General features: G+C 42.1%; 8 protein-coding genes, 3 long non-coding RNA genes, 1 other non-coding gene and 1 pseudogene across 49 annotated transcripts in view; 6 read left to right on the forward strand and 7 right to left on the reverse strand.

The window, feature by feature from the left end:
- Positions 1–7,359: 7,359 nt before the first annotated feature.
- On the reverse strand, positions 7,360–18,545 carry LOC122234554. Of its 2 annotated transcripts, none has more exons than XR_006212337.1 (3): positions 18,185–18,545; positions 17,004–17,162; positions 7,360–8,362 (listed from the first exon to the last, which is right to left on the reverse strand). It is a non-coding gene; the product is annotated as an uncharacterized LOC122234554 (long non-coding RNA). The 2 variants fall into 2 exon arrangements; XR_006212338.1 differs by lacking the exon at positions 18,185–18,545 and adding an exon at positions 17,677–17,805.
- On the forward strand, positions 17,149–31,150 carry ZNF789 (zinc finger protein 789). 6 transcript variants are annotated; one of them, XM_042971284.1, is made up of 5 exons: positions 17,149–17,232; positions 21,223–21,300; positions 26,189–26,315; positions 28,479–28,592; positions 30,028–31,150. In XM_042971284.1, exons 1-5 carry the CDS (start codon positions 17,230–17,232, stop codon positions 31,038–31,040), a joined length of 1,335 nt encoding a protein of 444 aa, XP_042827218.1. In that variant the 5' UTR covers positions 17,149–17,229; the 3' UTR covers positions 31,041–31,150. The 6 variants fall into 6 exon arrangements, with proteins under 6 accessions (XP_042827218.1, XP_007081139.1, XP_007081136.1 ...); XM_007081077.3 differs by lacking the exon at positions 17,149–17,232 and adding an exon at positions 18,398–18,461; XM_007081074.3 differs by lacking the exon at positions 17,149–17,232 and adding an exon at positions 18,450–18,545.
- Positions 30,271–38,118, reverse strand: LOC107179539. Its single transcript, XR_001510182.2, has 3 exons — positions 37,841–38,118; positions 36,239–36,283; positions 30,271–30,515 (listed from the first exon to the last, which is right to left on the reverse strand). It is a non-coding gene; the product is annotated as an uncharacterized LOC107179539 (long non-coding RNA).
- A 192-nt stretch (positions 38,119–38,310) lies between these two features.
- ZNF394 (zinc finger protein 394) lies at positions 38,311–95,465 on the reverse strand. 6 transcript variants are annotated; one of them, XR_006212570.1, is made up of 6 exons: positions 94,747–95,465; positions 92,582–92,917; positions 91,477–91,824; positions 89,816–89,872; positions 76,438–76,473; positions 40,136–40,189 (listed from the first exon to the last, which is right to left on the reverse strand). XR_006212570.1 is itself a non-coding variant. In XM_042971976.1 (4 exons), the coding sequence occupies exons 1-3, from the start codon at positions 52,300–52,302 to the stop codon at positions 39,114–39,116; spliced, it is 1,665 nt and encodes a 554-aa protein (XP_042827910.1). In that variant the 5' UTR covers positions 52,303–52,507; the 3' UTR covers positions 38,311–39,020; positions 39,067–39,113. The 6 variants fall into 6 exon arrangements, 1 of the variants encoding a protein (XP_042827910.1); XR_006212569.1 differs by lacking the exons at positions 40,136–40,189; positions 76,438–76,473 and adding an exon at positions 68,906–69,296; XR_006212571.1 differs by lacking the exons at positions 40,136–40,189; positions 76,438–76,473 and adding an exon at positions 87,776–88,249 and having other exon boundaries at positions 92,582–92,790.
- Positions 60,341–84,515, forward strand: ZKSCAN5 (zinc finger with KRAB and SCAN domains 5). Of its 9 annotated transcripts, none has more exons than XM_007081082.3 (7): positions 60,341–60,416; positions 62,314–62,830; positions 67,440–67,578; positions 71,971–72,053; positions 72,333–72,468; positions 78,549–79,163; positions 82,840–84,515. In XM_007081082.3, exons 2-7 carry the CDS (start codon positions 62,417–62,419, stop codon positions 83,961–83,963), a joined length of 2,511 nt encoding a protein of 836 aa, XP_007081144.1. In that variant the 5' UTR covers positions 60,341–60,416; positions 62,314–62,416; the 3' UTR covers positions 83,964–84,515. The 9 variants fall into 9 exon arrangements, with proteins under 9 accessions (XP_007081144.1, XP_042827899.1, XP_042827900.1 ...); XM_042971965.1 differs by having other exon boundaries at positions 60,359–60,416; positions 62,311–62,830; XM_042971966.1 differs by lacking the exon at positions 60,341–60,416 and adding an exon at positions 60,429–60,461.
- A 3,280-nt stretch (positions 95,466–98,745) lies between the features above and the next one.
- Positions 98,746–113,733, forward strand: ZNF655 (zinc finger protein 655). Of its 5 annotated transcripts, XM_007081056.3 has the most exons (5): positions 98,746–99,136; positions 100,105–100,267; positions 101,433–101,518; positions 101,919–102,045; positions 103,053–104,157. In XM_007081056.3, exons 2-5 carry the CDS (start codon positions 100,132–100,134, stop codon positions 103,247–103,249), a joined length of 546 nt encoding a protein of 181 aa, XP_007081118.2. In that variant the 5' UTR covers positions 98,746–99,136; positions 100,105–100,131; the 3' UTR covers positions 103,250–104,157. The 5 variants fall into 5 exon arrangements, with proteins under 5 accessions (XP_007081118.2, XP_015392589.1, XP_015392588.1 ...); XM_015537103.2 differs by lacking the exons at positions 101,433–101,518; positions 101,919–102,045; positions 103,053–104,157 and adding exons at positions 109,427–109,531; positions 110,072–113,733 and having other exon boundaries at positions 100,102–100,267; XM_015537102.2 differs by lacking the exons at positions 101,433–101,518; positions 101,919–102,045; positions 103,053–104,157 and adding exons at positions 109,427–109,531; positions 110,072–113,733.
- A 2,919-nt stretch (positions 113,734–116,652) lies between these two features.
- TMEM225B (transmembrane protein 225B) lies at positions 116,653–146,024 on the forward strand. Of its 5 annotated transcripts, XM_042971983.1 has the most exons (9): positions 116,657–116,809; positions 117,045–117,206; positions 134,133–134,316; positions 135,519–135,631; positions 135,751–135,829; positions 137,221–137,431; positions 138,957–139,103; positions 139,916–140,053; positions 145,668–146,024. In XM_042971983.1, the coding sequence occupies exons 5-9, from the start codon at positions 135,818–135,820 to the stop codon at positions 145,838–145,840; spliced, it is 681 nt and encodes a 226-aa protein (XP_042827917.1). In that variant the 5' UTR covers positions 116,657–116,809; positions 117,045–117,206; positions 134,133–134,316; positions 135,519–135,631; positions 135,751–135,817; the 3' UTR covers positions 145,841–146,024. The 5 variants fall into 5 exon arrangements, with proteins under 5 accessions (XP_007081121.1, XP_042827917.1, XP_042827918.1 ...); XM_007081059.3 differs by lacking the exon at positions 135,519–135,631 and having other exon boundaries at positions 116,653–116,809; XM_042971984.1 differs by lacking the exon at positions 135,519–135,631 and having other exon boundaries at positions 134,133–134,328.
- On the reverse strand, positions 139,098–155,874 carry LOC102956467. Of its 2 annotated transcripts, none has more exons than XR_006212572.1 (5): positions 155,805–155,874; positions 153,915–154,028; positions 152,210–152,352; positions 146,946–147,027; positions 139,098–139,196 (listed from the first exon to the last, which is right to left on the reverse strand). It is a non-coding gene; the product is annotated as an uncharacterized LOC102956467 (long non-coding RNA). The 2 variants fall into 2 exon arrangements; XR_006212573.1 differs by lacking the exon at positions 155,805–155,874 and adding an exon at positions 155,384–155,515.
- ZSCAN25 (zinc finger and SCAN domain containing 25) lies at positions 155,807–170,159 on the forward strand. Of its 3 annotated transcripts, none has more exons than XM_007081060.2 (6): positions 155,807–155,879; positions 158,189–158,604; positions 159,793–159,994; positions 160,573–160,664; positions 162,415–162,541; positions 166,630–170,159. In XM_007081060.2, the coding sequence occupies exons 2-6, from the start codon at positions 158,218–158,220 to the stop codon at positions 167,460–167,462; spliced, it is 1,641 nt and encodes a 546-aa protein (XP_007081122.2). In that variant the 5' UTR covers positions 155,807–155,879; positions 158,189–158,217; the 3' UTR covers positions 167,463–170,159. The 3 variants fall into 3 exon arrangements, with proteins under 3 accessions (XP_007081122.2, XP_042827912.1, XP_007081123.2); XM_007081061.3 differs by lacking the exon at positions 155,807–155,879 and adding an exon at positions 155,893–156,341; XM_042971978.1 differs by lacking the exon at positions 159,793–159,994 and having other exon boundaries at positions 158,189–158,608.
- Positions 170,160–178,383: 8,224 nt separating this feature from the next.
- LOC122234783 lies at positions 178,384–178,492 on the reverse strand. The gene has a single exon (XR_006212735.1). It is a non-coding gene; the product is annotated as a U6 spliceosomal RNA (small nuclear RNA).
- Positions 178,493–181,551: 3,059 nt separating this feature from the next.
- LOC102957103 lies at positions 181,552–182,220 on the reverse strand (annotated as a pseudogene).
- A 3,834-nt stretch (positions 182,221–186,054) lies between these two features.
- On the reverse strand, positions 186,055–187,266 carry LOC102972737 (olfactory receptor 1F12-like). The gene has a single exon (XM_007081120.2). It carries the CDS (start codon positions 186,997–186,999, stop codon positions 186,055–186,057), a length of 945 nt encoding a protein of 314 aa, XP_007081182.1. The 5' UTR covers positions 187,000–187,266.
- The window catches only part of CYP3A131 (cytochrome P450 3A12), a 109,972-nt gene continuing 10,377 nt past the window's right edge, over positions 186,872–286,466 (forward strand). Inside the window, exons 1-11 of one of the 8 annotated variants that reach the window (XM_042971975.1) lie at positions 186,872–186,894; positions 244,777–244,870; positions 246,812–246,864; positions 249,032–249,131; positions 255,281–255,394; positions 255,679–255,767; positions 257,115–257,263; positions 263,764–263,891; positions 265,232–265,298; positions 269,345–269,505; positions 270,573–270,799. In XM_042971975.1, coding sequence (XP_042827909.1) covers positions 246,857–246,864; positions 249,032–249,131; positions 255,281–255,394; positions 255,679–255,767; positions 257,115–257,263; positions 263,764–263,891; positions 265,232–265,298; positions 269,345–269,505; positions 270,573–270,799 — 1,043 coding nt within the window. In that variant the 5' untranslated portion in view covers positions 186,872–186,894; positions 244,777–244,870; positions 246,812–246,856. Of the gene's footprint in view, positions 186,895–209,590; positions 209,685–242,744; positions 242,899–244,776; positions 244,871–246,811; positions 246,865–249,031; positions 249,132–255,280; positions 255,395–255,678; positions 255,768–257,114; positions 257,264–263,763; positions 263,892–265,231; positions 265,299–269,344; positions 269,506–270,572; positions 270,800–286,466 lie in introns of those variants that run through there. The other 7 variants (XM_042971970.1, XM_007081062.3, XM_042971972.1 and 4 more) reach the window with 7 other exon arrangements.

A 286,466-nucleotide genomic window follows, 5' to 3' on the forward strand; every position in this document is an offset into this window, starting at 1 on the left:
CTTGAACATTTGCAAACATTTACACCATTGCTTATTAATCCTGGGTGTACACTGAAATCATCTGAAAAATACCTGGGTCTCAGTCCTAGAGATTCTGATTAAATTTGGCCTGGGGTGTAGCCTGGGCATCAGGAATTTAAAAACTCCTCAGGTAGTTCCAATATGCAGCCAAGATTAAGAACCACTGATCTAGGCTCTTAGTGCACAAGGATCAAGTCAATAAGGAAGGATAATAACAACCCACGTTCATTCTCGGGAGCGCTCTGTGTCCTTGTTTCTGCCTTTTCTTTCTCTTGCCAATGATATAATGTCATCTTTTCTTTTACCTGACATTGGATCCTTTTGTTTGGTCCTTTTCTGTTTTCTCTGACTTTGTGTAAATTGAGCTGCCTGACCCTAACTTCTGCTCTGGCCCCTTACCCTTGCTAAATGTGCTCTTTTAAGCCTGCTTAAAGCTTTCTCAACCTCTTCTGCCCACAAGGATCATATATTGTGCTTGCTACCCATGGCCCGATGGTGGCAAATATTAACCATAAGAAACAAGAGGAGAACCTAAAGACCAAAATCAGGAGTAGAGACAGGGTGACTGGAAGGGAACTTCAAAGGGTTAAACTTTTGACTCCAACTGTATAGTTTGTATCTTAGAATTTCCTGAAACTACAATAAAATTTAGTTGTGTGCACGAATTAATACTGAACTTCAAGGGATGTAGGTGGAAGGAAAGGTAAATAAAAAGTATTTCTACATTTAGTATGACAAACAGTAGTAATGCTAAAGAGATTACGAGAAATTACAGATGATACTGTAACCCTAAAGAATACCCATTAAATAATAATGCAAGTAGAGGAATTAAATCACATATTAAAAAATGTTTAACCCTAGGGGGTGCCTGCTGGCTTAGTCAGGGAGCATGCGACTCTTGGGGTTGTGAGTTTGAGTCCTACACTGGGTGTAGAGATTACCTAAATAAATAAAACTTAAAATGTTTAACCCAGAAGAAGGCAGGAAAGGAGGAAGAGAGACACAGAACAAATTGTAAACAGGCAGCAAAGTGGGAGACCTAAGTTCAGCCATATCAGCAATTGCATTATACATAAAAGAAACACTCCAAATAAAACTGACAGGTTGTCAGACTGAATAAAGAATGACCCAACTATATCTAAAAGAGGAACACTTTAAATACAGAAACACAGGTGAACATTCAAGAGATAAAGATACACAATGAAGACACTAATCATAAGAAAGCTGGATATGTTAATATCACATATAATAGAATTCAAGAAGGTATCATCATAAACAGAGGACATTTTATAATGATAAAATGGTCAATTCATCAAGGTTGGTAAATCTTATAATGTGTAACTATGTTACAGATGTGGCATGTTAATATTATAAATAAGATCATTTTAAGTTTACTAATATAATACGTACCTAATATCAGGGCTTCCAAAATCACAAAGTAAAAACTGACAGAACTAAATTTTAAGAAAGAACAATCCACAATTTTATAATTGGAAATTATAACACTCCATTCTCAGCAGCTGATAGAATATCTAGACAACAAACATTAAAGATTTAGAAGAGCTGAACAATATGTCTATATTGTCTACCGTCTTGAATTGAATGGCATATATGCTTTATAGAACACACAAGGAACATGCAGTAACTTCAGAGTGCACATTCCCTTCAAGTGCACATGAAATGTTCAAGTTAGATTGTACACTGGGCCTTAGAGCAAGGCTCAGTAAATTTAAAGGACTTAGAATATTCTCTACTACATTTGATGAAAGTAGAGATCAATAAAAATAAGAGGAGGGGTGGGGCGCCTGGGTGGCTCAGTCAGTTAAGTATTCGACTTCACCTCAGGTCATGATCTCACGGTCTGTGAGTTCGAGCCCCGCGTCGGGTTCTGTGCTGACAGCTCGGAGCCTGGAGCCTGCTTCGGATTCTGTGTCTCCCTCTCTCTCTGCCCCTCCCCTGCTCCTGCTCTGTCTCTCTCTGTCTCAAAAATAAATTTAAAAAAATCAGCAACAACAACAAAAAAATAGGAGGGGTGCCTGGGTGGCTCAGTGGGTTAAGCATCCAACTTTGGCTCAGGTCATGATGTCACAGTTTGTGGGTTTGAGCCCTGCATCGGGCTCTGTGCTGACAGCTCAGAGCCTGGAGCCTGCTTTGGATTCTGTGTCTCCTCTCTCTTCCCCTCCCCAACCTGTGCTCTGTCTCTCTCTGTCTTTCAAAAATAAATAAATGTTACAAAAAAAAAAAAAAAAAAAAAAAAGGTTGAGGGGCATCTGGGTGGCTCAGTGAGTTAAGCCTCTGACTCTTGACCTCAGCTCAGGTCATAATCTCACTGTTTGTGAGTTCCAGCCCCGCATCGCATTCTGCATTGATTGCGCAGAGCCTGCTTGGGATTCTGTCTCCCCTTCTCTCTAACCCTTGCCCGCTTGTGCTCTCCCTCTCTCAAATAATAAACTTTAAAAAAAAAAAAAGGTTGAAAGTCCATCATCTCAGTTTCCACTGAAAGACTAAAAGTGGAAGCAAATTTAAACACAAAGTAAAAGAAAATATATGATAAAGAGAAGAAATTTTAAAATACAAAGCAGATACACAATAAAATCAACAAAGGCAAAGGTTGGTACTTTGTGTATGGCTACTTTTACAAACAACAGAAAACTGGAGAGTACACAAGAAAATTATATGTAGCCATTGGAGGGAGTGAAGTGAATGGAGCAGGGGTAGAGTGCCACCCTCTACTGTATTTTGTTTTGATTTTTGAGTCACTCAAAAAATTTTAGTATCCATCTAGTACTATTCTAAGCCATATTGGATCCTGAAGCAAAAAGAAACATATATGCCCCTATATACACTTATCAAAATATCTTCCCGTGATTTGAATCAGATTGGAAAAGTTAATAAAAGCTCTATAATTAAGAAAAAATGACTATAGAGGCGCCTGGCTGGCTCAGTCAGTAGAGCATGTGATTCTTGATCTTGGGGTTGTGAGTTTGTGCCCCTTGCTGGGCATCAAGTTTACTTAAAAAATAAAAATATAGATAGATAGATAGATAGATAGATAGATAGATAGATAGATAGATAAAAATGACCAAAAAAAAATGACAACCTGTACAGAGTGGGATGTGATGGCTTCATGGTCCAGGAACCATGAGCTGATTAGAAATAACTTCCAAATTCACAATAATCCTGGATTATAAAACATGCAAACAACAATTTGTCTTATCTAAAAGTCTGATATTTTGTTTTTCATGGACTTTTTTGCATTAATTTTGATTTAGAAAATATTGCATTAAAGCATTATTTCTCTTGATTACTGAGTTTTTTGGTGCCTCTTAAATTTTGCATCCAAGGTGATTGCTTTATTTGCCTCACCCTGATCCCTGCCCTGAACACATTAGACGGGATCATCTGGACTGGAGAGCTGGAATGGAGGAGATTCAGTGATTGTCATCACGCCCAAAGAAAGCAAAGACTCTTTGTGGACATATTTCTTTAAAGACTCATGGGGCACTTGGGTGGCTCAGTAGAATGGGTGTCTGACTTCGTCTCAGGTCATGATCTCACAGCTGGTAAGTTCGAGCCCCGAGTTGGGCTCTCTGCTGTCAGCGCAGAGCCCTCTTTGATTCCTGTCTCCCCCTCTCTCTCTGCCCCTCCCCAACTCATGCTTTCTGTCTCAAAAATAAACAAAAACATTTAAAAAAAAACCTCATTAAAAGACTGTAAAGATATGAGTAGGTTTTAGGAAATTCTAAAACTTGATTTGTATTTTTGTTGTTGTTGTTGTTGTTGTTGTTTACTAAGAATCACAGCTTGGTGTTACTGGGCAATTTGGGTTTTCTTCTTTGTGACTGAGGAAATCAACAGAGACATCCATCGGTTACCGAATCTCACTCTAGGATTTTCCATCTGGAGGTCTGGAAGCTTCATCTCAGGGGCCCTTCAGGGAACCACATGCCTCCTGACAGGGTCCAAAAACCCAATATCCAACTTCAGTTGCTGAGCTCACGCTCCTATCCCTGCTCCACCTGGGGACCTCAGTCGGCGCTGTCCATACATACCCATGGCAAGATTGCTGGAACTATACAGATTAACTCAGGTGAGTGATTAAAAAGCTCATTTTCATTTTATCACCCTTTACCCACCAATCTGAACAACCTCCTTGCAGTTTCAACCCAAAGTCACAGTGCAGTCCCCCTCAAAATGTAAAGGAGCACACAGGCATTCCTCCTCATTCAGCAAACATTTTCCCGTGACCCTGTTTCCTCATCAGTACAATGAGAAAAACAATAGCACCTACTTCACAGAGTTGTTATGTGGATGCTGTAAATTAATTCACGTAAAGCGCATGAGATAGTCCCTGGAACACAGGGAAATCCTCAATAAATGCAAGATATTACCTATTAGTTTTGGTCATTATATAAACTTTTAATAAAAATACATGAGGGGCAGGGCACCTAGGTGGCTCAGTCGGTTAAGTGTCCGACTCTTGATTTCGGCTTTGGTCATGATCCCAGGGTTGTGGGATGGAGCCTTGCGTTGAGCTCCACACTGAGTATGGAGCCTGCTTGAGATTCTCTCTCTCTCTCTCTCTCTCTCTCTCTCTCTCTCTCTCTCTCCTCCTCTTCCCCCACTTGTGCTCTCCCTCAAGAAAAAAATAATAAAATAAAAATACATGAATGATTTTAAGGGATTCTCAACCATTGCTGAAGAAATAAAATGCATCATTCAGATAACCAGAAAAGTGGCTGGTGATAACTTTGTTCACAGTTTCAAGGAAGAAATGAAAAGTTTTGAGACTCATGGGAATTAACTGAGAGCCATGGGAAAACACCAAAACGAAGTTCAAGGAAATAATTAAACTGTTCTACAAGAGAACAAGATATTGATGAACAGGAAGATGTTCAAGCTAGCTAGAGCCTAGAATCTTCACGTATTTGCTGAAAACAGCTGAGTAGTAAATAACTTAAATGATTTGAGTATAGTCCCCCTCGAGAATGATATACTGTACATTACTGCATATATTTTACATATATACATATTTGCTGTGTACAAGTGTTCATGCAAAATCACATATTTTGGATAAGGTAAAGGATTTTACAGGAATACTTGTGAAGTCATTTGATTCATCTCACCATCTAAATTCAGAACCTATCCTCCACCTAAGGTGTATTTTCACAGTAAATAGGATATTTGGGAAATAATAAGATAACTGGTTTGACTGGATTTTGACAGAAAAGGCATGATTCATACTGAGAGGATCCTGGACATTAGGATAAGAAATAGGGACTTTAGAGGCACCGGGGTGGTTCAGTCAGTTGAGCGTCCGACTTCAGCTCAGGTCATGATCTCACAGTTCATGAGTTCGAGCCCTGCATTGGGCTTTGTTGCTGACAGCTAGGAGCCTGGAACCTGCTTCAGATTCTGAGTTTCCCTCTCTCTCTACCCCTCCCCTGCTCATGCTCTGTCTGTCTCTCTCAAAAATAAACATTAAAAAAAAATAGGGACTTTATTTGGGGGGCTTGGTTATCTAATGAGTTTTTTTCTTTTTCCTAAGCACAGGGATGACAATGGCGAAATATCATACGGTAGAACACCAGTTGCCCAGAATTTCTGGGGATGTAGCTGTTCCAAATTTATAAAATCATAATCATAATAATTGTTTCAGCTTCAACATCATGTGCACCTACCCTCACTGTTTTAGATCTTGTGAGAAACTACAACAGCCCTGGAAATGCCCTCCCTCTGCACTCCTGATTATGACCACCGCTTTCCTCTTAGGCAGGTCTATGGGAGGAAGGGATACAATCTGAGGGATGTGGAACCACATTAGCTACATGTCTGATTGTCAAGGGGCAAAGGCATTGCTATAGTGCAATAGAAACAATGGGGAAATCTATCGATTCCAATCATGTAGTTTGAATCAAGAGATGACTTTTAATGCAAAGCTGTGTTAGCTGCTCTGAAGCTATTTTAGTCATTTCATAAATGCTCTGGTTTTTTCTTAAACTGTAATTTCTCTGTAAATTGGTTAGTCCATCCCTGGACTATCAAGAATACAAAATAAGATTTATTTGCTTTATTATTTTCTTTTTAGATTTGTTTATTTTGTTTTTACTTTATTTTAGAGAGTGCTAGCAGGGGAGAGGGGCAGCAGGAGAGGGAGAGAGAGATAATGGGAGAGAGAAAGAGAGAGAGAGACAAAGAGAATCTCAAGCAGGCTCCATGCCCAGCACAGAGCCTGAGGTGGGGTTTGATCCCTTGACTCTGGGACCATGACCTGAGCTGAAATCAAGAGTTGGACACTCAACTGATTGAGCTACCCAGGCGCCCCTAGATTTGTTTACTTTAAATGTGTATTTAAATACAATACAGAAAGTAGCCAAACAAAAGAACCGGCTGTTCCTTAATATCAGGGATACATTTGCCTTTAATGTTGGGAATTAAACTCTAAGAGGTCTGCTCTAGTTGAACCTAGATTACATTGCCTCCTCTGCCCAGGAGTTTAGGGAGAAATTATTTCCAAGGGCTGAGAATTGCCCCACCTTTATTTAGAAAGTAAATAAACTGGAGAGAACAATTTACATGTATGTTATGATTTGGTATAGAAACATCATCATACATGTCAAAACTTTAAGTGTAAGGATAGGTTTCAGTATTCCTTCTATACGCTTCTGTCAGGATTCGCTTCTGATTTATGAAAAAGATGTGTTCACTTTCTGGGTCAGTTATGTACCCACTGGAGTCTGTCTCAGTAATGAGACTCCTTTTCTGCAGAGGACACTAGTGACCAATCCTGGGCCCAGGGAATGACCCTACTTTAAATGGATCTGAGTGGGCATTGTGACTCAAGATGATGATTTGGGAATCCAGGGTAGCTCTCTGTTGATCACTGAGCTGGACAAAGTGGGAGCCTATAAGAAATTCCTAATTATCATTCCCACCTCCAAGTCCTGGGAGAACATAGAATACAACAAGGAACTGCTCAGGGTATCGACCTCAAAGGTCATTGTGATGTTTCTTTTCTTTTTTTTTTTTTAATTTTTTAACGTTTATTTATTTTTGAGACAGAGAGAGACAGAGCATGAACGGGGGAGGGTCAGAGAGAGGGAGACACAGAATCTGAAACAGGCTCCAGGCTCCGAGCTGTCAGCACAGAGCCCGACATGGGGCTCGAACTCACAGACCGCGAGATCATGACCTGAGCCGAAGTCGGCCGCCAACCGACTGAGCCACCCAGGCGCCCCCATTGTGATGTTTCTTAACAACATGAGGTTTCCCCACATCTATGAGAGACTCCCAGTGAGTGATATAAGGGGGAAGATATGAATTAGAAGCAACGTCCAGGAAAATGAAGTTAACTTGTCCCAGATTATCGGCATCTTTAGATCCAAAATCATAATCCCAGGCTTCTCAGAATCCCTAATCAAATGCATCCTCTCAGGTACAAAGAGAACATGTTCATAAAGACATTTTTTTAAAGTTTATTTATTTGTTTAAGTAATCTCCACGCCCAATGTGGAGCTTGAACTCATGACCCTGAGATGAAGAATTGCAACATAAAACATCTTGGAAAGAGGATTTTGGATCTAAGTGGCCTGGTCAAGACTAATTAGCATGGACACCGGAGAGGTCAAATTTGGCACACAAACGGAGCATCTACAAAACAGTTCATGAGTGCGTTGGTGCAGACTTACAGTACCTAACACTGCTGTCTATAGCATTGCCCATATTCTTTAAGACCTCAGTTCTTGGGGTAATGGAAGCAGGCCCTCTAAAAATGGGGCATGTGCAAAGGACAGAGCCGTCTAACTCTGGCGAGTGAGAAACTAAACAATCAGGCTTCAAAGAGATTACTCAATATTAGGAGACAGTATCTGTTCTTTCCAGCATACTCATTGGCTGCTCTTATCCCCTGGTTTGCAAGAGTGTGATGATGGGATTGTAATAGCAAAATTAACCTGAATTCTCATGATGGTAGCAAGTAAGCCAGTTCTGGTCCGTCAAATTCAACAATATACTACTCCTGGAAGGACAGGAGTCAGTAAATAGTCTTCCCTGCTATGCACTGGCTTGATGGTGCCCGAGGTGAAAGGGGGTGAAACTAGGGGAATAATTCCATCATCCAGGACCAAGAGTTCCTCTTATTATGTGGAAATAGACATGATTCAGCTTTCAGTCTCCCCACAGAGTAGAGAACAGGCTAACGGTACATGAAATAGCTTAGACTTTTCCTTTTGCGAGTGTGGGCTTTTGGAAAATTGCTCTTTCTGTGATGTTAGTCCAGGTCCTCCAAGAAGCAGATGCCAAGATGTGATGAAACATGCAAGGATTTTATCAGGAGACACGCCTGTGAGAAAGGAAATAAGGTGGGAGTTTTTAAAGCTGGCGAGAGCCCAAGATGCAAGACTACCCCACGGGAAGGAGAGGGGAATGGTCAGTGGAAGCATGATGCCGCCCTGCAGTTTAAGGAAAATTCAGCAAAGTCCTCGGGGAATCTCGAGCCAATGTCAGCTGAAGAAGAGTCCTATACCTTCCAGGGATGGTCTGCTAGAGGGTCCACACACACTCAGTGCCAGGGAGCAGCACCTGGGAGGCATGTGTTGAGGCAGTTAGGACCTCAGCCAATTGTTCCCTGTAGCAAAGGTTCACAAGGCATGTCCTCATGGCCACTACATGAGGCATAAGAGAATGTTCCCATGGACACTTAAAAGTGTCAATTTGTAAAAATATGATGACCGAGTGTGTGGAAAAATACATAGGACAGGGGCTCCTGGCTGGTTCAGTCGGTGGAGCATCTGACTCTTGATCCCAGGGTCGCGAGTTCAAGCACCACAATGGGCATGGAGCCTACTTAAAAAAAAAAAAAAAAAAGATACATAGCACAAATGACTATCAATCTAGGTAAGGCCATAGCCTCTAGTCCATACTGGATTTTCATTGCTAAGAAAGCTTCATGGTAGGGGTGCCTGGGTGGCTCAGTCGGTTGAGCGGCCGACTTTGGCTCAGGTCATGATCTCTCCATCCATGAGTTCGAGCCCCGCGTCGGGCTCTGTGCTGACAGCTCAGAGCCTGGAGCCTGTTTCAGATTCTGTGTCTCCCTCTCTCTAACCCTCCCCTGTTCATGCTCTGTCTCTCCCTGTCTCAACAATAAATAAAACGTTAAAAAAAATTAAAAAAAAAGAAATTAAAAAAAGAAAGCTTCATGGTATAGAATTATTGACCTGTCTCATGCAGTTCTATTGGATATTCCTCAAATAATGTATTTTCCTTAATAACACACTTTAACTTGGCAGACTGTGTTTTGGATCCAGGCATGTCTTCAGTGTGGGTGATTTCATACATTAAAGAGAAAATAATGGGGCGCCTGGCTGGCACAGTCAGTGAAGCATCCGAGTCTTGATCTCGGCTGAGGTCATGGTCTCACCGTTTGTGAGTTCGAGCTCCGCATCGGGCTCTGCACTGATATTGCACAGTCTGCTTGGGATTCTGTCTCTACTTCTCTCTGACCCTCCCCCACTTGTGCTCTCTCTCTCTCTCTCTGTCAAAATAAATAAACTTTGAAAAAAGTTTCTTAAAAAAAAGAGAGAAAATAGATAAAGTAGAATCTCTGTTTATCCCAGTTAAGCTCCATTTTTGCCCTCTAATTCCAGGAAAGATTGAGAGTACTGGGGCTATGAATGGTGAGAAGGAGGAACATAGTTGTTGTTGTTTTTTTTTTAAGTTTACTTATTTATTTGCCCTCACCCTACTTTCAAAGTTTTTTTTTTAATGTTTATTTAGTTTTGAGACAGAGAGAGACAGAGCATGAATGGGGGAGGGGCAGAGAGAGAGGGAGACACAGAATCAGAAGCAGGCTCCAGGCTCTGAGCCATCAGCCCAGAGCCTGATGCGGGGCTTGCACTCACAAACCGTGAGATCGTGACCTGAGCTGAAGTCGGACGCTCAACCGACTGAGCCACCCAGGCGCCCCACCCTCACCCTACTTTCATTGCCAGTCACAAGCAGTAGGTCCCCAGGTTACCCACAACTTCTGTCCAATTTGGCTACAAACTAGAAGTTCCCACAACTTCCTCCTCCGGTTTGTTTAGTTTGTTAGAACAGCTCACAGAATTCAGGGAAGCACTTCCTTACATTTACCAGTTTATTAAAAAAATATGATAGGGGCACCTGGGTAGCTCAGTTGGTTGAGTGTCTGACATCAGCTCAGGTCATGATCTCGTGGTTCTTGAGTCTGAGCCTCATACCGGGCTTGCTGCCATTAGCGTGGAGCCCACTTCCGATCCTCTGTCCCCCTCTCTCAGCCCTTCCCCTACTGGCACTCTCTCTCTCAAAAGTAAATAAAACATTTAAATATATATACGATAAAGGATACAGATAAATAGCCAGATGAAGAGGTAGATACACAGGGTGAGGTCTGGGAGGGTCCAGAGCACAGAAGCTTCTGTCCCCATGGAGTTGGGATATGTCACAATGCTGCTGGTGTGGATGTATTCACCAATTTGGAAGCTCCCAAATCCATACTATTGGGGTTTTATGGGGGCTTCCTCACACAGGTATGATCAATTATTAACTCCATTTCTAGGCCCTCTGCCCTCTCTGGAGAAGTGAGGGGCAGGACTGAAAATTCCAAGCTTCTCATCATGGCCTTGGTCTTCCTGGTGACTGTGGCCCATCCAGGAGGCACCTAAGAACCCACCCAGAGTCACCTCAGTAGATCAAAAGATGCTCCCAGTACTTTTACCATTAGGAATTTATAGGGGTTTAAAAAAAATTTTTTTTTAGGTTTATTTTGAGAGAGACAGAGTGTGCGAGCAGGGGAGGGGCAGAGACAGAGGGAGAGAGAGAATCCCACCCAGGCTCTATGCTGTCAGTGTAGAGCCCAACGTGGGGCTTGAATCCATGAACCATGAGATCATGACCTGAGCCAAAATCAAGAGTCACATGTTTAACCGACTGAACCACCCGGGGCCCCCAGGAATCTACAAGGGTTTTAAAAGTCCTGTGTCAGGGATGAGGTCAAAAACAAATATTAGAATAAGAGATGCTCCTGATGCTATGATCACTCAGGGAATTACAGGGGCTTTACAGTGCCAGGTACTGGCGGACACAGACTGATGTATTTTCTGTCACCTCATACCAGGAGGGTCCAGTCTGAGGGATGGGAGAGAGTCTGGATGAGGCTTTTGTCAAAGTTGCACGTAATGAAATGAGATTCTTTCAGATTTCACAAGAGAAATAACATAATGTATATGCCAGCATAGACAGGAAGTGGCTGGCAGGAACCACATAAGGGAGTCAGAACCCCAGAGAACTTGGTTTAAAGCTAGACACAGTGTGTTCTGCCTAGTCCGAGATGAATAAGAATGGAAGCAAAAGGCAGAAACAGGGACACAAGTCCTACCAATGCAAGAGACAAGCAGGAAAACTGAGGTCCCAAGGCTCATCCAAGGACCTAATGGAGGAGGAGAACTAGGATATAAACATCCCTAAGTTAATTTACAATGTTAGCATGATACCAGTATAAGTAGTTTTTTTTCCCTGCAGCTGTATTTATGAATTCTAGAACTCATGTAAAAAAATAAATAAGCAGGGTCACCTGGGTGGCTCAGTTGGTTAAGCATCCTACTCTTGATTTTGACTCAGGTCATGATCTCAGGCTCAAGTCATGATCTCAAGGATCATGAGTTTGATCCTGCATCAGGATCTGCTCTGTCAGTGCGGAGCCTCCTTGGGATTCTCTCTCCCTCTCTCTGCCCCTCCCCCGCTTGCATGTGTTCATTATGCTCTCTCTCAAAATAAATAAATAAACTTAAAAAAAAAAAAAGAAGTACAAGGGGAGAACAATGAGGAGGGGAAGGATGAGGAGGGTGTGGAGAGGAAGAAGAAGAAACCAAAATCATAGTGAATTCATTTTTAATTTGGGAATAGAGAAATATTTCTAATTATGTCTCAAAATCCAAAATACAATGTCTATACACCAAGAGGAAAATATTCACGTACAATCATAGTTCAGTCACAAAATTCAAATGAAACTGTAAGAAGAAATGCAGTGGAATAAATTTAAAGACTGAATTGGCTTTATTGAATGATTCATGAATCAGGTAGCATCCCATCCAGCACTAGAATGGAACTCCAGAGGGCTACAGAAGGAAAGGTTTGTGTTTTTATTTATTTTACTTTTTTTAACATTTATTTATTTTTGAGAGACAGAGAGAAAGCAGGGGAGGGTCAGAGAGAGAAGGAGACAGAGAATCCGAAGCAGACTCCAGGCTCTGAGCTGTCAGCACAGAGCCCGACGCAGGGCTCAAACTCATGGACCGCAAGATCATGACCTGAGTTGAAGTGAGGCACTTAACTGACTGAGCCACCCAGAAGCCCCCAGCAGGAAAGGTTTTTTAAAAAGGCAGAGAGAGTGTACAACAAGGAAGTCATAGATAGAAAAATAAATCATCTGGCAAGGTAACCTTCCTTTGGGGGACAGTAGAGCCATTAGGAGCATTGCCTCAGTGGTGCTGACCAAAAAATTCCGGACTGACCAGTTAGGATTACATACCTAGGGAAGGTCGAAACTGTAACCATGTCAGGTATTAAATCTTGGCATGGTGTGATGGGTTTGAGATAGGGAAACTGAAGGACTCCATAGAAATATGGTTTTTTGCTCCTTTTTCTGCTTCTATTCTTATTAGGACCTGTGCCCCCACCCCACTCCACACATGTCTAAGAATGTCCTCCTTGGATTTTTAAAATTTTATTTATTTATTTATTTATTTATTTATTTATTTATTTATTTATGTCTTTATTTATTTATTTATTTATTTATTTATTTATGAGGGGGTGGGGCAAGGGGCAGAGAGAGGGAGAGAGAGAATCCCAAGCAGGCTTTGCGCTGTTAGCACACAGCCAGGACTCAGGGCTCGATCCTGCCAACCGTGAGATCATGACCTGAGCTGAAATCAAGTCAGACGTTCAACCCACCGAGCCACCCAGGTGCCCCTAGATTGTCCTCCTTGTAAGAGACAAGGAATTAATGAATTTATTTAACATCTAAGCAAAGATCAGGTGAGAATGACCAGAGGAAGCCATTGTAGTGGCTGCTTTTAGGCAAACGGGCTTGAGTGATGGGGTGTGGAAAGGGCCCACAGTGATTCCCTGGCTGAATAGAGACAGGCCCACTGGGTGACCCAAAATATCCATAGGCCCTAACTGACCAATGGGTTACTTACAACCAGGCACAGTTACCAAAAAAGGGAAAATTCCATATATCACCATAACTCCTCACCTTCCTGCTTTAAAAACAGCCCCCACCCACTGCCTCATGGCAGACATGACCTGCCTGCTGCTCCCTTGCGGTGTGTTCCATAAACTTCTATTGCCTTTGTTCTGCCTCAGGTGAATTCTTTCACCACCTGTACCATTGGCTTCCACCTGATCTTCGCCCCACATTTGGAGGTCCCCATCTGACCAGATAGATACCTCATTTAGACACCACAGCCATCCTACGTACATTCTGGACCATGGCACTAGACATCTTAATGCCAAGGCCCCTTTGTTCCAAGGAATAACACCTGGGCCCTTGTCTTTGCTCTAACCAGTTCCTGGATACCTGAGGGGACACGTGCACCAGATCCCTGTCCTCAGTAAAAATCCCAGACCCCAAACAAAGACGAGACTCCCTCCTTTTCTTTCTGAGTAGCCCGGACACTATCTATCTCTGCACTGTCTCTACACCTTCTATAAACTCTGCTCTCACTTCCTGCTGGCTCACGCTCGATTTCCATCCTACACGCAGCCAGGTCCTGTGGGACCCCCTCTGGGTCCCCAGACCCAGCCCGTGGGCATCAGGTTTAACTCAAGTGACTCCATTTGGGGCTGTTGTTTCTTTTTAACAATTTAAATACTGAAAATTTTAAGCGCATGTGAAGGAAAATAAATGCATGTTAAAACTATACAGAGTTTCCTCTTCTGGCCATGATGTAGTTAGTAAGAGTGGACTTACTGAATTCATGTAAAAAACTATAAAACTAGAGAGAACAGGAGCACCTACCTGGGTGGCTCAGTTGGTTGAACGTCCAACTTTGGCTCAGGTCATAGTCTGATGGTTCATGAGTTCAAGCCCCATGTTGGGCTCTGTGCTGACTGCATGAAGCCTGCTTGGGATTCTCTGTCCCCCTCTCTTTCCACCCCTCCCCCACTCATGCACCCTCGCTCTCTCTCTCTCTCTCTCTCTCAAAAATAAATAAACATTAAAAAAAAAAAACTAGACAACATATGAAAAATGTTTTCAGACCGGAGACAACAGGCAGTACAGACCTGTGATCCTTGCGAAAAAGGCACCTTTTATGACAGTGCAGGGGAGGAAGAGTCCATACAGACCATAGCAGGTTCTCTAAGATGAGGAGACAGACATTTGAGTTCAAGGAGGCAGAGGCAACTGGGTTTGGGTGGCAGAATCCTAGGAAGCCAGAAGCTACACAGAGAAAATCTCTAGAAATTTCCATAAAGCGTCCTCTTGAGTCTGTTCCTAATAGAATCAATGCCAGGCAAAGAACCAACAGGAAACAGTAAGCTGAATAGTTCTCAGCGTTCACACAGAGCTGGGAGATGTTCACGTTGAAATCTGAGGACTCTGACCTGAGGCATTCAGCAGAACTCCTAGAAGTACAGTAACTAGCCTTAGGGGACATCCAGATTTGCTCAAACTTTCAGGCCAAAGTCACACTCTTTTGGGGGTGACTCATCTTTACAAAGCTTCAAAACAAACCTTGAAAGAATCAAGCTGATCAGAAAATAATTTGAACTGTCTTAAAGGAAAAAAATATATTTTTATTCTTGTAAAATATATATAACATTTAAATTTTTAATCACTTTTAAAAATAAAATTTTTTTTTCCATTTTAAAATTTATTTTATATATATATAGAGAGAGTGAGAGCAGGGGAGAAGGGCAGAGGGAGAGAGAGAATCCCAAGCAGGCTCCACGTTCAGCACAGAGCCTGATGCAGGGCTTGATTCCACGGTCCTGGGCTCATGACCTGAGCTGAAATCAAGAGTCGGGCACTCAACTGACTCAGCCACTCAGGTGCCCCTAGCTTTTCAATCATTTTTAAGTGGCATTAAGTACATTCACATTGTCTGCAACTATCACCACTGTCCTTCTTCCCAAGCTGCAACTCTGTCCCCATTAAACATCAACTCTCCATTTCCCCCTCCCCTCAGCCCTTCTACTATCTGTCTCTATGAGTTTGACTACTCTAGGTACTTCACAAGAGTGGAATCATACAATGTTTGTCTTTGCGTGTCAGGCCTTTTTAACTTAGCATAATGTCCTCAAGGTTTTCCCATGTTGTAGCATTTGTCAGCATTTTCTTCCTATTAAGGCTGAAAAATATTCCATTGTATGGATACACCACAATTGGCTTTTCCACTCCTCTGCCCAGGAAACTTGGCTTGCTTCTGCCTTTTGGCTGTTGTGAATAAGGCTATTATGAACATGGGTGTACAAATATCTGTTTAAACCACTGATTTAATTTCTTTGGGGTATTTACAGAAGATGGATTTCTGGATCATATGGTTCCAATGGTTTTAAAGGAAAACAACAGGGGTGCTGGGTGGCTCAGTCAGTTAGGCATCCAACTTCGTCTCAGGTCATGATATCATGGTTCGTGGGTTCAAGCCCCACATCGGGCTCTGTGCTGACAGCTCAGAGCCTGGAGCCTGCTTTGGATTCTGTGTCTCCCTCTCTCTCTGCCCCGCCCTGGCTCATGCTCTGTCTCTCCCTCTCTCTCTCAAAAATAAACAAACATTTTTTTTAAAAAAAGGAAAACAACAAACTCTGACACTCAATGTAAAATTTATAATGTCTAGCATCCGATAAAAAATTAATAGGTATGTACAGAAGCAGGAAAATGTAATCCAAAACCAGGAAAATAATCAGTCAATAGAAACAGATCCAGAAATGACAGACATTATGGAATTGGGAGACAAGGACTTTAAAATAATTATGAATATCCTCAAAGACTTAAAAGAACATAAATGTAATAACAGAAAAATACAAGGTAATAAAAAGAAAAAGAACTTCTAGAGATAAAAACAACAACAATATGTGCAAGGATCAGTGAGCTTAAAGAATAGCAATAGAAACTACTGCTTGTAAGACCTACAGTTAGTAATCTCGTCACTGTAGTAGTCTCTGTCTCAAGCACTGGGACATTGAAAATTCTTCTGTTCCTTTCCCAGTATTTTAGTATAGTTCTTTGGCCTCCTGATCCATGTAGCTTCAGCTGTCAGTAAATATCCTGAGAGGGGAAACTACTCCTGAATTTGAGTCTTCCAAGTCTCCAATGTCCTTCCGTTAGCACAGCATAATTTTTCAAAAGCTCAACTGGTTTTTCCTGTATGAGATCAGCTGCCCTTTGCCTGGACCAAGCCTTAAATACTTTGAATAATGTTTTAATGTGTAATGTTTGAAATAAACAGTGCCTGGCACATTATAAGCCCTCAAAGAATATTAACTGAATGAATGAATTTCATTGTATTTCCTGATTCTCTTGTCTCTTGGAAGTTCAAACTGCTACAACACTGAGTCAATGAATATGTGTTCATCTAAAGATGTTTAGAATACTGAAGGTTTTTCTCCCTAATGCTTTAGGAACATTTACTGTGGCCAGGCATTGTTATAAGCACCTTACATATATTAACTCATTCAATACAGTAGAGAACAAGCAGAAAGTGGCCCCCCTTTATCTGTATTCCCCCCTTACCTGTGGGGAGATACGTTCTAAGACCCTCAGGTGATGCCTGAAAGGTGTGGATGGTACCAAACCTTATATATACTGTGTTTTTTCCTATACATACATATCTATGATAAAGTTTCACTTGTAAATTAGGTATGGTAAGAGATTAACAACAATAAAATAGGACAATTAGAATAAGTAATAAGAGTCATGTGAATGTGGTCTCTCTAAAAATATCTCATTGTACTGTACTCACCCTTCTTCTTGTGATGATGTGAGATGATAAAATGCTTCTATGATGAGATAAAGTGAGGGGTATTATGTAGGCATTGTGAGGTAGCGTTAGGCTACTATCCACCTTCTCAGGATATGTCAGAAGGATCGTCTGTTTCTAGACCATGATTGACTCAGGGAGCTGAAAATGAGGAGAACAAAACAGAGGATAAGGGGGTACTACTACTCAGAACAACCCTATAAAATTCATGGTACTAATCTCTTCATTTTACATGCATGGAAAGTAACATACAGAGGAGTTATCTAATTTGTCCCTGGTCAAACAACTCGTATGATACTGGTAAAACAAACACCCTGTCCCTCTCTCTCTCTCCCCCCTCTCTCTAATGTTTTGGCCCATGAAAATCAAGACTTAAAGGCAGGATTTCACACAGTACCTCAAAGAGTGTTTTTTTTTTTAAAACTGTTAATTTATTTTTCTTTACTAAACATAGAATCCTATCAAAGATTAGTCCTACTATCAATTACAACTAATTGCCACTGTTAACTAGTCCTATGTTGCTTTGTTTAAATAGCATTCAAGTAACAGAAAAGTAAATTCTGAATAACATAATTTCAGATAAATACCTATCTTCATATTTTTATGTTACAGCAATAACACAGATATGTATAATAATTCATTATATTCAACATACTATGTTATTCGTCTGGTAGGACTGTGTCCAGGGTTGGCTCCCTAAAAAGGTGGTCACTCTAGTGGCGCCTGGGTGGCTCAGACGGTTGCGTGACCGACTTTGTCTCAGGTCATGATCTCACGGTCTGTGGGTTCAAGCCCTGTGTTGGGCTCTGTGCTGACAGCTCGGAGCCAGCTTTGGATTCTGTGTTTCCCTCTTTCTCTGCTCCTCCCCTGCTCGCGCTCTGCCAAAAATAAATATTTTTTTAAAAAACAAATTAAAAGGTGGTCACTCTACATTACACTCACAAGGGGAGCTTTTTAAAAATACACAATTTGAGGGCGCCTCAAAGGCTCAGTTAAGCCTGGGACTCTTGATTTCAGCTCGGGTCACGGTCTCACAGTTTATGGAGCCTGGCATCTGGCTCTGCACTGACAGCATTAAGCCTGCTTGGGATTCTCTCTCCTTCTCTCTCTGCCCTTCCCCCCCCCCCCCAAATAAATGTATAAAACATTTTTTAAAAACCCACGCAATTGCACAAGGGCCCATCTTAACGCATTCTGCTTCAACTGGTGTGGGAGGGGAAGGTCTCGCCGTTAGAGTTTTCAAAGCCTGCGGGTGATTCTTGATAGAGATTCCGAACTGCTTGGCTGGGCGGGAACCGGCCGGGCGGGGCCTGAAAGTCACGTGCCCCAACCGGGACCCTCTGCGGCAGTTGATTGGCTTCGACCAGGGGTGCGTGAGACGGAGGCCCCTTCTCTATTAAACGGACCAGAGAGTTGCGAAGCCTCCGAGCTTCCTAGAAGGTACGCTGGCCGAGAAGCTGAGCTCCCCGCGCAGGAATAAGGGTCGGCGAGTGGCGCGGGTTTCTTCCGCATTCGCGCCCTCAGGTAGGGGGTTAGCGGAGGGGCGGCGACCTGTCACGGGTCCTGCCCCGAACCTGGAGAGGGAAGCCCGGCCATGGGGGCCGCCGCAGGTGGACACTGAGGTCTTCCTGGAGGAGATGGCACCGCGGAGGGTCGGAAGCAGGTCTAGGAAGAGAGGAGCTCGTGTGATGGGACGGGTGGGTGCGGCGGCAGAGCCACGGTGTCCCCGCAACGGAAGGTGACAGGGCTCGAGAGACAGTCCTCACCCCCCGCCTTCGGGGCAGGTCGCAGGGACTTAAGGGAGCGTCTTCCTGAAGATGTCAACTTTTGAATATTTTCCGTGGCGTCGGGTCTTCAACATTAAGGAGGAACAAGTCCGATGAATGAACGGCTGGTTAATAGTGTGGTTCGGTTCGGTTTGGTTTGGTTAGGTTATAGACGAAAAGGAGAAGTGATCGAACGTTTCCAGAGTTCACATTGTTGCGAAGTGGCGTTTTAGATTCTGACTTCCAATGCACGGTAGACGGGATAGTTAGGTAATGAGAGGGTTGAGGTCCCTTCCCCAGTCTTGACGCCATCGGTCAGGACGTTTCTTTGGAGCGCCTCCATGCTTAAAAGACAGAGCAGAGGATCTTCCAAGCAGTGTTTTTAGGGTACGTGAATGGTGCGAGGGATGTTCTTAAAAACGCACTTAGAGAAAGCAGCGTTCACCAGTGGCCAGAGAAGCACAAAAAAAAAAAACAAAAAAAAAAAAACAATGAAAAAATCACCTGGATCCCAGTAACTATTGTTACTACTGTAACAATTGTGGAGGGCCACAATTTGGATGTACCCTAGGCCAACCACCCATGGCTGTGGAATCAAAACTTGAACTGCCCTAATTTCCCCAAAGTGCAGACTCTCCTGCAGAACTTAAGCTTTCTTCATGTCATGGTGACTTGTAGCTTCCTAGCCCATCAGCTGCAGACCAGTCAACTTGTACAGTGCTTCTATTCTAAAATAGGGTTGTAAGTTTCTAGTAAACGATAGAAAACAAAGCTACTTCCTCATCTCCTGTGTAGGGGGCAGAAAAATAACTGTCTTTCTCAGTTCTTAGCTGAGACTCCTGCAATAAAAGATTAAGAAACAGACAAGTCTATTTACATGTATACTTCATGTATGTGTGGGAAATACCCACGGAAAAATGAGTAACTCCTGGGGTGGCTTAGAATTCAGGCCTAAATACCATCTTTTTTTTTTTTTTTTTAAGTTTATTTATTTTTGAGAGAGAGAGGGAGACAGAGAATCCCAAGTAGGCTCCTCACTGTCAGCGCAGAGCTGGACATGGGGCTCGAACTCACTAAACCGTGAGATCATGACCTGAGCCGAAATCGAGTCTGACGCTTAACTGGCGGAGCCACCCAGGCACCCCTAAATACCATCTTAATAGGGAAAGGGGAGAGAGGATGTAGGCCTCTTAGAGGAGAGTAAATGCTTTTTAGGAAAGATGAACGGGCCCGTAGAAGAATAGACAGAAGTTTCAATAGTTTATGACAAAGTTTGTCTGGGTGTTGTGTCAACGTCTAGTCTCCTCTCCTGTGACACAAATCTATCTTCCCTGGTTGGTGAAACGCCCTGGGAGGGGAATTTATAACACTTGAGTTCTTTTTGGAGGATCTATCTTTAGGGATACGCAGGGGGTTCAGAGAAGGCCTTTCTCTGCGTTTGCCTCTTTTCAAGTGCCTGAAGCTCGAAATAATCATGGGGCAGCATCTTCTCTCCCCTTCACGTGCTTTCTGAACTGAGCAGTGACTGCCGAGAGCTCTCAGCTTCTTCACGCTTTAGGCTTAGAAGTCTCCTTGTTTGTTTCTCCCTCAAGAAAATATTCATATCAAGTAAAGCTCTCTGAATATCCTTTTGACAGTGATTACCTCTGTGTATATAAAATGTAGCCTGAAATCTCCAACTGCCCTAACGTCATCTTATACTCTCTGAGCTGATTCTGTGTGAGATGCAGAAATAAATGAAGACCGCCCTCCCCACCCACCCCCCAAAATGCGAATGAGCAAAGTCTCTTCATTCAGAGCCTGCCACAGCAAGGGAGGGAGCCACTGTCACGTGTTTAGCAGAGACTCAAGGCAGGCAGGGGAAAGTGGGGTGAAAAAGGGGGAAGTTTGGATGTACCCACTTTGGAGGCTATTGGCTTGGGAAAGCTGGAGGTGGGTTAAGTAAGTAGAAACGGAACATCCTATGTGGTTGGGGAGGGCTTTCTCTGTTGGTAAAAATTGGAAGAAGGAAGTAAAAATTCAGGATAATCTGGCAGTTATTGACCAAATCTGGATGTGGGGCTGATTGCTACACTGGCTGTGGTTTGGGTTCTGGGCTGGTTGCTACAGGTGGTGAGCCAGAGTTCTGTTTTTGTCTATGGTCGTGTCCCTTTGTATATTTAGTCTTTCAGTGAGAACGTATTCTACAGAACATACTCTAGGGAGAAGGGGAGGGCGGGGTCCTTGGATAAAGCTTTGGAAATTGAGCTAACTTCACAAATTCCTGAAAAGACTCTCCTAGCAGCTCCTTTCATGTTATCACCCATTTCGACACCAAACACCGTGACTGGGTATTAGCTGAGGTTTGTTGGCCTCGTTGGACTTCCCTGTCCCAGGGCTGCCTGGTGAGAGAGCTTTAAGTTCTGGCCGTACTCATGATCGTTTTTCTCCTTCAGTCTAGACTGATGGCTGCAATCCTGCCCCATCTCCAAGACCAGGATGTGGAAGCTGTATTCGTGACAGCTGGGTGGAAGGTGAGCTGGGCGGCTCCTCCCCTTCCTTAGGATACTCCCTGTGGCCCTGCAATGGCCTTGACTCCTTTGTTCACGTTGAGCCATCTTTATTAATTTGGGGACTTTTCTTTCTTGGAAGGTATGATGTAAAGAGCTTGAACTGTGGGCTCAGGTTCAAGTCCAGGCTTTGTTTTAGTTGTGTTACCTTCAGCAAGTCACATAAGCTCTCTGGGCCTCAGTTTACTTATCTGTAAATGGGACGATGATAGTTCTTATCACAAGGAGTTGTGAGTATTAAGTGAGACACTTATGAAAATAAGTAAGTAATACTTACCATAGTATCTGGTTATATTTTAAGCACTCTGCAAGCTTTAGCTACTGTTACCATAGTCATTGATTGTTTCTGTCAGTGAGGGATACTGTGTACCTACTGTGTACCAGATACTATCCTTTGTGCTGGGAGATAAACTCTACCTGAAGGAGTTTAAAGTCTTTATGGAAAAGTAGATATGTAAACAGATTCTTGTAATATGGGGATAAATTCTGATCTGCCCGTGTTAAAGGGAACAAGAGCAGCTTAGTTACTGAATTTGTAACATTACGGAGGATGATTATGAAAAGTTGAGTTTAGGGGCATCTGGGTGGCTCAGTCAGTTAAGTGTCCAACTCTTGATTTGGGCTCAGATCATGATCTCATGGTTCCTGAGATCAAGCCCTGTGTCAGGCTCTGCGCTGACAGCTCAGAGCCTGGAGCCTGTTTCCCATTCTGGGTCTCCCTCTCTCTCTGCCCTTCCCCTGCTCATGCTCTGTCTATCTGTCAAAAATAAACATTAAAAAAAATTTTTTTTTAAGCTGAGTTTAGGGGCACCTGGGTGGCTCAGTCAGTTAAGCATCTGGCTCTTGATTTCAGCTCAGGTCATGATCTTATGGTTTGTGAGATCGAGCCCTGCGTCAATCAGGCTCTGTGCTGTCCATGCTGGACATTCATTCTCTCTCTCTCTCTCTCTCTCTCTCTCTCTCTCTCTCTCTCTCTCTCTTCTCTGCCCCTCCCCTGCTGTCACTGTCTCTCTCTCAAAACAAACATTAAAAAAAAAGTGTTGAGTTTAAAGTTAAGGAGACAAGTTAGGATGCCATTGCAACAATTTTGAAAGGACAGTGGGACAAGGAGGGAACAAGGAGTCTGTAGCGCTCTTCTGGCTTCATGGCCAGTGCGCCCTGACTGCCAGAGAGTCTGCGGCGCTCTTCCGTTTCTCCGCTCCTTTGCACAGCCCGTTCTCTCCTTCACAGGCAAACTCACATATTTGCATTTTAAGACTGAACTAAAAACTCTTCTCCGTGAAACCCTCCCTGACTTCCTACATTAGCATCACTCTGCCCTGCGATCCCAGGTGGGCGGACATAGGGAGCAGTTGCAGAGGCTTGATGAGGCTTAAACCGGATGGTGGCTTATGGAGTGACAGGAAGTGAGTGTGTAGTTTTCTTCTGGAAGCTGGTCCGGTAAGGGAAGGAGAGAGAGCCAAAACCAGAGGAGAAGGAAAGCACGGAACATCTTCTTAAAGATAGGCGAGACTTTGGCATTTTTGGTGGCGAAGGGGAAGGAGTTAGCGGAGAAGTAAGTGTTTAAGAAAAACATTCCTGTGTCTCTCTGCTTTCTCCTTTCATGCTTTCACTTCACTTCTGACATCAGACATGCTGGTGCTTTCCCGCACACATCGGGCACTTCCTTGACACCAGCCAGGTGCCCTGCAGTTAAGCTCAGTTTTGATGCTCTCTTCAAGGGTTAGCATCGGATGCCACAGGTTAAGGGCTCAGTCCCACAGGACTGCCCCTCCCCCACTTCTGACACCAGCCAATTGCAAGTCCAGGTTGTCACCTGTGCCTTGAGTGACTGACTATGTATTTGGAGGTTCCCATGACTTCCCTCCTTGGGTTTGATTAATTTGCTAGCGTGACTCAGAGAACTTAGGAAAACCGTTTACTTACTAGATTACTGGTTTATTACAGGCTGTAACTCGCGAACAGCCACACAGAGGTGCGTAGGGCAAGGTGTGGGGAAGGGGCACAGAGCTTCTGTGCTGAGTGTGCAGCACTCCTAGCACCAACTCAGGCTCAACAGCCCCAAAGCTCTCTGAACCCCATTCTCCTGGGTTTTTATGGAGACTCATTGTGTGGACTCGATTGATTACGTCATTGGTCTTTGGTGATTGATTGGATTTCCAGCCCCTCTCCCTCCTCTGAATTGGGGTGGAGGGTTCAAACCCTCTAGTCACCTGGTTGGTTCCCCCTGGCAACCAGCCTCCCAGACTTGGGGCCTTTCCAAAGCTCACCTCTTTAACATTAACTCAGGTGTGGTCAAAGGAATTTGTTGTAAGGTGACATGCCTTTGTGGCTCTGGAGCTATTTCAGAAACCAAGGGCAAAAGACCAACTATTAAGAGATGCTCCTTTGCTCTTATCCCTTAAGAATTCCAGCGGTTTTAGGAGCTCTGTGCCAGAAATGATGAAGATTAAATCTATATTTCTTATTATAAGTCATGGTATGGTAGGGGAGAAGAGGGTAAGGATATAGAAAAGGCAGAGTGCTGTTATTGGATTAAGACCCTGGAGGAGACACGAGGGAATGGAAGCAGAGGTGGAGGCAGAGGGGCAGCGGTTGCTAGAAGAGCCTCTTCTGCTGAGGTGGGGAGGGGGAGGAGTGAGAACACAGGTAATGCTTGGTGGGAGTGTGAGAGGGGTTAGGGAGCCTGTGCCCCGTGGGCTCTTTCCTGGGACATAATGGGCAATGCCTTCCCGAAGGGAGTAGTGGGGGTGAGTCACATGTCCTCCTAGCCCCCTCCGAGTACCTCCCACTGGATAGTTACCATGTTGACTTCCATCTTTCCCCACTGGACAGTTCACTCCCTGAGCAGGGACAAAGGCTGCTACAGAGTCAGACAGATTGTGCATGTAGCAACCCCCCATTCACACAGCTGTGATGTGAACTGTGTTCTGCAGGATTGAACAGTGCACAGCCTGAACAGCTATATCCTGTGGCCTCAGTAGGAACCTTTATTGCTGGCCTACAGCTTGAAGGCTAGCAACTTACTGGTGCCCAATAAATGTTTCTTGAAAGAAAGAGAGTGGTAAAGGTATAGAAAACCCTGAGAAGGAACATGAGAGAGCAAGAGTTTGGGGCAACATTAAAGGCCTGACTCTCAAACTGAGTGTATAGAGATAACTTGGTGGGAGATGAAGCCATTTTATTCCTACCTGTTAGCCTTCATGTAGAGCAGAGAATGTCAGCTGAGGAGACTTGCAGGGCAGCTGTGGTAAAAGGAGGGACATTTGGGATGGGTAGTGAGTGGGAACTTGAAACCATAGTCCTGGAAATCAGGCTTGGTAGGGAGGAAAGAAGGGTCATGCAATTTGGGAGATTCTGGTGTCTGTTTCCTGAGGGTGTGGGGGTGAGTATTTCCTTTTCCTGATCACCCTTTTCATGCACAGATTGCCTCTGATGCTACTCAGTTTGTCCTAATAGAGGGGAGTGTGGTGGGCAGACACTAGGCCTCTGCTCCAAGAGCTCCCGTGGTGGGAGGCACCTTCTGTTCTCAGCCCACATGAGTTGAACATAGTTGCAAATGGAAACTTCTACAAAACTTCTACCCCGTAGTACATTGTACCAACGGTCTCTGTTTGCCCCCCTCTGATATATGTTCCACCCTCCCCCACTTTGGTCTGGGCCCTGGGAGGCTGACCTTCACACACCATCGATGGGTTCTCTTGCCCTCTGGCTTCCAGCTGGCTTTTGGCAATGGGATGGAAGGGGTCAGGGGACCAGAAACCTGGAAGAAAGTGGTGTCGGGTTTTATTCCCACAGCCCCATGCGTGTTGGGCTGTGGGATGAGAGTGGCCGCAGAGCTCCAGTCTTCTAACAACTTTCTGGATTCCAGTAACCCCTCTCCTTCCGTCTTCCCCTTCAGACATATGGGTGATTGTTCCCCATGAGAGCCAGCCTGGCATGCTTCTGCATGCCTTGTTGGCTTCCATGAAGCCTGTCCCTTCCTTTGCAAATTGTCTGCATGCCAACCTATCCTCAGTGACCTCATTTGAATGTGCCATCTCTTTCCCAAGGGAATCTGGGACAGAAATATATTATTTGTTAAAGGTGCTGGTATATGGAGCAGGGTCAGCAAACTGACCTGGACCCGGTAGTCAAGTTTCACTGGAACACAGCTCTGCCCATTCACTTACCTGTTGTCTCTGGCTGCTTTTGTGTGACAGCAGCAGAGCTGAATAATTGTAGCAGAGACCAAATCACCTGAAAGCCTAAAATGTTTACCATCTGGCCTTCTACAGAATAAGTTTGTCAGGGTGTCTGGGTGGCTCAGTCCGGTTAGGCGTCCGACCCTTGATTTTGGCTCAGGTCAGGATCTCATGGTTTGTGAGGTTGAGCCCCGCATGGGGCTCCACACTGACAGCATAGGGCCTGCTTGGGAGTCTCTCTCTCTGCCCCTCCCCCACTCACAAATGCACGTTTTCTCTCTCTCTCAAAATAAATAAACTTTAAAAAAGAAAAAGTTTGTCTACGCTATAGTATAGAGGAAAGAATGAGCTTGGCCAAGTCACTTTACCTCCTCAAGCCTCACCTGTAGAATAATGATAGTTCACAAAGTCGTTTTAAGAACTGAGGTTGGGGGCACCTGGGTGGCTCAGTTGGTGAAGTGTCCAACTCTTGATTTCAGCTCAGGGCGTGATCTCACGGTTCATGAGTTCAAGCCCCGTGTCGGGCTCTGTGCTGACAGTGTGGAGCCTGCTTGGGATCCCCTCTGTCTCTCTCTTTCTCTCTCCCTTTCTTGCTCGCTCTCTCTCAAAAATAAATGAACTTAAAAAAAAAAAAAAGAATTGAGGCTATAATTAGTCTCTGTTTTCAGGAGTCGCTGTCATTTGAGGATGTGGCTGTGTACTTCACTAGAGAAGAGTGGGACAAACTTGACTGGGCTCAGAAGGACCTCTACAGAGACGTGATGCTGGAGAATTACAGGAACATGATCTTGCTGGGTAATGAATGACTTGGCTTGAAGATTTGGCTCCGAGTGTCTACACAAGTGCTCAGCCCCTTATTTGCAATTCTAAAATCAGAAAAGCTTTGCAAACTAGAAGTTTTTTCATAACTCATCTGGCTGTAAGACCCAACCTGAAGTGTTCAGGTGGTAAAACCTGATCTCTTCTACTGGAAGCTGTGTATCATCCTTCTTTTTCCCATGTGGTCATCATATCTATATATTTAGCGTACCAGAAATATCAGCGTGTTTGATTAAGGGTACAGCTCCAACCCCTGTGGGGGGTGGTACATAATAGAAAACATACACACCAAGTCACCTTCCTAAAATCCGGAAAAATTCTGACCTGAAACGCAGCTGGCCTCTACAATGTTTTCAAATAAGGGATTGTGGACAATGAATAGTTGCCTTTTGTTTTAGAGGTCAGAGACGCTTAATCCACTCCCCACCCCGATCCGCATCTTCCTTATCTGTAAGACCCATAGGAGCTGAACGGTTTATGGCTGATTTGGATTCCAAAGGTTAGCTTCTTTTTCTCTCGAAAAGTCTTTTTCTTTCTTCCGTCTGGAAATGGGTTCCTTCTTTGTTTGCAGCATCACTGGGTGTCTAGGAAATGATTCCTAACGGACTTCATTTCTGAACCTCCACTGCTTCCCCACTCACGGACCCTGCCTTTGGCTTATTGCAATGCAGAGTCTCCTCCCATGGGCGTTTTCTCAACAAATCACTTTCTTTCTGGGGTCCAGCTTTGTCGCCCACACTGACACTCTTTCTACAGTCTTGACCACCTCCTGCGGGATTGTCTGCCCACCTCTGGAGTTTTTGATGTTTATTTTCCTTGTAGAAGCATTTACAAGAGCAGACTTGAATACACACAAGGTACAGGAACGGGAGAACATTCAGGGGTAACACTGTTCATATTTTGGAATGTTTCCATCCAGTTTTTCTCTCTCTCTCCTTTTAAAAAATGTAGCTGAACAGAGGTGCCTGAGTGGCTCAGTCGGTTAAGCATCCAACTCTTGGTTTCAGCTCAGGTCATGATCTCACAGTTTGTGAGTTCAAGCCCTGCGTCGTGCTCTGTGCTGACAGCATGGAGCCTGCTTGAGATTCGCTCTCTCTCCCTCTCTCTGCCCCTCCACTACTCGCACCGTGTCTCTGTCACTCTCAAAATAAATAAATAAGCTTTAAAAAATGTGGCTGAACATATTCTGTGTATAATTTTGTAATTCCTTTAAATCTTAACTAATGTTAAGCTTCAACATTTTCCCTATGTTATTAAAAGCCCCCATAAATACAGTAAATGATCATAATGTAATTCTGTTGTATGATCTGTAATGTTTAATCATTTTCCCATTTGGGGATATTTAGTTTGGCTTGTTGTTGTTGTTGTTGACTTGTTTATGGATTTATCATCTACTATACTTAATGTTCTAATGGATGTTTGTGACCATAAATCCTTATATGAATTTCTGACTGTTCCCAAGATCCAGAATATTGGTGTTAAAGGGTATGGGCTCTTAGTCTCTCTGATTATTGAATGGCCTTTCAGTAACAAAGTAGGAAATAAAAATCATCTGCAGGCCTACTGCCCAGAAATTACCCCTGTTAACATGTTGGTTTACTTTTTCCTAGTCTTTTCATATATATTAATACTTAATGTACATATACCCACACATATAGTTTTTAAAAACAAAATTTGGGTCATACTTCATGAGTTTTGCATTCTCCTTTAAGATATCTAGGGAACATTTTCCTATTTTAATATTCTTTGAACACATGGATTTTTAGGATCTAATACTTTTGCCTTCACTGAATTCACGTTACACTGTAGCTGTTCCCATACTGATGTCTACTTTATTTCCAGTTTTGCATGGGTACAACTGTACTGAACATCTCTGGCACATTAATCTTGTCCTGATTGTTCCTTAGGCTGTATCTCTACGATTACCAAATCTAAGGGTGTGAATATTGTTGAGAATTTACTGAATCTTTCAGTAAAGATTGTTGGAGTTTCAGAAAGATTGTGCCAAATTCTCTTCTCACCAGCCCTTTCGATTGTTGCTCTTATCTTTGCCACTGTAGACTCAAGGGGGTTAAGGTGAGCGCTGGGACCTCTCTCTGTAACTCACTAACCACATCCCATTTACTTCCCCATGAGTAGGATTTCAGTTTCCCAAACCTGAGGTGATCTGCCTGCTGGAGCAGTGGGAAGAGCCATGGATCCTGGATCTACCAAGAACTGGGACTAGGAAGGCTTCCAGTAGTGCTTGCCCAGGTGGGTGAGGAGAGGACCCAGTCCAAGTGGAAAAATCAGGAAGGGGCAGGAAAGCACCTTAGTGAAGCCCCTCGTGTGCCCCCCAGATCCTGAGCCACATGTTCAACATCCATTATCCCACTTATTCATCCCTGCTGCCCTCTGAAGGTAGTACGTAAGTGTGGCCATTAGACCCATTTTCCAGATGAAGAATCAAAGATTCAGATGTCACACAGATTGATTTATAGTTTTAAAAACTATATCAATCTGTCAAACAGATTGATAGTTGAGGTTCGATTTCAAGCCTGCAAAGCTCATGCTCGTTCTACTGCGGTAGAGTGTTTCTCTGAACTCTTTTTCCAAATCAGATACTTCTTTCTTCTATGCTCGTTACTTATCCTTCCCCTTTGTTTTCCTCTCATTCCTTTGCCTTCATCCTGTTTGTCATATTCCCACGGTGTTTCTCAACATACCTACTTTTTCCTACTTACTATGTCCCGATTGCTGCTTCTACCGTTTTTTCACATTCCTGTGTTCCAGAGTTTCTCAGCCTCTGCTCTATTGACATTTGGGGCTAGATAATTCTTTTTTTTTTTTTTTTTTTTTTTAGTTTTTAAAAATGTTTATTTGAGAGAGAGAGAGAGAGAGAGAGAGAGCGTGAGTGAGGGAGGGGCAGAGAGGGAGGGAGACACAGAATCCGAAGCAGGCACCAGGCTCTGAGCTGTCAACACAGAGCCCGAAGTGGGGCTTGAACCCACAGACCACGAGATCATGACCTGAACCGAAGTCAGACACTTAACCAACTGAGCCACCCAGGCGCCCCAGGCTGGATAATTCTTTGTTGTGGAGGAGCTGTCCTGTGCGTTGTCAGGTGTTGAGCCATATTAGCCTCTACCCATTAGGTTTTAGTAGCACCATCCCAGTTGGGACAACCGGAAATGTCTCCAGACATTGTCCAGTGCCCCCCAAGAGGCAAAATCACCTCTGATCAAGAACCTCTATTCTATTCCATTGGCCTTTGTACCTACTTCCCTCTGGTTCCTTTTCTCTTGTGTCTTATGCTCTCCGTTTTTAAAGAGTTGTTTCTCTCAGAATTATTAAAAAAATACTAACCTAGAAAGTATAAGATGTCACCTCTCCTGTATTTATGTGACTTCACTGAGTACCGAGAGTAAGTTTTATTTTTCCAATAGTAGTGATGTATTTACTCAGTTCTCACTTCTCTGACACACACTTGTGCATTTTTCAGTCGTTCAGTTGATTTTGAGAACTCTTTCTGGTGTCAAAGCCGAGAGTCCTGTGGAAATCAAAATTTGGGTCTCTTTAGCAGGACAATATAACTAAGCAAGCACTTCATTTCACTTGAGTGTCTTCCACACACACAGGTGGCTTCTTTTTTTTTCCTTCTGTGATGTGGGGGGCAGGTCATTTCTATGTTTTCTTTTTATTTGGTTAGGTTCTGAAGCCAGATGGAAGATGAAAAAGCCAACTCCAGGGCAGAAGATCTTTAAAGACTTAGAGTCGTGTAAGACATCTGCAGTAAAGCAGCAAACAGCCAAGGGACCTTCAGAAAAGTTACGTAAATGTAACGAATTGGTGGACATTTACAGACTTGCCTTTCCCACTATTGGTGATGAATGCAGTAAGAACTTCCTTCAAAACCTTCACCTTATTCAAGATCAGAATGCTCAAACAGGGAGGAGGCGTGGCCAGTGTGATGAGTATGGAAAGCCTTTCAGTCAGAGATCACTGTTTTTGCAGCATAAGCAAATCCCTCCAAACGCAAAATCTTACAAATGCAGTGAATGTGGGAGAGTCTTCAGACGTCAGGCAAATTTTGTTCGACATCATAGAATTCACACATCAGAGGACCCCTTTGAATGCGACATATGTGGGCAAGCCTTCAAACAGAAGTCCACTCTTGCTGTCCATAAACAGTGTCACCTGCAGAAAAAGCCATATAAATGTCATGACTGTGGAAAATGTTTCCGTCAGATGGCATATCTTATTGAACATAAGCGGATCCATACCAAAGAAAAACCCTATAAATGTAGTGAGTGTGAAAGAACGTTTAGTCAGAATTCAACCCTTATTCGACATCAGCTAATCCATAGTGGAGAAAAACCCCATAAATGTGTCGAGTGTGGAAAAGCCTTTGGTCGTCATTCGACTCTTATGAGCCATCAACAGATTCACACTAAACAGAACACTCATAAATGCAGTGAATGCGGGGAATGCTTCAGTCGGAATGTAGACCTCATTCAGCATCAAAGAACCCATACCAAGGAGGAATTCTTTGAATGTAGAGAATGTGGAAAAACTTTTAGTTTTAAGGCAAATCTTCATCGCCATGAGGTCATTCATACTGGAGAGAGACCTTACAGATGTGACAAATGTGGAAAATCTTTTATCTGGCGCACAAGCTTTATTAAGCATCAGGGTACTCACAGAGAACAGGTATCTGTGTGATACTAACTAGAAAAAGACCATTTAAAGACCAGAACTGGGACACCTGGCTGGCTGTTGGTGGAGCCTATAACTCTTGATCTCAGGGTTGTGAGTTTGAGTCCCACGTTGGGTGTAGAGATTACTTAAAATCTTAAAAAAAATAAAATAAATAAATACCAGAACTTACCACTAGTGTAGTTATGTGTAATTACATTGTTTTAAGAAAATTACTAACCGGAACTGAAATGGTTTTGCTTTGGGGACCCTCTTTCTGCAGCTAACCTTCTTGCTATAGTTAAGAATTACTTAATAGAGGGGCGCCTGGGTGGCTCCGTCGGTTGAGTGACCGACTTCGGCTCAGGTCAGGATCTCACGGTTTGTGAGTTTGAGCTCGGGCTCTGTGCTGACAGCTTGGAGCCTGGAGCTGCTTCAGATTCTGTGTCTCCCTCTCTCTCTGCCCCTCCCCCACTCGTGCTCTGTCTTTCTCTGTCTCAGAAATAAATAAGCATTAAAAAAAATACTTTTTGAAAAGAATTACTTAATAGAACATGTAATAGGCTGTTATGTACAGTCTCCCTTGAGTCCCTCCCCCGACCATACTTTCATTCCCTCAAGTCAAGGCAGAAGGGAGGCATAAGAACTATGTGGTTCCCTAGGCTGGAGACCATTTGATGATTATGAACGATTTAAGAATGCTCTTCTTATTTCTCAATAAAACCGGAGGAAAAAAAAGTTTTTAATTTAAAAAAAATGGGTGTAAAGAAATACCTTTCTTGGTCTCATATGGAAAAATTACCTGATATTACATTGACTTTTTAAAAATAAAGTAAGGGGTACTCACCTAAGAATTACTAAAATGTATCCATAAACTAAAATTAGTGTGCCACTAGATTCTACTGAGAGTTCTAAGTCAAGTGTTAACAGAAGCTGTTGGTGCCCTTGCCCCCTGCTTACTCCTTCTGCTGGCCTTCATCTGACTTGCACTGTGTGTCTCTTGGTCTGCAGGCCTTTTTTAAAACCACGAAAAGGCCACTGGTCTGTAGGGTAACTAGCACATTTCGAGAGCAGGCCTCGACTAAAGCTTGATGGGAATTTAACAAATATGATATTCTCCCCTGGGGTGGAATAACTCTGAAGCATGTGTTTTACACAGTTTTCAGTTTTCCCATGGGAGGATTATGCATTCATTTACCTTGGGAGCTCCTTATCAGCTGTCTTCCCCAGCTATAGTCCTTGGGTAGCCATACCCTTTCTCCAGTTATTCCAAGCACATCCTTATGTTCAGGTTATGTAAGTTGAGCTGACCTTACAACTCTTCCCTACAGCTCACCAAGACAAGAACCCCATTTGAAATTCTAGTATCCTAAACAGTATCCTAGGTCTGCATTACAACTTGCTGCTATTTAGACCCTTTCCTATAAATCCCGTCTAGTTTCTTCTTGATTTTGTTTTCTTGCTCCTCCCAATTCCATGACTTCTTACCCAACATATAAAAACAAAGATCACTGAGAAAGGAAGTGGCACCTCAGAAAATTAAGGAATGTTAAGCCTTGCAGGAGGAAAATAATGAAAAGGGATAGATTGTATATTGGGTTCAAAAAGCAGTCATTTTGTAGTGGTCAGCATGAATTGGCTAGAAGAACCTACACAAAATTAAGAAGTTGAGACTTCTGACTGAGGGGGAAATAAGCCAGTGAGAGATAAGACCACTTAAAACAACTTTGGGAGATGGGGACCTATGTAAAAGCGCTTCCCTCCACTGCTAAGTGGAAGCCATATAAATACATACATACATACATACATACATACATACATACATACATACATAGTGATTAGATACATAGGGGCACCTGGCTGGCTCAGTTGGTGGAGCATGCAACTCTTGATCTCGGGGTTTAAGTTTAAGCCCCACGTTGGATGTAGAGATTACTTAAAAATCTTTAAAGCAAACGTCCTGATGGCAGCTCTCAGTTGTATGGATGAGAACTGAACTGGAGGTAAGTAATCTGGTGTGGGGAGACTGTTACAGGCAGGACACTTGGCTCTATGAAGACCTAGATGCATGCCGTAAAGGTTATTCTTGGGCTGTGGCCAACGGCTAAGACATATAGTCTGGCAAGTGGACCTTGGACAATTAAAAATAAAGTGGGGAGCCCAATTATGATAAGCCCTTGGCTTCCCAGAATAATCCAGGGTGGTTCTGAAGGTAACATATTCTAGGCAGACCATCTGAAATGAAAGTGTGGATATGTGGGCATCCAAGATAAGTGGCCATGGAAGCTCCCAAGCCATGCTGTCAAATCATCCCACATTGCATTGTGCCTGCTGGGGCACCGATGGTTGTCAGAGAGTGTTTAGAACCTGCCAGGTTAGCACAGTGGGAAGTGGGCTCATCCCACTGCACGTGCCTGGTAGATTGCCCTGCCCCACGTCCCTTCCTGGAACGCAGATGCCTCACAACCTCTGGTCCCTCACTCTCTGGTGGGGTTAGTGAGAGGGCCCAGCCATGTGCTGCTGCGGTTCCCACCCTGAGCCCCAGGAACTTCCCTTTTAACTCTATGCCACTGCCCTAGAGACCTCCGAGTCCCAAGCAGGGCACAGGACCGTGCAGAACAGAACTTGGAAATGTTTCAAAGACATGCTAAAGCAATAGATTCAAACGACCATATCACTCTCTCTCCTAGCTCCAGTCAGGAATTCTAACACTTTGTTAACAAACATCTGGACTTCCCATTTTGTAGGACAGGAGATGCTATGTAGGTGCTATGGGAGAATGTGAAGAATGGAAAGATTGTTGCCCTCTGTTATGGACTGAATTGTGTCCCCAAATTCATACGTTGAAGTCCTAACCCCTGGTGTGACTGTATTTGGAAACAGGGCCTTTAAAGAGGTAATTGAGGTTAAATGAGGTGCTAAGTGTGGGGCGTTTAGTGATAAGACTGGTGTCCTTTTAAGAGGAAGAGATACTAGAGGCCTCTCCATCCACTGCACAGAGGAAAGGCCATGTGAGGACATAGTGAGAAGGAGGCTGTCTACATTAGGAAGGGGCATCAACAGAAACCAACCCTGAGGGCACCTTAACCTTGGATGTCCTGCCTCTAGAACTGTGTGAAAATAAATGTGTTATTTAAGCCACCTAGTCTGTGGTCTTTTGTTTTGGCACGAGAGCTAATCTACTCACCCTTTATAATCTAGGGATCAGAGATGGCATATTCACGTTAACTTACTGGCTATAATAGTTTGCATGGTAAGTGACAAAGCCTACAGATAATGGTAGTTTAGTAAAGGAAATATTTTGGGGTAGGATAATTGAGAAGTGACATTTTAAAATTGCTTTACAAGGGTCGACTTTTCCGTTGTTAATCTGGTGGGCTAGGGTCTGGGAAAAGGGATCTGGGATTAAAAGAATCTTGAACAAAGGCATGCATATATGTGGAAATATATGGAAAATTCAAGTAGTATGTAAGCAACAGTCAATGTGTCGAGAGGGTAGAAGAAGGGAAGAACGGAGGGAAAGCTAAAAGTACAGAGAGGACAGTCAGCTCTAAGTCTGTGGTGTTCCTGGGGTGCCTGGGTGGCTCAGTCAGTTAAGCACTGGACTCTTGAATTTGGCTCAGGTCATGATCCCAAAGTTGTGGGCTCGAGCCCCATGTTGGGCTCCACGCTTAAGATTTTTCTCTCCCTCTCCCTCTGCCCCTTCCCTGCTTACACACCTTCCCTCTCTCTCTCTCAAAAAAAAAAAAAAAAAAAGTCTGTGGCGTTCCTCCAGTAAAAAGAACACTGGAATCAGGCTATCACTACTACTCTATTGCTTACTAGCTCTGTGACCCTGGGCAAATAACCTTGATAGACTTGGGGAGAACAACACCAGGGTGATACAGCTCATGGCCCGCCTAAACAGACACCATGTCCACGCCCTCATTCTCAGCCCCAGTGCTAGATACGAAATCTCATTCATAAGTGACATTCTCCACCTGACACACCAGACCCTGAACACACCCAGGCCAGCCCTCTCGCCATCCCTCCTGCCTGGCCATGCGCTACTATTCCACCACGTCCAGGATCAAGCAAGGGAGTTCTGAGAAGCAAATGACTTAGTTTTGGGTTTTGTACATTTAGGGAAAAAAAAAACCAAAACTAAGATGTGGTAAGGTGACAAGGCTCGAGTAGAAGACTCATAAAGGAATATAATTTGGTACTTGCTTTGGGGGAATGTGTATTAGCTCACACACTGATCAAGAAATTCTACTTTTGGGAATCTAGGCTTAGACTCTGAAGAACAATCAAGGGGGCGTCTGGGTGGCCCAGTCAGTTAGGCGTCCAACACTTGATTTTGGATCAGGTCCTGATCCCAGATCCTAGCATCATGGTATCAAGCCCCCGTGTGAGGTTCCATGCTCAGCATGGAGCCTGCTTAAGATTCTCTCTCTCTGGGAATGCAAACTGGGGCAGCCACTCTGTATACAGTGTGGAGGTTCCTCAAAAAGCTAAAAATAGAACTACCCTACGACCCAGCAATTGCACTACTAGGTTTTTATCCAAGGGATACAGGTGTGCTGTTTCGAAGGAACACATGCACCCCGATGTTTATAGCAGCACTATCAACAATAGCCAAAGGACGGGAAGAGCCCAAATGTCCATTGATGGATGAATGGATAAAGAAGATGTGGTCTATATATACAAAGGAGTATTACTCAGCAATCAAAAAAGAATGAAATCTTGCCATTTGCAGCTATGTGGATGGAACTGGAGGGTATTGTGCTAAGTGAAATTAGTCAGAGAAAGATAAAAATTATATGACTTTACTCATATGAGGACTTTAAGAGACAAAACAGATGAACACAAAGGAAGGGAAGCAAAAATAATAAAAACAGGGAGGGGGACAAAAACATAAGAGACTTAAATATGGGGAACAAACAGAGGGTTACTGGAGGGGTTGTGGGAGGGAGGATGGGCTAAATGGGTAAGGGGCATTAAAGAATCTACTCCTGAAATCATTGTTGCACTATATGCTAACTAACTTGGATGTAAATTTTAAAAAATTAGAAAAAAAGAAAAAGAAAATGAAAAGTAATAGCCCCTTCCTAACCATTCCCAGATATCTCACTGAAGAACTCAATATGCTCTGAAAATAATTATTTTTCAAATGGGAGTCTTTCTAAATAGAAAAGACTGGAAATAATTAGTTTAGTGGATATAATGCTTGGACTGACGGTTACCTGTTTGAGCCACACATTTGTTGTCATCAGTTGATTCTTTTCATCCTAGGAAAATGACAATTAGAAAGATGTAAATTCAAATTAAGTGAAGTTTTTGAGATTTTTTTTTTTTGTCAGAAAGACCTCCCTGAGTCTTACATTTGAGGTGTTCAAAGTGTAAAGGATTCTCAACTTAAAAACAGTTAAATGGCATGGGATCCTAAAATATTATGCATATTTTGCGTAAAATAAAAAATAATAATTAAAGCAACAAAAAAAAAGATTCTCTCTCCTTGGGCTCCTCTCCCCCATTGGACTATCCCTCTGTAAAAAAAAATAATAATAAAAATAAGTAAATAAATTGATTAATTAAAAAAAATAAAAAACAATCCAAATTATGTTAAAATTACACTGATATTCACTACAGCATTGCTTGCAACAACAAAAAGGAGTAATGGCTGAAATGACTAGTAAAAGGAAAATGGGACACAATTGTCAAATCTACTCAATGGATAATGATGCAGCCATTAAGCATAAAGGTTATGAAAACCACGTAAAACCCTTAAGACATAATATTAAAAAGATGTAAAATATAAACACTATGGTTTTCATTACATGAGAAGCATGCAGAGAAAAAAAAACAGAAGGAAATACAACAAAATGCCTATAACAGGTGATCAGGGTTGTAGGATTATGGGTAATTTCTTTTCCTGTTATTTTTCCAAATATCCAATAGTATGCTTATATTCCCTCGATTTAAAAAAAAAAAAAAAAAAAAAAAAAACCCAGCGGGGAGCTGTCTGGTTGGCTCAGTCAGTTAAGCACCTGACTTTGGCTTGGGTCATGAACTCATAGTTCGTGGGTTTGAGTCCCGCATTGGGCTCTGTGCTGACAGCTCAGAGCCTGCAGCCTGCTTTGGATTCTGTGTCCCCCTCTCTGCCACTCCCTGGCTCATGCTCTCTCTCTCTCCCTCTCAAAAATAAACATTACAATAAAACAAACAAACAAACAAAAAACCACAGGGGCACCTGACTGGTTCAGTCAATAGAGCATGTGACTTTTGATCTCAGGCTTGTGAGTTTGGGCCCCATGTTGGGTGTAGAGATGACTTAAATAAATAAAACTTAAAAAATAAAATAAAAATAAAAAATAAATTAAAAAACACACAAAAACCCCCAACCAGGTTAAAAAAAAAACTTACATGCAATACATGTTTGTGTGTAGAAAGATAAGATAGGCTCAGGCTTAGTTTCATTCCTACAGTTTAACCCAACAAGGGCAAAAAAGCAAACCCCATAGCCTTCCCTCACCAGGCACAGGGGTGGAAAGACGGCGCTGGGAAGTTAAATAATGATCGTTTTAACCCCCTTTCTGAGCTAGTGTTTCTTATCTTGAGGCGTGTGCACGCGCCACTGGCCCTCCACCACTACTACTGGGCAGAGGGGAGGAGGGGCAGGGAGAAGCGGCAAGCCATGGTGGGGTGGGAGCCCGTCACTGATGTAAAGGAAAAAACTCACGTTACTGGACAAGCAGTCAGATCACCCAAGTTCTAAAGCATCAACTGTGAGCCTCCACTTCCTTTCTACCTGGGAATGACAAGGTAGCTTACCTTGTCCACCTTACCTCAGTAGGATTGCTTGGAAGTCAAATGGAAAATGTCTATGGATGCATTTTATGGATGATAGAGTATTACATGTCGGTGAATACCCATAACAAAACAAGCAAGAGCTGAAGGAGCTTCTTTCTGCCTTTGGTGTCCTCTTCTGGAACACCCCCAAGGATGCACTCCACACCACTTCCTTATGTCCCATACGTTAGGAAGCCTTGACAGGGGTGGCTGGGTGGCTCAGTTGGATAAGCATCTGATCTTCGGCTCAGGTCATGATCTTGCAGTTCACAAGTTCGAGCCCTGCTTCTGGCTCTGTGCTGACAGTTCAGAGGCTGGAGCCTTCTTCGGATTCTGTGTCTCCCTCTCTCTCTGCCCCTCTCCCTCTCCGTCTCTCTCTCTCTCTTTCTCATAAATATAAAGGAAAGAAAGAAAGAAAAGAAAGAAAGGAAGGAAGAAAAGAAAGAAAAAAGAAAGAAGCCTTGACAGAAAAAACATGTTTTAGGTTATTTGATATCACAAGAGCCTCCCTCCCTCTCCCCTACACAAAGCTTACCAAAAGGTTTAATGCGGACTTTCATCAAAAACCAAAAGTTCTCAAATAAAGTGCCCTTAATTTAATACGCTTAGAAAAGGATACAAGGATGGGAATTTGTAGGTGTATTTGGGTGGGGTTTCCCTTTGCCTCTCTTTTGAAAAGAAATCAACAAGACTTATAAAATGGAACCCCTAGAATGGGGAAGAAAGAGAAACTCTGCAAAGTTCATTTTTAAAAAAGCAAAAAATATAGAGTGTGTCTTGTATGTACCAAACTTTACACGGTGTTTTGGATCATCATGTATTTGAAATCCTGTCCACCATCAAAGCAGAAAGACAATTCTAAGTGACACAAATATTTCTCAGGGCAGTGAGTGGAGTGGGCAAGATTTGGTCTGAAAGCGGAGGTAAGAAAAGAGAAGAGACCAGGACAGAACTGTTACAAGTGAGCCCTTGATGTCGTCGGGAGGCCCTTCCATGGGACCCCCTCATCCTTTGGAAGGGCTCCCCGCTTACACATTCCTGCTTCACAATGATGTTCAGAGTAGGTACTGAGACCTACTGACTGATCTATCTTGGGTGTGATGCCCGTGGAAATACGATCCACAAATGACTGACATACTCCAAATGCCAAAGAATGTCGTTTCTGGACAACAGAAAACACACACACACACACACACACACACACACACACACACACACACACACACACACACACACACACACACCAAAACAGCCCAAGCAGCAGCCATGTCAAAACGGTGGGACTTTATTTCTATGGATCCTTTGGTGTCGGATAAGGTGTGGACTCTGTCTAAAGCTTTCCCCGCATTCAAGACATTTGTAAGGTTTTTCTCCAGTGTGAGTCCTCTGGTGCGTAATGAGGGTTGCACTCTGGCTGAAGCGTTTCCCACACACAGAACACCCGTACGGCTTCTCCCCAGTGTGGATCCTCTGGTGTTTAGAGAGGTCTGAGCACCGTTTGAAACTCTTCTCGCACTCCTCACACGCGTAGGGTCTCTCCCCTTTGTGAATTCTCTGATGTCTAAAACGGTTGGAAATACGGCAGGTCTCCCCGCATTCGTGACACTCGAAGTGTTTCTCTCCTATGTGGATCCTCTGGTGCCGGGTGAGATGGGAGCTCTGCCGGAAGCTGTCCCCACACTTAGGGCAGGTGTAGGGCTTTTCGCCCGTGTGTGTCCTCTGGTGTTTGATCAGGGCAGCGCTCTGACTGAAGCGCTTCCCGCACTCCTGGCATTGGTAGGGTTTCTCCCCCGTGTGGATTCTCTGGTGTTTAAAAAGATCAGAACGCTGTTTGAAACTCTTCTCACAGTTCCCGCATTTATATGGCCTTTCTTCACGGAACTGTCGCTGGGTCTTAAAGAGGTCTGCACTGTGGAGCTGTTCCTCACTGTCAAAGGAGCGGGGAGGTTTCACTGTGTGATGCTTTACCGGCTCTGAACTCTGTGTACAACTGTCCCCCAGGTCATTGTGGTCGACGGGCCTCCCTGTGGCCTGCACGTGCTGACAAAGAACAGAGTTTGAACTTCTGGCCCTGTTCCCAAGTTGGTCATGTCTGAAGTCTCCCTCCTCCGTGGGACCATTCTTGAGATCTGCGGTGCTGGGGAGTCCTTCCTCTTCAGGAGAATTTTCCAGTTTCAATGATGAGGGATTTCTTGACTGCTTTTCTACCCCTATCTCACCAGTATCACTACATCCAGGGGGAGCCTTCCTGTGGGACCCTTCTTGTAGCTGCCCCTGAGGCTCTACTTCTTCTAAAATTTCTTGTTTTGGAATAAAGTCTTTGTTCTCGGTTCTGGTTTCCAAACCTGAAACATTCAAAAATAAAAAGAAGGAGGCAAACCATAAGAGACTCTTTTTATATATATAATTTATTGTCAGACTGGTTTCCATACAACACCCAGTGCTCATCCCAACAGGTGCCCTCCTCTATGCCCATCACCCACTTTCCCCTCCCCCCCACCCCCATCAATCGTCAGTTTGTTCTCAGTATTTAAGAGTCTTCTATGGTTTGCCTCCTTCCCTCTCTGTAATTTTTTCCCCCTTCCCCTCCCCCCTAATCTTCTGTTAAGTTTCTCAGGATCCACATATGAGTGAAAACATGAGAGTATCTGTCCTTCTCTGCCTGACTTATTTCACTTAGCATAACACTCTCCAGTTCCAGCCATGTTGCTACAAATGGCCAGATTTCATTCTTTCTTGTTGCCAAGTAGTATTCCATTGTATATATAAACCACATCTTCTTTATCCATTCGTCAGTTGATGGGCATTTAGACTCTTTCCATAATTTGGCTATTGTTGAAAGTGCTGCTATAAACATTGGAGTATCAGTGCCCCTATGCATCAGCACCCCTGTATCCCTTGGGTAAATTCCTAGCAGTGCTATTGCTGGGTCATAGGGTAGATCTATTTTTAATTTTTTGAGGAACCTCCACACTGTTTTCCAGAGCGGCTGCACCAGTTTGCATTCCCACCAACAGTGCAAGAGGGTTCCCGTTTCTCCACATGTTCAAAGAGACTCTTAAATAGATAGCAAACTGAGGGTAGCTGGAGGGGAGGTGGGTGGGGGGATGGGCTAAATGGGGGATGGGCATTAAGGAGGGCACTTGTTATGATGAGCACTGGGTGTCATATGTAAGGGATGAATCACTAAATTCGACTCCTGAAACCGTTATTACGCTATATGTTAAAGAACTTGGATTTAAATACAATTAAAAAAAAAAAAAAGAAAGAAAAAAGGGTGACATTTCATGCTGGTGCAAGAGTAAAATAAGCAAGTGCCTGCAAAAAAATAAGCACCCTCCCAAGCCTTTTTAACATTCTCAATTAACCACTCCTCAAGATAAATGATTTTATTTTTTTTTATTTAAAAAAAAATTTTTTTTTAAACATTTATTTATTCTCGAGACAGAGAGAGACAGAGCATGAATAGGGGAGGGGCAGAGAGAGAGGGAGACACAGAATAGGAAGCAGGCTCCAGGCTCTGAGCCATCAGCCCAGAGCCGACGCGGGGCTCGAACTCACGGACCGCGAGATCGTGACCTGAGCCGAAGTCGGACGCTCAACCGACTAAGCCACCCAGGCGCCCCTGATTTTATTTTTTTTAATTGTAATGTTTATTTATTTTTGAGAGAGGGAGAAAGACAGAGCGAGAGCAGGGAGGGGCAGAGAGAGAGGGAGACACAGAATCTGAAACAGGCTCCAGGCTCTGAGCTGTCCTCAGAAAGCCTGACGTGGGGCTCGAACTCACAGACCGCGAGATCATGACCTGAGCCGAAGCCAGACCCTTAACCAACTGAGCCACCCAGGAGCCCTTCAAGTTAAATGATTTTAATTAACCTGCCAAATGTACTCATATTTACCTGTACAAACCCCATTCTTTCCTTTTACACTTGTGCCTATACTCACACACCCATCTCTTTCCCCCTGCCCCACTCCACCGTTGCAGAAGACACAATATCAGGAAGGGGTGTCAAGAAGGGCACGACAGCCTGTATCCCATGAATGGAGGATGGTTTAACAAGAGAAATTGTATTCATGTGATAGGTTATAGTAACAGACACACTCCATGCCTCCAAAGTCTGGAAGTGGGGTCTGGGTGGGAGACAAATCTAGGACTGACTACAAGTCTTTATATAAAGGAGCAGTTAAGCCACCAGATTCCACCCCAAATCCAGAATTTTTGCAGTTTACTCCCCAGGGAGACTGAACCACATAAATTCTGGACTGGGGACACCAGGTACAGCTGAGAACAGGGGACAGGGACCACTTTCACATCAGGAGAATCAAGTGAAATCAGACACACAATTGGTAGAACCTCAGTGCTGTTCTCTGCTCACGTCCCAAACCATGAGCTCCAAGAAAGGGCGGGGATTTTTGTGACAGGGGATTCATAGGTTTTGTTCCCTAATGCGTCCCTAGCACTTAGAATAGCACCTGGCTGGGGTGCCTGGGTGGCTCAGTCAGTTAAGCGTCTGACTTCAGCTCAGGTCATGATCTCTCAGTTCGTGAGTTTGAGCCCTGCATCGGGTTCTGTGCTGTCAGCAGAAAGCCTTCTTCAGATCCTCTGTCCTCCCCTCTCTTTTTTTAAATTTTTTTTTTCAACGTTTTTTATTTATTTTTGGCACAGAGAGAGACAGAGCATGAATGGGGGAGGGGCAGAGAGAGAGGGAGACACAGAATCGGAAACAGGCTCCAGGCTCTGAGCCATCAGCCCAGAGCCTGACGCGGGGCTCGAACTCACGGACCGCGAGATCGTGACCTGGCTGAAGTCAGACGCTTAGCCGACTGCGCCACCCAGGCGCCCCTGTCCTCCCCTCTCTTTACCCTTCCCCCACTCATGCTCTCCCTCTCTCTCAAAAATGAATAAACATTAAAAGAAAAAAAAGAACAGCATCTGGCTTATTGCAGACACTCAATAAAAATATTTGTTGAATAAATCTCTCTATGGTAAAATTTGCAAGCCCAGGCCTGACATATGGAAATTCCCCCAAACAGCACCTGATAGCCAAGGCAATCCTGAGAAAGAACAAAGCCAGAGGTATCACAATACCAGTTTCAAGATATACTACAGGGATGCCTGGCAGGCTCAGTTGGTGGAGCATGCAACTCTTAATCTTGGGGCTATTAAGTTCAAGTCCCACACTGGGTGCAAAGATCACTTAAAAATAAAATTTTAAAAAGAAAAAAAGATATACTACAAATCTGTAGTAATCAAAACAGTATGGTACAGGAATAAAAATAGACACAGATCAATGTAACAGAATAGACAGCCCAGAAATAAGCCCACAGCTATATGGTCAATCAATGACAAAGGAGGCAAGAACATACAATGGGGAAAATACAGTCTTTTCAATAAACTATATTGGAAAAATTGGATAGCTACATGTAAAAGAATGAAACCACATCACTTTCTAACACCATACACAAAAATAAACTGAAAATGGATTAGAAACCTAAATGTGAGACCCGAAACCATAAAACTAGAAGAGAGCATAGGCAGTAATTTCTCTGACGTCAGCTATTTTCTACATATGTCTCCTAAGGCAAAAGAAACAAAAGCAAAAATAAGATATTGGGACTACATCAAAATAAAAAAAACTTTTGCAGGGGGCATGTGGCTGGCTCAGTTGGCGGAGCGTGTGACTCTTGATCTCAGGGTTGTGGGTTCGAGCCCCATGATGGGTGTAGAGTCTAGCTAAAAATAAAATCTTTCGTTTTTAATTAAAAAAATATTTGAAATGTTTTATTTATTTCTGAGAGAGACAGAGACAGAGTGAGAGCAGGGGAGGGGCAAATAGAGAGGGAGACACAGAATCTGAAGCAGGCTCCAGGCTCTGAGCTGGCTCTCGAGATCATAACCTGAGCTGAAGTTGGACGCTTAACCAATTGAGCCACCCAGGCACCCCAAAAATAAAATCTTAAAAAAAAAAAAAAAAGCCTCTGCATAGCAAAGGAAACCATTAACAACACAAAAAGACAACCTACTTAATAAGAGAAGATATTTGCAAATGATATATCTGATAAGGGATTAATATTCAAAATATATAAAGAACTTAGACAACTCAACACCAAAATAAACAATCCAATTTAAAAATAGACAGAGGACCTAGAGGCACCTGGGTAGCTCAGTCGGTTAAGTATCCAACTTCGGCTCAGGTCATGATCTCACGGTTCATGGGTTCGAGCCCCACATCGGGCTCTATGCAGACAGCTCAGAGCCTGGAGCCTGTTTCAGATTCTGTGTCTCTCTCTCTCTGTCCCTCCCCCACTCATGCTCTCTCTCTCTCTCAAAAATAAATAAACATTAAAAATGGGCAGAGGACTTGAAGACATCTTTCCAAAGAAGACATAGAGATGGCCAACAGACACATGAAAAGATGCTTAACATCACTAATCATCAGAGAAATGCAAATCAAAACCACAAGGAGATATCGCCTTATACTGGTTAGAATGGCTAAAATCAGTATGACAAGAAATAACAAGTGTTGGTGAGGATGTGGAGAAAAAGGAATTCTCATGCACTGTTGGTGGGATTGTAATGTAAATTCGTGCTGCCACTATGGAAAACAGTATTGAGGTTCCTCAAAAAACTAAAAAGAGAAATACCATATGATCCAATATTTCCACTATCAAGTATTTACCCAAAGAAAACGAAAACACTAATTCAAAAAGATATATGCACTCCTACATTTATTGCAGCATTGTTTACAATAGTCAAACTATGGAAGTAACCTAAAGGTCCATCAGTAGATGAATAAAGAAAATGTGATAATATACACATGATGGAATATTATGTAGTAATAAAAAAGGATAAAACAACACAGATGGCCCTAAAAGGTATTACGCTAAATAAGTCATGGGGTGCCTGCTGGCTCATGGTAGGCATGTGACTCCTGATCTCAAGGTTGTGAGTTTAAGCCCCATGTTGGGCGTAGGGCCTACTTTAAAAAACAAACTTAACAAATTAAAAACAAATAAATAAATAGGTCAGACTGAGAAAGACAAACACCATATGATTCCACTAATATGTAGAATCTAAAAAAAAAAAAAAAAAAAAAGAATATACAAAAAGCAGAATCAGATCTATAAATACAGAGAACAAACTGATGGTTGCCAGAGGGGAGGGGAAAAAGGTTGGGCAAAATGGGAGGTACGGGCTTCCAGTTATGGAATGAGTAAGTCAGGGGAATAAAAGGCACCAGGTCACAATCCTACCCCAATACAAAGTTTTCAGTCAGAATGCTTATGTTTGACTATTACATACAAATGGAAAGTGAAGGGGCGCCTGGGTGGCTCAGTCGGTTAAGCATCCGACTTCGGCTCAGGTCATGATCTCGCGGTCTGTGAGTTAGAGCCCCGCGTCGGGCTCTGTGCTGACAGCTCAGAGCCTGGAGCCTGTTTCAGATTCTGTGCTCCCTCTCTCTCTGACCCTCCCCCGTTCATGCTCTGTCTCTCTCTGTCTCAAAAATAAATAAACGTTTAAAAAAATTAAAAAAACAAAAACAAAAACAAATGGAAAGTGAAAAGTTACCAACATTTCAGGAAAACCTCAAATATAAGTGCTGAGGAAACATGCAATGTGTAAAACAGAAAATCTAATGATCTACAGTTAACATTCTCAGGTAAATAAGAGAAGATATTGCATCCAGGAAACAAGGAGGCTATAAGAAAAGGAATATTTAAAGAACAAGAAAAGCCTCCTGAAAATATTAATGAGAGCAGAAATATTTCAGTATTAACAGCTGGAAAACAAAGCTAAGGAGATCTCCCAGAATGTGAAACAAAAGATAAAGAAATGAGAACGGGCAGAGAAGAACCTGATGCGATCAGTCCATGAGTTCCAACATCCAATGAACAGAAATCCCAGAAAGAAAACAGGAAAAAAATAATGAGATAAAAATAGATAGATCAAAAGACAGACAGATAAAACAATACCATAAAAAATTTCTTGGGCACCTGGGTGGCTCAGTCGATTAAGCGTCTGACTCTGGCTCAGGTCATGATCTCGAGGTTTGTGGGTTCAAGCCCAGGGTTGGGCTTTGTGTTGACAGCTCAGAGCCTGGAACCTGCTTCGGATTCTGTGTCTCCCTCTCTCTCTGCCCCTCCTCCACTCATGCTCTGTCTCTCTCACTCTCAAAAATCAATAAACATTAAAAAAAATTTTTTTTTTAATTTCTCGGAATTCAAAGTGTGGGTGTCTATGTTACAAGGACCCACCTACTACTCAACAATGAATGCAAAAAAAACAAAAACAAAAAACAAAAAACAAAGCCTCCTTCACACTAAGCTGCACCCATTCTGAAACTTCATACTAGCAGGAATAAAGAAGAGAGTCTAAAGGCTTTCGAACATCACACACCAAGGATAAAATATCACAATGGCATCCAATTTCTCAGTAGCAACATGGCAAGCTAACTAGAAAATTCAGTCTTCAAAATTCAATGGTAAAATCATTTCTAATGGGGAATCCGGCCATCCCATGATCTGGATGTAGGAGAGGAATAGAGACATTTTCAGACATTTTCAGGCAAACTTTCAAAAAATTAAGCTCCCAAGAATATGTTCTCTGGAAGATACTGGAAGATGTTCTCCATCAAATCGAAGGGGGTAAACCTAGGAAGAGAATGGTGTGGGGTCCAGGAAAGAGAAAACGAATTCCAGAGTGATAGTCAAAGAAGGTTCTTAGGACGATAGCCATGTGGCAGGCCTGGAGGGAAGCCCACTCACACTGGAGCAGAAGTTTCTGGAGGCTTCCTCCAAGGGGACTATGAAACTGATAGCATACCTGATACATTTGAACATACAGTTTTACATTTCTAACAGGGAGACTGTGGGTAGACTGGTGTTCAATAGGTAGAAAAGCAGCACATGCAAAATGAGGCATTATTAATTCCAGAGAAAATTAGAAGTTGTAAAATAAAAGACATATAATCATACAGGTTACAGGTAGTATTTACATGGGTAGGATATTGAAATATTGTACCAATATGCAAAAGAACTGATTTAACTATAATGAGAGAATTACAGACTGTTAAATGTGTGCATGGTCCTGTCTCCCTCAGGAGACAGTCAAGAGGTAATACCTGAAATCGGGGGAAAATTAGCAAAATAAGCATCCTAGTTAGAAACATGAAAATAAATACCAGTGAAAAACACAAAAAAGATATTAAAGTTGCCTCTGCAAAGATGGAATCAAGATTGAGAACGGCCTTGTATTTTCCAAAGATTGGAAAAACACAAACCATAAAGTAAAAGATCAAAAAACCTGACTATAGTGGACACTTGAACAAGGGTTTGACCTGTGAAGGCCCAGTCATGCGCAGAATTTTTTGGTAAAGTTGGTCCAGCACTGTAAAAGTATTTTCCCTTCCTTACAATTTTCTTAATAACATTTTCTTTTTTCTAGCTTACTTTATTATTTAAAAAAAATTTTTTTTTAACGTTTTATTTTATTTTTGAGACAGAGAGAGACAGAGCATGAACGGGGGAGGGTCAGAGAGAGAGGGAGACACAGAATCTGAAACAGGCTCCAGGCTCTCAGCAATCAGCACAGAGCCTGACGCGGGGCTTGAACCCACGGACTGCGAGATCATGACCTGAGCCGAAGTCGGACGCTTAACCGACTGAGTCACCCAGGCGCCCCTTTTCTAGCTTACTTTATAGTAAAATAACAAAGAGTTAATACAGAAAATATAAAGAATTGCCACAAAGCAATAAAAAAAATGGAGGAAAGGAAGGGAGATAGGATACAGACAATTCACAGAATGCCTCCCCCACCCAAAAAAAAAAAAAAAAAAAAAAAAAAAAAAAAAAAAACCAACCTGAAAAGATTTAACCCAGAACCAATCAGGGAAATGTAAGTTAAAACAACAAGATAGATACTATTCATTCATTCACCCAACTAGTATTTATTGAGTACCTGCCAAGCACTATCTGTTCCAACTGCTTGGGATATATTAGAACCAAACAAAAACCCCTCCCCTTGTGGAGTTTACATTCTAGAAGAGGTGGTCAGACAATAGATAAACAGAAAGTAAATTCTATAGGACGTCAGAGGGTGATGAATGCTGTGGACCAAGTTGAGGAAGGTAAGGGATGGGACGGTAGTGTGGGAGGAGGGGACAGTGGAAAGGCAAACTGCACTATTGAACATGATAGTCAGGTCAGGCCTCTCTGAAAAGTGAGATCTGAGCACAGACTGGAGACAAGTCAAGGAGTTTGCTTAGTGGAGATCTGAAGGAAGAATGTTCCAGGAAGAGGGGCGCTCGGGTGGCTCAGTTGGTTAAACGTCCAACTCTTGGTTTCAGCTCAGGTCATGATCTCACAGTTCGTGGGTTCAAGCCCCACATCGAGCTCTGCACTGACCGTGTGGAGCCCACTTTGGGTCCTCTGTAGCCCTCTCTCTCTGCTCCTTTCCCTCTCACACTGTCTCTCTCTCTCAAAAATAAATAAATATATAAAATAAAGAATATTCCAGGTGGAAGGATCAAATAGAGCAAAGAACAGGAGGCGGGATGCCTGCCATGGTCAAGGAACAGCGAGGTCAGTGGGGCTGAAGCACAATGAGTGAGGGGCAGCGTAGGAGAGGGGTGTGCAGGGTGACGGGGCCTTGTCACATTAGGCAACACAGGCTTTTCCTCTGCATGAAATAGAGAGCCACTGCAGGTTCTGAGCAGAGGCATGACGTAACATTTTAAAAGGAACACGTGAGCTACCGTGTTGCGACATCACGCCATCAGCCAGGCACCAAATGTCAGTAAGGATGTAGAGAAGGAAGAATTCTCATGTATTTCTGGTAGGAGTACAAACTGGTTGCACTCCTTCCTTCTGAACAGTAAGATGGGCAAACACGCCTAAGTCTATTCTCTATAGTTCCTATATATGTTCCTATATATGAACACAGAAGGATTCGAGTATGTTCGAGGCAATGCTATTTGTAACAGTGAAAAACTAGAAGCCTTGATGTCCACTGATGGAGGACAGTAGATAAATGAATTTTGGACAAGTCATACAATGAAAGATATAAGTGTTAAAATGAGTGGATTTAGAGCTACATGTGCCAACATAGATAAATCCCAAAAATGTAATGGGGAAAAAAAAGAAAGGCAAGGTGCAAAAGAATCATACAGCAATATAATTTATACAGCATCAAAACATTTAAAAATACTATATATGTTTACAAGTGTATGTATTTATGTTCATATACAGTTTATATACACATTTTTGCATATAGAAAGTACACACATAATGTGCACATGTAGCTACGTGTACATGTAGAAAATATAAAACATGCATGGAAATAAGTACCACAATCAGGATACTGGTTACCTCTGAAGAAAGAGTGAGGGGAACAGCTTCAGGGAGGGTATCCAGAGTTTCATCTACAGTTGTTACATTTTTTTCTCAGCGGGGGTGGGGGGAGAATGAAGCCATTAGGGCCAAATATTAAAATATGATAAACCTGGGTGGTAGATATAAGGTGCCTGTTATATTTTTTGTATTTTTCTGTATGAATTTTATTTAAAATGAACCAAAATAAAAAGCTGAATCTCTCACCTAACAATACAGAACAGCAAGGTCCCAGTGGGGTCACAAAAGAGACTCCATGGCTCTCAACATGGGTGTGTGACTGGCTCAGAGAGAGATCACACACAGCTAGAAACAAAGCCAGCACTTACTCGGCGAGACCAGTGAGACCGAGGTCCTATGATCCTCCTGTGCGCTCTCCCAGCAGAACTCCCTCGGAGCTGGGTCCAGAGGCTCCCACTCCTCACAGTTTAGAGACACAGCCACATTCTCAATCTTCACCAACTCCTGAAACAACACGAGACCTCCACTCAGCACCTGCTGTCCCAGGACAGCATAAGTGACTGTTAATCTCAGGATGAGGCCAGACTCCGGAGGAGTCTGCAAACCCTGAGCAGGAAACTCCCTGGGAATCAAGCAATAACCATGGCTGTCGAGTCTGTTCCAGTGAGTGTTGTACTAACTGGAGTTTCGGAGTAACAAGGACAGAGGCTGAAATTCTCTTGCAATCCTGAAAAGCCTTTCTTTCCGTGGACTATCCACACTAATTTGGGGTAAGAGCAAAATCTTCATTTGAGTTATATCACTGTGATTTATCAAAATGGAAATCGGATACAGATTAAAAATGTACAGGTAACCAGAAAGTGCCAAATTCCAGTGCTGGCTGTGAGATACGGTTACCTCATGCGTGAAATGGACATAAATTTAAGAAGATGAAGGTACCTCCCTGACAGCGGATGCTCAGTAAAATCTACTTTCCCTTCCCTTGAACATTGCACAGTAAGATAATTATCTGGCAAGATGACATTTTGAGATAACTTATTTAAATGCAAGTTGACCATTCACAGAAGGTAAAGCCACAGTTCTTAGAAAGGGAGGGTTCTAACATTGGTGTGCGAACATGTTTGTCTAGTGATGGGTCACAAATTGACTTCAAGGATCTCTCACTAAATGACAGGAAAGGGAAATACATTTAAAATTTTTCTGTATGTTAAAAATCTGGCTAGGGAGACTGACCCTCCCAGGGCTAGCCAATTCTTAGAGCAAAGGGCTCAGCCAAGACTGCTTATCTCAAGCAATACCTCCTCTACGTGGCATATACACTCCAGGATGCCACATTACTCTGCCTTAATCATCCTAGGGCCAGGTTTCAGGGCAACTAGGGACCAGCCCTATAGGTTAGAGCATGCTGAAATTATCCAGACCAACCAATCTTAAACAGATCCCCCTGCCCTGTGTGTTTCCTTGGGAAACCTCAGTAGAGGCGCTGGCCTAAACCTTCCCCTTGCTCCAGTCTTCTGCCTCCTGACCACCCCTGGTGTCCTTCCCAGGAAGTCCTGAGTGTTGTGCTGTGCCTCCTATTTCTAAATCTGAGTATAATAACATTTGTTTTTTAACTGAGCCTCTCCTCTGCTTCCTGGTAAAGGAAAAAAAAAATCACACTTCTGTGCCTCTTCTACTGTCAATACTCTGAATACTTTCACTACAATACGTCTTCACTTCTGACACCACATATAGGGGTTTTCCACACATCAAATAATTCTGTGATACCAGCTAGGTGTCTTCAAGTGTAACTCAATTCTGACACTATCTACCTGGATACAGTCAGATCCCACAGGTAAAGGGCTTGGTCCCACAAGACCACTCACCCCTCCCAACTTTGGAAGCCAACCTCAAGTAGTAGGTCTCCAGGTTACCCACAATTTCTGTCCGACTTGGCCACAAATCAAAGGTTCCCATGACCTCCCCCTACCAATTAAATTCTTTGCTTGAACAGCTCACAGTACTGATGGAAACACTTAGGTTTACCAGTTTATTACAAAAAGATATGATAAAGGATACAGTAAACAGCAAAATGGAGAGACACACAATGAGGTCTGGGAGGGTCCTGAGTACAGGAGCTTGTCCCGTAGAGTTGGAGTTTGCCACTTTCCAGGTATATGGATGTGTTCACCAATTGGAAGCTGTCTGAATCTCACACTATTGGGATTTTTATGGAGGTTTCATCACACAGGCATGATTAGTTACCTCCATTACAGCCCCACTCCACTCTCCCAGGTACCATTATCAATTGTAGGAGGGGGTCGCCAAATTGTTAAAAAGCAAAAAGGGAACCTCACATTCAAAGTTCTCAGTTATTGCTAAGTAGTTAACGACATGAAGCCACTTTCCATCCTGACACCTTTCTTCCGCAAACAATCTAGTTACACAAGAGGCGGTCTTACAATGGGTAAACAATACTCCCACGTTGGTTTTGTGCTCAGAAGTCTATTAACTCAAAGATCATTTCCTGGATAGATTTATTTGTCACTACAGAAAGAAAGTTTCATGTACACCCTGAAGCTCAAAAATGTAGCAAGGAAAAAAGGCCTGAAACCCTTAGCATCCCGTGTACCTCTATTCCTCACACCCCTACCACCAGAACACTTTCACTCTTCACCTGGGGAGAGGCCCCATCAAGCGCTCTCTGAAAAGCGCGCACCACGGCCGCAGCTTTCTCCCCGCTCTGCGGGCAGTGCTTCCGCACCCAGGCCTGGAGCTCCTGGGGCAGGATGCTCAGGAACTGCTCCAGCACCAGCAGCTCCAGGATCTGCTCCTTCGTATGCATCTCAGGCCTCAGCCACCGGCGACAAAGTTCCCTGAGCCGGCTTAGCGCCTCTTCGGGTCCAGTCACCTCCTGGTAACGGAACCGCCTAAACTGCTGCCGCGACTTTTCGGAATCCTGACAGTCCGCGGGCAGGTCCGACTCCCGACCTCCGGGTGAGTCTTCCTCCACTTTCACTATCAAAAGTCCATCACGCAGAGATGGCGCGGCGACCCTAGACTTCTCAGCTGCCATCCAGGCTCCTGCCTCGGCGTCACTGACTTGACTCGCGGTCAAGCTCGAACTCATCTTTCTCCAGCACGTGCTGACTTTTCCGGAGTTCTGCCTTCAAGTGATAAGACAGCAAACCCTGCAAAAAGCCACGGAACTCATCGGACCTTCCCAGAGCGGCGGGTCCCCACTGTCCCGTCTCAAGCGGGGCCCTATCCGGCCCGGCCCCCTCCGGTACTCCTCCTACCCGCAGTCAGTCCAACCACGACCCGCGGCGCCAGGTGACCAAAACTACGAATAAAACCTTGCCGGAAGTGCGTCACCGACTCCCTGCCTCCCGGGCACTTCCGGAGCCTCTCTAGGCGCCCAGGAGGAGTGAGACCCATCTCGGTGGTTTGCCGTCGTGCCCCTTCCAGAGACGCTCTGGTGCGTGTGTACCGTTCTGGTGGAGCTTATAGTCATTCAGCTTAACAGAACTAAATGACACTCTTATTTTACAACTTGAATGTCATTTTTTAAACACATCGTCTGTGAAAAAAGTTTTGTAACTTTAGTTGTAGGAAAAAGGTCCAACTATACGATGAGTGGTAAACAGTCATCTATCAATGTATTTATGCAAGAAAGGTTTGTAGAGTTACCTGCAACATGCCAAGGCATCGTGCTCGACTCCATAGGTATTAAACTGAGTAGGAATAGTCTCTATCCTCAAGCTCCTAAGAGAGTTAGACACTTAAATCCTTACAGGACAGGGTGGTGAATGTAATACTTTGGCATGTATGCACAGCACATTTGTATGACCCAGAGGTAGACATAATCAGCCATGGCTGATGGGGAGGGTATAGTGAAAGATTTCCCCAGGAGATTAAAACTTAAAATGTCCATGTGAGCTGAAGAAATGTTCTAATTAAAAAATAGTTTAGATAGGGGTGCCTTGGTGGCTCAGTCCTCGGACTCTTGATTTGGCTCAGGTCATGACCTTGTGGTTCATGGGTTGGAGCCCTGAGTCAGGCTTATGCTGATGGTGTGGAGTCTGTTTGGGATTCTCTCTTTCTCTCTGTCCCTCCTCACACACTCGCTCTCTCTGTCTCTCAAAATAAATAAACTTAAAAAAAGTTTAAAAAAAAGGTGTAGATAAGTTTATAGGCAACAAATCCCCAATAGATTAAATAAATCCCAATAAATCCCTCTGACATTAAGCTTTCCTATGCGCAGCTCCCTTGCTATGTCTCACACTCAGGCATCAAAGTTGCCAAGGATTTTGTCCTCTTCGAAGCTCAACCCTTCTGTTCTATCATTTACTCGCTCTCTCTCACTTTTGAATATCAGTATGGACACTGCTGCCACCTTCTCCCTCTTCTTTCCTATGCTTCTCTGGTTTCGATTATATCTGTGTTTGGCATCATATTGACTATATAAATAAAACACTTTCTAAAGAACTTGGAGGAAAAAAAAACGGCAAAATTAAAAAAAAATTTTTTTGTATTTATTTTTGAGAGAGACAGAGCCTGAGCAGGTGTGGGGGCAGAGAGAGAGGGAGACACAGAAACCCAAGCAGGCTCCAGGCTCTGAGCTGCCATCACAGAGCCCTATGCGGGGCTCAAACTCATGAACTGTGAGATCATGACCTGAGCTGAAGTCAGACGCTTAACCCACTGAGCCACCCAGGCACCCCAGAACAGGGCAGAATTTTAAAGAAAGAGAAAAGCCAAAAGGCCAAACTCTCCATAGTTCCTAAGAAAAAGTACTTTTCCCTGAGGAAGAAAAGGAGGGAGGTGATGGGCACAGTCTATGTATGTACACCCATTTCTTCCTCACAGTTCCAGGGTCTTTGTGTTGTTTTCTTTTCATTAATATTTTTTAAATGTAAGAATATGAGATATCAAAAAAGGAACATAAGGAGGAGAAATGAAGATGGAGATAATTGTTTGAGTTTGAGGCAGAAGAAATAGAAGGCAGCTTGCTCCCTGCCTTGAGTTCAAACAATACAAATTAGTTTCCTTTTATTATTGCTACAAGGACAAAGACCAAAGAAAACAGCTGGTGTATAGAGTTGTAGAGAATTATTCATTGTAAACAGACTAATCAAGGGCTCTTACTGTAGACTGAGTTATGGAATGCAGAAACAGCTTTACAGCCTTGTTGAAAAGAGCTTGTCCTCATGAATGGAATTTCCTATAAGGAGTTTCACCCATAATCTGCATCATAAAACATGTTAATGTTCAGGGGTGCCTGGGTGGCTCAATTGGTTAAGCATCAAACTCTTGATTTTAGCTCAGGTCATAATGTCACCATTTGGGGAGCCTGCTTGAGATTTTCATTCTCTCCCTCTCTCTGTCACTTCCCTGCACGCTCAAAAAAAGTTAATGTTCATTTCTAATGCAACTTCACCCTCTTCCTTAGTCATAAAAAATTTCCATGAAGCATTTATATCAGAAATTGGGTAGCATGATGACTTAATTTTCACCTCATCCAAGAAAAGTTTTCTTTCTTTCCTTCCTTCCTTTCCCTTTCTTTCTTTCTTTCTTTCTTTCTTTCTTTCTTTCTTTCTTTCTTTCTTTCCTTCTTTCTTCTTTTCCTTTTTTTATCTTTTCTGCTATGGCACCAAGTCACACACCCACAGGTGACAGGGTTACATGAGGCCTTGTTTCTCCAAGCATGGAGACAGCACTGGCACTGGCACTTCTGGGAAGCTTGTTAGAAATGCAGAATTTCAAGCCTTGCTCCAGACCTACTGAATCAGAATCTGTATTTTGGAAAGATACACAGGTAATTTGTGTACACACGAATTGAAAAGCAGCAATCAGATGAACCTTTCTGACCAGTACAAAATTTATTTCTTTTACTTTTTATTTGGCAGGAGGAGAGGGGCAGAGGGAATAGAGAGAGAATCTGAAGCAGACTCTGCACTGAGCATGACCCCATGACCCTGGGATCATGACATGAGCTGATATCAAGAGTCAGAAGTTTGGGCCACCTGGGTGGCTCAGTCAGTTAAGTGGCTGACTTTGGCTCAGGTCATGATCTCGAGGTCCATGGGATCTAGCCCCACATCAGGCTCTGCACTGACAGCTCAGAACCTGGAGGCTGCTTCAGATTCTGTGTCTCCCTCTTTCTCTGCCTCTCTCCCACTCATGCTCTGTCTCTCTAGCTCTCAAAAATAACTAAACATAAAAAAATTTTTTTTTTTAAAGAGTCAGAAGCTCAACCGAATGAGCCACTTAGGCGCCCCTGACCAGTACAGAATTTAAATACTGTGTATAAATAGATTATCTGTGTCCTTATAAGGACACATAAACATTTCGTGTGAGATGACAATGTGAAGCAGAGTTGTATCTCAGGGGAAACTGTGGAAGGAATGAGGGTCTACCACAAGCATCTTGCCTCCAAGCATTTGAAACTAAGCTTGAATTCAGTCTGCAATAGGAGTAAAGGACAAATTGGAATTTTGGTCATTTTTTAAACTTCATTAAAAAATATTTTATGATGATATTTGACCGTGGGACTCTATTATGTGACTATAACTTTTAAAAAATCTCTATACCCAACATGGGGCTCAAACTCACAACCCTGAGATTGAGTCACACACTCTACCGACTAAGCCAACCAGCCGTCCCTACGTGACTGTAAACTCTTAATTATAGTATGTTTGAAAATATAAATACCAAAGACTTATTTAAGTATCATGGGAATAGCTGAATCTCTGGACCCCATGTACTCAGAAAAGTCGGAAGCAGAAAATAATCTAGCTATTTAATAGTGGAAAATTTTTTCTAGTGTTTTTTTTTCTTGCTTCAAGAAACAGAATATATAATAAAAATACAGTAATCATGTTTCATATTCATTTATATTTCAACAATGTTCAGAAAATAAATCATACAATTGAAATGAGAAATACTGTACATTAGTTTAACATTTACATTAAATCATCTGCATTATTTATTTAACAAGTGAGGAATTATACAAGTTATATGTTATAAGTAAATTCATTTAAAAATTCATTTATTTAGGGGCGCCTGGGTGGCTCAGTCGGTTAAGCGTCCGACTTCAGCTCAGGTCACGATCTCACGGTCCATGAGTTCGAGCCCCGCGTTGGGCTCTGTGCTGACTGCTCAGAGCCTGGAGCCTGTTTCAGATTCTGTGCTCCCTCTCTCTCTGACCCTCCCCCGTTCATGCTCTGTCTCTCTCTGTCTCAAAAATAAATAAACGTTAAAAAAATTTTTTTAATTCATTTATTTAAATGAATACAATTAATATCCTGCTTTATGAATGCAAAGTCTCACTCAAGGTCAGAATTCCATGACATCTCTATGGACTAAAGTTTAAATTATAAACTAATGATTTATTCAAAAGTTGTGCACAAGCATAGGGAGTCAACCCCTACTTTTGGTCTAACAGCTAAGTGGTTGTACTAGTCTGTTTGTGATTTGTTTTGGTTAGACATTAACAGGGTGTGAAAGAGGTGAAGGGAGATTTTTCAGGATTAATCTTCATGACAAATCCACTTCTGGAGAAACAACTTCACTATTCTCAAGGCTCAGGTTTGTCATTCTAATAATTTGGAGCAAAATATAACAATTTAATGACATAACTGGTCCCATGTTTTTATCTGAAGGCACACACTGTGTACAAGTCACTTATTCATCTCTATGGGAATGTTATCACAATCTGGCAGGAAGTCAGAAGTTCTTTTCCAGTATTGCAGGGCAAGGCTTCCACTAGGGTCAGGCGGCCAAGGATGGGCAAGGGAATTAAGGACAGAATGCAAATCCCTAAGTACAGACAAACCTAGCTTCAGAAAATATCCACTTATATAATTAATTATGGAATCTATAAGTAAATAGCAAGTACTATGAGGGCAATACAAGCATTAAATTTTTTAATGTTCATTTTTGAGAGAGAGAGAGAGAGAGAGAGAGAGAGAGAGAGAGAGACAGAGCATAAAGTGGGGGAGAGGCAAAGAGAGAGGGAGACACAGAATCCAAAGCAGGCTCCAGGCTCCAAGCTGTCAGCCCAGAGCCCAATGTGGGACTTGAACTCACAAACCTGAGTTTGTGACCTGGGCTCATGACCTGAGCCCAAGTCCTATACTTAACCCACTGAGCCACCCAGGTGCCCCAATACAAGCATTTTTCCCAATAAGGTTGTCTGCTCACCAGCTGATTACCAGTCAAGTTCTACCAACTCCTGCCTCTGGGTTGTGTGACTATGGGCTCTAATCATGATACACTGCCTCACCTTTAAAAAATAATTGAGAAAAGGAAAATAGTGCAAGGATAAAGAAGATGGGGCCAGGGATAAAATGAGATTACAAGTTGTCTACTGTAAGTTCCTATGTATTGGCAAAATGTAGCTCACAATTTGGCTCTGAAAAGCCTCAGCAGCCAATGCAAGAGGAAAACAAGATCAGTTACATGATACGCAGTGTAACTTGGGTAAAATCAAACTATTAATAGTAGCTTAGGAGAAATCCAGCTATTCTTGATACTAAGTGGGAAGAGAAATTTCCCATGAGTACCCTAGGAAAGGGCTATGTGACATAGTGGATGGTATTTTAAGATCTCTATAATAAATAAAATTAATGGATTTTAATTCCTTTTAATGTTAGCTGATGGCTGGTACCAAAGCACAATTCAAAAGAGCCAATTCTTTAAGAAACAAAACAGATGAACATAGGGGAAAGGGAAAAAAAGAGAGAGAGGGAGGCAAACCATAAGAGACTCTTGACTCTAGAGAACAACGGAAGGGTTGCTGAAGGGGAGGTGGGTGGGGGATGGGCTAAATGGGTAATGGGTGTTAAGGAGGGCACTGGTGATGAGCACTGGGTGCTGCGTCTAAGTGATGAATCACTAAGTTCTACTCCTGAAACTAACATTACACTATATGTTAACTAACTAAATTTTAAATAAAAATTTGAAATATTAAAAATAGCTAATTCTAGGGGCGCCTGGGTGGCTCAGTCGGTTAAGTGTCTGACTTCAGCTCAGGTCATGATCTCGCACTCCGTGAGTTCAAGCCCCGCATCGGGCTCTGTGCTGACAGCTCAGAGCCTGGAGCCTGTTTCGGATTCTGTGTCTCCCTCTCTCTCTGACCCTCCCCTGTCCATGCTCTGACTCTCTCTGTCTCAAAAATAAATAAATGTTAAAAAAAAATTAAAAAAAAGAGCAAAAAAAAATAGCTAATTCTATGAAGGAAGAAAAGAGTATATAGTTTAAGTATTCAGCTCTCTGAAGGTCTAGTTTAATATAAAGACAAAATTCAAAGTGCCTAAAGCAGCACTTCCTAGACCTTTTACTGTGCCACGCAGGGTGATCGTTATGTGAAAAGTCCATTTCCAGCACTAACTGGATCATCACCCTTTTCTCTCTTCTTCATAGTATCTTATTGTGGTATATGGCAAAAATGGCCAAAAAAGTAAAACAAAACGTATAGGAATAGACTTTGCAGTTTCTCCCTTCTAGAAGTGGAGTCTATTTCCCCACCCTTTGGATTTGGACTGCTCTTGTGGCTTGCTTTGACCAACAGAAGTGACACCATGTGAGTTTCAAGCCTGTATATCAAGAACTTTTGCAACTTCTGGTTTCTTGCTTTTGTAACCTGCCACCACCAAGTGAGGAAGTATGAGCTAAGCTGCTGGGTGATGGGAAACGTGTGGCCTAAATGCCTCCTAGCACTCCAAGTGACAATCATCTAATCCCCAGAAGAACTGCTTAGCTCACACTGGCAGCTGAACACAGACAAAAAGAAGGAGCCCAGCAGAAAAGCCAGCCAGGTAAGTCTGGACCAAATCGTCAGCCCACAGAGTCATAAGCAAAATAAGTGGTTCCTTTTTTAGGTCGCTAAGTTTGGGGTTGTTTGTTACACAACAAAAACTAACAGACAAACTTTTTAAAGCCAGTGCAACCCAATTCACAATATTAACAACAACAACAAAAAAGATAAAACACTTAAGAATAAACATAACAAACTATGTGCAAAATCATGAAGAAAACTTTAAAATACTCCAAAAGGATCCACAATTAGGCTTTTTTCCACAAATGGAAAAACATACCATGTTCTTGGATAGGAAAACCAACTTTATAAGAATGTCAATTCTCCCTGGGGTACCTGGGTGGCTCAGTTGGTTAAGTGCCTGACTCTTGATTTTGGCTCAGGTCATGATTTCATGGTTCGTGAGATGGAGCCCCTTATAGGGCTCTGTGCTGAAAACACGGAGCCTACTTGGAATTCTCTCTCTTCCTCTCTCTCTGCCCCTCTCCTGCTTGTGCTCACACACTTGCTCTCTCTAAAAAATACATAAATAATTTTTTTTAAAAAGGGAAAAAAAGGAACGTCAACTTTCCCTAAGTGAATACATATTAAAAATGATCCCAATACAGATTTATTTCTGGAACTAGGAAAATTGAATCTATAGTTAATTTGGAAAAGAACTAAAGAAGCAAAAATACTTTGAAGAAGAAACACAGCAGGGGGCATTCTCTGTAAGAAATAGTAAAACCAATTATTAATGCTCAATAAATTGAAACCGCATATTATCACATGCATTGACAAATAGACCAATGCGACAGAATAGAAAATCTAGAAAGAGACCACAAAACATGAGGATTTGGTATATGATAAAGGCAGCATCACAGATCAATGGGAGGTAAAGATAGCCTTTTTCATAAATGTTGAGACAACTGGGTAATGGCTTGGAAAAAGACGAAGTTAGATCTTTACTTCACACCATACACCATAATTTTGAACGGACCAAAAGGCTCGATGTTCAAGAGTACTCAATGTAAACGTAAAAAGTGAAACCATACAAATACTACAATCCACCAAACATACCACAGGGTCAATTTAAGCCTGATACAAAAATGAGAGATTATTAAGAAGGGCATCCTCTGGCTAGAGAAGCCCTGCATGGACGACTCCCCTTCTTCACAGGAATGAGGCGCTTCCGACGTCACTCTCCCAGCCGAGAGAGCAACCTGCTCCGCTACAACCCTCCTTCTGGGCAGAGGAGCTCAAGGAAACGCCTCCCTGCCCTCCCGCACTCTGATAAGCCCTGGCGACCGAGGCTGCAAAGAGATCCGCGGCCCTATTGGCTAGCGGGCGTGGCCCGCGCGGGGCTTCTGGGAGTTGTAGGCTCCTGGGACTCCCGGGTCTGACGTCGGAGACAGGCCCTGTGAGCTCTCCGCGGTGGTGAAGAGGTGGGTGTGTCTGGAGACCGGGTGTGGGCAGAGGCGAGGAATCAGGTGAAGAAAACGAAGGACTTAAAATTAAAGAGAAATTAGGGTTGTGGGCTCTCAGGAAGGGACGAACCTACTTCGAAGTAGGGCGCAGGGCGTTGAGGGTGGGGGAGCGCAAGTTCCACGGCCAATCAGACATTAGCAACTGTTGTCGTAGCAACCACTCTGGACAGCTAAGGCCCGGTCCCTTGCCCAGACTCCCAAGCAAAGGGGAGGAGCCCGGGCTGTTTAAATGGCTTTAGGCACAGGTGGGGAGCAGCTGGCTCCGTTTCCTCCCCGGCTCTAGCGACGCTGAACCTGCGGTTGGGTGGGCGGGGAACGGCCCCGTCCGGAGAGGTGCCCCAACTCCCCGCCGATTGGCCCACAGCCGCTCCGGGGCGGGGCCTGGGGCGGGCGGCTCCCGCCTGCTGCGAGGCGAGGACCTCCGGGATTCCTAGAGAGGACTCGGAAGTGCTCTCGGCGGTGGGATTGATGGCTCGACCCCGTTGGACGGGGAACGCTTGGACTTGCTTACTTCCGGCGAGGAAGTGTTGCGAAGTGTAGGCTTCGGTTTTCTCTCCGTTTGTAGGAAGAAACCTATCTTCCCAACCTGCTGCGAGAGCTTGGTCTTCCAGGAGAGCTCCCTGGGACTGGTGCCTTGAGGGAAGAGAATGGGTTTTGTATCCAGAAGGGTATCCTGTATCTAACCTTGACCGGCCCGTTTTCCGTGTCTTTGGGGTCAGGGGCGATTCAGAGGAATACAGGTCCCAATCTGTACTTGTAACTCAGCTTCTCTTCGGAACCAATGAAGTCTCCTGTTGGTCCGTCATGCTCTTGTGGCATGAAGGACAGGACCAGTTTTGACCGTTGTAATATTTTTGACCCGTGTTGTAAGTTTGGCTTGTAGTCAAAAGGAAAGACTGCGTCTGGACTACTTAGTAGTAAGTCTTGTCCTGTTATTTATATGAAATTTAATGCTCTTCACCATTAAAATTGTATTTGGTTAGACCTGATGTCAGAGTTTTGTTGCTCTTTACGTTTTAAAAAAATGTTTACTTGTTTATTTTGAGAGAGAGCGAGTGCATGAGCAGAGGAGGGCCAGAGAGAGAGGGAGAGAGAGAATCCCAAGCAGGCTCCACTCAGCTCGGAGCCGGTCGTCAGGCTCCATCTCACAACTGTGAGATCATGACCTGAACTGGAATCAAGAGTTGACACCTAACCGCTGAGCCACCTGGGGGCCCCTCTTATTTAAATTTTTTTAACTTTGGAAATGTTCTGTATTAGTAGTAATTTTATGGGTGGAATGACAGCTATCTTGTGTATATTTTATTTTATTTAAAATTTTTTTAACGTTTATTTATTTTTGAGACAGAGAGCGTGAACAGGGGAGGGGCAGAGAGAGAGGGAGACACAGAATCTGAAACAGGCTCCAGGCTCTGAGCTGTCAGCACAGAGCCTGACGTGGGGCTCAAACTCACGGACCGTGAGATCATGACCTGAGCTGGTCAGACGCTGAACTGACTGAGCCACCCAGGCGCCCCTGATTTTTTTTTTTAATTTTTTTTTTTAACGTTTATTTATTTTTCAGACAGAGAGAGATAGAGCATGAACAGGGCAGGGGCAGAGAGAGAGGGAGACACAGAATCTGAAACAGGCTCCAGGCTCTGAGCTGTCAGCACAGAGCCCGATGCGGGGCTTGAACTCACGGACCGTGAGATCATGACCTGAGCCGAAGTCGGACGCTTAACCGACTGAGTCACCCAGGCCCCCCATATCTTGTCTATATTTTAAAGTAAATTACTCTGTTGAGTGGTCATCTTTAGTAGAGATGACCTCTTTGTCATCTCTTTGCTAATAATGCTTTCTAATGTATCAGTAGGTTGCACACTAATGGAACTGCCCTTCAGAAGATTTTAAAGAGCAGAAACCAGATTTGATCTGTGTGACACAGCTAACCTGGAGAGACATCCCTCTGAGTTGGAATGATAATGACAGAGTCTGGGGAAGTTATAGACTTAGACCCTCCCGCTGAGACTTCACAGGAGCAAGAAGACCTTCTAATAGTGAAGGTGGAAGAAGAAGACTGTACCTGGATGCAAGAGTACAACCCTCCAGTGTTTGAGACTTTTTACCAGCGCTTCAGGCACTTCCAGTACCATGAGGCATCAGGCCCCCGGGAGGCCCTGAGCCAGCTCCGGGTGCTGTGCTGCGAGTGGCTGAGGCCCGAGCTGCACACCAAGGAGCAGATCCTGGAGCTTCTGGTGCTGGAGCAGTTCCTGACCATCCTACCGGAAGAGTTCCAGACCTGGGTGAGAGAACATCACCCGGAAAGTGGAGAAGAGGCCGTGGCTGTGGTAGAAAATATACAGAGAGAGCTAGAGGAACGCAGACAACAGGTGAGTGGAAGAGGAGACATTAGAGCAGTGAGGAAGGAGAGGAAGAGAGTTAAGTTGCTGCTGAGCAGGGCTGAGATTCTTAGCGCTCTGGTGCTTCATTCATATTCTTTTGTTCTCCTGGGATTAGGTACACTGTGGAGATTTCCTGCCACTCCAGCAAAGAGAAGCAGTATCCAGTGTGTTAACCTGGAGAAGACAGTCTGCGATTTAACTTATTTTTAAAATTACTGTATTTATCTTTTGATTGACATGATACAAAATTCAAAAGGTGCATAAGTTTGTTATGAAAAGTAAGTTTCCTCCCGCCTCTCCTTCTCTGGCTGCCTAGTTCTCTTCAGAGGCAACCACTGTCACCTGATACCTGTATATCCTTACAGAGATCTACTTTCTTCTGTACGTATAAGTGGACGTGTGGATAATATGCTTTAAAAAGCCACAGATGTGGTTTAAATCACTGTGTACTTCTGCCTCTTGCTATTTGTTTATATCTTGGTTTGTTCCATGTTGGTGCAAACAGACCTGCCTCACTCCCGGAGACTGCTTATATTCCATCGTGTGGATGGATGTACCAGAATCAAACTCCTGGTGAAGGCCATTTAAGTCATTCCTTTAGATTGTTTCTGAACGTAAATTTTGCTACAATGACTGTCCTTTATGTTCATCCTTAACTGTAGAATAATAAATGCTTAGAAGTCAGATTGTTGGCTCAGAGACGATGTGCATTTGTAATTTTGACAGCTGGTGAGAAGTTGCCCTTCAGAGAGGTTATACCAGTTTTTATTCCCAGCTGCAGGGTGTGAGAGAAATTTTTTGCTCACAGCCTGATCACATGATGTTGCCCAACTTTTTGTCATCACCAGTCTGAAAGATGCAACATTCTACTTCTGTTAAATTTTAATATGCATTTCTCATATTATGAGTGAGTTTGACCACAGAATATGTATGTGTATATATACATATATATGTTTTTTAATTTTTTAAAGTTTATTCATTTTTGAGAGAGAGAGCCCAAGCAGGGGAGGGGCAGAGAGAGAGAGGGGGGCAAAGAATCCGAAGCAGGTTCCAAGCTCTGAGCTGTCAGCACAGAGCCTGATGTGGGGCTTGAACTCGAGAGCCATGAGATCGTGACCTGAGCCAACGTCGGTCACCTAACTGACTGAGCCGCCCAGGAGCCCCAACCACAGTATATATTTTAAAGGGTTACATGTGTACCCTTGTTTTTCCTTCTTGAAAATTAAGCTCTACAACAAATGTAGGGTTTGAATATGAACTTACAATGCCCAGTTCAAGAGTCACATGTTCCCCAACTGAGCCAGCCAGGTGCCCTGTGTGTGTACCCTTTTTTGTGATTTATCTGTTTACATTATTTGCCTGTTTGAAAAAGTAAGCACTGTGTCTGTCATCTGAGGTGCAAGTTTATTTCTCCACCTTGTTTATCTTTGCTTATGGAGACTTTTGCAGGTTTTTTTTTTATTTTTATGTGCTCTGTTTATATCTTTTAATTTATGGTTTCTGGGTTTTGTGCCACACTTAGAAAGGCCTTCTCCACTACAACATCATAAGAAAATTTTCTAGTAGTCTCTTCTCAAGTCAAAAAAAATTTTTTTTGGTGCATGGTGTTTGGTATGGTTACAACTCTTTTCTCCCAGATGTCTGTCCAGTTGCCCCAGCAACTTGTAGAGAAATCCCTTTTTTCCTCACTCTAATTAAAATGCTGTCTTTATTACATACCAGATTTCTGTATGCATTTGGGTCTACTCACGGCCTTTTTTTTTTTTTTTTAATGTTTATTTATTTTTGAGAGAGAGAGAGCATGAGTGTGTGTGGGCACGTGTGAAAAGGAGAGAGGCAGAGAGAGAAGAATGCAGAGAATCCCAAGCAGGCTCCATGCTGTCAACGCAAAGCCCTGTGCAGGGCTTGAACCCATGAACCATGAGATCACAACCTGAGCCAAAATCAAGAGTCAGATGCTTAACCGACTGAGCCACCCAGGCGCCCCTGAATTTACTTATGTTCTTTTAATTGTTTTGTTGATCTTATTATCTGTTCAGCTATCAGTATTTTAATTACTTGAGTTCTGTAAAGGGTTTTGATATGTGGTAGGGCTACTCTTCCTCCTTCCAAATATTTTCAATATTTTCTTTTTTCCTTATAAGCTTTAGAATTACTAATGTAGTTTTCACCACTCCAAAAATCCTGTTGGGTTTTTTTTTGTTGTTGTTGGGGTTGCAGTAAATCCTATGTTAATTTAGGGAAAATCAATATCTTTATTTAAATTTTTTTCTTACATTTTTGTTTTACATTTATTTATTTTTGAGAGACAGAAACAGAGTGTGACCAGGGGAGGGGTAGAGAGAGAGGGAGACACAGAATCCGAAGCAGGCTCCTAGCTGTCAGCACAGAGCCCGATGCGGGGCTTGAACCCATGAACCATGAGATCATGACCTGAGCTGAAGTTGGACGTTTAACCGACTGAGCCACCCAGGCACCCCTAAAATATTTTTTTAATATTTATTTATTTTGAAAGTGAGAGAGAGAGAGGGAGCATACGTGGGAAGGGGCACAGAGAGAGAGAGGGAGACACAGAATCTGAAGCAAGCTCCAGGCTCTGCGCTGTTAGCACAGAGCCCGACGTGGGGCTCGAACCCACGAACCGTGAGACCCAAACCTGCGAATGGTGAGACCATGACCTGAGTGGAAGTCGGACACTTAACTGAAGGAGCCACCCAGGTGCCCCTAGGGAGAGTCAATACCTTTATGTTGTTACCTCTTGTCTTTTCTTACTCATTTAACTTGAGCCTCTACCTTCTTGTTGCTAGGGTCACACTCTCTTAAGTTTTAATTTTGTTGTTGTTGTTAGAACAAAGAAACAGAATCATGAGATCTTAGGTCACAAGAGTTTGAAGCTAATTAAATTTCCATCATTCTTTAGAGCCACTGTGCTTCGGTGTAAGGTCTCAATCCCATTACTCTTTATCTCTGGGTAAAGGGTACGTTAACATTCCAGGACATTCTCAAGCTCTTCAAGTGGTTCAGCTCACTCCATGAGGCGAGTGGGCAGCAGAGGGAATTGCTCCTGACTCTCAGCCAGACCCTTGGCTATACCGAATGTCCTCCAGATGGGAATGTCTGAATCTTTCTGTTGCTTCTGTCAGGACAGAAAGTAAAGTTCATGGTGACATCTAGTTACTTCTTTTTTAAGCCTAATTTGGGATATTAATAAAGAAACTTTGCCCTGCTTTTTTATAGTAATAAATACTCAAAAGTACACTTAAAAACAAGAAGTATTTTTTAAGTAGAAGATTTGCAGCAGATATGTGCATTTACCTCTAATTGTGATATACAGCCCATCTTTGGAAGGACACAGAGAAAAAAAAAAATTCTTATTGGTATCAGGGATTTGAGGCCCATAGAGGGGATTTTCTTAAGGACTTCCATGGCTTGCTTTGTTTGCCTTTCTCTTTGTCTGCTGTCTGTGTCCCCAACATTGTTCCTCAACTTTATCTCCAGGAAGTCACTGTCTCTGGCAGGCCCTTTTCCCAGGCTTTAAACTTTACCCTTCTCCTTGGTTTCTGTGTCCCAGTCTCAGGGGACCTGAAGGGCTGCTTTGCTTCTTTGGTGCTGACGTGCCCTTTGACATGCTTGGCATCATCTTAACTCTTATTCTGAGCGGCTCCACAAGGACACACACACTTCCACGCAGAGTGATCTTTGCCACAACTGTTTTGCAGCCGCCTCTTAATGTAACTCCCGTACCACATTTTGCCAGTGCCAAGAGGGTTAAAATTTAAAGTGCTTTGAAACCTAAGGGAGGGGGAGAGGGGGGTGGCAATTCTGTCTCAATGCAGGATCTTATTACCTGCTAGGATGCTGCTGAGTTAGTAACTTCCAGAAAAGACGGATTGTGGAGACGGGTTTTGGCAGAGGAACTGCGTGTCCCCTAGGGTCGAGCAAGAGCCCAGAACAGAAACAGGGAGTACTTACTTAGCATGCTGGACAGGAACCAGCTCTTGTCTTAGTGTTGGTCTGTCTTGAACCTGGTCTGCTAAGGAACTGAGTGTGGCTTCTTGAGCTCTATATTGATCTTGACAACTTGACTTCTCACTTCTCTCCCGTCTTCAGTAAACTTGACCTACCCTGGCCTTCTTACAGTTCCTTGACCACATCACACACCTATCTTCTACTTGAGAGTCTTTGCTTATGTTGTTCTCTTTGCCCAGAGCACTTCTTACTTTTCCCCTGGCAGGCTTCTTTTGCCCTGGAGCTGTTTACTTCAGTGACACTTTGTCGGAAAAGCCTTCCTTGTCCACCTTCTCTAAAGTAGGTTCTCATCTGTTATGTATTAGGGCACTACTTTCTTCTCCTTTCTAACACGTAATAGTTTGCAATCATGCATTTATTTGTGCGTTGATATGTTTAATGGAAGTCATCTTTGACTGGAAAGAAACTGTATTTGTTAAGCCACTGTTATGGCTTAAGCCATCAGTGTCTGGCTCGTTGTAAATGCACATTGTATATTTGGCAAAGGAGTGAATGGAAGAATAGTGTGAATTTACTGGATTCTTAGCCTTCTCTACAGTGTGCTGATTGGTGTGATTGTGCTTGTCAGATCGTGGTGTGTCCTGAAGTGCTTCCTCAGAAGATGGTACCACCTGGAGTTGTTCAGGAGTCCCCCAGCCACCAGCTCCTGTCTGTGGACCCCCCATCTGAACAGGAGCCACAGAAGCCTCATCTTCTGGAGGAAAATGGTGAGGACCTACGATTCAGTGGAACAGATGGGGCTAGAGAGCGGGCATCCTGGTCTTATGGGTAAGCGGTATCTGTATGAGCGAGACTTTGGGCGGGTGGCCTTTCTGCATCTGGCAGCACTGTCAGGTTGGGAAGGGCTGGGGACCCAGAATTGAGTCCCTGGCATGCAGAGAGAGGTGAGCTTGCAGGACGGCTAGGATGCGGTTCTGTTTGAAAGCCGTAATGCAGATGACGACAGTTCTAAGTACAGGCACTGTCAAAAGATCTACAGAAGTCTTTTACAAAAGTGTCATACTTGTTTTACAGCAGTTTTCCAACTCTGCACACGTTTTGTTATCTCACTGCTTATGTAAGAACAGCTCTCCAGTTTCTAATTGCATCCATTCATTTCTGGCTGCTCATTCACCCACCTTGAAGTCTTACTTCAAGCAGTTGCTTACGGTGACCTGTAGAGCGTTTGTTCTCTCCTTCTCTTTCTCTCCTTCCCTCCCCCCCCCCCCTCAATTTTATCAACTTGTATTAAACATGTGAAGAAAGAAAAGTGAACTGCCGAGTATCTTATTTATGGTATGTGTCCACAGGTCTATAACCCTAACCAAACCCTTGCTATGAGATATATTTTAGGATTCAGAAATTTTCCGATTTAGTAAGGGAATATGACTTATATACCGTACATTACAGTACCAGCGGGATTTGAGGTGGGACTCCACAGTCATGCACATTAGTATTTTGCCAGTGAAATGTATATGTATTTACAGTAAGGGGATTAAATCAAGACTTTAAATAGCTTCACATCAGTTCTGGTCAGGTTTTTCTGTCAAATTAGTTCAGTGTCTACCTTCCTGAAAGGAAGGCTTTTGGTATTTGGAGCTTTGGGATTTCAGAATTGTGGAGAAAAGTGTCATGAACCTGTATTTCCAGGTTTGGCCCCCGGCTTTCTTCTCGGCTCCCTCTAGTGGTCAGGCCTTTCACTTTACATGCTCCAGGGCCCTGACCTTTTCCGGCTTTTCTTTCACTGTGGGAGTGATGATAGAAGCAGCAGCAGCAGGAATCACTTACATTAATGTTTACTACGTGTCCGCAAGTATTCCAACTGCTTTACCTTTGGGAACTCATTAAACCCTCTGTTTACCAGAAAAAGTAGTCTTCACCATTTACCATCTGGGGCCAGTGGATCCTTTTTATTATATATACATACACACACACGCCTATATACACACGCTTACATACATACGTATATATGTCATTTTACAGATCATTTACAGAAGAATCAAAGGCTGATAAAAAATAATTTTAAGGAACTTTTCATGAGAACTAAACCTTTTTATATCAAGTACATTTTGGTAATAGAAACATAAAAAAATGAAAGAACACTGTCACACAATACTATCCCTTTAGCGAAATGAATACTGTCGCTTTAGCAAAGTGGGATGGTCCAGGGTCTTGTTGCAAAATCTTGGCCTGATGAAGTCCTTCCTGTTGAATAATTCGCTGGATGAGAATGTCATATTTCCTTTTCAAAATCTAGTGTTTATCGTTGATTCTTATGTTTGAGAAAAGTTACCTCTGATAGTATTTGTAGACTCCTTCGAAGATTTCCCCTCTGGGTTCAGTTTCGTCATTATTGTGTAGCGTGTACTTCTCTGTTCTTCATATTGTCTTCTTACTTCATCTATTAAAAGTGCAATGTTATCTGCTGCATATTTTCTTCTCTTTGCTGATATGGGTGGAAAATGAAAAATTCTGAATTTTCAGTCATCCTCAGTGAGAGCTAAAAACAGGCATCAAAGTCTTACACCTTCTTGATGATGATGCAAAGCCCTGGGCAGTGAATTTAATACTTGGAGAATAGTAAAGAATGATGATTTATTTCACTATTACATCATCCTAAGTATTTCTTTCATTCTCCTCTATTTTCTCATTATTTTAGTTTTTTTGCTATCATTGGGAATAATTAATGAGTAATATTTAGTAAACATGTGGTAATTCATAGGATGATGAATTAGAAAAATGGTTTATGATACAAGGAAAATAAGATCACTCAGATCTCAAAATCTACCCTAAATGTGTAGAAGAGTCCAATGGATCCATATAGAAATTACAAGACAGAATGAAGTTTATTCTATTTTTTTTAATGTTTATTTATTTTTGGGAGAGAAAGACACAGAACATGAACAGAGGAAGGGCAGAGAGAGAGGGAAAGGCAGAATCTGAAGCAGGCTCCAGGCTCTGAGCTGTCAGCACAGAGTCCTACGTGGGGCTCGAACCCATGAACTGCAAGATCATGACTTGAGTTGAAGTTGGACGCTTAACCAACTGAGCCACCCAGGCGCCCCAGGTTTATTCTCTTTTTTAATAATACTAAGATAAATTTTCATTTTGTTCTTTAGTAGACCTCTAAAGAAATAAGTCATGTAATTCTAGTCTTTAAAAATAGTTAAAACTGTTCAAAAAAGAAACCCCCAATCCCAAATTGTGTCTAATACACCTAGTTGGCATACCAAGGGTTAATGCTTGCACTAACCCAGTGGAATAGCTACGACTGTTATACTCATGTTAGAAATGAAACAGCTGAAGCCTAGAAAGGTGAGGTAATTCGTTCAAGGTCACAAAGCTGTTAAGTGGCAGAGCTGGGGTTCTAACCCCAGCAGTCAGCTCCAAATTTATACTTGTACCTTTCTGAGCTGGGCTGCCCTTGCCTTTCCACGAGTCCCTCCCAGGTGCAGACTCCTGTCCTCCGAAAATACTGTTCTCTTCCTTCTACTGGCAGCGTCTCATCACACCTTGTGTTCTAGGAGCTGCTTCTCTCCTCTGCCCTGTTAGCTAGACCCAGTGTCTTTTTTTTTTTTTTTTTTTTTTTTTTTTTTGGCCAGTGTCTGCCTTCTGACAAAATTGCTATGTTTGTTTTGTGTTTGTTTTGGTTTTTGCTTTTTACACACTGGATTCCTTATGACTTTGAGAGCACCAAGGGCTGGTTTCCAGGCCCTGGGGCTAAGTTGAGCTTGAGAGGGGCAAAGTCATTTGCTTAAAAGCTAAAGAAACAGAAGCTTTCATAGAAACTTCATAAAATCGGTGTAGTTGTTTGGAATGTAATTATTATAAGTATTCCAATTGTAATACTTAAAATCAAAATTGCTGTTTGAGTATAGACTACATTCATCCCTTTCTTCAAGTCTTACTTTGACTCTTTAGCCACACTTCTGGTTTCAGATGCCATCTTGGTTTCTGGCTTTCGTCTCTTAACCATTATGTCCTTTTTGTGTCATTGCCTATTACTTCCTAGTTCTTGGACAGAAGCAAGCTACATAAGCACATACATCTTTGGGACCAGGGAAACCATAGCAATGTCCAAACTGTCAGGCTGAAGGTTTATACTAGGTGAGTCTGTCCAAATCAGGGCATACATAGACAATGAGATCGTATGCACCATGAATCTTGGACAAAGAACAAGCAGAGGTGACAGCAGGGGGTCAGAAGGTCACCACCATCTAGAGATCAAATCCTCCAGGCATTGCACATGCAGTTCACTCTGCCTGGAAAGCACCCTCAACACCCTAACCATTCCCCGCCCCCCCCGCCCCCGCTACTTCCCAGAGTCACTTCTGTGGAAAGGCTTTCCTGATGCTCCCACCTCCCACTCTCCACTCCGTAGGTGCCCTGCCTCTGTGCTTCTATAGGAACTTGGGTGAATTTCAAGTATAACACTTTTACCCTGAGCAGGAAGTAAGTTTTATGTGTCTGCATTCCCCACTAGACAGTGAAGTTTTTGGAAGGCAAGAATTGTTTTCTGCCTATTCTTATAACACATGACTTAGTGCACACTAAATGGCTATCGATCGACCATGGTAACTTCTTGAAGGAAGAGAATGTGGGCTAAGGCCTTGCTGATGAAAGTGTGGCCCAGGAAGCAGCGCCAGCATCACCTGGCTTTGTTAAAAGCGGAGAATATGGGGGCCATTCCAGAACTTTTGAGCCATATCTGCCCTGTACCAAGACCTCCAGGTGATTTTGTTTGCACATTAAAATTTGAGAAGCCCTGGGCTCTCACTAGTGTTTCAGCTTCACGAAGATGTGGGACAGGTTATTCTTTGAGATGACCAGATTTGACCTTGGCAGAGCAGATTGAATCCCTTATAGGTGAACGGCCCAGGGGTTCTGAGGTCACCAGCAGGGATTAGCCTGACCAGAGCAGGGAGTCTAGTTTTTTTGGGGGAAGGGTCAGTGTCGTTAGGTGTGGGAGGAGCCACAATGTAGAGGGTCTTGAGAGCCAAGTAGAAACATTTGGCCTTGCTGCAGCAGGGCCCCATTGTGGATTCTTGAGCAAAAGTGGAACATGCTGGCAATTGGAACTGGGCAAAGATATTCTGACACCTCTTTTTCTCCCCCCTCAGCCCTACCTGCTCTCCAAGTTCCTCCCCTTCCCCTGAAGGACAGCCAGGAGCTGACAGCCTCACTTCTCTCAGCTGGGTCCCAGGTGAGCCGGCGTCCCAGTGCCCGCAGTGAGGACCCGTGTCTGTTCTTGGACGAGGAGCTGCCCTAATCCTGACTCTTTATCAGGAGTTCTGTCTCTCACTACAGACTGGGCCCATCTTGGGTTCCTACTTGAATGTCTCTTCCTGTTCCACCCCGTGTGCCCCTCTCCTCTTTGAAGCACAGTCCCTCCTCTGTTTTTTCCCTTCATGCTCCCACTTCTTCCCCTCACGCCAAATTTGCACATAGGGAATGGGAATTTAGTGGAGATCTCATGTTTCAGAAGTTGGTGAAAATTGAAGATGTGGCTGATGTGGCTGTATCCTTCATCCTGGAGGAATGGGGACATTTGGACCAGTCTCAGAAGTCACTCTATAGGGATGACAGGAAGGAGAATTATGGGAGTATTCCTTCCATGGGTAAGAATTATTTCATCTGCATGGATTAGGACATCTTCATTTTGTTACAAAGAGTATTTCTGGCACATCGTATAAAAGCATGTATGTTTTAATTACTATGACTTTGTTTATTTATTTTTTTCTGTGAAAGAGTAAATCAGTGTTCCTGGTTTTTTGTTTTTTCTTATTCAGCTTATTCTGATTATTTCCATCTTAATTAGGGTATGATTGAAGTCTGATGATACTTAGGGGATAGTATTTAGAATCCAGCAAATGTTCTCTTTTTAGTGCTTTAAAATAAAAGAGCTCAATACTAACAGGTTTTGCGTTTTAACAGATTTGTAGTAGTCATTGTACTCTATTCCTTGACAAATTGAATAATTCTAACTGAATACTTCTCACTTGCAAAAACATCTCAGACTTTGCTGAATGGCCATTTATTAGGGTATATTTGACCCTTGAACAACATGGGGTTAGGCCCACCCCCCATGCAGTTGAAAGTCTGAATATAACTTCTGACTCCCCCAAAACTTAACTACTCAGAGCCTGTTGCTGACCTGAAGCATTACTGCATAGTTTATGTATCATATACCATGTTTACTTATGTGAAAGTGAGCCAGAGAAAAGAAAATGTTATTAAAATCATAAGGAAGAAGAAACACATTCAGAGTCTGTTTTTATCAAGAGAAATCCACGTATAAGTAGACCTGCATGGTTCAAACGTGTGTTGTTCAAGGCTCTTCTGTAGGTATTACAGTGACTTTTCTCCAAGGCACAGGTGGCTAGTTGTTCACTCCATTACCATTCTCAGATCACTGGTGCCCATTTCATGGTGTTCACCTTGGCATCTACATTTTACATGTCCCATCCCTTCTTGAATTTGTGTCCCAAATGAGATTTTGAACCTGTTTCTAAATGACGATCCTGGAAACTGATACTCATTTATGCTGCCTAGAGCAATTATAAAAGTCTCAGCACTGTGGCAAGCATTTTGAAACTAACGGCTTTTCTGCTTTCGAATGAATTCTTTTAGAAGAACCACTATATATCAAGCACTCTAGTAGACTTTAGATGAAAGACATATATAATGCCAAATTTCCTTTTTTTTAAAAAAAAAAGTTTATTATTTATTTAAGTCATCTTTACACCCAGCGTGGGGCTCACACCCATGACCCTGAGATCAAGAGTCACACCATCCTCTGAGCCAGCCGGGTGCTCCATATAATGCCAAGTTTCTTTTGAAAAGCATTATACCAGTTTATGTTGTCGTAAGGGTTTTAGTTCACTTACAGGTTTTTATTTAAAAAGTAAAATTGGGGTGCCCGGGTGGCTCAGTTAGGTAGGCGTCTCCTTTCGGCTCCGGTCATGATCTCATGGTTTGTGGGTTCGAGCCCCACATCAGGCTCTCTGCTGTCTACACAGAGCCTGCTTCAGACCTTCTGTCTCCCCCCACAATCCTTCCCTGCGCCTCCCCTGCTCACATGCATGTTCTCTCTCTCTCTCAAAAATAAAAACTTTTTAAAAAATAAGCAAAATTGACTTCTGCTCTTTTAAATTTTACATTTCTTCTAATACTAGTGATATATATTTGTATTTCTTTGACTTATTTGTACTGGCCCTTTGTGGCTTTATCTGTTCACATCTTGGTGGCGGTTTTCATCTCAAGGAATTATTTATGCGGCACATATGTTATATGTAATGCAAATACTTTTTCAGTCTCTTTTTAAATTAAATGCCTCACTTGTCTAATTTCAGTCTGGTAGTATCATTTTATCTTTTTCAGTTACTTTGCAGGCATTTAATGGGTTTTAGGATTTCAGAACTTGGTACAGTTATTTTTTTTTAAAATATTTTCAATGTATGTTTATTTTTGAAGGCAAGAGAGAGACAGAGCGTGAGTGGGGGAGAGGTAAAGAGAGAGGGAGACACAGAATCTGAAGCAGGCTGTAGGCTCTGAGCTGTCCGTACAGAGCCTGACGCGGGGCTTGAATTCACGAGCCGTGAGATCATGACCTGAGCTGAAGTTGGACGCCCAACCAACTGAGCCACCCAGGCGCCCCTATACAGTTCTTTTTTATACCATTCTCCAAGCAATTTTAAATTTGTACTTTATCTGATTTTTTAAAAAATCTATTTGTTCATTACAACATATTTATAACTCTAGTATCTTCTTCTACATTAAGAACATGTTTGATGATTTCTGCCCCCTTAATAACATCTCTGGGAAGGCTGCATTAGATTATTTTCACACCAGTGTGTTCCTGATACCCTTGAGAAGGTCAAGTTTTTTTTTTTTGCTTAATTTTTTAACGTTTATTATTTTTGAGAGACAGAGACAGAGCATGAGCAGAGGAGGGGCAGAGAGAGAGAAAGGGAGACAAAAAATGTGAATCAGGCTCCAGGCTCTGAGCTGTCAGCACGGAGCCCAATGTGGGGCTTGAACTCATGGACTGTGAGATCATGACCTGAGCTGAAGTCGGTTGCTTAACTGACTGAGCCACCTAGGCACCCAGAGAAGGTCAAGGTTTTCAAAGTATCCATCAGATCCAGAAATGAGATTTAAAAAAATAGATGTATCTTGGAGACAGCCATTTTAAGGAGTGTCAGGACATTGGGGAACAAAAGACAGTTTCTTTGTAGGTTGCAAAGGAATGTGAGAAAGCTATCATAAATAAACCCAAAAACATTGTGAAGGAAATGGGAAAGAGGGCTGATCAGTGCAAGAGTACAGGCTTAGATGGATACATTAGTTTTGTATGTTTTCTTTGTCAATGGCAGATTTTTTTAATGTTTATTTTTTAATGTTTATTTATTTTTGAGAGAGAGACACACACAGAGTACAAGTGGGGGAAGGGCAGAGAGAGAGGGAGACAGAATCCGAAGCAGGCTCCAGGCTCCAAGTGATCAGTACAGAGCCCGATGTGGGGCTTGAACCCATGAACCGTGAGATCATGACCTGAGCCAAAGTCGGACGCTTAACTGACTGAGCCACCCAGGTGCCCCTTTAATGTTTATTTTTGAGAGAGAGTATACAAGTGGGGGAGGGGCAAAGAGAGAGGGGGACTGAGGATCCGAAGGGGGCTTTGCACTGACAGCAGTGAGCCCAGCAGGAGGCTCAAACTCACAAACCATGAGATCACGACCTGAGCCAAAGTTGGACGTTCAGCCGACTGAGCCACCTAGGTGCCCCTCAATGGAAAAGTTTTAAGCATACTTAAATGCAACTGGAAAAGAACTAGGGAGGAGTGAGTTTGAAACATTGAGACAAGGAAGAACAGATCATTGATGAGGGCAGTCCCTGGAAAACAGGATGGCATGAGGAGGTCCAAGATCCAGAAGGAAGGCTTGGCGTTGGCCAGGGAGAGAGAGACACCTCTTCTACCAAGAGGCGATGGGAGGATGACAGAGGAAGGCTGCCAGCAAGTTTTTGATTGCGGCTGTAGGATGTTCAAGGAGCTCTGGAGTGGATAGCTTTGACTCTGAAATAGGAGACAGTCACCTGTTGAGAATGAGCAGGTGATGGAGGAAGTGGTGAAGTAGAGGTTCGTGTGCAGTGGAGAACTTTGGTTTGGAAAAGGGTGTATATGCACATACGAAAACATTCTGCAATAGTATGAATGGGTATAAGGTGAAAAGTGAGTCACCTACTCCAATCCTCAATCTTTTGGTTTCCCTCAAAGAGGCAATGACTGTTGCCAGTTTCTGGATTGTATCTCTAAACATAGTCTGTGTATATGTGAGTTTTTTCAAAAATGATAGCATACCATACACACTACTCTACTTTTTAAGTAACAGTGATATATCTTGGGGGCCACGGTGGAGAGATATTTTGATGTAGCTGAAGAGAAAAATGATCAGGGAAAGGAGCCATCCTTAGGAATGTAGAATGCCAGACAGGGCACTGGTAAGGTTGAAGAATCTGTAAAGCACCAAATCTGCCTGATTGGGTGTTTTTGTCTACACCCCACCCCCCACCATTGCATTACTTACCAGCTGGGCATAGCACTGAGCGAGGAGCACAGTTCTCTGTCAAATACAGAAATAAATCAGGAGAATCAACAGAAAGCTTATCATGTATGTGGAGAAGAAATGGGGAAAGAGGAAAAAAGCAAATCTAAACCCATTTCTGTACCAACCCGTATAATCGCCTTCTCTGGAAAAGGGCAGTTAATAGTACCAAAGAGGTGTGTTGGGCTAGTCTGATTTGTTTTTCAAATTTGCCACTGGAAAAAGAAAGCCATGAGCTTTTTTGACTTGTTGGAAGGGAGAGAATTCTAATAATACAGTTAGCCTAAGCAGATGTGAATAAAAGAAAAAGTATTACTGGGATGATGGAGATTACCTGCCTATTTAAGTGGGCAGGAAAAAAACGTGTCAAAGGTCTGGTTTTGTGATAGAATTTGTTTTGATTATATGTTTGAATCTACTATTAATGTTTTTTTTTAGGAAGAGAAGTAAAAGGAGTTACAAGAAATTAAAATCAAAATTTTCTTTATGGTATAAGAATTACAACTTCTCACTGTGTCAAAAAAGGATAGTGATAGTATCTACTTCAAAAGGTCATTGTAAGGATTAAGTGCCATAAAATTGTAAAGCACTTAAAGGCACAGTGCCTGGTCCACAGTATGCATTCAGCAAATATTAGCTCTTATTACCATCATTCTGTAATATTTGAAAACAACTTTTCTGTTTATAAAAAAAAAATCTTATTAGAAAGCTCTTAATAGGCTATGATTTCTCTCTCTCTCTCTCTCTAGCATATAAAAAATAATATTCCCTGTTTTTTAATGATGGAAGATTTGTCTGTGCAAAGCATATTAAATGTCAGTGCTTCAAGTGAAGTGTAGGTTGCTGATCCAGTTGCCCAGGGACATGATTGCCATGTGTTCAGCATCTGTACTCACTAATGACTATTGGATGTTAAGCTAGCTTTTTTTTTGACAGTAGTAAATTCTTCTCTGGGTATAGAAAGAATATCTTTTTTCCTTTACATTAATTCATACCAAACAGATTCTTTGGGGATTAAAAAAGGTGGAAATATCTTTCTTCTCCAGGCTATGAAGAAACAGGAAGAGGAAGGTGAATTTTGGGTTTGCTGCATAACCCAATAATCACATTTTATTAGGAATATTTATTTATTGGGGCACCTGGGTGGCTCAGTTGGTTAAGCGTCCGACTTTGGCTTAGGTTATGATCTCATGGCTTGTGAGTTTGAGCCCTGCGTCGGGCTCTGTGGTGACAGCTCAGAGCCTGGAGCCTCCTTCTGATTCTGTGTCTCCGTCTCTCTTTCTGCCCCTCTCCCACTCACGGGCTCTCTCTCAAAAATAAACATAAAAAATTTTTATTTATGTATGTATGTATGTATGTATTTATTTATTTATTTATTGTTGAGAGAGAGAGACAGGGTGTGAGCAGGGGAGGAGCATAGAGAGAGGGAGACACAGAATCTGAAGCAAGCTCCAGGCTCTGAGCTGTCAGGACAGAGCCTGATGTGGGGCTCAAACTCACGAACTGCGAGATCATGACCTGAGCCGAAGTTGGACACTCAACCAACTGAGCCACCCAGGCGCCCCTAAAAAAATTTTTTTTAAAGGAATATTTATTTCTAAGTTTATTTATTTATTTTAAGAGAGAGAGTGTGAGTGGGGGAGGAGCAGAGAGGGAGAAAGAGAATCCTAAGCAGGCTTTGTGCTCTCAGCATGGAACCCGACACAGGGCTCGATCTCACGACCCTGGGATCATGACCTGAGCCGAATTCAAGAATCGGATATTAACTGACTGAGCCACCCAGGCACCCCTTATTAGGAATATTTAATACTGCACAGATATGCACAAACAGGTACTGTAAATACCACATCAAGAGGATATCACCTTCATTAAATAGAATGACTGGTCTCCCAGTCATCTGTTTGATGCAACTTCTTCGTCCCCCAGCCTGTTTCCTCTTGAGGAATCTTCATCCCATCTCTGTGGCATAAGGCCGCCTTTACCAAGTCATGCATTGCTAGCATGTGTTGCTTTCGTAATTACCTGTATCTCTCATTTTCTTTCTTCCAGTATGGGAAATAGCTAATTTTTCCATTTTCCTTCTATCATTTCAGATTATGAGTCTAGGAATGACAACGTGGAACTCATGGTAAAGCAGATTTCTGATGATGCTGAAGCCCACTGGATGACGTCAGCAAGCACCGAAAGAAATGTTCCCCAGAGTCAAGGGTTTGGAGAAGTTAGTGACCTTCACGGCATGGTAGAAAGGTGGCAGGTAAACCCCGCTGTGGGGAAATCAAGGCAGAACTCTTCCCAGAAAAGAGATCTTGGTGCCATCACAGATGCTAACCGTAAGCAAAATACAAGCACAAGTGGCGAGAGAGGTCACAAATGTAACGATTGTGGTAAATTTTTCCTTCAAGCCTCAAACTTCATTCAACATCGGCGAATCCACACTGGAGAAAAACCGTTTAAGTGTGGTGAATGTGGGAAAAGCTACAATCAGCGTGTGCACCTGACACAGCATCAGCGTGTCCACACTGGCGAGAAACCGTACAAGTGTCAGGTGTGCGGAAAAGCCTTCCGCGTGAGCTCGCACCTTGTCCAGCATCACAGTGTGCACAGTGGGGAGAGACCCTACGGATGTACCGAGTGTGGGAAAAACTTTGGCCGGCACTCCCATCTGATTGAGCACCTGAAGCGCCACTTCAGAGAGAAATCCCAAAGATGTATGTAATCAGCACTTGGTGTTTGGAGAATAAATGCAGGCAAAAATGGTTTTCTTAGCTTAGAGCAGCAGGACAGATGGGTTGTGTACTGGGGACAGTAGCTAAGGGGCAGAGATCATAGTCCATTTTGTTACGATTTATGTTGTAACTCATTGTCCAATTAGTAGGCAAAATTCTATGTCCTCTCCACCGTCCCCACAACTTCCCTCTTCCCAGAGGTACCTGCTTTCAGCTCTCTTGCCTGTTTCTTAATTCTGTATTTGTAAAAATACGGCTGTTGCCTGACTCACCAATTTTATTTTTTTTTTAATTTTTAAAAAACATTTATTTACTATTGAGAGAGAGACACAGAGCATGAGCATGGGAGGGACAGAGAGAAGGGAGACACAGAATCCGAAGCAGGCTCCAGGCTCTGAGCTGTCAGCACAGAGCCCGATGTGGGGCTTGAACTCACAAACCACGCGATCATGACCTGAGCCGAAGTTGGGCACTTAACCGACTGGGCCACTCAGGCGCCCCAACTCACCAATTTTAAATGTTATCTCTTTCCTTTCTGTTGTAGTAAATGAGGGTTTTGGCTCTCTTGCATGCTTCCTTCCCTCTTTCCCTTTTTCCCAATTTAGACTATTTTACTTATTTTAAAACAATAAAGTAATCCTAGGATAGGAAGTTTGGAGGAAAAAAAGCAGGAGGAAAAAAAATCACTCATAATCCCACCATCCTAACTAATATAACTGGTATTCTCTAGCATGTTTCCTTCTATTTTTTCATAAGCTTATCTTTTTTAATTTTTTTAATGTTTTTATTTATTTTTGAGAGAGAGACAGAGCACAAGTGGGGAGGGGCAGAGAGAGAGGGAGACACAGAATTTGAAGCAGACTCCAGGCTCTGAGCTGTCAGCACAGAGCCCGACACGGGGCTTGGACTCACGAATTGTGAAATCATTACCTGAGCCGAAGTCGGACACTTAACCGACTGAGCTACCTAGACACCCCTCATAAGCTTATTTTTATGTAGGTGTACTTGTAGAGTACAGTTAAATACTAGACACACATTGTTCCGTGTGGCTCAGCCCTCTTGTTTGTTATTTCTTTTTTTTTTTTTTTTTAATTTATTTTGAGAGAGAGAGAGAGAACACATGTGCATGTGCGTGCATGTACCAGCACGGTAGGGAGAGAGAGAATCCTAAGCAGGCTGCGTGCTGTCAGCGCAGAGCCTGATGTAGGGCTCGATTCCATGAACTGTGAGATTATGACCCAAACTAAAGTCAAGAGTTGGACGTTTAACCAACTGAACCACCCAGGTGCCCCACCTGTTTGTTATTTCTGACAAGCTGCCGCTCTGTGGGAACATCAACACTTAATTGTTCCTCAGTTGAACTTTTAATTTTTTCTCTTTTGTCCTGATAACTGTACCTGTGCCTTTTTTTAAATTTTTTTTAACATTTATTTATTTTTGAGACAGAGACAGAGCATGAATGGGGGAGGGGCAGAGAGAGAGGGAGACACAGAATCGGAAACAGGTTCCAGGCTCTGAGCCGTCAGCACAGAGCCCGATGCGGGGCTTGAACTCACAAACCTCGAGGTCATGACCTGAGCCGAAGTTGGCCGCTTAACCGACTGAGCCACCCAGGTGCCCCACCTGTGCCTTTTTTAAATATTTAAGATTATTTCCTTATACTAGATGCCCAGAAGTGGGATTAGTGGATGAAAGGCCAAAAACATTTTTATGGGTCTTGATAAATATTGCCAAATTGCTTTTTCAAATAGTGACCCCTATGAGAGTGTCAGTTTTACTAAATTTCTCCCAGGGTTATCAGAAAAGGAAGTTGTTTTTTTTTTTTTTTTTTTAACAAAAACACAAATTGAGTAAGCAAAAGAGAAGTCTTTGCTGTTTTCATTTTCATTAATTTGGTTATCAGTAAGGTTGAACAATTTTTCCTGTTTACTTATTATTTTTTTTTTTTGTTAACTATTCAAGTGACATTAAACTTACATAAGGATGAGATCACGGTCACCTATGCTGTGAACGTAAAGGCTCCTCTTAATGTTTTTCACATAACTCTTAAAACTGTCTTATAAGTATTTATTTTTAAATTCTGCCTTTGGGGTGCCTAGGTGGCTCAGTCAGTTAGGTGTCTGACTCTTGATCTCAGCTCAGGTCTTGATCTCAGGGTCGTGAGTCCAAGCCCTGCATTGGGCTCTGCGCTGGGTGTGAAACCTACCTAAAAAAAAAAAAAAGTAATAATAATAAATGAGTGAATGAATGAATGAAAGAATTCTGCTTCTGATGTCCCCAAGCCCGGCTACCTGTCATTCACATTAACAGTCACCACCACCTTTTCCATCATGTAGTAGAAGTTTATGAAGTTCACAATGTCTTTAAAGTTGAGTTGACCTTAGCTATCTCCTCGGCCGGTTCTATCCCTTCTGCTTGGTGGATTCCTCATTGGGGGAATCCATCCAGTAGCACTCCAGACCTGGAAAGCATTTATTTTAAAATAGTCTCCTTTCAGGGTGCGTGCGTGCCTCGGTTGAGCGTCCAACTTTAACTCAGGTCATGGTCTCATGGTTTGTGAGTTCAGCCCCACATTGGGTTTTCTGCTATCAGCATGGTGCCCACTTCAGATCCTCTGTCCCCATCTCTCTACACCTTCCCTGCTTGTGCGGTCTCTCTCTCCCTGTCAAAAATAAATATAAACACTAAAATACAATAATAGAGTCTCTTTCCTTTTGTATCTTCTCTGCAGTTGTTCTTATGACTAATTTCCTATTAACACTCCCTACCCCTGCCCCCAGCATTTTTTTTTTTTTTAACGTTTATTTATTTTTGAGACAGAGAGAGACAGCATGAACGGGGGAGGGTCAGAGAGTGGGAGACACAGAATCTGAAACAGGCTCCAGTCTCCGAGCTGTCAGCACAGAGCCCGAGGCAGGGGCTCGAAGTCGGCCGCCTAACCGACTGAGCCACCCAGGTGCCCCTCCCCCAGCATTTTTTGATCAAAAGAGGATATTTTGCGTGCTCATTCAGCCATAATTATGGAGAGCCTGTAGTGCTGGTCTCGGTTGGGGGGGGGGGGCGGGGTTGGGCAGGAGCGGACAAGAAAGGCAGTGAGCATTCACAGGTTCAAGCTGTGGGGGAGGGGGAAACTGTAGATGTAGTGACAGCTAAGGGCGAAGAGAGTGGAGATTGATGTCTCACCTACCCTCTTGACAGTAGTTTTTCCTGAATCGTTTCTCTTTTGCCCTGGCTCCTAAACAGGTGTTCTTTCCAATTCTATATCCCCCTCATAATCCTTTGCTCCCCATTCCTCCAGTTTTTGTCTGCTTGCTCCATCCAGCTGTGTTTTGTTCTAATTCTGTCTGCCTGACCCATGTTTGCATTTCAGAACGCCTCTCTCTCCTTCCTGTATAGACAAAGTGTGGTACTCACGTTAGTGATAGCCTAGCCTCGGCCATCCTCACCACCCTGCTTAGTGAGCCCCTTCATCTCCTTCTTTTCAATGGACAAATACCAAAGGTTCTTTTCACTCCCGCTGGCTCAGGCATATACACGTATCCCCCTTTGTCACTGCCCTTCCATCGTGGTTTCACCTGATTATCCTCTTTTTCCTGGCAGCGTATCCTTCTTCTGTAAAAGAACTGGTGCCATCTGCATTTCCTCTTTATTCTTTCAGGCAGTGACAAAAGAAGTAAGAATACAAAATTGAATGTTAAGAAGAAAATTTCAGAATTTTCAGAAGCAGACGTGGAACTATCAGGAAGAATCCAAAGGAATGCTTCTCAAGTGCAAGATTTTGGAGAAGGCCATGAACATGCAGGCAAGTTGGATAGAAAGCAGGGAGTTCCCATGAAAGAGATACTAGGACAGCCTTCTTCAAAGAGGATAAATTTCAGCGAAGTCACATATGTGCACAAAAAATCATCCGCAGGAGAGAGACCACATAAATGTAATGAATGTGGAAAAAGCTTCATTCAGAGCGCACATCTGATTCAACATCAGCGAATACACACGGGGGAGAAGCCATTTAGGTGCGACGAATGTGGGAAAAGCTACAATCAGCGTGTGCATCTGACTCAGCATCAGCGGGTCCACACTGGTGAGAAACCCTACACCTGTCATTTATGTGGGAAAGCATTTAGAGTGAGGTCTCATCTTGTTCAGCATCAGAGTGTGCACAGCGGGGAGAGACCCTTTAAGTGTAATGAGTGCGGCAAGGGCTTTGGGAGGCGGTCACACCTTGCTGGGCATCTGAGACTCCACTCTAGAGAGAAATCCCATCAGTGCCATGAATGTGGAGAAATCTTTTTTCAGTATGTTAGCCTCATTGAACATCAGGTGCTCCACATGGGTCAGACAAATGAAAAAAATGGCATTTGTGAGGAAGCATATAGTTGGAACTTGACAGTGATTGAAGATAAGAAGATTGAGTTACAAGAGCAGCCTTATAAGTGTGATATCTGTGGCAAAGCCTATAGTTATAGTTCAGACCTTATTCAGCATTACCGAACTCACACTGCAGAGAAAACCTATAAATGTGATATATGTAGAGACAACGTTGGCCAGTGTTCCCACATAAAACATCAAAAAACCTACTCCAACGTGAAATCCCATCAATGTCATGAATGTGGCAGAGCCTTCACTCTGAAGTCCCATCTTAATCAGCATCAGAGAATCCATACTGGTGAGAAACCCTTTCAGTGTAAAGAGTGCGGAATGAGTTTCGGTTGGAGTTGTAGCCTCTTTAAACATCTGAGAAGTCATGAGAGGACAAATCCCATAAATACCTTAAGTGTCTAGATGTTTCTGGTGTAGAACAGCTCCTACTCAAGTTTAGGAAAGCCTTCCTAAGGGAAACCCTACTTCTATATTGAATGTAATAACAACAACTTCAAGCATTTTCTCCAGCATAACCGTCAAACCTACCGATATGTTGAAATCCTTCAGTTAGAACTTACGGACGCTGGAGAATCCACAATAGATATGTTTGCTTTCCCCATCAAGAAATGCTTTTGTTAGCAGCTTCATGCTTAAGGATCTAGACAAGAGAGCACCCATGGATAATGGTGGATGAAGGAAAGCCTTGAGATGACACTCATTCTTCTGTTGAATCTCAGAACGTTGACACTGAGAAAAGCCTCATGAATGCAGTAGAAATAAGCTTTATTTGTAGTTTCTGCCTTGTTTGACAGCTTCTTCAGGGAAGAGCACAGTGAAGGGAAGAGAGAACTCTAAAGCATGTTAGCTGTTGTGGTACCTCAGCAACGAACCTTTTCTAGAAATGATTATCCCAGCCACTAGAATGCTCCAGCCATTGTTCTCATCTTGAGTATTAAAGCCTTTGAAAAGAAATCGACTTAAGGTATTTATATTCTGGCAAAATTGGGGTTCAGAGGCTGGATGGTATGTGTTCCTGTTGCATTATTTAGTCTCAGACTTCTCCATGAAACCTCTACCTTGTTTTTGTTTTGATTCTACTAGTGTCAGTTGGCTAGGAGTTAAGTGTGTAAATTCAGGAGAGAAACTGTGTTGGTTGGTCACATCTTGAGGAGAAGGGAGAGGGACCTTAGGGAAATAGAGAAGAGAAGACAGGCCAAACTGTGGGCTGCTTTTTATTCTGTTACCCACAAGAAAGAGGGCAGCTGTATCCAGGGAAGGAATTGGACCAAGCTGAATTAAGAATCTTGGGTGCAAGCAGTATGTGTAGCAATTCCCAGTTGCCCTGGAGATAGACCTGCAGAAGATAACTGTGCAGAATAAGTGTCAGTTTGAGTTGCAGTTGGGTTGGAAAGTAAACAGTAAGTAGGAGAAGAAAGGTACATGGTCTGGTTAGCCCTGCCTTGTGGGAAGGTCTAGGGGAAAGAAGATGACATGGGATAAGTTAATTTGAGCCTCTTTGCTAGAGACAGGAAGAGAGTGTGCCTCTGGGCACTGCTTCTCCTGACTGCTGGGCTTACAAGAAACACCCAATAGATCCTGTTGACTGTGTATGTTGTACGCTGGTGCCCTGCTCAGATCCCCTTACCAAATTGGCCTGCCTGTCCCCCAGTTACTCTGAGTTTTAGCTACTGGGTGTTCACCACTCTCCTCCTTCTCCAGACACTCTGGAGAATTGTCCTCAGATGATGGGAGCTGCCTCGCTGGAGTTATCTGCCCTCCACACCCCCTAGTCAGTGGCATTAATATGGGGTCCAAAAGGCTGATTCACTAGGTCTCAGTGGGGGATGGGAGAACCCGTGGTTCAGTTTATGCTCCAGAACCCTCCCTTTGTGGGTCAGGCCAGACTTTATCTGAGACTACATCCATGTGTGAGTATCACAGGGCCTCATTAGTAGCATTTAAGGAGTCCCCTGCAAACAGAATCACAACTGAAGGTCCAGGTGTAAGACTTAATTGAGAATGAAAACTGCAGTGAAGACTATCGTTAATGTTTATTGAGGATTTACCATGTTCTAAACATCATGTGCTTTACGTGGATCATCTTGAATCCTCATATTAATGAGGTGGTTTTACTTAGCACCCTCATTTTACAGTTGGGAAAAAATGAAGTTTCGAATAGTTCATTCAGTTGCCCAAAGTCATGCAGCCAGTATGTGGCAGAACTAGCATTTGAACCCAGCCAGACCACTTTGCCTCCAAAAGCTAAGCTCGTAAGCACTAACCTGTATTAGGGCTTACATTATTAAACATCAAACATTACAAAGTGGTGAAACTCTGTTTTTGTTACCTGTGTGAAAAACTTTTGATCCAAGATAATGATAAAATCATAAAGTAAAAGAACCTTGAAAAATTGTGCTGGGTCCCATGCGATCATCAAACCCAACCTCCCACCTGATGGAGGAAGCCCCAGTTTTCTGGCACGTGTATGTAATAGGTGCTTAATAACTGTTAAACTGGAGGAGACATTGGCCTGGCAATTGGTTATCTAGTTTCTGCATGAAACCCTTTCAGTATTAGGGAGTTCATTGCCTCCTAAGGCAGGCTCTTACATTTTAAAACTACTCTGCTCACCAAAAATGTCTTTCTCAGCTGAAACTATATTGATCTATAGTCTTACAGCTTTCTCTCATTGCTCCTAGTTGCAAAAAAAAACAAAAACAAAAACACCCAAAAAACACAAAAAAACAAAACAAAAAATTTAAGACCTTATGATTTGAATGTTTGAAAAGTTTTTTGCTGTTACTCAGTCACCACATCCATCACAGCCTTCTCTTCCAAACCTCCAAACTCCTAAACAAAGTATTAGAGTTATACATTTTATTTCCTTAAGTTTGGACAATTTAGAGCAAGATTTGTTTACTTGAGGTGCTACTTCCTTGTCCTTTTTAACATTAAAATATTGGAAAGGACTAAGGCAAAAAAGGAACAGAACAGAATCTGTGTTCCAATTACACCAGTAAATGGGTGCTTGGAGCATGTTGTTTGAATTGTATAGAAGTGTTTGCTACGGTGCTGGGGCCAGAGTCGAAGCCTATGATTGATTCTATAAAAAATTTGTGTTGTTTTTACAAAAGTACCAGAACCATCTGAGTGAGTGCAACTAGGCCCCAGTCATTAGCTTGAGGTACTTTCCCTGCAGAAGGAGCTTGTGACCTGCACCTTACACCCAAGAGGCTAGATGCCCCATCGGTTTCCTATTTCTTTCTCATTGGCAAGGAAATGCTTCTAAACCTTAGTCTTTTCCCCACCCTGAGGAGGAAGCTAAATTCCCCTAGATGTGTAGAGGGCTCAGGGAGTCACCAAGACCACCGAGACCTCCACGAATCAGGGGGAGTGGGAGGGTGGGACTGTGAGGCACTTCCAGTGGGCTTCCGGGATGTGTAGGGGTCCTGAAGGCCTGGTGTTCTGCTCATGCTCTCGGAGCTCTGGTCTTCAGGTAGCAAAGGGGTCACGAGATGGCCCCAGCAGGATATGGAGAGAAGCGCCTCTTCCCCTGCCCCCACCCAGCCCAGCTTTGTGCTTTGACAAACCTAAACGATGGGATCTTCCAGGAAAGGCATTGGAAACAAAACATAAGACCTTAGCATTTTTCTGCCCTTGTACAGAATCCTAGAAAGACTTCACCAGTAAGTGCAGTTCTGGTGGCTTGGACCTAAGGAGAAAGATCATAACCTACAGAAGGTCCAGAAGAAGGAAACTACACAAACTGGGGGGGACCACAGATCTGAATCTGTCAGCTCACATGTAGTAGAACTAAAGAGATACTGGGGGTGCCTGGGTGGCTCAGTCGGCTGAGTGTCCGACTTCTGCTCAAGTCATGATCTCACAGTTCATGAGTTCGAGTCCCGCGTGGAGCTCTGTGCTGGCAGCTCAGAGCCTGGAGCCTGCTTCGGATTCTGTGTCTCCCTCTCTCTGCTCTGCTCTCCCCTGCTCACACTCTGTCTCTCTTTCAAAAATAAATAAAGATTAAAAAAATTAAAAGAACTAGGAGATACTATTCAAAATCAATGATACAGGGAGAAAAACTAAGGGTAATAAAGAAGTACCTACAGAGATACAGAAGATATAGCACATAAAAAATTATGTTTTGGAATTGATGTCAAGGACAGTTTTACCTCTTTACTTCTGTCTCTTGGTACCTCTGAGCATAATAAATCATGAGTTTGGTGCAGTATAGCAACTGTTCTATCCTTGGTGGGAAATAATACAAGTACAGTATGTATCACTGATTGTAAGTGTGACCAGGAGAAAATAGGACCGCATTAGCACAAACCAGTCACCGTCTAGATAAATTTTCAGCTTAATCCATTGGGGTTAAAATCTTGTTTCTAAAAGAAACACAAAAGTTACATTTGTTGTACATCTGAGGATGTGCTTCTTTCTGTGCTCAGTACCTTAGGAGGTATGCTGGTATACTCCAGCTGAGGTGACAAAATGCTGCAGACTGGGTGGCTTAAACAGAAATTTATTTTCTCACACTTCTGGAGGCTGGAAACTAGAGATCAGGGTGACAGCAGAGTTGGTCTACGGAGCCCTCTCTCTCCTTGGCTTGCTGACAGCTGTCTTCTTGCTGTGTCCTCATACAGCCTCTCCTTTGTGTGCGTGCACTCCTGGTAGCCCTTCCTCCTCTCACAGGGACATCAGTCCTATGGATGAGGGCCAACCCTATGACCTCATTTAACTTTTTTTTTTTTTTTTTTTTTAATTTTTTTTTTTCAACGTTTTTTATTTTATTTTTGGGACAGAGAGAGACAGAGCATGAACGGGGGAGGGGCAGAGAGAGAGGGAGACACAGAATCGGAAACGGGCTCCAGGCTCTGAGCCATCAGCCCAGAGCCTGATGCGGGGCTCGAACTCACGGACCGCGAGATCGTGACCTGGCTGAAGTCGGACGCTTAACCGACTGCGCCACCCAGGCGCCCCTGACCTCATTTAACTTTAATTACTCCCTTGAAGGCCTCTTCTCCAAATGCAGTACAGTCCTCATCTGACAGATGAAGACGTGGAGGCACAGAGATATGTGACCGTGACTTGTTATCTCTGAAATGGAGCCTGGAGCCCGGGGTCTCCTAAATCCTAGCCTAGATAGTGCTCTACACTACAGTGAGAGAAAAGGTCTGCTTCTGATGTTTTCATAGCTTTCTAATTATCTTTCTGGCAGCAAGTTATGTAAACTTCACTCCCCATTTCAACATCTTCCTAGATAAATATGGGTGACTGGGATGTGGAAACTTGTTTTCCCAAAGTGGTCAATGCAATTCCAAATTGTCCCTGGTTAAATGGTGCTGGTGAGATACATGTATTAGTTATATCATCATGAGGAGACACAAAGGAAGCAGGTATTTGATCCAGAAGCGGCAGGATTTTAGATAGACTCCTCCTAACCTGCCACGGCCCACAAGGATGGTGCTGTTGTAAACTTGTATCTTGGAATTTGGCCAAAGGCCACTTGTCACTAATCAAAAGCCAGAGACCTTGATTGTAGGCAGGAGAAACCACACAAAGCAATCCTTACGGACAAAGAGAGAAGACTTGGGTCTCTCCTGTCCCTTACTCAATTTGGATTCTATCACAAGGCCACCCTGCTGCCAGACTTTACCACCAACCCCTAAAACTCACCCTATACTGAAGTGGGCGAACTCACGGTTTAAGCTGTTCTCAGTGTAACTCACTGAAATTTTGCATGACTACCTGTTGATTACTTTGCAGTTTTCAAATCTATCAGACACTTGTTGCTTCTCTCTGCTTCCTTTTTACACAATAGCTTGAAACCTTGTTAGTTTTTTAACTGTTGGTGGTACCCTGTCACCTGGTTTTGCTGTCCTAGTTTTTAAGGAGGGATTTGGGAAAGTCAAAAACTATGCCCCATCACGGTCTTCTCTCTTGTGTCCCTTTGAAAGCAAGCGATACTTTCACCAAAATATCCTGACAGAGCGCCGTACATATGTATCTCATTGGCTAGAATTATAACACATGGCCATGCTTTAAAAAAAAAAAACAAAACAGTTTGAGAATGGTGTTAAACTACGATTAGTATCAAAGAGTCACTTCCTGGAATTAGAGCAAAAAAGGAAGAGCACATAAGCACAGAGAGATGGAGAAACTGAACCTGAATGGGGCTCTGCCTGAAAGGAAGAAGCAAGGCAGCAGTGGTGGACAGGGGCACAGATCTGAGTAGAAGACTATGTACTAAGAGGGTTTTCAAAACTTACAGTAATCCCCAGAAAAACATTTCACATCATTATTCTGGATACACAGTCACATAACCCCTGTAACAGAAACAAGTTTCATGAAATGATACTACACAGAAAATGAAATGTACATTCCAAATATAATTTTATTAATAAATACCATCTACCAAAGAAACCCTTAAAAAGTACAAAAACCACATTTCATAGCACTTTTCATTAAGTGCATCTCATCACACTTAATGCGATGGGTGTGCTTGCCTGTTCATAAGTTCATTCCAGTCAGGAACACATGAGGATAGGGCTACACGCATGTCAGGTGCACTGTTGAGCCTATTTCTTTTCTTTGTTTTTAATCGTGTCAAGATGGAAAATCCTAATTCACACAAATAGGTAGTTGTGAACGGTAATAGCAGCAATATGCTCTTTCTACTTAGCAGTGGAAATTCATCTTTAATTTTAATCCAGAATGCTGATAGACTTAATGTCTTATAATAATTCCTCAGTGTGAAGGATGAACTGAGCTGCAATAATTCATTCTCTTCTTCGGGCACCAAGTTTAACTCAATGATTGATTCTGGGGTTTGAAATACAAAGGGATCTTTCATCCAAATATTTTCCTTTATTGATTCAAATTTCTCTTCTGGGAAGTAATGATGAAAGGTTTGAGACAAAGAAGTGAGATGCATCAATATCTCTGATTTTATTTCTTTTAAGCAGTCTTCATTAATAACGTTCTCTTCAATATGCTGCAACAGTGTTGGGAACATATAGTAGCTAGGGCGATTGCTTTTAAGTCTTGCTTGCCACAACAATAATGTCTTTTGGAATCCTAGAATACATTCAAGATACTGAAATATATCATTGTTCTTCCCCGGTACTTTCAAATGTAATTCATTAAGAATGCCAAAAATATCACTCAAATATGCCAATTTTGTTACCCATAGGTCATCTTCAAGAATATTTGCCAAATGAGATTGCTTTTCAATGAGAAAAATGTAAATCTCATTCCTGAGTTCATATACTCTGCTCAATACTTTTCCTTGAGACAGCCAACGAACTTCTGTATGAAACAGTAAATGGGTATGGTTAACTCCAATCTCTGAACAAAATATTTCGAGAAGTCGGCTGTTTAAGGATCTTCCTTTAATAAAATTAACAATTTTCACTGCGTTTTTCAATACATCCATTAGACCTGGTGGAATTCCTTTGGACACCAAAGCTTCTTGATGAATAAAACAATGATTCCAAAGAGCCTTGTTATGTGTTACTTCTAACAATTTTTCAATAACCCTGCTATGTTTCCCAGTCATATTTGCTGCTCCATCACTTGAAATTCCTTTACAATTTTTCCAGTTCAATTTATATTGACCAACAATGCACTTTTCTAATTCGGTAAATAAATCTAATCCCGTTATAAGTGAATTTAAACTTAAACAACACAACAGGTCCTCTATAAAATCACCTTGCCACACATACCTGACATAAATCAAGAGTGTTGGGCAATTTGCAACATCCATGCTCTCGTCAAGTTGGATTGCAAAATCTATACCAGACTGCAGCCGTGTAATAAGCATTGCCTCTAAATGTTTTGCAATTGTACAGATTCGACGAGATATTGTATTATCACTAAGAGGTATAGTTCTTAATTTATCAGCTGATTTATCATCAAAAATTGTACGTACCATATCCATACATGCTGGAAGAATAATTTTTTCAGCAGCCGTGTGAGCCATTTTCTCTTTTGCCACTCGATAGGCAACCAAATATGATGATAATAAGGCTCTCTCATTCATGGTTGTGGACCGACTAATAAATTGTGGGGATAATTCTATGCTATTTCTTCCCCTTTGAAAATGGCCTTCCTCATCCGCCTCCACTTTCACTATCACTATGCCTTCCACCTCCTGGGTGGCCTGTGGAGACAAATCTGCGGTATCCCTTGATTCAGCAGTCATTGTTCAGGTTCGAAGAACTGGCTCACTTGATCCAAATAAGGTCCTAGATGTTTTATGAGGCCAGTTTTTGCTATCCTGCTGAGCAGAAAAAATTTAAAATAGCAGTATGAAAAAGTAACATTGTATTGCCATGCTGCTAACATCTCATCCAAGTAGCATGAAGACAATTCACTAAATCCGATGGCATGCCACAGTAGATGCCGAATAACTGCCATTCATGTTAGCTGTGTGTAGGCAGATTCAGTACATCACATTATTTTATGTATACAGCCCATTTAATACCCACGGGAACCTTATGAAAGATACCAGTACCCCTATTTTAAGAAGCTGAGAAAGATTAATGTGCTAACAACACAGTGAAGTAGATTCACTACTCAAACCCAAGTCTGAAGCCCAGGGTCCTGTGCTGCCACACTGCCACCTAGTCACTATAAAAAAAGCTATCTGGGGGCGACTGGGTGGCTCAGTCAGTTAAGCGTCCGACTTCGGCTCAGGTCATGATTTCATGGTTCGTGGATTTGAGCCCCGTTTTGGGCTCTGTGCTGACAGCTCAGAGCCTGGAGTCTGTTTTGGATTCTGTGCCTCCCCCTCTCTCTGCCCCTCCCCTATTTGTGCTCTGTCTCTCTCAAAAATAATTAAAAAACATTTTTTTTAAAAAAAAAGCAATCTGGTCACTCTTAAAGTGACCATCCAAGTATGGTGGACAGGATTACCCACTGGGGCACAGAGGAAAAAAAAAAATTAAAACATGTATTTATATTTTAAAAATACTGAAACCCATTGAGCCTTTCCTGATAGCCCCATTTTTTGGTCCCCATCTCATAACACTTACATTGTTAGCACTTGTGTTGCTGTTCTTATCTTCACCTTCCAACTATTAAATTTTCTTTCATTTCTCTCCATTTTTAGTGATAGATCTGAAAATTCCATCTGTCTCTGCCATTTAAAGATGAGGGAAAAGGCATCTTGGTCTTTGCCATCTGGGTCAAAGTTCCAAAAGCAGGGACGGGGGAAAGCACACGTTCCTAGACATGTTCCCTTCTGGTGGAAGTATGAATCAAAATGAAGTGAAACTCCAAGAAGGGAAACTCAAAGATAGAGGGCTGAGGTCAGGAACAGAGTCACTCCTCCCTTGAACAGACCTGCATCGAGTGGTAGTGCTCATATTCTGGGCAGAGCAACAGAAAGACTGGGTTTTATTTTACATTTCTTGAATGATCCCAGCACCTAGTCCTCTTTCGACTTTAGACTCACTGAATTGTCTCCATTTCTAGTTTGATAGATGTAATTTTTTGATAGCTTTTACCCTGAAATTTAATTTGTAATGCTTTCATGCCTTATCTCACCTAAACTGCCCCTCAAGAGTAGACTTGTCTTTTGCTGTCATCGTTGCCCTTCAGTCACTTTATGTAGTTCCTTGCAACCCGTAGACATTTAAAATATATGTTTGAATACAATGTCAATTTTGTGTTCATTTGTAGAAAGTTCAACAAATTCATTTTAGGCCTGGTATTTCAACACTTGGAAGGGCATGCCATTTATAAATTAAGAGACTGTGAAGTTATTTGTAAAACATCTGAGTAAGAATGGGAGGAATATTATAACAGTACAACCTTAAGGTACATAAATAAATTATGCGTCTATGGGTAAGTTACTTATATATCCCCCAGCAAACAGTAAGGTTTCATTGATCTGCTTTCCACATATTCTCCACAACTTGGGTTGACTGCATAGGATCTCTTCAACACTGATCTCTAAGTGTTTCCTTTGGTCCTCTGACACCTTCTCCAATAATGTAAGTATCTTTCTGGTGGCAGTGTGGGAAATGGAGATGGGGCATTAGGTTTGGCCCAGCTGGATTTTTCAGTTAAATTCATTTATCAATGAATTTACAAGTTGGAAGGGCCCTTTGAGATAATTTAGTTAATTTTACGTAGGAAAAAATGAATGAACCCCACTTGGTGGGGTTTTATTCAAAATCATCCTAATCGGTGTCAGACACAGCACTGGAAATGGCCTTCTAGTAGCCCAAAACATTTTCCACTGCATCCTCACGACCCCCTTCATTACCACTTCAAGTCAAGCACAATTACCTCCCACAACTGAAAAATCCACCTGATGTCTAAAATCATACATTTAAAATTCATAAAGTTCAGGGGAGCCTGGGTGACTCATTTCAGTGTCTGACTCTTGGTTTCCGCTCAGGTCATTTTACACTTCTTCAGTTTGGGACCCACATTTGGGCTCTGCGCTGTCAGTGCGTGGGCATTGTCAGTGCAGAGCCTGCTTGGGATTCTCGCTCCTCCTCTGTGCCCTCCCCCACTGGTGCTGTCTCCGTCTCTCTCAAAATAAATACACTATAAAAAAATTAATAAAGCTCAGAAACTGCAAGGGAAAAGAGTGAGGTGTGTGTAATCTTTCCTACTGCATCCAAATAACTTTACTCACTAGGTTTCAAACACTAATTACCACCATTAATGGTGGTGGGCTTGGAGGTGAGCAAGTGATCTGCACACATTTACGAAGCTTAACACATTGGTAAAAACCCGCGGTGCTTGATAGCTTCCAGTCTTCCTCATTTTACATTCAGGATGTCTAGGAATGAGGGTGGGGGTGGGGAAGCCCTCACCACAAGAAATGCAAATACGGACAACTGGGGAAACAGAGAAATTGGCCTCGGATCCTGTCTTCCACTATCCCCTGGGGTGAAAACCAAGGAAAGAAGGCCCAGGAAGAGCCCTCAGCGGACTGCCTCTTCCCGGTCCCAGAGGCATCTCAACCTAGCCCGGAAAACAAAACGCATGCCTTTTCCGCTTGGATCCAGAGCTGTCTCTGCAGAGAGAGACGGCGCTCCCTACGGACGAGTCGGAACACAGGGCAGGGACATGGACCCTCCACCCCGTCGGGGGGCGGTGATGGCGAGAGGAGTCGCGGAACACAGCTGTACACATCCACCTCTGTCCCCACCCGTCCACCCTGGCCGGACCCACGTCTCACCGTGAACCCCGGAGACGTCTGGGGGTGCTGGGGCAGAAAAGGGAGGTGACTCTTGGGGGGAGGTGGCGAAGGGCGGCGCACTTGGACCCACACCCTCTGCTCGTCACAACCTTGATTGCGCGCACATCTGTGAGTCCCACAGAAGCCGGAAGTGCGTCAACACCTTTCAGAAGAGGGGTCCTCTCTAGGAACGCGGGAGGACTGTGGCCTTGTTCCCCACTGACGGCATTGTCCGGCTTTGGGGATCTCTCCCCTTAGCTCAGCTTTTCGCAGCCTGGTGAAGGGGGCTTAAGTTTCCTTTGCTACCATTCTTCTCAGATACTTATGTTTCTCCTTTTTGTTACTGATGGCAATAATCCTAAGAATTCTAGTTATTAAACCATACGACTACTTAGTGATTTTGTGTGTCAGAGGAACTGAAACAAAAATGTAGAAAGAAATATCAAAGTGAAGTCAAGAATGAATGGTTTCACAAAACCAAAGTCGTTGCTTCTCTGGAGACCGTGATTACGTACTGTCATTTGAATGGGTAGTAGTTTCAAAAATTTCATCTATGGGCAATAGACATTCTTTCCAGTACTAGACAGTTAAGATTCTGAGCTTGGCTAAAACTACCAGGGAGTTTTCGGCGTAATAATAATGGAATTGCTACAGTTCATCGAATTTTTTAAATTAAAATTTTAAAATGTTTATTTATTTTGAAAGACAGAGAAAGTGCACACGTGCGAGCAGGGGAGGGGCAGAGAGGAAGACAGAATTCCAAGCAGACTCTGCACTACCAGTGCTGAGCCAAACACGGGGCTGGAACTCACCAACCATGAGATCATGACCTAAGCCGAAATCGAGTCCAAGATGCTTAACCACCTGAAGTCACCCAGGCATCCCCAGTAAGTCGAATTTTGCTGTCAAAATGTTATCACAATAATTATGGCTTTTACCATTACTTTAAGAGTAGATCAAGATACCTCACCTTTTATAAAACTGTAACTGAGACCTTGAAAGACTGGCACACTCTAAATTCCAAGACAAGTCTGAGCACAACGGAAGACCCACAAAAGGAATAGCCACATGCTACAGAGGGTACCAATGACTAGGTGATACTCTGAGTAACCTTCCAAGCCCTAAATAATATCCCATTCTCTTTGATCTTGCTGATATTGTCAGTTTTCTTTCTACTTTCCCATGACTCTTCAATAAACCACTCGAGTAAATCTTTGCTCCTTCATCACTGACTGGCTCACTCAACTACGGTCCTCCTTAAAGACCTCTTGGTCCTAGAACTTCTACATACTTCCTCAAGTCTCCTTCCAGTGTTCCAAGTTGTCTCTAAGAGCCATTACATGGTTATACATTGTTTTTCTTCTTTGTCTAAACCCTGCCCTCTCCCCTTTGCCCCCAAGCCCCATTCCTACACTAAAGTACTTACAGGGTTCAGGAAGATAGGCTACTGAATGCAGACAGCTGGGTATGTTTTTGTATTTATGTAGTGTGTGTGGCAGGGACTGTGGGGGCCTTTATAATTACTCCATTCGTTGCCTACTGATCTACTGGCACAAGGAACTCAAAGTCGCCTGGCTTCCAGTTCACTGGAACATTTAATATATCTTCTAGAAATGTTCTTCCTGAGAATCAGAACCATAACCCAGAAGACTCTAGGTTTGAAGATAGGAAGCACAAATTCCACCAGTGAGTTACTGAATATTATAGTAATAGGGGCCACTCCTGTTTCAACCTGTTGGTTTCTATACCCAAGTAGTCTTTCTATTGGAGACACAACACCATATATGTTATTGGTTCAATGCATATCATTGCATATACTGTACCCTGGAGGACAGCTCCCCAATTTTCCAAGGTGTAATTTAGCTGTGTCTTCAACATGCCATTCCATAGTTCTATCAGGCTAGCTGCTTCTGGGTGATGAGTAAGAACCATGAATTCTGTGATTACAAGTTCATTGTCAGACCTCCTTGACTATAAACTGGATTCCTTGATTTAAGGTAGGTCTAACGGATAAGGCATTCTACAAACCCTCAGATGATGGTGCCTATGGAGACAAAGCAGTCTGGGAAGACAAACCCATATTTAGAACATGTATCAGTTCTACTGTAATATTTTACTTCTTTTGTATCTATTCATGCCTACTGTAATGGTGGACATATGGGAAAAATTAATAAAGTGCTTGACCCTTGGGAACCCTAGTAATAGGGGCGCCTGGGTGGCTTATTTGGTTAAGTGTCTGACTTCGGCCCAGGTCATGATCTCACAGTCCGTGGGTTCGAACCCCACATCAAGCTCTGTGCTGACAGCTCGGAGACTGAACCCTGCTTTGGATTCTGTGTTTCCCTTTCCCTCTGACCCTCCCCCACTCATGCTCTGTCTCTCTCTCTCTCTCTCTTTCAAAAAAAAAATAAACATTAACAAAAAAGTAACATAGTGTAAGATAAAAATTACAAATTTTGTAAGTTGGTTAATTGTTGCCACCTCTGTCATCTGAAGAACTGCTGAAAGAAAATTTTGCTCAAAAGCAAAATAATAGTCTTAAAAAAATTTTTTTTAAGTTTGAGAGAGAGCATGAGCAGGGAAGGGGCAGAGAGGGAGAGAATCCCAAGCAGGCTCTGTACTGTCAGTGCAGAGCCTGACATGAGGTCAAACTCACAAATCTTGAGATCATGACCTTAACCAAAACCAAGAGTTGGACGCTTAACTGACTGAGTCACCCAGGCACCCTGCAAAATAATAGTCTTACCACTCTTTTTTAGGGATTGATGCCTACGGGAGAGAAATGGACTTCTAAGAGAGTGCCTCTTATTGTCCTCTTACTGGAGCAAACTGCCTGAGTCAGCTAAAACTCAAGACACAAATGCACCGCTGCCATAATTTGCTAATAAGGTACAACTTGTGGGGAAATGGCAACTCAGGAAAGAACTCCAAACTTATAGCTATCCTAGAATATTAGAAGAGATGTTAATGAAAAGGAGAAATAATGTGTCATCTATTTTCCCAAGGACCTCAACAGGAACAACAGGTATCACTAGGGAGTATATTTCTGTTCAACGCAAGAAGTTTCTAACTTGCTGTACAGCAAGCCATTGACTAAGCAGTGCATCTTCTGTGATGCTGACTCCCTTGCACCGGATACCGTAGACTAGAGAGATTGTGTCACAGTAGAAAGTTGCATTAGATCAATGACACTCAAAAAGGAAAGAAAGGGTAAGCAGATCAGAACATCCCAGAGACTGATGTAATTTGAAAAAGCATATACGATGCCACACTTTTTTGTGTGTGGATTTTCTTATATTTAATTTGAAATGTCAAATATCACTAAAGGATAATACTTGATTTGTAATCTTAAAGAAGTAATATCTGAAGACCCTTGCGAATCCCCTTTTTAATTCTTTAAGAGCCTTGCCAGGGGCACCTGGGTAACTCAATCGGTTAAGTATCAGACTCCTGCTTTCAGCTCAGGTCATGATCTCAGGGTTCATGAGATGGAGCCGTGAGATGATGAGCTCTGACCACGTGGAGCCTGCTTGCAATTCTCTCTCCCTTTCTCTCTAAATAAATATTTTTTAAGAAGAAGAAAACTAAGAGCCTTGCCAGTCCCTAGCAGATCCAGTTCCACCATAAGACATCACATTCTGTAAGGATCCAGAAGGTCACAATGCCCTCGGTACTTCTGTTCTAGCGCCTGGCCTGCCTGTCCGTGGGCTCCGCGCTTTACTTATCCCAGTTTCGGCATAGTCCAGTCTCTCCCCCCCCCCCCCCCCCCCCCCCCAAGGAATGCACCTCTCTTCCAGTCTCAATTTCTCTAAGAAACTCCCAACTTCCTCAATGCCCTGTCCCTCTGCCCAAAACATTAATAGACTCCGATCCCACGGTTTTCTATGGTCCTCATACCACCCAAGAGCCTTCCATTCTCGCTTTAATCAGTGTATTTCGTACCCCTGTACTAGTTCCCCACCTGCTGACTTACAGAAGCGGGACCATTACGTCTGCCCCTCCACTCCCGGAACACGCACGACGTGAGCGGGCCACTACCCCGCGAGGACGCTTTCCCAAACCCGGGGCTGTCCTGGTCATTACTGGTACAAGGTTGCCGGCGGGGTCAGCACAGACGAAGGTCAGGGCCAGAGAAGTAAAACGAAGAGCCCCGCACTCGCACGTCCCTGGTACTTACTCCACATCCGGGGCTCTCATCCGGGGCCCTCACCCAGGGGGCCCTCATCCGGGGCCCACCTTCCGCCCACGGCCACGGGACTCCGCCTCCGGAAGTGCCACTGAGAAGCGCCGGCCTCCAAGCGGTCTAGAGCGGCCCCCGGAAAGCCCAGGGCTGCCCCTAGAGCGAGGGTGTCCGCGACGGGACGGCCGTTCGGCCTGCCCCTCCTTTCGGGTGAGTTCCCGGTAGCAGTCCTGGGGTCGCGGCTAGGTTAGGCTCCCGGGGAGGAGGAGGAAGCGCCCGGGAACTCGGTCGACGGCGGTTCCCGTCCCCAGAGCGCTCCAGGGCGGGCGGGCGAGGGCCTGTTTTCCTTCAGTCAGGGTTCGCCCTGACGCCCAGCGAACCGATGGCCCCGCCGCCAGGACCCGGTGACTCTGCCCTGGTGTGAGCTGGGTTTCTGTGGCCCGCCCTCGCCCTTTCGGGATCGCGTCTTCTCCTGACAGGGAAGCGAGAGGAGGGCAGCGCCGGGCGAGGCCTTCTGAGGACTGGGCGCGAGGGCCCTTTCTGAGGGTTGTGGAAGCGGGACGGAAGCCTGTCGCGTCCTTGGCTTTGAAGGACGCCGGCCAAACCTGTTTGAGAACCGCAGCTCTTCCCAGGGTTACTGTCGGGCCAGTGGGAAGCGGTCTGCCCACCTAGTCTGTCGGCGAAGGGTCTGACCCCCTGAGTGGAATTTTGTTATTAGTCAAGCCCGTTTAGTAATTCAAAGTGCGCTGACCGAGCGTTTACCAAATAATTTCTCAGGGGTCTGCTGAAAAAATAATAAATAATCATAACTGGCATACTTTTCTAGGTACAAACTTGAGCCTTGAAAGAAGTTTGCGTATTTCAAATATTTTAAACTTCCCACAGAACTCTATTAAGTTGTACTTTCTTGTTTGTTTTTTTCTTGAAATATCACAAATTCTGAATTGGTGGAGAGTTTAAATAAACCATACTTGGACCATATGGTTTGGTTCATAGCTATTTGAAACGGAAATTTTTCCATTTTTTTCTTTCTGTTGTTTTGTTTAGGTGGGTAAATCATTTGTAGCTGTTTTTGTGGCGTATCTACAGCATGTCAGATACTTTGCTCAGTCCGGAGGATGTAAAATAATGGGCCGTCTTAACTTGTTACAATAATTTTTCCCAATCTCACCCAGCAGTGATGATCGTTGTCCTCCAGAACAGGGATGGAGGAAATACCAGCCCAGGAAGCAGCAGGATCAGCGGTTGTCCAGTTTCAGTCTTTGGGGAGCCAGCCTGAGGGTCTGTCCCCAGAGCCTCAGTTCGCGCAGGACACCGACATGGAACAGGAACTCAACGGGGGTAAGGCAGAGAGAGCCCTTCAGTCCAGTTGAATGGGAGTTGCAGTGGGGCTCCCGGGCCTGGTACTTAGGAGGCCAAGAACTTCGATAAGAAGATGGCCCCCAGGGTGTCTGGAAGGGAAGGACAGATGTGACTCAGTTCAGTCCTGGTCTTGGGCTCTTATATTAAGGACAGCCTCTCTTTCTTTAATAGGCAGAGTGGTGGCATTCACTCTGCTTTAGCTATTTTTCATTCGTCCAGCCTTTTACTTGATCCCAGATTCATTTCTAGGATAATGCTGCTTTTGCTGCATCTCACAATCCTCGCCGCCTCGCTTTTACTTCCTCTTAGGTTTAGGGCCCATCTCTCCCCCTGTTCCTTTCACTTAGTTTCTTCCTTCCTTGATGACTTTGCGAGCTTTGCCACCTGCCATTCTGTTGCAGCTGCAGTGTTTGTGACTAATCTGATTTTGGCCAAAAAAACCAACCATTTAATTCCTTGGTTGAGCACAATGCGTGGACACACATCACATATTGACTCCACAGTCACATCTTTATGTAAAATCGTATAGATAGGTTGATATGTCTGGTACTTTTTTTTGTTTTGTAAGAACCTTCTCTGAGATTACATGTGGCCAGCTGCAGTGCCCGAAATAACTTACGTGTCAGCAACTCACACTGCGAGTGCCACGGCGTGTAGAGTGTTGTGGAAAGGATGGTGAGGAAACAGGTGACCATTCTTTATTCTTGGGAGCCTTACATGCTGGTCGTAGAGACAGTGCCAGTTCACATAAAGGCTTAATGAAATTTACAGAACAGGGTCTGGGAAAGCGTCAGAAGCTGACTAAATAACCTCTGCCCTGGACAAGTCACTGCAAGTCTTTATGCTTTGCTTTGCCCATCTGCAAAACAGGTATAGTGCTTACCCTTCTGTTAGAGGAATGTCCTGTCATGAGAGTAAAGTGAGATATCAGATTTCTTAAGAAAATCCTGTATCAGGTCTAAATGTGGGTAAGGAGGGCATTCCAGTGCTGAGAAGGAGCAGAGTAGACGCACTCAGTACCTGATAAATGTTGATTGGTGTTACTAGAATGTTGATGTACAGAAGGGTCCCACTGACTCCCTCTTCTGTCAGGGAGCCCTGGGGAAGGGCTGCTCTCACTCTTGGCTCCTTTCTCCTCCCTCAGCTCCACCTGTTCCCCAGGTGCCTGCTCTTCCCCATGAGGGAAGCCCAGGAGACCAGGCAGCCACGCTCCTGCCAGCCAGGTACCAGGTGAGCTGAGGAACCCTCTGTTTTTCCTCAGGGACTGTTGCTACTGATCGAGTGTGGCCCTTCCCTCAACCCATCCGTAAACCCTGCCTGAATCTTTTTTTTCAATAGCAGACCCCAATTTGGAAATTGATCCTCTTCAGAGACCTGGACTTCACACAAACCACCTTCCCATCTCCCCACCACCACCAGTAAACACTGTTCCTTCTCTATCCCTGGTGCTGTGATGGGCGTTTATTAGATATTAAAGGTTATGGAACTTATTCCCTAGATTCTAGTCTCTTCTCCCTCCTCCCCAGCTTTGCTACACAGTGGACACCCTCTTTGTGTCATCTCCTTCATTTTCTGGCCATGATGCTCTAGTGGCCTCATTCCCCAGCGCAGCCAGGCTGTATTATTTCAGGAGTTTGTGACATTCGAGGATGTGGCTGTGCACCTTACTCGAGAGGAATGGGGATGCCTGGACCCTGTTCAGAGGAATCTCTACAGAGAAGTGATGTTAGAGAATTATGGGAACGTGGTCTCAGTGGGTAAGGACTTTCTTATTATTCAGTTTACCTTTTAGGATTTCTTTACTTCCTTGGTTTCTGAGGAGGTGTGAGGTCTCTGAGAACGTAGAGTGTGGCTCAGATTCCAGGTCTTAGAACCTCTGAATCCTCCGTCTTCAAGGTCATCTCCTCTGGGAGTGGGTTTTCCTTGGGGGTTTCAAGATGAGACGTTTTATTCCTTATTTGTAATTAATGATTGCTGCTTTTGTGGGACATCTGTTCCCTGTTAGAAAAGGGAAACTTGCTTGTGCTTGGCTTAAGTTCTTGACTTCCCTGTCTTTTCTTTTTTTATGAGAGAGACCCTAGAGCCTCCCAATCCACAACCACTTTCTTTCTTGGTAATTCATTGTCTCTGTATCTGAAAGCTTTCCATTTTCTTTGGAAAAAGAAATGCTTTTTTTAAAGATAGGCTAAAATCCTTGTTGAATAATCCCTCACCTCTTAACATCCCTATAAATTCACCTCTAAGCAGGCAGAGTTGGAGAGATTTCATTTAAAGACCTGACTCACTGTGAGTCTATTTCAGTGAGTCATCCAGATGGTAGTTCTAAGTAACCTCACCCTGGGCAGAAGTATCAGCTTTAAACTGAGTCTCTCCTGGGTCATTTGGATGGTACAGTAGGCTGCTGGGCTTAGGCAGCCTGTAGGGCTATTGGCAGCCCACTTGTTTTGAACATCCCCCCTTTCCTCCTTTTTTGCCTGTCTCTGCTGCTTTTTTTTTTTTTTAATGTATGAATATATTTAATCACACTCTTCTTTTCTCTCTCTCTCTCTCTCTCTCTCTCTTTCCCCCTCTCTTTCCCCCCTCTCTTTCCCCTCTCCCCCCCCCCCCCTTTTTTGGCTTTGCCTATGCTGGTGCCATCCAGGGTGTTCCTTTGTCTCCTTGATTACACTCAGGATTAAAGAAGTCTTGTTATCTGTGGGGAGGCAGTCTGCCCACTGGAAGGTTTTTAGTGTGTTTCCCATTCCTGGCTCTTTGATCTTTGTAGGCATACTTCTCCGCCTTCCTACCACCCGGATTCATAGTGTGAATTCCTGCCCGGCCCTGAGTCATACCCAGGCAAGTGCTTTCTCTGGAGAAACACTTGCAGTTCTTTCAGCAGGAATCTCCAAGAGATGGCCCAGGTATCGGCTTCCCATCGATATTGCTCGGCCCCGCTCGGAAACTCCTTTTCCACGATTGTAAGATATTAACACTTGATCGATGCTCTCAGGATGCCATCACTATGTAAGATTGCAGCTCCTCAGATGACCTTTGTTAAATTTCTGAAGGGCCGAGGAGGCCCTCCGTTGCAGCCAGATGCATTTTGAACCTGAGTTATGAGTTCATTCGTAAGCCACGGTTGGTGGTCATCTATTTGTGTTCTGTGAAACCACAAAGTTCAACTCCAGCTCTTCAGTTATGATCTTTTCATGTTATTTTAGAATGTGGGACATATGCTGTGCACTGTTCTTTTCTGAGTGAACGTGACCCTGCCATTTCTGTTGCCTAATTTTCCTGCAACCCCTGGCCTTTCCTCATATTTAACACTCTAGTCTTCTCCTTTGTGTCCCTGTGGCCCCTTCCAAGGCCCTGCCTTTGTCTCCTTTACTCTTTGTGGTGCTATACAGATTGACGCATTTATATGACTTTTCCGGATCAAGTTTTCCTTAGCTCTGTCCTTCACGGATGGGAGATGGGAGGGCAAAAGAATTGAATTTCCTTATTTCAGGGTATTAAACTGAATGTATATTTAACAATTTTGTAAACTGTAAAGTGATATGTAATTGTAAACTACTGTTAATTTTATCTAATAATTACATAATTTCCAACAGTTAACCTGTCTACTTTTTGGAGTAAAAAAAAAAAACTTCTTAGCACTTTAATCAGCCTAATAGCACAGCATGCTGTTGGACTGAATTTTTTTCTCTGTCATCTCTGCACATATACAGGACGTGCATGCACACTCACACCTAATGGGTACAAATGCACACAAGAAGCCCTCCTATTCAACTTGCTTTGGTGACCAAGTCAGCAGCATCTTTTTAGTAATTTTTAAAAATTTTTTTAAATCTTTTTTTTGAGAGAGAGACAGTGCAAGCAGGGGAGGAACAGAGAGAGAGGGAGACACAGAATCTGAAGCAGGCTCCAGGCTCCGAGCTGTCAGCACAGAGCCTGACGCGAGGTTTGAACCCACAAATCGTGAGATCATGACCGGAGCTGAAGTCGGCCACTTAACTGATTGAGCCACCCAGGTGCCCCAGTAATTATTTTTTACAAAAATTAGGAGATGCCTTTCATTTTTGTGGGCTCGGCAAACTTCACCTGAAGTTTAAGATTTTACACTTAATTAGCTTAATGTTTGGTGTTGTAGAATAAGGATTATAATTCAGTCCCTGACTTAGCAACCCCACTATCAAGTTCTTTTTCCCATGGCAGTAGCTCAGAGTTGTATTTGCAGCAGACATCAAAACTTTGTTCCTTTTGGATAAGTGCTTCTACTATAAAGTAGTAAATATACAAAGTATGAACAGCTGAGCTATAAAAAAGTAAGTAAAAAATCAGACTTTTCATTACCAAATCTAAAAAGAAGCATATTCTATTGACAACGAGTGGATTACTGGCTTGAGGGTCACCAAAGGGGAGTCATTTGTGACTTAGTTCAGGAGACCAGGAAAGTGGTCTGGATTCCATTTCACACAGAGGCAGTGTGGGCAGGTGCCTTTTTAGATAACATCATTGGAAACATGCTTATCAAAATTCTGGTTGTTGATAAGTTGATAAATCAGGAAGTGTTTGACACATACCTTTTACTTTTTTTTTTTTTTTTAATTTTTTTTTTAACATTTATTTTATTTTTGAGACAGAAAGAGACAGCATGAATGGAGGAGGGTCAGAGAGAGGGAGACACAGAATCCGAAACAGGCTCCAGGCTCTGGGCTGTCAGCACAGAGCCTGACGCGGGGCTTGAACTCACGGACCGCGAGATCATGACCTGAGCCGAAGTCGGCCGCTTAACCGACTGAGCCACCCAGGCTCCCCTACCTTTTACTTTTTGAAGTTGATGTCATGAGGACAAAAATGATTTTGTATAGAATGTCTTTTACTGCCAGTCTATTTACTATTTATTGAGGAGTCAACGTGTTACGAGGTACTGTACATATCTCATTTAATTCACCATAACCCTGTGAAGTAGTTATTATTCTATTTTATACGTGAGGAAACTGAGGCTCAGAAAAGTCAAGTGATCCGCTCAAGGTCACAGCTAGGCTTAGGACTCAGATCTGATTCTGACACTTAGGCTCTTTTTCACTATTTTACCCCTTAGAACAGTTAGTCCAACCGTATATAGAGTGCTTTTGTGTGTGTGTGTGTGTGTGTGTGTGTATGTTTAATGTTTATTTATTTATATTGAGAGGTAGAGAGAGAGAGAGAGCCCGAGCTGGGGAGGGGCAAAGAGAGGGAGAGAGAGAATCCCAAGCAGGTTCTGCACTGATAGTGCAGAGCCCGATGCAGGGCTCGAACTCACAAACTGTGAGATCTTGACCTGAGCCGAAATCAAGAGTTGGATGCGTAACTGCCTGAGCCACCCAGGCGCCCCTATAGTGTTTTTTATATTCTTATGGCTCTAATACTCTGATGACAATTAGAAATAGCCATGAAAAATTGGACAGAAGTGCATAAGGCTGTACAGTTTGGGAACAGAAAGAGCATGCATTCAAAAGAAAACTGTGTTAGGGGTACATTCCACTAAAATAGGTATCTATGCAAGAATAATACTGCTAAGGAGAGATTTTATTTGTGTATTTATTAAGGACCAAGAAGAAAGGCATAAAGCTTCCATGTGGCAAAAATCTTAGCATAACTGGTTCAGGCAACAAACCAAATAATGAGGTAAATTTTAAATGTTATTTATCCAAGGTTCTGTTTAAATTCAAGTTAGTTAACATATAGTGTAGTACTGGATTCAGTTAAATGTTATTTTTAAAGACCAAATTAAGTTAAAAATAAATTAATTGGAGAACTGTAAAGTTTAAATAGAATTAATCAAAAGGCTTTAATAAAGTAATTTTAGATAGGAAAAATTTAAAGTAAATGCATATTTTGAAAGCCTAGAGTTTTGACTTTAAAATTTAGGAAAAAGCATTCAGATCAATGACAAGAAAACCTGCCTTCATGCTTCCTGTGGCCTTTAAAATGGTAGATTTGGAAAGAATGTAAATTGTGAAATCAGACTTGGGTTTATCTTCCCAACTGTGATATATTGAACAAATTATTTAAACTGATAATGATTATCTTCATCTATAAAACATGAAAAATAACGTATGCCTTTCTGGGTTTGTGCCAGGGATTAAATTAGATTAAATTACATAAGTACCTGGCTAATAGTTATGTACATGCTTTTTTGGAAAGGACTGCAAGTGATATGAGATATAGACCAGATTTTTATATATTTTTTTATTTAACGTTTATTTATTATTGAGAGACAGAGAGAGACAGAGCATGAGCAGGGGAGGGGCAGAGAGAGGAGGAGACACAGAATCCGAAGCAGGCTCCAGGCTCTGAGCAGTCAGCACAGAGCCCGATGCGCCCAAACTCATAAACTCATAAACCGTGAGATCATGATCTGAGCCGAAGTCAGATGCTTAACCGACTGAGCCATCCAGGTGCCCCATAGACCAGATTTTTAAATACAAACAAATTTCAGGAGCGTGTTTGAATTATTTCTTGATAGGGGAATTTCCTCAAATTGAATATTGCTTATACTGTTGCCAAGGAGTTAGGATTTTTATTATAAGGAGAGTTTTATTTCTTTGACATTAAGTGATCTTTTTTAGTTTCCTTTTAATTGGAACATCCACGACTCCAAATCTGTTGGATCTTGGCTCTCCATGTATTATTCTAATAACTTTCTCTGTTATTTTTATTGTTTTCACCCTTTACTCCATCGTCAATGTGTTGGTCCTCTGTTCTCTTTCTGTACGAATTTTGGAGGAAGGACTTCATTCATAGTCATTATTTTTTTACTAGTAGATTATGTAAAAGCCAGGCTCTGAAATAAGACTGGCTTTGAGCCCTAGCTTTACCTGTTATTGTGACCTTGGGCAAGTTACTTAACCTCTCAGTCTTCATTTTTTTATTTGGGAAATGGGTATGACAATAGTTTCTACTTTGTAAAGTTAGGATGAGTATTAAGTTAGTGAAAATTTGTAAAGTTCTTCGTGTGGTACTTTGCACCTACGAAATGAGCAGTAAACCTTAGCTTAATATTTTAATGATACTGATGATACAGGTGACTTTAAGTCTATTTCAAACCCTGTTCACTCATCTAAACTGTGGTCTTGTATTTCTAATTGCCCAGCAGGCATTTTCTTTTATACCTGACTGCATTACATTGGACACAGTCTAAAATCAAATCCTTCTGGGGTCCCTGGGTGGCTCAGTCAGTTAAGTATCTGACTTTGGCTGAGGTCGTGATCTCACGGTTTGTGAGTTAAAGCCCTTCATTGGGCTGTCTGCTGTCAGTGCAGAACCCTCTTCAGATCTTCTGCCCACTTCCCCACCCCTCCCCCATTCATGCTCATGCTCTCTCTCAAAAATAAATAAACATTAAAAAAAAGTTAAAAAATCAGGGACGCCTGGGTGGCTCAGTTGGTTAAGCATCCGACTTCGGCTCAGGTCATGATTTCAGGTTCGTGTGTTTGAGCCCTGTGTCGGGCTCTGTGCTGACAGCTCAGAGCCTGGACTGTGGTTTGGATTGTGTGTCTCCCTCTCTCTCTGCCCCTCCCCTGCTCACACTCTGTCTCTCTCTCTCTCAAAAATAAATAAACATTAAACAAATTTTTTTTTTAATAAATAAAATCAAACCCTTTTTTCCACATTGTTGTGTGTAGGTGACGTAGGTGTATAGAGTAAATAACCAAAGTTTGCTTCAGTTATCAAATACTTAGAAACACCTTAGTTAATACTGAGTTAAAGTTGCAAATTATGTGGTCAGAATTCTGAGCAAAATATTTGCTGCTTCATGCCACACTAACTTTTTAATTTGAAAAATTATTTCATTTGGTATGGAGGACCTTAACTAAATAAGCATCCAAAAGGGGAATAGACTATTAATGCTCAGCAGGAATTCAGAAACATAGTAAAGCCTTTCTTGTATCTGTTCTCATCTGCCTGCTCATAGGCTCTCACATGGAATCTCAAGAGGACAGCTGTTGATTTGTAATATTTTCCAGGCCCAGTGCCCTTTTAGAAACACTGGTTACCTGTTACATGTTAACACTAGGACACAAAATTGGCATTCAATAAGTAGCTTTTAAGTAAATGAGCCAAAAGAAGTGCAAGATAGAAGATATATTGTCGCTGCTAATGAGAGTTTGTAAATAAAGTAGGGATGATAATTCCTGAAACCAATTAAATAAAAGTCCATAAACTACATTTTATAGTGACATGTCAGGATAAGAGAACAATAACAAATTGTGTAGATATTCAGTAAGTGGAGAGGAAGGCTTTTGGATTTGAGGGGCTTGAGCTAGACCACCTCGTATGTGTGCCACAAGAAGCTTTCTGGGCTGAACATGTATAAAAACTGCCCCTTTAGTACTATAATAGTTCTGCCCCTCAGGATCAGACTGCTTCTTGCTTTTACTTTGAAAGAGATTAGATCCTAGCAATTCATTATATAAGCCAGAAAAAGACCGTTTTTATGTGGAAGTGCACTTTTATTGCACTTTCTTCTTTAATATCACATTATAGTTAGTTTGTATCTGTCTCTAGGTACTTTGCTTATAGGAGACACCCCATAGATGTTTGTCGAATAAACAAGAGTGTAAGCTCCTAATGGATAAGAATGTGTTATTTTTTTGTTTCCTCATGTGCCCTGAAGCAAATTGAGATTGGTTCTTAGAGCATTTATTCAGTCTTCACTGATTCTGTTGCTGCAGTTTAGCACACCACACAATAGGTGCTTGAGTATTCACTTTCCTCCAGTCCCGCAGTTATATTTTGATGACTTCCCTTTTGACCAGGTCTCATATTTGTAGACCAGGTCTAATACAAAGGTTGATCTATAGGCAACAGCTAAAGAGTGAAAATGATCACTTCTGTGAAAACACATAAACACCCTTGCACAGATTCCCTTGTCTGAGTACTATTTAAATGAAAACCTCTCCCAAAGTCATCAACTTGCCCTGTAATACACCCATTTCTGGAGCACCAATAGGAGATCCTTGTAGAGGATCTTTGCCCTTCTCACTCTCCAGGCCTTCCCTACTGTCTTGTGAGAATTTACTTTCTCTCCATTAGCCATTAGTTAAGAGAAAAAGTGGCTGGTGTAGTATCTGGGGATAAATTGCCACATCCCATTTCCTTCTCTATGAGCAGGATTTCCATTTCCCAAGCCTGATGGGATCTCCCAGCTGGAACAAGATCTACAGGTCTTTGATCTGGAAACTAAGAATAGAGAAGTCTTAAGAGATGACTGCTCAGGTGAGTAAGGTAGAATCAATCAGATGGAATTAGTAGGGAGATAAGAGTCCAGTTGTGGAGCCAAGTTGTAGCCGCTTTGGCAATCAGAATGAAGAGCTCGGCCTGTATACCAGATGGAGAGAGCTCCTTCCTTTTCCCTTCAGTTTTGATGACTTCTTTGCATTTATTTTATCCCTTGTCATCCACAAGTTGTACTGAGTCCCTACTCAAGTTGCTTATCTATAATTCTTTTTGAACTATTTCCCTGCTATCTCCTTTGAAACACCTTAATTGACTACCTTCTTGCTCTGCTGAAAACCCTGTTTGCACCATACCCTGAACCATTTGGATACTACATCACTGCTCTTAGTCATGCCCTTATATCTGCTGTTGAGATTCTGTACGAGTACTTCTGAGTAAATAAACTCTCATTTTAGTAGATTTTAGATTAGTTTTCTCATCTCTGAGGGTTTTTTTTTTGTTGTTGTTGTTGTTTGTTTGTTTTCCCCTAAGCATAGGGTACAGATTACATTTGCATTTTCTATTTATATATTGAATCAGATGGAGAGACCAGAGAAGAGAACAAGCTGTTGATTCCTAAGCAGGAAATTTTGGAAGAAGTACATTCATACAAAGTGAGAGTAGGAAGACTCAAAAAGGATATTGCCCAAGTTCCTGGGACTAGAGAAATGTCTAAACCTGAGGACAGATTAGAAAGGCTTCAGGAAATCCTAAGGAAATTTCTCTTCCTGGAGAGAGAGTTTAGGCAAATAACAATCAGCAAGAAAACCTTCACCAGTGAGAACAATGAATGTAATGAACCTGAAAAAAGCTTCAGTCTGGACTCTACCCTTGATACAGATCAGAGAGTTCTTAGAATACAGAATATTGATGACATTGATAAGTATGATATGGGCGTAAACCAGAATTCAGCTGCTGGTAAACATGAACAAATAAATCTAATACAGGATGTTCAGAGTAGTGAATATAAGGAAAGCTTAATGGATCTCTCCCACCTTAGTAAATGTGAGAGCATTTCTGCCACTGAGAAATCCTATAAATGTGATACATGTGAGAAAGTCTTCCATCAGAGCTCTGCCCTTTCTAGGCATCAGAGAATTCATACCAGAGAGAAACCCTACAAATGTAAAGAATGTGAAAAATCTTTCAGTCAGAGTTCAAGTCTTAGTCGACATAAAAGAATACACACTAGGGAAAAGCCCTATAAATGTGAACCATCTGATAAATCCTGTGAAGCATCTGATAAATCCTGTAGTCAGAGCTCAGACATAACTCCACATAAGAGGATTCACACTAGAGCAAAATCTTATAAATGTAGTAATTGTGAAAGGGTCTTCAGTCGTAGTATACATCTTACTCAACATCAGAAAATTCACAGAGAGATGCCCTGTAAGTGTACTATATGTGGCAGTGACTTCTATAATACCTCCTACCTTGTTGAACATCAGAAAGTCCACTGTGAAGAGAAAGCCTATGAATACAATGATTGTGGGTTGACCTTTGTTAAACATCAAGGAAGTCATCTCAGAGAAAAGCCCTATACGTGTAATGAATGTGGAAAAGACTTCAGATTGAGTTCCCATCTTATTCAGCATCAAAGAATTCACACAGGAGAGAAACCACACAAATGTAATGAATGTGGAAAAGCTTTCAGTCAAACTTCATGCCTTATTCAGCATCACAAAATTCATGGGAAAGAGAAATCCTATGAGTGTAATGATTATGAGGAAAGTTTCAATCATAGCTCAGATCTTGTTCTTCAACAAGAAGTCCTCTCTAGAGAAAAGGCCTTTGATTGTGATGCATGGGAAAAGAACCTCAGTCAGAGAGCACACCTTGTTCAACATCCAAGAATTCATACCAAAGAGAAACCTTATGAATGTGATGAACGTGGGAAGACCTTCAGTCAAATTCAGGCCTCCTTCAATATCTGAGAGTTCATACCAGGGAGAAATCATATATGTGGTGAAGCCTTCAGTCACAGCTCAACCTTTATTCATCATCAGAGAATACACACCAGAGAGAAACCGTCTGAATGTGATGAATGTAGGAAAACTTCATCAACATCTGCAAACCCATACCAATGAGAAACCCTACCAATATATTGAGTGTGGTAAATGCTTCATGCTGTTTTCATACCTTAGTCACCATTGGAGAATTCATACTGGAATAAAATTCTGCCACTGTAATGAATGTGAAATAGCCTTCAAAGAAACTACCTTGTTCAGCATCAAATTCATTCCATGCAGAAAGCCTATGAATGTAATAAACATATGCACATGGGAAGATTCAGTCATATTCCACCCCTCATTCAACATCATTCCATACCCAGGAGAAGCCATTTGAGTGTAGTAAATATGACAAATCTTTCAGTGAGAGTTCAAGTTTTTTTTTTTTATCCTTAGAAAGTCCAGACTAGAATCTAATCTAATGCAAATGGAAAAATTTACCATATTTCAGGCTTTACTCCACATCAAAATACTGGAGTGAAAATTTTATATAAAATTGTTAGTATATAGCCCTGATCTTTTTCATTGCAGAAGAATATAGTCTGAGAAGTGACTTGGTGAATGCAGTGCTGTTTCCTCATGGCATTCTTTTATTTAATAGGTGGTGTACGTAGGTATATAAACTTTATTTATGGAACTCATTTAAGCTATTTTTAAAAATATGGCCTATAAATAATTTTATTTTTCCTCAAATTGGTTCCTGTTATAGCTTCTCTAAGATATTGTTAATACACCAATGTACAAACATACTAACTTCTGGAAAGTAGCTCGTTTAGCTTTTTCTGCTGTCATCAGCCCAAGATTTTTTCAAAACAGACTCTTAGGTCTGCTGTTTCCTGAGCATCCTACTTCCTATTCCTTTCCAGCCACAACACTTGGATTCCTGTTGATTTCTCCATTCTCTTAGCACCTTCAAATGATGGTTTTCTAGTGTTAAGCTTTTCACCAGCAGGTATACCGTCCCTACTTGATGTTGCTGTCTTCTTTCCTAAAGTTGAAGCATCTTCCTTTAAAAAGAATTGGATTTCCACGTCCTGTCCATCCAAGAGTTTGAAGGATTCTATCTCCCATGTATTTGGGGCAGGCAGCTAATAAATACTTTCAAATGACACCCACATTCTTAGCTGCCTTGTCTGCATCCACGGCCCTCTAATAAGAGATGATAAGAACATCAGGGAGCCAACAACACGCCTGGTGGTCTAGCTGCATTCACTCAGCGCCTAATCTGCATGGTGAAGTTTAGAACTATCTTATATACTTCTGTTGAAGGCCAGCAAAATGCTCAGGTCTGCTTTTGATAGAGCAAAATATAAAGAACATGTACAAAAAAGTCTGAGAACTTCATAAGGGAATGCAACTTTTCAAAAAAGATATTGCTGTTCTTAGGTAATATCTCTAGAGAGAGTATTTCAAGAGAGTGTCAGGTCTGTTCCTGGTAAAATTTTAATTACTACGCTTGCTTCTTTATCTGTTTGAATTTTTGCCCCCCAGTCTCCCTCATCAATGCAAGACGGTATTTGAAGTGTGGGAGCTTTGTGTATAATTGTTTATTCATCACATTTTCTGTATTATACCAGAGTCCACATACCATATAAAAGAACTTGGGTTTTTTGATCACAGATGTCGGATGTCCAGAGTTCAGGGTCACTGTTAACACTTTGCCAAGAATTCATGATTCTTTAGGTGATGTCAAAGCATTTTATTGTATTTTGTTATATGTTTCCATCTTAAGCTTCATAACATTTTGTGAATTAGACAAGTGTTATTTAACATTCTTTTTGTCATTCCAGCAAGTGAGGCCTTTGTGATTCAGATGTTACAATATTCACTAGAGATCCTCAACAAATATATAAAAATCTATTGCTTATTCTATTAGCCTCTTATGGCTAACCTCTAGGATAGTTCTACGACTATATTTTGCCGCTTAGCCATCAGCAAGCATAGGATCTTATCAGGGCAAAGTAGAGAACTAAATGAATTGATTTAAATGTAAAAGCAAATGAAAATGCATGTTACTTTCCTTGTCTATGAATGTGTATCCCTTTATGTACAGAGACCAGTGGTCACTTCTGTTAATTATGAAACAGATTAATCCCTAAATAGCAGAATATGTAAAAAATCACATGTATGCAATTGGTTTAGGAATGTGCTTTTGTACTTCCACTTGAATAAAGGTGTGTTTGATACTCAGAATCTGTTTCAAAAAATATCTAAAGGCCTCAGCCAGAAGCATTTGAAAATCTTGGAGTCACCTTCCTGGCTGCAACTCACTTCCTTCCAGAAACCTGCTTCACAACAAGACTGGATCACTCTCCTTCATACTGATACAAAGCTTGCTCTTACACAAACTTCTGGAACAAAGTCTGAATGTTTAGGGTCTTAAAGGTTTTTCGATTGGGATGTTGTTGGCACATAAATAGACTGAGGTTTCAGAGAGCTAGGCAGAATAAGTAAAACGTTTAAAAAATGAGAAACCAAAATAATCCTCAAGGAGAATTAACTTGTCTCTTTAAGCTTGCAATATTTAATCAGTCCAGTATGAGTTTGTGTTCTTATTCTTTTAATCTTGAAGACTGGGGAAGGAAGAGACAAAATCTAATAGTTAAGGTACATCTAATTTTATCTGTCTTCCATCTGTCCACCTACCTACATGTATGTGTATGTGCATTCATATTCCAACTTAACTGTCACAACAACTCTGCAAGGGAACTAGCTCTGTATTCCAGAGGAACTGAGGTATAGAGAGGTTGAAGAACCTGCTAGGGTCAGTCAGCAAGTTAATGGCTCAAAGGCCTGACTCCCAAGCTTCCCATCATCATGATGTTGGTATTAGACATCGCAGAACCTGGAGAAGTTTTCTTTGGTAGCTTTCCATTCCCTGTTACATCCTCAGTGATTGACTATTATCAGTTTGCAGTTGATCCTGAATGCTCCCAGAGCTGTCTGGGATACTAGGAGACAGTACCTTTGGGGAGCTAGTCAGAGGCCCTGCTCCCTGAAACAGGCTTAGATAGTTTTGTCAATGACAGGCCACAGGTCAGAGCTCCCAAATTCTTACCTCCTGTCAAGGTACCTCCACGCCCATTACTAGATTTATATTTACACTTCTCAGTGCCCAGAATATGCTTTTTATCCTGCTAACTGGAATTTGCTGATTGATGGACTTGTATTCTTAGGTTTACTATCACTTCTGGTTAAATTATAGCAGTGGAGTAAAGTGGGTAATGGGAAAATCAAGTTTGATTCCTAGGTTTTTGGCTTGAGCAAAAGAGTGAATAGAGGTAGACTAGACAGATGGAGACCACTGGAAGAGGAAGGAGCAAGGGGAGGATTTCAGGCAAAAGAGAGCATGTTGTAAGGGTTTCAGATGAAGGAGTATGGCATCTTTGAGGTAATTAAGCTCTCTGGAGTAATGTCTCACCCTAGGAAGTGGGATGTAGGCAACTGAGGAAATTGAAGAATGAAGTTCCAAAGAGGTCCCTGAGGTATCATAACTGCAAAGCACAATGGGATTCCCACATCTGAAAATGTAATCTCAACGATTCTTTTCATTCATTCAGTAATACTATTGCCAGGTGCTAGGATATTCAGTAGTAGTAGCCTGTGGGTACAGTTAACATACAGGAATCAAACCATTAAGCAATGAAGACTAAAGCAGATTAGTTACCAAAGCAATGGCTTTGGAATTAGACTTACCTATGTACTTTGCTGTTTACTAGCTGTGTGACTTTGGAAATTTTACTTAGCCTCCCTAGTTCCCTCATCTGTACAATGGTTAACAGTAGCATGAAAATTAAATAAGATAATGTAAAAGGTACTGGTCATCTATTAAGTGCCAAAAAGTTACTATAAACACCAATATAAAAACCAGTGAACATATAAGTGTTTGGCATAAAATCGAAAAAAGGGAACTAACTAAGGAGCAAGCAGTTAGCAGTGCAGGACTAGCATTGTCCAGGGGAGTACCCTGGATTTGGAGAGCTTAAATATGAACTTGAGAGACCATCAGGAATCCTAGACTGGTAGGAATTGCCTCCCCTTAGGCACTCCTTACTGGAGTCATCAAACTGTGACATCTGTCTCTTTTTGCTAACATTTGTATCCTAATGGTATCACATCTTACACTCCCTTCAAAAATTCAAGTGCATGGAGGAATGAGTGTTTAATCCCAGACCGGAAGGATGATTTCAAGCAGATGGTGCACTGTACAAGTCAAAGAAATACTGGAATTTTTCATTTTGCTGATGGATCTCATTCACTCTTCACTTTTAGAAAATGGTTAACCTCTTATATTTGTATTCCATCCATGTTTATAAATTTACAACTTGGACATAATGACAGTGTCTGTCTTTCTTTCCTGCACTTGCTCATTTACAAATCTCCACTCCATCTAACCATTGTCCTTCCTGGGCGCAGTTTGGACGCTTTGGTTTGAACGGGCAAGGGTTCTAAATGCTGCCTTTACTTGCTTACTGAGTCTGCAGTTTCTGGCACTAAAATTACAAAAAGTACAAACTTCATGGGATTGTCGTGAAGATTAATGAGATAAGGTCAGTTTAAGTACTCCATAGCTGGTAACTGCTATTTCGGAGTTTAGCAGGAAACTCCCCTTATCATGAACAAATTTCCCTAACATCTTTACTGTTTCAACACGTCAAATATGCCCCTGGCAAACTCCGGGCACTGTAAGCTCTTTGAATCTTGACCCTATTTCTAAGGCTTTTCTTCCTCTTTTAGCCCATTGGCACTGATATGTCCTGCTTACTTATACACTCGAGGCGCAATTGGGAGGCGCTGGGAGTAGTGAAGGGGGAACACTGGCCAAGTTGAAGCCACAAAAGGAAAGGACTGGCTGGACTGCGGGCATAGATATGAAATTCGGGCTCCGCAGGGTCCTCGATTTGTGATTTGGAAGAAAGAGAGGTGAAGATGGGTGGTAAAACGGCAAGGGTCAAGGGAGGAGGCAAGTGGTGTGCACACGGGACAGTGGCGATGAGAAGGAAACCAATTTAGACCCTAGGTCCACTTGGGCAATGAAAGGACATTGCCCATCCTCTCTCAATCCCTCCTTGGAGAAAGACGAACGCCAAAGGAGGCCCCATCTTCACACAGCTCCCGAGTCCGGCTCCCCAGCGGCCCTGGAGAACCCACGATCGAGAGGAGACCTCCGAGCTGCCTAGACGGGACCCGGAAGTGCGCGCCGGGGAGCCCGAGTTTCCAGTCCTGCCCCGGGGGCCGAGGTGGCCGTCGTTGCGGAGCGGCTGCGCCAGTGAGTGTCGGGGCTACGGGCCGGGGCTCCGGGTCTGCGCCGTGGCTGGGGGAAGCTCGGACTGCGGCGGGGGGCTCGGGCCGAAGGGATGCCCGTGGTGCGGGGTTGGGGCCGCAGGCCTGGCCGCGCCCCCGCGCCGGGGCCCAGCCGGCCTGGGGAGAGTGAATTGGGAGCCTCTCCCGGGAAACCTGCCGTTTTCCCTGCATCTGCCCTCTTCTCCCTCCCTTTTCTGAAGTGACTGCCCGTCCGTTGTCTCGCGCTCTGAAGACATTTTAGGGGAAGTCTTGGCCTTGGAGCAGCACCGGGGATTGGACCCAGCCCATGGAGAAGCTGCCTGAGCAGATGTCCCCGGAGTCCCTGTGCCCATCCTCCGAGCAGGAGCCTCGAAAGAGCAAGGGTGAGGAGCTGACCTAGCTGGCTTTCTTTGTCTAAACTTAGTCCTTCCGACCCGCGGCCTCAGATCAGATGGACACGATTGTCCTGTGAAAAACTACTGCTTTTTTTTTTTTTTTTTTTTTTTTTTTTAACCAGAGGCTCTATTACCTGTAAATAAAGCCTGTAACCAACGTTTTCTCTCTGTGTGGAGCAGATCTGCCGCAGCAGCACTATCCTAGCATAAGTCTTGGAGGATCTGTCATTCCAGCACCTGCTAACTTGCTTGGCCTTTGGAGAAGCTCACTAAATGTGTGAATAAAGAAATGAATGAACCCAGCCAAGTATGTCCCATACTGCAAATAACCAGTTAAGGAGCGGGCTCCTCCACTCATTCTACCCAAGCTCTCCTTCATCGTTAGGGAAAATACACTTACCACCCGAGGTATAAACTCCAAGAGGGTGCCTTTCCTGTGGAGTACAGTAGATAAGACAGCCACTTGCTGATGGAAAATGAGGTTAAGCTATAGGTATTAACATTTTTATTTCAATCTGCTATCCCCTCATTATCTGGTGTATGTCTGGCTATTAAAAAAATGGATATGGATTATTTAATTGGGAGACATAGGCTTAGATAATCCACATCAGGGGCTCTGAGATGGCTTATGTTTGGGGAGATTTTCTTATACAGATTTATGTGTAAAAACTATGTTTTCGGGCTAATTTTTAATTTGGCAAGTATTTATTGAGCTTTTATTGTGAGGTGTTGAGACTAAGTTGAAAGAAAGCCCAACCCCTACTCACCCACAAACTTAGAGTTGAGTTAGAATAGTTAACTGAAAGGCTGTGGGTTAGTAAACAAGGTAGACGTTCACAAGGGAGATCCTTGGGAACTGGGTATTGGCCCAGGAAACCTTAGAAAGTCACAGGTTTGGCCTGGAAAGAATTTAAAGTTCAAGGAATCAAATTTTAGATGAGAGGGGATAGACACCACAGGCTCCCTGTTGTTAGTCTTTCTAAAAGGCCAAGTGTCTGTACTCACCTTATTAAAATACTCATTTACTCCTGTTAGTTCACAGTGCCCACTGCATCCAGTCCATACTCCATAACTTGGCATTCAAGGCCCTCTGCAGGGTGGCCTCAACTCAACTTGAGAGTCTTTCCTTAGTGTTCCCCAAAATAAACCGAGCAAGACTGGTGTGTCTACACAAGGTAATGCTGAAGACACTTTGCACTATCTACTGTTGTGCCTCTGTGTCTTTTTCTTAATGCATTGCTGTCCACTACATTCTCTGCCTATCCAAACACCACTCATCCCAGCGTCCCATGCAAGACAGCCTCCTCCATGAAGTTTCTGAAATAAACAGTTGTAAGTGACATTTACATGAAAACCTGCAGGACTTGGTGGCTGATTGAACATTAGGGGGAAACAGGGTATAATTGCCTTTGTTCCCTTCACTGTCATACCTCTTAAAAAAAAATCTTCATGAGTTGCTATTATCTTTGGAATGCAGGGTACTGCTTCTGCTCCATCAGAACTGGTTACACCCAGGTTGCCAGTGGCTTACCTATAATGAATCCATTGGACACACTTTTTTCAGCTTTAATTTTTTGACCCCGTAGTATTGTCTGTTGATGTGATCATTCTTCCTCACCTCTTGTTCTTTGGTTTCAGAAGCATCATTTTCTTCTTGTTTTCCTCTTGCCTTTTCCACTCCTGTTTCTCCATCTGTTTTTATTTTTTTTTTTTAATTTTTTTCAACGTTTTTTATTTATTTTTGGGACAGAGAGAAACAGAGCATGAACGGGGGAGGGGCAGAGAGAGAGGGAGACACAGAATCGGAAACAGGCTCCAGGCTCCGAGCCATCAGCCCAGAGCCCGACGCGGGGCTCGAACTCACAGACTGCGAGATCGTGACCTGGCTGAAGTCGGGCGCTTAACCGACTGCGCCACCCAGGCGCCCCTCTCCATCTGTTTTTAAATGTTGATTTTCCCTAAGACTGTTCTCAGCCCTCTTTTTTCACTCCTGTGCGTGATCCTGTCCCCTTCCAGGACTTTACTTAACCGCTATTTGCTGCTCTTGCTGCCGCCTGGCTCCTGAATACTAGATGTTCATGGGTGTACCTCAGAGCACACTGTTTTCTGCCAGTCCCCACCTCCCTTCCCTCCAATAACAACCTTAGTTAATTTTAGTAACTGATTTTCCCAAGCTAGAAAACTTGGGAGTCATACTCTACTATTCTCCTTCCCTCCATATTCAGTCAGCCACCACATCCTGTCAGTTTTTCTTCAAAAAGTGCCTGATTCAGTTGCCTGTCACTGCCATTTCCTCATTTTAGTCCCGTCCTGTTTTTCTTGGATTGTTGATACATCACTATGCTGTTGGTCATGCCCCCCACTCTAGGCTCTCCTCCATACTGCTGCCAGAAGAATTTCCCTGGGAACAAATTTGATCATGTTAGTCTTTGCCTATAAAATAAAGTGCAAAGCCCTGGGTGTGGCTTATATGCCTCTTCATAGGTGGCTCTACTCTATTTTTTCACTACATCTTCTGTTTCCTGCCCACATGGAGCATACATTTCAGTCATATTGAATTTTTTTTCACTATTCCTTAAACTTAGTGTTCCCTTTTATGTTGCTGAGCCTTAGCATATACTATTACTTGTTTCTGGAATACGCTTTACCTTGTAGATCCTGATCGTAGTCAAGATCCCTCTCCAGGTCATTCTTTGAGGATGCCATCTCCAATCACCTAGGTAGGGGTTGTCCTTCCTAATTCTGCTTTGAGGCAGCATTACAATCCTTCTACCAGTATCCTGCACATAGTGGGTGGTCTATATGTTTTTGATTGGTTAAATCAAACAGGAAGTGTATTCATTTCCTAGGGTTGCCATAACAAATTACCGCAACTGCATGGCTTAATACAGCAGAACTATATTCTCACCATTTTGTAAGCTAGAAGTCCAAGAGGGCCTGTCTACCTCTGAAGGTTCTAGAGAGGAATCCGTCTTTGACTGATCCTAGCTTCTGGTGGTCCCCAGCAATTCTTGGGGCTCCTTGGCTTATGGCTGTATCATTGAATCTCTGTCTCTGTTGTCACATGACCTTCTTTTCTGTGTTTCCATATCTGAATCTTCCTCTTCTTTCTCTTATAAAGATATCAGTCATTGGGTTTAGCCCCAACCCCCCAATCCATTATGACCTCATCTGAACTCTGCAAAGACTCTGCTTCCAAATAAGGTCACATTCTGAGATTCCAGGTAGACGGGGGGGGGGGGGGGGGGGGGGGGCATTATTTGACACAGTACAGTATTACTCATTTCTCCTGCTGTTAGAAGTGAATATACTTGAGATCACACAGCTTTGTAGTTAAACTACTTGAAGAACTGCATAGATTTCCCCCTTTCCTCTAAATTAAAAGCAGATCAGCCAAGAAACTTTCTTTTAAACCTTTGTCCACAGGGACACATTTGATTTGCTTATTTCAAAGGGCAACTGCTCTCTTCCTGGGCTTCTCTAGCTCTGTCTCAGACTGACCACTGTCTGTTGAGGCGTTCTAGGGGGCCCTGCTGTCTACCAGAGTTTGGATCCAAGTTTTTGGTATTTTTTCTTTTTTTTTTTAATTTTTAAAATGTTTATTATTTTTTTAATATTTATTTTAGAGAGAGAGAGACAGACAGACAGACAGACCGTGAGTGGGGGATGGGCAGAGAGAGAGGGAGACACAGAATCCAAAGCAGACTCAGGCTCTGAGCTGTCAGCACAGAGCCTGATGCGGGGCTCGAACCCATGAAACGCGAGATCATGACCTGAGCTGAAGTCAGACGCCTAACTGACTGAGCCACCCAAGCGCCCCTAATGTTTGTTTATTTTTGAGTGACGGAGAGAGAATGAGCAGGGGAGAGGCAGAGAGAGAGGGAGACACAGAATCTGAAGCAGGCTCCAGGCTCTGAGCTGTCAGCACAGGGCCCATTGTAGGGCTTGAACCCACAAGCTGTGAGATCATGACCTGAGCCTAATTCAGATGTTCAACTGACTGAGCCACCCAGGCACCCCCTTCTTTTCTTTAAAAAGAATTTTGTTTTAAATTTTATTTTAGAGAGTGCAAGCAGGGGAGAGGGGCAGAGAGAGAGAGAGAATGGGAATCTTAAGCAGTCTCCACGTTCAGTGCAGAACTCAATTTGATGCGGGGCTTGATCTCACGATCCTGGGATCATGACCTGAGCCAAAATCGAGAGTCAGATGTCTGACTGCGCCAGCCAGGTGCCCCGATATTTTTTCTAAAAGTGGCTCTGATCTATGAAGAGATCTACCTCTCTGAATTTTATTTGAGCCTCAGTCCTGGAGACTTTTTATAAATGGTCTTTTTGGAACCATCAGTGATTTATAGATTCTTCTCTTGATGGAGGGGAACTTCCTTTTAATGAATTGCCGGGAAATAATCAGGAGCATTTTGAAGCACCTAATGTGCACAGGACTCTTTTCATAGTAGTGGGCTTGGAGAAAAAGAAATGGAAGACATCTTTTATTTTGAGGTGCTTTGAATATAAATTCACACACACACACACACACACACACATACACATACACATACACACACATAAAAATACTTCTGAGGAGAGGCCCAAAGACTGTGGTTAAATATCATGAAAGAGGTAGGAACTGAATGCTTTAGAGATTCAAAGGAGAGATCACTTCCAGCTAGGGTTAGAGCCGGGTTAGGTTTCAGGAAGGAGGCTGCCTTTGAGCTGGGTCTTGAAGGTCTAGGATTTTGATAGGTGACATTAGAATGGAGGCTGTTCCAGGTGGAGGAGAAGGATGTGTGTGGGGATATACATGTTCAGGAAATAGTTCACATTAATTGGAGTATAGAGAAGACGTGATAGGGGATGAGTCTGTAAGTCAGAGTGGAGTAAGATTGTGGGAGAAGAATGCCAGGCCCAAGAGCTTAGTTTGGTCAGCAGATGTTGAGGTATGATATGTTAGCTTTTCTTAACAGGAGGCTAGCTGGTGAGCATTGCATATGAAGGAAGAGAATCTGACTTGTTGAGTGTGGTATGGGAGGTGAGAGTTGCTTAGGATCTGACTTTAGGACATGAATAGTGATAACAGGAAGGTAGAGACAAAAATCAAGAAGTGATAACAGGAAGGTAGGGACAAAAATCAAGAAGTGTGCTGTAGGTAGAAGCAATAGTACTTGTTTACCGAGTGGATGTGAGGGCAGAGAAAGGAGTCACTGATCATTGTCAGTGCTAAAATGCTAAAGCTACAGGAGAGTTGCAAGAATATTATACCAAATATTCAAACTCCAGAAGGAGGAACAGATTTGAGACCTATTGATCTCAAGAGACTGGTATGAGAGCCACATGGAAATGTGTCTTTAGATTATTGGAGGTGCCGTAGCCTGTTACGGATATTCCCCATTTCAGGAGATGGGAACACAATCCCTTCAGCTACTTAACCCAGAGAGAAACAGCTTCTCTCATATTCATATCCAGCAGTCAGTACTCCTGTCCACACAACTATCAACGTTTTCCAGAATCCAAGTAATTCTTACTACCTTCTCCACCACAGTCTTGGTCCAGGGTGCCATCATCTTTCACCTGAACTATTGCAGCAGCCTCCTGGCTGGTTGTCCTGCCTCTACCATTGCCTTCCTACAGTCTATCCAAAATAGCAGCCGATGTGATCCTGTTAAAATGCCAGGTCTTGTCTTCCTCTGGTCAAAAGCCTCCTGTGGCTCCCCATCTCACTCGGCGAAAGAACACCTCTTCCAGTAGCCTATAGGGTCCTATGTTCTCTGATTCCCTTTTAATGTCTGTGACCTCATTTCTTACTACCCCTCCCCCTGCTCATTGCATTCCCATCACATTGCCTCCTTGAACACCCAGGGCCTTTGCACTTGTCATTTCTTCTATGTGCAATGCTCTTTCTCAGATACCCTTATCTCCTTCAAGTCTTTGCTTCAGTGTCATTTTCTTAGTCCTTCTTTGACCATGGTATGTAAAATTGGAACCCTTCTGCCCACTCCCTCCCCCTGGCACTCTACTCCTCTTCCTTGCTTTCTCTATGGTACGTGTATCTTCTTCCTCTAAGAGTATGTAATTTATAAGGTTTCTTGTCCAGCTCCCTTACTAAAATGAAATATCTTAGAAGGCAGAGTTTTTGCCTATTTGCCCACTGGTGTATCTCAGCACTTGGAACTGTACCTGGCATATTGTTGGTGCTCAGTAAGATGGATGTGAATGAGTGAAGTGTCACAGGACTCATAAAGAGGAGAAGTATTGAAGAATTCTACAAGGATCACTTTCAGCCAATGAAGAAGGTGCTATTGAATGGAGCCTGAGAGCTGTAGGATTTGCATTCTTGACTATGTCGGGCAGGCTGTCAGATCCTCTGTCTGTCGGCCCAAATAAAAGGCTCATCCTCTAGCATGCCTAAGCCTTCACATGTTGTTGGAGACAACAAAGCGATTGGTTCAACAAAAAGAAAAGATTTGGTGTAGGGGAGAGGATCAGAACAAGGCTGGAAAGACAGAGGCCAGGTCAGGGAGATACAGAAGAAACCCTCATTTGGCCTCAAGACCAAATGGAGTCATGCCCAGGCTATTGCTCTTTGACTTTTGATGAGCTGATGAAGACTTTATTAGCTTCTCTGTCTGATGTCTCACCTTATTAATGATCCCAGTTTTGAAGGGCTTCTGGGTTTAGATGCTCCTAGGCCTGTGGGACAAATCTGGAAGACTTAGAAGGTTGTAGAGTTAAGCTGTCCAGTAGGGTAGCACCAGCTACAATGGGCTAACTACATTGAAATTAATTAAATACAATTAAAAGTTCAGCTCCTCAGTTGCACTAGCCACATTTCAAGTGCTCAGTAGCCATCTGTGACTACTGGCTACTGTATTGGACAGTGCAGATGTGGAACAGTTACATAACCACAGTAAGTTCTGTTGGATTGTGCAGTGAATGACTTGAATTTACAGTACCAGTTCATTTTGGTATCTTGCGAAAAAGAATTGGCCTGCCTACCTATTTGTTTGGGCTTGACTGATGCCTTTGTCACTTTTTTTTTTCAAAGTACCTAACTTTTTAGACCTAGTCTCTGTGTTTGCAATTTGTGTCACTTACAAGGTAAACAGTTAAACACATGTGCAAATGGATATAAAAACATTAACCCAGTAGTCCATTCACACCTGTTAGAATGGCTGTCATTTAAACGACAAGAAGTAACAAGCGTTGGTGAGGATGTGGAGAAAAGGAATTCTTATACACTGTTGGTGAGGATGTAAATTGATGAACTACCAATAGAACTACCATATGATCCAGCAATTCACTTCTGTGTGTTTATCTGAGGGAAACAAAAGCACAAATCTCAAAAAGATATCTGCACCCCCCATGTTCATTACAGCATTATGTACAACAGCCAAGACTTGGAAACGGCCTAAGTGTCCATTGATGGATGAGTGGATAAAGCACATATGGTATACATACAAATATACATGTGTATACACAGTGGAATATTGTTCAGCCATGAAAAGGAAATCTGTCATTTTTGGAAACATGGATGGACCTTGAGGATATTATGCTAAGTGAAATAAATCAGAGAAAGACAGATACTGTATGATCTCACTTATATATGACATCCAAAAAAAACAAACAAAAAAACCCCCACCCCAACTCTTAGACACAGAAAACAAACTGGTGATTGCCAGATGTTGGGGGTGGGCCTGGGGGAATTGGATGAAGGGTGTCAAAAAGTAGAAACTTCCAGTTACAAGATAAATAAATCCTGAGGATGTAATGTACAACATGGCAACTATAGTTGATAATGCTGAAGAGTATGTTTGAAAGTTGCTGTGAGAGAGGACCTTAAAAGTTCTTATTACAAGAAGAAAATTTTTACAAATACAATATCTAAATTGAACATACAGAGGATGAGAGCATATCTGGATGTGGAGAACAAGTGATAAGACATCACAGATAATTATTAAATTCCTTCAATAAAATGGCTATTACCAAATAAAATCAGAGCTGTTTATATTCTAGGCTTTCCCTGCTGGTGGAAATGCTGCATTGGATATTCCTCAGCACTCCCTTCTTTCAGAAAGATCCCTGTTGGTAGAGGGCCTGCTTTCTTTAATACCACTGCGAACAAAACAAAACAAAAACAAAAACTTCTCTAGCTTCAGTGAGCCTTATTTCATAAGTATTTCTTGAGAGGAGGAATGTATTAAACAGGCAATGTTTTTCTATCATGTCTCCTTTAAATGCAGTTAGGGTGCAGGGTTTATTTTTGTATGTTCTGTTAGAGTTGAAATCGACTTGGAAATATTTCTACTCCATGCTTCATATTTTAAACAACTCTTCCTCTTCTCCCCTTTCCTTTATTAAATCTTCCCAATTTGCAGTATTTTTTAAAGATGCACATAAGTTGGTCTGAGTGTGTCTGTCCATGAGTGAGCATCTGTGTATAGAGAGATGCTCTGGTGAAGAAGGTGTTGGCATTTGATGATGTGAAGATAGTCTTCCCTGTTACCTCAGAGACAATCACGAGGCCAGGGTACCATGTAGACAGAACCTCTGGGGTAGGATACTCCTCTTTAATTTATTTGTTTAGTCCCTTCCCCTCCCCACACAGAGACCCCAGAATCTCCCTTCTAATGTTCTGAGATACTTCTACTTCCCCCAAACACCGCTTTCCTTTCTGCTAATCCCAGTACATCTGTCTGGTTAGCTACTTCATATATAAACCCTAATTTTAGTTTCCCACTGCTTTCTCCAGTTCTGCACAACTTGTATCCATCTTTTCTCTGTACTGCAGGGCCATTTTTCATACATTTTGTTGAACCAAATCCTTCTTGAATACTCTGACCATCCTGTTTCCCACCAGGAATTTTTCTTATTACATTTTACCTTTTTTATATTTTCTGTCAGATGGTGAGACCTGGACTGAGGATCAATTAATTATAAAGCAGAAAAGTCTTGAAGTAGGGCTACACTACCTGAAGGAGATGAATGTGAACAAAACAAACACGAGGGGCTCTATGAATGCAGATGAAACTTCTGTAACGTCATAAACTCTATCCAACAGCCACAGATTCTTAATTGAAGAGACATCCCAAATGTGTAGTATTTGTGGAAAGTTATTTAGGCGAAACTCATACCTTATTCAGCATGAAAGAATCCACACACAAGGGAAGACTTTTGAGTGTCATGAATGTGGAAAAACTTTTGGCCATAGTTCAAACCTTATCCAGCATCAAAGAATACATACTGAAGAAAAACCCTATGAATGCAGTAACTGTGGGAAAGCCTTCTGGTGCAGTTCACACCTTATCCAGCATCAGATAACTCATACAGGAGAAATGCCTTATATGTGTAATGAATGTGGAAAAGCTTTTGTTCAGAGCTCAAGTCTTACTTGACACCGGAGAATCCACATCAGGGAGAAACCCTATGTGTGTAGTGAGTGTGGGAAGGCCTTCAGCCAGAGCTCAAATCTAATAGAACATCAGTGAGTTCACACCAAAGAGAGACCATATGAATGCAATGACTGGGAAAGCTTACAGTTGTAACTTGCACCTCATTAAACACCACAGAGGTCCACACAGGGGAGGCTCCTTATGATTGCAGCAAGTGTGGGAAATCTTTTAGTAGGAGTTCACTTCTTATTAAACACCATAGAATTCACATTGGAGAGAAACCCAATGAATGTAGTGAATGTGGGAAGGCCTTCAGTCAGAACTCTCACCTTATTCAGCACCAGAAAACTCACAGTGGAGTAAAAGCTTCTGAATGTAAGGAGTGTGGGAAAAACTTCACGTACAGTTCATGCCTTTCTGATCATCTGGGAATCCATATAAGAGAGAAACTGCGAATGAAATGAAGATGGTAGATAGAGCCTTTGGTCAGAGTTCAGCTCTGATTGAATGCCAGAGAGCCCGCATGGGGAAGAAACCCTTTGGGTTTCATGAGGGTGTACAGCCTCCAGTCCTGGCTCAACTCTTATTAAGATTTGAAAATCCAGATAGTGGATAGATCTCATGGATGTGTTCAACACATGAAAACCTTTACACAGAGTTTCCACCTTATTCAGCATCATTAGGTTCACCTTGGAGGAAAGTGTGTCAGAGAGGGGTGTGAAAGGAACCTAATGCAGCACTACCAAGGTGATGGCTAAGTGGAACCTTCAGTTAGTGCTGCTGTTTATTTGATGTTTAGGATCTGCATCACAGGGAGATTCTGTGGTTTGCTTTTCAGATCTTCCCAGTTGTCTTCTGAAAATGGAATGAGTCAGATCCACTCTAGGGAAGAAAGAATCAGGGAATTCTGGATTCAGACTCATAGATAAGGAAAGCAGCAAGGTGACTTTTGAACCCAGTAGCTCTCCTTCTAGCTCATCTATTCTGTTGTAACTCTTGATGGAAGTGACCCTTGGGTCTTGGACCAGCATTTCGCTCCTCAGTGTCCTGCAGATTATTGAATCTCTTGTTTTATATGACCTAAATGCACTTAATAAACAGGCAAATTTTCTAGGCCAAATAACTTCAGTATGACATGTCACGGGCTTTGTTATATGTCAGCTTGGGTAGGTTGAAATGCACTTGCCAGACTTCCCTTTCCTGTAATTTTTGGTTCTTGAGGGCTAGAGAGGGAGATTCTTGGGAGACTGGGAGGGCAGAAAAAAAGCAGCAGTTATTTTGTAACTCACCCATGTCGTTGCTAGTCAGCAGCTGGGCCTGCAAAGGGTCCACCTTCCCCTGGATCCTCCTTTGCCTTCCCTAGGTTGTGTGTGTGTGTGTGTTTGTGTCCTCGTGGTTTTACCCCTCTGATTGAATCCTAGTCATACTCAAGGTCACTGTTCTTGTGACAAGTACACATTTATTTTAAGTTTAGGTGGAGAGAAATGGGTAACTTCTGGCTGTTTTTGAAACAAAACTTCAATAATAATTTTCAAGATTTCCTTTGAGAAAAAGCCACAGTTCAAACTCCTTTATAACAAGAATTACATCGTAACCTGAGGCAGAGCTTCACTACTGGGTAATTGTTGAGGAAAAAATTGAATAGTGTGATACATAATAGATCATTTTTTTAAGGATTTTTTTATTTTGGGGTGCCTGGATGGCTCAGTTGGTTGAGCATCTGACTTCAGCTCAGGTCATGATCTCATGGTTTGGGAGTTTGAGCCCTGCATTGGGTTCTCTGCTGTCAGTGCAGAGCCTGCTTCGGATCCTCTGTCTCCCCTCTCTCCTCTCTGTCTCTGCCCCTCCCCCACTCATGTGTGTGCTAGCGCTTGCTCTCTCTCAAAAATGAATAGGATTTTTATTTTTAAGAAATCTCTGCACCCAAACATGGGACTTGAATTCATGACCCTGAGATCAAGAGTCACATGCTTCACCAGCTGTGCCAGCCAGGTGCTCCCATAATGGATACAATTAAAAAAAACACACAAAAACTTTTGAGTACTCATTACCATGAATATTTTTTTTTTCAACTTTTTTTATTTATTTTTGGGACAGAGAGACAGAGCATGAACGGGGGAGGGGCAGAGAGAGAGGGAGACACAGAATCGGAAACAGGCTCCAGGCTCCGAGCCATCAGCCCAGAGCCTGACGCGGGGCTCGAACTCACGGACCGCGAGATCGTGACCTGGCTGAAGTCGGACGCTTAACCGACTGCGCCACCCAGGCGCCCCACCATGAATATTTTTTATCACTGAAATAAATCCCAAAAATATCTCTACTGGGTAGTACATTGTTAGATTTATTCTAGGTATCTGAGAAAAATACCTACTTTGTTATAAATGCTTATTTTTTATCACAAAAAAATAAGATTGTTTTACCCCTAGTTAGTCTGGATTAATGATTATTTAAAATATCAAGTGAAAATTATACTTACATTGTAGACTCTTAAAATTGAAACTTGCCTGTCCTGCAGCTTCCATGCCTGGTCTCGTGCTGTGCACACAGTAGGTATTGAGTGGGTGGCTGTGGGATGAATCTGTTTACTGGACACCAAAGTCTTGTTGTTTGTCTCAGCTCTTCTATCTACACTCCTCTACCTTCCTCTCTGTATAATCTGGAGGTGATTATTAGCACTAACTAAGGGTCACCTTGCCATCTAGATGTCCCGAGTATGGACTTGCACTCTGTGAGGCCTGGTCTAACCTCTGAGCTGGTGTGCCCTCTTACTCTACTCGGCATGTGACCCTTCTCGAGTCCCTCCCCACTCCTTTCACCACAGAATGGGCCCTTTCCTTCTGTGGGGTCTTAAGAAGCTTCAGGGATGAGGCAGGGCGTGATGAGTTGGGTTTGAAGGCTGGGCAGGATTTTTTTTTTAAGGGTATTTATCCATTTTGAGAGAAAGAGAGAGAGAAAGCACATGTCGGGAGGGCAGAGAGTGCATGAGAGAGGGAATCTCAAGCAGGCTCCACATTGTCAGTACAGAGCCCAACGCAGGCTTGAACTCATGAACGGTAGGATCATGACCAGAGCCAAGATCAAGAGTTGGACGCGTAACTGACTGAGGTGCCCCACAGACTGGGCAGGATTCTGACTGGCAGAGAAGAATAGCAGGGAGGGGCATCTCAGGACAAAGTCATTGTGCAGGGTCATGGGCCAGGCTCCAAGGGTGGAGGTGTCCGTGGGGACCAGGAAAGGAGAGCAAAGAGTTTGTCTAGCCGTATCAAAGGCACTAAAGTAGTGGGGGAGCGGCTCCTGGCTGGTTCAGTCAGTGGAGCATGCAACTCTTGATCTCAGAGTTGTTAAGTTCAAGCCCCACGTAGGGTGTAGAGATTACTTAAAAAAAAAAAAAAAAAAAAAAAAAAAAGGTGTAGGAAAAAAACCCACTAAAGCAGGGCTCTGGTTCTTTGGGCACAAGTATTACTAGTGGCCAGAAAATTGACTAAGCTGTTAGACCTCAGGTGAACACGAGGGCAGCCGCTCATCCAGGTTGGCCAGGCTTTTCTCAGTCTTAGTATTGGAAGTCTCACATCTGAGAAAATGCTCAGTCCTGTGCGAACCAGGATGACTGATCACCTGAAGCCATAGTAACCCCACATCCTTGCCCATTCATGGCTCCTAGCTGCAACAGGACATAATAGAGCGGGAATTCTTTTTTATAAATTTTTTTTCAACGTTTTTTATTTATTTTTTGGGACAGAGAGAGACAGAGCATGAATGGGGGAGGGGCAGAGAGAGAGGGAGACACAGAATCGGAAACAGGGTCCAGGCTCCGAGCCATCAGCCCAGAGCCTGACGCGGGGCTCGAACTCACGGACCGCGAGATCGTGACCTGGCTGAAGTCGGACGCTTAACCGACTGCGCCACCCAGGCGCCCCTGGGAATTCTTAACTTAGGTAGCATACTGTATCACCCGGGGGGCTTTCAAAGTACCTCAGTCCCAATCTCAGAGATTTTATGGAATTGAGTATGACCTGGATATTGGGATTTTGCAAGTTACCAGCGAATTCTAATGTGCATTCAAGGTTGGGAACCTATATATGCAATAGGGGACAACAATGCTTCACAGGTGCTGAAAGACACAAAAAGATCACATAGGATCTGTGGCGTAGTCACTGAGGGCTAGCAAGAGGGCTGGACTGGGAGTGTGGAGCACATCAGGAGCCTATGTGAAAGGAGAGAGAAGGTGTCCCAGGTGAAGGAGCTGTGGGGCCCTGGCATTGGGAATGGAGCCAGCTAGTGGGTGGATTCCCTAAGTGCAGTAAACCAGGTCTGGGGGCTGGAGAGCAGAGGCCTGCTCACTTCCCAGTTCTGTTAACTGGTAAAACTACAGTTTGGGTTTTCCCTTGGGAACTCTGGCCCAAGGAAGCACAGAGTCTGGGGGAAGTCAGAGCTCCAGCTCATGGGGACTCCACCCCATTTTCCAGCAGACAGTTATTCTTGCTTGTCCTCTACCCTGAACCTGGGAAAATATGAAAATGCTTCCAGAGGAGGCTATAACCTAAGCCTGTGCACACATTCTAAAATCTCCAGTCCTGGAGGGGGCTGGCCTGGTAGTCCTTAGCCATGCTGTGGGCGCAGCCTTGGGCTCCCCTGAATGAGAGGTTCTTCCTGTGCTCTGTTAGAGGATGGAATCTGGGAAAGGGAAGATAGTAAGAGGAAGAGGAATTTTGGCATTGGCGCCCAAATAGGGCTGCTTTAATTTACCAGAGGCCTCTCATGGCCCTTAGAATGTAACTCTACAAGACCCTTCACGTCTCTGCTCTGCCTATTGACGTCTTCAGTTCTCTGGGGGCCGCTCCTTCCAGTCATTTTGAAATTTGTTGGGTCCTTGAACACAGTATTTTTTCAAATGTAGGTCAAAGCAACTAGTGGGTCATAAAATTAATTTATTGGAGTGAGTTGCAACCAGCACTGAGGGTAAAAGAAAAAAGTAAGCATGACTGGACTGGGATAGAAAGCATTTGTGTGCATTGCACGTAGCTAAGGGAAGTGAGATTTTTCCATGTGCACATGTACACATATGTGCCATGTATAGTAGTTCTTGCTGAAGAGCAGGTGAAAATCTTTGCACAATGCAATCCCCTTTTGGGGATAAGATTCCATGTAGATCCTGCCTCCTTGCAGGTCTTCCCTTGGGCTGAATTGTCCTCTGCTATCCCTGTAGTGTGCTATCCATCCTTTGTGTACTGAGCACATTTTTTAAAAAAGTGATTTATTCAGGTACCGGTCTCTGTGCTAGATGGCAAGTTCTGCGAGGGCAAGGACTGTACATACAGAACATTGAACGTCGTATCTGTCATTAGAGAAAGCACTTTGATGCTGCGTGGCTGAGTACTTTAGGTTACTGCTGTGGATATGTTCTTAGCCAAGTTTCTTTTTATTTTTTCCAGTTTTTTTATCTGAGAGATTTCAATATACGGAAAAGTTGAAAAATGGTATAAATGAACACGCTATATATCCTCTATGTAGATAAGTAATTATTATCACTTGTCCATACCTACTTTCTATCCATATAATTTTTTTTCTGAATTATTTGAGAGCACGCATGGACATAACCTTCACCCCTAAGTAGCATGGCATGCTTCTCCTACAAGTAAGGTTAGTCTCCTACATAATCGCATCACTTTTAACATGCTTAAGAAAAAGAATTTAATTTCCTAATAACATCTAAAATGCAGTCTATATTCAGACTTTCCCCAGTTGTCCCAAGAATGTGTTTTATAGCAATTTTATTTCTAATCAGAAAAAAAAAAAACAAACCCAGGGTCACATTGCATTTGGCTTTATGTCTCTTTAGTTTCTTTTAATCTAGAATAGTTCCTCTGCTTTTGTTTGTTCATTTGTTTGTGACAATGACTTTTGGAGGAGTCCAGAACAGTTATCCTTTAGAATTTTTCACAGAATTGGTTCCTGTTGTCCTGTGGTGGTATTTAACTTCCCTCCACCCCCCTGTATTTCCTCTAAACTGGAATGAGGTTTAGAGGCTTGATTAAACATTTTTGGCAAGAAAACCTCATAGGTCATGTCTCCATACTGTAATGCCTCCGTAGGCAACCGACGTCATATTATCCCACCCTAAGTCGTGCCGTTTATTCACCTGTTTCAGGTAGTGACTGCCAGATCTCTGCTACGTAAACGTATGTTTTCCTTTTGCAACTAGTAATTTGTAAGGACGATAAACTCTAGCACCATGCAAATAATGTATTCCCCTACAGCCTAATGTTTTTAGCAACTATCCATGATCTTCTGGGCAAGTTCTTAACCCGAGACTTTATTCATTTTCGGTATGAGGATAATAATCCGTCATTTGGGTTTACTGTATAATGAGATTCAAAAGTATAACATAACAGTGCACGTGAAAATGCTGCCCTGGTCTGCCATGATTTCTCCCTTCTTCTGAAGACACCATTCCTCTTCCTTTAAGAAAGTTTTTATGTTGATCCAGATATGTAATCCACATTGCTGACTTCTCAGTGACCCTGTCTGCCTGGCCACTGTGAAGCACAGTTGACTTATCTTCTCTGGCCAGAGTGGAATGAGCATGTGACTTGAGCTAATCAGAATGCTTACTTGGGAAATTTTGAAACAAGGAGAGGGTGAGAATAGGGTGAGGAAAACCTTCTTTTCCTCCAGGATGACTAAATGTGAAGACTGGAGTCTGGAAGTGAATTGTTTCCCCTGCCACCTGGAGAATGAAAAACTATCTATCGGGTGGAGGAGATCAGAGTTATCTGTCTGAGATGAGGGCAGAAGGTTGTGGGAAGGGGGAGGGTCTTCCTGGCCTAGCTCTGGTCCTGCCAGCTGGACCTCTGCCCCGAGCCAGCTAAGCCTGTGGAGGCTGTCTCCGGTGAACATTTACAAATTGGGTTCTGAAACTTTGAGAGATACAATCCTGAGCAGTATAGGGGCCTGTCACATGCCTCTCACGTGATAGGTGACTGGGTGAATTAGTGGCCAATCCCATCTCGGTTTTGAATATGTCAGGGCCAGAGGAGAGGTGAGCAGGTGCCAGACATGATACTGACTTTTAAACATCTTAGAGTTACAAATGCATTTCCTTGGTGAAAGCAGACTCAAAGTGGGGCGGAGTGGGGGTTGTGTGTGGTGCTGCTGGTGGTTTATCCAGCTCTAAGTGTGGCCACCCCCTACCTGTCTCCCAAAGCCGGAAGTTAGTCCTGCCCTCTCTGAAGAGTCTTCCCCCAGGTTGAAACCAGCCGCCAGGGTGAGAAGTGTAGCCAGCCTTCTTAGGGGAGAGCAGAGAAGGGGAGAGGGATGGAGGGGCCGGGAGGCCTGAGGGTGATCAGGCCCATGCACAGGACAAAGGCTTGGGAGGCTGCAGGAGTGGGGTGATCAGGGATGAGGGTCTTGGAGAAGGGGAATGAACTGGCAGGCTCCTGAGGAGTCAGGGGGGCTTGTCATTGGACGGGTCATTGGACCCTTTTAGCCCTCCAACAAGAGGAGTTACTATTATTATTCCCACTTCACAGACGAGAAAACTGACACCCAAGAAGAAGTAAATTACCCAAGGACACCCTGCTGGTAATGGCAGAGCTGGAATTCGAATTCAGATCTGCCCGGCTCGAGATCACTTCCACCCCGTTTGGCGCACGGGTGCGCGAGGTCCGTTCTGCAAACAGCCCCGGAGGTCAGGTACCCCGGGCCGAGGGCCAGGTGAGTGGGCAGGTGAGGCTGCAGGGCCGATGAGCCCCCACCCTCCGCCCCAGGGCCCCGCGGGCTCCGTGGGCTCTGTCAGGAGAGGGCGCATTCTTGCTCCCGCCTCCGGGCCAACGGAAGCTCTGGACAGAGGGACAAGCTCTGGGCCAAAGGGTTGGATGAGGGGCTGGCCTAGAGGGAAGCCCTGCCCTAGAGACCCGGAAACCCCGAAGGTGCCCCAGGAGGGAGGAGAGACCACCCGGGAGGGAGCGGCAAGGTGGGCCCAAGGATTGGGGGCGTGGAGAGGGCCCCCAACACCCCTCCCACTGCCGCCTTCAGGCCACTCCCCAGGCTTTTGCGACCCACTGCGGTGGCGGGGCTGGGGGGATGATCAGAGGTGGCAGGGGTGGGGGGATGATCAGATCTGGGTCCATCGTTGTTTCCGGAAAATGTCACTGTGGCTTTGGGGCAAGGGAAGGGCCCAGGAGGCTTTTCAGCAGGAAGGAACCTCAGAGCAAACCCGGATCAATTTGCTGCCCAAGTTGCCACTAATGACTGGTGGGAAAAGGGAGTGAGGCACCCTGTGACCCTGACAGGTACCCCCACCATTCCAACCCAGATGTACTTTATGTCACCCACCTCATTCATTCCCTAGCGGGTCCCAGCTGACCCCGGGGTTGCACGGCCTGGGGTGGGGGGGGGGAGGCGGGGACAGGGGTGCATTCTGGCTGCTGCAGGGTAGCTCAGAACTGTCCCAGAGGGAGCCCAGAGTGAGAAGCCTCCGCACAAGCCCTGGTTCCCAGATGCCAGTCCTCCAGGCTCCACGTAGCTAGCAGCTCTTTTACTTTCCAGTGTCACAGATCCTTTTTAAATAATAGTTAAAACACTCTGTGTAATAGTAGCTGACAGTTGTTTTTGTTTTATTTTGAATGTTTTTGGCAAAATAAAAAGTTGGCAGTTCTAAATCGCCCCCCCTCCCCTTCACTCTCCCTTTCTCACACATGCAAATGAGCTTACCTAGTAGGAAGAATTCACTGGCCACTAAACTCCAAACTAAACTGCTGGCCTGGTCAGCTGAGGTGGGAGAGGCAGCCATGTGGGATTCTGGTCCTTGCCCCAGGGCTGGCTGACTGTGGGATTCTGGACCAGTGGTGGGTCTTTCTCTCCTGCTCTGTTTCAACACTACAAAAGGATGTACAAATCCCCTGTCATATTAACAGGTCTATGGTCCTTCGAGTCTGGCCTAGATCAATGCACCCCACAAGTTGTATATCTGTGGGGCGCAGTCATCCAGGCCCAGTGCTAAGAGCTGTTCCGAAGGTCCTTCTCACTGGTGAGCAGCCGGACAGGGGGGAAGATAGGACTGGGGTATGCCTGGCCCTGAAGTAAGCCAGGCAGGGGAGAGGAAAGCATTGCACCTTGTGACGTGTTTTTGTGTCTCTCACCCCGTAGTTACCAAGAGCCTGCGAGTTCCTGTCTGTTTTCATCCCTGAATCACCCCCATTGGCCTAAGCTGGTCATGGGGCGTCCAGTAAGTGTGGAGGGAATGCATAGTGGCTGATGGCTGGGAGGGCTGTGTGCAGTGGCCAGGACCAGGCTGAGCTTCACAGGAGAGTTGGGCTTTGAGGAGGAAAGTGGGGAAGGAGGCTGGAGGAGTTGGGGATGGCTCTGGTATTCCAGGAGTAGAGGGAGACCTGTGGGCATGGGGCAGGAACAGTGTGGGTGTGGGGACTTTCAGAGAGGAAGCCTGGGAGGACAAGGAAGGCAGATGAGATGGGGACATGGAGACAGGGAGAGGCCGGCACACGCTGCATGCCAGCATGTGGTGATGGAGAATGGCTGAAATGGGGAAAACACGAAGGGTGGTTTTAGACAAATTGAGGTTGTGGGGGGGGGGGGCAGGGGGCAGGCAGGACACAGACCATCGAAAGACAATGTCCAGTGTCCTCTGTCCCACCCAGAGCAGGGGGGTCAAGATGTAGCCATGACTTATACCGGACAGTTTTAGAGCTGGGACTGCTCTCCGGGCCAACCGACTCCCATCATTTGAGAGCAAAGGAGACTGGGGCCCTGAAGTTCAAGTGACTCATCAGTGAGGCCTGGAGGGTGGAGGGAGCGTCTAAAGGGGAGCTTTGGAGAGAGGGAAGGATGAAGTTGTTCAGGTGGGAACAAGAAAAAGTAGTGACAGGAAGGAGGTAAAAGCACATTGGGATGTTTCCAAACCACTCTGCCAGCACTCAAAGAGCACTCTGTGTACCTGGTTATACGCAGCGTGTTTGGGTAGGAGGTGCAGGAGGGCACCCGCACTCCACCCTCCGCCATTAGGCTGGTCCTATTTGTGGTGATCAGCAGGTCCCACAGCCTTAGAGACTCTTCTTGCCCCGGCTGCAGGTTGGGGGGTCTGCATTGGAGCCTCTCCAGGTGTTGGGCCTGAGCATGGATGTTCACACAGAATGAGGACTGGAGAGAGCAACCCCTCACACTAAGGGCTTTGCACCTCATTATCCTTATTATCTCTCTCATCATCATTCTGAAATCCCCAAAGCTCTTAACTGTTAGCTGCCTGCCAAGCTTAGTGGGGAGGGTCTTTGTAGGTGGGTGGTAGTTAACAGAACTGAGCAGTGAGAACTTTAGGGTTGGAAGGGTTTGGGGATGGCCCATTCCAACGTCCTCGTTTTATTGAGGTGGAAATTAGGGCTCAGAGAAGGGACCCTGCTTACCCAAGATCACCCAGTGACTTAGCGGCAAAAAAAAATGTTTTATGCATTTTTTTAGGTCTGCTGAAGAAGTCTGTGAGGCTGAAAGTTTATCCAGGCAAGGAAATCAACATTTCCCGAGCCTCACATATGTGCTACCGTTTGTGCAGGCATCATCTCCTTCCCTGTGTTCCACTTGAGAAGCCTTCACTTTTCCCTTGAACAGGTGATGCTGACTTTGGAGGACAAGGACATGAAGGGGTTCACGTGGGCCATAGCCCCAGCTTTGACCTCCCTGGGCTACCTGCTTATACTGCTGGTCTCCATCTTTCCCTTCTGGGTGCGGCTTGTAAACGAGGAGTCCCATGAAGTGTTTTTCAGTGGCCTGTTTGAGAACTGCTTCCATATCAAATGCTGGAAGCCTCGACCCTTATCAGGTAAGGAGGGATGGAGGTGGGGATGGGGCAGAGGGAGATGGGGCCAGTGTGGGCACTTTGGGTGACAGAGAGGACAGAATTTAATAAGCCCCTAAGGGCATTTTCTGAGTCTCTACTTTTGGGGTTAGAGGAAAGTAGTGGCCAGGAGAAGGTTGATAATATCAGGTTGACCACCAGGGTCAGGAGCAAATGTGTCAACAACAAAGTTTATTTGCGGGGTAGGGCTGGATCCATCTAGGATGGAGGGGCGGGGGTCCTGCCCTACTCTGTGAGGCTGGATTTCAGCCTCACTTGTCAAACACCCGTCCGACTGTGGGTGGCTGCTCTACAGAGAATGTGCTCAGGCCTGAGGACCACATTTCGAAGGGAATGCACAGAAATATGAGCTCAGTGGACTGTGGATGCACTCGAGGCTGTGTTTTTATAAGGGGCTTGAGAGGGTCAGGGGGATGTCTGTCTTGGAAAGGAGGTGAACCTGGGGGATATAGGGGTTCTCTCCTGATAACAGAAGAGGAGAAGCCTCTTTGGGGGAAGATGGGCCACACTGTGTGAGCTCCTTGATCTGGAATTGCTCAGCCTCGGTACTACTGACACTTTGGCTGGAAAACCTTTGTTGCGGGGCTCTCCTGTTGTTTGCAGGACAGTTAGTAGCACCCCTGCCCTCTACGGCCCACTTGATGCCAGTCGCACCCCGTACCCTCAGTTGTGACAACCAACTTACCTCTTAGCATTGCCAAATATCCCTGGGGTGAGGAGGTGCAAACCTGTCTCCAGTTGAAAACCATTGGTTTAGCCCAAGAGTAGATTCTAGAAGTTTAGTGATACCTTTGTCTTGGGAGTTTAGTGATACGTTTGTCTTTTTGTCCCACCCCCCAGCTGTCCATCTCTGCGTGCTTAGAAGACTATAAAAACTCATATTAACAGCAGCTCTTTCTGCCCATGGGTCCTGTCCCCATGCTTTAATAAAATCATCTTTTTTTGCACCAACCCCCCCCAAACAAAGAAACCCTAAAAACCTCATTTTAACATGGGTCTGAATCATGCCAATAATAGGGGAATAAATCACCCTGTCATCAAGTCCCTTGCTCTGCTATTTTGGATCTATTTCATGACTTGTGTTAACTGGGATAATTAAATAAGCATTCCCCACAGAGTTCAGAACATCTCAACCTCACAGGTTCTGATTTGCACCAGCCACTTATTTCAGTGTGACCAGTATTGATGGAGTTCTTCACATTTCCACATGCAACTTGTATCATTTATGTTGCTTACTAAAATGACTGTTTGTCCATCTAATTTTTTTTTCCCCATACACTTCCATGTCACGGGGAACAAGATGTTGGAACCAGAGCATTCATTGTTGGGGGCAAAGTGGAGGGGTCAGAGCTGGGGTCCCAGGCCATGCTGTGGGACTGAGGGTGGTAAGCTGGTGGGGGGGGGGGCTTCTCTTTGCAGGCTCTGCGGGGCTCTGTCCCTTGTCACGGGTCAGGTGTCCAGCTGCAGCCCAGCCTCCCCTCCCCCACAGTGTACATCATTCTCGGCCGCGTTTTCCTGCTGTCCGCGGTTGTCCTGTCTTTCCTCACCACCTTCATCCTGGTGTCCTTTGCATCTCAGCTGTTTCCGAGGACCCGGAAGCACAATTTGGTGTCAGCCTTCATCAGCTTCCTCACAGGTGTGGAACAGGCAGGCAAGCCTTGTTGTCAGGCGGGCCTCAGCCTTGGGAAGGGGCTGGGGAGGGGCCCAAAGGCAGGGAGATGGTTGGTCTCTGTGGTGTCAGGAGAGAGAATTTTTAGGGACCCTCTCACCTGTGGCCTTCTCTGAGGCAGCCTGCCCCCCCACCCCAGATCACAGTCCCTCTCTCTGAGGCTGCACAGCACCCTGTACTTCCAGCTAGCTCCACCCTCACTATGTTGGCTTGGGGTCATTTGTCTGGGGGTCTTTTTACCATAATCTCTATCCCAGTGACTGTCATAGAATCTGACACAGAATGATAATACACAAGTGAAATATGTGAGTGAAATATAAGTGTTTGTTGGATGAATGGATGGAAGACACCATCTCTGCCCTTTGGAACCTTTTGACTTTAAAAGGCTGGCCAAGGCCCTACCCTGGGAGGCTCCCATCACATGGAGGAGGTGGAACGCTCACAGTGGGAAAATCAGGTTGAATTGCACCCAAAGCATCACACCCAGAGGGCCCCGTCTGGAGTCAGCCAATGGCACAGGCACAGAGGGTACCCGGGAAAGGGATTTCTGGTTATGGGGCCTCTGGGAGGTGAGGCACATGGGCTTTGAAATGTGTTGGGAAGGAGGGCAAGACAGGCATGTGGGGTAGAGGTTATTGACTCTGAGAGGGCACAGGTGTGGGCTGGAGAAAGGAGCCTCCATGTAGGAACCATACAGGCTGTAAGCCATGTGACTCTGATTAAGAGCAAAGGTGGGAACCATGTGAGGAGATCAAGAGTGCTTCCCTATGACCCTGCAGGGGCCAGTGCCTTCCTGGCCTTGTTGCTGCATGCCCTGGAGATCCAGAATCTGAGGATGAAGCCCAGCCCCCCCAAGTTCTCGGTGCAGTGGCCTTACTACGTTCTGGGCTTTGCCATCCTTCTGTTCATAGTGGCTGGTGAGTGTCCTGGGGCTGGTGCCCTTCTCCCTGCCCTCTGTCTGGATTCAGAAGCCATGGACACTCTAGAGCAACACTGTCCAAAACTGTGGTCACTAGCTACTTGTGGCCATTTCATTACTTAAAATGAAATAAATAGAAATTCAGTTTCTCGGCCATGCTAGCCACATTTCAGATGTTCAGTAACCACATTATTATGTGTCTAGTGGCTGCCATATTGAATGGTGCAGATGCAGATATTTCCATCGTTGCAGAAAGTTCTACTCAACAGCACTGCTCTAGAGCCTCAGCCCTATATCCCATCTTCCTCCTCTTTGACTTTGGAACCAACCTCCAGATCTCATATTCTGTCTTAGTGTCCTGGCTTCTAAGGGTTTCTATGCCTATCTCTATCTCTATCTCGGAATCTACAATCTTATTCACCTCAGTCTCGCTTCACTCTCTTATTTTATATACCATCACCGTCTAAGTCTCAATCCTATTTAATTTTGTCCTTTTTCCTAATCTTCTTCCTACTATATTAATCTGACCCATGACATAATCTGTGTTAACTTGATTTTATTATACACTGAATATATAAAAACATTTATAATATATAAGAGGTAATTAAAAATAAACTGTGCACCCATTTCCACCATATAGTTTAAGAACTAGCCATATTTTCATGGAATCCATTGTTTGTAAGTTACACCTTTATTTTATTTACCACTGAAAGAGAAAAAAGGATGCTAGGAATAATTCTAAGGTGGTATAACTTGTAAGGCACATCCTTATTTCAGAGATGTTAAGTGAAGAAAATTGGCTTGTCTTCATTAATGAAATATGTTAGAATATTAAGAATCTTTGAAGTCCTGCCCCCTCAACCATGTGGCTCTTCCTAATCTTGTCCTCCTCTCTCCCCTCGGGAACCAATTATTCTGCAATTTATGATAATCATATTACTACACACATATATATCCTTAATATATTACTTAGTCTTACATGTTTTAAAACTTTGTATAATCATACTATATTTATTTCTCTGGAACTTGTTATGTTTGATCAACATTGTAACCTCCATGGTAATATGAGGAACTCTTAAGGTTCATTCATTTTCACCATCTTAAGTATTTAATTGTATAACTAAGCTTGCCTGTAGAAGGAATATGGTATTTCTCTGTGGGAGAATTTTAAGCTCACGATTCAGTTTCTTAAATGACTATAGGACTATTCAGGTATTTTATTTCCTTTTGAGTTAGTTTCAGTAATTTATATATGTCTATAAGCTTATACATTTTGTTTAAAATTTGAAATTTATTGGCATAAGTTTATTCAAAATGTTTTCTTTTTTAACTCTTTATTTTGTGATGCACCTGTAGTGATGTGCTTCTTTTTTCATACCTAATTTTCTTTTTTCATTGCCAATTTTGTCAGAGGTTTACCATATTTTTAGTCTTTTCAAGGAACCAGGTTTAAGCTTTCTTGAACCTTCATATTTTGTTTGTTTTCTATTGAATTAATTTTTACTTCTTATTTTGAACTTCCTTCCCTACTTCTTTTTTGCATTTATTCTGCTATTCCGTTTCCAGCTTCTTAAATCACAATCTAAACTCATGGCTTACTTCTTCTTTTCTAAGTAGACAATTAAAGCTCTAATTTCCCTGTAAGAATTGCTTTATTTGAATCTCCCATTTTCATATGTAATATTTTATGTTATTGTTCTATTTCAAACATTTTCCAGTTCCCCTTATGATATTTTGGATCCATGAAGTATTTTAAAATATACTTTTAAATTTCTAAGCATATAATTTTTTACTGTGTCTTGTGTTAATGATTTTAACTTAATTTCAGTTTGATGAGAGATCATGGTCTGTATAATCCTAATGTGTTCAGATTTATTGAGACATGTTTTATAGTCTAGTTTGAGGTCCACTTTCATGTTTTATGTTGAATACAACTTTTCACTTATAAACATTAGATCAAGCTTGTTTATTATATTGTTCAAATCTTGATTTAGAATTGTTCTGTTTTACTGGTGAATTGAACTTTTATTTAATCATTATGCCATGATCTTTTTTATTTCTAGAAATCCCTTTTGTTAAAGTCTGTTTTATCTGATATTACTCTAGCTATTTCTACATTCTTTAGGTTAGTATTTGCCTGTTATATATCTTTTTGATCTTTTACTTATATGTAACACATAGCTTATGATTGTATTTTTTCATCTAGTCTTACAATCTTTGTTTTTTTAAATGTTTATTTTTGAGAGAGAGAGAGAGAGAGAGAATGAGAATGAGAATACAAGCGGGGGAGGGGCAGAGAGAAGGGGAGACACAGAAGCCGAAGCAGGCTCCAGGCTCTGAGCTCTCAGTACAGAGCCTGACTCAGGGCTCAATCTCACGAACTGTGAGATGATGACCTGAGCCAAAGTCGGGCACTTAATCCACTGAGCCACCTAGGCTCCCCCTACACTCTTTGTCTTTTAACTGGAGCATTTATTATTGACTGACATTTATTATGACTACTGATACATTGATCCTTTTTTTTTTTTTGAAGTTTATTTTATTTATTTTGAGAGAGAGAGAGAGTGAGAGTGGGAGAGGGGCACAGAGAGAGGAAGACAGAGAATCCCAAGCAGGCTCCACACTGCCAGTGCAGATCCCAACGTGGGGCTCGATCTCAAGAACTGTGAGATTATGACCTCAGCCAATATCAAGAGTCGGACACCTGATTGACTGAGCCACCCAGGTGCCCCATATTTGTATTTTTTCTACCACCTTACCTCTTGCTTTCAATTTTTTCTGCTCCCCAGTCCCACCTCTCTTGCCTTGCTTCTAATTGATTGACTTTTATCTATACATTTCTCATTATATCCTCCCCCTCTTTAGTTTGGAAGTTATGGAATCTATTTGTATTCTTGTAGTAGTTACTCTTGACATTTTAATACGTTTACTTAACAAAGTTGGAAGTTCATCAACACATTTATTTTCTTCATAAGTAATACAAGGTACTTCCCTCCTAATTTATATGCTATTTTGCACAATGTTTTAGTTTCTTCTGTTTTCTTTTTAGTTCTATATATTTGACAGTATTGTTACTTTATGCATTTAATATTTATTTGTTTAAATTTACCCACATATTTATCAGTTTAGATGCTCATCAAACCTCAGACCTTCTGTCTAAGGACCCTCTGTCCTTCTGCCTGAAATACATCCTTTAAAATGTGTTTTAGTGAGGTTCAGTTAGAGATATACTTTCTCTCATATTTTGTTTGTATGAAATTATCTTCCTTTCATTTTTGTTCACTAAAATTAATTTTGCCATACTTACATTTTTTTAGATAGTATTTTTTTAAGTTTATTTATTTATTTTGAGAGAGAGAGAGAGAATATCCCACTCTCAAACTCACAAACTGCGAAATCATGACCTGAGCCCAATCAAGATGCTTAACCAACTGAGCCACCCAGGCGGCTTGCTGTACTTACATTTTTAAGTTGACAGTATTCTCACAGCATTCAAGATATTCTGTTATTACTTTACCACTTCCATTGTTGTTGTTAAGCTGACTCTGTAAAAATATCATTCTTTTGGGACACTTGGGTGGCTCAGTCGGTTGAGTGTCAGACTTTGGCTCAGGTCATGATCTCGAGGTTCGTGAGTTCGAGCCCTGCATCAGGCTGTCTGCTGTCAGTGCAGAGTATGCTCGGATCCTGTGTCTCCCTCTCTCTCTGCCCTTCCCCCACTCTCTCGCATGCTCTCTCTCTCTCTGTCAAAAATAAATAAACATTTAAACAATATATCATTTAAAAAAAATTTTAATGTTTGTTTATTTTTGAGAGAGAGAGAGAGAGAGAGAGAGAGAGAGAGAGACAGAGCACAAGTTGGGGAGGGGCAGAGAGAGAGGAAGACACAGAATTTGAAGCGGGCTCCAGGCCCCACACCGTTAGCACAGAGCCCAGCGTGGGGCTCGAACTCATGAACTGTGAGATCATGACCTGAGCCGAAGTCAGAGGCTCAAATGACTGAGCCACCCAGGCACCCCTATATCATTCTTTTTGAGGCACTCTTTGTTTTCTGTAAGGCTTTCTTGGGCATTTTGCAGAGTGTAGATATTTGTGTTATGATTTGTGGTGTGAACTGAGTCTGAGGAGTAATGTCTTTCAGAATTTCTCAAATATTTTTATCTTCTTTCTATATTCTTTCCCTCTTTTCCAGGAAGACGTATGTTAGACTTTGTTACTGTATCCTGCGTGTGTGTCTCTCTCTCTTGCTTTCCATTTCTTTGTTTTTTTTTCCCCCTTCTATCTCTTTGTCTTTCTGGGCTGTATTCTGAATAACTTATATAGATGTATCTTCAATCTAATCCATTCACTTTTTAGCTGTGTCTGATCTGCTATTTAACTTATCCATTAATTATTTTAGTCAATCTGTTTTTATAACCAGAAGTTATATTTTTCCTTAATTCTTGTTATTTTTATACTCTTTTCTCTACTTACATTTTTAATCTATTCTATAAATATATTTTTATTATACATGTTAAACATACTTTACATTCTGTGTCTTATAAGTTTAACAACTGAAATACAAGTCTCTGTGTGTTGGCTGCTGTTTTTGCAGGCTTTTGCTTATGGCATCTTATTTCTTGGTACAGTTGTGATTTTTGACTGTGAATTATTTTCCTTGAAAAAAAATATTTTTTGGTGGAAATCCTTTGAAGCTTGTATATAAAGTATTTTCTCAAAAAGGGATCTGCATTTGTTTCTGCTTGGTGCTTATATGCACAACTAGCCTAGAATCACATAGGTATTGTGTAGTTGCAGATCCATATAACAGCTAGCCTCTGTTTATGAGTTCTTAGTCAATCTTGGTAACTTCAAAGTTCTAGCTTTGTAGACCCTTGTTAGATTCATCTTGAGTAGGCCCTGGGCTTTTCCTCTCATTTTCTGTGTCCCAAAAGGCCCACAGAATGGAAACTCAGGGTCACCGGAGTAGAGTGTATGTCTCCAAGGTGAAGGCTAATTGTGTGCTTGCTTAACTCTCTAGGTTCCTGTTTTCACTAGGGTTTTGTTTCTAAGAATGCCTTACTCTGATGCCAATTTGCTGATATATTTACAAATTAGTTTTTGAAGAAAAATCTTATTTAGAATTTTTGTCGTTTTTAGTGGGAGGGTATGTAGTCTGCTATATTGCTGAAAATAGAAGTTGTCCTTTATCTGAGTCTTAACCTTAATACAGCATTTACTGTTCACTCAAGATACCTCTATTTGTTTTATGACATCAATTCTCTTCTTCCATTTTACTTTACTGAGGGTCTTGAGTTGCATCAAAGAGCCTGGGCTTTATGTTTGACCTTCCTCTCTTAAACCTCTTTTTCTTGCCTATTAATAGTTAGACAGTTGCTAAGATGCCTTCCAACACTGGCTGTGGTTCTGTGAGTTTATCCATCTATTTGTATGCCTTGTCTTGTGATGGGTCCTGTTTTCCCATCTATCTCTGTAATTCTCTACATCGGAGGGGAGAACTAGGGAAGGTGGGTGCAGACCGGAAGGGGTCACACATTAAAGGAGGGAGTGCCTGACCTCTAGGGCACCGAGAGCTCGACTCAACTCTGACCTGAACTTTCGCTGTCACCCAGGTGCCATCTGCCTCTTTCAAGAAGCAGCCTGCCTTCGCTGCCGTTTGTTGCCCAATTCCCAGAGTATCCAGGAGACCCAAGGGGTCATACACCTGGAGAATATGGAGAGTCTGGGAGGAGACCTGAGCTCAATACAAAAGGAGACACTGCTGAAGGAAGAAACAATTATCTAGTCCGGGAGAGCGTCCTCCGCCGTCAGCAGCTGTGTGAGTGCGTGTGTGGAGGCGTAAGTGGCAACCAGTTTCTGCTGCTTTTGGTGAGCTTCCTGAGTGTCAGATCTATGTTCCACTTCCCCACACTCACAGTGATTCTGTCTTGCTTGTATTTGCAATTCGTTAAAACATTTTTTTGAATTTTTCTGAGTTTCCTGAGTGGTTTTTTTTTTGGGGGGGTGGGGAGGCAAGTGTTTTCAATAAAAGGACTACTGTCTTTTAATCCATACCAGCTTGGAGGACAGGAAGGGAGGAAGGAATATTACAAAATGGTCAAGTGAAGTCAGCTTTTGTAAAACAAAAACAAAACAACAAAAGCAAAAACAACAGAAGGTGTTTGAGTTAGTGACATTAATAAGAAAAAAGTGATGTCCCCAGACAAAGATGGGACTCAGTGCAGGAAACTTCCTAAGTCTGTGTTAGAGGGAAGGGTTGGGAGTGGTTAAAGGGTGAACGCTTCTCAGGATTGAGCTCCCAGATCTGGAAGTCTGAGCCTAATGGGTCTGTGCTCTGGAGGAAGCACAGGCAAGTTAGCCAACCAATGTATGGGTGTTGCCTCCTCTCACTAGAGCCTGAGACCTCCTGAGGGCATCTCTAACGTGTCCCCTTTATGGTCCTCCTGGTGCTTACAGAATGGGGAGCTCTTAGCTCCCTGGTGTAGCTGGTAAGTACAAATGCCTTAGGACAATGAAGGGGATAGAACAGTGATCCAAGTCCTCTGCTGGCTTCATACCCATTTTTCATCTGAACAGTACCAATCAGCAACGCCTTCCCACTTTGCTCTCTAAAGAACACAGATATGGGAAAAGCTCTTGCAACTTAAGCAGTGCAACTTCAGAAACAAGTATGGGGAGCCGTGTATCTGGAGGGGCATGTGGTGGGCAAGGCTAGAGTCAAGTGGGCTTTGCTGTGACTGTTAGCCAGTGGCCATTAAAGGTGGACCTTGTGCCATGCACCACAGGGGCTAGTTCCTGTTCTCCAGAGGCTCACACCCCAGCAGAGAAGCCAAGACATACACACCAGAAAAATAGCCACTTAATGTTTTAGATTGTTTTTAGTTTCTTACCACATTTCTCTCCAAAAGGTATCTTGAGAGTTTCTTGCAGGGATATGGTGACAGCCTAGTTCTAGTCTGCCCACTTTTCCTCCTAGAAAACAACCCAAAAACCCATACAGGAACTATAATTATCAGTGAAACTAGGAACAGAGAAAACTTACAAACTCTAAAATATGTAATTGCAGCCCAAAGCACTAAGCCAGCAGAACCAGTATGGGAAGCTACAACTGGGAGACCAGCATGGTGAGCAAGGGGGAGTGGGTCAGAGAATACACAGAGGCCCTAGTGGTGGCAAGCTAAAAAAGCCACTAGCAAATATGAACCTTCAGATTTCTGAGAAGGACCCACCTTGAGAGGAAATGGCTATGAATAGGATAGGGAAGCAACAGGGTGGGGCACATGTGGGGGGTGGGCAGAGAAGGCACAGAAAGTACCTGGGAGTCTATCAAAGGAAATTTTTAAGGAAGCACAACTTTTTATTTATTTATTTATTTATTTATTATTTATTTTTAACCTTTATTTATTATTGAGAGACTGCGAGACACAGAGAGTGAGCAGGGGAGGGGCAGAGACAGGGGTAGACACAGAATCTGAAGCAGTCTCCAGGCTCTGAGCTGTCAGCACCGAGCCTGACGCGTGGCTCAAACTCACAAACCGTGAGATCATGATCTGAGCTGAAGTCAGAGGCTTAACTAACTGAGCCACCCAGGCACCCCAGGAAGCACCGCTTTTTAAAAAGAGAGACCACCTGGGAAGGTGGATGACAGTGTCTCTTGGTAGTGTTGGAGAATGGAAGGAAGGAAAGAGAGTGTAGTATGATCCCTCTGAACCAAGTTAGGATGTAAGAATCCGAGGAATCTTGGCTACATAGGGAACTATAAAGAAAGCATCCTTCCATGTAGCAGTGGAAGAGTCCTCACACTGAGAAGTGGGGAACACTCTGCTTCTCTGACTCCCCTTCCACAGGGTACTCCTGCAAAGAGCTGGCCCAGGAAAATCAAACTCATTCAAATAAGAGTGAAACAGCAACATCAATACAAAGGTATTATTATTTAAAAAAAAAAAAGCACAAAGAAGGGGCACCTGGGTGGCTCAGTTGGGTAAGCATCCGACTTCAACTGTGATCTCACAGTCCGTGGGTTTGAGCCCTGTGTCGGGCTCTGTGCTGACAGCTCAGAGCCTGGAGCCTGCTTTGGATTCTGTGTCTCCCTTTCTCTCTGCCCCTCTCCTCCTCTCTCTCTCTCAAAAATAAATAAACATTAAAAAAATTTTTTTAAAGCAGAGAAGTAAAAGTCTGGCTATGAAGAAAACTCACCAGAAGTGTTGCCACAAAGTAGAGGAAAATTATAACACAATATTCCGAGATAAATGTAAACATTTAATGAAACAATTGCAGCTAGGGGGAATCAGAATTATAGGAACTCAGAGAAGAACATTCTGAGAACAGAAGGTGAGAGACAGATAACAAGGGAATATGAGAGGAGAATGGAGAGAATTCAAGAAAGAACTGGAAAAGGGAAGGAAGACTAACTTAGAAGAAGCACCAGAGAGAGGAGAGACTAGAACAGTAAGAGGCGTAAAGCATAAAGGTAGTAACAGTGAAGAAAATGAAATAAAGAAATGAAAAGGTTTAGCGAGAATGTGGAAGCAATGAAAGACAGATAAAGGAGATCCAAGATATTTAAAATTGGAGTCCCTGAGGAAAAACTGAAATAAAGGGACAAAACAAATATTTAAAATGAAAATTCAAGAAAATGTTTCTGAAGTAGATTTCCTTTCTATTGAAAAGTAGTAACAGTTACCTGGGACAACTGATACAAAATGATCAATTCCTTCCCCGATGGCGCTGTGCTTTGTTGTTTTGTTTTTTATTGAAATACACAGTTTTTCTGGAACAAAGTGCGGCCCCATCATGGAAGACCTGGAGAGTTTTTACTTCCTTTATCCACAAACACTGGCATACGATACAAAATGTGCAAAAATGTGAAACAGAGAAAAAAATAACCAATAACCAATAGAAGCAGATGCCATGATTATCCAAACATTGGGGTTAGTGGACACAAACTTTAAAATAGCTATTATTAATAAGTTAAAGAAATTAGAAAAAGCACAGAATTTTCAAAAAACAGAGAAAACTACCGAGATGCCATTTCTCCCTATGAGATTTGCAAAAGTCAAAATTTTGAGACAACACATTGTTTTGGCTATGCTGTGGGGATAATGGGCACTGGCACATGATGTGGGTGGAATGACAAAAATGGCATGATCCCAGCTGAGGGGAATCTTGCAATGTCTGCAAAGCTATGGAAGCATTACTGATGTGATTTGAAGTTTGGGTTTGAGAGCGAATGGCCAGGAAAGAATTCTTGAAACTTTTTGGTGCAAATTGTTTTATTATAGCACAGAGACAGGACCCAGGGGCAGAAAGAGCTGCACTGAGATTGTGAGGAGTGGCTGATTATGTACTTTTTAATTAGTGGGGGTTAGGGATAGTTTAACTCTTTAAGGAATTTGGAAGCAAGGCTTTTGGGACCTTGAGGGGCTAGCTGCTGTTAAGATAAGGTTATTCTTGGGGCAGTTGGATGGCTCAGTTGGTTGAACATCTGTCTCTTGATAGGGGTTCAGGTTGTGATCTCAAGGTTGTGGGACTGAGCCCTGCAACACTCAGCATGGAGCCTGTTTGGGATTCTCTCTCTGCCCCTCCTCCCCCTGCCCCCCACCTGCTCTCATGCACAAGTGCTCTCTCTCTCTCTGTCTCTAAGTAAATAAATAAATAAACATGAAAAAAAGATATGGTTACTCTTAGTCTTTAAAAAAATTTTTTTTTAACGTTTATTTATTTTTGAGACAATGTGAGAGAGTGCAAGCAGCGGAGGGGTAGACAGAGGGAGACACAGAATCTGAAGCAGACTCCAGGCTGTGAGCTGTCAGCCCAGAACCCAATGGCGGGGCTGGAATTCACGAACGGTGAGATCATGACCTGAGCCGAAGTCAGACGCTTAACCAACTGAGCCACTCAGGCACCCCGGTTGCTTACTCTTAGTCTTTAATAAGACATAAACATTAAGGCATTAAGGCAGCCATGAGTTCCTTGAGGAAGGTCACATTCTATGTGTCTCTGGTATCTTATCTGAGCTTCAAGCTGTAAGGAAATTTAATTTTGGCTACTTTCTCTTGCCTTTGTTCTCCTCATCAATTAGTGCTTTAACAATCTCAATTTCATGATTTATCTAACAGATAATACCTGTACACACACTTAAAACTGACATTGGTCCAGGGTTATTAATTGCTGCATATTAATTGCAATATCGAATGAGCAACTCAAATGTCCATTACTAGGGGACATGTTAAATTCTGTTACATCCACACTAGCTTTAAAAAAATGAGGATGTCTATGTATAGACATGGAACATTTTCTAGGAAATATTACATGATAAAAAACAAGGCATCTAATGTAGTTCCTTTTGTGTAAGAAAGGGGGAGACGATAGGGAAAAATATACCAATATTAGTATTTGCGAACTAATAAATCTTTAGACATGGGGGTAGATTAGGGAATGGGCTGGGAGGAGTGGGCAGAGGTAGGAGCAATAATTCTGTGTAACTTATATGATTTTGACTCTCAAATCATGTAAACGTTTTACCTATTCAAAAATTCATATTAAGTCTTAAAGGCATAAGTGGGGTAATATAAGTAAAATATCCCAAACTGTCCATACCAGCACTTTGAACCCCTTAACCTTCATTTCTATAGTTAATGCAAAACATCCCTCACATTGGCCATTTTGTCTTGCTACAGATAGGCCAGATTTAATTCTACCCATTTTTTTTTTTTTTTAAATTAAAGAACTGGAGAGATGAAGTATTTACTCCAATGCCAGGCCTGACACCCCAGGTCCTCTGATGTTCATTCGGTACAGGTTTTTATTTTTTTATTTTTTAAATGTTCATTTCTGAGAGAGAGAGAGAGAGAGAAAGTGAGAGAGAGAGAGAGAGAGAGAGAGAGAGAGAGAGAATGAGAGGGGGAGGGGCAGAGAGGGGGACAGAGGATCCAAAGCAGGCTCTGCGCTGACAGTGGTGAACCCCATGTGGGGCTCCAACTGAAGGGACCCTGAGATCATTGATGAGGTTTTACGGGGTGTTGGTGGAGTTTGTGGGGTCCAGAGCCGATGGCCAAGGAAGAATTCTTGAGACGTCTTTGGTGCAAAAAAGGTGATTTTATTAAAGCATACGACAGGACCGGTGGGTAGAAGAGCTGCCCTGGGACCATGAGGAGAGACTGGTTATATATTACGGTGTTGGGGGAGGTAAAGTCCAGCGGAAGTTTCCAATGAGATTTTCATATGCTAAAGAAGACTCCCAGGACACTGTGGCCCAGGTATTGTCAAGCTAAGGTTGTTTTCCCCTCTAGCAAAACATTAGCATTAAGATAGTAGGGAGTTCCTGGAGAAACATTTTACTCTGCCAGCCTCAAGTATTTGTAATGGGCTGCAGGTTATAAGGAAATTTAATTTTATCTGCCATTTCCTTTTGCCTTTGTTTCCCACGTCAATCATGACCTGAGCTGAAGTCAGAGGCTTGACTGACTGAACCACCCAGGCACCCAGTACAGGTTTTTAAATGTTTTATTTATTTATTTATTTTTATTAAAATTTTTTTCAAGTTTATCTTAAAGTTTATTTATTTATTTAGAGTGCTCTCAGAACAGGGGCAGAGAGAGAATCCCAAGGAAGCTCAGCACTGTCAGTGCAGAGCCCAATATGGGGTTCAAACTTACGAACCATGAAATCATGACCTGAGCGGAAGCCGGACACTTAACTGATTGAGCCACGCAGGTACCCCTAAATGTTTGATTTTTAAGTAAATTCTACTGCCTCTTTTGTTTCCTTTCTGTGGTAATGACCTCCCCCCCCCCCCCCCCCACACACACACCCTGCCCCACCATTTCTGTAGTTCACACCCTCATTTCTTTGGTCTTTTGTCAGATAATTTCCTTCTTCTCTGCCTCTGCCCCTCTCTCTTTCTCCCTTCCTTCTTCTCTTTCCCCTTCTTTTCTCTCAGGCCCTCACAATGCTCTCGATTCATTCAGTACCATGTTCATTGCTAGGAAAAAATGCCTTCACTTGTTATGATGAGCACTGGGTATCGTATGTAAGTGATGAATCACTAAATTCGATGCCTGAAACCAATATTACACTACGCATTAGCTCACTAGAATTTAAATAAAAAATTGAAAAAAAGAAAGAAAGAAAAGATGCCATCATATTTACTCACCATCCCTGAAATCGCTCTTCTGTTTGACAATGCCATTTCCCTAGCAATCCCTTGGTTATATTCTGATCTCTCGGCCAGGAACATGAGGTTGGTTTCCTTTGTAGTTTTCAGACTAATGTTCTTAATTTTTCTTCAAAAATCTTCTGTTTAGATCATGGAAAAGAAAGGCCAGTGATGTAGATAAAAGCTCTTTCAAATATAAAAGATAATTATAAAACTGCAGTTATGAAAACAATTTGGCAGGTCCTGACAAAGGATACAGATAGATTACAGAATAGGAGTGCGAACATAGAGACAACTTTATATAGGAAAAGACAGATCCTTCAATAAATGGTGTTGAGGAAAACTTCCTAGCCATTTGGAGTATGGAAGGCAAAAAACAGAAGATTTTAAAAACAGGATGAAAGAATTTGAAATATAAAACATATAATCTTTTGCAATGCATGAAGTTCATTAAGAAAGACAAATAGGAGGGGTGCCTGGATGGCTCAGTCTATTAAGCATATGACTCTTGATCTCTGCTTAGGTCATGATCTCAAGGTTCCTGAGTTCGAGCTAAGCCTGGGGCTCTCTGCATTGTCAGTACAGAGCCTGCTTGGGATTCTCTCTCCCTGCCTCTGCTCCTCCTCTGCTCACGCACACATGCATGCATGCTTTCTCTCAGAATACATGAATAAATTAAAAAAAATTTTTTTTAAATAAGAAAACTGGGAAAATATTTGTAAGACATTTGAAAAAGGGCTAGGTTTCTTAATGTGCAAGAACCACATACATCAATAAGAAAGAGATAAATAACCTAACAAAAATAGAGGGAAGGATAAAAATAGCCAGTTCACAGGAAAAGAAATACAAGTAACTAATGTAGGCAGAAATAATGATTGACTTCCCTTATAATTAAGAAGTGAAAATAAAAATCGGGGCACCATTTATTTCCCTTATCAGATTGGCAAAGATGGAAAGGTTTGATAACATCCATTGTTGATGAGATTGTAGGGAAACGAACCTTATTCCCCATCATCATTGGGAATGGAAATTGGTGCAGTCTGTAAGGTAGGGTAATTCATTTGGCAACAGCCAACAAAATTCCACATGCATATAACTTTTAGACTCAGCAATTTCATGTATGGAAATTCATCCTAAGATTCATTTGCAAAAAGTGAAAGAGGAATGACATAACAATGTTCATTCTAGATTTCTGGTCAAATCTAATGCCGGAAAAAACCTAAATGTCCACCAAGAGTCTTCAGAAGTCATGGCAAATCCATGCAATGAAACACTATGCAGCTGGTAAAAAGAGCTGAGTAGATCAATATATGTAGATAAGGAAAAATAAGTTATTTAGTGAATAAAAGCAAAGTGCAGAACAGAATATAGCATGGTTCTATTTATGGAACACAAAAAGGAAAGCATTTTATGCTTAGTTTGGCTATAACATTTCTGGAAAAGTTCCTGAAACCTGCCTCATGGCCTCATCCTTGCCTCTGAGTCTTCAGTTTCTCCTTGTTGTTCTTGTTGGTTTTCATCCCTCCTTTCTGCTCAGCTTGTACTCATGGTCACTCAATGCAAACATCTCCTATCAGAACCCCCATCCTCTCATATGACAAATCCCAACATTACATTAATCCACCTGTTTGTTTTAAGCACATTTGCCCCAGATGGCGCAAACAATTGTGTGGATTGATTCTGTCACTTGTTTTGTTCTTACCTTCACTTGGGTGTGCAGTGTTACTTGACAATCTTTCCATTCACCTTACAATTTTTTCTTACATCATTCCTCACAATAGATCATTGTCCCTTGCATTCTCAGCAGGTAATATCACTGAGGAAAGAGGCCAAGAATGAACTCCTTAGACACCTCTCTAGAGTAATTTTAAAACCATCTACTTCAGGGGTCAGCAAACTACAGGCTTTGTGTCAAATCTAGCACTGGCTGTCAGCTAAACATAGTTTTGACATTTTTACAGGATTGTAAAGATGAAGAATATGTGAAAATGTGTCCAGTAAAGCCTAGGGTAGTCACTTTCTGGTCTTTCATAGAAAAAGTTTGCTAAGCCCCAACCTAGACCATCACCCATGTTTCTTTTCTTCCCAATTAGCAGGAGCCCCTTTCTCCTCTCCACAGTTGCCCTGGAAACCTGTGATCTTATCCAATCTCCCCCTGCCTCTACCAGAATGCTCTCTTCCCTGTATCTTCTCCATGGCAAGCTGAAGAAATGTTTTTGATATCACTAGGAATAGCTCAATTTTCCCAGACGGATTGAGCCAATCAGGCAGTTTCATTTGGCCCTGAGTGGCGAGGTCGTCTCCTATCTCTCAGAAGTGAGTGCATGTTAGTGGATGGAGGCTATCTGAAACTATTTCCAAGGTGGACTGAAAATGTAATTTGTAGTATAAAAGAATCTGAGATCCTGTGAGCTCAGTTGGACTTGGCCCTGGATGTGGTATAAGGTGTGGACCCAATATTATCTCTTTCCAGATGACCAGCCTGTTGTCTGCTTTTTAAATGTCCATTTTTTTTTTAAAGTTTATTTATTTATTTTGAGAGAGAGAGAGAGAGAGAGAGAGAGAGATCCCCAAGCAGGCTCCACACTGTCAGTGCAGAGACCCATGTGGGACTGGGGCTTGATCTCACAAACCGTGAGATCATGACCTGAGTCAAAATCAAGAGCTGGCGCTCAAACAACTGAGCCACCCAGGTGTCCCTAAATGTCCATTCTTATCCATATATATGGCCTTTATAATTTACTGACTTATTCCATCTTCTCTCTCGTCCTCCATATCCAATCAATCCTCAAACCTTGGCAATTTTACTTCCGCAATAAGTTTCCTATCTAATCACTCCTTGCAAGCTCTAGTCACCAACTGCCCCAGGTCTGCATCATCCTCTTTTTCCTGGACTGACTTACTCAGCCTCGTTTTACCCAACAGTCGGTCCTCTCATTTTCCACTTCCCTCCTTTCTTGCTCAGTCTTTCTCCAAGGGTTCTCAGCAGCATCTTTCTAAAATCTGTCCCTTCCCGCCTTTAAACCTTTACACGGCTTCCCGTTGCCTTTAAACTGTTCTCCGAAACACCTAGTTTAACCACCTGCACTAGTGGCTAAGATGGTGTGGGAATGCCGGCAATCCCTCCAAACTCGCAGGGCTCGTCGTGCTCCCTCTGCTGGGGACACTCACCTCACTTTTTGGTCCACCCTTCAAAACTGAGCTGAGTTGCCGGCTCCTCTGGCCAACTCCCTCCTCCCAACTACTCGGGTCGAGGCCCCTCTTCTGGGAACCTATAATATTCACTGCTTCCCTCCGTCTCCCTCTGCCCCTGCGACAAAGTACGCGAATATGCACGTGGTGACCGACGGGACTACAAAGCCCCTTGAGGGAGGCTTCGTGTCCGGTAGTATGTCTGGAGGGTCCTCCTCACCGAGAAAAAGCAGGTGCAATGGCACGGAGGCTCCTAAAGGCCTGACGGCTGCGAGCCTCCTAGGGACGAGTCAGTCCGGGCGCGCGTTCAGGCACAGCCCCAGAGGACCAGCAACCACCGAGACGCACGGACCTCCGAGAGCCCTAGAGAGGAAGCGGAAGGGGCTCTTTCCTCACGCACCTGTCTGACAGCGTCCGCGGCCCACATCCGGTCTCTGAGGGCTCGGGTCGGGTCGTCGTGGCTGAGGGGCTGAGGGTGAGAGCCGTTCTGGGGCGTCGCGGGGCTTCGCGGGGCGGCGGATGCGGCGGGTGTGGGGGCCTGCTTTCGGTGCGGCTGCGGGTCGCGGAGGCGTTGGCGGAGGCGGCGGGGCTGACACAGCGGGCGGCGCGTTTCCCCGGAGCTGCCTCCCGCGGCACCGGGGCCCGGCGGGCGCGACGCGGGGGTTCAGGTGGGAGCGACGTTGGTCCCGCCGGGCCTAGGTTACCTCAGCGCGGGGGCGTCCACGAACTCGAGACCTTGAACCGACGCGGATCTCTCTGAAAATCGAAAGTAGTCATTTTAGAGCGAGACGTGGGAAACTCACATAAAGAATAACTTCTTTTCAAGCCTTCTTTCTCTTCGTGAAGTACCAGGGATGAAAGATGAATGAAGGCCTTTCTTGCCTTTAGAGAATTTGGTCGTCGGGGACACGTCGGTTAACATTTGTGCTGTAGTGCGGTAATGCGATAGGGGTGTGAAGAAATGCAGTAGCTAGAAAGTCGTGAAAGAGAAATCCCAATAGATGCAGCAAAATGAAAAATGAATCGACTGAAAACGTAAAGTAGTAGTTTAGGAAGGATGTAGAAGTACACAAACACACAATAGAATATTAAGTAGAAGCTTCGGAGGAACCTCCTACCAGTTGCTTATTCTCTGTTGCATTAAGAGTGGTCTTTCCCTCTAAAAATGGAGCCCCTTCCCCACTTTGGACTCCCAGCCTACATACCCCTCACCCCCAACCCAAGCCCATCATGAAATTAAATAGTACTCATTCTCAAGTCTGGTATAAGCCTCTTCTTCTTCTTTTTCTTCTTTTAAATTTTTATTCATTTTTGAGAGAGAGCTTAAGTGGGGGAGGGGCAGAGAGAAGGGGACAGAGGATCCCAAGCAGGCTCTGTGCTGACAGCAGCGCCCGAAAAGGGGCTCCAGCTCATGAGCCATGGGATCAAGACATGAGCTGAAGTCAGACGCTCCACCCACTGAGCCACCCAGGCGCCCAAACCTTTTTCATGAGTAGTTGAACCTACGTTAACCTTTCTCTCATTTTGACTTCCTGTGTTTCTCATCTGTACCGTATCTTTTGGGAGGCAGACTTTGGCCAGCCGTGTAACCTCTTACATCTTCAGTGTCGTCTTTGAAAAGGGGAGTAATACTCCCTATACATAATTGTATGTGTGTGTTCACAGGCTTTCTAAATGGTAAAGCCTACACAAGTTAAAAGTCTTTTTGTTAATTATAATGACATATATGTCACTCTGTTGTTTTCAACATGTGACACATGGTCACATCCAAGCCACCAGTAAGTCTTTTGGCTTCACCTCCAAAATATGTCTCGACTCTTTCTGCATCTTTGCCACCATCTTGATCATCTCCTGCTTGGACCACTGTTAAGTGCTGCTTCCCTTCTTTTTCTCTCTAACCTATTCTCTGTTGACATACGCCAGGCAAAATGACCTTTTACGCCAGGCAATGTAAAAACGTATAGCTCCCTGCTAAAATAAGAAGATTAAGCCATAATTCTTAGTGTGGCCCATTTCCTGGATAATCTGGTTCTGCCTGCCTCTGTCACTTCTTCTCCTGCGACTCTGTCCCTCACTTAACTTTGCCAAAGCTTCACTCCCATTGCCTTATTCTCAGACATGTGGAGTAATTTCTGACCTCAAGTCTGGTGCCTGGAAAAATCTCTGAATGACTGGCTCATACTCATCGGTGGGTCTCAGCCTAAGTGTCCTCTCTTCAGAAGAGCCTTCTTTAAGTTACTCATCCCCCATTAACAGACCATCCTACACATTTCCTTTCTAGAAGTTATCTCCATTTAATTTTAACTTATTTGCTTGTATTTGTTTTTTTTCTGTCTGTTGCACTAGTATATGAATTTCAAAGGGCAGGTGCCTTGTTTGTCTTGTTCTGTATTATATTTCTAGTTTCTGCAGGCCTGGCACATATATTGGTTGAACGTGTTAATTCTTACAGTGTTGAAAGAGTAGGCCCTGATGACTCATCTAATTATAACCTATTTTATATTTTCTGATTTTAGTGTTATCTCCCTAATGAGATCCTACAATGTTTGTGGGTATAAAGTAAACTCTTTACATTTTTCTTCACATACTAGGTGGTTAGCAAATACTTACTGAATTGAATTGTCATGATTTTCAGGATATATGTTTAGTCTTTTGTTCTGCTTCACAGAAACTAATTATGCTCCCCAGCAGAATATCCATTGATGTAGACAAAGAACTGTGATGGACTGACCTTTCCTTGTCTCACTTATGCTGCCATTATTGTTTGTCTGGTCTTCTCAATAGACCCTCAGTCTTCTGGGAGGAGTGTGAAGATGCTAAAGGAGCGTCCAGGAATGGCAGAAGACCCCCAGCAACAGATGGGTGTTCCTGTGGTAAAGCTGGAGAAAGAGTTGCCATGGGCCAGGGGAAGGGAGGACCCTAGTCCTGAGACTTTTCGTCTGAGGTTTCGGCAGTTCCGCTACCAGGAGGCAGCTGGTCCTCAGGAAGCCCTCAGGGAACTCCAGGAACTCTGTCGCCAGTGGCTGAGGCCTGAGCTGCATACCAAGGAGCAGATCATGGAGCTGCTGGTGCTGGAGCAGTTCCTGACCATCCTGCCACGGGAGTTCTATGCCTGGATTCGGGAGCATGGCTTGGAGAGTGGCAAGGCTCTTGTGGCCATGGTGGAGGACTTCACAGAGAGAACGTTGGAGGCCAAGGCGGTGGGTGAGAAGGGGGTATCTGGGTCTTGTTTTGTCGGTATGGGAAGGGGACATCTAAAGAATTGAAAGGTTTGAAGAAGCAGTGGGAGTAGATGAGGTGTACAGTCTCCTTCATCTGCTCCCAGACTCCCTGAGGTACTTTTTGGAGGGCAGTGGAGTTTTCAGCATGAGAAGCCATTCCCAAGGAAGATGCAGGGCCTGTAGAAGAGCTGTTAGCTTCCTTTCTGGTCATCAGGACAAAGGCCTGGCCATATTTCCTTTGTGAGCCCCAGGCCCAAAGAAGGTAGTCATGACCAATTTGAAGATCCCTCATAGACTCCTTCTCTTTGGGCAGAGATGCACGTGGAAAGTGGGGAATTCCAATTGGGTGAATATTATTATTAAGAAGAATTGTCTAAACAGTGCTGTTTCGATATCTGGGACGTTGGCTCAAGTGGCTCACGTTAGTGGTTCTGTGGTGGTGTTCTGGTGACACCAAGTAACTGCATCTCAGATGCTTCCTTGGGACTCTGGCCACATGTTTGTCATTCTGTGGTATAGTCACCTTATTGTTGGCTGGGAAAGAAAAGAGTAGGACTGAACATTACTGTTTTGCTTGCAAGTAATCATCTTTCTTCAGTTTATTCTTCCTTTTCCTACTGCAGTTATTCGTGACTTCCTCTGTAATCCTAAGAATTATTTTTTTATTCCCAATTCAGGAGCTTAAAAGTAGACCAAGAAGGGCCTGTTTTTGTGAGTGTATCACAGTGTGAGTTGTCCTGATTTTCCTCGCTGTTTATAGAGCAAGTTTTTCTCACTAGCTAATTCACTGCTGAATCAAGGCTTTGTATTTTTTACTTTCAGCATTTATAATTGGGGGATTTCCTAGTAGGGAGCATTTTGGGCTAAAGTTGTCAACCAAACAATATTTAGTCTCTCTGTGATATTATTCCTGGTGGAATTTGGTCAGTATTGAGGCAGGCAGGAGGGACCCTTGTAAAAGGGCAGGGACACATAACAGTTGCTCGGAGCCTGATAAAGAGAGGTTAACCTCTTTTTCACCTTCTCACTGATGTCCTGGGGAAGAGCTGAGCCGGCTTTGTCCTCCTCTTGCAGTTGGAATGGTCCTTTTCTTTGTTCTCTTTTTAGGTTTTAATTCAACTCCCTCACCCAGGCCTCATTCTAATAGGTGTTGGGGACTGTTCTTAGGTTCCATGCCTCGTGCAGGGAGAACGGGAGGAGACAGCACTTTGCAGAGGCCCTTGGGAACCAGGTGTTCACCTGGGGCCAGTGGAGGTCAAGCCTGAGTGGGGGATGCCCCATGGGGAAGGAGTTCAAGGCCTAGACCAAGGCACTGAGGAGCAACTCAGTCAAGACCCTGGAGCTGGGACACAAGCCTTCCAGGAGCAGGGTAAGATGCGAACAGTAAAGAAGTAAGGATGCAGAAAACTGTGCTTTGTGACCCTCCTTTACAAGCCCAGCAGTTGATAAATAAGTTATCTGTGAGCTGTAATTAGGAGTTTTCCTGATTACTTCCTTGACTTTAGTAGGAAACAGATGAAGTGAAATTGTTTTCTATACCTTGACTCTCTGATTTTTGCAGGGGATATCTGGGATTGTGCTCTCTTACCATTTCTTCTCTTCTTTCCCTCACATCCCTTCTAGAAACCTCCTGGAAATATGCAGGTGACATATAGGGGGATTTTTTAAGGGGGCAGACAAACCATATCCCTAAAAGTAATGTATGACTTCATTGTGTTACTGAATCTCAAAGAGGGTTATTCCCAGAGTGTGACCAGAGAACATGAATAGCCTTCAAGGGCCAGGGTACATTGGGTCGAGACCATCTGCCCAGTTGAGAAGAGGGTAGGTCTGTGTGGAGTCTCCTTAAGGTTCCTGGGTTCTGTGTGTCAGGCAGTGGACACCTTTGAACAAGCTAACTACAAGACAGCACTAATCTTTCTCTTGCTTTTTTTCCCCTTTGCTTAGCTCTGCCAGTTCTTCAGGCTGGTTCTGGCCTCCCTCCAGTGAACACCAGAGACCAAGAGATGGCAGCTGGGTTCCTTTCAGCTGGACCCCAGGTGAGCTGTACTTCTGCCTTTCTGACGTTGCTTTGAATGAGATTCCCCAAAGTTTCCCTGCACAACAAAGCGCCGCCCACAAGTTGAATTATTGTACCTTTCTTGTTCTGATGGATATGATAGCTTTGTTTTCTCCACTTTGTCATCCTGATTTGTTGAGTTGAGCCTTATGCCTTAGGGCCCAGGCATGAGGCTCAATTCAGTTGATTTTATTGCTCTGTGACTTTTTTTTTTAATTGACTCTGTATTACTTTTTACTGAGGAGGAAGACATTATTGATAGAAACCCCATAAGCCTGATCTAGGCAGTGGTGGTCCATCAGGAAATCAATACCCTTTGTAGATCATCTTTATGGGTACTTTTGCTGCTGCTTTTCCTTGGGATCCTCTCCTCCTCCCGCGTCAGCAGGAATGTAGCTGACTCAGGGTTGGAGACTCCCTGGAACACTGAGCAGAGTGTTCCCTCTGGCCTCTACCCCGACTACACCAAGATGTGGCCTTGTTTGATTTCTTTGCCTGCCACAAATGGGGGTAATGAGCACAGTTGGGGCACTCTTGTCATGTCTACTCTGTGTTGAATGTTACCAGAGAGGTGGGAGATTTCCAGTGTGGCACCTTTTTGAAGGGGACAGTGAGTGTTTTGTTTTTTATTTTGAGAGAGAGAGAGAGAGAGCAGGGAAGGGGCAGAGAGAGAGGGAGAGATTGAGAATCCCAAGCAGGATTCTGCATTCAGTGTGGAGTCCAGCGCAGGGCTCGATGTGGGGCTCGAACACATGAATCATGAGATCATGACCTGAGCTGCAATCAAGAGTTGGATGCTTAACCAACTGAGCCACCCAGGTGTCCCAGAGACAGTGAGTTTTAAAGTGAAGAGTCCTTATAGAAGGAAGGTAGAAGGAAAGGGGTCGTTTGCCAGAAAAAAATGATGACTCAAATCTGGTCTAGCTAAAGCACTGTTTGGGCAAGTTTTATGCCTGTACCATTTCCTGTTCCTGTTTCCCTAGCATGTGTTTTGGAGGAGATGAAGGATGATAGCATGTTTTAATTTTTCCAGACCCTCTTTTTTGCCATAATAGTTCTTCATGGTGTTGTGGATGATAGTGAATTTATTTTATTTTATTACTATTTTTTTAAATGTTTATTTTAGAGAGAGACAGAGAATGTGCGTGTGCACAAGCAGGGGAGGGACAGAGAGAGAGGGAGACACAGAATCTGAAGCAGGCTTTGCACTGTCAGCTCAGAGCCTGATGTGGGACTCAAACCCACGACTGTGAGATCATGATCTGAACTGAAGTCAGTTGCTTAACTTACTGAGCCACCCAGGCGCCCTATACTGAATTTATTTTAATACAGTATTGTTCTTAAGACAAGGCCTGCCCAAATATTTACTTCCCTTTGAGGGAAGATCAGTTTTAGATGAAGGGATAAATAGCTCTGGGTCTTGATCAAGCTTGAGGATTGAGTGGAGGCAATTGAAAAGCGGGAATTAGGTGTTGTGGTTGTTAGGGTACAACCTAGGTGTCTGCAGCAGAGACTCGGAAATATAGGAGCTCAGACAAGTCCATTATTTCCCTGTCATTAAACTATCAAGAGGTAGGGACTTGTGCTCCCAAGACCATCTAGGGTTCTGGTTCCTTCTGCCTTCTTGCTCTGTTCTTCCCTAGAGTATTATCCCTGTGTTTGCTTCCGCTTTTAGACTCTTCCTACTTTGGGATTATTTCTTTATCCATAGCACTCTTCTGTTGTTTCAGGGGTTGGGACCATTTAAAGATATGACTCTGGCCTTCCCTGAGGAGGAGTGGAGACATGTGACCCCAGCCCAGATAGACTGTTTTGGGGAATATGTGGAACCCCAGGACTGTGGGGTCTCACCTCCAGGTAAGACTGTTTCCATCCCAAAGGTAAGAAACTGAGGAGTTGTGAAAGTTACAGGTTGGAGTTCTTGCCCTTGCCCCAGATTTCAGAACCTGGTGCTACCAACAAAAGAAGGCAAGTAAATGGGTCCAAGGAAAGAGTGTGGACCCAGGGTTTAAGGAGCCGGGCATGTGCTTTCTTGTCGGGAGAGGAACCAGCGAGGGGGCAAGAAAACACAAGGTAGTTGTACTGGCTGTGATGAGACAGGTTGGTCATTAGGATTCCTGGAGCACCTATTCTGTCTCTGACTGAAGAGTACCCACGCAGGCTTGAAAGCAAAAGACGATCTTGTGTCTCGTTCCCTCAGCAGGGATTTATTGAGTGTCACTCAGGCACCGGCTCTAACTTTGCAGCTTTGTGTTGGGGCAGGACTAACGGTAGGGAAGGCTTCGGAGCACCAGGCGTGTGTACAGAGAATGCCCAGCTGCTCGATGTGGGCCCCTGTCACAGAGCAAGCAGAGCCTGGGCTGGGTCTGTCTCAGGTGGTGGCCAGGTTTTACCTGGGGTTGGAGCTGGAAGGGTGAGCCCATGATGCATATGGAAAGTGCTCACAGGAGGAGGAGCAGCAAGAGAAGGAGGAAGAGTGAGCCTGGTGAAGTACAGGGAGAGGCCCTGGCGGGGAAGCCGGGGAGGGCACTGCAGGGGCTGGAGACTGCCGGAGTGGTGGTATCTCTGCAGGTTGGAGAGGGAGAGGAAAAGAAACGTGAGTGGGAACAACCCTTTCCTCTGTTCCCTCTGCTTTTCTTTTCGTAACTTTTTGAGTATGTGCTGACTGCTCATCTGTCCTGACTCCACCCCATCTGGCATTTTTCCATCTTGAAATATGTTGAGGGATAAATGACAGTATCACTGTACTGCCTTTAGCGCATGAGAGAACTGGTCCTGGCTCCACCACTTACTGTGACCTTTCTGGGCTTCCGTTTCTTCAGTCGCAAAATGGGGACATTCACAGAGCTTTCATGGCGTCGTGAGGATTAAGTGAGATGATAAATCTTAGCATTTGGTGAATATGATAGTGTTAGATACTTTTATTAGCTATACAAATATTATTCCTTTATGAGTCAGTCAACATTCATTTATTCACCCAAAAATATTTTTTTGGTATTGTGGCCAGTACTCTGCCAGTCACTATGAAGAGTTAAAGTCCCTTGCCTTTGCGATCTTAGCAGTTCATATGAAGAGTCCAAATGCACGGAATAATGATCAGTATGGAGTAGTGTAAGGGGCCCTAGAGGAGGGGCTCAGGAGACCTGGGTCCAGGACAGGGTTGTCACACCATGGCAGTGATGTGAGTGGCCAAAGGATGCCGACATGTGTTACAAAGAGATGTAAGACTTCTTTTTTTATTAAAAACAATTATTAAAAAATGTTTATTTGTTTTTGAGAGAGAGAGACAGAGACAGAGTGGGAGTGGGGGGAGGGGCACAGAGAAAGGGAGACACAGAATTCGAAGCAGGCTCCAGGCTCTGAGCTGTCAGTACAGAGCCCGACATGGGGCTTGAACCTATGAACTGTGAGATCATGACCAGAGCAGAAGTTGGACGCCTAATTGACTAAGCCATCCAGGCGTTCTGAGATATAAGACTTCTGTAGATGGTAGAGGATGTGGAAACCTTCAGACATAACCATGCGGTTCAGGACCTCTTGCAACACAGCTGAGATGGTGGGGATACCAATATTCTAGTGCCTTGATGCCCCCAGGGACCCTCTGCTGGTGATGCTGCTGTGTGTTGGAATGATTCTGCCCTCTTATTCCAGAGGATTTTTATACCTGCCCTGCCCCCTGTCCCTGCCATCTGACTGTTCTAGAGACTCTGGTTGTATTCTTGTGCTGTTCTCACTGTTTCAAACAACCCAAGCACTTCCATAAGCATTTATGCGGAGTCTGGGTGGGCCAAGGTCCATTTCCCACGCATACTGTCTACTGGCTGTCTCAACCTTCAGGTCTTCCTGTGATTTATTCCCATGTACTTGTGGCTCCTGCATTGATAGCTGTTTTGGATTAGGCCTGAGAAACTAGAATTCTATGATACATAATACCTAGCACATACTCACATCTCCCCAGGGTCCAGCTAAGACTCGTGCATTGCATTTAGTGTCAGTTTTACTATTCGTAACACCTGAAAACTGGAAATTACCCAAATGAATATCAGTCAAGTTCATAAATAGATTACAATATATCCTGACAGTGTCATACCAATGAAAAAGAACATAGTGTGATTATAGCTACATTCCATAATATGGGTGAATCTTACAAGGATAATAATGAGCAGAAGCATCCAGAAACAGTATTTGAATCCACTACACAAAGTTCAAGACCAGGTAAAAGTCCTTTATGCTGATAAAAGTTTGAATAGCATGTTAGCCAGGGGGCGGCAGAATATAGTCACTGGAGGGGCTGGGAGAGGGCTTTCTGGATACTGGTAGTTTCTTGAACTGGATGCTTTTTATATAGTTGTGTTCATTATGAAAATTCTTTGAATTCTACAGTTATGTTTTGTGCATCTTTACTTTCATGGAAAGTTTATAGAAGAATCTGTTAGAGGTGACAGCTGTGTCCTTCATATTTGTTTAGATTAGGCATGTGATGTTTTTCTTTTTGTGTTTTAACGGCCTTACCTGAAAGGACCCTTTCTGTGCCTAAGTGCTGCTTGTCATTTTTGTCTCTTTCTCTCTCCTTTTTTTTTTTTAAGATTTTATTTTTAAGTAATTTCTGTACCCAATGTGGGGCTTGAGCTCACAGCCCTGAGATCAAGAATCACATGCTATATTGACTGAGCCAGGTACCCCTCCTCTCTTTTTTTCTGTCTTGGCTCTTTTGCTTCCTAGGGCCTTCCCTTTTGTTCACCTTCCCTTCAGCCTGTTCTGTAAACAATTGTTCTGTTAATTTAGAGAGAGTGAAACAGGGATCAGAGAAAGAACTAGGAGGGTTGAGGCATTTCAGCAGCATTCACGTGCATTTCAGTCTGGTAGAAGTCAGTGACAGACCGGATTCATTCATTCATCCAGTAGTTAGTAAGCCTGTGACAGTCTCCCAGGAGACCCAGATTAATAAAATCTGGTTAGGTGGAGGGAGGAACGGGGGCAGGGACCATGTGCTGAGCAAGTTTATGGAGGCTATGGAGAACTCCCAAGTAGCCCACCTGGAATAAGCTGGAATAGGTTTATAATCTCTAGGGCAGGGAGAACACCTTGAGGAATGTAAAATGGCATTTTCAACAAGGTCGTGTATAAATAAGTGCACAATAAACAAAGTGCTAATTCAGTATAAATGTGCTGAAGAGACATAGCTAAGAGAGTAAGCAGGGAATGTTTCTTCAAGGAGATCATTGAGTTAGATTTAGAAGGAAATACAAGTCTGAGTTAGAAAATTAACTGAGAGCACATTAAGATTTGGCAGACTATTCTGTAAAAAGATATGGAGAGTTTTAGCTCAGGTTGCTACAATAGAATATTATAGGCCAGTGACTTAAAACAACAAATATTTATTTCTCCGAGTTCTGGAGGCTGAGAAGTTCAAGATCAAGGTTCCTGTAGATTCAGTGTCTGGAGAGCGCCCTCCTCCTGGCTTGCACCTGGCTGCCACCTCACTGTCTTCACATGGCAGACAGAGTGAGATTGTGGGATTGAGGGATCTATCCTGTGTCTTTGCCTCTCCCATCATGAGGGATCATGCTCACATGATTTCTGTGCTAAGAGCTCTGGTTTCCCTTCCTCTTTTTATAAGGACACTGATCCCATCATGGGGGCTCCACCCTAATGACTGTACCTTATAACTTCCTGAACAGCCCATCTCCTGATATCATCACGTTGGAGCTTAGGTTTTCAACCTATGAATTTGGGGAAGACACAAACATTCAGTCAGTAACAAAGTGGGAAAAGGTAAAGTGAAGTCTGGTTTTAGAGTCCATGAAAGAAAACTGTATTGAGGTTATTGGTCAAAGGGAAAAAGAAAGAACTGTTAATGGGACATCTTTAGAAGCCAAGTTCTAACCTAGAACTTTACTTTCATAACTGCTACAGAATTAGCTTGTATCTCCTTTGTCCTGTAGGCATTGGGAGCAAAGAAAAAGAGTCTAAAACCCAGCAGGCAGACCTCAAGGGGTCGCTTGCTCGGGTGACGGCAGAGAGGTTTGGGGAAGCCACGCTCCAGAGCCCTGAGCTTGGAAGAACCTGTGAGCAGGAGCCCAGTAGCTCTGTGGGAAACATGCCAGGGCCACCTCCTCCTCAGCATGGTGTCCTACCCCTGCCCGATGACCTCAAGACCCACAGCTCCTTTTGGAAGCCTTTTCAGTGCCCCGAGTGTGGAAAAGGCTTCAGTCGGAGCTCAAATCTTGTCAGACACCAGCGAACCCATGAAGAAGAGAAATCCTATGGGTGTGTCGAGTGTGGGAAGGGGTTCACCTTGAGAGAGTACCTCATGAAGCACCAGAGAACCCACCTGGGAAAGAGACCCTATGTGTGCAGTGAGTGCTGGAAAACGTTCAGTCAGAGGCACCACCTCGAGGTCCACCAGAGGAGTCACACAGGGGAGAAGCCTTACAAGTGTGGTGACTGCTGGAAAAGCTTTAGCCGGAGGCAGCATCTGCAGGTGCATCGGAGAACTCACACAGGGGAGAAGCCCTACACTTGTGAGTGCGGCAAGAGCTTCAGCAGGAACGCAAACCTGGCTGTGCACCGGCGAGCCCACACCGGGGAGAAGCCGTATGGGTGCCAGGTGTGTGGGAAGCGGTTCAGTAAAGGGGAGCGATTGGTCAGACACCAGAGGATCCACACTGGGGAGAAGCCCTACCACTGTCCAGCCTGCGGGAGGAGCTTCAACCAGAGGTCCATCCTCAATCGGCATCAGAAAACTCAGCATCGCCAGGAGACCCTGGCACAGTAAGGATGCACCTTTTTTACGAAAGGAAGGTGCTGAAAGGTGTAGGACCTTTCAGGATCGCCAAGTGGAGGGAGATCCCATTGGAGGATGCATTCGTCTTTCCTCACTGAAGGGCTTTGAGGAGGGAGTGGTAGAATGATAGGGTGCAGAAAGGCACTTTGACCCATTTTCTTTCCATTTGTTGTCAAACAGAAGCAAGGCGATGCCTGATTTATTTTGAGTTTCCAGAGAGCACAGCTCCTCACGTCTCTTATCCAAGTGGTGCAAACTGTTTTTTACTGTCTTTTGGGAAATTACATCCTGAACTTCAGTTCAGGTTGAAGTTTTTCTCCTTCATTGGGATGTCATGTATGCCTCGAGCAAGTCTGACAAAGTTTTGTCCCATGTTGGCAAGTTACACCTCATTGTGATGAGGGCTGTATCGACCTGCAAAATCATTAGTTCAGACTCTGCCTCTCTTCTTTTCCATTTAACAAGTATTTATTGAACAGCTACTGTGTCTGGTGCTGGGAGCACAGTGGTGAATGAGGCACCTGAGATGTGAGCCTCCTGGAACTGGTGATTTAGCAGTGGAAACACACACAGAACCATTAATAGCTCCAGACATTCTAAGTTATGTTTGTGGTACGTGCTGTTTGAGAGGGTAGTCTTCTTCTGGTGCTCACTCGTTCTGCCCTGCCACTCAGGTGCTGGATCTTCCCCTCCCTAGTTAGGATCTCTCAGGCAGCCTTGTTTATTTTACTTTATTTTTACCCCCTTTGTCTCTGTAACAGCATACCCTCATTTGTATAGTTTCCCCATTATTCCTTGTACTGTAACAACTATCCACCCATCCAGTAGGAAATTAATATTTTGCTATTGATTACCGAATAAACATGAAAGTATTTTAAAAAGTGTTCAGTTCTATATAAAGATCTAATTAAATAAATCTGAAAGATGAACTATTAATGCACTGTATTTGATGGCATTTTACAGCATATAAGATGCTTTTTTTTCTATTTTCACTTTATCATTCCACACGTATTTATTGAGGCCCAACAGTGTGCCAGGAACTCTTAGGTGCTTGCCATATATCAGTAAATAAAATGGGAAAAGTCCCTGACCTCGTGGAGCCTATGTTTTAGTGAATATATTTGATCTTCAGAACCTCCTAAGGGTGGAACCCATGGGTACTCCCATAAACTCTCTGGACCCGGGATCTGAGCCTTTGTCCTTGGTCCTTGTCAGTGTCTTGCCTTGAAATGCATTCGCCACCTACCTCTTGCTACCGGATAGTCTCTGTCAATACATCTAGATCCTTGTCATCTGAGAGGCTCTCAGTTGCCAACTAGGACTGATGAGGTAGTAGCAATGTGTTTTACATAAGTGCCGATTCAAGCAAAATAGAGATGTTTGTAGGCATTTAAAAATACTTAATGAGAAGATACAGTGTTTGTACTGTTTACACTTTCTTATTTTGCCATCACTAAAAGGTTTCCTTTCTGTTTAAAATTCTGTTTAAAATATCTGTGTAATGAGCATGGACTACAATGCAGTGTTGTTGTAGTGCTATGCTTTCAAATGCTGGACGCTGGGTGAGTTTGTTTTTTGTTGACATGGTACTATAATTATAAGATGTGATTTGTTTTGTGGTGCCTTTTAATATTAGATTCTTTTACTCTAAGGTTTTTTTCTCCCCATTTTTTTATTGTAAATCAGATAAATGATGACTTCACAGTTGTATTACTCAGTCTACTTTGAAACACATTATTTTATCACATATTTCTTAGATAACTATGGTAGATAGCCATGATGTTTAATTTTGATTTAGCAGATGATTTCCTGGCCTCTCTACTGTCTCCATGAGCCTCTAGTAGCCAGGCCATAAATGTATCTGAGATGTCATCCACTATCTGAGACACTAGGCTGCTTCTCCTTAGCAGTGTTGTGATCCAGATGCAGAATCAGCTCTTTTTTCCCCACTTCCCAGACAAGCTTGGCAAAGCTTATAGCCAGCTAGCAGCCAAACCCAGGGAAAGGCTTTTCATGAGTCTCTGGCTTCTGGTCTGTAGGACCTGGGGGCTGACCTGGCTTGAGCTTGGCCTTCTCTAGGAGGTCCATATTCCAAAGCTAGGTGAGGAGTGTTGGGCCACTACAGGCTGGGAGTTGCTTATCAGTGGTCTTTCTGTTTACCTGAATTAAATGGTTAGATCTTTTTGATAATATGCTTAGCCAAATAGGACTGTGGGTTTTCAGCCAGTTGGAATCTCTTCAGAGAAACTCAGGTAGGAGCCAGGCCTTGCTTTTTTTCTTGGGCGCCTGTATCTGCTTTGAGACCAAAGTTTATGGATGATGCCTCAAACAGCCTCAAAAAATTTTTTCCATGGAATTTTAGTAGCATGTATTTTTGTTATGTATTCAAATGTTAAATACTTTTCTGTATTTTTCTATTTAGAGATTTTTTTATAATAGAAAATTTCAGACATATATAATGAATCCCTATGTATTCATTATTTGGCTTTACCCATTGTAAACTCCTAGCCGATCTTGTTTTATTTCTATACCCTTTTCCCTGTCTTCCTACCCTACTGAAGTATTTCCAAACAGCTCCCAAATACTGTCTATAAATATTTCAGTGTGTACCTCTGAAAGGTAAGAACTCCTTGAGGGACGCCTGGGTGGCTCAGTCAGTTAAGTGTCCAACTCTTGATTTTGGCTCAGGTCATGACCCCACAATTCGTGAGATCAAGCCCCGCGTTGAGCTCTGTGTTGACAGCGTAGGGCCTGCTTGGGACTCTCTCTTTTCCTCTTTCTCTGTCTCTCTCTGCTCTTTCCCTGCTCGCACTTGCTCTCTCAAAATAAACTCTTTGCAAAAGAAAACCCACAATACTATTATCATACCAATAAAAATAATTTCGTAATTTGCAATTGTTTTCTTAAAAAGCACATGCTTTTAAAAAGTTTATTTGAATTAGGATCTAAATAAGATGCATAAATTGTAATTGGTTGCTTTGTCTTCTAAGTCTTACAATGTATAATTCCTATTCTTTTTTCTCTTGAAATTCATTCATGGAAGCAACTGCATTTATTTATCCTGTAGAATTTCTTGTCTTTGAATTTTGCTGTTTGCATATCCATGACGTTATTTAATATGTTTTTTTGCCCTCTGTGTTAACCAAAAACTTAAAGGAGTAACCAAATTCATTTCTTGTATTTTGGCAAGAACACATTATAGATGATGGCATGTCTGGTTGTTTCTCTCTGATGTTAGGATCCTAGATGTATTTATTTCATAAATTCTATAAATGATTCATTTATTAGCTGGAATGCTTCTGTCAGAAATTTTTCCTCATTAACCATTAGGTTTCTTAGATAGAGTTCATACAGGAAAGGAAATGCTTGATTCGTCTTTTTGCCTGTTTTCACAATAATGATCTGGTTGCTTTGTTTTCTGTAATTGTGATAGGTATTTTTTCAATCAGAATACATTCATGGATTTTGGATTTACAGCCAGTCCACTGTACTTCTTGATGCTCAGATCATTTCACTTTTGGTCATTGGGAGCCTTTTCAACTTGCCTCCTGATTCCTTTTGACATAACTCTAATCATTTTTGATAGCTTCTTTATTTTCTGATAGGACAGGATGTTGCAAACTCCTCTTGTACATTTCCTGCTCCCTTTGAGAGTGAAGAGAAGTGCTATTAATTATGCCAGGACAATATTGCAAAGTGGGACTCCAGGACAGACCGGGATATTTGGTCACCTTATATACAGCCCTCATTGTGTGTGATTGGGTGTCTGTGGTTTCTTCACCCAACTATAATGTTGGGCAGTTTCAGGGCTGGCAGGTAGTGTGTCCCATGCTGCTGTGATAATGAAGAGTGCCACTCCAAGGGGTATGACCTTTGTAAGAGAAACCCCTTTTTATACCTTGGGTGGTGACTTTCTGCCCAAGGTCTGTCCTGGGGAGCTATTGCATTAAACATTTGCTTTTCAAAATGTATGCCATGAATATTATCAGCAGCCTGATTAACTATATTTCAGTACTTTCAGGTCCTCTTTTATTCCAGCCTAGGGGCAATTTGAAGAGCCCTTGTTTCTTAAAAAGTAAGTTGGTTTCAAGTTCATCATGCAACACAGGCTGACTTTATCTACTTCTGAGGTGAGGAAAGTAACTATCAGGAACATGTTTCTCTAGAGTCTACTTGCCCTTTTATTTTTTTATTTGTATTCTATTTTTAATTTTTTTTTGAGAGAGCGTGTACATGAACGAGCATGTGAGTGGGGGAGTGGCAGAGAGGGGGAGTGAGAGAATCCCAACCAGGCTCCACACTGGCATTACAGGGCTGATACGAAATTCAAGATCATGACCTGAACTAAAATCAAGAGTTGGATGCTTAACTGACTGAGCCATCCAGGAGACCTGGTACTTGTTCTTTTACAATTTAGCCAGTTTCTCAGCCTCTGCACTACTAATATTTTGTGCCAGGTAGTTCTTTGTTTTTGGAGGCTGTCCTGGCTGTTTTGTGCATCAACCTACTACATGCTAGTAACACTCCCCAGTCATAACAACTAAGGAGGTTTCCAGACATTTCCAAATGTCCCCTGGGTGGCAAAATTGACCCTTGCTGAGAATCACTGCTTGTAACATTCAGGATAATTGCTGTTGCGAATGAGATGTTTTGTTTTTTTCTAATTTAAATTTTAGTTAGCCAACATAGAATACAATATTGATTTCAGGAGTAGAATTTATTGATTCATCACTTAGAGCATGCAGTGCTCATTACAACTGCTCTTCTTAAGTACCCATCATTCATCTAGCCCATTCCCCCCCCCCCCCCCCCCCATTAACCCTCAGTTTGTTCTCTATCTTGTTAAGTAGTTGGTTTAGTGAAAGAAAGGACTGGCATTTCAAGGACTAGAGCTATTTCCTGCTAAGCTTAATACCCCAGCCTAACTTTCTAGAGAACAAAGTTTTACTAGAGATCACTGGGATTAAATGTAGTATTGCCATGTAGAGCCAAGAGCTATTGAGATAGAATCTCAGGATAGAGGTGTGGAAACTCTAAAACCTAGGTGGTTTCTATGCAGGCAACCTGGCTTATTGCTTTGGGTTCTTTTCAGGCAAGCACCTGCCACAGAGCCTCTATATCACAGAGAACTTTTGCTTGGGGCCTAGATTCGCCTTTCCCAGTAAATGCATGTGTGTAGTGGGGGCCACTTAAACTCAATGCAGCCAATGCCAGCCTTTTTTCCTTCATAGTAAGGTCCTCAAGGCACACAGTAGACAGTAAATATTTCAATGAAAGTTCTGGATTTCTGCCTTTTTTAGTAGCTAGAATGGTCATAAGAGTGCCTGAGGAAGAAACATGACATCGCATTGCCCCTAGTGGCCCTTCTGATATGGCTGACATCTCTAGCTGTTGTGCTACCAACTGCAGTCACATCGAATTCACTTAGAAATGCCATAAGCCAAAGAAATTCACTGGGGCTTCCTACAATTTTGTATTCCTATCTTATTTTTTTCCTTTTATCTCAGTTTCTGAAGGACACATTTCTAAAGATTTATCATGTCCAACCTATCCCCAGTATTGACACATTTCAATAAAAAATTTCAGTAAAAATTTGTTCACGACAGGGAGGGCGGGCAACGTTCTCCCTTGTGTTTGTTGCTGGGAATCTGAACTGCTAAGAGTGAGGATGGAGAGGGTTGGGGAAGGCAGGTGTTGTCCCTTGATAAACAGAGGGACTTGGGAGGAGCAATTCCAGTTTCCTGGAAGGGTGAATGGGCTCCAGTAGAATGGCTGCCATTGCTGCCACATGCTGTAGCCATAGCTCTGTCATCTGAGTGGCCAGTGACCAGGAAATGGCCGTACTCCCAAGAGCTCACCTCATATGTTTTCCCTTCCTTAGTAAAAACCATAATCTCTGGAAAAGGTAGTAGATTAACCTTTAGATAGATTGGAAACAAAGAGGTGGCACAAGTCTATACCTTGTGACTCCCACCTCTGGGAGCTATTTGAGTATTATGTTATCTCTGTGTCTGTGAAACAGTTGAGGACAATCTGATCTACATCACCTAGAGATTTCATTGACTCCTGCAAAAGCTCAGCCTATTGTATGAACAGGAAAAGTAGAATGAACAATAAGTGGTTTCTCATCAAGAGCCAGTCTTCTTACTAGGTTTCTCCAGTCTTTAAGGGTTCCTGCTGCCTGAACTGAGGTGCTAATGGAAGGACTGGAAAGTAAGAGATGGAAAAAATCCCAGCACTTAAAACAGTGTGGAACTCATTTGTAAATAGACCAATGGAATAGCAGGAAAGTTTGAGAAATAGCCCTGGCTCTGTACTGAAGAGGTTAATTTTTTTAAAAGTCACATTGGTATAATTGGATAGCTATTTGGAGAAAGATAGAAATAGACCCACTTCTCACATCATATCCAAGAGTGAATTCCAGATGTATCAGGGATGTAACTAAAAAATGAAACTACCCAAGTACCAGAAGACACTGTGGATGAATTCCTCTAAAACATGGGTTCAGGGAAAAGACTTTAAAACTATGGCTTAAAATCCAGATGCACTAAAAGAAAAGATTGGTGCATTCCTACATAAATATTTTGAGAATTTCTGAATGGCAAAAACCATAAGCAAAGACAAATGACAAGTTGGGAGAAAATAGTTGCAACATAACACAAAGTTCCAGTATTTCTAGTATATGAAGAACTTTGTAAAAAAATGAGTTAACCCCCCAAACAAAACAACCCCACTGAAAAATTGATAAACTAGAGGTCACAAAAAAAGATACCGAAATGGCTATTAATGATATAAAAAGATGTTCACCTTCACTCAAAATAAACTCCAATTAAAACTGCACTGAGAGATTTCTTTTCCATCACATTGGCCAAAATTCCAAAGCTTGACAATACACACTATTGATGAGTTTGTGGGGAAACAAACAGGAATTCTTACCCTTTGCTAGCAGAATGCAAAATAGTGCAGCCTCATGTGGGGGAGAATTTAGTAATAGCTAACAAAATTATGGATGAATTTACTGTAAAGATATCCCTCTAACAATATGAAAATACACATGCACAACATTATTCATTACAGCATTCTTACTGCAAAAAATACTGGAAACTGCATAAATATCCAAGATAGGTGATTGAAAAAATTATGACACATCCACACAATGTAGTATTGTGCAAATTTTAAAAACATCATGGGGCATCTAGGTCGCTCAGTGGGTTAAGCATCTGATTCTTGGTGTCGGCTCAGGTTATGATCTCATAGTTTGTGAGTTCAAGCTCCACATTGGGCTCTGCGCTGGCAGCATGGAGCCTCTCTTTCTCTCTCTCTCTGCCCCTCCTCCACTCCCACTGTCTCTGTCTCTCTCAAAATGAATAAATACACTTTAAAAAAGTAAAAAACATTGGGTCAGTTTTCACAATTGGAATATGAATCTGGCTTAGGTAGAATCATATCAATGTTAAATGTACTAATGTTGATAATTGTGTTGTGGTTATGTAAGAGAATATCCCTGTTCTTAGGAAATACACACTGAAAAATTTAAGGATAAAGGACCATTGTGTATATGTGAGGAGGGGGAGGAAGGAGGAAGAAGAGGGAAGAAAAGAAACAAGGTAAAAATGTTAAGGATAAGTTAATCCAGGTAAAGGGATATATGGATACGTTGTACTATTGTCATTGTAATTTTTATGTAATTATTGAAAATTCTTGAAATTATTTTATTATAAAAATTTCAAGTGTTAAAAAAAAGAAGAACTAACATCATTTACTACTACTGACCGTGGGAGGAAAAGGGTCCCACGTACTTGTCCAATGATAATGGCCCTAAAGTGGGAGCAAGAGGGTGGCACAGCATATAGTTCACAAGATACACCAATTTAATCATACCTCATCTTGCTCAAGAGCTGCAGATTCATTCCCACATTTTTTTCACTGTGCATGGTGGGCCAAGCCTCCATGCAGTGAATGAAGCTGGTGTGGCAGCTTTCTTTTCGGTGTCTTCATCCATATTCTTGATTTTGTGTAGGTGTACTCACAAAATACTTTCCATTCAGCCTTTAGACTGGTCATTTGCTTCAGGCCTTGTGACCTCTACAGGTGCTTTCAGCCACATTATACCTCCTGCTGCAAATTAGGGATCATCTTCCCCAAACCTGCTGGCTTTAGCCCGTTGCTTCAGGGAGCATCTTTGGTCATTAATGCATGCTCTGGTTGATACATATGTACAGGTATCCCTGTGGGCATTCAATCTCACAGTGTTTTGGAATTATTTCATAATTTGTAATTTACTTGGTGCTTATGACAGACCTCTACAACAGTACAAAACTGATGGTCAAATAAATGAAATCTGGAGGGTTAACTGGTTTGAACAGCAATGAGTTAAAAGGGAAGAGTAAGCCTCATTGTAGAATTGTTGAATATGAAATAACAGAAAGGTTGTTAGATGTTGGGGACTGGTCTTTAGAAGGCAGGTCAGGGTTGAAAGCCTAGTTTTTTGGTGTGTTTTGTTTTGTTTTTTAGAGTCAGTGGGTATGCCAGAAATTAGGCTTTCTGGGTGCCTATCACACACCCCTAGTATGTGATAGAGTTTACCTACCATCCAGTGACCCTGGGTATACATCTAGAAGCTCCCCCAGTGCCAAGCCCTAGCAAACTTTGCAGGACCTCAGCTCCAGCCCACATCTAGTATCTTTACGCACGTTAGATCAGCAAGAGCTGTTATGCCTAGAGACCCATAACGTTCCAGTGTCCTCACTGGTCCCTGACTGCTCTGTCACCCCCTACTCCAAATGTGACCCTGATGCCTCTCTGGTAAATCCTACCTGGCTCTGATCATACCTCTACATTGAAGTACTTTATACTTCAGGAAACTCAGGGAAGGGGAGTAGTGGGACATGTAACTGGATTGTGTGGGGTTGGACTTTAGAAGATCATTTTCTCATAGAATAATGGCATCTGACTCAAAAGATCCAGTGTAGCAGATCTAGAAGTTAGTGATCCAGCTCCACTGTCTAAGAACTTTCCCTTGCTTTCCACGCTACTGCAGAGGATACTGCTGCCTCTGGGTGGTAGTCAACACTCAGTAAATCCAGCTATGTCAGCTTGCTCGGGTGTATTCACATCCTTGCTAGTGGTGGAGTTAGCAAGTCTTTGTCATACTTTGTGCTCAAGGTGAAAACTGTCCTTAGGATAGTCCAGATAGAGGTTTTGTTCTTTATGCTGTTAAGTTAATTAAAAACGGAGGCCATTAATTTGACTGAGGTAGTTCTAATGCCTTGGCAGCCTACATAAGCAACCCAAAACCTAAGTCTGTAAATGCCTCAAGGTTAAGAAATCAAAACATAAGGACAAACAGTCACAAACAGCCAACTGGGCTTTCTCATACAAGACAAATGTAAGCTCTAGCCAATCAAATGGTTTCCTTGCTTTGCTTCCTATCTTTTTACATGTCTTGCCACTACCTCCTGTGGATAGAGTGCTGCTAACCACTTCTGGTTTGATACTGCCTGATGGGACTCAGTTTTTGCTCAAACTTAACAATTTAAAAACGCTTCAGGTTATCTTTTAACAGTGCTTTTCAACAGAGATTCTCAAATTATTATCTGAAGACCACTTGACATCAAAATCCCCTGGGGAACTTTTTTTTTTTTTTAACATTTATTCATTTTTGAGAGAGAGAGATACAGAGCATGAGTGGGGAAGGGGCAGAGTGAGAGGGAGACATAGAATCAGAAGCAGGCTCCAGGCCCTGAGCTGTCAGCACAGAGCCTGACACGGGGCTCGAACTCACAGACTGCGAGATCATTACCTGAGCCGAAGTCGGACATTTAACTGACTGAACCACCCAGGTGCCCCTTGGGAAACTTTTAAAAACTGTATTTGTGGATGGAGTAGTGGTCCAAAGGGACCTAAGAATCTTCATTTTACCCAACTCCTCAGATGATAATAATGCACATAAATTTTAAGAATGGTAGCTCCATTGAGTAGAACACTGTGGCTTCACCAGAGCGCTCATTCAAACATTGGAACAGATCCTGAAGTTTACTCCCACCAGCCCAGAGCAAGTATGAGATGGCTCTAGGAAGGAACAGCAACGCATGACCTTCCATAGCAAAATGTTACTGTACTCCTCTCAGGTTGTAGCCATAACACACAAATTTCTTCAACAATACAGGACAGTTACATCCTGATGTCCCACTAGCAAAGTACTTTGTGAACTAACAGAACCAAATCTGTAAGTTGTTCTGAGATCTGTGTTGGCAAAAGATCTTTAACAGTATTCTTTTAAGTAAACTCTTTGTTCTGTATAACTACAGAGGAGGATTCAGAGTGCATTGAAGGCATTGATGGCGAGACCACTGAAATGATACAGGAGAGTTTGAGAAAGAGCACGGCTTCTGTGACTGAGAATCAGTCCTCATCCAGAAGTCGAGTTCAATAGTAGACTGGATTCTAGATCAGATCTCTGTTCAAGAAAAAAAAAAAAAGCCTTCCCTTTTGTTTTGTTTTTTTGAATGACGTGTTGTTTCCTCTTATTTTACCTTGACTTCTTAGTAAAATATCTTAAGATGTAATCCTTTTGTGCCTGACTAAAGTAAAGTGATGTTTTGATTTGTTGAAGGAAAAAGAAGATAAGGGGGAGAAAGATAAGGGAGGGGAAGACTAAGTGCAAGGCCGTTTGTAGATTTGGCTGTCTGTCACTTTGTTGGAAGAAGCCTTCACAAAGGACACATTTCCTTTATTATGTAGAGGTAGCAAAAATAATTCTCCTTATCTCATTCCACTGGATCTTTTCTCAGTATTGTATTTTATTTTATTTCATTTTATTTTATTTTATTTTATTTTATTTTATTTTATTTTTTATTTACTTTCCAGTGTAGTTTCAGGTGTACAATTTAGTGATTCAACTATTCCATACAAAAATACAAAATGTTTCACAAATTTGCATGTTATTCTTGTGCAGAGGCCATGCTAATCTTCTCTGTATGGTCCCAATTTTAGTCCTGGGAAGCTGTCAAAGTGAGCACTCTTTTCAGTTTTAATATCTATTTCCTTACCACCCTTCCATCCAAACTGTTCCAAACCTACTTTGTTTACATGGAGCTGACTCTAGGTGTCATCTAAGGGGAGATCCATTCCTATACTGTAATTTCTATAGACCATATCATGGTCAGAATAGCTCCATTCATACAGAACACACTGACATCTCAATATTGGATCTTTATTCAATATGTATTATATTACTGCATTTCATTTTCCTTTCCTAATTTAGTAAGTGTAGTAGCAAAAACGAAAAAAAAGTAGTAGACTAACCTCAAGCTAGGGGCACCTGGGTGGCTCATGTGGTTAAGTGTCTGACTTTGGCTCAGGTCATGATTTTACCATTTGTGGGTATGAGCCCTGTGTCAGGCTTTGTGCTGACAGCTCAGAGCCTGGAGCCTGCTTCTGATTCTGTGACTCCCTCTCTCTCTGCCCCTCCCTGGCTCAGCTTGTGCTCTGTCTCTCTCTGTCTCTAAAACATAAATAAACATTAAAAAAATTTTTTAGAATAGCCTCAGGCTACAGACAGATAGAAAGACATGCAACTTTTCACCGAAGACGTTTAATAGAGATTTCAAGGTTTGTTTGTTTGTTTGTTTGTTTGTTTTTATTTTTATTTTTTATTTTTTATTTTTTATTTTTTAATATGTGAAATTTACTGTCAAATTGGTTTCCATACAACACCCAGTGCTCATCCCAAAAGGTGCCCTCCTCAATACCCATCACCCACCCTGCCCTCCCTCCCACCCTGCCCTCCCTCCCACCCCCCATCAACCCTCAGTTTGTTCTCAGTTTTTAACAGTCTCTAATGCTTTGGCTCTCTCCCACTCTAACCTCTTTTTTTTTTTTTTTTTCCTTCCCCTCCCCCATGGGTTTCTGTTATGTTTCTCAGGATCCACATAAGAGTGAAACCATATGGTATCTGTCTTTCTCTGTATGGCTTATTTCACTTAGCATCACACTCTCCAGTTCCATCCATGTTGCTACAAAAGGCCATATTTCATTTTTTCTCATTGCCACGTAGTATTCCATTGTGTATATAAACCACAATTTCTTTATCCATTCATCAGTTGATGGACATTTAGGCTCTTTCCATAATTTGGCTATTGTTGAGAGTGCCGCTATAAACATTGGGGTACAGGTGCCCCTATGCATCAGTACTCCTGTATCCCTTGGATAAATTCCTAGCAGTGCTATTGCTGGGTCATAGCGTATGTCTATTTTTAATTTTCTGAGGAACCTCCACACTGCTTTCCAGAGCGGCTGCACCAATTTGCATTCCCACCAACAGTGCAAGAGGATTCCTGTTTCTCCACTTCCTCTCCAGCATCTATAGTCTCCTGATTTGTTCATTTTGGCCACTCTGACTGGCGTGAGGTGATATCTGAGTGTGGTTTTGATTTGTATTTCCCTGATAAGGAGCGACGTTGAACATCTTTTCATGTGCCTGTTGGCCATCCGGATGTCTTCTTTAGAGAAGTGTCTATTCATGTTTTCTGCCCATTTCTTCACTGGGTTATTTGTTTTTTGGGTGTGGAGTTTGGTGAGCTCTTTATAGATTTTGGATACTAGTCCTTTGTCCGATATGTCATTTGCAAATATCTTTTCCCATTCCGTTGGTTGCCTTTTAGTTTTGTTGGTTGTTTCCTTTGCTGTGCAGAAGCTTTTTATCTTCATAAGGTCCCAGTAATTCACTTTTGCTTTTAATTCCCTTGCCTTTGGGGATGTGTCGAGTAAGAGATTGCTACGGCTGAGGTCAGAGAGGTCTTTTTCTGCTTTCTCCTCTAAGGTTTTGATGGTTTCCTGTCTCACATTCAGGTCCTTTATCCATTTTGAGTTTATTTTTGTGAATGGTGTGAGAAAGTGGTCTAGTTTCAGTCTTCTGCATGTTGCTGTCCAGTTCTCCCAGCACCATTTGTTAAAGAGACTGTCTTTTTTCCATTGGATGTTCTTTCCTGCTTTGTCAAAGATGAGTTGGCCATACGTTTGTGGGTCTAGTTCTGGGGTTTCTATTCTATTCCATTGGTCTATGTGTGCTGTTATTTTTTAAAGATTGCTTTAACTAACATTTATTGACTATCTATTAGTTATCACAGGTTATTTTATATACAAGATCTTGTTTAACCTCTATAGTAGCCCTGGTTAGATAGGCATTATTTATTTTTTATTGTTTTATTATTTCTTTTAAGTAGGGTCCATGCCCAATGTGGAGCTTGAACTCACCCCCCTGAGATTAAGGGTCACATGCTCCACCAACTGAGCCAGCCAGGCACCCCGGTGATTGCTGTTATTTTAAGCCACTAAATTTGGGTGTTTTTTTTTTTCTCAGCAATGGACACTTGAAGCACAGACCCTACCACAATTATACTCCTTATCAGTTGCTAGTTCCTGACCTGAATATGTTTTTCTTTTTCTTTATAGCACTTAGCACTTACAGCTTTCTGACATGTGCATATTTGGGTTTTTGTTTGTTTGTTTGTTTGTTTGTTGTTTTTTCCTGTTCTCCTCCCATGCCCTGGAACATTAGCTGCATGAAGGTAGAAACTTTCTTTTGTTTGCTGATATATCGGTACCTATAATATTACCTGGTGCAGAATTGTCATTGGAGCTCAAATTGTATTTGTTAAGTGGATGTAGCTATGGCCCTCTGGTGTGGAAAAGGTATCCACTGTGAACAGGAAGGTATCGGGGTGAAAGGGTTATATAGGACTTGGAAAATGCTGTAAAGGAGATATTTATTATTCTCATTATTCTTTTTTTTAAGTTTATTTTCAGAGAGAGAAAGAGAGAGAGAGAGAGAGCACAAGCTGGGGAGAGGCAGGGAGAGAAGGAGAGAAGGAATCCCAAGCAGGTTCTGCACTGTCAATATAGAGCCCCACTTGGGGCTTGAACTCACGAACTGTAAGATCAGGACCTGAGCTGAAATCAAAGTTGGATGCTTAGCCAACTGAGCCTTCTAGGCACCCCTATTCTCATTCTTTTTTTTTTTTTTTTTTTTTTTTTTGTCTTCAAGCTTTTATTTAAGGGCAATTATCTACAATGAACTTCAGATCTTATTAAAAGCAGCCAAGTCCATGGACTGCACATGTCCTCAAAAGCAGTGATCCACTCCTCCAGCATATCTGTTCCAACTTTATCATCTTCCACTACACACTGTATTTGAAGTTTTTTGATTCCATACCCCACTGGAACTAGTTTAGAAGAGTCCCAAACCAAGCCATCTGCTTGAATGCTTCGGACGCACTCAGTTGCATATCTGTCTCATCGTCCCAAGGTTTCACGTCTAGTAAGATGGAAGACTTGGCAACAAGTGCAGGTTTTTTGGCTTTCTTTGACTCATATTGTGCAAGGCGTTCCTCTCTTAACCGCTTTGCTTCTTCACTTTCTTCCTCCTCCTCAGAACCAAAGAGATCAATGTCATCATCATCTTTACTATCTGTAGCTCCACTTCCTGTGATGCATTCCACATTAGCAGGGCCATACTTGCCCAAAGCTTTCTTCACTCCTGGAAGACTGGTCTTTTCCTTTTCGTAAAACTTGATGTGATTATACCAACATAGGACACGATACAAGTTGGCAGGTGGAGGGCCGGAGACTACTTCAAATACTGCCACGTCTGCTTGTGATGACACATACCCCTCGATGTAGCTCTTGTCTGCCAGGTAGTCGTTGAGCACCTGGAGGCCAATGGGGGTTTCAGGTCTCCAAAACCCATGGCGTGAGCTGATCCCAGAACGGGGCTGCAGTGGAGGAAAAGACGAGCATGGGGAGTGAGCGCCTTGTGCTAAGAGGGAAAAGGGTCTCATTATTCTTGAAGATACTTCCACTTTACTACTGGTGGTACTTAATAATGCTATTTAAAAAAATGTGGATACTAGAACTATTTTTTCCTTTCTTCTTGAATACCTTATTATTAATTTTAAAATATAATTTATTGTCAAGTTAGCTAACACAGTGTATACACTGTGCTCTTGGCTTCGGGAGTAGATTCCCATGATTCATCGCTTACATACAACACGCAGTGCTTATCCCAACAAGTACCCTCCTCAATGCCTATCACCCATTTTCTCCTTTCCCCCAGGCCCCCATCAACCCTCAGTTTGTTCTCTGTATTTGAGTCTCTTATGGTTTGCCTCCCTCTCTGTTTGAAACTATTTTTTCCCCTTCCCTTCCCCCATGGTCTTCTGTTAAGTTTCTCAAATTCACATGTGAGTGAAAACATATATCTGTCTTTCTCTGACTGACTTATTTCACTTAGCATAATACTCTCCAGTTCCATCCATGTTGTTGCAAATGGCAAGATTTCATTCTTTCTCATTGCCAAGTAGTATTCCATTGTATATATAAACCATATTTTTATCCATTCATCAGTTGATGGACATTTGGGCTCTTTCCATAATTTGGCTATTGTTGATAGTGCTGCTATAAATATTGGGGTACATGTGCCCCTATGAATCAGCACTTTTGTCTCCTTTGGATAAATTCCTGGTAGTGCTATTGCTAGGTCTTGGGGTAGTTCTATTTTTAGTTTTTGGGGAACCTCCACACTGTTTTCCAGCAACTGCACCAGTTTGCATTCCCACCAACAGCGCAAGAGGGTTCCTGTTTCTCCACATCTGCGCCAGCATCTGTTGTTTCCTGAGTTGTTAATTTTAGCCACTGACGGTGTAAGGTGGTATCTCAGTGTGGTTAATTTGTATTTCCCTGATGATGAGTGATGTTGAGCATTTTTTCATGTGTCAGTTGGCCATCTGGATGTCTTCTTTGGAAAAGTGTCTGTTCATGTCTTCTACCTATTTCTTCACTGGATTATTTGTTTTTTGGGTGCTGAGTTTGGTAAGTTCTTTATAGATTTTGGATACTAACCTTTTATCTGATAGGTCATTTGCAAATATCTTCTCCCATTCAGTCAGTTGCCTTTTAGTTTTGTTGATTGTTTCTGTTGCCGTGCAGAAGCTTTTTATCTTGATGATGTACCAATAGTTCATTTTTGCTTTTAATTCTCTTGCCTTTAGAGATATGTTGAGCAAGAAATTGATGCGGCTGAGGTCAAGGAGGTTGTTGCCTGTTTTCTCCTCTAGGGTTTTGATGGTTTCCTGTCTAACATTTAGGTCTTTCATTCACCTTGAGTTTATTTTTGTGTATGACATAAGAATTTAACACTTTATTTTTTAAATAGAAATTAACAGTCTGATAAGTTCACAGAATTAGGTTTATGCTGCCAAGACTGTAAAGGTGGCTGGGCTTCTGAACTTTTTATAGTTGACCTCTGTGTAGGATGAGGAAGAGAACATCCTTTTCCACTTGCCCCTCAGCAAGCGGTCTCTGGGCCAGGAATAGAGCCAGTCTGCAAAGGTGTTTGCTATGAGAGAAGGATTATCTCATCCTGTGCCCTTCCTTGGAAGAGAGGCCTCTGAGCCAGAGAGCCTTCTCACAGCCCACCAGTGAGCAAGGTCAGTTGAAGGTCTTTCATATTTATTCAGCGCTGCCCCTCTTTTTTTTTTTTCTTGTTCACTTTTTTTTTAAACCTTGGGTCCAAACCATTGTATTATTCACCATTGTAGCAAAACCATATTAAAGGAAGACTTCCCCTCCATGTTGACATCGGCTTTTCTTCACAGCATTTTTATAGGTTTGAGGTGAGATTTTCTTGCTGTTATTGTGGTTTTATGGTCAGAGACCCAAGAAAGCCTAAGTCCTTTCCTGCCAAATCATTACAACTCTTGAAGGTTCCCAAGGAAACACTATGCTCAAAGGACAATAGCAAACTTTGAGCCAGAGTACCACTTTGTGGGTGTCTGAGTTACACTCAGTAACCTCCATCGTGGACTCAGTGATCAAAAGTGAGCTGGAAAATAGTATGGGCCTACCCGCTTCCTACTCTCAGCCCCAAATCTGAATTGAGGATCGTGTGCTCGGGCATGGTGTGGAGAGAGAGAGAGGGGTGACTGGGCTTCAAGTGGGGATTCCAGGCAGACCACAAATAGAAGAGGACTAACCAGGGGCCAGGCTAGAAGGAAGGGACTTCATTCCTGGATGCTAACCCTCTAGGGTATACTGCCCTTTATAAAATATGCACCAGTGAACTCCTTAGGCTCTGACCTCCCAGATTGGTAGCTCTTTTACCTTGAAAGGGGAGAGGAAGATGTAAAACATATTGGTTAAGACTAAATCATGGGGAGAAAGGATGTAAATGTTTTTTTTCCCTGCGTTTGCCACTATTGTCATGGTCCTCATTAGCATCTATTAGCAGCATACTTTTATTGAGTCATTATTTAAAAAACTTTTTTAAATGTCTTATTTATTCTTAAGAGAGAGAGAGAGACAGAGCAGGAGCAGGTGAGTGGCAGAGCGAGAGAGGGACACAGAATCTGAAGCAGGCTCCAGGCTCTGAGCTGTCTGCACAGAGCCCAACGCGGGGCTTGAACTCACAGACTGCGAGATCATGACCTCAGCCGAAGTCGGACACTTAACCAACTAAGCCACCCAGGTGCCCCGAGTCATTATTTTAAACCAGGCACTTGATAAAGTCTTCTGAGGATGAGTTTCTTAAGATGAATAGGAGCTTTTATAAAATTTAAAAATGACCCAACCATCCTGTTTGGAGTGGAGTTGTGGTGAACACGAATCATGCAAAGCCAGATATGAAAGGGTTGAACAGCATTACAATTATATGGTGTTCCAGGAGACAGAAAATTCTCTCAGCTGGGGAGACTTGAGGTGGCTTCATGAAGGGTATGGTATTTTATCTGAGCCTGAAGGACACCTGGAAATTTGATAGAAATGGGCAAGTTGACTCTACTGGAACAGCAAAAGTAGAGACTAAAAAACACAGTGTGTTTGGTAGAATGGTGAATTTCAGATGGACTGGAGTCAAATGGCCAGTAACTACGGGGCCAGGACCAGAAGTCAGTGGTTAGGACTTTCTGTGTAATGCTCTATCAAGTTCTACCATACCCCTTGCAGCCTGTCTAGGTGTTCAGTTGAGATATCACTGTAAGCATCCCTAATGCGAGTATACAGAGCTATGGAACCCTACCCAGCAGCATCCAAAGCCAAGAGTGGGATGGCTTTGAGGACAATCAAGTCTGTCCCCAGAGCTAGATTCAACCCACAATGTGGGGATGATGGTTGAGGAAGTGGGGGTACAGCAGAAGAGTTTAGAAATTGGGATGCATGAAGGTTAAGGATTTGAGGAACAGAGGGTGCATGGGAGCTCTGAGAGGGCATCCCTTTGGCACAGGCTATCAGCACAGGCCACAGATTCTTTTTTCACATGGACTTCTCTGGAAGGTCTTCAGACAAAGCTAATTTGCATCTGTTTATGTGGTTCTGTCTTTAGGGGAGAGGTTATGCCCCTCACCATGTTTGGGCAGTTTGAGCAAAGCCCAAGAAGGAACTTGCGAATTACTTATGGAGAAATGAGAGGACTTCCTGGCCATGGTGACCCAAGACAATTAAGTCTATGTTTCTCTAGCCTTCTATATGTGGAGCCTGTCTCTAATTCATCCCCTTCCCAGCACAAAGGCCCTAAGAGGGGTCTTTGCTGTCACAGCCCACAGGATAAAGCCTTTATACTGAACAGTTTTCTTGTGGCTCCCTTCATGTCCTTGTTTCTCAGGCAGTAAATGAAGGGGTTCAGCATGGGTGTGACCACCATATATATCACTGGAGCCAGTGAATCCTTGTCAGTTGAATGGGATGATGAGGGACTCAAGTAGACCCCCGTGATAGTCCCATAGAAGAGGGTGACTACAGCGAGATGAGAACCACAGGTAGAAAAGGCCTTTTGTTTGCCCTGGGTAGATGGGACCTTAAGCACAGCAGACACAATGTGGGTGTAGGACACAAGAATGGCGAGGAAAGGAATTAGGACAATCAAACCCCCCACCAGCAGAATCATGAGCTGGTTGAGCTGTGTATTGGAACAGGATAGCTGGAGCAGGGGAATGAGGTCACAAAAGAAGTAAGGGATGACGTTGCTGGCACAGAACTCCAGCCGAGCCATGAGGACAGTATGTAGCAGGGAGTGGAGGTTGGCGATGAGCCAGGAGCTCCCCAGCATCAGGGCACAGATTTGCAGACTCATCATGGTGGAATAGTGAAGGGGGTGGCAGATGGCCACATAACGGTCATAAGCCATTGCCATCAGGAGAAAGTTGTCCATGTTGGCAAGCAAAATGCAGAAGTAGATCTGGGTTAGGCAGCCACAATAAGAAATGGACTGAGTCTGCATCTGGATGTTCACAAGCATCTTAGGGACTGTGGAGGAGATGAAGCAGAAATCCACAAGGGACAGGTTGCTGAGGAAGAAGTACATGGGTGTGTGGAGGTGGGAGTCTGAACCAATGGCCAGGATGATGAGCAAGTTCCCTGCTGCCCCGACCAGGTACATGACAAGGAAGAGCCCAAAGATCAGATCTTGCCTTTCGGGCTGGGTGGAGAGCCCTAGGAGGATGAACTCAGAGGCACTTGTGTAGTTTTCTTCCTCCATGGTTGCCTGGTCCTGCTGGGAGATCAGATCAGGCACAGGCTATATGGAGCAGGGGGTGGCACCCGTGCCTCCCTTTTTTCCTCATACAACTCCTCAGCTCACATCTGGCCAACTCACATCTCTGTTCATTTGGTACAAACTCCAAAGAAAGCTCTCCACCTACCATAGGAAAAGCTTCAACCAGGCAGTCTTATCGTCCCAACAGATCCCAAAGTCAGGGTTTTAATTATTCACTAGCAAAATGCTGCTGATCTGGAACGGTGCAAAGCCCCATCTGCCATCCCTCAAAAGAGAATCCTTGTGACATATGGCCAGGTACTCAGTGGTGCCCCCCAAATTTCTGTCATACTCATTTTTTGATCTGAGCAACTAATGTTACCTCACTATTAAATAAAGAACCATAGGGGTTCTTTGGGTTCTTTGGGTGGCTCGGTCGGTTAAGCATCTGACTTCAGCTCAGGTCATGATCATGTAGCTCGTGGGTTCGAGCCACACGTCGGGCTCTGTGCCAACAGCTCAGATCCTGGGGCCTGTTTCAGATTTTCTGTCTCCCTCTCTCTATGCCCCTCCCCTACTCCTGCTCTGTCTCTCAAAAATAAACATTTATTATTTTTTTTAATTTAATTTAATTTAATTTTTTTAGTGTTTATTTCTGAGACAGAGACAGAGCATGAACGGGGGAGGAAGAGAGAGAGAGGGAGACACAGAATCTGAAGCAGGCTCCCGGCTCTGAGCTGTCAGCACAGAGCCTGACACGGGGCTCGAACTCCCAGACTGTGAGATTGTGACCTGAGCCAAAGTCGATCACTCAACCGACTGAGCCACCCAGGTGCCCCTCAAAAATAAACATTTAAAAATTAAAAAAAAAAACTATAAAAACACAGTTTCTTCTTATTCCCAATAAGGTTGCCACCTGAAGGCCCTTCCTCTACAGAATTCTGGAACCACAATGGCGCATATATAGAACCAGAGGGTATTATTTGTACATACCTTCCTTCCCCTCAAATACTTTGTCTCCCTTTGTTCCTCCAGTCAAATATAGCCTGGGGCTTAGGGTGCCCTGGCTGATTTGTCACTGGCTCTGGGTCACCTTGGTCCTGGTGATGATGTGGATGGAGTACATCAGGACAAACCTGGACTAAAGAGCCTGCTGACTGGGACAGCTCAGCCAGCCCTTTTGTCTGGGCTTATCCAGGAAGGGACTTGCTCTGGTGAGTGAGAGTTGCCCCTGCGGATAACAAAGAGAAACTTCTACAAGTGTGACATTGCCCAAAGGAATAAAGTTGACGGAAAGGAAACAGAAGGACCCCACTAAACAGTGTGAGCTCAGTTGAAGTTTCATTAGATATAATATTAATTATTTCCCACTGCTTCACAAGACATAGTTGGGATTTGCGGTCCTATGAGAACGTAAATCACAAAAAGGGAGAGAGGATACTTGAGTCGGTGTCTTGACTGGGGATGGGGGAAGAGCTGATGAGGGAAATCAGTCTGGAAAAGCTTGGGGGTAGTATTGTGGTCCACTGGGGGAACTGGGTAGGGAGTGACAGGGGGAAGCTGTCTTGGGAGGTTGCCTTCATCCATGCCTCCACTTTGCTGAGGCAGAGCCTGCTAGGAGCAAAGGAACTTACCAGTGCAGCTGAGGAGGGTAAAGGAGGGATGGAGATTTTGGTCTGCTGCAGATCTCAGTTGAGTTCTTGGCCTGTGTTGAGAGAGCTGTTCCTTAGTGTGGAAGCTAAATGTCCTCCTTCAATTTCACTGCTTTGATTTTCTCCAAAAGACCAAAAAAGCACTACCAGGTGAACTTAGACTTGGGGCATTTGGGTCAGGGCCTCCTGGAATGGCCAGCACTAGGGCAGGAGAAGAGATATGTTGAGCAGCTTGGTGGGGCAGGGGCATGGTGGGGAGAATCATCTGTACTGGGTGTACTGGGAGAAATCTCCTCTGAGACTGGGACCATCAGTGTGTGTAGTGGCAAAAGCTCTATCCCTTCCTTGTCTAATACTCCTTTCAAACCAAAGTGGCACCATCCTATTTTCCTTCCAAGCCTCCACTTCCCCAGAGATGTGGGAGAAAAAAAAATTCTTGTTACAACTTCCCACTTGTTAGGAAGGTACTCTTCCCAAGTGCTCCTATTTGAAGAAAACTGAAGTTAAGAGAGTCTAACTTAAAATGAAAAGGGTTTTTCTCCTAGCTTCTGAATCATTCCTGTCAGCATGCAGACATCACCCAGTTTTAAAAATCCACTCTTGACCCACATTCCCTCCATCCTTGGGGCTATCAGGTTACCTTTCTACTCCCCCTTTCCACAAAAGTCCTCAAACTGTGGCCAGGATACATTCCCCATTCCCTTCTTCCCATTCACTCATGAAGCCCCCTTCTCAGGCTTCCCCACAATCCACAAAACATCTTTGGTCAAGGCCACCATTGCCACATCTAAGGTTGGTTCTCAGGCTCCATCTTACTAAACGAAAAAGCCATAGTTGGCATGGTTGGTCACTCCCACCGTCTGGAAATATGCTCTCCACTGGGTTTCAAAACACAGTTTTGTTGTGGCACCTCTCCTGCCTCACTGGTTTCTTACTTACTGTCCTTCTCATCCTTCTGACCTGCACCAATTGGGATGTGCCATTGACTCTCAAGCCCCATCTCTTCTCTGTACACTCATGCCTGAAGTGGTCTCAGTAGTCCCAAAGCTTCAAATGCCATCCAAATTTCTCTTTCCAGTTTGGGATTTTCCCCCTTGAACTTCAAACCTAGGTATGTCTAACTGCCTACTCCTCATGTCCATTTAGGTGTCCAATAGGCATCTCAGATTGTCCAGAACCGTGCCGCTGATCTTCCCTTCTTCCAGCCCGCTGCCACCTCGTTCATCCTCATCTTACTATTTTAATTGCTCAAGCCAAAACCTCAGCACCACCTCTCACTCCTCTTTTGTTTTACTCTCCTTATCCAGTGTGTTGGCAAATTCTGTCATCTCTAACTTTGAAATATATCCAGAATGGTACTTTTTCTCTCTGTTCCCTGCTACTTTCCTAGCCCAAACAATCATTATTTCCATCCAGATTATTAAAATAGTTTCTTAGCTGGGTTCTGTTTCTATCCTTACCCTACCCTCGACATTGTTTCTACAAGGCCACCAGAGGGAAAATTAATAAATATGAGTCAGATTGTTATTTCTCTGTTCAAAATCCTCCAATGGCTCCCCATCTCACTTGGGACAAAACCCACAGTCGTTGCCAAATCCTCAGGGCTATGCATGACCCAGACCTTTGCCCTTCCCCTGATCTCACCTCCTTCTGTTGCCCCCTCACTTTCCATAGGCTGGCCACCAGGGCCTTCTCACCCAACCTGAACATGTCAAACATGTCCCTACCTCAGGGTCCTTGTACTTGTTATACAACTGTCTGGAATTCTCTTCCCTCAGTCCTTTACTGCATTCCAATTTCTGCTCAAATGTGATCTCTGCTCAGGGTTCCCGCAACCACCTATCTAAAATAGTGCCCCTTTCTGTCTTGCCCCTTGTTTTGCTTTGTTTTTATTCTCAGCATCATTTATTGTGTGTCTGTCTATCTATCTATCTATCTATCAATCTATCTATCTATCATCCATCTATCATTCTGTTTCTCTAGTATATAAGCCAATGAGGGCAGGAACTTTATTTTTATGTATTATTGTATCCCCAGTTTCTAGAACCATGCCTGGACTAAAGGAGACACTCAGTTGTTTTTATGCAGTTGTTGAATGAAGGGATAACTGTTCTTAATGTTCCCCTTTGTGACCATATGTCCTTGAGATTGGGTGAGACCTTAAATATAGTCCTCATTCACCTGATATCAACCTCCTGTCTCTCAGACGTCACTCATATTAACTTATCACCTGTATTGTTTCCTTAATACTGTTATTTAACTCACTAATTTTGTTAAGTGGAATTCATTTATTAAAAATGAAAATTTGCACTCCATGATACAGAAGAAAACAATATCACTTGCTGAATTTTAGCTAGATGCTATTACCTGTAGAGAGTTCTGAGTCTTAAACCTACCTTTTCTTGGTTAAAAAAGGAGAATGTAAAGTCCTAGGGAGGAGTTAAAGAAATGGCACTTGAGTATTTCTCAGAGAGGTAGTCTGAAGGGTTGAGGGAGAACTCAAAAAGGAATCAGTTTCTCACCATGTGATTTGATACTATTTGTCTCCATCTTTGTAAGCCACTGAATGCCAAACCCTCAGACCCCTGTAGATACAGCCTCCACACTGCAGGACACACTGCCCTGCATACCTAGACTCATACATCTATTCACTTAGGTCACTCATCCATACATACCTAGACTCGTACATCTATTCACTGAGGTCTGGTCCTTGGGCAGCCAGCACACAGAATGGCCTGAATCTCTCTCTGGTGACCACAGCAGCTCTGGGGTTTGTGTTGGCTTCAATACCAGACCTGTTTTGTGAGAGCCCAAGGGGTGGAGAAAGTGCTTGTCTTTGACTTTGGAGTCCTCATGTTTAATTTTATCCAGTGATTGAACCATAGTGAACTTTGCTTAAATAATTTAGAAGGGGAAACAAGTTAAAATACAGATAATAAAACTAAAAACAAATGATGCAGAAAAAGAATTTAAGCAGAAGTCTTTTAATTGATTCTTTGAAAAAGAATTGATAAAAAAAAGAATTGATAATGTCAATTTTGACAAACAAATGAGAATGAAAATTAGAATGAAGCCATGTTAATTGCTAGTGCAAAAGATTTACATTTAGGTGCTCCTGGGTGACTCAGTTGATTATGCCCCACATTGGGCTCCATGCTGATAGCATGGAGCCTGCTTGGGATTCTCTCTCTCACTTTCTCTCTACCTCTCCCCCGCTTGTACCCTTTCCCTGTCAAAAAAATAAGTAAATAGACATTAAAAAAAAAAGAAAAAAAAAGGTTCATATTTAAGTGGACTATTATTTTCAATTAGAGGCTAACATATCTTATCAAATAAAGTAGATGGCTACCTACATATATACAGTAGCCCCAAAGATGCAAAAAGAATTAGCATGCATATAACAAGAACAGAGAAAGGAATACAAAGTTATTAAATAGTTTCTAGGAGCTTCTGACTCCGATGAAGAAAATGTGCTTTCTTTTTCTTTTTTTTTATTTTTGAGAGAGAGAGAGAGAATGGGGGAAAGGGGAAGAGGGAGGGAGGGAAGGGGAGGAGAGAGAGAGAGAGAGAGAGAGAGAGAGAGAGAGAGAGAGAGAGAATATCTTAAGCAGGCTCCATGCTCAGTGCAGTGCCTGACATGGTGGCTCTTATCTCTTGACTGTGAGATCATGCCTGAGCTGAAACCAAGAATCAGATGCTTAGCCAGTTGAGCCACTCAGGCACCCTGACAAATGGTGTATTTAAAAACAAGAGCTGGGTCTCCTGGGTGGCTCAGTTGCTTAAGCGTCTGACTTCAGCTCAGGTCATGATCTCACAGTTCATGAGTTCAAGCCCCGCATAGGGCTCTGTGTTGACAGCTCAGAGCCTGGAACCTGCTTCAGATTCTGTGTCTCCCTCTCTCTGCCTCTTCTCCACTCACACTCTGTCTGTCTGTCTGTCTGTCTCTAAAGTAAATAAACATTAAAATAGAATAAAAATGAGTCAACATTATGTTCATTGAAGACTTACACTTTTCCTTCAAAAGAACAAAATGTGGATGTTCTCTGTTTTCATTCCTTATTTAATATTTAGCTGAAAATGCTGGCAATGGCTATCAGAAAAGAAAAAAAACACATACCCTTTTTTCCCAAAATATCTAATAGCTAAGCTATTAAAAGAAATGAAGTCAGTGATGAAAATAAAGTTAGCTGAACAAAGTTGCAGAGTATAATGTCACACAAAAATTGGTAAATTGCTTACTGACATAGCAACAATAAATAAACACCAAAAAAAAAGATGAAAAGGTGATTTCATTCCCACCAATGATGAATTTGAATATTTGGATTTTAATCAATTTGGGAAATGAAATATTTGTTCAAAGAAAATTATAATGGATAAAGTAAAGGAACATATAGAAGGAAATTTAAGAAGACACAAAGAAATGGAAAAATATTCCATGCTCATGGATTGGAAGAATAAATATTGTTAAAATGTCAGTACTGTGCAAAGCAATCTACACATTCAGTGCAATCCCAATCAAAATTATACTGGCATTCTTCTCGAAGCTAGAACAAGCAATCCTAAAATTTGTATGGAACCACAAAAGACCCCAAATAGCCAAAGTAATGTTGAAAAAGAAAACCAAAGCAGGAGGCATCACAGTCCCAGACTTTAGCCTCTACTACAAACCTGTAATCATCAAGACGGTATGGTATTGGTACAAAAACAGACACATAGATCAATGGCATAGAATACAGAAGACAGAATTGGACCCATAAATGTATGGCCAACTAATCTTTGACAAAGCAGGAAAGAGTATCCAATGGAAAAAAGACAGTCTCTTTAACAGATGGTGCTGGGAGAACTGGACAGCAACACGCAGAAGAATGAAACTAGGCCACTTTCTTACACCATACACAAAAATAAACTCAAGATGGATGAAAGACCTAAATGTGAGACAGGAAACCATCAAAACCCTAGAGGAGAAAAAAGGAAACAACCTCTCTGACCTCAGCTGCAGCAATTTCTTGCTTGACACATCTCCAAAGGCAAGGGAATTAAAAGCAAAAATGAACTATTGGGACCACATCAAGATAAAAAGCTTCTGCACCGCAAAGGAAACAATCAACAAAACTAAAAGGCAACTGACTGAATGGGAGAAGATATTTGCAAATGACACATATCCAGGGTTAGTATCCAAAATCTATAAAGAACTTACCAAACTCAACACCTGAAAAAAAAAAAAAACCAGTGAAGAAGTGGGCAGAAGACATGAATAGACACTTTTCCAGAGAAGACATCCAGATGGCCAACAGGCACATGAAAAGATGCTCAATGTCATCAACATCAGGGAAATACAAATCAAAACCACACTGAGATACTATCTCACACTGTCAGAGTGGCTAAAATTAACAACTAAGGAAACAACTGATGCTGGCACAGATGTGGAGAAACGAGAACCCTCTTGCACTGTTGGCGGAAATGCAAACTGGTGCAGCTGCTCTGGAAAACAGTATGGAGGTTCCCCCAAAATTTTAAAATAGAACTACCCTATGACCTAGCAATAACACTACTAGGAATTTATCCAAAAGAGACAGGAGTGTTGATTCATAGGGGCACATATACCCCAATGTTTATAGCAGAGCTTTCAACAATAGCCAAATTATGGAAAGAGCGTAAATGTCCAACTGATGAATGGATAAGGAAGATGTGGTTTATATATACAATGGAGTACTACTTGGCAATGAGAAAAAATGAAATCACACCATTTGCAGCAATGTGGATGGAACTGGAGAGTATTAAGCTAAGTGAAATAAGTCAGTCAGAGAAAGACAGATATCATATGTTTTCACTCATATGTGGAACTTGAGAAACTTAACAGAAGACCATGGGGGAAGGGAAAGGGAAAAGATAGTTACAGAGAGGGAGAGAGGCAAACCATAGGAGACTATTAAATACAGAGAACAAACTGAGGGTTGATGGGGCAAGTTGGGGAGAGGGGAAATTCGGTGATGAGCATTGAGGAGGGCACTTGTTGGGATGAGCACTGGGTGTTGTATGTAAGCGATGAATCACGGGAATCTACCCCCAAAACCAAGAGCACACTGTACACACTGTATGTTAGCCAATTTGACAATAAATTATGTTAAAAAAATAAAAATAAATAATTTTTTTGAGCCACTCTAAAAAAAAGAGAAACATACGAAATAGAAATCTATTCTAATTGAAAGGTTTTAATTAACTCGGTTGATCATGCTTCTAAGTAAGTATATAGATATGTTATTAATAATAAATAAATATATACTCTATAGCAGGCACTGTACCAAGTGCTTAAACATTAGTTTTTAATTTTTAACCCAAAGTCTATAGCTTTGCAACTGTGATGTCAATGCAAGAAAATATCAGACAGGTATTAAAAGTGAAAAAAATGTGTCAATTGCTGGATATTTGTTTTTGACATAGACCTTAAAAGCAGAACATAAGATAGCATGTACATACAGACAACATTTATGTACATCTGCCAACAAAAATATTAATTTGGAGGGTGATGGGAATAGTTTGAGGCTTAATTTCTGTTAGTTTTTTCCCTGCTAAATTGCTTACATTAAAGATGATGTGAGAATTAGGCCATTGTAGGCAGTCACTTGCTCTGCTTCTGAGATTGTCTTGGTGCCAGCAAACATTTTCAGATGTCTCTGCCAAGGATAAGCATTAGAAGGGGTTGGATAGTTGGGAACGAGAGTGGGGTTGAGATAGGTTGTCCAGGAATCTAATTCTATTTGATTTTAGGAAGTCTGTACTCTACTTTGTTGTCTGTAAAGTTATGGGCTTGGATCCTTGCGTGGTTTCCAAGGTTCCTACAGGTCTCTGATTCTACTTGTCTTTGAGAAGTGGAGGAGTAGTAGTCTTTAGGCTTACATATTTTGGGGCATTGAGAGAGGAGTGTCTTCTCCCATTGTCACTGACCTGTTCAGTTGGTCTGATTTCTGCTAAGCCCACCCAAGGATGCCACCTCCTCCTGAGTTACTTCTCACTAAAGAGGGACAGATGGCCCACAGCAGCCTAGAGCTGGAGACCCAAGCCTGGGCCCCATTAGAAGTAAGATGAGGAACAAGCGTGTGGGTGGAAAGTGAGTTGAGCAAGGAGGCTGAGAGCAGGGCTTATTCCCTGATTCTTGGGCCAAGGAGAGATGTATGGGGCTCATACCTGGATTATTTGCAGGGCTGCTCTTGGCCTCTTTGGGAGCAATACTCAGTGGGCATTGTTAAAAAACAAATGTTCAATAATTACCTTGGGTTTGGCTGGGCCCAGTTCTCCTGGACTCCAGACACAGCATCTCCTTAGGGTTTTTATACTGGAAAATTATTACTTCCAGTGGTTTAATTTGTTACTTTTGTCTACAGGAAAAGTCTTAACATTTTTCTTACTTTTTATCATGAGTCCAGGGAATTTTTCTTGTTTATTCAATAAGATCAGAATTTAATGTTCATGTTGATAGTCACTTAAAAAAATTATGATGAAATGCACATAACATCAAATTTACCATCTTAACCATTTTTTAAAAAGACTATTTTTATTCTGTGTCTCCCTCTCTGCCCCACCCCTGCTCATGCTCTGTCCTTCTCTTTCTCTCAAAAATAAATAAACATTAAAATACTTTGTTTTTTAAAACTAATCTATACACCCAAACTGGGGCTCAAACTTACAACCCTGAGATCAAGGGTCGCATCCTTTATGGGCACCTGGGTGGTTCAGTTGGTTGAGCATCTGACTCTGGATTTTGGCTGAGGTCATGATCCCAGGGTTATAAGATCAAGCCTCATACCAGGCTCTGTGCTGAGTGTGGAGATTCTCTGCTTGGGATTCTCTTTGGCCCTCTCCCTCTGCCCCTCCCCCACTCACATGTGTGTGTGCGCTTTCTCTCTCTCTCTCAAAAAAAAAAAAGTATCACATACTCTACTGGCTGAGCCAGCTGGGTGCCCCCATCTTAACCATTTTTTTCATGTGCATTTCAGTAGTGTTAAGTACATTCATATTGTGTGTAACTAATCTCCAGAATTCTTTTCATCTTCTCAAGCTGAAACCCTGTACCCATTAAATAATTCCCCATTCTTCCCTTTCTCAGCCCCCTGGCAACCACCACAGTACTTTCTGTCTCTGTGAATTTGCCTACTCTAGGTACCTCATATAAGTAGAATCATATAGAATTGATCCTTTTGTGACTGGCTTATTTTACTTAGTATAATCTCCTTAAGGTCCATCAATGTTGCAGCATGTATCAGGATTTTCTTCCTTTTTAAGGTGGAATAATGTTCCATTGTATACATATAGCCCATTGTCTTTCTTTATCTGTTGATGGACACTTGGTTTGCTTCTGTGTTTTGGCGATTGTGAACAGTACTGCCATGAACATGGGTGTACAAATATCTCCTTGAGATACTGCTTTCAGTTCTTTTGGGTATATACCCAGAAATAGAATTTCTGGATCATGCAGTAGTTTGATTCTTAATTTTTTGAGGAATCTCCATACTGTTTTTCCATAGCAGATGCACCATTTTACATTCCCAACAGTGTACAAAGTTTCCGTTTTCTTCATATTCTCATCAACACTTATTTTCTGTCCCACCCCCACTTATTAAAGTTTATTAGGAACAAATAAATGAATATGCAGAGGAAACATCAGTAAACATAAAATACATGTGCAACATTGAGGGAATCACAGATAACAGTGTTAGCAAGTATATGTGAGTATGGGGGGGGTGCTGTAACTTGGATACTTTTACACATGAACTTATGGTCAAGAGACTAAAACTTGTCAGAGGGAACTCAGGCATCAGCACAAGTTTAAATGGCATGAATTTAGTGGTGGTAGGTCTAAGGAGAGATGTGATACCATATTCCTGAGATTTCTCCCTAATTATGATTTTTGGTTTTTGTTTGTTTCTTCCCTCTGTGCATGAATAATTTTATTTTTAATTTCTATCCCAGAGGTGTAGAACATGAATGTATAAACACCTCCTCAGGGAAGATAGTTTATTCTAAGGTAGAATTGCTTCTGTCTCCTAAGGACCTTTCCTTATTTATTTTTTAATTTTTTAGGGAAATTGCATATTTTTTATTAACAGTCAGATACACATGATTGTTTATATGTTTATTCCTTTATTTTTTTTATTAAATATAATTTATTGTCAAATTGGTTTCTATACAACACCCAGTGCTCATCACAACAGGTGCCCTCCTCAATGCCCATCATCCACTTTCCCCTTTCCCCCACCCTCTATCAACCCTCAGTTTGTTCTCAGTATTTAAGATTCTTTTATGGTTTGCCTCCTTCCCTGTCTGTAACTTTTTTTCCCTCTTCCCCTCCCCCATGGACTTCTGTTAAGTTTCTCAAGATCCACATATGAGTGAAAACATATGATATCTGTCTTTCTCTGACTGACTTATTTCACTTAGCATAACACTCTCCAGTTCCATCCACGTTGCTACAAATGGCCAGATTTCATTCTTTCTCGTTGCCAAGTAGTATTCCATTGTATATATAAACCACATCTTCTTTATCCATTCATCAGTTGATGGACATTTAGGCTCTTTCCATAATTTGGCTGTTGTTGAAAGTGCTGCTATAAACATTGGAGTACCAGTGCCCCTGTGCATTAGCACTCCTGTATCCCTTGGGTAAATTCCTCGCAGTGCTATTGCTGGGTCATAGGGTAGATCTATTTTTAATTTTTTGAGGAACCTCCACACTGTCTTCCAGAGTGGCTGAACCAGTTTGCATTTCCACCAGCAGTGCAAGAGGGTTCCCGTTTCTCCACTTCCTTGCCAGCATCTATAGTTTCCTTATTCGTTCACTTTAGCCACTCTGACTGGCATGACGTGGTATTTCAGTGTGGTTTTGATTTGTATTTCCCTAATGAGGAGTGATGTTGAGCATCTTTTCATGTGCCTGTTGGCCATGTGGATGTCTTCTTTAGAAAAGTGTCTATTCATGTTTTCTGCCCATTTCTTCACTGGATTATTTGTTTTTCAGGTGTGGAGTTTGGTGAGTTCTTTATATATTTTGGATACTAGCCCTTTGTCCTATATGTCATTTGCAAATATCTTCTCCCATTCAGTCAGTTGCCTTTTAGTTTTGTTGATTGTTTCCTTTGCGGTGCAGAAGCTTTTTATCTTGATGTGGTCCCAATAGTTCATTTTTGCTTTTAATTCCCTTGCCTTTGGAGATGTGTCAAGCAAGAAATTGCTGCAGCTGAGGTCAGAGAGGTTGTTTCCTTTTTTCTCCTCTAGGGTTTTGATGGTTTCCTGTCTCACATTTAGGTCTTTCATCCATCTTGAGTTTATTTTTGTGTATGGTGTAAGAAAGTGGCCTAGTTTCATTCTTCTGCGTGTTGCTGTCCAGTTCTCCCAGCACCATCTGTTAAAGAGACTGCCTTTTTTCCAGTGGATATTCTTTCCTGCTTTGTCAAAGATTAGTTGGCCATACATTTGTGGGTCCAATTCTGTCTTCTGTATTCTGTTCCATTAGTCTATGTGTCTGTTTTTGTACCAATACCATACTGTCTTGATGATTACAGGTTTGTAGTAGAGGCTAAAGTCTGGGATTATGATGCCTCCTGCTTTGGTTTTCTTTTTCGACATTACTTTGGCTATTTGGGGTCTTTTGTGGTTCCATACAAATTTTAGGATTGCTTGTTCTTGCTTCGAGAAGAATGCTGGTGCAATTTTGATTGGGATTGCATTGAATGTGTAGATTGCTTGGGTAGTATTGACATTTTATTTATTTATTTTAATGTTTTTAAAATGTATTTTGAGAGAGAGAGAGCAGAGGAGAGTCAGAGAGAGAGGGAGTGAGAACCCAAGCAGGCTCCACCCTGTCAGTGTAGAGCCTGACGTGGGGCTTGAACTCATGACCATGAGATCATGACCTGAGCTGAAACCAGGAGTCAGATACTTAACCAACTGAGCCACCCAGGCACCCCGGTATTGACATTTTAACAATATTTATTCTTCCAATCCATGAGCATGGAATATTTTCTCATTTCTTTGTGCCTTCTTCAATTTCCTTCATAAGCTTTCTATAGTTTTCAGCATACAGATCTTTTACATCTTTTACATAAATCTAGGTTTATTCCTAGGTATTTTATGAATCTTGGTGCAATTGTGAATGGGATAAGTTTCTTTATTTCTCTTTCTGTTGCTTCATTATTGGTGTATAAAAATGCAGCTGATTTCTGTAAATTGATTTTGTATCCTGTGACTTTGCTGAATTCATATATCAGTTCTAACAGACTTTTGGTGGAACATATTGGGTTTTCCATGTAGAGTGTCATGTCATGTATAAAAAGTGAAAGCTTGACTTCATCTTTGCCAATTTTGATGCCTTTAATTTCCTTTTGTTGTCTGATTGCTGATGCTAGAACTTCCAACGCTATGTTAAACGACAGTAATGAGAGTGGACATGCCTGTCGTGTTCCTGATCTCAGGGGGAAAGCTCTCAGTTTTTCCCCATTGAGGATGATATCAGCTGTGGGCTTTTCATAAATGGCTTTTATGATGTTTAATTATGTTCCTTCTATCCCGACTTCTCGAGGGCTTTTATTAAGAAAAGATGCTGTATTTTGTCAAATGCTTTTTCTGCATCTACTAATAGGATCATATGGTTATTATCTTTTCTTTTATTAATGTGAGGTATCACATTGATTGATTTGCAAATATTGAACCAGCCCAGCAGCCCAGGAATGAATCCCACTTGATCATGGTGAATAATTCTTTTTATATGCTGTCTAATTCGATTTGCTAGTATCTTGTTGATAATTTTTGCATCCGTATTTATCAGGGATATTGGCCTATAGTTCTCTTCTTTTTACTGGGCCTCTGTCTGGTTTGGGAATCAAAGTAATGCTGGCTTCATAGAATGAGTCTGGAAGTTTTCCTTCCCTTTCTAGTTTTTGGAATAGCTTGAGAAGGATAGGTATTACCTCTACTTTAAATGTCTGGTAGAATTCCCCAGGGAAGTCACCTGGTTCTGGACTCTTATTTGTTGGGAGATTTTTGATAACTGATTCAATTTCTTCACTAGTTATGTCTGTTCAAATTTTCTATTTCTTCTTGTTTGAGTTTTGGAAGTGTGTGGGTGCTTAGGAATTTATCCATTTCTTCCAGGTTGTGCAGTTTGTTGGCATATAATTTTTCATAGTATTCCTTCATAATTGCTTGTATTTCTGAGGGATTGGTTGTAATAATTCCATTTTCATTCATGATTTTATATATTTGGGTCCTCTCTCTTTTCTTTTTGAGAAGCCTGGCTAGAGTTTATCAATTTTGTTTATTTTTTTAGAAAACCAACTCTTGGTTTCATTGATCTGCTCTACACTTTTTTTTGATTCTATATTGTTTATTTCTGCTCTGATCTTTATTGTTTCTCTTCTTCTGCTGGGTTTGGGGTGTCTTTGCTGTTCTGCTTCTAGTTCCTTTAGGTGTGCTGTTAGATTTTGTATTTGGGATTTTTCTTGTTTCTTGAGATAGGCCTGGATTGCAATGTATTTTCCTCTCAGGACTGCCTTCGCTGCATCCCAAAGCATTTGGATTGTTGTATTTTAATTTTCATTTGTTTTCATATATTTTTAAATTTCTTCTCTAATTGTCTGGTTGACCTATTCATTCTTTAGTAGGATGCTCTTCAACTTCCTTGCTTTTGGAGGTCTTCTAGACTTTTTCCTGTGGTTGATTTCAAGTTTCATAGCATTGTGGTCTGAAAGTGTGCATGGTATGATCTCAATTCTTTTATACTTATGAAGGGGCTGTTTTGTTACCCAGTACGTGATCTATCTTGGAGAATGTTCCATGTGCACTCAAGAAGAAAGTATATTTTGTTGCTTTGGGATGCAGAGTTCTAAATATATCTGTCAAGTCCATCTGATCCAATGTGTCATTCAGGGCCCTTGTTTCTTTATTGATCGTGTGTCTAGATGATCTATCCATTGTTTTAAGTGGAGCATTAAAGTCCCCTGCAATTACCACATTCTTATCAATAAGGTTGCTTATGTTTGTGATTAATTGTTTTATATATTTGGGGGCTCCTGTATTCAGTGCATAGACATTTATAATTGTTAGCTCTTCCTGATGGATAGACCCTGTTATTATTATATAATGCCCTTCTTCATCTCTTGTTACAGCCTTTAAAGTCTAGTTTGTCTGATACAAGTATGGCTACTCCAGCTTTCTTTTTACTTCCAGTAGCATGATAGTTCTCCATCCCCTCACTTTCAATCTGAAGGTGTCCTCAGGTCTAAAATGAGTCTCTTGTAGACAGAAAATAGATGGGTATTGTTTTTTTAAATTTAATTTAATTTAATTCAATTTAATTTAATTTAATTTAATTTTTTTTTAATTTTATTTTTTATTTTTTCAAAATTTACATCGAAATTAGTTAGCATATAGTACCACAGTGATTTCAGGAGTAGATTCCTTGATGCCCTTACCCATTTAGCCCATCCCCCCACCCACAACCCCTCCAGTAACCCTCAGTTTGTTCTCCATATTTATGCATCTCTTCTGTTTTGTCCCCCTCCCTGTTTTTATATTATTTTTGTTTTCCTTCCCTTAGGTTCATCTGTTTTGTCTGTTAAAGTCCTCATATGAGTGAAGTCATATGATTTTTGTCTTTCTGTGACTGACTGATTTCACTTAGCATAATACCCTCCATTTCCATCCATGTAGTTGCAAATGGCAAGATTTCATTCTTTTTGATTGCCGGGTAATACTCCATTGTATAGATATACCACATTTTCTTTATCCATTCATCCATCGATGGACATTTGGGCTCTTTCCATACTTTGGCTATTGTTGATAGTGCTGCTATAAACATGGGGGTGCACGTGTCCCTTCAAAACAACACACCTGTATCCTGTGGATTAATGCCTAGAAGTGCAATTGCTGGGTCGTAGGGTAGTTCTATTTTTAGTTTTTTGAGGAACCTCCATACTGTTTTCCAGAGTGGCTGCACCAGCTTGCATTCCCACCAACAATGCAAAAGAGATCCTCTTTCTCTGCATCCTCATCAATATCTGTTGTTGCCTGAGTTGTTAATGTTAGCCATTCTGACAGGTGTAAGGTGGTATCTCATTGTGGTTTTGATTTGATGGGTCTTGTTTTTTTAATCCATTCTGACATTCTATGTCTTTTGTTTGGAGCATTTAGTCTTTTTACATTCAGTGTTATTATTGAAAGATATGGGTTTAGAGTCATTGTGGTATCTGTAGGTTTCATGCTTGTAGTATTATTGTCTCTGGTACTTTGTGATCCTTGTAACATTTCACTTACAGGATCTCTTATAGGGCTGGTTTAGTGGTGATGAATTCATTCAGGTTTTGTTTGTTTGGGAAAACTTTTATCTTTCCTTCTATTCTGAATGACAGACTTTCTGGGTAAAGGATTCTTGGCTGCATATTTTCCTTGTCCATCACATTGAAGATTTTCTGCCATTCCTTTCTGGCCTGCCAAGTTTCAGTAGATAGGTCTGCTCCTACCCTTATGTGTCTACCTTTGTATGTTAAGGCCCGTTCATCCCTAGCTGCTTTCGGAATTCTCTCTTTATCCTTGTATTTTGCCAGTTTCAATATGATATGTCATGCAGAAGATCAATTCAAGTTACGTTTGAAGGGAGTTAGTTCTCTGTGCCTCTTGGATTTCAATGCCCGTTTCCTTCCCCAGATCAGAGAAGTTCTCAGCTATGATTTATTCAAGTACACCTTCAGCTCCTTTCTCTCTCTCTTCTTCTTCTGGAATTCCTATGATACTGATATTGTTCTGTTTGGTCTCATCACTTAGTTCTCTAATTCTCTCCTTGTACTCCTGGATTTTTTTTTTTATCTCTCTTTTTCTCAGCTTCCTCTTTTTCCATAATTTTATCTTCTGATTCACCTATTCTCCCCTCTGCCTCTTCAATCTGTACTGTGGCCACCTCCATTTTATTTTGCACCTCACTTATAGCATTTTTTAATTCATCATGACTATTTTTTAGTCCCTTGATCTCTGTAGCAATAGATTCTCTGCTTGTCCTCTATGCTTTTTTCAATCCCAGCAATTAATTTTATGACTGTCATTCTAAATTCTTGTTCAATTATATTGCTTAAATCAGTTTTGATCAATTCTTTAGCTGTCTCTACTTCCTGGAATTTCTTTTGATGAGAATTCTTCTGTTTCATCATTTTGGTTAGTTTTCTGTCCCTTATGCATTTTAAAAGCTTGCTGTGTGCTCTCACCTGCAAGCACTTCTGTATTAAAGGAGGGCCATACACTGTCCAGGGCCTGGCCCTTCAGGAGGTGTTTTTCTGGAGATTGTTACTTGCTCTCTGTTGTTGTGACTTTGGTTATTTTATTACCTTACTCATAGTGATATTTTGGACCCTCCACCAGGTGCTCTTTGATTTGTTCCTTGGAGTAGCCCTGTAAAGGAAAACAGATAGACAAACAGGAGACAAAAACACACAAACACACAAACAGGTAACACAAACAAGCAAGTAAACAAAAAGAAAAAAACTAAAGACTAAAAACCACACCCCCCAAAAAACCGACTGTGAGTAAAGAAGGGGGGTGGAGTCAGTGCTGATGGAAGAGCACATACAAAGAGAGAAATGATAGGAGCGGGGAGGGGGGAGGGGAGAAAAAATAAACATTGACTAGGCAGAGAGAGTAAAAGTCTTAAACCAGAGAGAGAGAAAGGAAAATAAAGAAGGAGGTGGGGAAAACGAAACGAAGATAAAGTTACCCAGACAGAGAAACTATATGGCTTGGTTATTCTGGAGAGAGAGAAAGGAGTGTAAAGAAGGAGGTGTAGAACATGTGTCAAGACAATGGATTAAATATGTCTGTTTAGACAAACCAATAACCAGAGTAACCAGCCTAGGGGCAGGAAGAGATAAGGAGGAGAAATGGGGGGGTGGATCTATCTATCATCTATCTATCTATCTATCCATCCATCCATCCATCCATCCATCCATCCATCCAGAATTGACCAAGCAATGCTGCATTGCTTGTCAGGATGAGTTGTCTGCAGGGTCTGTGCCCCTCTGCTCTGGTGGACATGCAGTTACCCAGTGCAAAGGGGCATGGTTTTGTGTAGTCTGGGCCCACCTCCACTATGGGACCTGGGAGTGATCCCTGAGGCCTCTCCTTGGTGGTGGTGGTGGGGGGGGGGAATGGTGATCCCCCAGTCTCTTCTCCATGGAGCCGGACCCGGTGGACTCCATTTGAGTTGGCCTCACTGTGCCGCGGGCGTAGACAGGGCAGTCCTTGCTTGCCAACTCCCTTGACCCTGTGCTTGGCTAGGATTCAAAGTCCCGCTCTGTGCGCTCTGGCACTGGGGAAGTGCCTCTCAGTGTGGCCAGATATGTGGTCTCGGCTGGCTTTGGCTATGTGGCTGCACTTCAGGGGGGACCGCTTTCTACTGTGTACTGAGCCGCCACCCTCGCAGACGCAGGCAGACACAGGCAGGCTTTGTCTTTTCCCACAACACTCCAGGGAGGGGACCACTTTCTTCTACTGTAGACTATGCTTCCTACCTCACTGTGAGCCCCCCGGGGTGGCACACGCAGGCAGGCTTTGTCTTCTCCCACAGTACACCAGGGACACAGCAGCCTTTTCCTACTGCAGACCACACCCTTAGCCCAGTTACTGAGCCCGGGAGTGGTGGGCACAGGCAGGCTTTGTACTATCACACAGCCCTCCAGGGAGGGAACCACTTTCTCCAACTGCAGACTGAGCCCCTGACCTACCACCACACCCAGGCCTTGATTCTCCTCCTCCCAAGGTGCAGGAACAGGGAGGCGGCCCCAGTCCAAGGAAAGCCCCACAGTTAGAGATCGTATCCCTCTCAGTCTCAGTCCGAGGTCTTTCTCCTGTCCAGATACGGTCCTATACTTCCCTAGCTGCTCTTTCTCATCCCTTTGTCTCTCCGCAGAAGGGGGTCCCTCCCCTCCATGCCCACACAGGCTTTTTTTAATCTCCCCCAGTTCACAGTCACCCACCTTTTTTCCCAGCTTTCCCATTTTCTTCCTGGTAGATTCAGTCTCTTTTCCTCCCAGGTTCTGGTGTTCAAAGTTCTTTGGCTTCTGCATTTCTTTGTTTGAAAGAAGCGAAGTATGGATCCCCCTCCTTCTCCGCCCTGTTGGCCCCCTTTTTTAAAAAAAATTTTAATGTTCATTTATTTTTGAGAAAGAGAGAGAGAGAGAGACAGAACATGAGTGGGGGAGGGACAGAGAGAGAGGGAGACAGAATCTGAAGCAGGTTCCAGGCTCTGAAGCTGTCAGCACAGAGCCTGGCATGGGGCTCAAACTCACAAACTGTGAGATCATGACCTGAGCCAAAGTCAGATGCTTAACCAACTGAGCCACCCAGGTGCCCCTCCTGAGGGCCTTCTTAACCAGGATAATTAAAACTTTTGTAATTATTTTATTGTTTTTTAAGTTTTTAATGTTTATTTATTATTTTTGAGAGAGAGACAGAGTGCAAATGGGAAAGGGGAAGAGACAGAGGGAGACACAGAATCTGAAGCAGCTTCCAGGCTCTGAGCTGTCAGCACAAAGCCCTATGGGGGGCTTGAACTCAGGGTCGGTGAGATCATGACATGAGCTGAAGTTGGATGCTTAACCGACTGAACCACCCAGGTGTCCCAAAACTTTTGTCATTATTTTATGCAAGTGGGAGAGAGGTAGAGTGGATACTGTATTCATATATATATATATATATATGAGTATATATAATACATATATAATAGACATTAAATATATACAATATATAATATATATTTGTATTAAATATATTATATATTTATTTTATTATTATATATTAAGATATATTTAATAATAGCCATCCTAATGGATATGAATTGGTATTTCATTGTGGTTTTGACTTCTATTTCCTGAATGATTAATGCTTTGAGAAATTGTACATGTGCTTGTTGGTCATTTGTATATCTTTGGAGAAATGTCTATTCACACCCTTTGCTTTTTTTTATTTTAAAGAGTTGGGGACAGAGGGAGAGAGAGAGAGAATCCTAAGCAGGCTCCATGCCCAGTACAGAGCCCAACACGGGCCTTAGTCCCACAACCCTGGGATCATGACCTGAGCTGAAATCAAGTTAAACCCTCAACTGACTGAGCCACTGAGGAACCCCCTCTTTGCCAGTTTTTTAACAAGGTCTTTAAAAATTATTATTAAGTTGTAGGAGTTCTTTATATGTTCTGGATATTAAGCCCTTATCAGTTATATGATAATCAGTTATATGATATGAAGATATTTTCTCCTATTCCATAAGTTGCTTTTCACTCTGTTCATTGTGTCCTTTGATAGACAAAAGTTTTAAATTTTGATACTTATATTATCTATTTTTTATTTTGTTTCATTTGCTTTTGGTGTCAATTGCAAGATATCAGTACCAAATCCAATGTCATGAAGGTTTTACCTTATGTTTTCTTCTAAAAGTTTTATAGTTTTAGCTCTTATATTTAGGCCTCTGATTCATTTTCAGTGAATTTTTATGTATAGTAAAGGTGAGGATCCAATTTTGTTTTTTGTACGTGAATATTCCATTTTCCCAGCACTATTTGTTAAAAAGACTATTTTTCTCCATTTATTGGTCTTGGCACCCTTCTCAAAAATCATTTGATCGTATATATGAGGGTTTATTTCAGGGTTCTCTATTCTGTTCCATTGGTCTATATGTCTTCTTCATACCAGTACCACACTGTTTTGATTACTCTAGCTTTGAAATCAAGAAGTGTGAGACCTTTAATTTTGTTCTTCTTTTTCAAGATTGTTTTGTCTATTCACGGTGTCTTGGGATTCCACTTAAGTTTTAGGATAGATTTTTCTATTTCTGAGAAAAAAATGCCATTTAGAATTTGATAGAAATTGCATTAAATCTATAGATTGGTTCTAGTATTATTGATATCTTAACAATAAGTTTTCCAATCCATGAATATGTGGTGTCATTCTATTTATTTGTGTCTTTAATTTCTTCTAACAACTTTTTGTGGTTTTCAGTGTATAAATCTTTTGCTTCCTTGGTTAGGTTTATTCGTAAGTGTTTTGTTCTTTTTGATGCTATTGTAAATAAAATTGTTTTCTTAATTTTCTTTTTGGAATATTTATCGTTAATGTGTAGAAACATAGCTGATTTTTATATGTTGATTTTGTATCCTTCAATTTTGCTGAAATGTTTTACTGGTTCTAATATTTTGTGTTTGTTATCTTTAGGGTGTCCACATATATGATCTTTTTTCTGTGAACAGAGGTAGTTTTATTTCTTCTTTTCCAATTTGGATGCCTTTTATTTTTCTTGCCTAATTGCTCTGGCTAGGACTTCTAGTATAAAGATGAATAGAAGTTGTGAAAGTGGACATCCTTACCTTGTTCCAGATCTTAGTGTTAAGTATAATGTTAGCTGTGTGCTTGTCATATATAGCTTTTACTCTGTTGAGGTACATTCTTTCTGTATCTAATTTGTTGAGAGTTTTTATCATGAAAGGATATTGAATTTTGTCAAATGCTTTTTCTGCATCCATTTAGATAATCAAGTGATTACTGTCCCCTTCATTCTGTTAATGTTATGTATCACATTGATTGCAATCCCAGGGATTAAAGCTTTGTATCCCTGAGATTAAATTCCACTTGATCATGTCATAGCATCCTTTCAGTGTGCTCTTGAATTTAGTTTGCTAGTATTTTTTTGAGGGGAGAGGGGCAGAGGGAGAGGGAGAGAGAGAATCCCAAGCAGGCTCCACGCCCAGTGTGGAGCCCAATGTGGGCCTTGATCTCATGATTGTGAAATCATGACCTGAGCCAAAATCAAGAGTTGGATGCTTAACCAACTGAGCCACCCAGGCGCCCTGGTTTGCTAGTATTTTATTGAGAATTTTGCATCTGTGTTCATAATTTCTTTTCTTGTAGTGTCTGGCTTTGATGCTGGAGTAATACTAGCCTTGTAAAATGAGTTTTGAAGTGTTCTTTACTCTTCATTTTTTGCGGAAGTTTGAGAAGGATTGGCATTAATTTCTTCTTAAATGTTTGGTAGAGTTAACCAGTGAAGCCATCTGGTCCTGGACTTTTCTTTGCTGAGTTATTTTTGATTATTGGTTCAATCTCCTTACTAGTTATAGGCCTATTCAGATTTTCTATTTCTTTATGATTCAGTCTTGGTAGACTGTATATTTGCTGGAATTTATTCATTTCTTCTAGGTTACCCAATTTGTTGGTGTATAAATGTTCATAGTAGTCTTTTATGAACATTTGCATTTCTGTGATATCAATTGTGATATCTCTTCCTTCATTTATGATTTTATTTTTTTGAGACTTTTTTCTTTTCTCTTAGCCTTGGTAAAGATTTATCAATTGTGTTTATCTTTTGAAAAAACAAGCTCTTCGTTGATTTTTCCTTTTGTCCTTTTAGTCTCTATTTCATTTATTTTTGCTTTGACCTTGTTATTTCCTTCATTCGGTCCACTTTGGGCTTAGTTTGTTTTTTTCCTACTTCCTTGAAGGTATAAAGTTAGGTTGTTTATTTGTGATATTCTTTCTTCATGTAGACACTTAATTGCTATAAACTTCCCTCTTATTAATGCTTTTGAAGCATCCCATAAGTTTTGTTATGTTGTGTTTCCATTTATATTTGTCCTAAGATCTTTTTTTGATTTCCCTTATTATTACTTCTTTGACCCATTGATTGTTTAGGAATGTGTCATTTAATTTCCATATATATGTGAATTTTCCAAGTTTCCTTCTATTATTGATTTCTACTTTCATATTATTATGGTTGTAAAAGATGCTTGATATTAATTCAGTATTCTTAGATTGGTTTAGTTTTGTTTTGTGGTCTGACATATGATCTATTCTAGAGAATGTTATGTGTGCACTTGAAAAGAATGTTTATTGTGCTGCTGTTGAATGGAATGTTCTGTATCTGTCTGTTTGGTCATTTGGCCTAAAGTCTAATTCATGTCTAATATTTCCTTATTGATTTTCTGCTTGGATGACCTATCCATTGTTGGAAGTGAGGTACTGAAGTTCCCTGCTATTATTTTTGTTGTTTATGCTTTCATATTTGTTAGTATTTGCTTAATATATTTAGGTATTCTGATGTTGGGTGTATGTGTAATTATAGTTATATATCTTCTTGATGAATTGACCCTTTTTCATTATATAATGACCTTTTTTGTTTATTATTACTTCATTCATTCATTCATTCATTCATTTATAAGCTCTGCACCCAGTGTGGAGCCCAACCTGGGGTCTGAACTCACGACCTTGAGGTCAAGACCTGAGCTGAGATCGAGTCAGATGCTTCACCAATTGATCCATCCAGGCACCCCTATTATTACCATTTTTGACTTAGTCTGTTTCATGCAAAGATAGCTACCTTTGCTATTTCTGGTTCCATTTGCATGGAATATTTTTTCCCATTCCTTTACTTTGAGCCTATGAATGTCCTTAAAGCTGAAAGCAGTCTCTTGTAGGCACCATATTTTGGGCCTTATTTTGGAGTGGGGGGCGGTGTTTTATTTTTTATTCCATTCAATCTGTATTTTGATTGGAAAACATAATCCACTTATACTTAAAGTAATTATTAATAGGTAAAGACTTAGTACTGTCATTTTGTTGTTTGTTTTCTGGGTGTTTCATAGATCCTTTGTTCCTTTCTTCCTCTCTTGCTGCTTCCTTCCTTTGTGATTTGATGATTTTCTATAGTGGTGTGTTTTAATTTCTTTTTCTTTCTCTTTTGTGTATCTACTATAGGTTTTTGCTTTGTAGTTACCATGAGGCTTACATAAAACATCTTATAGTTATAAGGGTCTATTTTAAGCTGCTAACAACTTCTATTGAATACAAAAACTACTCTTTTATTCCTCTTTCCCCCATATTTTGTTTTTATATCACAATTTCCATATTTTTATATTGTGTATCAATCAACAAATTATTGTAGCTATACTTCTTTTTAATACTTTTGTCTTTTAACCTTTATGTTAGAGTGAAGTGAGTTTCACACACTATTCCAGTACTACTGTATTCTGAATTTGATTGTATACTTTCCTTTAACAGTGAGTTTAAACCTTCATATGTTTTCTTGTTACTAATTAACATCTTTTCACTTCATCTTCAGCTAAAGAACTCTCTTTAGCATTCTTCTAAGGCAGGTCTAGTGGCGATGAGCTCCCTCAACTTTTATTTATTTGAGAAAGTGTTTATATTTTCTTCTTTCCTTAGGACAGCTTTGCCAGGTGAGATATTCTTGGTTGACAATTAAAAAGCACTATATATTATTCCACTCTCTTTTGGTCTACAAGATTTCTGCTGAGAAAGCCACTGATAGCCCTCTGGAGGTTCCCTTGTATGAGATGAGCTTCTTTTCCCTTGCTGCTTTCAAAATTATTTGTCTTTTATTTTTGGCAGTTTTATTATATTGTGTCTCAGTGAAGTCCCCTGGATTGAATCTATTAGGGACCTATGAGCTTCATGTATCTGGATATCTCTATTTCCCCCTAGATTTGGGAAGTTTTCAGCTGTTTGCCCTTCCTTCCTTCCTTCCTTCCTTCCTTCCTGCCTTCCTGCCTTCCTGCCTTCCTGCCTTCCTGCCTTCCTGCCTTCCTGCCTTCCTGCCTTCCTTTCTTCCTTCCATGTTGTACGGTTTTTTTTTTTAAGTTTATTTTTGAGAGAGAGAGAGTGAGCAGAGGAGGGGCAAAAAGAAAGGGAAAGAGAGAATCTCCCAAGCAGGCTTTGTGCTGTCAGCGCTGAACCTGACGTGGAGCTTGAGTGAGATCATGACCTGAGCTGAAATCAAGAGCCAGATACTTAATCAACTGAGCCACCCAGGCGCCCCTCAGCTGTTATATCTTTAAATAAGCTTTCTGCCCTTTGACTCTCTTGTCTTCGGGGACTCCCATAATGTGAATGTTGTTTTGCATAGTGGTGTCTCATAATTTCTATAGGCTTTCCTCACTCTTTTCCATTCTTTTTCCTTTTTTCTCCTCTGGCTGGATAATTACAAATGGTCTGTTTTTGAGTTCACAGATTCTTTCTTCTGCTTGGTCATGTCTGCTGTTGATACTCTCTCCTTTTCAGTTTCCATTTAGTCATTGTATTCTTTATCTTGAGGATTTCCATTTGTTTTTTTCTTTAAAATAATTTGTCTTTGTTGAACTTTTCATTTTATTCATGTGCTCTTTTCTAGGTTTTGTTGAGTTGTCTACCTGTGTTCTCTTGTAGCATGCAAGGAATTATTTTGAATTCTTTGGCAATTCATAGATATCAATTTCTTTGTGGTCAGTTACTGGAAAATTATTGTGTTCCTTTTTGTTTGTTTGTTTCTCATAGCCTTGCATCGATGTTTGTGCATTTGATGGAGCAGTCACCTCTTCCAGATTTTACAGACTGGGTTTGATGGAGAATACTTTCACCTGTGGGTGGATGCAAGGGTGCTTGCTGGGCAGGATGTGGCAGTTCCAGCCCCATAGAAGGCCCAGCAGCATTGTCTTTGTGCAGCTCCATTAGCTGAGGCCCTCAGTGGTCAAGGATGTAAATGTCTGCAGTAATTATTGGGGTATTCAACCACTTGGATCCTCCTAATCTCTTTTTCTCTTATAGGGGTTATTATGGCTGGGAGGATCCTTCTTGGCACTGTATCCAACTTGTGAGTGCCCCTGAAGTAGTGGTGAGATTGGTGTGGATGACCATGTGGCTACCATGTAACAGGGACTGGAGTGCATGAAGGCAGTGGCTCCAGGTTTAGGGACATTAGATAGTCCACATTGGTGATGGCTGTGTTGCTCAGTTGCTGGCACTTGCAGAGGAGCAACAGACCCGGAGTCTGGAGTCAGGTGCTCACAGAACAACAGCGACTGTGGAGTCCTGGGCACTGGCTAGCCCACAATAGCAATGGCTCTGTTGCATGAGATGTGAGTACATACCAAGTGGCCACAGACGCATGGGTCTAGAACATGGATGTGTGTGGAGCAATAATGGCTCTGGAGTCTGGGGTGCTGGCTGGCCCACAGCGGTGATGGCTCTGGGGCCTGAGACATGGGTGCATATGGAATAGCTATGGATCTGTAGATTTGAGTGAGAGCACACACAGAGTGGCTATGGAATCCGGGTCTGAAGTGTGGGTACCGGCAGAGTAGCCATGACTCTGGAGTCTGGGACATGAATGAGGTTAAAGGAGGCTGGCAACCCTGGTCCTGGAGTGGTATAACAGCAGCTGGGTGATGTGTGGCAGCATCTCCCTGTTTTGTTGAGGGGGAGTTCTTCAGTTGCAATGGCTGTTAGTTACCATGTGTCAAGTTTCCTGTGTCCCTTGCAAAGCAGGTCACTGGGGTCTGTGCCAGTGAGCTATGGGATTCTCCACTAAGAAAGCTGTAGGGAGTCTGCAGTTTTTGAATTAAAGTCTATTTTCTGATATTAGGATAGCCATGCCTATTCTCTTCTGGTTATCTTTTTTTTTTCTTAAGTTTGTTTATTTTTGACAGAGACAGAGTGGGAGCATGAGCTGGGGAGGGGCAGAGAGAGAGGGTGACACAGAATCCGAAGTGGGCTCCAGGCTCCAAGCTGTCAGAGCCCAATGTGGGCCTCGAACTCACAAACCGTGAGATCATGACCTGGGCCGAAGTCGACACTTAACTGACTGAGCCACCCAGGTGCCCCTGGTTATCATTTTTTTTTAAATTTTTTTTTTTAACGTTTATTTATTTTTGAGACAGAGAGAGAGCATGAACGGGGGAGGGTCAGAGAGAGAGGGAGATACAGAATCTGAAACAGTCTCCAGGCTCTGAGCTGTCAGCACAGAGCCCGACGCGGGGCTCGAACTCACGGAGTGCAAGATCATGACCTGAGCCGAAGTCGGCTGCTCAACCGCCTGAGCCACCCAGGCGCCCCTGGTTATCATTTTTAATGGAATATCTTTTCCCATCCTTTAACTTTCAACCTATGGATGCAATTGGATCTAAAGTAAAGTTGGTAGAGCATGTGACTCTTGATCTTGGGGTCATGTGTTTGAACCCCATGTTGGGTGTAGAGATTATTTTAAAAAACAAATAAACTTAAAAAAAATAAAATGAATCTCCTACAGACACAATATAGTTGGATTCTATTTCTAACCATCTGTCTTTTAATTGGGTAGTTTATATTTAAAGTAATTACTGATAGGGAAGGACTTGCTATTATCATTTTGATATTTTTGCTGTATGTCATATAGCCTTTTTGTTTCTCATTTTCTCCCTTATTACCTCCCTTTGTGTTTGGTTGGCTTTTTTCAAAAAATAATTTTTTAGTGTTATTTATTTTAGAGAGAGAGAGAGAGAGAGCGAGCAGGGGAGGGGCAGAGAGAGAGGAAGACACAGAATCTGAAGCAGGCTCTAGGATCTGAGCTGTCAGCACAGAGCCTGGTGCGGGGCTCGAACTCACAAATTGTGAGATCATGACCTGAGCTGAAGTTTGATACTTAACCAACTGAGCCACCCAGGTGCCCCTGGTTGGCTTTTTATAGTGACATGTTTTGACTCCTTTCTCACTTGCTATTGCATATATTCTATAGATATTTTCTTTGTGGTTGCCCTGTGGATTACATAAAATATCCTAAAGTTACAACAATCTATTTTAAACTTAACTTCAATTGCATAAAAAGAACTCTACTCCTTTACAGCTCTGCAACACCCTCCCCCCATTTTATGTTATTGATTTCATAAATTACATCTTTATATATTGTATACCCATTAATGTAGATTTATAGTTGTTTTTGATGCTTTTGTCTTTTAAATCCTGTAATGCAGTAAAAGGTGGAGTTACAAACCAAAATTACAATAATACATGTTTTTATGTTTGTTCATATATTTATCTTTACTGGAGAACTATATAGTTTGTATGGTTTTTGAGTTACTGTGTAGCAATAGGAAAGAAAGAAAAAGGAAGGAAGGAAGAAAGAAAGAAAGAAAAAAAAAGAAAGAAAGAAAGAAAGAAAGAAAGAAAGAAAGAAAGAAAGAACAGAACCCATTTCTACTAGCCTATCAGAGTACTAAGGGAACTTTAGACAGTTTTGGTCTCCTTCTTGAGAAGTATTTGAAAACTTCTGGCTTCTGTCATTGCTAAAGTAACTTTACAAGCATTGGGGTTTATTGATTAAAACCCTCCAAACCCCCAGGTAATTTAATGGATGTGAATCTGTTATGTTTTAGTCAGCCTCCATAAGACTTTGGTGAATACAATTTGTGGGCATGCACATAACAGCCTTAGATTCTTCTTTAATGTATATATTCCAAAAGAATTGAAACTGTATGAGAAATCTTTGAGTGGCAGGCACTAGGGCAGTTTTATAATAGTGTGTTTCTGGGGTGAGTTGAAGTTCATATTCTCAACCTGCCTGAACTAGTCTGATTATAATCTGAACTTCCTAAGGTTTATTTGCCAAGTTGGGGTCATTGCTTAATATTCAACAAGGATTAAGACAGCAAAGCATTGCTGTAGGAAAACATCAGATATGTGAGGCAATTGGTGACTTGATTTGAGTTGCAGCATATTCTATCTGGCTATTGACCTCAGCCACCACACCTGCCTTCTATCTGTCTTCTCTGTCTGCATCCTTGGAAGTTTAGAACTTAGCTCATAGAACCTTAGTACCTGGGCAATGAGAACCTACAGTACAACCTCCTTATGCGATGGACAAGGAGTTGAGTGTGGAAGGGGCTTGCCCATGGCCAAATGAGTGAATGACAGATTGAAGTGAGACCCTCAGATCCAGATTCCTATGACTTCTCCCCAACAACACTGTTCCCTTCATTTTCCTTCATTTCCTCCATAATATCATGTCTGGTCTGATGTGGCTGTTTCCTGCTTTCCACTCTCTGACTTCTCCAGTGACTCTGTTTGTAGGTCACTCTGTGACTCAGAGACCCTCTGTGGCCTTTGACTACATTCTTGGAAGGAATGCTAAGCTGCAGTTTACAAAGCTGTTCTGGGTGAAGCTGACGGGAGGCCTGGGCCTTGTCCACCTGGCATCGTTGTCTTCTGGTATCTCTTTTCCATCTCCGGTAGCCCCTGCTTGAAAAGAGCTGTTCCAGTAGGTCACACATGACCCTTTGGCTGATCTTGGAGTTCTCATTCAAGCTGCTGCCTAGTTCCTTCCCCTGCATCTTTCATACTTTATATATGTCCTGTTCCAACCCAGCAATTCTGTGTATTGTCTCCCTGTGGGGACTTTGCCTTCCAGGAATATGCTGGAATTCATGGAGAGACTTGCAAGCCCTTGGGAGTGGCTTGTAGAAGGCTCTGGAACAGGAGGTAAGGGCAGCATTAGCAATCAGCAGGCAAGGAAGGAATGGCTGAGCATAAAAAGGCTCTCACTGTCATCCATGGATTTGCAATATCTTCCTAAGCTCTCTGGCCGGGCATGGTGCTTGATGATGGAAAAATAAAAATAATTATACTTCTTTCAATGTTTCCAGCCCATTAGCTATTAATTTCATTCTTCTGAGATCTTTGGGGGTATATGCTCTAGGCAAAAAGCAGAAAGGAGAAGGAAAACTAACATTCAGTTATGTGTATTGGAGTAGATGTTTTTGGTGAGCCACACATATCCCTGAAGACAGTTTCCATGTTTCCTGTGCCTCAGGGACTGAGGATGCCCTCATGTACTTGGCTCGCTAAGGGACAGGCAGGAAGTGCTAGGCGTTAATGCCCAAAGCAGCACTCCTTCACAAATAAGAGGTGGGAAGACATCCTAGCTTCCCTTACCCTCAACATAGTTCTGAGGCACATTCTGCATAGTCACCAAAAGGTCCCCTGGGGGATTGAACTCCACTTTTCTACAACAGTGACCTGCTTGCGTATACCAATTCACATTCTTACCTTCCTTGAGTCATTTCTCCACCCTTTCAGAGTACTTCCTGGGATCACCCCCCAAATTAACTATTTACATCCAAATATCTAATTCAGGGTCTACCTCTGGAGAAAATTCAAACTAAGAGCCCTCTTATGTTCCAGAGATTTTACATGTATTATCTCATTTACTTTTTGCATAAGCCATGAAATATGCATCAAATCTTTTTTGGAGATGCTGAGGTTCAGAGAGGTTGAACAGATTCCTCGGGGTCACATAGCCAGTATCAGTAAATCATGATTTGAAACTATGTCTGTGTGACTTCTAAGCCTGTTCCATTTCTGCCATTCCATGCTGCTTCAGGGGAAAGCCCGAGTGAGGGTCAGCAGATCTAAGCTCCAGGTTCAGTTCTTTCTCCACATCAATATGTGACCCTTGGGCAGACCCCTTAGTTGTTCTTGGTCCAAATCTCATTTGCATTTTTGCCTCAAGGCTTTTGTGTGGGATGGTCTTCCTCTCATTTATCTCTAAGTTAGGGGTCCTGAAGACCACATTCAAGTACAGTGATTTGCTAGAAGGACTCACAGAACTCAGTAAAGCTTTTATACTCATGGTTATGGTTTTCTCCAGGAAAAGGATACAGATTAAAATCAGCAAAGATAAAGTGAAATAAGTCAGGCAGAGAAAGACAGATAACATATGTTTTCACTCATATGTGGATCCTGAGAAACTTAACAGAAGACCATGGGGGAGGGGAAAGGGGAAAAAAAGTTACAGAGAGGGAAGGAGGCAAACCGTAAGAGACTCTTAAACACTTAGAACAAACTGAGGGTTGCTGGGGGTGGGGAGAGGGGAAAGTGGGTGATGGGCATTGAGGAGGACACCTGTTGTGATGAGCACTGGGTGTTGTATGGAAACCAATTTGACAATAAATTATATTAAAAAAATAAAATAAAATCAGCAAAGATAAAAAGCACATAAGACCCAAACTTTTAGTTGTCCCCTCCCAATGGAGTTGTACAGACAGCCCTGAATCTTCCTAGCAATCATGCATGACAGCATGTATGATGTGTTGCCAACAAGCGAAGCTCCCCTGAGCTTGCTGCCCAGGATTTCTATTGAGGGTTGGTCATGTAAGTGTGGATTGCTTATGTGACTGACCTTAGTTATTCTGTTTCCAGCACCTCCAAAGGTCAAACTGATACAGCATGGCCCAAGACCTCTACCATAATTCACATTGTTGGCATAAACTATCTGGTATGGCCCAGATTGCCTAGGTATACAAAGACTCTCATATTAGGCAGCATATTCTTTTTTTTTTTAACATATGAAATTTATTGTCAAATTGGTTTCCATACAACACCCAGTGTTCATCCCAAAAGATGCCCTCTTCAATGCCCATCACCTCCCCTCCCCTCCCTCCTACCCCCCATCAACCCTCAGTTTGTTCTCAGTTTTTAAGAGTCTCTTATGCTTTGGCTCTCTCCCACTCTAACCTCTCTCTCTTTTTTTTTCCTTCCCTTCTCCCATGGGTTTCTGTTAAGTTCTCAGGATCCACATAAGAGTGAAAACATATGGTATCTGTCTTTCTCTGTATGGCTTATTTCACTTAGCATCACACTCTCCAGTTCCATCCACGTTGCTACAAAGGTAGGCAGCATATTCTAAGGGCTTAAAAGTTTTTCCCTTGAGCTGGTCAGGATCCTTTCTTTGGAATGTGTAGGGTTTGGACAACTTGGGCCTGCTGAGTTAACCCTTTACTGTATGTTCTTGTAGCTTTTTCTTGTTGTTTAAGACTCAAATATGATTTCCTCAGAGAGGCTTTTGCCAACCAGCCACCAATCACTTCCTGTGATTTTGCTTTTATTTTCATCATTGATCTTATAAATATAATCATTGATCTTATATTTTCTTGTTTATCATCTCCCTCTTCCTTATAGAATGCAAATTATTCAAGAGTAGGGACTTTGTTGATCATGTTGTATCTCAAATGCCAAGAACAGAGAATGGCAAACAATGAGCACTTAATAAACACTTTTTGACAAATAAAGGAATCTGGACAATGGACTGATTTATAATATTTTTTCTAGCTTTAAACCACCATTAATCAAGTGAATTGATTTATGTTTTTCTAATAGGATTTTGAATTCTTATAAGGAAAGACTTTTTCCTATGATTAGGCTACCTGAAAGTTCCTAGGTCTGTGTTAGGCAAGAAAAGATGCCTGAGGAATGCTTGTTCATGTATGGCTTCTTCCTTCCTTGAATTCCTTATGCTGTCCCGGGACTTTTTCTTCCCCTGCCTTCCCTCTTCTTCCCCTGTTTTGATACTATGATTTGTGAATCATGCCACTTACCTCACCTTGGTTTCTCCCATTTTCTGGAGCTCTTTTGTAATGAGCTGGCACTTCCTGAGATGACAAGCATGCCTCTCTTTTAAGAACTATGGCTGTCTGATGACCTTACTCTGGCAGGAAGTTCAGAAGATGTCCACTGAAATGAGCCTTGAGGTTTTTTTGTTTTTTGTTTTTTGGCTACAGCAGGCTAGGGATGATGCTAGTATTAGTGCCCTTAGGGCTGCCATAGCAAATTACCATAAGTTGTTGGCTTAAAATGACATAAATTTTACTTGAGTGGCAAGGTCAATAGGGGATGGATCATTACTGGTGAAAACCAAATGTGGCCATCATCCCCTTTGCCAGTAATTGGTATAGGAGTGAATGTATGATGCAGTTCTATCCAATGAGACAAAGAGAAATCTTCTAGGAACTTCTGGGAAACATTTTCCTCCATGATAAGAGAGAAGTGTGTGAAGAGAGAATTCCTTTTACCTCCACCTTCCTTTCCTATGTTTTCCCATATTTATGTGAAGATGTGATGCTCAGAGCTGCCATTTTGCAACCATGAGGGGAGGTACTCTGAGGATGACAGAGTTGAAAGATTAAGGGAGTTTTGTCTTGAATGACCCCATTGCACCAATCCCGACACTACCTACTTCCAGAATCCTTTTTATGGGAGATAATTAAGTGTCTTTGTTACTATTATTTGTCTATTACTTGAAGCCAGACACATCCTTTCCAATATAATTGATATTCTGTGTCTCTTCACATTCCCACATATCCTTGAAATGAACTACCATTACCTAGGGTCACGTAAGCATGTCTCTGTTCTTTGCAATTTGAAAGAAACTAACTACAACCTATCTTTCTCTTTGTGTGCTGAGACCATGCATGAAGAATATTCAAGTCCTCTCATAGTATTGAAAGGGAGAGGCTATGTGTGGCCACATCTACTGATCTTGCCTGCCAACTTCTATTCTCCTTTCTTTGGAGGGGGAGAATAAAAGGGGGAGCACCCCTTCCCTACTCCAAGTTCATTTCTTATCAATAGATTGACTCATTCTTCTGCTCTGGGGTTGGGCAGGCCAATCAGAGTCAGAGAGACTGGCTTAGGAGTGAGCATGTGCCTGATTCAGACCAATGAGAGTATATTCCTCCCCCTTTTTGGATTACTAAACTATGAGAATGTGAGCTTGGAATTGCTGCTGGCCACCTTGCACTGTCAGGGGGAAACTGTTGGGGAGTGAAGCCAACATGGTTACTAGAGTCAGAGAATTTCTTTTTCCATTTATGCCCATTTATATTGGGTTTTTATTATTTGTGAAAGAAAGAGGCCTCTCTTGACAAGTAATGTCTTATTTTTCCCTTGTCTGTCTCCTAGGAACCTCCATTCTTTCTCCCTACTAGATTATGTTAGTGTTTCAGGTTGAGGAAAATATATTACATGAAAAGGGTTTGCAGTCTTGGCCCAGCATTTCACCCTTTGGTTTGTTGAGGATAATATTGTCTCTGGCCACCCAGCTACCCCTTTTTTTCCGTATAAAGGATACTTGGGCTAAGACAGCTTAAACCTGGCCCTTTGCAAATCACAGTGAGCAAGCAGGAGAGTCTACAATAGGAATACGATGCAAGTCACATAGGCATTTAAAATTTTCTGGTAACCGTATAAAAAAATGTAAAAGGGAAGAGGTGAAATTGATTTTAATAGTATATATTATTTACTGCAATATATCCCAAAGACTATCATTTTCAACATGTGATCAATATAAAAATTTATAATTAAATGTGTAACTTTTTTAATACTAAATCTTCAAAATCCAGTAAATTCATATAATTCTTTATAGCAAATCTCAGTCCAGAGCTCAATAACCCAGTGCTTACCATATTGGACAGCACAGGCCTAAGTTTATCTGGGGAAGGAAAAGAAGCTTGAAAGAGGGTCAAGAATTGAGAGAGGAAAAGTAATGGTCAGGGGGTCAACAGGCCCCCAGACTTAATTTCAAGAGTTTTTTGTACAACAGTTGATACCAAGTTGAAAAAGAGCCTTGCGTTCAGATTTTTGCTGTCATGAGGAACATCTTCATGCAGATGACAGTGTAGTTCAGAGCACTTGCCCTGATCAATGGCCTGGGTTTGAAACGCACTCTAACATAGATCAGCTGTGTAATGTGGGGCAGGCAGTTCTTTTGCTATGGGGGAGGGGAAAGTCCCAAGGAGGGTCACATTAGTTTCAGGCACAGTGGTTCTGTTTTTGTATGCTCCACTCTTTTCACCCCTCTTAAGTTATTCTCCTATGGGAATGAGGGGTGCCACATCAGCAGAAAAATGGTTCCATTTCCTGCAGAGATACAAAACTTTGGGGACAGCTGAACAGCTACCTCATTCGGAGTGAAAGGAGGAAATGCCCTCACAGGAAAATTGGCGATGCTGGGCATCAGTCACTCTCAGAAGCAGTATATTCTGCGAAAGGAGCTTGGAGCCATCTAGAGTATCTTGCATTATGTTCCACAGCATTCCAGAATTTTGATGTATTCAACCAGTATCTGTTGAACTTCTGCTGTGTGCCAGGCATTATTTTGGTGTTGAGGATATGAGGGTGAACGACAGTCAAGGTTCCTGCCCTCCTCATGGGGTCACATCCCAGTGGGGAGAGAGACATCCAATAAGAAGGTAGATATAGCAATTAGATGTTGCTTAAGTGCCAAGAAGGAAACAAAGGTGGCACCGTGGTGTCAAGATTGCAGCTGGGGAATCTGATTAGCCTGGAGGGTCAGGGAGGGCCTCTCTGAGGAGATGATATTTTAATTTGAAACATGATGAATTAGGCCCTATGAATGGGCAGAAGAAGAGTATTTCAGCTGGCAGAAACAAGGAGTACAAAGGCCCCGAGGCAGGAAAGGGCTTGGCTTCATCTGACAATGACAAGACCCGTGTGGCTGGAGGGCAGAGAGTGAGGTAGGTAGTGAAAGGAGACATGGCTGGAAGGGTGGGCAGGAACTTCAGAGACCAATGGCAGGCATCTGATTTCTGTTAAGTGCATGGGGAACCCACCAGAGGGTCTTTGTGGGAAGTGAGACAATGTGCTTTCCCTGTGGTGGCAGCGTGGAGGCTGGCTGGGAGGGGCAGAGTGGGAGTGGGGGGCTAGGTATTCACGAGAAAGATGATGGCAGCATTGCCAGGACAACGGCAGTGGTGGTGGGTAGGAGATGCATTCTGTGGGAGAAATGGACAGTCCTTGAGGATGGATGGAGGTGGGGGAGGGAGAGAAAGAGATCAAGGAGTTCTGGCTTGAGGATTTTGCCATCACTCACACTGGTTTTCCTTCCAGCCTGATCCATACATTCCTGCTGTGCTTTGAGAGACTTAGATCTGATCTCTTTGGATGCCCTAGGAGCTCTCTATGAGAGGTAGTAAAATCCCAGAAAAGCTGTACTAGAGGCCAGATGTGGGAACTGGATTGTCCACTTCATGCTTGAATGTGTTTATTTAGCAGCTTCTCAGGCTTGTTTGGGCAACCTGAGCTCTTTGAGGTCAGTTTTAGTGATTTCTTCCCCCTTTCTGTCATCCTCCAAGATGATATTGGGGGTTGGAACTTATGGGAATTGTAAGTTGGGCCACAGACTCATGTTTTGCTCAGGGCCTTGAAGATCTCTGTGATCAGGGGTGAGGTTTGTCTGGCTCCACCCTATGGCTTCACCCTAGAGGGAGGGTCATCCAGGATGAAGGGAAGGTAAGCTATTGACACCCCTCATTTAGGCGTCTAGGCATGGGAGGAGGCTGCTATCCAGGGTGAGCTCAGGGCTGTACAGGAATATCTCAAGTAAGCAGAGCATGGTTTGCAGAAACCATAGCTTCCTTACTTGCCCCCAGCCACCATGCTCCAAGTATGGTGACAGGGGCCCAGATGTACCCCTGTGAGAGAATGGATCTGTATTAATTTTGCTGGACTGTTGTAACAAAGTACCACAGACTGGGGAGCTTCAAAAACAAATTGTCTCACAGTTCTGAAGACTGGAAGTCCAAGATCAAGGGGTCAGCAAGATTGGTTCCTTCTGTGCCTCTCTCCATCACTTGCAGATGACCATCTTCTTGTGTTTTTACATGGTCTCCCCTCTGTGGATGTCTGTGTCCTGATCTCTTATAAGGGCACCAGTCATGTTAGATTAGGGTCCATGCTAGTGACTGCATTTAATATTCTTTGCCTTCCTAAAAACCACGTCTCCAACTGCAGTTATGTTTTGAATTGCTAGGAATTAGGCCTTCAACATACAGATTTGGAGGGGTCACAATTCAGTCTATACTAGGATCTGTGGAGAGAGCCTGAGGGTCTGCACATGGCTGTCACAGGAGGGCTAGGGGACCTGTAGCAGTGAATGTGCACTCTTATCAAAGCTGGGTGGATGGTGGTGCTGGGTCCTGGGTGCCAGTGAGAAGGGCCTAGGTCAGCAGGGGCAACTCCCAGGCCTGATAGAACCTTGGACACAGCTTCAGATCATCAAGAACCCACTGTAGAACCAGGGCAGGGTGCAGGTGTCACCTGTAAGGCCCAGGGCAGAGAAAGGTTCTGAGGCCCACTTTCCCAGCCCAGAAGACATACCCCCAAACATCCTGAGCTCATTCTGGGAGGAGGAGAGAAAGGGCAGTAGGGAGGGACCATGATCTCATTTGAAAAGTTAAAAAGCTATATTTTCTTTGAGCATCTGTGCGTTTTCAACAGCACTGTGTCTCTCATATCTGCAAATGGTACCATAACACAGTTGATTGATTAACAAAGATGAAAGAATTAGAGAGCTGGAAATAGTGTCACTGTTGGAGTCTAAGGCTTTAATAGATTTCTCATTTAATCCTCCTAACAGCCCTCTGAGGAAACTGAAGCACAGAGAAGTTAATGATGCCCATGGTGAGAGAGTAGAAAAGGCAGAGCCTTCCAGACCTGTCGCCTCACTCATTATGCTGACCTATTTCCAGACAAGCTTATTAGTCTCACTGCTGGTTTGGAGGCCCCAGGCCCCAAAAGGCAGGGATAACTTTGAGGATAGTGTTGGCCCCACTGCTGTTCTCTCAGGGCCTACACACTGCTGAGCACAGAGCTGGACTTCAGTAAAATATCTTGTGGCTGTTTGGGGAACACATATTGGAAACAGCACATGGACTCTACCCAGTACCTCTCATTGTTTTGTTATTTGGGGATTTCCCAACACCTGCTAGATCCACAAACATTTCCTAGGCACCACTCTGGATCAGGCAAGAGATGCCCCTGGTGGGGAAAAGTCAGACCCATGAACAAAATGATTCAGAGAGGCAGGAGGTCATCCCCAGTGCTTTGGGAGCATAGAGAAGGTACGCTTGTTCCCAAAGGGGGTTGGGAGGAGCTGATACAGGATGTGAGACTTTTATTTCTTTACTTAAATGTTTCATTCATTTTTGGGAGAGAGAGCACAAGCAGGGCAGGGGCAGAGAGAAAGGGAGACAGAAGATCTGAAGTGGGTTCTGTACTGACAGCAGCAAGCCCAATGTGGGGTTCAAACTCACAAACTGTGAGATCATGACCTGAGCTGAAGCTGGATGCTCAACCAACTGAGCCATCCAGATGCCCCAAAGTGAGGCTTTTAAAAATCAAATGTATAGATGTACATGCTTTAAAAAGTTGAACAGGTCTACAAGGTTTATAGCAAAACTAGCAGTGTCTTGCTCCACCTGCTCTCCACTCCAGTTTTTCCCTCCAGAGTCCACTTTCAACCAGGTTAGTGATTTCTTCTGGTGATGATTGCCATGTCGTTAAATGACATGCTCATACTGCTACTTCTTGATTACTTGGAAGCTGAGAGTTCAGGTTGCTAATTTCCTCCTGTTTCATACCCATTTCCCACCTTCCTGAAACAGGGATGGGGACTTGATTCCTATTCACTGCCGCATCAGTATGATTTAAGTACTTGTTTTTCACAGTTGAGCCACATACATGTCTATGCTCCTGTTGCGGTTCTTAATGACTCTTAATTTTACTTGGAATCAATCATTCCTTTTTGTAAAATTTGATTTTTCTATGTCCCATCATCCATTTTCCACCAGAAGTATCACTCCCTCTGCGTGGTCAAGCCCTCCTGAGGCTCTCTCCTTGCTTTGTTCTAGTCTGCTTACTCCCTGCAACTTCTGCAAATCCATCATCCTGGGCATTCTGTGCTGAATTACCTGTTCCCATGGCTTCTCTTTCTTGGTTTTCTCCCTCATTTTGGCAGGGGCCATCTCCTTGTAGCTTTCAGAGGAATGATGAAGACTAATACATCTTTTTTTTTTTTTAAAAGAATGTGTGTGTCTGAATATATGTCCTATTCTCATGCTTGATTAATGGTTTGGATATAGAATTCTAGGTAGGCTAGAACTTTCTCTCTGAATTTGAAGACTTTTTTTTTCCTCCTCACCCCTGATCACTTGCCCTTGAAGACACAGGGTGTTGCTTCTGGTGTTGCTTTGAGAAGTTTAATGCCCTTCTGATGTCTGAGCCTTTGTATGTCACCTGTTTCTTGTACCCCCTCACCTCTATCCCATTTCTGGAAGCTTGGGGGATCTTCTTTTTGTCCCTAGTGTTCTGAAAGTTCATGACATTGTGACCTCACGGATATGCTTTCATCCATTATTCTAGGCAAGAGCTGTCCAAGAGAACTTTGTACAATGATGTACATGTCCTATATCTGTGTCATCCAATATGGTTGCCTCCAGCAGCATGAGGCTATTGAGCACTTGAAATGTGGCTGGTGTGACTGAGGAACTGTATGTCTAATTTTATCTAATTTTAATACATTTATATTAAAATATAGCCACATGTGGTTAGGGGCTACCATATTGGACTGTATTGACCTTTCAATCTCATTAGACTCTTTGCCCTTCAGTTCTGGGGAGTTGTCTTGAATTATTTCTTTCATTTTTTTCTGTTCTCTGCTCTGAAACCTCTGTTTGTTTGATAATAGAACTTGTGTAGTGATTCTTTAGCTTTCTTATATTTTCTCTCCCATTTTGAATCTCTTTGTCTTTTCTTTCCAAGTGAATTCCCTAAATTTACCTTCCTACCTTTCTACAGAATATTATATCTTCTATTATACTTTTTATTTCCAAACGTTCTTTTTTACTTTCTGCTTTGATTTCATGGGAGCACAGCTTTCAGGCTACTGTGGCTATTTTCCCAAACTCCTTTCCTTCCCTGCATTGTTTCTGTTCCTTTGAGCTCCTTTCCCTGATTGTTTTGGTCTTTGCCTTGAATGTCAGCCTGTCCTTTCCTGTCATGCTCATATATGGGAATGTCTGGGATTTGTCATTGTTAGGCTTGGAGACTCCCTAAATATCAGGATCAGTAGATCCTTAGGGCTGTTACATTTCCCAAGAAGGAGTTCTCTGGTCTTCTGTGCAGGAAGTAGAAGTGTGCTGTGATTGCTGGGTGGCAGAGGGTGATCAGAATCTTCTGGTTCCTCTTGCTTTCAGTCCTGTAGTCTGTTCTCCTCTCTGCCAGGAGTCCCAAGTCCAGAGTATTTCAGTGTGTGCAGAGAATAGTCCCTTGGTCTTCTGCAGTATAGACTAGATAGCTGCTGTAACAAAGCACCACAAACAACAGAATTGTATTCTCTCACGGCTTGGGAGGTTGAAAGTCTGAGCTCAAAGTGTGGGTGGGGTTGTTTCCTCCTGGAGACTCTGAGGGAGAGTCTGCTCCATGCCCCCTCCTGGTTTCTGGTGGTTGTTGGCAGTCCTGGGGGTTCCTGGGCTTGTGGTGGAGCATCCCTCCAATCTCTGCCTCCATCTTCACACAGTTGCCTTCCCTCTGTGTGTTTCTTTGTCTCTTCTTATAAGGATACCTGTCATTGCATTAGAGCCCACTCTGCTCCATTGTGACCTCCTCTTGACTAATTATACCTGCAAAGACCCTACTTCCAGAGAACACCACATTCTAAGGTTGCTGGTAGACAGTGACATTCCAGGGGAACACTATCTAATGCTGTACAGCATGAAACCTGGACTCTTTGTTATATAGACTTTAAACAATCCTCTTCAGCCTCGTTCATACCTCCTGATTTCAGAGGTACCTGGTGCTTCAGTTCCTGAGTCTTTCTGGTTTTGCCTGCTTCAGGTCTCCCCAGTGCCTGCAGGCTTCAGCTTTGTCTGTTGTGTCAAGTGAGTGACCTTTCATGGCAGACATGCAGTGGTCATGGCATAGACTGTGGGACCAGACACCCTGGGCATACATCCTACCTCTGTGGCCTGTGTAACCTTGCCCAAGTGAGTTAACCTTTCTGTGCCTGTAAAAGGTGATTGATGGTAAGAGTACCTACTACATAACGGTTTTTCGGAAGACTAAGGAGAGTGCTTAGAAAGATATCTGGTGCAAAGAGCTCATGGTGACTCTTGACTATGTGTACTTGCTAAGTTCAAGCCTTTGGTGGCTCTTGTCTCCTGTGAGATTATCTTTTTCCTTGTGAATTTGTGTCTTTTACAAAAACTTTTTACTGAATTTTACTGGGGCTTCTGGAGGCTTCAGAGATGAATGCTGTGTTCAACCCACCATGTTTAAGCTCTGGGAGGAATCTTAAAGAAGTGGAGGCATTCTAGAATAAAGCAGTTGGAGCAGCATGAGCAAAGGCACAGAGGCATGGAGGAAGCACAGGGTATGCAGATACCTGATGCAAAGACTACGGTGTGACATGTGGAGTCTGAAGAGGGGTGCTGGGAACGCAGCTGGGGCAGTCACCTCTCACACGGACTAGGCGCAGGCGGCACTCAACTGCAGGGGGTGTCAAATTTGGGAGCCCTGATTAGATGTGCAAAGCTTGCTTTCTGCAAGGAGATCAGCAGGAGGCTGTAGTTATTGTCAGGGTCAGAGATGAGGGTCTGACTAGGGCAGGGGAATGGGAAAATACTGCTAATAATTTCTTCCCCAATTTTTGTAATGACAGTTTTCAAATGTAGAAAATTTGGACAGAAAGATGGAAAAAATGTAAACACTTGTGTCCCCACCACCTGGATAGAATAATTAGCATTTTGTTTTATTTGCATTATTATCTGTCAGTCTATTTGGCCAACCATCAGTGCATTGTTACTTTTTGACACATTTTGGTGTAAGTTGCAAAATGAGGACACTTCACCCCTGAACACTGCAGCATGGGTGTCATTAACTAACTGGACCCTGGTGTGTAGATAAAATTAATCTATAATCCTATCTTTATTTAAAATTTTGATATTTTGTCCCTCATTGATTTTTTTTGCATTAATAATGATTTTTAAATTTTTTTTAATTTTTAAGATTTACATCCAAATTAGCATATAGTGCAACAATGATTTCAGCAGTAGATTCCTTAGTGCCCCTTACCCATTTAGTCCAACCCCTCCCCTCCATTAACCCTCAGTTTGTTCTCCATATTTATGAGTCTCTTCTGTTTTGTCCCCCTCCCTGTTTTTATATTATTTTTGTTTCCCTGCCCTTATGTTCATCTGTTTTGTCTCTTAAAGTTCTCATATGAGTGAAGTCATATGACATTTGTCTTTCTCTGACTGACTGATTTCACTTAGCATAATACCGTCCAGTTCCATCCACGTAGTTGCAAATGGCAAGATTTCATTCTTTTTGATTGCCGAGTAATAGTCCTTTGTATATATAGACCACATTTTCTTTATCCATTCATCCATCGATGGACATTTGGGCTCTTTCCATACTTTGGCTATTGTTGACAGTGCTGCTATAAACATGGGGGTGCATGTGTCCCTTTGAAACAGCACACCTGTATCCCGTGGATAAATGCCTAGTAGTGCAGTTGCTGGGTCATAGGGTAGTTCTAGTTTTAGTTTTTTGAGGAACCTTCATACTGTTTTCCAGAGTGGCTGCACAGCTTGCATTCCCACCAACAATGCAAAAGAGATCCTCTTTCTCCGCATCCTCCTCAACATCTGTTGTTGCCCGAGTTGTTAATGTTAGCCATTCTGACAGGTGTAAAGTGGTATCTCATTGATTTGTATTTCCCTGATGATGAGTGATGTGGAGCATTTTTTCATGTGTCGGTTGGCCATCTGGATGTCTTCTTTGGAGAAGTGTCTATTCGTGTCTTTTGCCCATTTCTTCACTGGATTATTTGTTTTTTGGGTGTTGAGTTTGATAAGTTCTTTATAGATTTTGGATACTAACCCTTTATCTGATAAGTCATTTGCAAATATCTTTTCCCATTCTGTCAGTTGCTTTTAGTTTTGCTGATTGTTTCCTTCACTGTGCAGAAGGTTTTTATTTTGATGAGGTCCCAGTAGTTCATTTTTGCTTTTGTTTCCCTTGCCTCCAAAGACATGTTGAGTAAGAAGTTGCTGCTGGTTTTTTAAAATTTAAATTTAGTTAACATACAGTACAATATTGGTTTCAGGAGTAAAATTCAGTGATTCATCACTTACATACAACACCCAGTGCTCATCCCAACAAGTGCCCTCCTTAGTACCAATCACCTATCTAGCCCATCCCCCACCCACTTCCCCTCCATCAACCCATAGTTTGTTCTCTACCATTAAGAATCTCTAAGGATGTCTGGGTGGCTCAGTCAGTTAAATGTCAGACTTCAGCTCAGGTCATGATCTCATGGTTCATGGATTCGAGCCTCATGTCAGGTTCTGTGCTGACAGCTTGAAGCCTGGAGCCTGCTTTGTATTCTGTGTCTCCCTCTCTCGCTGCCCTCCCCTACTTGTGCTCTGTCTGTCTCTCTCAAAAATAAATGAGCACTAAAAAAAAAAGAGTGTCTTATGCTTTGTTTCCCTCTCTCCCCCCTTCCCCACTTTCTAAATGTTTATCTGTTTTGTTTCTTAAATTCCACATATGAGTGAAATCATACGGTATTGCCTTTCTCTGACTGACTTATTTCGCTTAGCATAATACATTCTAGCTCCATCCATGCCTTTGCAAATGACAAGATTTCATTATTTTTGATGGCTGAGTAATATTCTTTTGTGTGTGTGTGTGTGTGTGTGTGTGTGTGTGTGTGTGTGTGTGTGTGTATACACTACATCTTATTTATCCATTCATCAGTCAATAGACATTTGGGTTCTCTCCGTAGTTTGGCTATTGTTGATAATGCTGCTATAAACATTGGAGTGCATATATCTCTTCAAATCTGTGTTTTTGTATCCTTTGGGCAAATACCTAATAGTGCAATTTCTGGATCAGAGGGTAGTTCTATTTTTAGTTTTTTAAAATTTTATTTAAATCCAAGTTAGTCAGCATATGGTGTAATAATGGTTTCAGAAGTAGAATTTAGTGATTCATCACTTACCTACAACACCCAGTGCTCAGCCCAACAAGTGCCCTCCTTAGTGTCTGTTACCCATTTAGCCCATCCCCCTACCCACCTTCCCTCCAGCAACCCTTAGTTTGTTCTATGTATTTAAGAGTGTCTTATGGTTTGCCTCCCTCTCTGTTTTCATCTTATTTTTCCTTCCCTTCCCCTATGCTCATCTGTTGTGTTTCTGAAATTCCACATATGAGTGAGATCATATGGTATTTGCCTTTCTCTGACTGACTTAGCTCAGCATAATACATTCTAGTTTTCTAGTTCCATCCACGTTGTTACAAATGGTAAGATTTCATTCTTTTAGATTGCTGAGCAATATTCTATCATATATATATATACACACACACACATACATACACACACACATATACACATACATACATGCACCCCATCTTCTTTATTCATCGATGGACATTTGGGATCTTTCCATAATTTGGCTGTTGTTGATAGTGCTGCTATAAACAATGGGGTGCATGTACCCCTTCAAATCAGCATTTTTTATATTTATCATTTGGATAAATACCTAGTAGTGCAATTGCTGCATTGTAGGGTAGCTCTATTTTTAGTTTTTTGAAGAAACTCCATACCGTTCTCTAGAATGGTTGCACCAGTTTGCATTCCCACCAACAGTGCAAGAGGGTTCCCCTTTCTCCACATCCTCACCAACAACTGTTGTTTCTTGTGCTGTTAATTTCAGCAATTCTGACAGCTGTGAGGTGGCAATCTCATTGTGGTTTTGATTTGTATTTCCCTGATGATGAATGATGTTGAGAATATTTTCTTTTCTTTTCTTTTTAAATTAACATTTATTTATTTTGGGGAGAGAGAGAGAGAGACAAAGTGCAAGTGATGGAGAGGCAGAGAGAGGGAGACACAGAATCCAAAGCAGGCTCCAGGCTCTGAGCTGTCAGCACAGAGCCCGATGTGGGGCTTGAACTCATGAACTGTGACATCATGACCTGAGCTGAAGTCGGACGCTTAACTGACTGAGCCACCCAGACGCCCCTCTTTTCTTTTTTTTTAGTTTATTTATTTTTTGAAAGAGAGAGAGAGAGAGCAGGGAAGGGGCAGAGGGAGAGTATGAGAGAGAACCCCAAGCAGGCTCTGTGCTGTCAGCACACAGCCTGATGTGGGGCTTGATCTTATGAACTGTGAGATCATGACCTGAGCCCAAATCAAGAGTCGAACGCTTAACCAACTGAGCCACCCAGGCACCCCAGAGCATCTTTTCATGTGGCTATTAGCCAACTGGATGTCTTCTTTGGAAAAAGTTTATTTCTGTCTTCACTCATTTCTTAACTGGGCCCTTTGTTTTTTGGGTGTTGAGTTTGATAAGTTCTTTATAGCTTTTGGATATTAACCCTTTATCAGATCTGTCATTTGCAAATATCTTCTCCCATTCTGTAGACTGCATTTTAGTTTTGTTGATTGTTACCTTTGCCATGCAGAAGTGTTTTATCTTAATGAGGTCCCAATAGTTGATGTTTGCTCTTGTTTCCCTTACCTTTGGCAGCGTGTCTAGTAAGAAGTTGCTGTGGCTGAGGCCAAAGAGGTTGCTGCCTGTGTTCTCCAGGATTTTGATGGTTTCCTGTTTCACATTTAAGTCCTTCATGCCTTTTGAATTTATTTTTGTGTGTGATGAAAGAAAATGTTCTAGTTTCATTCTTTTGCATGTTGCTGTCCAGTTTAACCAACACTATTTGTTGAAGAGCCTGTCTTTTTTCCATTGGATATTCTTTCCTGCTTTATTAAAGATTAGTTGGCCATATAGTTGTGGGTCCATTTCTGGGTTCTCTATTCTGTTGCATTGATCTATGTATCTGTTTTTGTACCAGTACCATGTAGTTCTGATGACTACAACTTTGTAATATAGCTTGAAATTTGGAAACGTGATGCCTCCAGTTCTGTTCTTCTTTTACAGAATTGCTTTGGCTATTTGGAGTCTTTTGTAGTTCCATACAATTTTAGGATTGTTTGTTCTAGCTCTGCAAAAAAATGCTCGTGGTACTTTGCATTAATATTTATTTTTAAAAACATTGTGTTAGAATATAATCTGATTGCATTAGAACATTTATCTGCTAAGATTTTTGGCAATTTGGGGGATGGAATGCCTTACTCTCCTCACCCTGGTCACAGCCCTGCCTAGAAGTCCCAACTGAATTTTATAAACACACTGTATGGGGAGAGAATGAGCTCTCCCTACTCCTGTTTTTGGTTTCTTTGGAATTTACCTCTTCTTGGCCTAGTATGCATTACCTTTAGGATAACTGTTTAAAGACAAAATCTGCCCAGACTAGAAGAAAGAGGATGAGAGAGATCTCAACCAAATAGGGCTTTAGATCCTATGGGGGTGGGGAAAAGTGGGTTGTGGTGGTCCTGCTCCTGGCGCTGTGTTTACATAACTGGACAGACACTGCAGGCTCCTAGTAGAACCCTGGAAATGAAGTCTCTAAACATTTATGACCTCAGTAGCTCCTCACAGACCAGGCAGTAAAAAGAGCCATTTAAACATAATTGATAAGAAGGAATAATGTAAACAGTTCATATCCAGTAAACTCCCAACTTTCTAATTATTTTGGCCATTAAAACTTGAACTCACATTTCTTCCTCTTGCTCAAAGAAAATACATTACCCAATCTGGGGTTACTCTATAACTCTTGTCCTCTCTCAGCCACGAGTTGAACTGTTTATGAGTTTATACTGAGTCAACATTTGTAGAGGACCTGTGAGGGTCAGGTATCTGGTTGGCCAAGGTCACATGTTCTCTTAGTTCAAAGCCACTTTGAACCAGACTTGCAGATCTAGGCCCCAAGTCCCTGCAGGTCATGCCCTGGGCCTGGTCTGGTCCTCCTTTTGGAAGGGACATAATTATTAACAGGTTAGTTAGGTAACTGAGGCTGAGGGTGTTTAAATAACTCACACAGGGCCTGAGTATCAGTCAATTCTGTGGATCCCTATTTGCTGACTGTTTACACAATAGGGAGCATGGATATCCCTGGAGTCTACCGAAAGTTCAGGGCCCACCTAGGCCAGGTTCCCTATTACACCCTTCCTTGTCCCTCTCTATCTCTAGCATGTTCTCTCAGAATCTTTTTTTATTTAAATTCCAGTTAGTTAACATACAGTGTAATATCAGTTTCAGATGTACGATTTAGTGATTCACACTTAAATATATCATGACAAATGCCCTTTTTAATCTCCATCACATATTTAACCCATTCCCTGCACTCACCTCCCCTCTGGTAACCATCAGTTTCTTCTCTATAGTTAAGAGTCTGTTTTATGGTTTGACTCTCTCTTTTTTTCCCCTATGATCATTTGTTTAGTTTCTTAAATTCCGCATATGAATGAAATCATCTATTTGTCTTTCTCTGACTTATTTCACTTAGCATAATGCTCTCTAGCTCATTGCAAATGGTAAGATTTCATTCTTTTTTGTGGCCAAATAATATTCCAATTTGTGTGTGTGTGTGTGTGTGTGTGTGTGTGTGTGTGTACCACCTCCTCTTCTTTACCCATTCATCAATCGATGGTTGATGGACATTTGGGTTCTTTCCATAATTTCTCTGTTGTAGATAATGCTGCTATAAACATAGGGGTGCACATATCCCTTTGAGTTAGTATTTTTGTATTCTTAAAAAAAATTTATTTTAATGTTTATTTTTGAAAGACAGAGTATGAACAGGGAAGGGGCAGAGAGAGAGGGAGACACAGAAACCAAAGCAGGCTCCAGGATCTGAGCTGTCAGCACAGAACCTGACACGGGGCTTTAACTCATGATCCCCGAGATCATGACCTGAGCTGAAGTTGGATGCTCGACTGACCGAGGCACCCAGGTGCCCCAGTACTTTTGTATTCTTTAGGTAATTGCTGGACCATAGGATAGTTCTAATTTTAACTTTATGAGGAAACTCCATACTGTTTTTCTTTTTTTTTTCCAATATATGAAATTTATTGACAAATTGGTTTCCATACAACACCCAGTGCTCATCCCAAATGGTACCCTCCTCAACACCCAAGTGACTGCACCAGTTTGTGTTCCCACTGACATACGAGAGGGTTCCCCTTTCAGGGCATCTGGGTGGCTCACTAGGATGAATGTCCAACTCTTGATTTCGGCTTAGGTCATGATCTCACATTTGTGGGATAGAGCCCCATGTTGGGCTCTGTGATGACATTGTGGAGCCTGCTTGGAATTCTCCCTCTGCCTTTTTCTCTGCCCCTCCCCTGCTTGTGCTCCCTCCCCCAGTCTCAAAATAAATAAATATTTTTTTAAAAAAACATTCCCCATTCTCCATTCTCCACATCCTTGCCAACACCTTTTGTTTTTTGTGTTGTTAATTTAGACATTCTAACAGATGTGAGGTATCTCATTGTAGTTTTGATTTGTATTTCCCTGATGATGAGTGATATTGAACATCTTTTTCTGTTAGCCATCTGTATGTCTTCTTTGGAAAGTGTCTATTCATGTGTTCTGCCCATTTTTAATTGGATTATTTGTTTTGGGGGCATGGCATTTTACAAGTTCTTTATATATTTTGGATGCTATTTTCTCTCATATTCTTAACCATTTTGGTTGCACAAAGTTGAGATCCCAGAAATTTTACACTTGATTAAACATTAGTGTGGTAGAGCCCCTCCTTAAGGAATGTGGTGAAAACCTCAAGACATGGGAGGGCAACCTGGCTATGTGTGCATATGTGACTCTGTAACATAGACCGCCCAATCAGGCTGTATGTCTGTATGTTACCATTTATGGGAGACAAAGACATAGAAATTGTGTAAAAGACTACACCCTACTGTGCTCGGGGCTCAGTTTTTCGGGTATGATCCCACTGAGCCTGTGCTGGCAGGAAGAACTTTGCTTCCTGGAAAGAAAAGCCTCAGTGTCACAATTCTTGGTCCTGTTACACTAGGATAGCTATAAAAATAAAAAAGGGGAGTGCCGGGGTGGCTCAGTCAGTTGAGCATCCAACTCTTCGTTTCACCTCAGGTCATGATCTCATGGTTTGTGGAATGGAGCACCATGTGGGTCTCTGTGCTGAGCATGGAACCTGCTTGGGATTCTCTCTCTCCCTCTCCCCCTTTCCCTTGCTCTCTCTCTCTCTAAAATTAAAAAAAAAGTTAAGAAAAATAAAAAAATAAAAAAGGAAAATAGCAAGTATTGGTGAGGTTGTGGACAAAATGAACCCTCATACATCATTGGTGGGAACATAAGATGGTGTAGCCACTGTGGAATACAGTTTGGCAGTTCCTCAGAAAGTTAAACACAGAACTACTATATGACCCACCAATTCTACTCCTAGTTAAAAACCTAAGAAAATTGACAAGTTTCTCAAAGAAACATATCTACCTGTATGTTCATAGCAGCACTATTCACAAGAGCCAAAAGGTGGAAACAATGGAAATTAATGGATGAATGTGATGCAGGCTGGTTGGCTCGGTGGTTTCTACACAGGACCAGCCAAGAGGGTCCTTGGCTTTGCTCAGGATGGAAATCAAACTTCAAGAGGAAGTGAGAGCAGAGTTTATAAAAGACATAGAGTATAGTTACAGACAGAGTGGCCTAGAGACTCAGAAAGGAAAGAAGAGTGAGGCTCCTCTTTGCTTGGGGTCTGGGGTTTTATTGAGTATGGTGGTCCGATGCTGGAGTCTTCTTAGTAATCCAGGAACAAAGACGGGTGTCCTCCATAACTCACTGATACCCTGGAGCCAGGATTTTTGGTGAGTCAGTGGTCTTGGAAAACATTTATGATAACCCCACCCAGTCACTCCTTAGATATTATCTGTTGTGCTGGAAGACTCCAAGGAAATCATTAACTTCATGACCTTTACAAGGAGGACATTATCTGTTCTATAAGGCAGGCATATGTAAGATGGGGTCTAGATCCTAGCAGGAACAGAAGCAGGAAAAGGAGCCAAAAAGCAGTTTTTCATGGGGTCCTGTTAGTTTCCTGGTTTCAAATAGGTAAACAAATTGTGGTATATATGGTGAGAAATTGACATGATGAGTCATTTGAAAATGGAGCTGAAGCAGGCACTGCAGAGAAACTGCCTAACCAGCATAGTTTGAACTGGGCCAAAACCTCTGGACCAGGAAAAATGGCAGGTTTTTTTTAAATTTTATTTTTTTATTTTTTAAGATTTACATCCAAATTAGTTAGCATATAGTGCAACAATGATTTCAGGAGTAGATTCCTTAATGCCCCTTACCCATTTAGCTGATCCCCTCCCCACAATCCTTCCAGTAACCCTCAGTTTGTTCTCCATATTTATGAGTCTCTTCTGTTTTGTCCCCCTCCCTGTTTTTATGTTATTTTTGTTTCCCTGCACTTATGTTCATCTGTTTTGTCTCTTAAAGTCCTCATATGAGTAAAGTCATATGGTTTTTGTCTTTCTCTGACTAATTTCACTTAGCATAATACCCTCCAGTTCCATTCACGTAGTTGCAAATGGCTAGATTTCATTCTTTTTGATTGCCAAGTAATACTCCTTTGTATATATAGACCACATTTTCTTTACCCATTCATCCACTGATGGACATTTGGGCTCTTTCCATACTTTGGCTATTGTTGACAGTGCTGCTATAAACATGGGGGTGCATGTGTCCCTTCGAAACAGCACACCTGTATTCCGTGGATAAATGCCTACTAGTGCAGTTGCTGGGTCGTAGGGTAGTTCTATTTTTAGTTTTTTGAGGAACCCCCATACTGTTTTCCAGAGTAGCTGCACCAGCTTGCATTCCCATCAACAATGCAAAAGAGATCCTCTTTCTCTGCATCCTCCTCAACATCTGTTGTTGCCTGAGTTGTTAATGTTAGCCATCCTTACAGGTGTAAAGTGGTATTTCATTGTGGTTTTGATTTGTATTTCCCTGATGATGAGTGATGTGGAGCATTTTTTCATGTGTCGGTTGGCCATCTGGATGTCTTCTTTGGAGAAGTGTCTATTCGTGTCTTTTGCCCATTTCTTCACTGGATTATTTGTTTTTTGGGTGTTGAGTTTGATAAGTTCTTTATAGATTTTGGATACTAACCCTTTATCTGATATGTCATTTGCAAATATCTTCTCCCATTCTGTCAGTTGCTTTTAGTTTTGCTGAATGTTTCCTTCACTGTGCAGAAGGTTTTTATTTTGATGAGGTCCCAGTAGTTCATTTTTGCTTTTGTTTCCCTTGCCTCTGAAGATGTGTTGAGTAAGAAGTTGCTGTGGCCAAGGTCAAAGAGGTTTTTGCCTGCTTTCTCCTGGAGGATTTTGATGGCATCCTGTCTTACATTTAGGTCTTTCACCCATTTTGAATTTATTATTGTGTATGATGTAAGAAAGTGGTCCAGGTTCATTCTTCTTCATGTTGCTCTCCAGTTTTCCTAGCACCACTTACTGAAGAGACTGTCTTTATTCCATTGGATATTCTTTCCTGCTTTGTCAGAGATGACTTGGCCATATGTTTGTGGGTCCATTTCTGGGTTCTCTATTCTGTACCATTGATCTGAGTGTCTGTTCTTGTGGTAGTACCATACTGTCTTGATGACTACAGCTTTGTAGTACAGCTTGAAGTCTGGATTGTGATAAAATGCCAGTTGTTTTAAGCAATTGCTTAAGAAGTCAAAGGGATTGCAAGACTGATAGTTATGAACTTTCTGAAGATAAAACCATCAGTCAGTCAATATATAACTCAAAGTAGCCTAGCTTGTAAAACCCCCTAGAAAACTTTTTTTCCCCTTCAACTCATAAAATTGACCCCTTCTCTTTTCTCATAAAGCCCCCTTGCTTTCATCCTAAAGTGGGACTATGTTTGGGTTTCTACCTGAATCTGCTCTCCCTAAATTGCAGTTATCTTATCTCAAATAAACTCTGGTTTGCCTTTCACTGTGACTTGTTATTTTTAGGTTGGCAGTATATATCATAGGATGTTATTCAGCCATGAAAGGGATGAAGTACTGATACGTGCCTGAGCAGGAAGGAGTCTCGAAAACATTGTCCTCAGTAAAAGAAGTGCTCAAAAGAAACAGGACCCAATGGAGTCACTCATGTTAAACCCCACCAAGACTTAATACCAAATCCAATTGTAGTTTCTGCCTCTCCCAGGAGTGGAATTTTACACTAGTCGGTCTGGAATTTCCTGATCAGCACTGGTGAGGCCATCTGCCTGATAAAACTTCCTGCCTTCCCTTAAGGGAAGGTAACTTTGCCTAAAATAATACACTATTTTTTTAATGTTTATTTTTGAGAGAGAGAGAGCAAGAGAGAGTGAGTGCACAAGCGGGGAAGGGGCAGAGAGAGAGGGAGACACAGAATCCGAAGCAGGCTCCAGGTTCTGAGCTGTCAGCACAAAGCCTGATGTGGGTCTTGAACCCACGAATCGTGAGATCATGACCTGAGCCAAAGTTGGAAGCTCAATTGACTGAGCCACCCAGGCGCCCCTAAAATAACACACTCTTAACTTCCTGTCCCACATCCTTCTGTCTGAAAAATCCTTCCATTTCATATAGCTCCTGGAAGTTTACTTCTGTTTATTAAATGGGATGCTGCTGATTTGTGAATTGTTGAATAAAGCCAATTAGATCTTTAAATTTAAGTTAATAGGGGCCACATATTACATGACTCCATTTGTATGAAATCTTTAGTGTGGGCAAATCCGTAAAGACAGAATGTAGATCCATGGTTGCCAGGGGTGAGGAAAGGAGAAAGTGGGAGAATCTGCTTAATGGGCACAGGATTTTATTTTGGAGTAATAGAAATGCTTTCAGAACTAGATAGAGGTAGTTGTTGTACAGCATTGTGAATGTACTGTTAAAAAAATGAAATTCAACTGAGTAAATTTGAAAATCTCATTGGCTTTATTAAGCAATTCATGAATCTTCAGGCAACATCCTATCTAGCAAGTAGAGAGATTCTTTGAGGAGTTGTACAACATGGAAGATTTTTATAGGCAGGAGGTGGGCAAGGAAGTTATTAGCAAAAGAAAAGTTTGTTTCAGCAAGGTCATCCAACCTAGGGGAAAGGGCAGGGTCTTATTAGGTAGATTATCTCATCTTCCTCTGGGGATTCTAGAGGGGCCCATGTGACAGATTACCTCACTGGTGCTGACCAGAAGATTCCTGACTGACTGGTTAAGACAACGTTGCTTGGAGAGGTTGAAATTGCAGTTAAGATACATATTAAGCCCTGGTTTGGTGTCTTGGCCTAGCATAAATGACTCCATCTTGGGCTTGTGGTTTTTCCCTTAAGCAGTACTAGTGACACTGAATTGTTCACTTTAAAATGGTTAATTTTACATTATATGACTTCTACTTCAACAAATGTTTTGAAACCAAGAAATTACCCTAACAAGTGTAAGAAAGGTCACTGTGGTACCTGCCAAGCCCAGTGGCTTTTTCCTGAGGTCCTGCCCAGTCTCCAGCCCCCTGCTGACCAGAGTAGGACTTAGCCCTGGCCCTGAAAGCAAAGAATGCTTACCTGGGGCTGTGGTGTGATTAATTCCTTATTAGCAGCCATAAAAGTCAGCTTGATTTAGACACTGTACCTTGCAACCAAGAAATGACAAACATACTCAGCAATGATAATGATGGTAAGCTGGCCATTATAAAAGCCTGAAATGCCCTCTCTTTTCTTTCTCTGACCAAATACTTATCTGTCCCTGGTACAACATGTGCCACCTCCTTTGGGAACCCACTCCCTTCCTGCCCACCCCCTACTCCCGCCCCTGCCCCACATCCCACTTGTCTCTGCCTTCCCCAAGCTCCTGATGCCTTCTTTTGGAAGTGTCTGACTACAGTGGAGTACCCCACCTAGGGCCTTTGCGTAAGTGCCCTTTGTAATAGTCTTGTTCACACTTTGCCCCCATGGTGTGTCATAGCACTAGGTAGAGTGAAGACTGATTCAGACTGATAGAGAGGTCTCCATGGCCCTGAGAATAACCACATGACCAACCAAAATTGGCTGGAGCTCGAGAGTAGGGTGCACTTGGTGAGGCAGGGTGTCTGGAAAAAATCAGTGAGCTTGGCAGCTACTCATGTATCTTTTGGAATTCCTTGGAACAACAGGCAAAAATGTTTGATGAGTGTTTATTTTCTAGGGAGATACGTCATTACTTTCATCTGATTATCAGAGAAGCCTGTGTTCTAACGAAAGATCAAGAACTCCAGCTTGTAAACCTAGATGATCTTGGCCAAAGGATTGGCCCTCTCCTCTGGTTCTCTCCTTTCCCCTCTGCCCATTGCTAGTCAGTTCAGGAAGTTTTACAAGGCAGAAAAAATATTTAATTTTTTCAGTAATTTTTGAACTGTTTACCATGGGATCCCCAGTCTGGGTTCTTGACAAAAACAAGTACTGATGTTTTTCCCATTTGCAGCAAAAAGTTAATTGATGAGATTTTCTTTATTTAAAAACAGTTACTATTTTTGAAAAGGCTGTATGTGCATAAAGTAAAACATTAAAGTGGTATAAGAAGAAAGTGCTTTTATACTATGAAGAGTGATATTTTCTGTAGGTTTTTTGGGAGATACTTTAATCATGTTAAGAAAGTTCCCTATTAGTACTTTAAAACTTTTTTTATATTATAAATGGGAGTTGAGTATTATCAAATACTTTTTCTAAAACTATTTTGATGATAAGACTTTTCTTATTTAATTTGTTAATGTGGAAACTGATATTTCTATTTTTCTCTATTAGCCACCCTTGAGTTTCAGGGTCAAATCCAACTTGGTCACAGTGTATTAAGTTTGCTGGCCAAGGGTCAGGCCAGTTAGGAGATCAACTATTGGGAGCAACTGATAGATGACCCATGAGCTGGACCCAGGCAATTGGAGGCTACTCACCCTCTCCTCTGTCCTTGGAATGTGTATTTTTCTGTTTTCCCCATTCCCAGAAATAGTCCCAAAGACACAGCCTTGACATAGTGATGTGGTACTGAGTCTATCTGGACCATACACATGACTGAACCCATCATAGCTGAGCATGGGTTTTTGAGGCAGATCAAAGAGTATTAGTTCCCACAGAGGTCTGGTTTCCAAGTAAAATAAAAAAAGCTTTGTGTTTAGGTGGAACTTTGTGTTAGGTAAGGCTTTGTGTTTATTAGCTTTATCAGGCATCAAGAGCATTAAGTTTTATCAAGCATCTAGAATTAGCAGATGACATGAATCTTTCCTTGTTTGCACATATTCTATGTACCTCTCTGCTGGGGAACATAGAAAGGGACATCCCACCCAACAATATTCTTAGTACCATCTTGACTAGCATCTGTTTTTCCTATTGAGATGAGGCAGAGTCCTGTGACCTGGAAGACAGAGAAGGCAGGTGCTTTCCATGGGTCTCCATGGATTAGGAACAGAATTATAACCAATTTGTTGTGGGTCTCATTATTTCCCGTAGTGACCCTTATTAGGGAAGGGCAAACGTTGATTATCAGTACGGTAGAGTGCAGAAGACTTTTCAGTCTCTATGTTCGCTTATTTACAATATATTCTTGTGATCAATAACTGTTGGGAAGCTAATTGCAGTCACTGAGTCTCAGTATCTATGAATGCAAACTGGAGATAATAGCATGACCCTTTGGAATGATGCCCAGTGAAGGCACCAAAAGGGGGAAGAAATATTTCAGAATTCCTGGGACTTTCTCTTCTACTTTTCCTGAGGATCATCTTCCAGCTCCCCATGTCTGTCCTGTGTTGGTATTCCAGCTTGGAGCCACTTCTTTCTTAATTACCTTTTTGTAGGGCTCCATTGTCTCAGAGAATCCAGAGGTATGCCACGCAGTCAATCCATGGTTTCTCAGGACACGCAGACAAAGAACATGGGTCAGATTGATGTTAATGAGCCAGTGTAATTTCTAGATGCCCTGTTATCGATTTCTCCCATTAGGTATCTAGCATGGTCACTAACGATCCTCCCAGAAAGGATATACTGGAAGCCCAGTAATTTAACCTCTACCAACTCAACTCCATCAACCTTTCTGAATGCCCCCTGAGCATATAGCGCTTTGTTGGAGACTAAGGACATAATTTTTATGACTATTTTGACTGTGCCTGTGAGAAACTTTCTATCTGTAAGGCAAATAGGGGTGGAGACCAATGAGAGGGGTGGAGAGGACAGAGAACAAGAAAAGAACTTGGGCTCATAAGACAGAAATTTCCCAGAGAAGGAAGTGGTTATATCTGTTCAAGGAGATTGGTGAGGAAAAACCCCAAAATAGGGGCTTCTGTCGCAGCTGGATTTGAGGAGGAGTAAGATCCTTCTAGGATACACAGGGACATTTCTAGGCAGAGGAAACTACATGAGTAAACATGAGTAGACCCAGGTTGTTTGAAGGATTTCAAGTATTTTGGAGTGCAGGCAGCCATGAGGACAAGGACAGGTTAGAGACTTAAGAACAGTGACTTTACCTGAGTTTCTCAAACCTTTGAGATTACTGATAACACTGAGTTGTTTATTGATTTCCCGCAGAATATGAACTCAAAGGTCAAACTGGGAGTGTCCATGACGCTTTGCCAACACTTCGTGGGTGGGGAGGCACCTTCAGGTGGAGCACAGGTAGCTGTTATACCAGCTGGGGCTCCAGTCCCACCCCCTCTTCAGTATATACATTCCAGCCTCACTGAATCACTGCTGGTGGGAAGGAAAGCTCCACACACACAGGCCAGCAAAGACTGGCTCACACTGCTGAAAGAGAGTAGAGGAGATTCACAGAGGGAAAGTGGCCATGGACCTGATCCCAAGCTTTTCCACAGAAACCTGGCTTCTCCTGGCTACCAGCCTGGTGCTTCTCTATCTGTGAGTAACTGTTCAGGCTCATCACCTCTGGAACCTTGCTAATCAGCAACCTCTACCCCTTTTTCTTGTCTGTTCTGTGGATGAAGAGTTAACAAAAGGAAGTTCCTGAAGTGTTGGGTGCTTCAAACAAGCTAGAAACACATAAGGGGTTATTATTGATGTCCCTCAGACCTGCGGAAGGAGTACCCCCATGCCCCAACTCCAATTTCTGTAGTTAGGAGGGCTGAGAGATATTATTTGCTCCTGGCGATGATCTTCTGATTTAGCCCCTGTTGGGACCTAGACCCATCAAGCAGAATTCACCAGAGACAGATTAAAATCAATAGGCCCCTGTGCTCAGGGTCCTCATCCCCATCTCAAGATCTGGGGATTCTGGAGGCAGAGGACTGACTTGGGTCTTGTCTCATTATATTCACCTTCCTGCTCTGTGTCCGCTAAGGACACATGTAAAAGGATTGGGCCTGTGTCTCTCACGTGGCTCCTGCTCCCCTCCCTCTTACCACCAAGCATCGTGTACACAAGTGCACCCAGACTTCCAGGGTGGCTGGACATGCCTCACCTTCCTCTTCAGAGTGGACTCTTCCCTCTTTTCTGTGCCCCTCTCCTGGCCACTCCCCGACCTTGTAATATGCAGAACTCCTTACCCTAAATGAGTACCCTTAGAGCTGAAGAGACTTGGCAGAAATCTTGAAATTTTATTCATTTCAGGTTTTCCTTCTAGTGTCTGGGAAGTTTAGCATCAGTATAGAGATTTCTTCCTCCCTCAATATGAAATCTGCCAGCAGGCTGCAAAGACATAGCCCTGAAAGCAAATTTGGATATTAAATATGTTTTTTCCCTCTATGTTACAGTACAGGAGGAAAATCAAAGTCATTAGCAGAGGAATTCCTTTCAGTGGTGGGTTTCCCAGTATCCTGGAACAGGTTGGGAAAGGACTTAGTTTCCAACTTCAGTCCCTCTTCTCTGCAGCTCAAGAGAACCAGAATGTCTGACAACAGAGACTTACGTGGAGCTGAAAGCATCCCACTTTTCTATGAGGCCAGTTGAGGCTGGGATACAGTTTTAATTGTACAGAAATAAGAACACTGGTTGCTCCAGGCCTCTATAAAGATAGATTCAAGTAGGATCAGACCCCAGGGGCCCCTGAGTGGCCCCACTGGTTGAGTGTCCAACTATGATTTGCGCTCAGGTCATGATCCCATGGTCATGGGATAGAGTCCTGCATTGGGCTCTCTACCGAGTGTAAGATTCTCTCTCTTTCTCTCCCTCTCTTCCTTGCTCATGCTTTCTCTCTCTCTCAAAAAGAAAAACACAAAACAAAAAAGGACCCCAGACCCCAAATAGCAACAGGGACTACAAGGAAGGAAAAGAAGAAAGGTCTCTGAGCAAACTGTTAAGAACATTTTGATATAGACTCTCAGTAACCCTCTGTTACTGAGTGGATATAATTAAGCAAACTCTCATCATTGGAGCAGAAAAAATTTTTTCTCTTCCTTCCTAGAATGACAATCTCTAAAATCATGGAAGAGTCATTTACTAAATAGGCATGAATGAATTTCCTGGAAGAATTCAGCATGAACTTTTCAGGAGATCTCAAGTATGGAAACATTTTTCAAGTGTTCAGTCTAGGATTGGGACTGTTAAATTTTCAGCTGCTCTTAGCTAATCATCATCATTATTATTACTGTTTGGGGTCTACAGTGGAGAAGGGAAAGGAGATGATGAATGAATGTAACAATTGCCATTGAAATTGACATTATTATTTCTTCCCTACGTGTTACCTCCTCTCTTACCTGTTCTGGTTCTGCATCAGTGATGGGCCAGTCCCTGCACCTCTTCCACCATCCCTGTGACCAGGCTTTCTCTTTAACTTTATAGATATGGGACCCACACACATGGACTTTTTAAGAAGCTGGGAATTCCTGGGCCAAAACCTCTGCCTTTTTTTGGAACTGCTCTGGGGTACCGTCAGGTGGGTGTTGTTTGAGCTCCCAGCTCCCTCTTTTGCTTCTTATGGTTGCAAATTCCAGCTTAGTTCCATATTAAAAATACTCCTCAGCAGGAAGTTCTTAGGTTTCAGCAGGAAGTTCTTAGGTTTCAGACTTTCCAGAAATGGTGTCATAGTCTCCACCCAGCATATGGCCAGGTGCACCCCAGGGCTCTCTCTTGTCTGTTCTTAGGAGCCTCAGGTTTCCCCTGCGCTGGCAGTCCAGATCTCTGGCTGATGCAGCACAGGACTTGCTGTTCCAACTTGGAGCATCGTGAAGAGTTCTTTGGCAGGTGCAGGTTCCCATGAAGGCATAATTGTACTTGTTATTAGTTGAAAAGTGTCAAGGGGTTCCCTGGTGGCGACTCATTAGGCTCTGTATGCTAGAGTCAGACTTTCCTGTTCATAGCATGAGCTCTGAGTAGCCTTTTGGTTTTCCTGGATGGCTCTGGAACTTCAGTTTATGGGCAGCTCCAGATTCACCTTTGGGGAGTTTGCACATACTTGAATTCTCCTAAGAATTGCCAACCCCCTGCAGTTATTTTAATGACTCTAACCCATCATTTGCTAATGGTGACAGCTTTTGGGATTTGAGTAGTTGAACCAGAACTTTCTGTTTTACTTCTCTTCCTTCAAAGGAGATACCCTATGGGTGAGTCTGAGCAGGGAGGGGGTCTAACTGAGGCAAGACGTTGCTTGTCTATTGACTTCAGATTTTAACCTCCAAATGAATTGCGTGTGTGTGTGTGTGTGTGTGTGTGTGGGTGTGGGTGGGTGTGGGTGTGGGTGTGGGTGTTTTATTTTTCACACAAAGGTAGAACCACTCATACCAAATCACTAGAAAAGAGTTGTTTTGACAAAACTATTAAAGATTTAAAGTAACTGAATGGAATGTACTAGCAGACACACAGACTGAATGTTGAGGAGCCATATGGTTAATCCAGCTCTGATGCCTCATCCCAGGCCTGGCTCCTGAACAGAAGGTAGAAGCTCATGTCCAGAAGACAAGTAGGCAGAGTCTATATTACACACTGCTCTCTGCCTCAGAGTTCCTTTCCCACAGACCTGAGGCTTGTTCCTCAGATTCCACTTCTCCTGGCCTTCAGTGCCCAGTTATCGTTAAGAACTTCCTGGCCTTTTTCCTCTCTGAAAAAGCAATAATCTCCTTTCCACTTTTCCCAGATCAACTCCTTAGTACATGAACCCACATTTTGGACCCTGTTTTGCATAGTTAAAACATCAAAATTACTGCTGAAACATAGAGACAGGAAGTTTTGTTGTTTCCTGATTTTGAAGTGACATAAGTGAAAACTCAGAGCAAGTGTTTTAATTTGCACCATCTTTTGTGGATTGGTGGCACCGTCCCCTCTTTTCTGTGTGAGAACTGGAAGTGAGTCCACTTTGTCATTCCTCCATTCATCTCTCACTTTCTCACTCAACAAACACGTGTTAGACTTCATGTAGATCTGCTAGACTGAAAGAGGGCACAGGTGTCTTAATTTCCTAAATCTTCTGGAAATCTAGTAAGGCTCATGAGATCAATGAACAAGGGGCCATGCTGACCTTCCCTCAGCTTCCATTTCCTCACATGTCCCTGAAGGTAATAATTCAGATGGTTATGACATTTAGAGACACCCATGCACAAGCCAAACATGTCAGAAAGACAGGTTACAGGGTCTTCATAGATGGGCTAAGATGTTCAGTATCTACAGTACTAGCAGACAACTCAAGAGAGACTTGAACTTCTCCATTTCATATCTGCTGTTTTCTCCTTTCCCATAAGATGCCTGTGAATAAGAGCTTCCCTCTATCTGCCAATGAGAGGTAGTAAGCCACATTTCATGCGATCTGAGTTGTTTTTGTGTCCTTTAGAGGTAGGGCTCAGTATATTTAATTTGTTTTAATATGTTTTGTTTCTCCTTGCAGGGTTTTTGTGAATTTGATGAGAAATGTTTTAGAACGTATGGAAGAATGTGGGGGTGAGTAATCTGGAAACTTCCAGTGGATAGGCTTGTTATGATGAGGCCCTCACAGTGTAGACAGTCTCAGTCGAGAGCCCCTTGGGATGAAGCCCTCTAATTAAAACTCCTGAAACCTCCCCTTCCCAGGATTGCATGTGTGACAAGGTGGACAAGTCCAAATATGAATCGGGTCTGGAGAGCTGCAGGGTATCCTTTATATTTTGGATTAATATGTGCTTTTGATAGAAGGGCTTTTGTAAACAGAATGGAAAACCATTTCTGCTCAGCTCTTTTCTTACTCTGTCTGCAAGTGTGTAGTTTGTTTTGTTTTGCATTTTAGTACTAAGCCAAGACTTTCCAATAGAACTATAGTCAAGTATTTCTTTTTCCAATTCTATAGACTGGAAGAGATGTAGGAAATTTCTAAAGCACAGTATTTCCCTGGTGGGCTGATGGACTTGGGATTTTGTAGTATGGCCTCGGCGGCTTGCAGTGGATGCTCCCAATGAGGTTGGCTAGAGGTTTGCTGAAGCAGTGTGAGAGGTATAGTGTGGTGCTGGGCTGCTCACAGCCAGTGTTGTACCTCTTTATCTTCTCTGGTCAAGTCCTCAGAATCCATAGGGCTCTGCTGAGTTGGTGTGGCCCATAAGCAACATGAAGGAATAGAGAGAACACAGATCTCTGGATTGCCACTGGTTTATCTCCAGTGTCCCTCCTACGTTCAGTACTGGTCAGCTCTGGCTAGAGTCAGTAAATGGTTCTCATGCTTGGCTATGGATAAGGACCACCTAGGAGGGCTTGCTAAAAATGCATATTCTTGGTTTCCATCCTCCATTAACACAGAATTTGGAGGATGTGGGGTGGGGTGCAAGAATCCGAATTTAACTGGTAGTAGAAGTGAGATCATGAAAAGAGAGGGTAACTCCAAACCACTGTCCCTTGTCCACGCTTGTCTTGTTTTAACAAAGATGTAGGAATCACCCAAGAAAGATGATCAGGTTGATGGGAGAGCTGACCTAAGTGCCACTTCAGTAACTACTATCACTGCTTCAACACTAAATATACTTGATTTGCACTGAAACCTTCTGAGTTTTAGAATACTTTTTGCAGATGGGGAGCATTTAGTGCAGTGGTTCTCCTCCATTTTTATATCTGATCACAAAGCATTTGAAGTTCCTCTGTGACATCAAAGGAAGAATAGGGGACTTATGGAAAATCTTCCATTTTGTTCTAACAAATGCAAATGATTTGTAGTAGAAAACACGATGCCAGAGAATGCTGTAATTAAGTGTAATCTAAACCTCATGCCAGTGGCTGGTTCCCATTAACTGGTCATATGGACAGTCAGGAGGTCAGGGTTAATTGGGATGGATCACATATAAGGAGTCAGCTTTGTGTGATACATGTGTCACAGTGGACTTGCCCTGCTACTAAGGGTTGTCACCTATATGGAGCCCAAGGGATTCACACTTGGGACCCACCTATAAATATAAATATAAGTAATAAAGGAAAATATATCTAAAATGAATTTACATGTTGCTTGTGTTTCTTTATCCTCTTTGTTTTTTTGTTTCAAATTTTTCTGAGTTAATGCTACCAAGGATTTCTCTTTAATATTTAAATAATATTTCCTTTAAAATGTAACTAGGAAGCATATTTTAGAAAATAGAGCAAAGAAGTAATTCATAATTTTGCCATCCCTTTTTGAGCATTCCAAGTCTCTTCATTTGCAGACATATCTTACATATTTGTGATCATTGTGTCTACAATTTTCATCTAATATTGTGTCATTTCATGTGTTCATTTCATGTATTGATATATCTTCAAAATTATAATTATTAGTGACTGAGTGGGTGGATTCTCCTTCATTATTTTTTTGTTCTTAGATAATTTACTTGCCCCCAGTTATTTACTAACCTAACTTCTTCTTTGATAATATATATAAAATATTTGAAATGTTTGAAGTACTTCTAAAATATTTGAAATATTTTTACCATACAAAAAATTATAGAGAATAGTCCCAGAAATACCCATGTAAACACATGGACTTAATAAAGGTTCTAATGTTATTTCTGACTGTGGAATGGATTAGGTAACATCAGGTTAAAAGTCTGGACTTCCAAGAGTGGCTGCCACTGCAGAAACTGGCACGCTAAATTTAATCAGCTCTGTTTCCCCGACATAGGTTTTATGATGGGCGACAGCCAGTGTTGGCGATCACAGATCCGGACATGATCAAAACAGTACTAGTGAAAGAATGCTATTCTGTCTTCACAAACCGGCGGGTAGGCATGGATTTATTTTAAATTTACATAGTTATTTATAAAACTTTTATTTCAAAATAATAATGGATTTACTGGAAATTGTCCCAGGAGGTGTCATGTCATGTGGCCTTCAAGCTGTTTTCTCTAAGATAATATCTTGCTTAACTATATAGGACAGTATCAAAGCAGAATTTGTCATTGGTTCTAGCCACAGAGCTTATTCAGATTCCAGCAGTTTTATGTTTACCCATTTGTGTGTGTGTGTGTGTGTGTGTGTGTGTGTTGCTGTCTGAACATTTATCTTACTTGTAGATTAGTGTATCTACCACCACAATCACGTTACAGAGCTGTTCCATCACCAAAAATCTCCCTCTTACTATTCTTTTGTAGGCACGGTGTGTAGCTTGTCTATTCATTGTATCAGGGTCTTCAGCAGAGCAAACATTATTTTTTATTTTCATAAGGCCAGTTTATTCATTTTTTCCTTTTATGGGTTATGACTTTGGCATCAAGTTTGAAAACTCTTCACCTAGCCCTAAGTTGCAAAGATTTTCTCCAAGTATTTAGTTTTATGTTTTACATATAAGTATATAGTTTTGTATAGTTTTGTGTTTTACATTTAAGTCTGTGATCTGTTTTGTGTTAATTTTAGTGTTAATTGTGAGGTGTGAAATTTAGGTCAAAGATCTTTGTTTTTGGCCCATGAATGTCTAATGGCTCCAGCACCAGTGTGAAAAGGCTGTACTTCCTCCACTGAATTGCTTTTGTACCAATATCAAAATTCAGTGGTGCCTCTGTGTGTGTGTGTGTGTGTGTGTGTGTGTGTGTGTGTGTGTGTGTCTCATTCCCAGTTCTGTTCTTTGATCCTTGTATCTACCCCTGCACCGGTGCCAGGCTATCTTGATTACTGTAGCCATATAGTACCTCTAAACATATGTCCAGTGATTCCTCCCATTTTATTTTTGTTAGAATTGTGTTAGTTATTCCAGTGCCTTTGCCTTACAGTACAAATTTATAACCAGCTTATCTATGTTTATATAATATTTTCCAAGGCTTTGTAAGACATGATTTAATCCTATCAATCAATTTGTGGAAAATCTGTATCTTTACCTCGTCATGTCTCTCAATGTATGAACACAGTATGTGTTTATTTAGGTTTTCTCTTATTCTTTTCACCAACATTTTGCCCTCTGCATAGAGATCTCATACACGTTTTGTTAAATGTGCACCTAAAGTATTTTGCCTTCTTTGAGTGTTTATAATTGTTGTTGTGTTTTTAATGGGTTTTGACATATTCTTGTTATTATATAGAAATGTGATTGGTTTTTGTGTTGATTTTGTTTCCTACAACCTAGCTTAGTTCATTTATTTGATGCAGTGGTCTTTTTTTCCTAAAGTTTATTTATTTTGAGAGAGATAGAGAGAATCCCAAGCAGGCTCTGCAATCTCAGCCCAGAGCCCAATGTGGGGCTCCAGTTCATGAACTGTGAGATCATGACCTGAGCCAAAATCCAGATCTGGACACTTAACCAACTGAACTGCCCAGGTACCTTGAGGGCTCTTTTTTTTATATTCCTCAATATTTTCTACATTGACAATTATGTCACTTGAAATAAGGACACTCTGATGTTTATTTTTCCAATCTGTATGCCTTTTATTTCGTTTTGTCTTATTGCATTAGCTAGGATTTCTACTACAATGTTGAATAAGAGTGGTGAGAGTGAACATTTTTGCCTTGTTCCTGATGTTAGGAGGAAATATTCAGTCTTTTGCCACCTAAAAATTCAGATATATATATTTACAATGAAACTGTATATGTTTGTGATGTTTTGATTTATGTATTATTATGAAATGAGTATGACAAGTGAATTAATGTAACTATCACCACCCAGAGTTATTTTGTGTGTGTGTTAAGAACATGTAAGATGTATTTTTTTTAAGCAAATTTCAGGTATACAGTACAATGTTAATAATTATAATCACCATGCAGTATATTCAGTCTCTAGAACTTAGTCATCTTATAACCAAAAGTTTACATTGTTTGATTAGTATCTGTCCCTTGCCCTCTGACCCAGCCTCTGATAATTATCACCTACCCACTATACTGAGCTTGACTTTATTTTTCTAAATTCCACTTATAAGTGGGATCATGAGATACCTGTCCTTCTGTGTCTAGTTTTGTTCCTTTAGTATCTTGCCCATGCTGTCCAGATTCATCCATCCTGTTGGAAATGGCAGGATTTCCTTCCTTTTTAAGGCTAAGTAGTATTCCATTTTCTTTATCCATTCATCTGTCCATTTACACTTAAAGTAATTTTTTTTTTTACTTAAAGTAATTATTGATAGGTTAGGATTTACTGTTGTCATTTCAGCAGTCCAGATGTTTCATAGATCATTGTTCCTTTCTCCTGTCTTCCTTTGTGATTTTATGTTGCTTTTTTTTTTTTTTACTAGTGGTATGCTTCTATTTTTCCTCTTTATCTTTTCTGTATCTACTCTAGGTTTTTGCTTACAAAAAACATCTACTCTAGGAGGCCTACATAAAACATCTTATAGATACAGCAGTCTATTTTAAGCTAATATGAACTGAACTTTGTTCACATTAAAAACTCAATGTTTTTACTCCTCCACCACCAATTTTATGTTTTTGATGTCACAATTTACATATTTTTATATTGTGTATTTAACAAATTAACAAATTATTATTTTAATTATTTGTCTTTTAACCTTTCACTAGAGTTATAAGTGATTTGGCTATCACCAGTACAATATCACTGTGTTCTGAATTTGACTATATATTTACATTTACCAGTGAGGTTTTAGACTTTCATGTGATTTCATGTTACTAGTAAGTGTCCTTTTTTTTTCAGCTTGAAGAACTCCCTTTAGTCTTTCTTATAATGCAGATTTAGTGGTGATGAATTCTTTCCACTTTTGATTCTCTGGAAATATCCTTATCTCTCATTTCTTTTTTTTAAGTTTATTTTAATTTATTTTGAGAGAGAGAGAGTAAGCAGGAGAGGGGCAGAGAGGGGTAGAGAGAGAATCTGAAGCAGGCTCCATGCTAACAGTGCAAAGCCTGATGCTAGGCTCGATCGCACTAATCGTGAGATTGTGACCTGAGCCAAAATCAAGACACTTAACCAACAGATCCACCCAGGCACCCCAAATTCTCTCTCTTCAGAAGGTCTTCTTTTCTGGGTAAGTATTCTTGGTTGGTATTTTTTTTCAACACTTTGAATAAATCACCCACTAACTTCTGGCTCTCAAGATTTCTGCTGAGGAATCAGCTGATAGCCTCATGGATGTCCCCTTGTATGTGATGAGCTCCGTTTCTCCTGATTCTTTCAAGATTTTTTTAGTTTTTAATTTCTGACAGTTTTATTATAATGTGCCTTGGTGAAGTCTATTTTGGATTCAATCTTATAGGGGAATTTTATGCTTCATGTCTTAAGATCTCCATATATTTCCCCAGGTTTGGGAAGTTTTCAGCCATTGTTTCTTTAAAAAAAATTTTTTTTAAAACATTTATTCATTTTTGAGAGACAGAGAGAGACAGCACGAGCAGGGAAGGGGCAGAGAGAGTGAGACACAGAATCTAAAGGAGGCTCTAGACTCTGAGCTGTCAGCACAGAGCCCAACGCAGGGCTTGAACCCACGAACTGCGAGACCATGACCTGAGAGAAGTTGGATGCTCAACCGACTGAGCAATCCAGGCGCCCCTAGCCATTGTTTAAGTAAGCATTCTTCCCACTTTTTCCTTCTACCACTGAGTCTTCCATATGTGAATATTGTTTCACTTGATGGTGTCCTATAAGTCCTGTAGGCTTTTTTTCTCCAGTTATTTTCTTATCTTCTTCTTCTTCTTTTTTTTTTTTTTTACCCTGCTCTGACTGGATAATTTAAACTAATCCAGGAGGGCATAGTTGATTAGGCAACTGGTGGCCATGTTAGCCACTGCATGTCATTGGCAGCAAGAGCAGTGGAGGGTTCTTTGTGGCTGCACAGCTCTTGGGGTCTTCAGTAACACCACCAGATCCAGTGCCAGGAGATTGGAGCAAGCAGAATGTTGGCCAGAATTGGAGCTATGCATATGCTCATCTATGGAAGCTGAGAGCAGGCACATGCTCAAAACTGGGCTGGGACCACTGGTAGGGACCATGGCCAACTGTGGGTACAGAGGTAGCTTTGAGTGCCTGGGCTGTCTTTGGGCACTCAGGTGGCTTCAGGGGCTAGCTACTTGTTCATGCACAGCAGTCGGGGCTCATGACTGGAGTTCACACAGGCTGTGTAGTTTTACAGCTTCAGGGTTTAGCTCTGGTCTCAAGTGGTAGTGCATTCCAGTGACAGGAGTCAGGCCTGGCTCAGACACCTGAGAAACAGCTGGGGCCTGGGCTGCTTTGTACATATGCCCAGTCACAGAGGCCAGGGCTGGCTGCTGGTGCAGATTCCAGGCTCAGGGTGTTGGTGGTGACACTGGCTGAGGCAACTCAAGTGAGGGAAGATGGGGCAGAGCAGGACTCAGGGAGCTGGAACATACCAATGTGAAAACCTGTAGGACTCTCAGAAGCAAAATCTTTTGAAGGTGCACAGTGCTGTGCCAGCTGCTTGTTCCTTAGCAGCTAAGGTTTGCAGGGTCTTCTGCAGAGCAGGACACAGAGAACCATGGTTATTCATGCCACTTAGCTGATACTGGTAGTCCTGCCCTTTTTTGTTCCTAACTGTCTCTAGATGTGTCAGCTGTGTCAGTCTCCAGGAAGTTTGAAACCAAAGTGGGTCTCTTGTGCCATGCCCTGAAAGACTGGCGCCAGTGATCCCTTACCCTTCTGTCTGCTACCCAGCAGGGGCCCCTCTCAGTCTGAGGAGTGTCTTCCTGGTGCTGAGCAGTGCTGGCCTGGGGCCTGGGGTGATGCAGGCAGAATGAAGCTATTCTCCCTACTCTTCCTGTGCAGTTATTCTCAGGAGTTTTGCTCTATGGTGAGGTTGAAGCTTCTTAAATGGACTCCAAAGCTCTTAGGCCTATTTTTGTTTGTGGATAGCTGTCTAATTCTTGTTCTTTGTGGGGTGACAGAGGCTGGCATGACCCATTCCATCATCTTGGTGATGTCATATCAGTCTAACATCATTGAGGTGATGTTAGCTGTGGGGTTTTTTAGATGCTCTTTATTAAGTTGAGGAAGATTTCCTCTGTCCCTAGTTTGTGAGTTTTAAATGTGACTGGGTATTGGAGATATCTATATTAAAACAAAATATAGTTTTGGAAGATGGAAGAAAGATTTGAGCTGTTTGGCTTGATAGACCAGTCCCTACTGAGAAATAGAATTCTCTCACTCTTTTTCCTTCTGTCCCTTTATGGAAATACAGGGGGAATAGTTTTCCATGTACCTGCATTATTTCTTCAGAATATCAGATAGATTCCTAATCTTTTTTTTTAAGTTTATTTACTTATTTTGAGAAAGAGACAGAGAGAGAAAGTGAGAGAGCTTGAGCGAGCGTGGGGGAGGGGCAGAGAGATGGAGAGAGAATCTCAAGCAGACTCTGTGCTGACAGCAAGTATCCTGACATGGCACTTGATCCCACAAACTGTGAGATCATGACCTGGACCAAAATCAAGAGTCAGATGCTTAACTGACTGAGCCACTCAGACACCCCAGATTCCTAATATTTTTAGTGTTAACTATACTGTTTTTTTTTTTAAATCACCATATCAAGACATCTGTTTTTGAGTTGCTCCTGCTACAGATATATGTGAAGACAGAACTGGTCTGAGACAGCATACAGTTTGCCAGGGCTCTCTGGCTATCTCTACCAATCCATTTCTACTCTGCACAATTTAGGAGAAGCACTAGTGTTAATCTTGTGTATGCCCCTGGAGGAGTAGTTTCCCTACCAGATTTCCCCAACTGCATTTACTTCAAAAAGAAGATTGGAATAGAAGATTGGAAAGAAGTCTGGAAAGCATATCAGGTGGCTGGACGTCTCCTTCAGCCTTGCAGGAAGCTAGGCATTTGGGATAAATATTTATTGAGCATCTGGCATAGGGCCTGCTACTAATTAGATAGGCAGTAAATATTTGTTGAATAATTTCTGCCCGCTTAACAAATTTTCCACATCCCTTGAAAGACCTTCAAAACTTATATAAGGCAAAATGTCTTTTGCTTTGACGCTAGAGTCTTGGTCCAGTGGGATTTATGAAAAGTGCCATCTCTCTGTCTGAAGATGAACAATGGAAGAGAATACGAACATTGCTGTCTCCAACCTTCACCAGTGGAAAACTCAAGGAGGTAAGAAAGGGAGGACTTTCAATTAGGAAGTTAAGGAATGCACCTGGGCACAGATAGAAACTAAGACCATAGTCCATCTCTTAGGGGTAGTCTGCTGAATTTGGGCTTTTTAAAAGGGGTATTTTATTTTCATGTCCTAGAAGAGACATAATAAGATATGTTATTTAAAAAAATGACTGCTTAAAAAACACGACAAAAAACATTGTTCCATGTTTGTGAAAGCCATATCATTCTAGGACTTGATTTTCTGATTTAACTTCAGGCAGTATTGTATTTGTGTGTAGATGTTCCCCATCGTTGGCCAGTATGGAGATGTGTTGGTGAGGAACCTGAGGAAGGAGGCAGAGAAAGGCAAGCCCGTCACCTTGAAAGAGTAAGTAGAGCTGCACCTGCTGGGCTTCTGGCTCTGTCATGACACTTTCCAGCTGCTGACACAGAGCCAAACTCCCACTGTTGAGTTAGTCCAGCGAACAAACAGAAGTAGGCATGTGGTGCTACAAGTCCAGTGGGCCACCCAAGAAGAGGTAGCACCCCTCAAAAGGCAGGGAGGTCAGGAGAGAGAGGGTCTTCTTTTGTGTATGTGAGGCGGGATTAAGTTATCTGCTTGATTGTCCCCTTGGATATTCTGGAAGACAAAAATAACATTGTTTGAAAAGAAGAAACATAATTTGATGAATCATTGTACGTAGAGAGTATGGAATGGTGGGAGGAGAAGGCACTTTGTACATATTGGTGGGCAGTGGGTGGGACAGGGAAGTTATCATGTGGAACTTAGAACAACTTAAAGCCCTTCCTGATTTTGTTGAGGATATTAGCAAAACATTAAATATTAACTTTATGACCACTTGTCCTTCCTTCAATAACAAAGGAGAGAAGGCCCTGCACATGTTAGGGTAATATATATATATATATATATATATATTTTTTTTTTTTTTTTTTTTTTTTGCCTAAACTGTGATATTTTTAAATTATGCAGGATGACCAGATGTACACTGGCACTGCCCTAGGAAAACTAGTGGAATATGATCACTTATCTATGACATCCCATAAATCAATATTGGAGTGATCTGGTATATATTTTTTGACCAGGAACATTCTTAGTTCTTATATTTTCCAGATATGAGTGTGTCCTCAGGGAAAGCTCTGATCACTGGAGTTGAGGAAGAGAGGGTCTTTCAGGAGCCTTAGCAGGGGTGTAGAGAAGAAGGGATGACATTCCTGGCAGCACAGATTGTGGTGTTGTTCTGTAATGTGCTGAAGAAGAATCAGCTCTGAGCATAGATACTGTGGTGAGAGAAGGTCCAGATCAGTTTCACCCTTCTTGACTCCCCTAGGAAGGGTTAATATTCCACCATTTACTCTGCCCAGACACAGTGCTAATCCGGCTTCTATTGTCCATGCTCGAAACACACTACTGTAATTTGCCTGACTCTGGGTTGGAGCTCATGACTGAGCTCATGGAGCTAAGAGGTGTGTCTGACTTGCCATAGTATCACCATCTTAGCACAGGGCCAGCTGCATCACTGACACCTCATGACCACTTCATGAGTGAGAGTGATCATATATAGACTCTTTAGATGATCCAGCAGGTGGTTCTGAAAGTGTGGCTCTTGTCTTGCCTGGGCATCAGAATCTACATGTACTTCCTCCTGTCTGTGTTGGATAAGGATGGTAAAGAGTTGCTGATTTTACGTATCCATGCCTTTCTTTCTCTACTCAGCATCTTGGGGGCCTACAGCATGGATGTGATTACTAGCACATCGTTTGGAGTGAACATTGATTCCCTCAACAACCCACGAGATCCCTTTGTGGAAAATACCAAGAAGCTCTTAAAATTTTCGTTTCTGGATCCATTTTTCTTCTCATTATGTACGTACACTACTATTTTTGCTTTTTCTCTTCCCTTTTTTCTTTCCTTCTTCTCCTCCTTCATCCCTCACGTTCTCCCTTCCTACCATTCTACAACAATTTTATTGATATATAACTTCATTTAAAATATAATTCAATTGTTTTTATGGCTTGAGTTTCGTTGATAAAGGAATAGATAAAGAAAATGTGGTATGTATATTCAACAGCATCTTATTGAACCATAAAATGAAGGGAAATTCTGTACTGGACAACGTGGATGAATCCTGAAGGCTTTACGATAAGTGAAAAGAGTCAGAGAAAGATAAATACTGTATGATCTTAATACATGTAGAATCAAAAAACAACAACCAAGAACCAAAATCATACAAAGATGAGATCAGATTTGTGGTTACTAGAGGTAGGGGTGAAGGGGTAGGAATTGAATGAAGGTGATCAAAGGTACAAACATTCAGTTATAAGGGAGATAAGTACTTGACTGGTAATTTACAACATGATGACTATAGTTAACACTGCTGTATGATGTATTTGTAAATTGCTAAGAGAGTTGATTCTAGAAGTTCTCATCATAATGGAAAAATTTTTGGTTTTTTTAACTATATGAGATGATGGTTGTCAGCTAATTGCATTGTGATCATTTCTTTATATGTTTGTCAAGGAATTACGCAGTACACCTTAACTTATACAGTAGCTTAGATCTATTATAACTCAATGAAACTGAAAAAAAGCGTTTTGGAACATTCAAAGATTCATGCAGCTTTTACTGCAGTCAGTGGTTAGAATATCATCCACTCGAATCCTGTAGTTTTTTAGTATCACATCCCACTTTCCTTAACCCTACACCACCATGAATCTACTTTCTATCTTAATTGATTTGCCTTTTCTGGACTCTATACAGATAGAATAATAGAATATGTGAATTTTGTGGCTGGCTTCTTTCATTAGTATAATGTTTTCAAAGTTTATTCTTGTTATAGTGTGCATAATTACTTCCTTTCTTTTTATGGCAGAATAATATTCCATTGTATGGACATACTGCATTTTGTTTTTCCTCCCATCATTTGATGGACATTTGGGATGTTTACAACTCTTGGGTATTGTGAATAGTGCTGCTGTGAATATTCGTATAAGTTTTTGTTTAGATACCTGTTTTGAACCTTTTTTTTTTAGTTACTCAGGGGTGGAATTGCTAAGGTATGTAGTAACTTGTTATATGCTAAGGTATAATAAGTGTGCTTAACTTAATAAGGAACTGCCAAACTGTTTTCCACAATAGCTACACCATTTACATTCCCACCAGAAGGTATGAAGGTTCCAGTTTCTGACCATCCTTGCCAACATGTGGTTTACACTTGTCTACTGTTTTGATGATGGTCACCTTAATGGATGTGAAAGGGTATCTTATTGTGGTTTTGTTTTGCACTTCTCTAATGGCTAGGCTAGTGAGGTTGAATAACTTTTTATATGCTTGTTGGCTGTTTCGTAACTTCTTTAGATAAATGTGTATTCAAATTTTTGCGCATTTATAGTTCAGTTTTTTGTCTTTTTGTTATTGAGTTATAAGAATTCTCTGTATCTTTTAGATACAAATTCCTTATCTGATACATGATTTGCAAATTTGTCTCTCATTCTGTAGGTGTTTTTTAACTTTCTTCAAAGTATTTTTCTGTAAGCATAAAATGTTTAATTTTGATGATGTACAATTTATGTATTTTTCCTTTTATTTCTCTGCTTTTGGTGTCATATCTTAGAATTCCCTGGGAAATCTGAGAGCATGAAGATTAATCCCTTGATTTTCTTCTAAGAGTTATAAAGTTTTAGCTTTTAGGTTTGGGTCTTTGATCCATTTTGAATTTCTTTTATATGTGGTATAAGTTAGGAGTCCTACTTCTTTTTTTTTTTTTTTTTTTTTTTTTTTTTTGGCATGTGACCATCCTCTCTTGTCCCAGCATCATTTATTGAGAAGACTTTTTTTTCTCCACTGAGTGGTCTTGGAAACTTTGTCAAAATCAGTTGACCATAAACACATGGGTATAATTTTGGACTCTAAATTCAATTCCATCGACCTTTATGTCTGTCCTTATGCCTGTACCACATTGCCTTGATCATTATGGCTTCATGGTAAGTTTTGAAACTGGAAGTCTGACTTCTACAACTTTATTCTTTTTTTTTTTTTTTTGAGATTGTTTTGGCTATTCTGGGTCCCTTACAATTCTATATAAAATTTAAGTTTAGCATGTCATTTTCTACAAAGAAGCTAGCTAGGACTCTAATAGGGAATGCATTCATCTGCATTTCAGGAGTATTGCCGTCTTGACAATATTAAGTTCTAATCCATGATCATTGGATGTTTTTCTATTTACATAGATCTTCTTTAATTTATTTCAATTAATATTTGTGGTTTTCAGAGTATAGTTTTGCTCTTCTTTTGTTAAATCTATTCCTAAGTATTCTGTTCTTCTCAATGTTGTTGTAAATGGAGTTATATTCATAATTTTGGTTTTAGATTTTTTATTGCAGTGTATTGAAACATAATTGACTTTGTATGTTGATCTTGTATCCTGAAACCCTGCTAAGCTGGTTTACTAGGTCCAATAGATTTTAATTCATTCCTTCAGATTTTCTATGTACAGTGCCATGTTATCTGATAATAAAGATGCTTTTACTTCTTTATTCCCTCAATGAATAGAGTTTCTTTATTTTTGTTTGTTTGTTTTGCCTACCTTTTCTGTCTAGAACTTCTAGTACATTGTTGAATAGAAGTGGCAATAGAGACAGCCTTGTTTTGTTTAATCTTAGGGGAAAGTGTTCAGTCTATTTCTATTAAGTATGGTGTTAGCTGTGAGTTTTTGTAGATGCCCTTTATCAGATTGAGAATATTCGTTTCCTAGTTTGTTGAGTGTTTTTGTTGCAAAAAGGTATTGGACAAAAGTATTGTCAAATACTTTTTCTGCATGTATTGAGATGGCCGTATGGTTTTTTAGAAAAATTGTTATTGTTATGCTGTATTATATAACCTTGCATTGCTGGATAAGCTCCTCCTGGTTATGGTGTATCCTTCTTTTGATAATGTTGCTGGATTCAGTTTGCTAGTATTTTGGTGAGGATGTGTGCATCCATGTCATGAGATACGTTGGTCTGTGTTTTCTTGTTCTTTGCTATCTTTGTCTGGTTTTAGTATCAGGGTAATACTGGCCTCATAGAATGAGTTTGGAAGTGTATCTACCTCTTCTATATTTTGGAAGAATTTGTGCAAAATTGGTGTTGATTCTACTTTAAATATTTGCTAGAACTCACCTGTGAAATCATCTGGAGCTCAGCTTCTTTTTGTGGGTAGTTTCTTCACTACCAGCTCAATCTTTTTGTCTTTCAGATTGCCTAATTTTTTAATGTCACTTTCTTTTTTTTAATTTTAAAAAAATGTTTATTTTTGAGACAGAGAGAGACAGAGCATGAGCAGGGAAGGGGCAGAGAGAGAGGGAGACACAGAATCTGAAGCAGGCTCCAGGCTCTGAGCTGTCAGTACAGAATCTGACATGGAGCTCACGGACTGTGAGATCATGACCTGAGCCAAAGTCACACGCTTAAACGACTGAGCCACCCAGGCGCCCCAGTGTCAATTTCTAGTTTGTGTTTTTCTAGGAATTTTTTCATTTCATCTAAGTTTTCTAATTTATTGGCATACAGTTGTCCATGGGATTCCTTTTTAGTCTTTTTTATTTCTGTAATGTCAGTAGTAATCTCTCCTTTCATTTCTGATGATAGTAATTTGAATCTTCTCTCCTTTTTGTTTTGTCAGTCTAGCTAAATGAATGACCAAGCATTCTTAGAATGAATCAGCTTTGTTTCATTGATTTTTATGTTGTTTTTATTCCCTAGTTTGTAAGTTTCTTTTTTTTTTTAACGTTTATTTATTTTTGAGACAGAGAGAGACAGAGCATGAACAGGGAGGGGTAGAGAGAGAGGGAGACACAGAATCCAAAACAGGCTCCAGGCTCTGAGCTGTCAGCACAGAGCCTGACGCAGGGCTCGAACTCATGGACCGTGAGATCATGACCTGAGCCGAAGTTGGACGCTTAAGCGACCGAGCCACCCAGGGGCCCCATCTAGTTCGTAAGTTTCTGCTCTTGTCTCTATTGTTTGCTTCCTTCGGCTTGCTTTGGGTTTAGTTTCCTCTTGTTTTTTCAGCATGTGTTTGACAGAAAGCTGGGTCCTTGATTTGAGATCTTTGTTCCTTTTAAATGTAGACATTTAAAGCAATAAAATTCTTCCTTGTCTGGCACAAAAACAGACACATAGACCAGTGGAATAGAATAGAAACCCCAGAACTAGACCCACAAACGTATGGCCAACTCATCTTTGACAAAGCAGGAAAGAATATCCAATGGAAAAGAGACAGTCTCTTTAACAAATGGTGCTGGGAGAACTGGACAGCAACATGCAGAAGAATGAAACTAGACCACTTTCTCACACCATTTACAAAAATAAACTCAAAATGGATAAAGGACCTGAATGTGAGACAGGAAACCATCAAAACCCTAGAGGAGAAAGCAGGAAAAGACCTCTCTGACATCAGCTGCAGCAATTTCTTACTTGACACATCCCCAAAGGCAAGGGAATTAAAAGCAAAAATGAACTACTGGGACCTTATGAAGATAAAAAGCTTCTGCACAGCAAAGGAAACAACCAACAAAACTAAAAGGCAACCAACGGAATGGGAAAAGATATTTGCAAATGACATATCGGACAAAGGGCTAGTATCCAAAATCTATAAAGAGCTCACCAAACTCCACACCCGAAAAACAAATAACCCAGTGAAGAAATGGGCAGAAAACATGAATAGATATTTCTCTAAAGAAGACATCCAGATGGCCAACAAACACATGGCAAGATGCTCAACATCACTCCTCATCAGGGAAATACAAATCAAAACCACACTCAGATATCACCTCACGCCAGTCAGAGTGGCCAAAATGAACAAATCAGGAGACTATAGATGCTGGAGAGGATGTGGGGAAACGGGAACCCTCTTGCACTGTTGGTGGGAATGCAAATTGGTGCAGCCACTCTGGAAAACAGTGTGGAGGTTCCTCAGAAAATTAAAAATAGACATACCCTATGACCCAGCAGTAGCACTGCTAGGAATTTACCCAAGGGATACAGGAGTACTGATGCATAGGGGCCCTTGTACCCCAATGTTTATAGCAGCACTCTCAACAATAGCCAAATTATGGAAAGAGCCTAAATGTCCATCAACTGATGAATGGATAAAGAAATTGTGGTTTATATACACAATGGAGTACTACGTGGCAATGAGAAAGAATGAAATATGGCCCTTTGTAGCAACATGGAGAGTGTGATGCTAAGTGAAATAAGCCATACAGAGAAAGACAGATACCATATGTTTTCACTCTTATGTGGGTCCCGAGAAACTTAACAGAAACCCATGGGGGAGGGGAAGGAAAAAAAAAAAGAGGTTAGAGTGGAAGAGAGCCAAAGCATAAGAGACTCTTAAAAACTGAAAACAAACTGAGGGTTGGTGGGGGGTGGGAGGGAGGGGAGGGAGGGTGATGGGTATTGAGGAGGGCAGCTTTTGGGATGAGCACTGGGTGTTGTATGGAAACCAATTTGACAATAAATTTCATATATTGAAAAAAAAAAGAGAGATACTCTAAAAAAAATTAAAAAAAAAATTCTTCCTGGTCACTGCTTTTGCTACATCCCGTGAGTTTTGGTATGTCATGTGTTCATTTGTATGAGTTTCCACGTGATTCCCAATTACCCTTTGATTGCTTTTTTGAACCATTGTTTATATAGGAGTGGAATGTTTAATTACCACATATTTGTGAGTTTCCCAGTATTCTTTGTGCTCTTGATTTCTAACTATATTCCTTTGTGTTTGAAGGGCATCCTGTGTATTATTTGCATCCTGACGACAATTTCTAACAAAGCATGACTTTTTGCCTTTTAAAAAATGTTTATTTTGAGAAAGAGAGAGGGAGAGTGTGAGCAGGGGGAGGGGCAAAGAGAGAGGAGAGAAAGAATCACAAGCAGGCTACATGCTGTCAGCACAGAGGCTGATGTAGGGCTCGATCTCACAAACCTCAAGATTATGAGCTGAGCAGAAATCAAGAGTGGGTCTCTTAACCAACTGAGTCACCCAGGTGCCCCTTAAATAGCATGATTAATTAGAGTAGCATATTATGATCTTATTTATCCAAAGAGACTCTACTCCAAAAATAAAAGCTAAGATATCCGGGAATGCAATTCTGTTGCTTTGGTCACTGCAAAGAGGTGGAAGCGGACACTGATCTCACTGCTGTAGTGGTGACCCCTATGTGTGACTTGCCCTGGCTCAGCCGTTGTTTTAAAATTTCCAGTAAAGGTCATAAAGTTAATGACTCCTCGTGTCTTTTACTCCTCTGATTGGAAGAGCAAATTATAATTGTCCCAGGTAAATTTTGCATTTTCACTGTGCTTTCCATTGTTTTTTTTCCTTACAGTACTCTTCCCATTCCTTAACCCAGTTTTTGAACTATTAAATATCTGGCTGTTTCCAAAAAGTGTCATTAATTTTTTCACAAAATCTGTAAAAAGGATGAAGGAAAGTCGCCTCAAAGATAAACAAAAGGTAAATCCAGTGGTGGTTACATGTGGGTGTTCGCTTTTGATCTTTTATTGGGTTGTGTACATGTCATGTGTACACTTCTTTTTTTTAAATTTAAATTCAAGTTCGTTAACATACAGTGTAGTCTTGGCTTCAGGAGTAAAACCCCATGATTCATCTCTTATGGTAGACAGAGAACTGTAGAGTTTAGAGCAGGAGAGTTCTAACATTTCAGGGAGAATGAAGAAGGTGGAGGTTAGGGAAGGAGAGAAGAAAATGAGTCAGGGAATATTTAAAATTTAATAATAAGCATGGCAACTGGTATGTCACTGCACAAAATTTGGTGAGAGAAAAACTACCACTTTCCTTCATTAAATTGTGAAAGGGTAAAAAGTATTATGTAAAATCATTTTCCTGGTAGTATAATTTCTAAGATCTTATATGGACAAATAATCCTTTCAATTCCAAGCCTCTTATTTTACACCTTCTCCAATGGAAGATCCTATCAAGTACAGGGTGAAGTATAGTCTTTGTTAAACTTGAGGCTGCCATTTTCGGGAGTGGGCAGGAGTCTTCACTGGACACTCAGGCTGCAGGCTGGCTAAGCCAGTTTTGCCTTCATGAAGCTTGGTGGCCAGAAAAGAATGTGTGCTGGGTACTCCAAGATGTCAGTGAAGATTGTGCAGAGTTCTGAGAGGGTGGGGCACTGGAAGATGCTGACACAGAAGCTCTCCATGGAGTTTGCAGAGGTCAGGGGATTGATCTATGTGACCATTCAATAAGAATTAAGGCCATTGGTGCCTGGGTGGTTCAGTCGGTTAAGTGTCCGATTTCGGCTCAGGTCATGATCTCGCAGTTTGTGAGTTTGAGCCCCACATTGGGCTCTGTGCTGACAGCTCAGAGCCTGGAGCCTGCCTCGGCCTGGAGCCTGTGTCTCCTTCTCTCTCTGCCCCTCCCCCACTTGTGCTCTGTCTCTATCAAAAATAAATAAATGTAAAAAAAAAAAAATTAAGGCCAGAGTTAAAAAGGACTGGCATCAGGGACTTTCTCCTGAGCAAGCAGGCATGACAGGAGAGGGAGCAGGCAATTCTTTGTCCAGGAAGCTGTGGTCAAAAGCCAGAAAAGCTGAAGGCAAGAACCAAAAAGCAGTGGGACACAATAGCTGGATTCCTTTCAGGGAAGCATCCTGTTCTCCAAGTTTGTAGCTGGATGTTTTTGTTTAGTGATGACTCTGAGAAAACTAGTGAGACCTTTGTGCATAAAGGGGCCATATTCTTAGGAAAGAAGTTAAGTCCTGCACCCCTGACTTAATTCTGACTTCACAAGTGACTTTTTGTCATTGCAATTTCTCTTTCTGCTTTCAGCACCGAGTGGATTTGCTTCAGCTGATGATTAACTCCCAGAATTCCAAAGAAACGGACACCCATAAAGGTAAGCAAGGAGAGCTTCAGAGGGCCAGCAATGGGGTGGATCAGAGACATGGGGTGGTTCTGAGATGTGGAGGAAGGTTTCCAATGGATGGAATTTCTTCAAATTGGAGAATGACACATGCTCAGATACAAATGGTAGCCAGGAACACTTCCCAGAAGCCCTCAGATCATTGAAGAGCAATGATAGACAAAGTAGTCAGTAGTCTGCCACAGGGGAGCTTGTTTCCAATGTGAATCCTCTGGCCTACTCCAGACCCACTGAATCAGAACCTCTGTCTGGAAATTCATATCAAGGCTTCATCACACCAGGAATCACATGGCCCCATTGTTGGTGACCTTCACTTGGGACACCTGGTTAAAGTTGTGTTCACTGGCTTAATCTATGGTAAAGTTTTTTTTTAAAATATTTATTTATTTTTGGAGAGTACATGTAGGGGAGAGACAGAGAAAGGGGGACAGAAGATCTCAAGCAGGATCCATGCTGACAGTCTGACAGTGTAGAGCCTGACATGGGCCTCGAACCCACAAACCGTGAGTTCATGACCTGAGCTGAAGTCGGACACTCAACTGACTGAGCCACCCAGGTGCCCCAATCTACTGTAAACTTTTATTTTTCCCTTTGTAATTAATAAGCAACTGGTGCAGGATGCCTTTGCAGTTGTATAAGTACTGCATTTCTCTTTAGACATTCACCTACTACTTTTATCATCCATGAATGGTATTTGACTAAAACCATTATTACTATGGTGGTTGCAAAATGATGAATTTCTAATTCTACCATTTCTTCCACATTTTGAGGAAAGTCCATTGTTAGGGTGAGATTTCCATTCTCTCTCATTAATTAATTTATTTGTATATGTCAGTATGATCTCTTTTATTACTATCTTAGTCCCTGATATCATTCTTTAGTTATATCTTCAATTCTCTCAGATTTGCCCTCTGGAAGCACTTTCAAGTGGGCTCCTTTCCCTTTTCTTTTTTCTTTCTTCTTTTTTAATATTTTTAATACACTTTTATCACAGTTTTAGGTTCACTAAAATTGAGTGAAAGACACAGATTTCTCATATTCCCTCTGCCCTACTTACAGACAGCACTCCCCATTATCAAAATCCCTCACCATGTGGTACATTTGTTACAATAATTTTACCTACATTGACACATTATTACCATTCAAAAATTCATAATTTACATTACAGTTCACTCTTGGTGTTGTCCATTCTGTGGGTTTTGACACACACACGTGTGTGTGTGTGTGTGTGTGTGTGTGTGTGTGTGTATAATATATATAATATATAATTTTATATATGTGTATATAATATATATTATATATATACACACACACATATATCCACCATTACAGTAAGTAGAGTATTCTTTATCCCTTTCCCATATTATTTTTTTGAGCATTTCCTAGCATTCTGGTGTGAGACATTCCAGGCTTCTCTTCTGTTTCCTCTGATGAGTCTTGGAATCAGCCATTTCTCCAAGAATCTCTGTTTTCTTTTAGTGAGAATGGTATTTAGAAATCAAAATCTGGGCTCTAGGAGTGTTCATTGTTACTAGGGTTTCTTTGCTTCTATTTTCTCTCAGTAGACCAAATAAAAACATCAAATATATTCATATAGGAGTGATAAACATAAATATTTCTATATCCACAGCCAATGATTATGCTGTGTCTAAAAGAAAAAGGGAGCCTTGGTTTATAGTTGTATCTATGACTGAAATAGTCCCATCATAGTTAATTTCAGGATATCTATGGTTTGACAACCATCTCACAGAATTTTTGAGTATTTAACAGTTGATTCTAGAGAAAAAGGAAGGATCACACTACTAAAATATATCTATACTGTGTCCATATCCTATCCTATCCTATCCTATCCTATCCTATCCTATCCTATCCTATCCTATCCTGTTTTATGGTATTCTATTCTATCTATCTAGTTCTACTTTCTGTGATGATGGAAATATTCTACATACTCCTGGTTCAGTATAGAACCACTATGCACAGGTGGTTATTGAGCATTTGACATGTGGCTAGTGTCACTAAAGAACTGAATCTTATATTGTATTTAATCTAGTTATTTAAAATTTAAGTATAAATAGCCACATTGGGTAAGTGTCTACCACAGCTCTAAAGATTATCATGGGGTTCATAATAATCAAAGGAAAGAATATGATAGTTGAATTTATCCACAGCAGCATCACAGAAGGTATGACTTGGAAATCAGAACTCTGTAGACCTTTTTTACACTCATTTTGTATTGTTCTTAGTTGTGAATTATGTGTTTGTGGCAGGTACCATGCCAATTTCAGTGCTCTAAGTATCTAATGGTCCTAATTCAGTTCTAATCAAAGTGATTAAAGCTTGACTATACTGAGTTCCTTCCAGGAGAAAATAAAAAGTTGGGTTATGATTCAGAGTGGGACCATTCTCTAAGGAAGGTGACATTCAGGCCATGATTGCATAAGCATTGCTAATTCCACTCACTATATTCTTTTTTTTAAATATAATTTTATTGTCAAGTTGGTTTCCATACAACACCCAGTGCTCATTCCAACAAGTGCCCCCTTTAATGCCCATCACCCACTTTCCCCTCTCCCCCACCCCCATCAGCTCTCAGTTTGTTCTCTGTATTTAAGAGTCTTTTATGGTTTGCCTCCCTCCCTGTCTGTTTGTAACTTTTTCCCTCCCTTCCCTTCCCCCATGCTCTTAAATTTCTCAAGTTCCACATATGAGTGAAAACATATGGTATTTGTCCTTCTCTGACTGACTTATTTCACTTAGCATAACACCCTCCAGTTCCATTCATGTTGCTGCAAATGGCCATATTTCATTCTTTCTCATTTCCAAGTAGTATTCCATTGTATATATAAACCACATCTTTTTTATCCATCCATCAGTTGATGGACATTTAGGTTCTTAACATAATTTGGCTATTGTTGAAGGTGCTGCTATAAACATTGGGGTACAAGGGCCCCTATGCATCAGTACTCCTGTATCCCTTGGATAAATTCCTAGCAATGCTATTGCTGGGTCATAGGATAGTTCTATTTTTAATTTTTTGAGGAACCTCCACACTGTTTTCCAGAGTGGCTGCACCAACATTCTTCTCAAAGCTAGAACAAACAATCCTAAAATTTGTATGGAAACACTTACTGTATTCTGTTTGTCTATATGTCATGCTGGCCAATGTCCTTCTATTGATCATTGTTTCTCTGCTGTTTTAATGTGGTTGATTAGACTAGCATCAGACACAACTCTTCTAGCTTTTTGTCTGTGTTATAGTTTCTGTACATATCTGAGATCATCCATTGGAAGAGTTGTGCCCCAGGTCTTCTATTAGCTGAGACTTCTCAAGGGTATAATCCATGCTTCTCAAACTAGATTGTGCACACAAATCACCACATCTCATGAAGCTCATATTTTGATTCGATAGCTCTAGGTGAAGTTTGAGATTCTGCATTTTTAATAAGCTCCCAGATGTTGCTGATCCATGAACCACACATTGAGGACCAAGAGTTTATCTGTAGCCCAACATTATTTTCTTCTTTCCTGCAAGTATGTTTAGATGAAAGATCATTTAATTTTCCTTACAATTAAGCCTCAGCATTAATTAAACTGTCAAAAAATTTAAGCTTATTTTAGCTGAAAGAATTTACATTTTCCTGGGGGAGAGCACCATCCCATATTACTTAGGCCTGGCATACTCTTAGGATTTTCTAACGGACAGACTGATAACACAGTGTATGTTAGACAGAAATGCCATCTCCTGAAATTACCCATCTGTGGTGGTGGGGAGGGTGGCATAACCAGAAACAGATGGCTAAGAATAGTATAGACTTTGGGAATAACCAGATCAAGACAACTTTTGCCTCTTTCTCACTGTGGAAGATTGAAATCAGAGTGAAACCACTCTGAGTTTGATTCCAAATTGCTTTTATATTTTTCTCCTGAGGGATTTAGGAGTTTCAAATAGATTTCTCATTATCTAAGCTATGATGTTTTACTTACCTGCTTTAACTAAAATGTCTCTCTTCTCCTTTTAGCTCTGTCTGATCTGGAGCTCGTGGCCCAATCTGTTATCTTTATTTTTGCTGGCTATGAGCCCACCAGCACTTCTCTTTCCTTCCTTGTGTATGAATTGGCCACTCATCCTGATGTCCAGCAGAAACTGCAGGAGGAGATTGATGCAACTTTCCCTAACAAGGTGAGTGATTCATACTGGCCAAGGGGGTCAGGATATGCTCGCTTATGCCTCAGTAACATATTAACTCTCAAATCTAGTGGGTTTTCATAACAAAGGTTTACTTGTAACTCATATTTGCATGTCCAGCATGGGTATTAGTGGAGGATGAGTCTCTGCTCCATATAGTTACCTGGGGATACAGAGCAAAGAGGCTCCACTTATACCTGCATTATCTGGACCTTGGGGGCTTCATGTTGGCTGGGGAACAAGGAGATAGAGTGTTGCTCACTTGCTTTTCAGATGTTTGGCCCCAAACTCACATGCATCTCCTTAGTTCACAGCCCATTTTCAAAGTGGTTTCCCCTAAATTCACATAGGCTGGGAAATATGGGGGTCTACATGGATATTGGATAAGTAGTGAGTGTCTCTACCATCCACCCTCTGAAGGGTCAACTCTAAATATCTCTATGTAACAAGGCAGGAAGCTGAGCTACAGAGAGACAACATAACTTTCTTACACTATCACATAGCTAGTGTGAAGAAGCCAGGCTATGAGCCAGGGTGCCTGGATCCTGGTTGAACAATTAACTTCTCCAATGTTGGCTCTTAAATACAATACCAAGCAATAGGCACATATTGCCCATGCTGTCTCAGATCTCTTCCAAAACTGGAATTCCTGTTTATGAAGACACCTGGCCTCTGGGGCTGGAGCGGTTTATTTGACAAACAGTGAAACCCCGAAGGGACAACTAGCAGACCCTTCCCACAACAGGAGGTGGGGCTGAGAGTAAGGTTCTGATCCCCTTAACAACTTTCCCTAGAACTGAAATTGTGTGCTGCAGGTGGAAGGATTTTAAGCCCTACTTAGGGGATTGACCCAGCAGTCAGCCCTAGTCATTACTATTGCATACACATGGTAGGGGGCGATTGAGCAGGTCATGGGATATGGTAGACATTAAGATGTTCATATGCCATTTACTAAAATACATGCTTCTCAGGGGTTCCTAACAATTCAGTAATAGTGCATAGACTGAGCTGAACATTGATTCCAAATCTCAATTTATCAAAATCTGTTTCTTTCCTTCTAGGCACCTCCCACTTATGATGCTCTTGTACAGATGGAGTATCTTGACATGGTGTTGAATGAAACCCTCAGATTATACCCAATCGCTGGTAGACTTGAGAGGGTCTGTAAGAGAGATGTGGAAATCAGTGGTGTGTTCATTCCCAAAGGGACAGTGGTGATGGTGCCAACCTTTACTCTTCACCGGGACCTGGATCTCTGGCCAGAGCCTGAGGAGTTCCATCCTGAAAGGTAGAGGGAACCCTGGAAAAGGGAACACACCCTTATATGGGAAGATATTCTGATATTTCTTTGTATAGAGAACAAATATATGGTTGTACAGTTATTTATTTGCACATCTTTTTATTTGTAGGAGTATTTTTCTAATTACAAAATAATTGTCAAAATTTTACAAACTGCATTAAATGTGTCATTTGCTTTGGGTAGTATACACATTTTAACAATGTTTGTTCTTCCAACCCATGAGCATGAAATGCTTTTCCATTTATTACATCCTCTTCAATATCTCTCATAAATCTTTTATAGTTTTTAGAGTACAGAGCTTTTACCTCTTAGATTTATTCCTAGGTATTTTATTATTTTTGGTGCAATTGTAAATAGGATCAATGACTTGATTTCTTTTTCTGATGTCTCGTTATTAGTGCATAGAAATGCAACAGATTTCTGCACTTTGATTTTATATCCTGAGACTTTGGTGAATTCATGTATTAGTTATAGCAATATTTTGGTGGAGTCCTTTGTGTTTTCTACATAGAGTATTATGTCATCTGTGGTAGTGAAAGTTTGACTTCTTCATTGCTGATTTGGATGATATTTATTTATTTATTTATTTGGTCTGATTTGCTGTGGCTAAGACTTTCAGTGCTATGTTAAATAGTAATGGTGAGAGTGGGCATCCTTGTCTTGTTCCTGAACATAGGTGAAAGGCTCTCAGCTTCTCCCCATTGAGGATGATATTAGCTGTGGGTCTTTTGTACATGGTCTTTCTTTTTAAATTTTTTTTTAACCTTTATTTATTTTTTTTTGAGACCAAGGGAGACAGAGCATGAACGGGGGAGGGTCAGAGAGAGAGGGAGACACAGCATCCGAAACAGGCTCCAGGCTCTGAGCTGTCGGCATAGAGCCTGACGCGGGCTCAAACTCACAGACTATGAGATCACGACCTGAGCTGAAGTCGGATGCTCAACCGACTGAGCCACCCAGGTGTCCCTGTACATGGTCTTTATGATGTTGCAGTATGTGCCATCTGTCTCTACTTTGTTGAGGGTTTTTATAAGAATAAATGCTGTATTTTGCCAAATGCTTTCTTTTCATCTGTTGACAGGCTCATATGGTTCTTATCTTTCTTTTATTGATGTAGTGTATCATGTTGATTGATTTGCAAATATTGAACCACCCCTGCAGCCCAGGAGTAAATCCCATTTGATCATGGTGAATAGTTATTTTAATGTACTGTTGAATTCTATTTGCTGGTATCTTGTTGAGATTTTTTTTCTTTTTTTAATTTAATTTTTATTTTTTAAAATTTACATCCAAATTAGTTAGCATATAGTGAAACAATGATTTTAGGAGTAGATTCCTTAATGCCCCTTATCATTTAGCCCATCCCCCTCCCACAACCCCTCCAGTAACCCTCAGTATGTTTTCCATATTTATGAGTCTCTTCTGTTTTGTCCCCCTCCCTGTTTTTATGTTATTTTTGTTTCCCTGCCCTTATGTTCATCTGTTTTGTCTCTTAAAGTCCTCATATGAGTGAAGTCATATGATATTTGTCTTTCTCTGACTGACTGATTTCACTTAGCATGATACCCTCCAGTTCCATCCACGTAGTTGCAAATGGCAAGATTTCGTTCTTTTTGATTGCTGAGTAATACTCCATTGTGTATATATACCACATCTTCTTTATCCATTCATCCATCAGTGGACATTTGGGCTCCTTCCATACTTTGGCTATTGTTGATAGTGCTGCTCTCCCATTCTGTCGGTTGCCTTTTAGTTTTGCTGATTGTTTCCTTCACTGTGCAGAAGCTTTTTATTTTGATGAGGTCCCAGTAGTTCATTTTTGCCTTTGTTTCCCTTGCCTCCAGAGACGTGTTGAATAAGAAGTTGCTGTGGCCAGGATCAAAGAGTTTTTTGCCTGCTTTCTCCTTGAGGATTTTGATGGCTTCCTGTCTTACATTTAGGTCTTTCATCCATTTTCAGTTTATTTTTGTGTATGGTGTAAGAAAGTGGTCCAGGTTCTTTCTTCTGCATGTCGCTGTCCACTTTTCCCAGCACCACTTGTTGAAGAGACTTTATTCCATAGGATATTCTTTCCTGCTTTGTCAAAGATTAGTTGGCCATACGTTTGTGGGTCCATTTCTGGGTTCTCTATTCCATTTATCTGAGTGTCTGTTCTTGTGCCAGTACCATACTGTCTTAATGATTACAGCTTTGTAGTATAGCTTGAAGTCTGGGATTGTGATGCCTCCTGCTTTGGTTTTCTTTTTCAAGATTGCTTTGGCTATTCGGAGTATTTTCTTGTTCCATACACATTTTAGGATTATTTGTTCTAGCTCTGTGAAGAATGCTGGTGTTATTTTGATAGTGATTGCATTGAATATGTAGAGTGCTTTGGGTAGTGTCATTTTAACAATATTTGTTCTTCCTATCCAGGAGCATGGAATATTTTTCCATTTTTTTGTGTCTTCTTCAATTTCTTTCATAAGCTTTCTATACTTTTCAGTGTATAGATTCTTCACCTCTTTGGTTAGATTTATTCCTAGGTGTTTTATGGTTTTTGGTGCAACTGTAAATGGGATCAATTCCTTGATTTCTCTTTCTGTTGCTTCATTGTTGGTGTATAGGAATGCAACCGATTTCTGTGCGTTGATGTTATATCCTGCAATTTTGTTGAATTCATGAATCAATTCTAGTGGTTTTTTGGTGGAATCTTTTGGGTTTTCCATATAGAGTATCATGTCATCTGCGAAGAGTGAAAATTTGACCACCTGGCCGATTTGGATGCCTTTTATTTCTTTGTGTTGTCTGATTGCAGAGGCTAAGACTTCCAATACTATGTTGAATAACAGTGGCAAAGGTGGACATACCTGTCTTGCTCCTGACCTTGGGGGGAAAGCTCTCAGTTTTTCCCCATTGAGGATGATATTAACGTTGGGTCGTTCATATATGGCTTTTATGATCTCGAAGTATACTCCTGTCTCTACTTTCTTGAAGGTTTTTATCAAGAGAGGATGCTGTATTTTGTTAAATGTTTTCGCTGCATCTATTCAGAGGATCATATGGTTCTTGTCCTTTTTTTATTGATGTGATAAATCACGTTAATTGTTTTGTGGATATTGAACCAGCCCTGCATCCCAGGTATAAATCCCACTTGTCATGGTGAATAATTTTTTAAATATATTGTTGGATCCGGTTGGCTAATATCTTGTTGAGGATTTTTGCATCCATGTTCATCAGGGAAATTGGTCTATAGTTCTCCTTTTTAGTGGGGTCTCTGTCTGGTTTTGGAATCAAGGTAATTCTGGCTTCATAGAAAGAGTTTGAAAGTTTTCCTTCCATTTCTATTTTTTGGAACAGCTTCAAGAGAATAGGTAACTCTTCCTTAAATGTTTGGTAGAATTCCCCTGGAAAGCCATCTGGCCCCGGACTCTTGTTTTTTTGGGAGATTTTTGATTACTAATTCAATTTTTACTGGTTATGGGTCTGTTCAAATTTTCTGTTAATTCCTGTTTCAGTTTTGGTAGTGTATATGTTTCTAGGAATTTGTCCATTTCTTCCAGATTGCCCATTTTATTGGCATAAAACTTCTCATAATATTCTCTTATTATTGTTTTTATTTCTGCGGTGTTGGTTGTGATCTCTCCTCTTTCATTCTTCATTTTATTTATTTGGGTCCTTTCCTTGTCTTTTTGATCAAACTGGCTAGTGGTTTATCAATTTTGTTAATTCTTTCAAAGAACCAGCTTCTGGTTTCATTGATCTGTTCTACTGTTTTTTGTTTTTTGTTTTGGTTTTGATAGCATTAATTTCTCTAATTAATTTCTCTAATTAATTTCTCTAATCTTTATTATTTCCTGTCTTCTGCTGGTTTTGGGTTTTATTTGCTGTTCTTTTTCCAGCCCCTTAGGGCGTAAGGTTAGGTTGTGTATCTAGATTTTTCTTCCTTCTTTAGGAAGGCCTGGATTGCTATACAGTTTCCTTTTATGACCGCCTTTGTTGCGTCCCAGAGGTTTTGGGCTGTGGTGTTATCATTTTCATTGGCTTCTATGTACTTTTTAATTTCCTTTTTAACTTCTTGGTTAGCCCATTCATTCTTTTTAAAAAAAAATTTTTATTATATGAAATTTATTGTCAAATTAGTTTCCATACAGCACCCAGTGCTCATCCCAAAAGGTGCCCTCTTCAATGCCCATCACCTAGCCTCCCCTCCCTCACACCCCCGCCATCAACCCTCAGTTTGTTTTCAGTTTTTAAGAGTCCCTTATGCTTTGGCTCTCTCTCCCACTCTAACCTCTTTTTTTTCTTTTTTTCTTCCCCTCCCCCATAGGTTTCTGTTAAGTTTCTCGGGACCCACATAAGAGTGAAACCATATGGTATCTGTCTTTCTCTGTATGGCTTATTTCACTTAGCATCACACTCTCCAGTTCCATCCACATTGCTACAAAGGGACATATTTCGTTCTTTCTCATTGCCCTGTAGTACCCCATTGTGTATATAAACCACAATTTCTTTATCCATTCATCAGTTGATGGACATTTAGGCTCTTTCCATAATTTGGCTATTGTTGAGAGTGCCGCTATAAACATTGGGGTACAAGGGCCCCTATGCATCAGTACTCCTATATCCCTTGGGTAAATTCCTAGCAGTGCTATTGCTGGGTCATAGGGTAGGTCTATTTTTAATTTTCTGAGGAACCTCCACACTGTTTTCCAGAGTGGCTGCACCAATTTGCATTCCCACCAACAGTGCAAGAGGGTTCCCGTTTCTCCACATCCTCTCCAGCATCTATAGTCTCCTGATTTGTTCATTTTGGCCACTCTGACTGGCGTGAGGTGATATCTGAGTGTGGTTTTGATTTGTATTTCCCTGATGAGGAGCGATGTTGAGCATCTTTTCATGTGCCTGTTGGCCATACGGATGTCTTCTTTAGAGAAATATCTATTCATGTTTTCTGCCCATTTCTTCACTGGGTTATTTGTTTTTCGGCTGTGGAGTTTGGTGAGCTCTTTATAGATTTTGGATACTAGCCCTTTGTCCGATATGTCATTTGCAAATATCTTTTCCCATTCCGTTGGTTGCCTTCTAGTTTTGTTGGTTGTTTCCTTTGCTGTGCAGAAGCTTTTTATCTTCATAAGGTCCCAGTAGTTCATTTTTGCTTTTAATTCCCTTGCCTTTGGGGATGTGTCTAGTAAGAGATTGTGACGGCTGAGGTCAGAGAGGTCTTTTCCTGCTTTCTCCTCTAGGGTTTTGATGGTTTCCTGTCTCACATTCAGGTCCTTTATCCATTTTGAGTTTGCTTTTGTGAATGGTGTAAGAAAGTGGTCTAGTTTCAACCTTCTGCATGTTGCTGTCCAGTTCTCCCAGCACCATTTGTTAAAGAGACTGTCTTTTTTCCATTGGATGTTCTTTCCTGCTTTGTCAAAGATGAGTTGGTCATACATTTGTGGGTCTAGTTCTGGGGTTTCTATTCTATTCCATTGGTCTATGTGTCTGTTTTTGTGCCAATACCATGCTGTCTTGATGATGACAGCTTTGTAGTAGAGGCTAAAGTCTGGGATTGTGATGCCTCCTGCTTTGGTCTTCTTCTTCAAAATTACTTTGGCTCTTTGGGGCCTTTTGTGGTTCCATATGAATTTTAGGATTGCGTGTTCTAGCTTCGAGAAGAATGCTGGTGCAATTTTGATTGGGGTTGCATTGAATATGTAGATAGCTTTGGATAGTATTGACATTTTGACAATATTTATTCTTCCAATCCATGAGCAGGGAATGTCTTTCCATTTCTTTATATCTTCTTCAGTTACCTTCATAAGATTTCTATAGTTTTCAGCATACAGATCTTTTACATCTTTGGTTAGATTTATTCCTAGGTATTTTGTGCTTCTTGGTGCAATTGTGAATGGGATCAGTTTCTTTATTTGTCTTTCTGTTGCTTCATTGTTAGTGTATAAGAATGCAACTGATTTCTGTACATTGATTTTGTATCCTGCAACTTTGCTGAATTCATGTATCAGTTCTAGCAGACTTTTGGTAGAGTCTATCGGATTTTCCATGTATAGTATCATGTCATCTGCAAAAAGTGAAAGCTTGACTTTATCTTTGCCAATTTTGATGCCTTTCATTTCCTTTTGTTGTCTGATTGCTGATGCTAGCACTTCCAACACTATGTTAAACAACAGCGGTGAGAGTGGGCATCCCTGTCGTGTTCCTGATCTCAGGGAAAAAGCTCTCAGTTTTTCCATTGAGGATGATGTTAGCTGTGGGCTTTTCATAAATGGCTTTTATGATGTTTAAGTATGTTCCTTTTATCCCGACTTTCTCAAGGGTTTTTATTAAGAAAGGGTGCTGAATTTTGTAATAGGCCTTTTCTGCATCGATTGACAGGATCATATGGTTCTTATCTTTTCTCTTATTAATGCGATGTATCACGTTGATTGATTTGCGAATGTTGAACCAGCCCTGCATCCCAGGAATGAATCCCACTTTATCATGGTGAACAATTCTTTTTATATGCCGTTGAATTCGATTTGCTAGTGTCTTATTGAGAATTTTTGCCTCCATATTCATCAGGGATATTGGCCTGTAGTTCTCTTTTTTTACTGTGTCTCTGTCTGGTTTAGGAATCAATGTAATGCCGGCTTCATAGAATGAGTCTGGAAGTTTTCCTTCCCTTTCTATTTCTTGGAATAGCTTGAGAAGGATAGGTATTATTTCTGCTTTAAACGTCTGGTAGAACTCCCCTGGGAAGCCATCTGGTCCTGGACTCTTATTTGTTGGGAGATTTTTGATAACCGATTCAATTTCTTCGCTGGTTATGGGTCTGTTCAAGCTTTCTATTTCCTCCTGAATGAGTTTTGGAAGAGTGTGGGTGTTTAGGAATTTGTCCATTTCTTCCAGGTTGTCCAATTTGTTGGCATATAATTTTTCATAGTATTCCCTGATACTTGTTTGTATCTCTGAGGGATTGGTTGTAATAGTTCCATTTTCATTCATGATTTTATCTATTTGGGTCATCTCCCTTTTCTTTTTGAGAAGCCTGGCTAGAGGTTTGTCAATTTTGTTTATTTTTTCAAAAAACCAACTCTTGGTTTCGTTGATCTGCTCTACAGTTTTTTTAGATTCTATATTGTTTATTTCTCCTCTGATCTTTATTATTTTTCTTCTTCTGCTGGGTTTAGGCTGCCTTTGCTGTTCTGCTTCTATTTCCTTTAGGTGTGCTGTTAGATTTTATATTTGGGATTTTTCTTGTTTCTTGAGATAGGCCTGGATTGCAATGTATTTTCCTCTGAGGACTGCTTTGGCTGCATCCCAAAGCATTTGGATTGTTTTATTTTCATTTTCGTTTGTTTCCAGATATTTTTTGATTTCTTCTCTAATTGCCTGGTTGACCCACCCATTCTTTAGTAGGGTGTTCTTTAACCTCCATGCTTTTGGAGGTTTTCCAGACTTTTTCCTGTGGTTGATTTCAAGCTTCATAGCATTGTGGTCTGAAAGTATGCATGGTATGATTTCAATTCTTGTATACTTATGAAGGGCTGTTTTGTGACCCAGTATGTGATCTATCTTGGAATATGTTCCATGTGCACTCGAGAAGAAAGTATATTCTGTTGCTTTGGGATGCAGAGTTCTAAATATATCTGTCAAGTCCATCTGATCCAATGTATCATTCAGGGCCCTTGTTTCTTTATTGACCGTGTGTCTAGATGATCTATCCATTTCTGTAAGTGGAGTGTTAAAGTCCCCTGCAATTACCACATTCTTATCAATAAGTTTGCTTATGTTTATGAGTAATTGTTTTATATATTTGGGGGCTCCCGTATTCAGCACATAGACATTTATAATTGTTAGTTCTTCTTGATGGATAGACCCTGTAATATATAATGCCCTTCTTCATCTCTTGTTACAGCCTTTAATTTAAAGTCTAGTTTGTCTGATATAAGTATGGCTACTCCAGCTTTCTTTTGGCTTCCAGTAGCATGATAAATAGTTCTCCATCCCCTCACTCTCAATCTAAAGGTGTCCTCAGGCCTGAAATGAGTCTCTTGTAGACAGCAAATAGATGGGTCTTGTTTTTTTTACCCATTCTGATACCATATGTCTTTTGGTTGGCGCATTTAGTCCATTTACATTCAGTGTTATTATAGAAAGATATGGGTTTAGAGTCATTGTGATGTCTGTATGTTTTATGCTTGTAGCGATGTCTCTGGTACTTTGTTCACAGGATTCCCCTTAGGATTCTTGTAGGGCTGGTTTAGTGGTGACGAATTCCTTCAGTTTTTGTTTGTTTGGGTAGACCTTTATCTCTCCTTCTATTCTAAATGACAGACTTGCTGGCAAAAGAATTCTCGGCTGCATAATTTTTCTGTTCATCACATTGAAGATCTCCTGCCAATCCTTTCTGGCCTGCCAAGTTTCAGAAGAGAGATCGGTCACTAGTCTTATTGGTCTCCCTTTATAAGTTAGAGCCTGTTTATCCCTCACTGCTTTCAGAATTTTCTCTTTATCCTCGTATTTTGCCAGTTTCACTATGATATGTCGTGCAGAAGATCGATTCAAGTTATGTCTGAAGGGAGTTCTCTGTGCCTCTTGGATTTCAATGCCTTTTTCTTTCCCCAGATCAGGCACGTTCTCAGCTATTATTTCTTCAAGTACACCTTCAGCACCTTTCCCTCTCGCTTCCTCCTCTGGAATACCAATTAAGCATAGATTATTTCTCTTTAGTGCATCACTTAATTCTCTAAATTTCCCCTCATACTCCTGGATTTTTTTATCTCTTATTTTTCTCAGCTTCTTCTTTTTCCATAATTTTATCTTCTAGTTCACCTATTCTCTCCTCTGCCTCTTCAATCCGAGCCATGGTCGTCTCCATTTTATTTTGCAGCTCGTTTATAGAGTTTTTTAGCTCCTCCTGGCTGTTCTTGAGTCCCTTGATCTCTGTAGCAAGAGATTCTCTGCTGTCCTTTATACTGTTTTCAATCCCAGCGATTAATTATATGACTATTATTCTAAATTCACTTTCTGTTATATTGTTTAAATCGTTTTTGATCAGTTTGTTAGCTGTCATTATTTCCTGGAGGTTTTTTTGAGGGGAATTCTTCCGTTTCGTCATTTTGGATAGTCCCTGGAGTGGTGTGGAACTGTGGGGCACTTCCCCTGTGCTGTCTTGAATAACTTGCGTTGTTGTGTGGGGCCGCAGTCAGACCTGATGTCTGTCCCCAGCCCACCGCTGGGGCCACAGTCAGACTGGTGTGTACCTTCTCTTCCCCTCTCCTAGGGGTGGGATTCACTGTGGGGTGGCGTGGCCCATCTGGGCTACTTGCACACTGCCAGGCTTGTGGTGCTGGGGATCTGGCGTATTAGCTGGGGTGGATCGGCAAGGTGCACAGGGGCAGGAGGGGCAGGCTCAGCTCGCTTATCCTTTGGTGTTCTGCTTCGGGAGGGGCCCTGCGGCACCGGGAGGGAGTCAGACCGGCCACAGGAGGGATGGATCCACAGAAGCACAGCGTTGGGTGTTTGCACGGTGCAAGCAAGTTCCCTGAGAGGAACTTGTTCCCTTTGGGATTTTGGCTGGGGATGGGCGAGGGAGATGGCGCTGGCGAGTGCCTTTTTTCCCCACCAAGCTGAGCTCTGTTGTCCGGGGCTCAACAACTTTCCCTCCCATTGTCCTCCAGCCCTCCCACTCTCTGAGCAGAGCTGTTAACTTATAACCTTCCAGATGTTAAGTCCCGCTTGCTGTCCGAACACACTCCGTCCAGCCCCTCTGCTTTTGCAAGTGAGACTCAGGGGCTCTGCTTAGCCGGTGGGCTGCCCCTCTGCCCCAGCTCCCCCCACCAGTCCATGTAGCGTGCACCGCCTCTCCGCCCTTCCTACCCTCTTCCATGGACCTCTCATCTATGCTTGGCTCTGGAGAATCCGTTCTGCTAGTCTTCTGGCGATCATTTAGGCAGGTGTGAGTGCAATCTAAGTGACCCCCAGGACCCCCAGGACTAAGTGACCTCCAGGACCCCCAGCTCAGCGTCCTCTATGCCGCCATCTTCCCAGAAGCGTCTCTCAGCCCATTCATTTTTTAGTAGGATTTTCTTCAGTCTCCAAGTATTTGTTACCTTTCCAATTTTTTCTTGTGGTTGATTTTGAGTATCATAGCATTTCTGTCTGGAAATATGCACGGTATAAGCTCGATCTTTTTGTACTTACTTAGGGCTGATTTGTGTCCCAGTATATGGTCTATTCTGGAGAACATTCCATGTGCACTGGAGAAGAATGTATATTATGCTGCCTTAGGACGAAATGTTCTGAATATATATGTTAAGTCTACCTGGTCCAGTGTGTCATTCAAAGCCATATTTTCCTTGTTGATTTTTTGATTAGATTATCTGTCCATTGCTGTGATTGGGGTGTTGAAGTCTCCTACTATTATGGTGTTACTATTGATTGGTTTCTTTATGTTTGTGATTAATTGATTTATAGATTTGGGTGCTTTCACATTTGGCACATAAATGTTTACAATTGTTAGGTCTTCTTGGTGGATAGACCTCTTGATTATGATATAATGCCCTTCTGCATCTCTTGATACAGTCTTTATTTTAAAATCTAGATTGTCTAATATAAGTATGGCTTCTCCAGCTTTCTTTTGTTGACCATTAGCCTGATAGATGGTTGTCCACCCCCTTATTTTCAATCTGAAGGTGTCTTTAGGTCTAAAGTAGGTCTCTTGTAAACAGCATATAGATGGATCTTGTTTTCTTATCCATTTTGTTACCCTATGTCTTTTGATTGGAGCATTGAGTCCTTTGAAGTTTAGAGTGAGTACTGAAAGTTACGAATTTATTGCCATTATGATGCTTGTATAGTTGGAATTTCTGGTGGTGGTCTCTGTTCCTTTATAATCTTTGTTGCTTGCTTGCTTTCTCTTTCTTTCTATTTTCATCTTTTCTTCCCTCAGAGGGTCCCCCTTAAAATTTTTTGCAGGGCTGGGTTAGTGGTCACAAACTCCTTTAAGTTTTGTTTGTCTGGGAAAATTTTATCTCTCCTTTTATTTTGAATGACAGCCTTGCTGGGTAAAGAATTCTTGGCTGCATGGTTTTCTGATTCAGCACATTGAATATATCTTGCCCCTCCTTTCTGGCCTGCCAGGTTTCTGTGGATAGGTCTGCCGCAAACCTGATCTGTCTTCCCTTGTTGGTTAAGGACTTTTTTTTCCTTGCTGCTTTCATGATTCTCTCCTTGCCTGAGTATTGTGTGAATTTGACTATGATATGCCTTGTTTATGGTCGGTTTTTGTTGAATCTAATGGAGTCCTCTGTGCTTCCTGGATTTTGATGTCTGTGTCTTTCCCCAGGTTAGGAAAGTTTTCCGCTATGATTTGCTCGCATAACCCTTCTACCCCTTTTACCTCTCTTCCTCTTCTGGGACCCCTATGATTCTGATGTTATTTTTTAATGAGTCACTGATTTCTCTAATTCTTAAATAGTGCTCTTTTGCCTTTATTTCCCTCTTTTTTTCTGTTTCATTATTCTCCATAAGTTTGTCCTCTATATCACTGATTCTCTGTTCTACCTCATCCATCCTTGCCACTGTGGCATCCATTCAAAATTGCAGCTCAGTTATAGCATTTTTTATTTCATCCTGACTAGTTTTTACTTCTTTTATCTCTGCAGAAAGGGATTCTAATTTATTTTCAACTCCAGCTAGTATTCCTATTATCGTGATTCTAAATTCTGGTTCAGACATTTTGCTTGTATCTGTGTTGGTTAAATCCCTGGCTGTCATTTCTTCGTGTGCTTTCTTTTGGGGTGAATTCCTTCATTTCATCATTTTGAAGGGAGAAAAGGAATTAATGAGGCAGAAAAATTAAAATTAAAAAAATTAAAATTAAAAAAGTAAACACACATACACACAAATTGAATAAATGATGCTAGATCCTAGGTGTGTTTTGGTCTGAGTGTTAAAGTGTTTGATAGATTAGAGAAAAAAGGGGGGGGGATCATTTGAGAATTTGAAAAAATGAATACACTGAAGTAGACTAAAATGAAATGATGGGAGTAAAATAGACTTTGAAAAAATTTACACAGAGAGAGACAGGTGGAAGATGGCAGTGTAGGAGGACACTGGGCTCACCTCGTCTGGCTGATGACTTAGATTCCACCCACATCTGCCTAAATAGCCCAGAAAACTGCCAGAAGACTAGAAGAACAAACTCCCTGGAGCCAAGCGTAGACTAGAGGCCCAGAGAAGAGGGTAGGAAGAGCAGAGAGGTGGTGCATGCTACACGGATTGGCAGAAGGGAGCCGGGGTGGTGGAGGGGCAGGCTGCCCGGCAAGGCAGAGCCCCCAAAGTCTGGCTTGCAAAAGTGCAGGGACCGGACTGTGTGAGTTCTGACAGCCAGTGGGACTTAACATCTGGAATATTAAAAGCCAACAGCTCTGCTCTCGGAGAGCAGGGAGGGCGAGAGGACTCAGGGAGGGAGAGTTTTTGAGCCCTGGAGGACAGAGTTCAGCTCAGTGGGGGAACAAAGGCACTGGCAAGTGCCATTTCCCTCTCCCGACGCCCAGCCGAAATTCCAAAGGGAACCAGTTCCCGTCACTGAACTTGCTTGCACCGCACAAATGCCCAATGCTGTGCTTCTGTGGATCCATCTCTCTGATGGGTCTGCCTCCCTCCCGGTGCTGCAGGGCCCCTCCTGCAAGGGACCAGCAATGGCAAAGCAAGCTAAGCCTGCCCCTCCAGCCCCTGTGCACCTTGCTGATCCACCCCAACTAACACGCCCTTGGCGAGATCCCATCGAAGCAGCACCACAAGCTTGGCAGTGTACAAGCAGCCCAGACAGGTGCCATACCTCTCCACAGTGAGTCTTGCCCCTGGAAAAGGGGAAGATAAGGTACACACCAGTCTGACTGTGGCCCCAGCGGTGAGCTGGGGCAGATATCAGGTCTGACTGTGGTCCTGCCCACCAACACAAGTTTCTCCAGAGAGCATAGGGGAAGTGCCCTGAAGTTTGAAGCTACTGCAGGGACTACCCAAAATGACGAAACAGATGAATTATCCTCAAAAAAAAAAAAAAAAACTCCAGGAATTAGTGACAGCTAATGAATTGATCAAAACCGATTTAAGCAATATAATGGAATAAGAATTTAGAATAGTAGTCATAAAATTAATTGCTGGGCTTGAAAAAAGCATAGAAGACAGTCGAGAATCTAGCTACAGAGATCAAGGGACTAAGAAATAGTCATGAGGAACTAACAAATGCTATAAATGAGGTGCAAAATAAAATGGAAGTGGCCAGGGGCACCTGGGTGGTTCAGTTGCTAAGTGTCCAACTTCGGCTCAGGTCATGATCTCACGGTTTGTGGGTTTGAGCCCCACATCAGGCTCTGTGCTGACAGCTCAGAGCCTGGAGCCTGCCTCAGATTCTATGTCTGTCTCTCTCTGCCCCTCCCCTGCTCATCTCTATCTCTCTCTGTCTCTCAAAAATAAACGTTAAAAAAAAATGGAGGCAGCCATAGCACGAATTGAAGAGGCAGAGGAGAGAATAGGTGAATTAGAAGATAAAATTATGGAAAAAGAGGAAGCTGAGAAAAAGAAAAAAAATCCAGGAGTATGAGGGGAAAATTAGAGAACTAAGTGATGCAATCAAACGGAACCATTTCCGTATCATAGGTATTCCAGAAGAAGAAGAAGAGAGAGAAGGGCCTGAAGGTGTACTTGAAGAAATAATAGCTGAGAACTTCCCTGATCTGGGGAAGGAAAAAGGCATTGAAATCCAAGAGGCACAGAGAACTCCCTTCAGATGTAACTTGAATCGATCTTCTGCATGACATATCATAGTGAAACTGGAAAAATAGAAGGATAAAGAGAAAATTCTGAAAGCAGCTAGGGATAAACGTGCTCTAACATATAAAGGGAGACCAATAAGACTAGTGACCGATCTCTCTTCTGAAACTTGGCAGGCCAGAAAGGAATGGCAGGAAATCTTCAATGTGATGAACAGAAAAAATATGCAGCTGAGAATCCTTTAGCCAGCAAGTCTGTAATTCAGAATAGAAGGAGAGATAAAGGTCTTCCCAAACAAACAAAAACTGAAGGAATTCGTCACCACTAAACTAGCCCTACAAGAGATCCTAAGGGGGATCCTGTGAGACAAAGTACCAGAGACATCACTACTAGCACGAAACCTACAGACATCACAATGACTCTAAACCCATATCTTTCTATAATAACACTGAATGTAAATGGACTAAATGTGCCAACCAAAAGACATATGGTATCAGAATGGATAAAAAAACAAGACCCATCTATTTGCTGTCTACAAGAGACTCATTTTAGACCTGAGGACACCTTCAGATTGAAAGTAAGGGGATGGAGCACTACCTATCATGCTACTGGGAGTCAAAAGAAAGCTGAAGTAGCCATAGTTCTATCAGACAAACTAGACTTTAAATTAAAGGCTGTAACAAGAGATGAAGAAGGGCATTATATAATAATTACAGGGTCTATCCATCAAGAAGAACTAACAATTATAAATGTCTATGCGCCGAATATGGGAGCCCCCAAATATATAAAACAATTACTCATAAACATAAGCAAACTTATTGACAAGAATGTGGTAATTGCAGGGGACTTTAATACTCCACTTACAACAATGAATAGATCATCTAGACACACGGTCAATAAAGAAACAAGGGCCCTGAATGATACATTGGATCAGATGGACTTGACAGATATATTTAGAACTCTGCATCCCAAAGCAACAGAATATACTTTCTTCTCGAGTGCACATGGAACATATTCCAAGATAGATCACATACTGGGTCACAAAACAGCCCTTCATAAGTATACAAGAATTGAAATCATACCATGCATACTTTCAGACCACAATGCTATGAAGCTTGAAATCAACCACAGGAAAAAGTCTGGAAAACCTCCAAAAGCATGGAGGTTAAAGAACACCCTACTAAAGAATGGGTGGGTCAACCAGGCAATTAGAGGAGAAATTAAAAAATATATGGAAACAAACAAAAATGAAAATACAACAATCCAAAGGCTTTGGGATGCAACGAAGGCAGTCCTGAGAGGAAAATACATTGCAATCCAGGCCTATCCCAAGAAACAAGAAAAATCCCAAATACAGAATCTAACAGCACACCTAAAGGAAATAGAAGCAGAGCAGCAAAGGCACCCCAGACCCAGCAGAAGAAGAGAAGTAATAAAGATCAGAGGAGAAATAAACAATATAGAATCTAAAAAAACTGTAGAGCAGATCAACGAAACCAAGAGTTGGTTTTTTGAAAAAATAAACAAAATTGACAAACCTCTAGCCAGGCTTCTCAAAAAGAAAAGGGAGATGACCCAAATAGATAAAATCGTGAATGAAAATGGAATTGCATCCAACTCCTCAGAAATACAAGCAATTATCAGGGAATACTGTGAAAAATTATATGCCAACAAACTGGACAACCTGGGAGAAATGGACAAATTCCTAAACACCCACACACTTCCAAAACTCAAACAGGAAGAAATAGAAAACTTCAACAGACCCATAACCAGCGAAGAAATTGAATCGGTCATCAGAAATCTCCCAACAAATAAGAGTCCAGGACCAGATGGCTTCCCAGGGGAATTCTACCAGACATTTAAAGCAGAGATAATACCTATGCTCCTCAAGCTGTTCCAAAAAATAGAA

This window comes from Panthera tigris, chromosome E3, assembly GCF_018350195.1.
Source record: "Panthera tigris isolate Pti1 chromosome E3, P.tigris_Pti1_mat1.1, whole genome shotgun sequence".
Lineage (NCBI taxonomy): Eukaryota > Metazoa > Chordata > Mammalia > Carnivora > Felidae > Panthera > Panthera tigris.

Coding starts and splice junctions, on each gene's coding strand:
- ZSCAN25 (XM_007081060.2), top strand. CDS start 158,218: ATGCTAAAGGAGCGTCCAGGAATGGCAGAAGACCCCCAGCAACAGATG. Junction 159,995..160,572: donor ACAAGCCTTCCAGGAGCAGG/GTAAGATGCGAA, acceptor CCCTTTGCTTAG/CTCTGCCAGTTCTTCAGGCT. Junction 160,665..162,414: donor TCCTTTCAGCTGGACCCCAG/GTGAGCTGTACT, acceptor CTGTTGTTTCAG/GGGTTGGGACCATTTAAAGA.
- TMEM225B (XM_007081059.3), top strand. Junction 137,432..138,956: donor GAAGCCTCGACCCTTATCAG/GTAAGGAGGGAT, acceptor CCTCCCCCACAG/TGTACATCATTCTCGGCCGC. Junction 139,104..139,915: donor CTTCATCAGCTTCCTCACAG/GTGTGGAACAGG, acceptor ATGACCCTGCAG/GGGCCAGTGCCTTCCTGGCC.
- ZKSCAN5 (XM_007081082.3), top strand. CDS start 62,417: ATGATAATGACAGAGTCTGGGGAAGTTATAGACTTAGACCCTCCCGCT. Junction 67,579..71,970: donor TCATCTTCTGGAGGAAAATG/GTGAGGACCTAC, acceptor CTCCCCCCTCAG/CCCTACCTGCTCTCCAAGTT. Junction 72,469..78,548: donor TGGGAGTATTCCTTCCATGG/GTAAGAATTATT, acceptor CTATCATTTCAG/ATTATGAGTCTAGGAATGAC.
- LOC102972737 (XM_007081120.2), bottom strand. CDS start 186,999: ATGGAGGAAGAAAACTACACAAGTGCCTCTGAGTTCATCCTCCTAGGG.
- ZNF789 (XM_007081073.3), top strand. CDS start 18,659: ATGGCACCGCGGAGGGTCGGAAGCAGGTCTAGGAAGAGAGGAGCTCGT. Junction 18,719..21,222: donor GAGCTCGTGTGATGGGACGG/GTGGGTGCGGCG, acceptor TTTCTCCTTCAG/TCTAGACTGATGGCTGCAAT. Junction 21,301..26,188: donor TCGTGACAGCTGGGTGGAAG/GTGAGCTGGGCG, acceptor CTCTGTTTTCAG/GAGTCGCTGTCATTTGAGGA.
- ZNF394 (XM_042971976.1), bottom strand. CDS start 52,302: ATGAGTTCGAGCTTGACCGCGAGTCAAGTCAGTGACGCCGAGGCAGGA. Junction 49,698..51,849: donor TTGATGGGGCCTCTCCCCAG/GTGAAGAGTGAA, acceptor GTGTTGTTTCAG/GAGTTGGTGAAGATTGAGAA. Junction 40,190..49,561: donor GGTCTCACTGGTCTCGCCGA/GTAAGTGCTGGC, acceptor TGAATGTTTCAG/GTTTGGAAACCAGAACCGAG.
- ZNF655 (XM_015537103.2), top strand. CDS start 100,132: ATGGAGGAAATACCAGCCCAGGAAGCAGCAGGATCAGCGGTTGTCCAG. Junction 100,268..109,426: donor GGAACAGGAACTCAACGGGG/GTAAGGCAGAGA, acceptor CTCTATGAGCAG/GATTTCCATTTCCCAAGCCT. Junction 109,532..110,071: donor CTTAAGAGATGACTGCTCAG/GTGAGTAAGGTA, acceptor ATATTGAATCAG/ATGGAGAGACCAGAGAAGAG.